The sequence below is a fragment of the Anabrus simplex genome, chromosome 4 (genome assembly GCF_040414725.1).
Source record: "Anabrus simplex isolate iqAnaSimp1 chromosome 4, ASM4041472v1, whole genome shotgun sequence".
Taxonomy (NCBI): Eukaryota; Metazoa; Arthropoda; class Insecta; order Orthoptera; family Tettigoniidae; genus Anabrus; species Anabrus simplex.
Window position 1 is genome coordinate 378,844,963 of NC_090268.1, and position 288,358 is coordinate 379,133,320.

Sequence of the window (288,358 nt, forward strand, 5' to 3'; positions counted from 1 at the left end):
ACCTCCCCTTGTGAGACAAGATGCACATTACGTCGTACAATGTCCACAGTGTTGCCAGTTTAACAACATCGTTAACCCCATTGCTGTTACTTCCCCTTGTGAGACAAGATACAATATCCACAGTGTTGCCAGTTTGGCTATGCCGTTACAGTTGAACCTGCTCGAGGCCTGGCCATTGCTCATTTTTGCAGGCATTTCCACCAGTTCGAAGAACACTACAATCATTTTTGTTAACTGTGAATTTTATATTTTGGTGGCCACGATCGTTACGGTCTGACACCGTGGATAGTCGGTTCGAGTCCCATCGGTCGAAAAAAAGTCTCCATCAGAATGCTGGCCGGCAATCACCAGATTGCGCGCCAAAAGCCTGGGTTCAGTTCCAAACCTCTCAGCAGTGCTCATATGGAGTAAGGGCATATGACGCTACTGATGGCGATTCGTCCGTCGGATAGAGACGTTAAGCTTCGAGCAGACCCCTTACTGCTATTCGAGAGGAGTAGGCTATGAGCCGGCAACGGGTTTCATTCTCTCCCTTCCTCTATCATATATCACGTCATTCATTTCATCTCACTAACTCCTCTGAGGAGGTTGACGTCAGGAAGCGCACCCGGTCGTAAAATCTCGCTACGAAGATTCATCTCACTTCATATCCGACTTCCTAGAGAAAAATGAACAAGGCCTGGATATACATTGTATAAAGTAAAAACTTTTAGGCTTTTTAACTTAAAATAGGAAAACAGAGGCAGTAACGTTGAAATAGGCCCTTTTAGGCTGTATGCAATCACAGTTCCGAGTTAAATTAGCCAAGAAATTAAACACATTTCCTTGAGCTAGATACTCAGGGAAATAATAGGTTTTTACATAGAGATCCTCAGTCTAGTTATGACAATTGATTCATTAACGAGAGAACTCTCCTCAAGTAGTTTATCACTTTCAAGCCGGTCGGGGAAGGTTAAGTCCATTGAGATCAAGCTGGTCTGCTTGCCAAGCAATGGAGCTGTAGTTTGCTTTCAAAGAGAAAGGCAGCCTCATATTCTGTACCCTCACGAGCTGTAAGGACGATAGCTCACATGCAATGCACCCCAGAATTAAATGAAGCAATTCATCATTTCGTGACAGCAGGCTAATTGCATCCACCAGATTAAACAGACTCACAATTACAAGATTAGACTATCTGTTAAAACATGCGGCTAGAATAGAAGATGAGGTGAATTGCTAAACAACATGCTTTGTGTGGTGGAATGGACCCTACTCAACGCACGATAGGTATCAGTGTCTCTCATCAACTCACGTGTCGTTTGATTTCCAGTGGGCAACATTTAGCAAGTACAGAGAGGAATACTATGCTTCTGAGGTTGCTGTTCTACAGAAAGAAAGTAACTGGTATCACAGATAAGGTTTCTTTGCAGATGATGTTTTACTACGGTATATGGGCGAGTTGGCCGTGCGCGTAGAGGCGCGCGGCTGTGAAGCTTGCATCCGGGAGATAGTAGGTTCGAATCCCACTATCGGCAGCCCTGAAAATGGTTTTCCGTGGTTTCCCATTTTCACACCAGGCAAATGCTGGGGCTGTACCTTAATTAAGGCCACGGCCGCTTCCTTCCAACTCCTAGGCCTTTCTTATCCCATCGTCGCCATAAGACCTATCTGTGTCGGTGCGACGTAAAGCCCATAGCAAAAAAAAAACTACGGTATATGGAATCGTAAATAAGTTACAGACTTGTGAGCGACTACAAAAAGGCCTCCACATTGTTGTGAGAGGGACAATAGACAATGGTATGATGGTAAACGAATGGAAAGTCGGGTTGTAAGTTTTAACAAGAGGAGAAGTCCTGCCAGTTTTCATTACTGTGTTGGTGGGGATAAAATTACGTCACAGAGATCACTGCAAGTACTTAGGTGTTAATATAAGGGAAGATCTTCATGGGGTAATCACATTTAAAGAGATTGAAAATAAAGTTTACAGATCTCTTTAGATGGTTGTGAGCGTATTTAGGGGTTGTAGTAAGGATGTAAATAAGAGAGCGTGTAAGTCTCTGGTAAGACCCACTTAGAATATGGTTCCAGTGTATGGAACATTCACCAGCATTACTCGATTCAAGAACTGGAAATTATCTAAAGAAAAGCAGCACAATTGATTTGTTCTGGGTGACTTTCGACGAAAATGTTGCAAACTTTGGGCTGGGAGGACTTGGGAGTAAGGAGATAAGCTGCTCGACCAAGCAGTACGTTCCGAGCTGACAGTTGAGAGAAGGCGTGAAATGATATTAGTAGACTAATACATTTGAATGGTATTTTAAAAGGGTTTTTGTTTTTGTTTTTTTGCTATTTGCTTTACGTCGCACCGACACAGATAGGTCTTATGGCGACGATGGGGCAGGAAAAGCCTAGGAATTGGAAGGAAGCGACCATGTCCTTAATTAAGTTACAGCCCCGGCATTTGCCTGGTGTGAAAATGGGAAACAGTGGGATTCGAACCAACTATTTCCCAGATGCGAGCTCACAGCTGCGAGCCCCTAACCGCACGGCCAACTCAACCGGTGTTTTTTAAGTAGGAAAGATCACAATATGAAGATAAAGTTGGAATTCAAAAGGACAAATTGGGGCAAATACTCGTTTAGGCATTGGAATAATTGATCAAAGGAAATATTCGATAAATTTCCGAAATTCTTTGAAATCATTTAATGGGAATCCGCCACCTGGACGACACCCTCAAATGCAAATCAATGATGACTGATTAATGATTAATTGAAAGGCTGGTTCTTGAATGCCTCGAACGGGAAGTAAGGGATAGTGAGACAGGACGCTTTACAGCTGGAAGAGCGCATTTAAGATACTCCTGACTAGTGATGGGCAACGACGTCGCAGATCTCGAGACTCTCGTGAGAATCTCGAGACCGGTCCTCCTGTAGTGCAAGCTGTGCGACGTACCAGTAAGTACGACTGTAAACTTGATAGTATATCGTTCTCGTGTGAACACGTGTGAGCCAATATATTTTGTCAAAAGCCTGGAAAAGTACTGCATGTTCAACTATAAACTCCTTAATACCATTAACGAAAGTGATAACCGAATGTCAATACCTTAAACTGTTCACGGCTCATTTGAGGTGGACATCTCAGCTGAATAACCCTACATAATTTGTGAATATCTGTAGATAGGATGTACACCTACTTGGATACTAGAGGCGTGCATTAGTCAAACTTCAGAAGGGGAAGATGTGCTTTGCTACATATGCAACCCCCATGACACATGAGTGGAACGTGTAATCTAATATGCCCGACTTTGCTCCAATTCTTTCAGCAGGGGTGATGAGCAACGCTCTCGAGACCGATTCTCGTGTGCTGCGAGCTTTGCGACGCGACGTTCCAGTAACTACGAGTGTAAGCTTGGTATTTATCATCATTAGTTCTCATATGGAAACATGTGTGACGATAAATTTTGTCAAAAGCCTAGGAAAGCACTGCATGTTGAACTATGAGCTCCTTAATACCATTAATGAAAGTGAAGACAGAATGCCAGTATCTTAACACAATGCTGTCCGCTCACGTATCAATACGTGTTTCCAAGCACGGTGCTCTGCAGCCGATCACGTATAAATACGTGTTTGTGCAAGTCTGTCTTCTGATGCCATCTAACGGTTATTGAGGAACTATCTGGAGATTATCGTTGATGTGCCTAAATGGTAGAAAAACTACGCTTCTTTTAGTACTGGTTTTGCCCGTTTTAGTGCGTCAGTTGCATTTGTTTTTGCCTTCGAATATCTTCCGTGCATCCATCAATGCTAGTAAACAAAAATGGCAGCCCCGGTAAACAAAAACAGTGGACTGACTCCTGGTGATATTATACATGAATTATACGCTGATAATTTGTCATATTTTCCCGTGATTGTGAGGAGAGTGAAGATGAATTGTCTAATGATAATTCTAGTGCTAGTGTCATGCATTTATGTGGAAGTGATGCGTTGAATGACACGTTTATTGCACCGTGTGAGCAATGACCTGATGCTTCAGATAGCAAAGATGGTCCAGATGTAAGTACTGTTGATAATATTCTCACTATTTCTGGCAGTTAGTGGCCTAACAGGATATTATACTGTTTTTGGAGTCTTTCTCGTGGACGCCTGGCGTTAAAAATTTCGCCGAGTGAACCAGAAAATATAGGTTGTGATGTCAAGTTGTTCATTTGTAATGATTTGTTGGCGTATATGGTGGAGGAATCAAACAGATATCAATACCAGAATGAACCAAAATCTAAAATCTCACCAAAAACTTTAAAATGGACAGATATAATTGTGAATGAACCTAAAATTATTAAATTATGATACCCTGCAATAACTCCATGTCTCTGCCAAAACCTTCCGGCCACAGGGGCCAGTTATACGTCAGATGGGACGGACAGCAATGTGTTAAACTGCTCAAGAGTTATTTTAGGTGGACTTCTTAGCTGAATAACCCGTATGATTTTCTAATAACTGTTATTGGGATGTAAACCTACCTGGATGCCTCACAATCGTTGTCTGCACGGCAGCTTCTTGTGATTCAGGCCGGGCCGGAGGTGTTCTATGACTATTCTTCTTCATTCATATTATGTGTTTTTAAGTGTCGGATCATCCCAGAAGTATTTCTGCCGATGTATTTTACTTCTTTTGAATAGACAACACAGCGGGCTGTGCTGTGTGGCATCTCTTCAAAATAACCGACATACACGACTTACGTTGCATTTCGGATATCGTCTTCAAGTTGTCGCATAGAACTAGTACAATTTCACACTGTACCGTCATAAGTCGAAGTACCTAATTATGCCGGGAATACTCTATAACATTGTAAGGAATTACATCCTTCGTCGTCAAATTATCGATAAACACAAGCATTGGTCATATGTTATTGAATGTGAGGTCTGATAACGATGTACACCTATCTGTCGAAAGAACTGGAACAAACTGAAGCACTTTAGATAACACATTCCATTCATGCGTAATGGTGGTTGCATATGCAGCAAGGCACATCTTGTCTCGTCTCGAGTTCGAATAATGCACGCCTCTAGTATCCAGGTACGTGTACCTAGAGTAGCCGTCAGGTTCTGTACTTAAACCACTCATTCGTGTACCTACCAGTGCATATAGTGCCAGAATGCGTATCCATTATAATTATGTTATACTGCGTCAAAATAGGACTCGGTAAAATGAACGCCCTAGTCGCTTGTTGACACGTATTTACGAAAGGGAGAAGGCCCGTGGTTGGCTATTCGCATACTCGGCACAAACAACATTCAGCTCCGACTACCTGCAGGCCTACGACACGCTGTTCGCCGCACAATGCGGGAACAACGCTCCCGAGATCTCTCGAAATTCCTCGCGAGAAACAGTGCCTGCGCTAGTCTCGAGAAACCCCGAGAAATCTCGAGACCTAGTCTCAGACTGCCCATCACTACTCCTGACCATCATACCTGTTACTGATAGGTTATGGCAGTGATTCCCATCCGGCGTTCCGTAACACCATGTTAAGATATCGTGAACATGTATTAAACATCTTTGGAAGGTAGTACTGAAATGATTTCCCTCCTCTCTGAACTCCAGACTTAAGTAAACAAGCATGACGATATTTTACCAATGATTTTCCACCATCTGGAATCCCTGTCAGACAATCTGACCAGTACTTCTCTTCGTTATAATCTGATATGTACGACCGAATCAGAAATCCTTCTTATGGAGTACTCAAACAGTTCAGATAATTTATTGCAGCCTGCCAGAGAAAAGGTAATAAGGGGCGTAGAACAAAACGAGGTCGCAGAGGATTGTAGAGATACCCAGTTCATTCACAAAGGCTTGCAGACTGAACAATGAAAGGCATAACAGTCTACAATTAATACAATTAATAGCAGCGAGGTCGCTCCCCCCCCCCCCCCGAAAATTAACATTTAAAGAAATGCATGCAATGCACTGTTCAAAAGACAGGATAACCTATACTTCTTTCTCTCTTTACACATGTTGCAGTGCAGTCTTTAAAGTGTTTTTGTCAGATGCTACGTGAAGTGCGCGGTGTTTTCAGTCAGAACATTAATTTAGTAGTTTTTGTGATAATGGGTGATCGCAAAGAAATGCAGCAGGCATTGAGAAAGGTATGTTAAAAGCTGAGAAAAGAAACTCGCATTAATCCTTTTATGGTGCCGTCATTATTTAATAATTCGTGAAAAAAGTAGCGGCGGTTGGATTTAAAGTGCAAATAATTTCGTGGATTTGGAAGATTTTGCCTTAAAATGTAAAAATAAACATTTTATTGTATTGATAATTATAGTACCGGTACTAAATTATATGAAATTAATTATAATATTGAAATTAAATTAATTATAGTTTGGGTAGAATTGGTATAATTGAATTGTGCATGCCTTCGACTTGAACTAACGCTTCACCACTCATGTATACAGGCCTATGTATGTATGTATGTATGTATGTATGTATGTATGTATGTATGTATGTATGGTGAATGTTAATTAAAACAACTAGAATATCGACCTCCGCCATATCCCAGCTGTTATTATTATTATTTTAAGGGAAAGTACAAATGAGCAACCATCCCCCTCTGAGCTCTCATCAGAAACGCAAAAGATGGCCGACGGCAGGTCCGTCGCCAGAGCGTTGCCCGTACTGGTGTCATTTTTGCCCTACCTAGGTCAAATGCCATTAGTTAGATATTAAAATATGTAGATGCGAGAAAAGACGATGTGCTTGTTTATATCCATAGCTTTGTACCAAATTACAAAACGTCCATTATAAGTCCCAGTCCTTTTCCCGCCTTCACCCCTCCCTTTCCATCCGCTTCAATCGTCGGCGGAGTCATCTTCTTAGTATTTTGGTACTCTCGAATAACATATCAGTCTGACCAACTTTTAAGCCTAGTTTCTTTTAGTGCATCATGACATTATGTACGCATGTTATTCAATTACCGTCTGTACCATCTGCTGACTGGTTTATTTATAGAAACATGGACGCATAACAATCCGATGTATTTTGTTTTAAATGGTATCCATCTTACACAAAAAAATGACAGTTTTTAAAATTTGTTCGCCAGAACCTCGTCATCCTGAAAAAGATAAAGCGATGGACGAAGACGTTTTAATTTTAGTTTGGGACTCTATGTCATTTTGTTTTAGATGGGTATGTCGATGCACCTTCTGAAAGAAATTTCGTTCATTGCTTCCCCCACTCCCATCCAGAACCCTTCGAAGAATGACGGTATCGGAAAAAGAAAAAGAAGGTCCTCAAGTCTAATGCCGTCAGGGTCGGAAGAGCACAAGAGGTGACCAAAGGAGGCCGAAGAAGAAAACTGAAAGTGAGGGACCTGACAAATGTAAGCGGAAACGATGCCAGACTTAGCTCGGGGCCTTGTGGTCTACAGCTCACGCTTCCTCGTGATGATCCGCTGGAAATTACCCCCTTTTAGTCACATCTTACGATAGGCAAGAGATACCGTGGAGGTATTCTACCACCCACATCCACAGGCAGACGTAATATTTCCTCACGAAGGAAGATGTCGACGGATTTTTTTGAAGAACATTATTCAACGATTGGAAAGGAGATATGAAAAACAGGAAAGTGAAAAACTCGTATGTGCCGTAAACTTAACATCGTCGATTGCTAATGCATACCATGGAGGCCATGTGTCTTGGTAGGTGTGCTATTTACCAACTGATGAGCCCAACGTAACACACTGAGGCAAAAAGCTGGCAACCAGGAATGAGTTAGCTGGAAAATGTATAATGTCCAATAACGGACCAACTATATTGCTGCTATAAATTTATGTATAATGTCCAATAACGGACCAACTATATTGCTACTATAAATTTACTCATTCGGGAAAAATATTTCAGGTTCCCATGGGAATCAACATCTGTATGATCTGATGGCCAGGCAGGCATCAATTTTTTTAAATGAGACAAAGTCTTTCATACTACATTGACATTGACGCAGTGGCCTCCATGGTATGCAATAGCCGTGCGGTCTTGGCAGGTGTGTTACGTTGTATTTACCAACTGATGAGCCCATTTTAGCACACTGGGGCGAAACGCTGGCAACCAGGAATGAGTTAGCCGGAAAATTTATAACGTCCAATAACGGACCAACTATATTGGAGTTCTTTTGCGTGCCAGTAAGTCTGCCGACACGAGGCTAAGGTATTTGAGCACTCTCAAATACCACCGGACTGAGCCAGGATCGAACCTGCCAAATTGGAATCAGAGGCCAGCGCCTCAACCGTCTAAGCCATCCATTCAGCCCGGCATTTTTATTATTATATTTTGAATTTATTTAATTACTCAATCCAGAGCTAACTCTTGACTCTGCACAGAATGAAATAAATGTCACATTTTGGTGGATGATCAGAAATAATTACAATAGCAAATGGCATACATTTAAAAGTTTTCAAATAGGAACAATCTTCTATTTACACGCAGCATTGACTTGTAACAGGAAAAAGACCGCTCAACATTGCAGGATGTTACTGGGGCGTATTCAAAATGTCAAATCAATGGAGTTCAGCTGAGTTCATGGGAAGACCTCAATGCACAGGTTGAAACTTAAGGAATTGGTAAAGAAGAAGTGATTGGTCCATTTGGATATTGAGAAAGAAACAGCGAGGAAGGTAAGTTGATTGATTTTTGTGAGAGAAATGGAATGATTGTGGGTAACACTTGGTTTACAAAGAAGAAGAGTACAAAGATCACTAGATATGGCTTGGGTGAAAGGAGGACAAAAACAGTTATTTATTACTTTTTGGTTGAGAAAATAAATCTGAAACAGTTAATGGATGTAACAGCACTAGCAGATGAGGGATTAAAACAGTACATCCCTGTATCAGAAATAGAAAGTGTAGAAGAAAAATGGACCAAATTTAAAAACACTTTTGTAAGCTGTGCAGAGAAGATTTGTGGCAGAACTTCGGCGAGAGTGAAGGAAAAGGAGACACCTTAGTGGAATGGAAAGGTGAAGGAGGTTGTTAAACATAAGAAGAAAGCATGGCAAGAATGGAACAGGGATAGTAAAGAAGGAAGTAAGATTAAGTACCAGGAAATTAAAAGTGTAAAAAAATGGTAAATGAGGAAAAGAAAAAATGTTGGGATTCACACAAGTGTTGGAAAAGGATGTTAACAGTGGGAAAAGGATGTTTTTGTATAGATTGATAAAAAATAAGAGAAAAGAAAAAGATACAGAAAACAATTGAAGGAAGAGAGTGGAAATGTAATGACAGATCCAGATGAGATAAAAAAAGAATAGGTGGAGAGATTATTTTGATAAACTCCTGTATGTGAGAAATGATGCAGAAAAGAATGTAGTAGTAAATGAACATGATCCAGAAATGGAGAGTGGTATTACAACGGCAGAGCTGGATATGGTTGTTAAACAAATGAAAACAGGAAAAGCAGCAGGGATAGATGAAATATGTTTGGAAATGATAAAGGCAACAGGATCTACATTTGTTATATAGGCTGCTAAAGTGTATATGGAGGAAAAAGCTAGTACCTGATGATTGATGTAATGGTGTAATAATACCAGTATTTAAGTCCGACTCGTTGGCTGAATGGTCAGCGTACTGGCCTTCGGTTCAGAGGGTCCCGGGTTCGATTCCCGCCCAGGTCGGGGATTTTAACCTTACTTGGTTAATTCCATTGGCTCGAGGGCTGGGTGTGTGTGGCGTATTCAATATTAGAAATCATCCTAGGTAGGGCCCTCATCTTCACAGACATGCAAGTTGCCTAATAGACCGCGTACTAGAAAGACCAGCATCAGGCCTCTCCGGAGGCCATACGCCATTATTTATATTACCAGTATTGAAGAAAGGTGACAGGAAGGTATGTGGCAATTACACTGTTGTCACAAGTAGTTAAAATATTGGAGAGTATAATAGAAAAGATGAGAGAAAGGGTGGAAAGAAATTTAGAAGAGCAGTATGGATTTCGGCAGGGCAGGTCATCAATAAACCCTATATTTACCATGAGATAGCTGATGAAAAAACAGTGGGAATATGGAAAGGATCTGGTGATGGTATTCCTTGATCTAGAGAAGACAAACAATAGTGTTGATACAGAAAAGGTGTGGGAAACCCTGGGGAAAAAAAAGGAGATGGAAAGCAGTCAAGGGAACTAGTGAAAGCAATGTATAAGAACTGTTTCATTTTTGTCCAGACCCCAGTGGTGAGAACAGATTGGTTTAGAAACCAAACCTGACCAAGACAGGGAAGTGTATTTTTGCCACTTATGTTTATAATGGTTATGAAATCCTAAAGAAAATAAAGGCAAGATATATAGGGGATATGAAAATATTGTTGTTTGCAGATGACATACCGGTAGTGGTCTGGGGAGTCAACAATACAGAAGTGCAAATGCAACGACAGGCTTTAAATTATAATACTGAGAAATACAGTATGAAAATCAGGGTGAAGAAGATCAAAATAGTGGTCATGACAAGGGGAGAAAGAGAAGGAAAAGGAATCGTTAGTATCAGGGGACAAAACTTTGAGGTTGTTGAATACTTCAAATATATGGGAAGTGAAATAATACAAGACGCAAGGTTGGATAAGGAGATCAGTAGAAGTGTACAAGCAGGAAATATGTTCTACCAGAATGTAAGGAACCTAGTGTGGAACAGAGACGTTTCTAGGAAATGTGAAAAGAGAATGTACAAGATGTGCTATACCCCTATATTAACGTATGCATCACAGATTTTGACTTTTGACAACAAGAAGTGAGAGTAAATTTCAGGCCAGTCAGATGAAGTTCCTAAGGAGTATTGTAAGGAAGACAAGGAAATACAGAGTAAGAAATGTTGAGGTCAGAAAAGACATAGAGGTAGAAAACTGAGCGATAGGATGGAAAAGAATAAATTGAGGTGGTATGGACATAATATGAGGATAGAGGAGGGAAGGGTACCAAAACAAGTGTTGGAGGCTAAGTTAGCAGGAAAGAGGGCAAGAGGGAAGCTCAGAGCAAGATGGATAGACTCTGTCAAGGACAGTTTAAGAAAAAGAAGACTGGACTGGAATAGAATTACCAAAGAGGAGTGGTGGGAGGAGAGGCAAAAGTAGAGAAGTGCCATCAAAACCCTGACTGGCAGGAGCTGGACAAGAGGAAATGAAAATGATGATGGTGATGATGAGTGACTTATAACAGGAGAAAAACGCTCAACATTGCAGGATATTATAGGGGCATATCTGAAATAAGTTAAATCATTGGAGTTCAATTGAGGCTCACCTTCAGGGAATTTTGTCGGCTTGTCACTCAGATTGTCGCTAAGCTCAGAGAGAGCAGAGAACCCTTCATTCCGACCCAGCAATCATTGTAATTTTGAATTTACACATTCACGAACTTCACAGCGCACAGCAACAACATTTGAACCAGTTGAAGGGCATCACAGAGCTGAACACCAGTTTCTTCTAATTGTATGATTGTTGTCTATATACTGAAAATTGACTTCATATAAGCGACATTTCCCGTCGGTCTCATACTTGAAAGAAGCGTGCTGGCAGTTTTGATGGAGGAGGCTTCGCCTTCGTTGAGTGCATTAACATCTGCGATAGCACTGTACAGTAATTTGTACAGTTTTAGTTTGCAGCATTACGCCACATTCCCCAACGTGTGAGGCTGGGTTGCAGAGACAATCGTAAAGAAGGAACCATTTTCTTGAATCTCTGCATTCATAGTGGAGCTTTGATGAAGACATTTTTCACTAATGAGATTAACTTACCCACATCAGGATGATTTCCACGAATTTCATCCACAACTCTATTTAATGCATGTTCAATGCATGTTACATGTATCATTTTAAGGTAAAGAAGCTGCAAACCTTTGCCAGCTTTCACCATATATGGAACTGCATTAATGAATAGAAGCAGAACATTTTCCTTCTTCACTCCTTCAGGCCACAACAGATTCATTGCATTATCAAATGTAACAGCAATTGTTGAGTGGTTAGTTCTGTCCAATACTTCACAGGAAACGAGAAAATTATCTCCAGTTCGATCTACCCTTCAAACTTGAAAACGTTTGCCAAGTATTGAGCCCTTATTGAAGTGTTCATTTAATTGATCTTTCATTTATTGAGAGTACAGTAAATATTTCATTTTATTGAGTCTTGGAAATTTGCAGGGACCAAGGCATGGTATCACAATTTCAACAAGATGATTGGAGCCGAGGGTCTATTTGTTCGTAAGCTATATTAAGAAAGAGGGATTGCTACATGTCGCACCCAACCTTCACATGCTTGCTTTAGAACAAGAAAATGATGAAAGAAAATGGTTTGGACCAACGGACCACACTTCGGAAGCCCGGCGCGAGGCTAGAATATCATACGACATGAGTTTGAAGTCAGCGTCGGAGACGCGATGGTTTGTACCAATGAAAAGGTAGCATCATTCCGATATTGACTATACATCGGTTAAAGCGAGAGATGGCCCTGAACGAGAATAGGACAGCATCCATGGAGGCGAATTAATAAAAGTGACCAGCGCTTGAGCTAGCAACCTTTATTCGGCCGGAGTCTTCGAAGTAGTAATGTCGTGAGATGAAGTGTATTTATGGCGTGTGCGGAGTCAGGTATTATGTATCTTGATCGTGTGGAGATTTTCTAACATTTAGCTCAATACTCTCAGACTTCACTTACTCATGATTTAGGAGTGAGCTAAGAATATTTGTAGGCATGGGCGCCTGTAAGAACAATGCCAAGATAATAACTTTACCTTTGCGCACTAACATTTCTGGGTGAAATTGAACTTCGATAAATTTGCATTTTAGTGTCTTCAAATTTCAGACGAAAAGAACAGTTTCGATATGTACATTTATGCACATAGTTGCCTGCCTATTTAAAGTAAATTTTCCGAGGACACGAACGCTACAGTTTCTAGTACAACACTTTGTGTACTGTTTTCCGGATGTTGAGCCGACATAATACAGTTGAAGTGCGGAGTGAGTGGGAGATTGACCTAGTTACAGTGTTAGATAACCGAAGAGTTGTCGCATGGCTGAATGCAAACTGGTTTTAACGGTCACGGGGAATTACCCCGACTGTTGTAAATAGTAACTGACAGGTAGTACTAGCTGCCTCTGTGGAGCCGTGGTAGAGTGTCGGCCTCCGGATCCCAAGATAGCGGGTTCAAACCCGGCAGAGGTAGTCGGATTTTTGAAGGGCGGAAAAAAAGTCCATTCGACACTCCATGTCGTACGATGTCGGCATGTAAAAGATCTCTGGTGATACATTTGGTATTTACCCGACAAAATTAATTAAATCTCAGCCATAGACGCCCAAGAGAGATCCGGTTTACTCTAGGTCCGCTAGATGGCAGACAAAGTAAACCGGAACGTCGAAATTGACGAGCAGACAGCCAGATGGCGTCAAATCGAAATGTCTGCAAACGGTAGCTGAGGCCATACGATTATTATTATTATTATTATTATTACAGGTAGTACTGACCCAATGGTAATACCATGAATGAACAGAATGTTATAGTTAAGGTCCGAACCGGCAGTAGCAGGAAGACTATGGGAACCCGCTTTCTACGCCAGGATGGAGAACCACAGACTGAACGAGTTCCAGTTTGAAGGAATCACCATAAATATGGCTGGCTAGAAGGATTGGAAGCCGGCTGATCGACAGCGGGTGTCCGAATCAACAAAAAGATGAGTATTGGATTTGCAGTGTAATAATGTATTTGTGCATGTGTTTTAATGTAGCCAAGGGGATAGGTTAGTTTTTTTATTATTTGATTTCAGTAGGTTTAGCCGTTGGTTGGAAGAACCACATCCTATTTCAATCATGTAAGGAAGTTTGTATATTTAAATGTAAATAACTGTAAAGTACATGTGGACCGATTTCATGAGGTCACAGCTCGCCTTTTCTTTTATTGAGATTTTATAGCTGAGTGGTTAACGTCATTCTTTTTACAAGTCAGTTTCTTGCTTTTAGCCTTGTTTATTATTGATTTGTTTTCCTTTGATGTTTGAGACGCAGTGAACGTCTCGGGGCTTACACGTAAATGTAAAAAAGGATTTAAAGTCAGGAACGACTAGATGCATTAGATAATGAGATTTCAAAGTGTACGACAACATGCCGTAACGTTTTCTCTGATTTATTGCACAAAGTGTGGATGAGAATGTGTGTTGGTGGAACTTCGATCCACGACCTTTGTTAGCGTCATCTTCATGATTATTTGAATGTAAATGAAAATGAAAACCTACAACCTGTTTTCCAGTCACTGACCGGGTCAGGGATGGAATGAATTAATCAGATATAGGCTATTAGTACGATGGGGTCGCCACTCCCAAAGTGATTTAGGCATGAGTGATAGATGCTATGAAATGATAATGGAGAGTGTTGCTGGAATGAAAGATGACAGGGAAAAACGGAGTACCCGGAGAAAAACCTGTCCCGCCTCCGCTTTGTCCAGCACGAATCTCATATGGAGTGACCGGGATTTAAACCACGGTATCCAGCGGTGAGAGGCCGACGCGCTGCCGTCTGAGCCACGGAGATTCCTTGAATGTAAATATGGGTGTGAATTTGCGATTGGTTCACGATATCTTCGATCGCAGTTTCATATTCCAAGTTCTGAATATTACAATCAGTTTTAACTTGCTATTATTATTATGTGTGATTTTTTCGAGTTGAACGGGTAAGATATTTCAGAAACTTTCAGATTTTCAGACATGATTTATGTGTATGTGGTAATATCTCAGTTTCTAGTTATTGTAATATTACAGAGTTGGCCATTTTATTTCAAAGTTTAACGTTACAAGCGCGAGTGCTCTGGCATGTTGACCAACGCGGTGTTTTGATTTTTTTCTTGAGAGCGAAAGTTAGACGACGTCATTTATATATTTGTATCCGTTTTGGCAACTTAGGACATGTGATAATTTTTTTTTTTTCTGTGATGTTGAGTAAGGGGACACGTTTCACATTCTAAAAGGCCTGCATTTTATGTTTGAGTAACTTGCCTCGGGTAGGCTTGTGTGCAGCGTGGGTTAAGGGTTGGACCCCGGATGTTTTTGGTATTTGCTGCAAATTTTGGGAGACTGAATCTCTGCCTTCGAGTCAGTCCGCCGTGTGGTAGGCGAAGATGTGTGTTTCTACCAAGGAGAGTTTTATTTAAGCAGCCTATTTGTGTTGATTTTGTTGGTGTTTGTCCATGTCATTACGGTTGATGCTATAGACGAGACTTTTATATCGCGACGCTTAGTTTTGACTTGTCTTTTATGGTATGACTCCATTGAGGATTATTTGTGTCATGTAATCTTTTTCAGAGACCAACATTGAGTTGTGTGTTCAAGGTAAAAGCTTGTCTGTCTGTTAGGTCATCAGCCCGGAGACTGGTTGGATCCACAAATAGCACCACCAAAGGTTATGCGGTTATAAGGAAACGCCAAAAACCAATGGCAGCACCAAAGAGGCGTACTAGGCAAGATGAAAAGTGAAGTAGTTTGCCATTGCTTTCCTCACTGGGTCAGAAAGTACTACTGCAGCACGACTGACCCTATGAGCAGCACCTTTCATAACACTCAGATGCACTAGTCATGTTCCGAATGTCATTACTCAGCACTACCCATACCCCAGCAACTTCCATATTGCCACAGCCATGGATGTTGACTGGGACTTCGGTGGAAGCTACACTTTACTCTGGCCTGTGCCAAGAGATGGATGCAAAAGTACTGCATCCATCAAGAAATGACAGCAGGCATTGGTAAAAGCTTACTCTGTTATTTTCTTGAATTTTGTGTCACGTAATTTATTTCAGGAAACCACGTGGATTTATGCGTGACATTGTGAGGTCCACCAGATGATTGGTTTTGCGTCATGTAATCTACTTCAGGAACCTATGTTGAATAGGAAGTGCTTGCTCAAAGTGTAAAATTTCTCTCATTAATATTTTCCATCGAGACTGTGTGAGCAGCATGCTTTTTCTAGGTGATATATGGAAAATATGACAACATATTTTTTTTGCTAGGGGCTTTACGTCGCACCGACACAGGTAGGTCTTATGGCGACGATGGGATAGGAAAGGCCTAGGAGTTGGAAGAAAGCGGCCGTGGCCTTAATTAAGGTACAGCCCCAGCATTTGCCTGGTGTGAAAATGGGAAACCACGGAAAACCATCTTCAGGGCTGCCGATAGTGGGATTCGAATCTACTATCTCCCGGATGCAAGCTCACAGATTTTTGTTCTTTGATGTGTGTATATTGTGCCACTTATGTGAATTTTATTGGTGTGTGGTTCCTCCCCACAGTTTTTTGTGTTCATGAGTACCATACAGGCTACTCATTATCAAGGTGTATGCACTGACTGACAGTGACAATGCAACACCAAGGAGGAGTGGTTCGAAAGGGATGAAAGTTGGGAAAAAAACAGAGACGGCACGGACGAATAATTGATGTTTATTTCAAACCGATGTGCAGGTTACACAATGCGCACGGCATCGACTCAGTAGGATGTAGGACCACCACGAGCGGCGATGCACGCAGAAACACCTCGAGGTACAGAGTCAATAAGAGTGCGGATGGTGTCCTGAGGGATGGTTCTCCATTCTCTGTCAACCATTTGCCACAGTTGGTCGTCCGTACGAGGCTGGGGCAGAGTTTGCAAACGGCGTCCAATGAGATCCCACACGTGTTCGATTGGTGAGAGATCCGGAGAGTACGCTGGCCAAGGAAGCATCTGTACACCTCGTAGAGCCTGTTGGGAGATGCGAGCAGTGTGTGGACGGGCATTATCCTGCTGAAACAGAGCATTGGGCAGCCCCTGAAGGTACGGGAGTGCCACCGGCCGCAGCACATGCTGCACGTAGCGGTGGGCATTTAACGTGCCTTGAATACGCACTAGAGGTGACGTGGAATCATAAGCAATAGCGCCCCAAACCATGATGCCGCGTTGTCTAGCGGTAGGGCGCTCCACAGTTACTGCCGGATTCGACCTTTCTCCACGCCGACGCCACACTCGTCTGCGGTGACTATCACTGACAGAACAGAAGCGTGACTCATCGGAGAACACGACGTTCCGCCATTCCCTCATCCAAGTCGCTCTAGCCCGGCACCATGCCAGGCGTGCACGTCTATGCTGTGGAGTCAATGGTAGTCTTCTGAGCGGACGCCGGGAGTGCAGGCCTCCTTCAACCAATCGACGGGAAATTGTTCTGGTCGATATTGGAACAGCCAGGGTGTCTTGCACATGCTGAAGAATGGCGGTTGACGTGGCGTGCGGGGCTGCCACCGCTTGGCGGCGGATGCGTGCTGACGTCACTCGGGCTGCGCCTGGACCCCTCGCACGTGCCACATGTCCCTGCGCCAACCATCTTCGCCACAAGCGCTGCACCGTGGACACATCCCTATGGGTATCGACTGCGATTTGACGAAGCGACCAACCTGCCCTTCTCAGCCCGATCACCATACCCCTCGTAAAGTCGTCTGTCTGCTGGAAATGCCTCCGTTGACGGCGGCCTGGCATTCGTAGCTATACACGTGTCCTGTGGCACACGACAACACGTTCTACGATGACTGTCGGGTGAGAGATCACGGTACGAAGTGGGCCATTCGCCAACGCCGTGTCCCATTTATCGTTCGCTACGTGCGCAGCACAGCGGCGCATTTCACATCATGAGCATACCTCAGTGACGTCAGTCTACCCTGCAATTGGCATGAAGTTCTGACCACTCCTCCTTGGTGTTGCATTTGCTCTGTCAGTCAGTGTATATTGGTAGGATGTTTCACCACTCAGCGTAGTTTTATTGTGTACTGCTAGATTAGATAAATCACCCCAAAGCGCACTAAAAGCACGTCTTTTCTTTAAGTTAGGGACCCCAAGTATGCAGAAATGGGGAATTACTCATCTAAAATGGGAAGAATTAACAAACCAGCCACAAGTGTGGTGCAAGCATGCAGGCCACCGTGTTACAGATAAACTCTATAAGCATTGAGAAAGACGTGAGTCATATATTTGTTTGTCACATTTGATGATTTTGCTGCATATTTTCATATTTATTTTCATAAACATGTTTTCCTCTAAACTGATGTCATGCCTCGCCTTGTATCATTTTTAGCTATTAGTTGACCTCGTCTCGTCCATATTAGATATATGTTCCCCATCAAATCCAGGGTGTAATTTTAAAGTTGTTTTTTCATAGTTCGAACTGAGCACGTCTGGGAATGGCTGACTAGTCTGGGGCAATTATCTTGATGGTAGGAAATGGGGGCAGTATCTCCCTTCAGCGTCGGTGGTTCCATCCAGAGAAACCCAGATCTTATCAGCAACAGAGGATCATATTCCATTTAAAACATCTTTGTAACAGGTAGTCAAATACTGTAGTTCATGTGATGTATTGTTGCATTTGGAATGTGCTGATTAGTGTATTTCTTCAAAATATTGCTGAAGTGCTGATTATTAACTTTCTCCAGCAGTAATTAGCAAACATCATACATAAATCCTTGTTAAAATATGAAGTTTTGCTTGCCATAGACGGTGATGAAATTCTCTGAAAAAGGAGCTGTTTACAGTTCTGTGATGTAACATTTTGAGCCAAACTGTTTTTATGTTTTGATGTACTGCAGTGTTGTTCAATATTAACCTGCTTTTTAGCTTCTATTTTAATTTTGCTGCTTTTTTTTTTTTTGCTATTTGCTTTACGTCGCACAGATAGGTCTTATGGCGACCATGGGATAGGAAAGGCCTAGGAGTTGGAAGGAAGCGGCCGTGGCCTTAATTATGGTTTTCCGTGGTTTCCCATTTTCACACCAGGCAAATGCTGGGGCTGTAATTAAGGCCACGGCCGCTTCCTTCCAACTCCTAGGCCTTTCCTATCCCATCGTCGCCATAAGACCTATCTGTGTCGGTGCGACGTAAAGCCCCTAGCAAAAAAAAATTATGGTACAGCCCCGGCATTTGCCTGGTGTGAAAATGGGAAACCACGGAAAACTATCTTCAAGGCTGCTGACAGTGGGACTCGAACCCTTTATCTCCCGATTACTGGATACTGGGCGCACTTAAGCGACTGCAGCTATCAAGCTTGGTTTTAATTTTGCACTGGGACCGATGACCTTCGATGTTAGGCCCCTTTAAACAACAAGCATCATCAAGCAATTTTGCACAGCTTACAGAATAGAATAGTGCAATCTGTACTGAAATGGTTATCTCCAAACTCCCACACAAATACTTGCAATTGTTCACTTATCAAACTGTTTGTTTTAGGCATAATGAACTGAGGGTATTCACCATCAAACACAGATACAGTAAAATCTGTCCTGTAACTGAGCCCACTGTACATTTCTACCTCCCCTTCTCCTTTGGCATTTCCTGAAGACAATTCTACCTGCTAAAGTTATTTACAGAAGCAGTTAACGTTGACACAAAACCTGACAATAGCCATCCTAAACTGTCCTTTTGCTTCCTTTGCATCTGTCACTTTCTACGCTCTGTCTACTCGGCAGGTCCAATCATTTTTACCATAACTATTGGTTGGCTTGAGGAATACTTTAAAATTGTGAAGACTGTCAAAAGTTATCTGTTTGTCAAGCATGATAAATATGGTTGGACCCACACCTGTTACAACTAGATTTGTCCAAGATTGTAGTTATGAACGTTTTAAACATAGATTTTAATTGCATTTGTTGATGGTATTTTATCTCAAGCTTTTTATGTATCACTGTTTTTGGATATATCTTTCATCTTTGTGTTATTTTAGCTGATGATGATCTCTAGCCTAGGTCGATACATGTCCTATGTAGCTTTTTAGACAGACTATTTATCAAATGGCAAACTTGTATTGAACAGGTGGACTTTATACAAATTAATTCTTTTAGAATTTTATCTTAGGTATTTAAAGTCAAAACAGAACCGGAATGAAGTTCATTACTTGTAATCATTTTTAAAAATATGACGTCAAACATCTAAGTCCAACGTATCACATTCATTACAGGAATCACTCCTGTTCTTTCTCTCAAGATTTTTTCCCCCACAACAGTTGTAGCAGACCTTGCACATACTTGCACCGTATGATATATACCTGCGTGTAATTGGAATTGTGGAAGTGTAGAGTGTTGAAGTGAGGAAAGGAACATTAAGAACTTCACAAACACCCAGTCCCCAGGCCAGGCATATTAATCATTTGCAATCAAAACCTGACCCGGCCGGGAATCGAACCCGGAGCCGTCAGCTGACAACCGGAAACATTGCCCCCTACACCGCGGGGCCGGACCACACAAAGGTAAATCCGCATGGGTTTCATCAGATAAACCATCACTGAAATCGCCTTCCTCCAAAAAATGTAATATTTTACCTACAAAAAAAGTAATATTCTACCTTCATCTGACTCGGCCATGATGTTGACTTCACCGTCACCACAGCTTTACGCAGCAATTGACACAAACAAGTTTCGACTGACATTTTTAACTTCTTTGATGGTGCAATACATAGCTGAAAGGCTGAGACGGCAGAAATACAACTAACAACATTTCTTAAACATGTTGGGATCGCAAAGGTATGTCAATATGTTTCCATGGAAATCTCAGTAAAGGAATACAGAACCAGGACAGAAATTTCCACCATTGCATTTATAGGCATGTGTGAATGGAAATTTCCGTCATTGCAAGACGATAGGTTAATACAGTAAAGGATGTGATGACAGAGAAAGTGAGGGAAGCAGCATTATGGTGTATGACGTATGTAGATGACGTGGTCAATGTTCAGAGACAAAGGAAGGAGTTCTTAGGAAACTGACACAGTGGGCCTCAGCACTGGAGAAAACAGAATATCTGCCTCTTCATGCCAGAGAAGATGGTAACAGAGAAATCCTGCAATTGAATGGTGACGGCATCAAGAGAGTGAGCGACTTCCACTACCCGGGTCAGTCTTTGAAGAAACCAGAAGTGCAGAATTGAAACTCACTAGCAGAATAAGGCAGGCTTAAAAGAGAAGTATGCAAGACAGTGGTGAGGCCAGCTATTACATATGGCATCAAAACCTTAGCTTTGAATAAAGGCCAAATCAACAGAATGAAAGTGGCAGAAATGACAATGTTGAAATGGATTCATGGAGTAACCAGATTGTACCCTGTCCGTCTGCCACCTGGGCGACAGCCCAAAATGCAGATCATTGATGATTGATTTATTTGTTGGAATGAGCTAAAGTAAAAGTTGCAGAAACAGCAGGAAAAATTCAAGTTGCAATTGCAATAGCTATGAGAAAGGAGGAGGATTATGTGGGGAAGAGTGTGATGATTTGAGACTGAGTGGAAATGAAAAAGAGGAAGATTCAGAAGAAGGTGGAGTGAGCTAATACCTGAAGACTTGAATGAGAACCTACACAAGCAGTAGGCAGTGGACAGAGAGAAATGGAAGCAGCTCATCAAATACAGCGAGGAGGAGGACGACTAATGGGCTTAAATGTAGCCTGTATATCATAGCCATGAGGTACAAAACGGCAGTGCAGCAGCACTTAGCACCACCACCTTTTCATTCACCAGGTCCTCATTTGAGAACATCGCTTTCAACTGACTGGATTCCTAGACATATCAAGGATGCAGCCTGAATGTGTGACATGTCTTTCTTTTGAACATACTTTCTTCATTCATTCATTTATTTCAAATTTGTTGGTCTCAACTGGACCAATTATGATATGTAGTACAGTATAAGGAAATCAGCCATGGCTCCCTTCTCTGGTAAGCAGAGTGGTAACTATCATTTATTGACATTATACAGCTGTCGATAACTTCATGAATGTTAAACCGATTAATGGTTAAATATAAACTTCACGTTACGTCAGTTCATTTTGTGACTTTCAGAAACTTAAAAGAGTGCAAAGAATTGTAAGTATGCTGTCCTCATTTGAAGACACTATGTCAAAAGAAAGCAAACTATATACTGTTAAAAATAACTTGAAGCTGTTGTACCAAGAGGTACATTATCATCATTCTATTCATATAATACCTTACATATTTCTCAGCCCTCAATACATATCATATACTGAATCTAATAAAGAATGGATCTGGCCCCACAATCTAGGGGTAACAAGACTGTCTCTCACCCGGTGACCCAATATTCCATTCCCAGCAACATCAGGGATTTTTTTAAACCTAGATCCACTCAGCCTATGCCAGAACAAATACGGAGCTATCCGATGGTAAGATAGTGGCCCCAATTTAGAAATCCAAAAAATAATGGCTGAAGGGATTCATCGCACTGACAACACATCACCTTGTAATCAACCAGCGCTTGCTTGGTAGGCCAAGAGACCCATAAGAGCTATAGCATCATGGGGTTTTCCTGGATTTCTCCCCACTAATGTGGCCATACCAAGAAAGAAATGATCTTCTATATATTTGCATCAGAATTGGTGAGGCACTCGCAAAACAAGAACAGAGTGAAACTAGCAACAAAAGGGGATGTCCATCAACAAGCAGTCCTCTTATGATGACACCAGCTTGGGTGTGTACAGATATTGAAACTAAGTCTATAAAGAGGCTCGCTTTGATGGAATAGACCACCTCCCATCCACACGGAAAAATAATTATTCTAGACACAGCAAATTTGAGATCTGTCCATGGAAATCACAATGACACCGTCAAAAATGAGAAGTTGTTATTAACTGACCAAAGAAAGAAAATGTTTCACAACTTTTCACACAGTGAAATGATAAGTCATGCTTAATGAGGAACTGAACTCTTTCATATTATCTATTTTAGAACTAATACGGACAATCTTTCATCCTGCTTCTAGCTGAACAATTTGCATTTGATGCAACAGTTGAGAATTTTTGTTCTCGAATGAGGACAAGATTGTATTTACAAAACCATGTAAAATAAATTCAAGAAAGGGCTAAGGAATGTTACAGATGTGGGTAACTCCACTCAACTGACACAGCCTTACTCCCCTTAGCCAACATATTCAAAGCGGCTGAAAAACAAAGAGCGACTAAATTCAAATAATTTCTAAGGAAACAATATTTTGCCACTTGAATAACAGCAAATCAGAGAAACTCACAGTTTTACATTAAATCCTGTTAAGGACAAGGATTGGGAAACATTGAAATCTTTCCAGAAAAATGCTCATAAGAAAAATCACTAACAATTGTAATTTTCACAGAAAAAAATATGACTCTATATACATCACAAATAGATATCTTATACAATAAATTTCTTATTTACAATACCAGTACATACATTACCATTCATCAAACCAACAGTTAACATTCATACAGAAGAAAGCATGAAATTTAAGAAATCATTCCAGCCAGTCTCCCAACTAGACACTATAAAAAATGTTAATGCTTCTATATTTTCAACAAAACTGGGTTCGTATGAACTGAGGAAATTACAAATCAAAACAACCAAGTTCTCAGACCAATTCTTACTTTCTCCTAAAAAAAGTAACAGATTTCAGAACTATCTTTTCCACATATATTTGAAATTACACCATTTATTAAACAGATACCGTACATACTTGCATAACGCCCCCTCCCTCGCACATAATTTTCACCTCGATATTTTTAGAATATATTTTCTGAATCTTATTCTCTCATTTTCTGCATGCTGAGTAATTTCCACTAGCATCTTTGGAATGAAACTGGACACCATTTGCACCTGATAAGTCCGTTTCCTGGATTCCAAGCATCTATAAATATTTCTGTGAACAGAAAGTTCAAGGCCATTAAACATTCCTTTCAGTTACTTGCTACCCTGGCCTGCCTCCAGGCAGGACCAGAGATAAACAAACAAACAGCTGCACTCAGCCTTTCATAGGATCAAGGCGAGTGAGTTGTAAAGTCTTGATTAATAACTTGATTAATAAATTTCATGATGTTCCGTATTGATATCTACAGTATGTCATAGAAAGAAAGAGATCCACCTTATCAATACTAAATTTATTAATGTTTTTTAAAACAGGACCGGTTTCGACTTATCACAAGTCATCCTCAGCTGTCATTTACATACACATTAGAATACATGTTTTAACAGTAGTTGTATCTTACAAATAAACATGTCATGTTTGATAGACATTAGGTAGTATGTCTAGAAGTGAAATTCTGCTTCTTACGTCTAAGTTTAGAGGATCAAGAATATTAAAAAGATATCTATCTTTAACACATTAAAAGAATTACAACACATGATAAAATTTGTTGTTTACACCTGACCTTGAATATAGCATTAACGTTCAAGTTTTACTAGTAATAGTTCTTTAAAAAGACTTTCATATTGCGTTGTCTTTTTAAAGAACTATTACTAGTAAAACTTGAACGTTAATGCTATATTCAAGGTCAGGTGTAAACAACAAATTTTATCATGTGTTGTAATTCTTTTAATGTGTTAAAGATAGATATCTTTTTAATATTCTTGATCCTCTAAACTTAGACGTAAGAAGCAGAATTTCACTTCTAGACATACTACCTAATGTCTATCAAACATGACATGTTTATTTGTAAGATACAACTACTGTTAAAACATGTATTCTAATGTGTATGTAAATGACAGCTGAGGATGACTTGTGATAAGTCGAAACCGGTCCTGTTTTAAAAAACATTAATAAATTTAGTGTTGATAAGGTGGATCTTTTTCTTTCTATGAGTTGTAAAGTGACATGCAAAACGGGGCAAAAGAATAGTAGTTACACCATGCAGATTATACTTACAGTTGTTTATTTTGCAGAAAATAATAAAATCAAGTGCATGGTAAGACTGTTTGGTGGAACCAAAATTAATTTGCTGCTGGCAAGCTCAGAAAGAAGAATTAAAGGAAACTAAATCCATGTTTCAATCGTTTTGTGGCCAAAAATATGCAAAATTTCCCCGAGGTTGAGAAAGAAGTGCCCAACTATGTAGCGGAACTGAGCAATGATGGTATTGCTGTATCGTATGAAATGATACAGATGAAAGCGAAGGACAGAGCAAATAATCACGGCATTATAAGAGCATAATTAAGGCAAGCACAGAATGGGCTGTTCGTTTTATGTGGAGACACGGACTCAGTCTGTGAAGACGAACCACACTAGCTCAGAATCTACCGTGTGATCACATGGACAAAGTATTTGAATTTCATACGTTTGTAATCAAACTTAGACGAGAAAATGGTTTTCTTCTTTCTCAAATTGGATATGCAGACGAAACTCCCATTTATTTTGATATGCCGCAAAGTACGATCATGCATACAAAGAGTGCGTCCAGCATATTAATTAAAACAACAAGCACGGAGAAATTCTGACACATCGTCATGTAGGCAGTTACGGCAGAAAGCTACCACCTTTTGTCTTCGAAAGAAAAACTCCGCCGAAGTGCAATCTTCCACCTGGCATCGTCGTTTGAGTGCAGGAACAAGGATGAATGTCAGCTGATGTAATGAAGGACTGGCTGAAAGGTGTATGGGATTGATGCCCTGGAACTTTACTTCAAAAAAAATCCAAGCTTATTCTGGACAGCTTTTGTGGCCATTTACTGGAGCCCATTAAAAATGAGATGTTCCGACTCAACATTGTTCCTGTCGTAACATCAAGCGGGCTAACATCAATTTTACAGCTGCAAGATATCTCAGTGAATACACCATTCAAAAATAATTCCTGCTGGTTTTATGGGAAATATATGGATTCGGAATCCTTTGAACCAACAAAGCGGGCTGGAATTTGATCACGGAAGACAATTTCATGAACAGCTTCAAGACAAGAATTTCTAACACAATGGATGGCTCTGAGGATGACATCATGTGGGATGATGCAATGGGTACAAACAAGTCAACAGATGAAGATTATCCGTCTACCAGTACGTATTCAGAAGAAAGCTGTGGAGATGGAGGACAGGGACGTTGATCTTATTTATGCAGTTAATGAGGTAATTTTGATTCGTGCACTTTTTATGTTGCTAGGGTTGACCCCAAGATCAAGTTCACCCGTGTTGCTGCTGCTTTTGAACTTGAACACGGCACAATGTTTCAAGAAAAGTCTCAAAACTGTTCAAATTTTGTGTTATTTTAGTTATTTGCTTTTAAATATTACTTTCATAAATAAATAAATTTAGTTTTTGAATTTGTATATCTCAATTTTACATCTGATTTTTTTGCAGTCACTGCATAATATCAATGTAATTCCCCACCCCCACCCCCCCAAGGGTTGCCCTATAAATTTAAAAAGGGAGAGGGGGATTTATGCAAGTAAATACGGTATAATAGTTTGAGGGAGATTTATATTATAATTCCTAGGCATACAATACACTAGATAAATATTTTTTTATATCAGGGTCATAATTTTACACACTGGAAGTCACTGGAAAATGATCTCAGATTCTATGTGATCAATGATAGGCTGATACACTACACGACACAAAGAAGAGCATATATCCACACTATGAGATGTTTCATAACCGCATCAAGTGGAGATTGTGGAGCCACATGGCAGACCCCCTGCCACTAGGTGAGACAAACACTGATGAACAAGTAGATATCAGCATTACAATTTTCAATAATTTACACACACAAAAAAAAAACACCACTCTTTTCAAAAGAATCAATGTTCACTTCAGACAGTTTCCACTGCATATCAAAATTATGCCATTTATGCCTTTTATTAAATATGAAATCAGAAATCAAAGGGCATTAGAATGATTATTTTTATAACAAATTGCAATTTCTTGATAATGCAGGTAATATTTATACCAAATCTCCTACGTCCTTACACTGAAGGAGACTCAAAATACACTTTTATGGATAAAATATTTTACTTAAGAGGAACACTTGTATACAAAGTTGTATAAAAAGGTGAAGTTGTTTCATTGCATTTACATGCAAGATAAAATAATATTTTTCTTCAAGCCCATGATTGCTCATTTCTGAATACAATAAATCAAACAGAATTTTATGGGAAGGATGGATTTTGATTTGAAATGGCATATTAAGTTTGGAAAACAGCAGTAGTTTTCACATAAAAATACAATAGTTATATATATTATAAAAGAGTAAATCAGGACCTCATTCATTAGTGAAAAGATTGCAGAGGATGCAAATTTCCACAAGTATATAGTCTTTTTTCTTTCACGCGACATACAATTTTTTTTTTAATTTGTACTAGTAATATTTATTTAGTATGAAGTATATGTGTTTATCACTGCATGAATTGGAGTCTGTTGTTAGTAATGACAATAATGTTGACTGACAAGAAGAATAAATAAACTGTAATATTTGAATTTCAATTTGTTTGCTGGAGATGGAAATTTTACAATAAGACGATAGAAGATATGTTATCTGATATTTAAAGTATTGTCTCTTCAGTTGTTCCAAACAAGTCAGCTTAGGTAATACTTTTAAGAGAGAACTTAAATGTTTATCCATGATTTTAAAAATTAAATTCATTGCTATGAATAATACTATTGTTTAGGTTACTTGAGACAATGAATTAAATACTACTTTGCATCCTTGTGTGCGTTCCTCTTCTCCTTCCTAGTTTTCTATGTCTGATTAGTATTTGTAAACTTATGTGTTCTATTACAATTACTTATAAAATGCAATGATTTGAAACAAAGTACACAACTTCACTTCTTTCACAGCACAAACTACTCTCAGGCTTTCATAGAATACAAAGAAGAGAAAATAATTGTGAAAGAAAACATTTACAGAAAGTTAAAAATTAAGACATTTCTAATTTTTTTGCTGATAAAACAATCCAAGAAGATAAAACAGAAAAGTGATGATGTATGAGCAACAAAAATCTAAACCCATGGCACATACAGCCTTGGATTGCCAAGACAACAGCTGTCCTATCAGATCGCCTACAGGTTTTGGAATGTAAAGTGATCAGCATTACAAACTTCAATTGTAGTTTGACTTACTTGAACAGGTCTGCAACCTCCAATATCAGACAGCTTTTCAACTGACATCACAAGGCTAACAACCACCTGTTCTAGCCCTCAATCCAGAATCAAAATACTCTCCTCTTTTTTTCTTCAGTATTTGTCCTTCCTGGTGGCAGGGTCCACTATATGTATTTTTTGGTCTCCATTTAGTTCTGTCCTAGACCATGTCAGGGTAAAGATTGATGCTCTTCAGATCTTTGTGAAGAGTATCGGCCCATCATTGTTTTGGTCATTCTTTTAGTCTCCTACCCTTGACTTCTAACAGGTAACCCGTCTTCGCGACGTGTCGGCCCCTGTCCTTAGTACAAGTACTAACCATCGTAGACAATTCTCAAGCATTTTGTCTTGAAGTGGTGCAATGCCAAGTCTCTCAGAACTCTGATGAGTTGAAAATGGGTCCCAGGACTTAACAGCATAAGAGGCAGACATACATAAAGCAACCGGCTAAAGTTGTTATGTATACATAGTTCACTTCTTCATTTTATTGAACATGAGTGTTATTTAATTATACTGTCACTGTCAAAAAAACAAGGGTATAATTTCAAGAACAAGAAATCATTATTTTTCGACTCGAAACATAGACAAATTTCCCTTATTATTACAGACATTTTTTTCTTGAGTCAATCATTTGAAGCAGTGATGATGTCCTTCTCTTTTAAATTTGCACCATCCTCGAACAAATCTTGTTGACTGTATGTTAGAATCAATTGGGCAAACAGGAAATTTTTCATTCTATTCAGTGTAGGATTACTAACATGTGTGGTACTCAGCACTGCACTTTAGCTAAAGCGATCGCTGTGCTTCACTTAGTTTGGGATAACTCTTTGTTCATATTTTAAATTTTCAACTTCTTTGATATTTAAGAAACTACTAGGTAACCAAAGGGGCTGCCTGGCCGAGGCAGTAAAGGCGTGCTTGGTTTACCTGGAAGGACGTGGGTTTGATTCCCCATCAGGAAGTCATAAAATTTAAGAAACGATATTTTCACTTTGGAGGTTCACTCAGCCTACAGCTAAAATGAGTACCAGATTAATTCCTGGGGGCAAAGGCAGCCGGGCAAAGAGCTAACCACTCTACCCCACCAAGTGCTGAAGTTACAGATAGTGGAAGCACTTACCTTCCACCCCTTCAGGGGCCTTCATGGCCTGTACAGAGATAATATGACTAGATAATCAAAGACAGGAAATGTGCCACATGGACAACTGCCCTAAATGCAGATCAATGGTGACCGATTGTGCATACTAATATTGTTTCTGACTGCTAAAACAGAACATGTATAGCACTTGTCACAAGATGGGCAGTAAAACACCCAAATGTGCAACATATGGATTGGCAGTTCTCGTGAGGTTGATTATCCATAAACAAATCAATTTTTCAAGACACGTTCTTTGAAGAATGTAAGAAGCAGCAGTAGTTGAACTGTTATGTGAAACATGCCAGTTTTGTAGGTCCCTTTCGTGCACTTATCTGTGCTTTAACTTCAAAGAGAGCATTCCAGTCATCAGCAATTTTTGTTATGTTTTAAAGTTTTAAAACTTAGAGTGTGCATTTGCCAAGGGTCCACTAGATTCTAATGCCATGGTATATACAAACTAAAATATGAGCTTTATGATGACATTTTATGTCATACAAATACATAGAAGGTTATCTATAAATTGAAAGAAATAAGTCATTCTTTTATGAATCCATGTAATGTTTGTGTTTAAAAATTAGAAAAGCGTAATTTTCCCCCTTATATAAAATATTGAAAATCCTGTGGCACTAATACCAGATATTTTGCTGGATACATGCTGCCAAAATGGGACAATTTAAATATCTTGGCTCCATAGTAAAAAAATTAAAAGGATGTAAACCACAGAAACAGTGTAGGCTGATAAGAGGGTGACACCGAAGCTCTAATGACAGTGGTGAGCCCTGGACTGACTTACTCTTAAAATGTTAGAATTCTATGAACACCACAAGTGTTGTCTAAATGCCTCGAAGATGAAGATGCTTAGAATGTCAGCAAGAATTTTGAATAAGGATTTACATCAAAAGCATGTTACACATGAAAGTGACAGTCGTGGAGAATTTTCAGCACAAACAGATAATATGGTTCGGGAAGGTTGAAGAATAGGATGAAAGTTATGTAGCCAACAGAGCTCTTGATCTTCAACTACCCTCAGTACGAAGAAGAGAAAGGCCTAAAAACAGTTGGGCCCAACAGATGAGGCAATGACTTTTTAGCCACACTAATACTGAAACACAAGCAGCTGCTAACAACAAAAATGGAATTGTGTTCTGTTAACCTGGGAAGATCTGCAGTAGCAGCAGCTCCACAACCAGAATATCATCTATAAAGTAAATTGATTGCAAAGCAATAGTGAAGAAGAAGAGAAAACAATACTTGGAAGTTATGTTATAGGACTCCTCTAACTCTTCATGACGTAGCTTAAATAATACATTTGTTTTCTGTGTCCAGAGGTACCTCGATTATCTGTTCCCGGGAAATATGTCTTCCCAGATTATACGTTCAAATTACATGGTCCTGTGAGCTTCATAATTAAATCACGTTGTAAAAATCGTGCATTTTCTGTTCCTCGAAGAAACAATTTCCCAGATCAACCACCAGGAAATTTCGGTTCCATCAATGCTAAATCCTCGATCAAGCGTTTTTCAAGAAACTGTACCTCACAAAAGGACTTCTACAGTATGTTTATAGATCTTGGTGTTAACGCCCCATCACTGCGATAATTAGAGCAAGTACTGTACTGGAAAAAAACGATCGGCGGTGAACTTGCACGAGGGACCATCTTAGCATCCCATTCGGGTGGTAATGTTTAGAGAATCCTTGGAAATCATAAAGCAGAGAGTGGCCACAACAACTGGAATGAGAAAGTGCATTTCAACGGCTCTACTTGACGACAGAACGAGTTTCGTCAAATGTTCGTACTTGTAAAATGTCCACATTATGTCCAGGGTTAGGTGTTTATATGCTGGCCCCGTGGTGTAGGGGTAGCGTGCCTGCCTCTCGCCCGGAGGCCCCGGGTTCGATTCCTGGCCAGGTCAGGGATTTTTCTCTCGACCTGAGGGCTGGTTCGAGGTCCACTCAGCCTACATGATTAGAATTGAGGAACTATCTGACGGTGAGATGGCAGATCTGCAGGCCTTCAGGCTGAGCACTGGTCGCTGGGCAGGCCAAAGCCCTTTCAAGGGCGTAAGTGCTGTGGGGTTTGGTTTTTTTTAGGTGTTTATATGTTTACTTTTTTCTATTGTATCACCGAACAGGTTTTCAGCACTTCCCTTAGGGCACTGTATAGTCACTGGGCTCTCAGGCAGGAATCACAACTGCTCCTTCTTAACACAAATCTAGTATTTTAATATGTCACAAGTAATTCTCACTTTGGTTCTGTATTGAAGATGACGTATATCACAAATACTATAATAATATTTATAGATCCACCTGTTCTATACAATACAATCCACTATTTCATGTGGTTAAAATTTATACATAATACTTAAAAGTCATAGGTACATGTTTCACCCTTTTTCATGGGCATCATCAACGTATATCAATCTTAAAATTATTGGATATGGGATCTTTCTAATCTTATAAACTATAGAATAAAATGTTAAACAATGATCTCATAAAATGTTATACTATAACATCTAAAATGATGACAATGCACAGAAAGTATGTTAAAAGTACTGTAAATTAACAGTTTTGAAGATTATAATGTGGTTAATCTTGAATATTAGAGCGTTTAAAACCAAAATGGATCCTCTTCTTATACACTACTAGGACTATGACGGCCTTGAGTGTGAAAGCACAATCAACCAAGGGGGATATTTATTCCACTCCCATAACATGAGTTCAAGATAGTAAAATCAATGTCAAATATTTAAAAAAGTGGAACGTATCGAGTGTGTTAAAATATAAGGTCAATTTATTAGAAAGTTGTAGAAAAGAAGATAGGACCTCTTGTAGGAGACGCTGCTAATGATAAAATGTTGAGGTGTCAAAGCTAGCTGATGTCAACGTTTAGTTATGTTAGTACGGTAATCGATTAGATCCAAAAGACAGTCAAGTGGGTGTTAATATCCCTGTCGAAATATTTATTCTAAGAAATGATCAAGTTTTACTCATACGGTGCATGTTAAGTATGTCGGACTGTTCCAGCAACGCTAGCTTGACTGACCTTTCTACTTCTAGTATTATAATCCTTATAATACGACCTTTCTACTTCTAGTATTATATAAGCGGTATAATAATAGAAGTAGAAAGGTCAGTCAAGCTAGCGTTGCTGGAACAGGCCAACATACTTAACACGCACCGTATGAGTAAAACTCGATCATTTCTTAGAATAAATATTTCAACCCGGATAATAACACCCACTTGACTGTCTTTTCGATCCAGTCGATTACCGTCCTAACATAACTAAACAATGACATCAGCTAGCTTTGACACCTCAACATTTTATCATTAGCAACGTCTCCTACAAGATACACTTGATACGTTCACACTTTTTTAAATATTTGACATTGATTTTACTATCTTGAACTCATGTTATGGAAGTGGAATAAATATCCCCCTTGGATGATTGTGCTATCACACTGAAGACCATCATAGTCCTAATGGTGTATAAGAAGAGGATCAATTTTGGTTTTAAATGCTCAAATATTCAAGATTAACCACATTATAATCTTCAAAGCTGTTAATTTACAGTATTTTTAACATACTTTCTGTGCAATGTCATCATTTTAGATGTTATAGTATAACATTTTTATTCTATAGTTTATAAGATTAGAAAGATCTCATATCCAATAATTTTAAGATTTAAGAAGAGATGGCTCGACGACGTAAAGCTGTTGACTGGAACACGCTGGTTCCAAGTGGCTCAAGACAGAAGACGATGGAAACATATGGAAGAGGCCTATATCCAGCAGTGGATTGAAATAGGCTAGAAAAGAAGAAGAAGATAGGATGATAATGCCCATAAAACAAGGGTGAAACATGTACCTATGACTTTTAAGTATTATGTATAAATTTTAACCACATGAAATAGTGGATTGTATTGTATTGTATTGAACAGTTGGATCTATAAATAGTATTATAATATTAGTGATATACAATTATGTTATCGAGACCAGAATGGATGTTGTACCTTATATACATAAAGCTATGGGAGGTCTTGGGATTGTCTATTACTGTTTTGGTCCTAATATAAGGCTGGGAATTTTACGTTTTTGTGTTAAAATTTCATAAAAACCGCAGTTGTTTTATTTGCGCATGTTTCATTTAAAAAGGGTGTATCATTTCCCACTCGTTCTGACTTGTGCAGCGAGCGCGCTTTCCAGCTGAGCTCAAGGTCATGAATAACCATTATTTCTGAAGTTTTGATGATATTTTTTCTCTAGCCAATTTGATTGTGATCAGTGACTGGCAGAATTGATTATAATGCATCCACAAACTTTAGAGAATCAATACTTACATTTGAAACTATATTATCGAGTTCAACATAACTGTAAATGTTGAGGTAGGCCTAATTTATGTGGTACAAGACTTCCAGAAGCTGACTATGAACAGTACACCAGTGAGCGGTGACCAAATTACATTAGAAGATTAAGAAAGGAAAGGAGTTCGCCATCATGTTGGGCGCTTTTGTATCTAATGTACTTTATTTTATTAGATTAGAGAATTAAAAACTACTTGTGGTCGAATGTTGATTGGCTTGGCGTTACTCGATTTTTCAAAGAGTTTGGGTGATCAGAGTTGCTGAACTGAAAGAAGTTTTCACGGAAAACTGACGAAGTTTCTCTGGTAAAACTGAATATGAAGTATCAAGATTTTTAACTCACGTACCGGTAATTAATGTATGAAGCCGGTCGCGCGGTCGAACTTGCCTGCCTCTCACCCGGAGGGCCCGGGTTCGATTCCCGGCCAGGTCAGGCATTTTTACCTGGATATAAGAGCTGGTTCCCGGTCCACTCAGTCTAACTTTAATTGAGGAGCTATTTAATGGTGAGATGACAACCCTGATCTAGAGAGCCAGGAATACCAGCCGAGAGCCTTCGGGCTGAGCAGTGGTCGCTTGGCAGGCAAAGGCCAAATGGGCTGTAGTTTGGTTTTGTTTAGGAGCGTTTGTAAGATAATTATACATATTTAATTTTTGTAATGTTTAGCCAAATTATTAATGGCTTTCATTCATTCCCGAATGTTCAGTTTTCCCGTGTTGTATGGTTTTTTTTCCGTCGACCCTCCAAAAATGGAGAATCAAGGTTCCACTGTACTTATATCCAACAATGTGTGTTTCTATCATTAATCTTTGCATTTACTTCCTGTTTTCCCTTTCCCAAGCTAATTTCACTATCAGTTATCTTTAGCAGAGGTAAATGAAAGCAGTCAGAAAAACTACATAGAAAAGCATAATGAAGTTAGAATCAATAGCGTTTTCTATTACCTTATTAACTTACTTTTACATCATTATTAGCAACTTTCCTCCATTTTGTTGTGGTTCATGATTATTCCAGTTCTATTTCCCAAAAATAGCTAATGTAATAAGCCAACTGTCCAATATTTCCCCTTCCATTAGTTTTCAAACAATATACGGCATCAGAACAAAATTTTAAGATCACCCCTCCAAATCACTTTATTTGCTGTGAGTCTTATACTCCTTTCTATTTCACTTTTCTGTTAGTTAGGCAATAATTTACACTGCAATACAATGATTTTAGAACAAGGAGAAATACTCTACCTGAAACCACCCAAAAGTTAGAATTTACTTTTAAGTTTTAATAAATAACATAAAATTGCACGTTTCTTCTAGGAATAAACTTAATAGTTAAAATGGGATAAAATAAAATTATGATTTTTGTTTTTCTACGAGATTTTACAACAGGTATTTCAATGCAAGTAATGGAAAAAATTTACAAAATATTTCAACTGAATTTTTTTAATGTTTTTGAAAATAGGTCTTAGAATGGGTATTTTGGAATTTTCTTTTTAGTGCATTTCAAAATGGTGTTAACTGGTGAAGAATATGTGCCAACTGACTTACATAGAGTGTATAACATCAGAAGGAACACACGTTGCAATCTGTATGGAAGGCAGAGATTTTGAAATGCACTGAAAAGAAAATTCTAATATTGCCCCTTTTCAGCCCCGACTGCACACACATTAAATTTTTAAAAAAGAAATTTTGACATTTTTTGCAATGTTTTCCATTACTTGCACTGAAACACCTTTCGTACGATCCCTTAGACAAATATAATAGTTTTATTTTATTCCATTTTTTTTTTACTATTAAGTTTATTTCATGAAGAAATGTGCAATTTCTTGATATCTCTTAAAACTTTAAAAATTATAACTTTTGAGCAGTTCCAGCTAGAGTACCATATTTCTCCTTGTACCAAAATCATTGTAATGTAATGTAATGTAATGTAAACTATTGCTTAATTAACAGAAAGTAATATAATACCGGCAGATGATAAACTGATTTGAAGGGGTGGTCTTAACCTTACCTGGGTGAAAACCCATATATGGGTTACTTGTATGTATCCTTGCACACGGAAGCCCATATGCGGATTTGCACAATACTTCAAAATTTTATCAGCTCTCCAAGTTAAAATATTTACATGAATAGTCAACAGATGACATAAGCTGTACTTCCAAACATTGTAAAGCTGGATGCTGGCATTACGACTATGTTAGACACATTTTTTGCGAGTTATCAGCTGAGTTCATCGACTGTGCACAATTGCAAAATATCATGGTTTACATTTACCCTGCATTTTTGGCAAAATAGTTAAAAGAAAACTGATCAGAAGTGATGAGATAGAGGCAATGGTTAATGTAAGTAACAGCAACGTGTCAGAATTGTCATTTAGTGACAGCGAACGCCAATCTCCCCCACGATTTCTTCCCACAGCAGCAAAGAATCACTTGTAATTGTAAGCAGCAGAGAACGCGAGAGCAGTACGAGTGACCATACAAGACAACAGCACATAAGCACTAGAGACACATGAATAATTTTGGTCTGACCCATTCAGCATGAGCCTATATTACCATCGCATTTGGATTAAGAAATTGATCCACTAGAGTACTTTTATCTCTTCTTTGATGATGATGATGATGATGATGATGATTATTATTATTATTATTATTATTATTATTATTATTATTATTATTATTATTATTATTATTATTATTATTATTATTATTATTATTTGTCTCTCTTGTTGTATTTAGTCAGTGAACTGCGATTACAGTAATAAACTTACAATAACAATTTCACAAAGTACATTATATTGGTAAAATTGATCAGTGACCCTTGTGCCATTTTTGTGCTAGCAAATGTTTGTAAAATAATAAAACATTTCTGGAACACATCAGTGCTGAAATTCAGCAAAATATGAAATATATGTTGTTTTTATACATGAATATATAATTTAGGATAGTCTTAGCAGTATTTACATCAAATTATTTTTTTCCAAAATTCACCCTTCGCCCTCAGACATAATACATCGCCCCAATGAAGGGTTGAACTTTTTCTGACACTGTACAGTATTTAGTTAGTGTGTGTTAACAAGAATGTAATCATCAGCTTTAGACATATATTTTAAAAAAACCACAATAATTTTCAATTAATTTTCATTCTCATAATCATTTCCCCAATAATAACTATATGAATTCACAAATATTTGTGGAATTGCAGTAGTCTTGCAAGATGTTATGAATATAGTATTTTTAATACTATGCACAGTATTTCCTTTTGAAGTTAGGTACAGTTTCTCACTATATAATTTACGAAGGATGTCTTCAATAACTTTGTGGTCTCAATCCTTTTAAGTGAATGAGACCTCAAACAAACAAACAAACAAACAAAATCTATAACTAAAACAATCACTTGCTGATCTCTTAATTTTGTACAAATTTAGAAGACATCTACAATTATCATAAATAACGCAATGCTGTGAATAGCAATTAAGCTTCAGTTCATAGATAAAAGTTGAAAAGCCGGCAAGAAAGAGCCATTTTAAGTCCACAAACAGCACTGGCCTATTTTACCCATAAGGCAAAACTCTTGTCAACTGTCTACTATATAAATCATTTTATATACACATTTTAAAAAAGTCGGTATTTAAAATAATAAATCTGAAATGCACACGTGGTAAGACAACATACCAACGCTCTTACAAATACAAACTGGCAGCAAACACTATGTCCCTCTTCATGACCTTGATCGCTTCACTAAATTTATTCTCTAGATCTGTATTTCCAATATTCTTCGCAGCTTGGCATAGCTGACGAAGAATCTCTTCCAGCCTCCTCATGCAACGAATAATGCTACCTGTAAAACAAACAAAAACTTTTAACATTCATATCAGAGTTTAAATTACAATTTAAATGAAAGATCACACAACAGTGGTTTTCATATTCAGCATTCATTATTCACAAAATATTTAGCATGGAATGTAATCATGGTCCCCCTAACTTTCATATTTTCTATCCAACCTCTTCATTGTCATGCTCTCTTGACCTTAGAAGCACTACATTTGCAAGTCCTAGGCAGCCTTTCACTTTACACACTTCATGGCCCTCCATTTTCATCTATTTTAAAATATTAACTGATAATGACAAAGACTGGGAAATCATAACCTCAGCTATTCAGAGAGCAGCAGATGGAGTCATTGGAAGGAAGAAGAAATTCAAGAAAAAAACTGGGCTTAAAATATGGAATAAAGAAATTTCAGAAGCTGTCAAGCAAAAATAAATATTATACCTGAAAGTGATACAGCATCGCACTCCACAAAATGAGAAAGAAATATAAAAACAGCAGGAAGAAGGTCAAGTCACTAACGAGAAAACTCAAGCAAGAAGCATGGGATAAGTTAATAAACTCAATAGAAGACTGTAACGTACTCTCATCATAAATACTACATAATCGTCTACCTGTTCTCCGGCTTCGTCGGCCATCACCATCCGCTGCCTGCTGCTACATTTATTTCAATATTAACGCCCGCATGTGATTTATTCTTCAAATTCTACTTCATCTGCTCGGCCTTCTGGTTGAGTTTGCTCTCTACCCTGCCCTGTTCTACGTCACTGGCTGCGTCACAGATCCTTCTCGATCTTTCTCGCCCCTCTTTCCAATCTGCTATAAATGAGTGCGCTAGCCCTAGCTCGGCAGTCAGGCATCGAGCGAAGAATATTGTGTGTGGAGGGAGCATAGACCTCGATGCCGCTCGTCCGCATGTACTTATCTCTTTCTTTAAACTTAACAAAGGTGAAAAAATGAGTGTATCCTCCTAATTCAATACATCATATATTCCATCATTAGACGGAGTAATCAAATTCAAACATGTTTTGGCTCGTTTGAGCCATCTTCAGTGCAGGGGGGGGAGAGTGAAATAATTTACATAATACAAGCTAAAAAATGCCAAAAACATAATGAAGAAACAAATGAAAAAACAAAACAGAGCCTAGACGGAAACAAAATTTGCACAATATACAATATTTACATCATCATGTGGAGCAAAAAACAAATCACTGCGACAAAATTCAGTGAAACAGGGGTTAATACAAAACATAAAAGAAACTAGAAACTGTGTTAACCTAAGAAGAAAAGAAATGAAAACAAATGATACAGATGGAAATGAACAATAAGTGCACATAGTGAGGTTGCGTACCTATTAGTTTACAAAATATTGGTTTTGTAACAATACAAAACAGGATGAAATCAGTGTCGAAAAATTCAGGCAGAAAATCTATCTTTGTAGAAACCCATCACATCAAATTGGCTATGAGGGGAGCAGGAGCGAAAAAGTTTTATAAGAGAACTTTGCTCTTGGAAAAATAAACTTGAACTTGCGTCCTACTTGACATTATGTGTGGACTAGAACTGGAAAAGACAAACAATAAGTGTTTCTAGGGAACAAAATACACCTCACATCGGTGTACAATAAGTTAAGCAGCCAGACTCTTCCTTCCTATTACCTCGGCCATCTTTTCTCCCTTTTGGTCAAGATTTTTATTGTTAATTCATATGCATTTTTCTCGTTGGTAACGTTTACAAATAACCCTGGTGGTTTCATTTTTACGGTGGCCTACAAGAGGACTGAATGCTGAAAGCTATCTTTTTACTGTGTTAATGCCATGGTTTCTGAAAAACTGTGATAATGTTTAGTGGCTGATCTATTCAAATTCTAGTCACGATCCTTAGGGATCTGTTTTCAAACAAACTTTTACCAATCGTGTCCTAATAATAATAAATAAATAAAGAGAGAGAGAGAGAGAAAAGGTATATATGGTGGAAGTTAACCAAAGACCCTTTACAGCGTGTTTCTTCTTGTAGTAAAGATGTTTCATTCTACATATTGTTAACTTCTAAAGTATGAAAATATATTCTGTTGTTAGTTTTGTTGTTATGAAAAGTGCGCCTATTCTAATTTTTCCCTCATATTTCCCCTCTTTAACTGGACCTACCACAGATAATACTCTGGAATCTCAGCACTGCTTCGTGTTACTCTGCTAATTGAGTATTTGGGTGTATGGTTCGATCTCCAAAGTGTCTTGCGGTCGTGGTGTTAATACTGTTGGGTAGCCACCTACTGAAACAGCAAGGATATTTAATGTACGCATATTCTATTACTATTTCTACCCCTGGTAGGTTCATATTATTCTTCCCAAGACAAAATCGACTTTGTTTTATTCTCTCACTAGATCATAATAAATATTATTTCTAAGTTCAACGGGGCTTTGGGGTCGATATCTGATGATCTCAGTGACAGTGTCAAACATTGTGTGTCCTTTCTTTGCCTTAATATTACTTAGTTGGTCGAATAATATGATAACTAGTTACTACCCACAAGTGTACTTGTGCCTATGCGATTCCATAAATAATATGTATAATCGTGATAAGATGATATCCATGGTAGGCAAGAGATGGCATATAAGTTAATGAAACACCTCGACAGTGATGAAAGAGAAACTGCCAATATGTCCGGCTCAATGGCTAAATGGTTAGCGTGCTGGCCTTTGGTCACAGGGGTCCTGGGTTCGATTCCGGCAGGGTCGGGAATTTTAACCATAATTGGTTAATAACATATGAGTAACAACACAGTAAAGGTTTCCACCTATTCAATACAAAATATATTCACAATATTTTAAAATTACATGGAACTAGTTTCGACCCATCTAGGGGTCATCATCAGCCACATCAAAGCAAAGATCACTCTTGACGAAATCCTAAGAACATGTTAATTTTAACAGTAAGATTATTATGGAATAACAAGTGAATGTGGTAAATGAAAAGAGATGTTAGTATGGGACAGGTGAGTAATAGCTAATAAATACACAAGGAATATACATAAGAGGTTTGGAACAAAGTATAAAAGGGGGCTTAGTGTTGTAAAAATTATATAATCATGGAAAACAGTAAGTCCTTATAATGAAGAATGCAATGTGAAATGACACATATAAAATTATATATGGCTTAGGAAGAGTGGAGGTGGTTTACGAGGGGAAGAGGGCTTAAGGTGGGGTTGAAGGGTGCGGGAGAAAGTGTTAATTGTCTCTTCGATCTATTTATCACTTTCCTCAGAAACAATAATGCAGCCAACCAAAACTCAATCCTAAATTTAATCAAAGGTACTTTTCCGAGACAATTAACACTTTCTCCCGCACCCTTCAACCCCACCTTAACCCCCTCTTCCCCTCCTAAACCACCTCCACTCTTCCTAAGCCATATATAATTTTATATGTGTCATTTCACATTGCATTCTTCATTATAAGGATTTACTATTTCCCATGATTATATAATTTTTACAACACTAAGCCCCCTTTTATACTTTGTTCCAAACCTCTTATGTATATTCCTTGTATATTTATTAGCTATTACTCACCTGTCCCATACTAACATCTCTTTTCATTTACCACATTCACTTGTTATTCCACAATAATCTTACTGTTAAAATTAACATGTTCTTAGCATTTCGTCAAGAGTGATCTTTGCTTTGATGTGGCTGATGATGACCCCTAGATGGGTCGAAACTAGTTCCATGTAATTTTAAAATATTGTGAATATATTTTGTATTGAATAGGTGGAAACCTTTACTGTGTTGTTACTCATATGCTATTCTCAGTTCAATACGGACCAACAACATGAAATTTATAACCCTTAATAATTGGTTAATTCCGCCGGCACTGGGGCTGGGTGTATGTATTGTCTTCATCATCATTTCATCCTTATCACGATGTGCGGGTTGCCTATGGGCGTCAAATCAAAAGACCTGCATCCGGCGAGCCGAACTTGTCCTTGGGCACTCCCGGCACTAAAAGCCATACGCCATTTCATTTCATTTCAACTGCCAATATAAATGTAATCGAAGAAGAATCATGGATACAACACTATAAAGAATTGTGGCATAATGGAGAGTATGGAGAGAGTCAGGATGATCACGATATAGATAAAGGTGTTGAAGGAATTGACCTAATAGATATAGAAGAACTTAATACTGTTCTGAAATCCTTCAAAAATAGAAAATCACCAGGGAAGACAATATAAGTACGGAGTTGTTCAAATATAGTGGGATCATTCTTAAATGTAGATTGTTACATTTAATTAATCTTTGTTGGAAAAGAAGAAATATACCTGAAGAATGGAGGAGAACTAAAATAATATCACTTTTCAAGAAAGGAATTAGAAGTTCTTGCAGTAACTACCGAAGAATAAGTTTATTAAATGTTGGCTATAAAATATATGCTAAAATAATGAACAATAGACTTAAGATTATTGCACACAATATCTTACTGGAAGAACAATGTTGATTTAGAAAATGCAGAAACTGTACAGATAATATATTTAGCCTCAGACAGACACTGGAGAAGAGAAGAGAATTTAACTTGAATACTTATGTCGCTTTTGTCATCTATGAAAATGCTATTGATAGGGTAGATAGAGAACAGTTCTGGAATATGATGGTAAAAAATAGATACCCTAAACACCTTATTGAAGTTATCCAAAGTCTGTACAAAAGGACGAGAATTGTGTTAGATTTAGGATACAAACTAACGGAAGAGAAATATTAATTAACCAAGGTGTACGTCAGGGATGCAGCCTCTTTCCAACACTATTCAAAATATATATATACACTAGATGAAGTTCTCTCCGAGTCCATTTGGCCAGGAGATCAATGACTGTTGATAGTTTGGCCACCGATGTGTTGTTGCTCGCTTAGCATCACCCGAGAAACACATGCAGGGCAATATGGAGGTAAATCCTGCGGACCTGAGCAACGTTCATTCCACAGAGATGTTGCAGATCTCTGGAGACAAAGGCTGAAATCCCGTAAGCCACCAATGAAAACAGCTAAGAATCTAATGGATGCTGGTTTCAATTTAAAAGAGGAATGGAAAGAGCAATGGCTTCGTACAGCTCCAGAGTGGCCAAGCCTTTTTAATCCAAACCACGCCCCAGCTGGTTTCAGTTTGCCAAGAACGTGGGCATCACTAAACAGGTTTCGCACTAATTGTGGAAGATCTGCATTCTCCCTTCACCAGTGGGGCTTCAGGGACTCTCCAGCGTGTGATTGTGGTGCTTTAGTCCAGACCACGAATCATATAATGGACAAATGCCCTCTGCGTGCTTATGGTGGAGACCGAAAAGACTTTGCTGATGTCTCAGTATTCCTAGTGCAGTGGATAAACAATTTAGATATCCATGTGTAGTTGTTCCCTACTTACCATGTATTCTTTGCAGGTTTTTCTTTTGTAAATTCCATACGCTTAATAATAATAGATGAAGTAATCAGAAACTCGAAACAAACTGTACACTCTGGAATAAAATTTAATACAGACACATACATAAATACTGTGTTCGTTGCAGATGATCAATTTATCCTGCAGGATGATGCTGATGATGATCGTGATAATCATTTCCCTTTATCCACCTGAAGCTGCGTAGGAGCAAATGTGGTTCCTCTCCACTTTCTTCGGTCTTTCCACCACTCCTCCTCAAACACTGTGTCCCAGTCCAGGTTTCTTTCTATAATACTGCATTGGATTGTGTCCTTCCATCTCGATCGTGCTCGTCCACGGCCTCTCCTTCCATGCATTTGCATTTCCATCACTTTTTTTTGGCATTCTTTCGTCACTCATTCACTTTATGTGCCCACTCCAATTTCTTCCCGGATTTTCTCACTCCTTATTTTGTCTCTTCTACTCTTCTGTATCGTACTTCATTTCCGCTGCCTGTATTCAACTTTCATCCTTCTTTGTCACAGTCCAAGTTTCTGCTCCATAAGTTGTTATGGGTACATAATACATCTTGTACATAGTTTCCTTTGCTTCCATTGGTACATCTTTGTCCCATAACATGTTTCTTACACTGTGATAGAAACAGCTTCCAGCTTGAATCCTCTTACTAATCTCAGCATCCAGTCGAGCGTTCTCCATTAATTCACTCCCCAGGTATTTGAACGTCTCCACTACTTCCAGGGACTTGTCTGTAAGTCTAATCTGACATTTCCCCTCTTTCTCCCCTCTAGTCATAACAAGAGTTTTACTCTTTTCTACACTTATTTTCAATCCACATTCTTCGATCTTCCCACTCAGCACATCCAACTGTTCTTGAACATTCATGTCCTCTTCTCCCCAAATCACAACACCATTTGCAAACAACATGATGTTCATTTCTCTTCCTCCATATGTTGCTTTTGCTGTTTCATGATGTCATCCATTACTATTGTATACAGGATTGGCGACAGAACACTTCCCTGTCTCAGCCCACTGATGATTTTGAACCAACTTGTCCTACCAACTTGTCTTTACACGCAACTACAACATTCCTTGTACACTGCCATGATCATTTTTATTAATCCCTGTCCAATTCCTTTTTGCACCAGACTGTCCCAAACTTTAGTCCTGGGGACACTGGCATGTGCCTTTTCAATGTCGGTGAATGTCATCACCATATCATTCCTGTATTCCCATTGCTTTTCCATTAGTTGTCTCATAATGAAATTGGGCTCTATTGTTGAACTTCCACTTTTGAAACCAAACTGATTTTCCTGTATCTGATTTTCAACCCTCAACCTAATCCTACTTTCCAGTATCCTTTCTATTATCTTAGCAACATGGGATATTAGAGTAATTCCCCTGTAGTTCAATACTTTCCTATCACCTTTCTTGAAAATTGGGATGATTATTCCTTTTTGCCAATCCTCAGGGACCTCCTTATTTTCCCAGACAATCCTGAGAACTCGATATGTCACTGCAGGTCTACAGCTCCAGCTGTCTTTATCATCTCCACTGAAATTACATCTATTCCAGCAGTTTTTCCAGTCTTCATCTTTCTTACTACCATTTCAATTTCATTCATTGTAATTTCTTTATCCATTTCTTCATCAACTAATTGCCTTTCCTGGTCATCCATTGAATGACTGTCATCAGTTCTTATGTTCAGCAATTTCTGAAAATACTCTCTCCATCTATTTATTTTTTCTGGCTTTGTCAATATTATGCCACCTTCATCCTTCACAAATCTGGTGTTTACCTTATCTCTCTTTTTGTTTCTTAAGATACCATACAGTAATTTCTTGCTGCACAGCATATCACCTCTCAATTTCTGTGTGAATAAGGCCCAGCTTTTCCTCTTTTCTTCCTCCACTACTTTTGGTCAAATTCTTTGCCTCCACATAATTTCCTCTACTTTACTTGGTCTTAGCTGTTTACCATGCTGCCCATGCCATTTTCTTTTCCTTCACTATAATATTTACCCTATCATTCCATCAGTGTCTCTCTTTGTCTTTCACAATTCCTGATGTTCTACCACATACCTTTTTCCGCACATCCAACCAGTGCTTCCTTAAATCTTTTCTATTCATCTTCAACATTCCCATCTCTGTCCTGGGTACCTATGGTATTATTTCCCTTTGAAATTCTTCTCGTATGCTTTTCTCCTTCAACTTCCATACTTTAATTCTTTTCTCTCTTCTTCATGGGGGTTTTTCAATCTTTCCCACCACAACTCTATGATCTACACTAAAGACTTCTTCAGGCATGGCTGTAACATCTGAAAGGTTCTTCCAGTGTTCTTTCTCTATGATTATATAATCAATCATGGTCTTTGTTCGTCTGTCATCCCAACAATACCTCGTAATTTTCTGACTGTTCTTCTTCCTAAACCAGGTGTGTCCAACAATCATTTGGTTCATACATACATTATCATTACAGACTGTTATGCCTTTCAGCGTTCAGTCTGCAAGCCTCTGTGAATTTACTAAACGTCGCCACAATCCTCGATTTGCAACTAGTGTTGTGGCCTCATTTAGTTCTTCCGCGTGCAAAAATCCATCAACAACTCGCCTTCTGGATTTACCTTTCCATATCCAAAGGAACTCCGGCATGCCGGTTGCAAGCCCGGGGCCTCATCTCGCAAGTGATGAGGAAGGAGGAGCAGGAGTAGTATAAACCTCATTAAAAAACCAGGGTCTACCTGGCTCCGGATGGTAGCATCCTGTTATAGGGCCCCTACCTAGAGTTACAGGTGAAGAGGACCAACGGCTTGAAGGGTGGATGAGGATATGAGGTATGGTCAGGAAGAGTTGAATGGCAGTAAAACTGCGATGTGGAAGGTAACGGGAAACCACAACATTATTTTTCCTAGTACAGCAACCATGGATAGTACAAACTGTAACTTAGATACTACTGATCATGGTACTCGGACACTAAGATCCGGCAGGGGAGTAACTGAGGTATCCCAGGTCGTCAGCAAGCGAAAACCTCAGAAGTTTGGAGAAGGGATAAAAACAGGGACATGGAATACAAGAACAATGCTAAGAACAGGAAGACTAGAAGAACTCAAACAAATTATGGATGAAAACAAAATAGACATCCTGGAATTATGTGAAACTAGATAGCCTAGCAAAGGTGATTTCCACAGTGACCCTTTCAGAATTGTGTACAGTGGAAATGAAAATGGTGGACAATATGGAGTAGCTGTAATATTAGGAAAGAAGTGGGCAAACAACATGCTAAACACATATCATGTCGATGATAGAATAATGATGGTGAAAATAGATGCCAATCCAACAGATATGGTAATAATACAGGTATACTTTCCTACTACTGGACATGACGATGATGAAGTTGAGGAAATGTATAATAAAATGGAAGATATAATTAAACTAAACAAAGACAAAAATAACATAATCATCATGGGAGACTTCAATGCTGTGGTTGGCAGCCATATTACTAGAAAAGTTGCTGGCAGATTCGGTTTAGGACGAACAAATGATAGAGGAGAACGTATGATGGACTTCTGTGAAGAACAGGACATGATCATAATGAACACTGTATTTGACATGCCTAATAGAAGACGTTACACATGGAAGGATTTCAGAGATAATAACAGATACCAAATTGACTACATTCTAGTTAAGAGAAGGTACAAAAATCAGGTAACGTCATACCACAGCTATCCTGGCTTAGACATCGACAACAACCATATCCGTGTATTAGCAAAATGTCGAATTAGGCTGAAGAAGTTAAGGAAACCAAGAAGCAAGAAATGGAATCTAGAAAAGTTAAATGATCCATTAACACAAGTAGCATTTGAAGAAAATGTAGTGATTACTTGGACTTAATTACTTGGACTTGGAAGACAGCGAAGAACTGTATATATTTTATGGGTTAATTTGATATGTAATGTATTTATGCATTTGTTTCTCTCCCCTCGGTATGTGAATTCTGGAATTGTTTGATTTTATTATGACTTCAAGATTGTTTCTTTATTATGGGAAGATTAAAGTAAGATGTATTAGGAAAAACCCTGTATCACACGCGCCAGTTCGGCGTGGGATATTTCCGGTTTCGTCAAGTTGCATCAATTTCGTTCCTTCTCAATGCTTCTTAAATGTTCTTGATCAGCACTAATTTCTGGGCTCTAATTGGAGTAAATAAAAGTAAATGTGATTGGTTGGTGAAGGAAAAAGATCGGACGCTCATTGGCTGTTGTAAGGTTTCCTAATTTCCGGAGAGAAGCGTTTCACTAGAGCCTTGGTCTTCCTAGGCGTCTTTTCTGTTTGACCAGTGAAGGGAAAGGTTGCCTTCAAGGTAACGGGTCTTCTTCACCCCTCCATCAGGTAAGCACTTAGTTGTTTTTCACCTTTCAGGTATTTAGTTTCAAATGTAGTGTTTCATTTAATTTATTTTGCCGGAGCTTACCCCTGGTTTTCCTTCAGCTTCAAAATTTTATTAAAATGACTTAGCCGTTTCAGTAAGTCGCGTCACATTTCGTCCCCACTCTGGCAAACTAGCGAAAGTGACAAACTAGGGAATCTGTAGTCCTCAAGTTTTGGTCTATATTGTATTATTTATATAATGTCTTCCCTCTGACAAAGTCTCACATCTGCAGCTCGCTCTGTATGGGTAACACATAAAACCAATCATTAAATATAAAAATTGATTTGACATGAGTAATCACAACTTCTTTCAGCTCTCCTAACCTTTTGACAATTTGTAGATTCGTTAGTTCGCCAGAGTAGGGACGATTTGTAAAGAGACAGTTCCCACTTTGTTGATTTTGTAAATTATTTATTCGACGCCTTTCGATTTAATCATAATATGTAAATTTCACCCTGGGGCTGTCTCGTTAATTCTGCTTCATCTTGGAATATTCACCTTTAGGACAGTAACCCTTTCTCAGAAGTGATTTTGGGGGGGCTGCCTACTGAAGATGCTCTGCACCAAGATTATATTTTAAATGTTGTTTCCTTTCTTACATGTACATCTTCATTATAGTGAAACGTTACCTTCCTTTTCTTCTTTCGAACTGTTTAATGTGTTTTAAAAGTGTCGGCACGAACAGTGGAACGTCATGTGTGATGTTCCGGTATAAGATTAGATAACTAAATGCTACCCTCGGGGTAAATTGTAATTATTGCTGGATTTCTGTTTTCAAATTTTAATGGTGTATTTTTTTATTGATTTATGTTTTAATTTGCATCTAAATTTGTTAAGTAAAGTTTAGGATTACATTTGACTTCACTTCTTCAGCATTGCCAATACCTTCCACTGCCTGGATATGGTTCCCAGCCGCTTCCCTGTTATCCTTTCTTAGCCGTCATATTGGTTATCCTGTTATTATTTTCTGCGCTTAATGTGCTTATAGTCTTAATTTCGTACATATCGTCATGTCTCGTGTTAGTGTGCAGCTATGTGAATGCACAACGGTAGCAAACATTAATATTTCTATTACTTGTAACCTTCCCTATTTAGGAGTTACAGAAAAGACAGACACGATCATGTACAACAACTGCAACGAAACAGATTGGGACGCTGTCAAAGCTTCACTTACAATAGCAGCAGATGAAGTGCTAGGAAAAAAGAAGCTTGAACCCAGGAAGAACTGGATGACTGAAGAAATACTAAATCTCATTCAGGAAAGAAATAAAGAACACCGGAAAAATACTCCAGAAGGAATGATAAACTATAAGAAACTAAAAAACACAGGACGGACGGACGGACGGACGGACGGACGGACGGACGGACGGACGGACGGACGGACGGACGGACGGACGGATGGATGGATGGATGGCATTTGTAAAAGCATAGAACATGATATGAAAATCGGAAATATTGACAGAGCATACAATAAAGTAAAATGAACGCAATTCAAGGCTAAAATCAAATCCAGTGTAATAAAAGATAACAAAGGAAATCTGTTAATAGAAGATGAGGAGGTAATGAAGAGATGGATAGAGTATTTGGAGGATCTATATAATGGAGAAGAAATTGACAATGTAGACGAGTTCATCATAAAACAAGAGCAGGTTTCACAAGATGAACTAGGTCCTCCCATAGTGAGAAGTGAATTCAAAACAGCACTGCAACAGCTGAAAAAGAAAAAGTCTCCTGGACCAGACAAACTGACTGCTGAACTGTGTAAAAACTCTGGAAAAAAGATGAAGGATGAACTCTTCAAAATCACCAAGTATTGCGCTGAAAACGGAGATATGCCAGAGGATTTTGTAGAAAGCAAAGCAGTACTTCTGCACAAAAAAGGAGATTCAACAGAATGCTCCAATTAAAGAATACTAAGCCTTGTTTCACATGCAGCAAAAATATTCACATGCATATTAAAAAACTGAATCAAAACGAAAATTGAGCAGAATCTAGATGATGATCAGTTTGGGTTCAGGAAAGGAGTAGGAACGAGAGAAGCTATTACAGCACTTAAAACCATCTTGGAGAGAAGACTAGAGCTTAACAGAAATACATATATAGCTTTTGTAGACCTGGAAAAAGCTTCTGACAATGTTCAGTGGAAAACACTGTTCAAAATTATGAAGGATATTCATTTGGACTGGAAAGACAGAAAAGCAATACTATACCTCTACACCAATCAAAGAATAAACATTGAAAGTAATGAAAAAGTATGCAAGGTGAGGATCAGGAAAGGAGTAAGACAGGGGTGTTCCTTATCACCACTTCTATTTAATCTGTACATTGAAGAGGCCATGAAAATTTTTAAATCAAAAACACCTGGCATTAAAATAAATGGAACAACTGTACACTGTATTAGATTTGCTGATGATATTGCACTTCTGGCTGACAATGAGAAGAACATGCAGATCATGCTCAGCAAATTAACATCCATCTTAAAAGATTTCCAACTTAACATTAATGTAAAAAAAACTAATGTTAAGGTTGTAAGCAAATCTAAAATGAAGCCAGAGGCACATCTCAGAATTGGATCAGTTATTACCGATGACAACAGATGCACTGTGGAAATAAAAAGAAGAATTTCCCTGTGTAAGAAAGCCTTTGAGGAGAAGCAGCAGCTCTTAACTAATAAATCTTTAGATACTGAACAAAAGAAATAGTTTATCAAAACATTCATTTGGAGTGTGGAGGAGGTGAAACGACTAGAGGCAGTGGAAATGTGGCTATGGAGGAAGATGACAAGAACTAGCTGGATTGAGAAGAAAACTAATGAAGCAGTGCTTAGAGAAATAAACACCCAGAGACATTTAATAACAATGATAGAAAAGAGAAAAGCATCAGTTTGTGGTCACATTCTCCGGCATAATAACTTCATAAAGAACTTGTTCGAAGGCAAGGTGATGGGAAAGAAAGGCAGAGGGAAACCACGGAAGAAGATCATTGAAGAGGTAGTTGAGATGATGGGATGCCAAGGTTATGGAGAGATGAAAAGGATCGCAGAGAGAAGAGATCAATGGTTGCAGCGACAAGGCAAAGCCTTTAGATAATGCTGATGATGATGATGATGATATCCAAAGGGGCCTACAACATCTTCCTTTCCTTGTCTTTCCATTCCAACTTGTGCATTTAGATCTCCCATCAAAAGCACTTCCTTATCTTCTGTCTCTCCACTTCCTCTAAAAAGTCCTCTAGATGTTCATCTATGCAACCCGTTTGTGGGGCATAAAACTGAAATAGATCTTTCATGCCATTTTCAAACTGGAATCTCATCACCATCATCCTATTGCTGACGCATTTTATATATTCCACATATTCTTGGATTTCTTTTCTAAGTGTGATGGCCACTCCATTTTTTGCTTCAGGACTTCCGCTGTAATACAGCCTGTATCCTTCTTTCAGAGAAATCTCTCCTGTACCCCTCTTCTTGGTCTCACACAGTCCAAGTATGGCTATATCTTTTTCTTTCATGAAGTCAACCAGTTCTTCTGTCTTTCCTGTCAGTGTCAGGACATTTACTGTCACAGATGAAGAAGATAAACTCCAGAAATCAGTACATCAGTTAAACACCATTTGTGAAAAGTTATAATCTTCGGCTATCTATAACGAAAACCAAAGTTATGGCATGGCAAGGGAAGTATCCTAACAGAGCGAAGATAGTAAGTGCAATCACCAGTAGAACAAGTCTCAAATTTTGAGTACCTTGGATGTGAAACGTGTTTTAATGATGATGACGGGGTGAAGAAGCTTCATCGATTTCAATATATGTGTGGGACAGTTCGCCAAACACTCAAAGGAAAAGTAAGAGAGATACTCAACTTAAATTCAATAGTAATACTATGGCCGTACCAACTTTGTCACATGGAAGTGAGACATGGGTGGATAAAACAAGTCGAGTCCATTTATTTTGATTTGAAACAGCCGCAATTACGGCCTCAAGTGATAGCACTTTCATTCCAAGAAGAAACAAGTTTTAAGAACATAAATACAAAAGAACCTGAATGTTCACAAATATTAACTACCATATATGATATTTGTTATTTTATTCACTACGATATTTTATGACTCAACATACGTTAATTTCACCCAAGTGTTCATTTTATCTTAATAAGTGTGATTATGTAGTTTTTAAATGTTACAAGCCTTTCTATGTAATATCTTTAAGCTTAGCCTTAAATCATTTTTACTTTCTCAATTTTAACCTTAAGGTTAAGAATAGCATGGCAGATGATGCCTACATTATAGGCAAAACATGTCCCAATTTTAACATACGAGGATTGGGGCAAAAGTCATGGCATCTATCTTTTTTCTTGTAGTTATGCGAACAGATCACAAACGTATATGTGTCGTGTGGAAGTTCTGCAGGCATAGTGTGTATGCAGAACAACAGATGGCTCTGTGATAGCTGGTAGTAGCGCAGATAGGGCTGTGAAATCAGTCAATTGGTGAGTGAGTGTCCTGTGAAATGGAAGTAACACGTGTTGAACAGCGCGCTTACATCAAAATAGCCGTTCTCCGAGGGAGAAATGTGATGGAACGTCACAGTGAATTAGTGGAAGCCCTTGGGAATAATGCCCTACCATACCATACAGCAGCACGGTGGGTAGGAAAGTTTCAGCAAGAGTGTGTGTCAACAACGAGTCTTAACTCGTGTTTGTACAATTTTAATTCATTCTTCATGACTGCCAAGTTCTGAACTTGTGATTGAATATCCGTTCCCTATTTTATTTTCTCTTTTTATTCTTATTTAATCATAATGCTATAATATTTTGTGTAATGTATATGTTTGTATGTATGTACCTATGTTTATTTCTCATATTTTGGCTGAAGATGATGCTAAATAGCGTTGAAACTAGTTCCAAGTAAACATGTTGTAACTTAACCATTATAACATTTATTTGTATTGAAAAGGTGCGTCCTTCAAGTTACCTATCTTACGTTCAGATCGCCAGGTGGAGTGTGCTTGTACAAGTGCTCAATGTAGGAGACACATGGCAAAATGGAACATTCGATCACTTCTACAATGTGGAAAGCTGGAAAACCTAAAGCTTGAAATTGGAAGGATGAATGTAGATGTGTTAGGAATAGCAGAAGTGAGGTGGCCTGATAATGGAGATTTTTGGAGTAGAGATTAAAGAATAATGCACACGGGAACCATTATGGACAAACCAGGAGAGGGAGTTGTAGTAGTGCTGACGAATGAAATGGGTCACCGAGTTAAAGGATATATTCAGCAGAGAGGAAGACTGATTCTAGTGAAATTAGATACTAAACCAAGGGACACCGTGATCATTCAAGTGTACATGCCAACCACTGCTCACGAAGATGAAGTGGAAAGAGTGTACGATGATCTGACAGAATTAATCAGAGGTGTTAAAGGAGATGAAAATCTGATAATCCTCGGAGACTGGAATGCTGTTATTGGAGAGGGTAAAGATGGAATGGTTGTGGGCCAATTTGGGCTTGGCACACAGAACGATCGAGGAATTCTGCACTTACAATCAGCTGGTGGTTCAAATACATTATTTCAATTACATTTTAGTAAAGCAGCAATTTGACACACAGCTGAAGGGCTGTAGAAGCTGCCCTGGCCCAGATACTGGTAGCGACCACAACATGGTTTTGAGCGAAGGTCAACTAAAACTGAAGAAACTAAAAAGGAAGAACAATCAAAAATGGAATACTGAAGCTCTCAGAGATCAAAACCTTGTTATAGATTTTAAGAAGGAAAGGTGGAGTTGGCATTGACAGAAGATCAATTTGGATTTAGGAAGGGTAGAGGGCTTGAGAAGCAATCCTAGCTTTAAGAATGATTACAGAGAAACGAATATGAAAAGATCTTGATACATTCATTGCTTTCGTAGACCTGGAGAAGGCATTTGATATGACTGAGTGGGGTAAACTATTCATAGTGTTAAAGGAACTGAGTTTCAAGTACAAGGACAGAAGGACAATTTGGAAATTGCTTTTTGATGTGGAGATACCACAAGAGGGGTCAACATTAAGCAAGGAGTTTGGCAAGGTTGTTTGCTCTCACCAATTCTTTTTAATGCATACATCCAAAAAGCAATAGATCAAGAAAAAATGATAATTTGTCAATGACTGAAGGTCTCAAGATTCAAGGAGAGAGAATAACCATGCTTCGCTTTGCAGATGATATCGCAGTCTGCTAGAAAACGAAGATGATCTGAATTGTACATTAGCAGAAATGGAATTCACTTTCAAAAAATATAACATGAAGATCAACATATCAAAAACCAAAGTCCTTCTCTGTAGCTGACAGTATGAACCTCCCCGTGTTATACATTTCACAAATCAGATCAAATAGGGCTTTCTTCATATGGTCCCCAGTGGCTTTTATCAGCACTGCTGGTATATCATCAACCCCAGAGGCTTTTCTGTTTTTCAGCCTTTGCATTGCTTGATTAAATTCACCCAGGAGTGTTTCATCTCCCTCATCTTCTTTATCTACTGGCTCTTCATTTTCTAGTATTCCACAAGGTGTATGTTTTCCTCCATATAAATTTTCAATGTATTCTTTCCATTTTGAGGCAATATCAGAATCTTCATACACCAATTCTCCAGTCTTCAGTACATTGCACCTAATCATCTTGTCCCCAAAGAACCTTTTGGCTACCTTAAACGCTGCCTCAGATTTATGATTCTTAACTAGTTCTTTTACTTCCATGTATTATAATTCCAGAAATTTTTCTCTGGCTGCCTTCGCCTCTCAGTTTATTTTGTTTCTCAATTTCCCGTATTGTTGTTTTCCTTCAGACACACAGAGTTCTTAAACTTGCTTCTTGTGTCTATTATCTTCTCAATTATTTCATTAGTTAACCAGACTTTCCTGTTCTGTGCTTTCAGCTCTCCTACAACATCTGTTGCTGCTGTTAGAACACTTCCCTTCAAAGCATTCCACTTATTCTCCATACTTCCTAAGTCTATTGCTGATTTCTGCCCCCTTATTTCACTGAAGATGGCTCAAACGAGTCGAAACATGTTTGAATTTTATTGCTCCATCTAATGACGGAATTATGTTTTGTATTGAATTAAGAGGATACTTTAAATTTTTTCCTCTGTGAAGTGAAAGAAAGATACAGCGATAATTTATATTCCATGACTACACCGTCCACAATTCCATCAATAATCAAGGAAATACAAGGTGCCTATGGAGAATTCTCATAGTCCGCCGCCTACTGTCGGCTGTCACCTACTGTCAGCTGACTCAGGGTTCAATACCCACGTAGCACATCAGATAATGAATCTGCATATAAATGTTGAAATACTTTTTCGTTATATAGTAAGAACACCCGTGTATATGCAAAGTTTCCATGGCTACAAAGATCGTACAATTAAAAAAAATACATTGACACTAAAATCTACGATCCCTCTACTCCATGACATGACTGAAAGTAGTTAAAATTATAGCCAACCGATAGCACAACAAGCTACAAATGATACCCGTGCGTAAAAACGGAGATCTCCGGCTGGCCGCAGTACTACGGAGATCTACGGGGCCAGTCGTCAATATGTTGAATGGAGAACAGTTGACAAATGTACAGGAGATTCGACAAATTTGACCATTTTCAGGCCCTTAGTTGGTCCTTATTGACTACTTTCACATAATGTACAACAGGTGATTGTTTGGTCTGCCCTGTCAATATATTATCAATATCTGATCTTATACAATGTTTCACACATACATGTTTCACGAGCCCCAACTCCCTTTCGTCAGCGATTTCTACATCAATATCAACATTCCCCAGTGTGTGTATATGGGTTAAAGATAATGTTATATGTAAAACAGAATAATGTCAGATCTTGAGATATGGGGAACAAAAAAACAAACAAACAAGTTTCATTTTACATAAAACTGAGTTAAATACTTTCATGGTTTATGGAGATGCTGAGATACAGGAATTTTATTCTGCAGCTTTTTCATGTGCCTGTGGCTATTATGAAGCAAATAAGATTTTAGAACAAAATAAATAAAATAAACTGCCAATCAAAAGTTATCATACCTTCAAATATATCGGTCATCTGACACAGCTGAAGGAAGGTTGCACCCTTACACCACGCATGGAGAACATCCATCAAGAAAGGTTTAAATCCATCTACGTAGGCATCCTCATTGATTTCCAGTTTTGCTTCAGCGCTCACCCTTGCTATCCGTCGAGCCATATCCTAGAAAGATCAAAACTCACATTTTAAAAAATCAGAATTTAAAAATAAAGGGTGATTTTAAGCAACAAGGAGACAATCCCTATGAGGTTAAGGGACACAACTAATGAACGTATCATGAGCAATGATTTTCATGCTGATCCGTATTGAAATGCTATTACAAACAGGAAGCAATGCTAAACAGGTTCCACCTATTCAATACTTTTTTATTCTACAGTGGACCCTCGATTCTCAGTTTTTGGAGGGACCACGAAAGAAAAAAGAAAAAAAAAGAAAAAAATACATACAACAGGGGAAATCGGAAAATCCGGGAATGAATTAAAACCATCAACAATTTGGCTCAACATCACAAAAATGAAATGTGTATAACTAGAAGACAGGTGCTGCTCTGCAGCATTCATTATCAATAGGTCAGGTAACTTGTCTTGATATGCCTGTCGTAGTCATATTGTTTTTTTTTTTTTTTTTGCTACGGGCTTTACGTCGCACCGACACAGATAGGTCTTATGGCGACGATGGGATAGGAAAGGCCTAGGAGTTGGAAGGAAGCGGCCGTGGCCTTAATTAAGGTACAGCCCCAGCATTTGCCTGGTGTGAAAATTGGAAACAACGGAAAACCATCTTCAGGGCTGCCGATAGTGGGATTCGAACCTACTATCTCCCGGATGCAAGCTCACAGCCGCGCGCCTCTACACGCACGGCCAACTCGCCCGGTAGTCATATTGTTTTGTCTGCCCTTTTCAATGGTTTTGAACATTTAATAAGAAGCGTGTTATGGTATGCCGCAGTTCGTAGTCAGAATTTGTCCATTCTGACGTCTAGTAAAAATCAATCAATATATTCGTTTTTGTTTTTTTCATTCTGCAGTACTTGATGATGTAATGCTTGGTACTGCATCGTAGAAGGCAATGGTATTTTTAATCGCAGTTCTTAAGGAAAAGTGAAACGAAACTGTATAAAAGTCGCGCTTTTCATTTTCATCGCGTATATCATGATTGCAATATTTAGATACCATTTTGGATACAGTTTTGTATAGTATGAGCACGTCCGGCTCCATGGCTAAATTTCCTATCATTTATGTCTTATACATTTTTACCATACCAGCTATGATCACAGAAATATTAATGAATTTGCATTTTTGTTACTAAGTCCATATCAGCACTGGGTCACAAGAAAATGGGCAAACAGAATTAAATGAAAATCGGTATGTAAAGTTGCAGAATAAGGAACTACAGTCTACGCTATAAATAATTTTATAAGATGCAATAATATCGCAGAGTCAAAAGAGAACTAAATGTGAAGAACTACAATATAGAAATCTCATAAAATTGATCAACAATAACATTACATTGACCATTGTTTGTTGTGAAGTACTTTGTACCTTCTGTTGCCACTCATCTCCAATAGATATGATTACTGCTGCGTACTGAGTATTTTTTTTAAATATACTTTATACATCGCACCGACACAGATAGGTCTTACGGCGACGATGGGATAGGAAAGGGTTAGGAGTGTGAAGGAAGTGGGCTTGACCTTAAGGCACAGCCTCAACATTTGCCAACTCGCCCAGTCGTACCGAGTATAACGGCCTGCCTGAATACTGGTGGGAAGTAGCTGGTGAGTTAGATAACTTTCTTTAGCATGCCATTCCTCTGGTTCATCATTGCATTCGAGCTATTCAATCCCAACTCTGAGACACTGATTGGAATGAGCAGTGTGCATATTTAGCAGAATAATGTCAGAGGAGTGTTCACGGCTGTCTGTGGCCTGGTCATTCCAGCTCTGGAACTTTGGGCTGTTAGATCGGCACCATAGTAATGTTCATTAAAAGTGAGAAAATGCGTGGTTTTTCATTTGATCGAGTATTCTATATGATAACATTGCTTTTAATTACTACATTCCAACTGACGTTTTTATAATGACCTTGTTGACTTCAGTTGGGAAAACCACAAAGACAGCCTTTCAGAGAATCCCACAGCAAAGCACGGATACATCAGCTAGTATATAATAAAGAAGTATTGAATAGGTGAAACCTTTCAGCATTGCTTCCCTGTTTGTAATGGACATATGTCGGGAAGCACTTGGGTTCCACATTACAGGGCAGTACCTTTCCCCACAATGGCAGCGTTCTCGATTATCAGTAACATTAGGTGTCTGCTTCACTGCTGTTGCCGACTAAACCTGGAGTGGACATATGTAGTGTAGAGTAATGTAGTGTAGCAAAATGGTGCAGCAATGGGCCAGAGGCTACGCGACTGTACCAGGAAAAGTATCCCTGTCAACAGCAATCACGCCATAAAATGTCTGTAAGTTTTTAGTTTTTTGCGAGAGGCAGGCTTGTTCGCAGGAATAGGTAACTGTGAAGGATGGTTACCAGGTACATACCTGGCTTTGAAGGAACATGTGATCAACACTACAGAAGATTGCACTCATATCAGCATGAAGTAGATGGCCTGCCAGCATGGCATAAGCCATTTTCCACAAAAACTGCTACTACCTGTATGACTCACAACATGCACAGTGCTTATTACATACAGACTTTCCTCCACGAGAATGATTATGTAACGTTGTTTTCCTTCTTTGTTTTAAAATTTGCATTACATTGCAACAACACAGATAAGTCTTATGAATACAATGGGATAGAAAAAGGATAGGAGTGGGAAGGAAGTGACCATCGCCTTAATTAAGGCACATCCCTAACATTTGCCTGGTGTGAAAATGGGAAACCACAGAAAACCATCTTCAGGGCTTCCAACGGTGGGATTCAAACCCACTATGTCTCGATTGCAAGTTCACACCTGCGCGACCCTAGCCACATGAGCAACTCACTCATGACGTGTTCAATTGATGTCTTGAGGTCATAACTGGATACTACAAGTTATTATTTCAATACTACAAGATTGTCGCTTGAAAAAGCTGTGAATATATATACAGGGAAACTTTGTTAGTGCGTTCTTCATTAACACGTTTTCCCACTTAGCACATCGTAAATTCGAAGTTCCGATTGTCATCATATTAAATCCATATAAAAATATCTCAGTTATCTCACGAATTTTCGCTATTACTGCTTAGTATGATCACATTTTTCCTAACTCTGAAAATGTTACTGTATTTGCCATCCATTTTAAAGAAACGTGATTTCCAACTTGGGAAAGAGCCGTAGCCACAGTTGCGTGATTATGGGAAAAGGCCTTAAATTCCTGAACTTCATAGGATAAGTTGCACATTCGGGTGTTAGCCTCAGGAATGCTCAGTTTTGCTTGCTGGTTAGCAGCGAGATTGCTGAATAGCAGAGTGAGCTTGTTTGTGCTTGTACTTCGCATTCCATTGAGAAGGAAGAAATTTATTTTTTACTGAGTGGTACAGTGAGGTGTAAAGAACATTTGTTGTGTTATATTAGAAATAAAATTGTGTGAAACTGACTAGCATGGTGCATATATGTCTTGTGCTAGTCTAGTTATAGATATGGAAAATGTCCTGAAATTCCTTAATAATGAAGACAAAATTAAAATCCATCAGAAGGAGGACTGGCATAAGTGCACAGAGGTCGTGAATGTTGAAACTAGCACCCTTGAGTTTCGACTTGTTCACTCAAGTTGGTCGAAGTTTTGTTTGATTCAAAATGGCAGCCAAAGTCATTCCTGACAGCTGCACATTGTCAAATGTAACCTCCAATTCAATGTCCAAGAGTGCGACCAGAAAATGTTTAATAAACCACTGCTACAAAACAAAAGGCTTCTATTAACATTTGTTTAAAAAGAGTGTGATCTGCAATAATACTTTGGTATTTTTGTTGGCTCCTGTGCACATGTTTTCATATTTGTCTGTTTTTTTTTTTTGTTTTGTTCTTTTTACATCTTTCAGTGTACTTATTTTATACTTCTACTAACATTTGTGTTAAAAAGTGTGATCTGCAATAATACTTCAATATTTTTGTTGGAATCTGTGCACGTTTTTGCATTTGTTGTCTGATGGTTTTTTTTAACACCTTTCAGTGTACTTGTTATTACATAATCTCTACCAGGAAATATTTTCATATTTGTTCTCTCATGTTTTTCACACCTTTTAATACTTTCCTCTCATCTTTAGAAATGGTAGATAGGTCTATAGTTTTCCCTGTACAAGCGGATACAAGACGTAAAGTGCTCTAATGTCGGAAAAAATCTTATCTTGTGTTTCCATATCCCTCTTGGATAGTCTTTATCTGTATATTCATTAGTACGTTTTCTTGCTTAAAATATTGTTTTTCTGTCCCCTGCAGAAATGTCTTAACGAGGTTTTGCAGTACACCCCTCAAAGATGATATTTGAACACGGTTATTCTTCAAGATCCTAATTGTAGCAATAAATAAGAAGGAAGCAAATCTGAATACGAAAATCCACCAGACAGGAACCTAAAAACGATTAAGAAACCTTCTAGCACACTTATTGTATGTATGTGTGTATGTTCAGTCCGTCAGCAATGCCACTGGTGGGATCCTCAACAGCTCTGCCATCAGCTGTCATAGATGGCCTAGGCATCACTGAAGAGGCGTACTAGGGAAATGAGGTAGTTTCCCGTTGCTTTGCTCACTGATCCAGAGTTGCTATAACATATCAGTCTGCCAAGCCCACTGAAATGTGTACACCAACCGACCCTATGAGCAACATTTTCACACCATTCATAGCAGGGAATGGCTGCATAAGGAATGGCATTACTAGCATCGCTCATACCTCAGTCACTTTCATAATTGTCAAAGCCAAGAATGAGACTGAGACAGATCATTGAAAGTAATAAATTTGTTCTAGCTCCTACCAGAAAACATATTATTTAAAGTTAAAAACTGTGAACACTAGGTCCTGCCGGCAAAGGTGGAGCACACTTATTATAGAAGCTAAAAATGAAAAGAAAGTCTCTCTCATCATCAAGTTCCCACTCCATTTTCTTGGGTGTGGTTTATGAGCGCTCTCCATTTTAGTCTATTCATATACCACTGCTCCTTCAAAACTTCACCCCAGTTGATTCCTTTACTTGGTCCAGCCATCTCCTCCTAGGTCCTCCAACAGGTCTCTTTCCAGTAATCTCAGTTTGCAACCATTGTTTTGCAATTCTTCTTTCTGCCATACGTTTGATGTGACCAAACCATCTCAAATGTGCATTAGTTATGGTCTCTTTCAGGAAGTGATTTATTCCAGACTGCTCTCTAATCTTCTAATTTCTTACTTTGTCTTCCCCAGTCTTTTAAAGCATGCTTCTTAGAAACTTCATTTCTGAAGCCTGAAGTCTGCTGTAATCTTTTTGGGTAGTTGTGCATGTTTCCAACCCATAAGTCAATACAGAGACAGAGTATGTTCAAAACAGAGTTTGTTTTGATCTTAGTGGCACTTGTTTATTCCAGAGCAGATATCGAACTTGATGATAGAATTGACTGGATTTCTGAATACGGTTATTTAATTCAAGCTGTATTCTCTTGTCACTCGATATTGTGCATCCAAGGTACTGATACTGGTTTACTGTTTCCAACTGTACACCCTTCAGCATTATATTATCTTTACTTCTCTGTTTATTAACAGACATTGCAGCAGTTTTTGTAGCTCTTACTCTCAGTCCATATTATTTCAGATGATCACTCCAGACATTCAGCCTTTCCTGGATTTCCATCTCGCTATTTCCCCAGAAAACTATATCAAGTGCAAAAGTAAATGCTTCAAGATCCATGTTGGTGTTCTTCTTCACTCCTTTTATGATTTAATCCATGATTGATGAATAGTAATGGTGAAAGGGCACTGCCTTGTTGCACTCCTCTAGATGTCTGGAACCAATCTGAATATCCATTTCCTACCTGAACACAGCTGTAGCAGTCATCATACAGCATTTTTATTCTCTGAATGAGTTCCACAGATACATTCTTCCTTTTAAGACACTCCCATATTGTTGTTCTAGGGACACTATCGAATGATTTTTTGATGTCTAGAAACACTAATGTCAAGTTACAATCTTTCTCCTAGTGCTTTTCTAGTATAATTTTCAGTGTGAATATGAAGTCTATAGTCAATCTATCCTTCCTAAATCCATATTGTTCTTCTTGCAGTTGGGGTTTAAGAATCTTCTCAAATATTTTAAAACCAGGGGACAGTACAGTAATTCCTCTACAGTTGCTGCACATTTTTTGACTTCCTTTCTTAAACAGGGAAACTATAACTCCCTTTTTACAGTCATCTGGTATCATTTTATCCTTCCATATTGCCCTTATCACCCTGTATAGCCAGTGAATTCCTTGTGGGCCAGCAGCTTTAATCATGGCTGCACTTAGTTCATCAAAGCCAGTACCTCGTTCATTGCGCATACTTTTATGGACTGATTCTACTTCACTCCAAGTTGATGGCATTTCTTCAGATACATTATTACTGCAGCTTGACTGAATCTGTACATTAGGACTTGAGTCCTTCTTTATACCACTGTATAAATTCTTAAAGTACAATTTCATAATTTCTCTTATTTCTGTCTTCCCTAGTGATGCTCCCATCTAGTTTCTGTAAAGGTGTTATTTGCTCATACTTACTCCTGGTATTTCTAATAACAATGTACAGCAATTTAGAATTTGCTTTACTATCTTCTTCCAATTTATTTGTAAAATCAATCAAGACTTTTGTTTTTCTTCTGCTACTATTTGTTTCATTCGCAGTCTACAATCTCTGTATGTCTGTTGTAATTCACTCATTTTTAATTCTTTTTCATCTCCTTTCTGAATTTCTTTATCTCAAGCCTTTCTTGCTTTATTTTTCTTCTGAACTGCACTCTCTAAACAAAAAAATAATGATAACATTTACCTGATCACTAACAGAGTAAAATACCAGTATAACAAAATTTTGGGGACCTCAGAAATGAATTTGTTATAGTGAAATTTTGTTATACTGAAATAAGTAAATTCTTAAGAACTTGCCCTTTGGTAAACCTGTTGAAGAATTTACATTATTTCAACATGAATTTACACATAAAAAACCTTAATACTGTATTTATTAAATGAGAGGAAAAATAGGATACATATACTGTATATACATGAAGTAATGATATAAAGCACAGGTATTTGCAAGAAGTTTTCAGCACATCTCAAATTTTACCCTGCACCGGTACATTATGTCCTGGACTTCATTTTTTGAAAAAGTCTGTGATTTTCTTCTGAACACTCCTAGACACAAACGAATATTCAAAGTGGTCAGCAACCATTGCACTTGAATCGAACAAAGATTCTGGCTTATCACTTTATGAGAGAAGAAATTCCTGAAGACTAAGTGCCATGTTTGTTGCCTGCACAAGAGTCAAACTCTGTTGAACACTTTGAGGCACATCTTCCTCTTCCACCTCATCATCACACAGATTCCTATCATTTATAATATCGGCCACAATCTCTTCTTCAGTGATTTCCTTTTCCACTAACACATCACAGTCTACGTTGATATAATCAGTAAGATTTATCCTCCTGAGACCCCCGGTATAGTATACTATACCTTAGGTTTGAGGCATGATGTGGCCTCTTGTATTGTCACTTGCTGCATTTCTAGCACATGGTGACATATGTGGGAACTAGTGAGAACTATCAGTGCAGAAAAAATCAGAATATGCTTTAAATCTTTCCTTAACCCCAGAACCTAGTTAAATCTTGCAAAAATCCAAGTCCCGGGTCTCAGGAGGTTAAACTTGTTGGCACATCCAGCTTTTCACACAAATGCTTCCATTTCTCCTCTGTTTCTGCATCCAACTCTTCTCTTTCTGCGATGTTGTCTTCTCCATAACCCACTTCAGCTTTTCTAAAGCAGTTACTGATTTCCTCTTCTTTCAGTGATCTCCATGCAGAACTGAACATCTGCATTGCTTCCAATAAGTTGACATTAATGTCTCTCTCTGAGGCAACGTTACATAGCATACACCAGACCACACAAGCTCGGTAATGCCCTTCACCACGTGAATTATCCCCTGATCCCGTGGCTGCAGAACTGAGGTAGTATTTGGGGGCAAAAAATAAAACTTTCACATGCCCCAAATGGCAAGGTATACAATTGTGAGAGGAGCAATTGTCTAAGATGAGAAGAATTCTCCTCTTTTCAGCCTTCAGCCAACATCCCAGGCACAACAACCACTCTTCGAAGATCACTGACGTCATCCATGCCTTGTTATTGTGCCTATATTCATAGGCCAGATGTTGTACTCCCTTGAAGCACCTTGGCTTCCCTAACTTCCCAATTGTGAGAGGCTTCACTTTATCCGTTCCTGTAGAGTTGGTGCGCAAAAGAGCTGTTATCTGTTCTTTTGAGCTTTTGTCCCCAAAAGACTAATTTCCCTGGAATTGAAGGGTATTATTCTTGAGTAGAGTAATGCAGTCTCGTATGCATTATAAATATCCACAATATTTTTTCGAGACAGCTGACAATGTCTCCATCCGCCATGAAGATGCAACTTCCTTTGGGACACTGTTTGCTTCACTATTTACAACCTTGTGGAAAATACCATAGTTTTATGAATATGACAAACAGCTACATCAGCTGTATGTTGATTTTAAACAGGCATATGACAGTATAGATAGGGGTAAAATTTACAAGATTATGAAAGAATTTGGAATCCCGAGGAAATTGATTAGATTAACAGAAATGACCTTGAAAACAACAGTATGCAAGGTGAGAGTGGAGCAAGATCTGTCTGAGGAGTTTTTAGTGGAGAGAGGACTAAGACAGGGAGATGTACTTTCCACACTGCTTTTTAACCTAGCATTGGAAAAAGTAATCCGTCAGTTGCCCATCAACCCAGGGGGAACCATTTTGAACAGATTAGTACAAGTGATAGCATATGCTGATGATGTAGCAATAATCGCAAGAAATGAAAGAGCTCTTGAAGAGAGCTACTCGGTATTAGAAGAGAAAGCACGGGACTTAGGACTAGAAGTGAATATAAACAAAACAAAATATATGAAGATGGGAGACACAGAGGGAGCAAGAGGAAGGACCACAGTAAGATTAAATGGGAAGGAATATCAAAGAGTCGCATCATTCAAATATCTAGGCTCTATAATAACAGAGGACAATAAAACCTCCGTGGAAATACAGGAGAGGATAACAAGTGGAAACCAATGCTTTTAAGCCTTGCAAAATATGTTTAAATCCAGGAATGTCAGCAGGAATACAAAAATTCAAATATACACAACAGTAGTAAGACCAATAGTTATGTATGGATCAGAATGCTGGGTGATGACCTCCAGAGAAGAACAGTGGCTGTTACGATGGGAAAGGAAGATATTGAGAAAGATATTCGGTGCAGTAAGAGATCAGGATGGGTGGAGAATGAGGACAAATGTAGAGCTGCAAGGACTGTTTGGCCAGCCAGATATTGTTACTAAAATTAAGCAGGGAAGAATTAGGTGGGCCGGTCATGTTCAGAGAATGGCAGAAACCTGCACTGTTAAAAAGGTGTTTATAGGAAAACTTGATGGAAGGAGGAGGAGAGGAAGACCCAGAAAAAGATGGATTGATGATGTTGAGGATGACCTTAGAAAGTTAGGAGTTAAACGTTGGAGAAGAAAAGCTGAGGACCAAGATGAATGGAGGCAGGTGATAAAGGAGGCCAAGGACCTACAAGGACTGTAGCGCCGACCAGTAAGTAAGTAGGTAAGTAAGTAAGTAAGTAAGTAAGTAAGTAAGGAAAATACCATACCGGAACCTATGAAGCCAACCAATACTCCCCAGAAATCCAAGCGAACGGGCAAAGGATCGTGCATGCTTGCATAACAGTGTAACTGTTCGACCCTAAGCTTCACAGTTGAGGAGACGAAAGTTAATACCTTGGGACACATGAATATCAAATAAACTATATATGGCTTGCCCGCAAATTGCCACGCAAATAGAAACAATTAACATTCCATGGTTTCCCATTTCTCTATGTGATGTATGGGCGCCAGCGTTACAGTTTTAAACAAAAGTGTAAAGCAAAATTTATATTTACTAGCATAGAGACTTATACTTAAATTACAGGGGTAGGATTTTAAATGATTAACCATTAAGTATCGTTTGAGAAAGAAAATTAATGCAATATAAAATACAAATGAATTTATTATACAAAAAAAAATGTGATGAATCGGGAAAGTTCCTTAAAGCGTGGAGGGATTTAGAATTTACGTTACTGAAATTACTAATTGCTTGCTTTATCTAACTGAAGCTCACCAATTGCAGTTTCCGTGGTTACTCGTTCTCTTCTTCTTGATGTAGAATTGGCTCCATGGACATCCTTCCTTCTCTGATGTGGTACGGGCTATCTGGACTAGCACTCCGTAATTGCCTAGTCTTTAAATTAGACATTGGCCCTATACTTGTAAAAACTGATCAGCGTTGATCGTATGAGGAGAAAATTCAGAGATATGAATTTTTCCATGTTAGTAGAAATCTCAATCCAACTGAGCTATACTGTTTATACGGTACAGACTTGTACCAAATTCCATGGACTTGAACTAAACATAGTTCTTCGCCCAGAAGATTTACTGAATATAACACAAGCCATAAGCTTGTTTCGTCTCACGCAGATCCGATAACATTACCGCAGCTGAGTACTGTGTCGAAGCGACAACACACTGTACAGAAATAACTATGTCTCGGAGAGACCACACACTGTCTCAAAATCAATAACGTCGTTCAAAGTAGATGTTCACAGTCGAAGTTCTAATAGTCGTTAGGTTCTCAGCAGAAGTAGCGATGTGAGTATCTGAGACTCCGTGTTTGATAATATCACCGGGCTCTCCCCACTCTTGGTAGCAGCTCAATCTCAGATCTCTATATAACAAAGCATCTGATTCGTAGATCGCATTATCATCTCCCTCTTCTTTCTTCTTGACAAGACCAGTAGGCGTGGCGATGATGTAGTCTGCTGGTATGCAAGCCTCGCGCTCGGGTCGCTGTTTACTGCCTTGGCTCATGACTTTAACCCATTGACTCATGAAATTTTTCCCCGCTATAAGAATAACCTTTTCCGTATACACAAATATCAGATGAAATGACAACAACTATGTCTCAACATATTGACCATATTTACAGTACATAACGAATTCCAATCCTACCTAATATAATAATTTAAATAATGAATGATGTTATAATTATATAATATGATTGCAAAAACCTTATTTACAAATACTTGACGTAGAATAAATATGTTATTACGAATAATTGCCGATGGCAGATAAACTTGATATCGAGTGATATCGCGTAAAATGATAGTATATTAACCCATATCTGCCCAAATTATTTTTCTGTGGAATATTGCGATATATTTTGTAAGTACAGTTGTTTGTAACCTAAATGAAAGGCTTATGATGATTTTAGGTTTCATTAACATATTTTCGCGGAGATTCACCGTATCGACATATGTCGACAGTGAGCATGAATGGGTAGGGTAAGAGACATGCTCAAAAAAAGGAACTTTTCTTCGCATTTTAAGCTTATATGAATGTAATAATTAATCAGTTAGTGAATATATTTCACATAAGTGTTGAATAAGCAGAAAATATTTAAAAAACATGTTTCAAAACATAAATGAGGAACACTTTCGTCTCAATTTAGAATGCATACTGTTTCAAAACAAATGGACAATATTCGTATGTTTATAGTACTTGTTATATACACAATACATAATTTTGAGCAAGTACGATCACTCTGAAAATAGCAAAAAAGGAAAACTACGAGTAGAATTTCATAACATTTTAGTCTGCATTTTGAGGTTACACTCTGCTTCTCTTCATCCAATCTGGTTTAGCGTGAGTGAAATGATTCGAAGCAAAGGACGTGGCGGCCAACGTTACATTTTTGCACTGTTTCCTGGCAGCTTTACCACAGTGAGCGCACCACACTTTCTTCCCTCTTGTTTCGAGGTAGTGGGATACCCCATCGGAACGCACTTCTCGCAACATGCGTGAAGATACTTTCACATTCGGTCTTCATGCGTTAGGATGCGTAGCGGCACGAGATAGGATATATGTCCTAACAATGTACCGTGTGAAGCCGAGAAGGTCTAAATTATCCTCTATGCCCTTTGGGGTCAAACGGTAAAGTTGCCATGCATTGTCCATAGAGACGTTCAGAAGGAACGCAATTAGAGGCCAGTACCATTTCTTGTTTTTGATGCTGATGCGGTAACAAGATACATTTTGATCCAATCGATCGACGCTCCCCATGTGCATATTATGCAGAATTATACATGCTGGCTGAATTACTGTTATGTATTTCATTTCAGCATTACCATTGTACCATTTTCACTTATTTTTGTACACACTAGTTCAGCATCAGCCCGGATGTGATTACCAGAGAGTCTGTTTATATCTCCACAAGACTCATCATCATCGCTATCCCCGTCGCTATGGAAAGCATTTTCAGGTTGTGCTATGTATATATTAGCATCTAGGATGTTTTGCGATTCCTCTAGGATGATTACGATCTGCTTGACGGTCACTCTGAGAAGAATAAATGAAAACTGTATATCAGTACTGAGGCAGTCCCATTCACGCCCACTGTCGACATATGTCGACGTGGATATTTTTTGCACTGCTAGACAAAAGCAACTATAAATCAGCCATAAATTAATTCAAAATCTGTTAAAGGCATGTTTCGTTATTACGTTTAACGCAAAAGTCCGATCTTACTTTCAACTGTAACAATATTATAAGAAAATATTACTCTCCGCGACGGAAGCTTCATCCTCTTGAGTGTATACGGAATGATATTTCATGCGCAGCCACGCAATAAGGCGCAAAAACGAGTGATTCTTGTTTTCGTGCTGTGTAGTAAGTATCAAACTATGAACTGTAGACAATGCACCTCAAAAATATTATTCAGGTTTACCGATATAAGATCAACAATATTCAGATATTAACTTCGACAAATGTCGACAGTGGGCACATATGGGTTAAATTAGTCTGGCTGGAGAAGCCTGGACGGTTACAACAGTCGGCCATTGACAGGAACATTTCTGGTCCACATTTCGACAAACCACATATAAAGAGTTCTGTCAAACTCCTCATGGTCTGCTGTTGTCATCTCTTTCGTTGTGGGCCAAAGCCATCAGCATGAACGTTCTGCTCTATCTTACTTTTCTGGTTTAGACAAGCAAATAGTGTTGAAGGGCTGATGCGATACTTCTTCGCTATTTCGCCTTTCTTTCCTCCTTTATCCACTTCCCAAAGTATTTCACATTTTTCTTTTAAAGCACTGCTTTTGCTTCTCTTGATCCATACTGGCAAAAGAGTTAACTGACACACTAATACACACATTGCTTCACGAACGATAAACAACAAACGCGTCATGAGATGTGAATAAACTAAATGCAGTACTGAAGGTAGAGATATGAAACCGTAACATTCTTTGGTTGATTGTAAATGTGGCGTTCCTACCCAGCCAATAACATTACTTCTTACGTATTGGTTACTTTGAAGTCAATATCCAGCTCGACCAATCACATACATGTATGGAAAATTGCTACCTGAACTGTATCCTGTAAACACAAATACTGTAATCCAATCCGCGCAACCCAGTCAGTATTATCATTGATTTTCCACTCCAGCAATAAGGGTGCAGATGTTTACGAGCTTCTTCCAGTTCGTCCTGTCCGTCCACAGCTGATGTTCTACCTTTTGGTGCCAATTTACATCATGTTTAGCAAGGTGTTTGAAAATTTGCTTTTCCCAACTATCACGAGGCCTCCCTCTGGGCCTCTTACCAACAACATTCCTTTCATAGTATGCTCTTGGGGTCCTAATTGGAGCCATCCTCCTCATATGTCCATATCATCGTAATCTGTTTAATTCTAAGGTTTCCAACAGGCTCCTGTCCAATCCAGGTTGTTGCCGAATACTTTCTTTCCTTATTTTGTCTCTCCTTGTCTTTTGGAGACATGACCGAAGGAACTTCATTTCAGTGGCCTGTAGGCGACTTTGTGCAGATTTAGTAAACGTTGCTGCTTCCAGTCCATATGCTAGAATTGGTACAAGGTATGTTTTTTACAGCGTGAGCTTGGAAGCTTGGGGAAATGAGTCATCCCAAAGCAATTGACGAACGTAGTGGTAGAGTTTTGATGCAGCTTGTATTCTATCACCTATTTCTAGGTTTATGGTATCATCAAAAGAAACAAGCTCCCTAAGTATTTGAAGTTAATGATAATGTCTACTTCTTCATTTTGCACTCGCAGGTGGACTGCTTCAGGATTTCGACTCATCACTAAACTAACGGTTTTAGTTTGGCTGATGATCATTCCCATTCTTTCAAATTCTTCTTGTCAAATATCTAGTTTAGCTTGAACTTCTGCTTCTGTCTCACCCCACAGCATAACATCATCAGCAAGTACAAGTGCATTTGTTGTCTGATCCTTCATTTTCACTGCTTTTATAACGTCATCCATTATAGTAATGAAGAGAAGTGGTGATAGACAACTTCCTTTTTGAACTTGCTCTTGATTTCAAAACACTTTGACCTGCCTCCTTGAATTTGCACACAACTCTTTGTCTCTCGATATAGTTGTTTTCTCGGGCTATAATCTATAAATGTCAGGTCAGGTCAGGTACATCCTGCTATCGTATGCCACAGTAGGTGGTACTACCTGCAACTGTCTGGCCGAGGGTTGGGCGGCCATTACCAAACCTGATAACCCGATAAACTAAGAGAGAACCAATGGCTATGGACAGGAGTTCACCCTTAGGGAGCTTGTTGAAGCCTCTGTGTAGGAAATGACACATAAATTCAACAGGAAGCTGCTGCCTTGCAGATGTGGCAGGGGACTGCTAAAGGCTAAAGGAGATAACCCTGACAGAAAATCTTCTCTGTTAGGCCTACCAAGTCAGTTGTACAGTAATTACATCGCTTTAACCCCTACACACTCAGCCCGCCGATCTATCGGCGCGAGAGGCTATTGCGAAAACGCTTGAGGCGCCGATACATTGGCTGTCTTATTTGCGGATATCGGTCATTTGCGTAGCTGTTAAATCGTAACAGTTGATCGTGACGGTACATTAAAGCGTTGAATTTGCGTTTAACTCAACAAATATATCCACCAGCCCTACAAAATATTTTTATTTTCGACAAATGAAACCTGTTGACCGTGAATGTTTATGTTATGGTCATTTGAAGTTGTTATTGCATAGATCTGTTTAGATTGGCTTATGAATACAAAAAGTTGATCTTGCTATGAGTTTTGTTTATAGTTTATTTCGTTTCTTTGGTATACCGTGTGTTCAATGTACTTCGTAAACTACAATTTTACTCCTTTTCATAACTCCGTTGTTGCACGTGCTTGCGTCATCTTTTTATAGTAATGGCTAGGCCATATTCAAGGCCAAATGAGGCCGATATCCTTGAATATTCAGATGATTTAGACAGTAATAATGACCTTCTTTTGCCGAAAGTGATTCCCGTTATGTGGGAAGTGTCACGGTCGCAACTGCTCACCGCGCATCGGACCGCGAGGCCCTGACATCGATGACCGTTACATGTACAATGAATAACTTTCTGCAATGCTTCATGAGTGAATTGCAGCACACACATCATATTGATATCAAATTATTTAGAATTAAATGTTCTTTCATTCACGTCTAAGAGTACAGAAGGAAGACGCAACAATGTCTAATTTTTCTGTCATTGAAAACAATAGTTTTTTTTAATTTATTTTCGAAATTTAATAATTTTTTTGGGCTTAACCAATAACAATACGTCCAAGGTATATTCATTTCTGATATGCTCATAGTTTCCTGTATTACTGTGATTAATTTTATTTTAATGTGTGTTAAATTCTCTCATAACAACGATTCTGATAATGATTCACCTGTTATACTCCAACTGTTACACTTAAGATAATCTTTGTCTCTCAATAGAGGAATCGATTAGAAGTTATATGGTGGCATATGAATTTTCATATAAAACACAGTAACACCAAAATCATTGATCAGTAAATACTTACTGTAAGTGACAGTATATCAGTTAATACCTTGACCTCTAATTTAATAAACAGAATATCTTCTTCTTTTTCTTCTTCTTCAAGTGCCATATCCGGTTGCCCAGACGTCGGCAATTACTCTGGAGAAAGTTTTTCTGTCTTCTGCTAGTCGAAAGAGTCTCTCAGTTGCCTCAATACCGGTCCACTGCTTGATGTTGTGTAACCATGTTATCTCTGGTCTGCCAACTCGCCATTTGCCCTCTATTTTACCTTGGAGAATGAGTTTTATGAGGCCATATTTGTTTCCTCTTAATATGTGGCCTAGATAAGCTGTTTTGAGAAACTTTGATAGTTATTAGTTCTTGCTTTGTCCTAGCTCTCCTTAGGACTTCATCGTTTGTTATCATATCTGTCCAGGGTATTCTAAGCATTCTTCTGTGCAACCACATTTCAAGGGCGGCAAGTCGTTTGATACTTGCGGCTTTTAAGGTCCATGTTTCTGCTCCATATAACAGTACTGACCAGATGTAGCACTTCATTAATCTCTGTCTGAGCTTCAGATTTAGATGATTATTACAGAACAAAGAGCTCATCCTGCGAAATGCAGCTCTAGCGTTCTCAACTCTGCATCTGATTTCCTTATCTGGATCCATACTCTCTGTTATTATGCTGCCGAGGTACTTGAACTGGTGGACTTGTTCTATTTTACGGTTGTTTAATGACAAGGTGACATTTGCATTACTATTTCTGCTAAATACCATTAACTTAGTCATATAATAATAGCTTTTATCACTTTTTATAACCTTTAAAGATATAGAAGCTGGAAAATGTACTACAAGAGGCACCAACTAAGAGCTTTGGTCTTATCCGGAAAAAATAGCTATCAATTACACGGAAAATAACCTCTCTAATGAAAAATGTACCCTTGAATGTTTTAATGCACTCACCTCATTAGTGCGCTCCTCATTAACACGTTTTCCCGCTTAGCATGTTGTAAATTCGAAGTCCCGATTCTTATCATATTAAATCTATATAACAATACCTCACTTATCCCGTCACAAATTTTCGCTATTACTGCTTAGTATGATCACATTTTTCCTAGCCCTGAAAATGTTATTTGTCATCCCTTGCAAAACAAACGTGATTTCCAACTCGGGTAAGATCCGTTGCCACAGTTGCATGATTATGGAAAAAGGTCTTAAATTCCTGAACTTCATAGGATAAGTTGCACGTTCGGGTGTTAGCCTCCAGAATGTTCAATTTTGCTTGCTGGTTAGCAGCAAGATTGCTGAATAACACAGTGAGTCTATTTGTGCTTCTATTTCGCATTCCATTCAGAAGTTAGAAATTTATTTTGTGTTGAGTGGTACAGTGGAGTGTAGTGAATATTTGTCGTGTGATTCAGTAGCCTATATCTGGATTAGGAACATATAAACATACCTAACGCATCATGAATTTTCGATATTACCGCTTACTTCAAGTATGATCACATTTTTCCTAGCCCTGAAAATATTATTTGTTATCCCTTGGGAAAGAAATGTGATTTTCAACTTGGGTAAGAGCCGTCACCACAGTTGCATGATTATGGAAAAGTGAACCTATTTGTGCTTGTATTCCATTCAGAAGTTAGAAATGTATTTTGTGTTGAGTAGTACAATTAATTTTTTTCACGTGATATGGCAGCCTATATCTCAGTTAGGAACATAATTGTGTGATATTGACTAGCGTGGTGCATATTTGTCTTGTAATAGCCTGGGTATGGATACGGAAAGAGTGAAATTCCTTTCTAATGAAGGCAACATTAAAATCTTTCAGAAAGTGGACCGACATCCAAATATTAAATGTTGAACTCACACCTTCAAGTTTCAACTTGATCGATTCTAATTGGTCGAAGTTTCAAAATGGCAGCCAAAGTCATTCTGTCGCAGTTGCACATGGCCGAGTATAACCTCCAATTCATTGTCTAAAAGTGTGACCAGAAAATATGTTTTTTAACCCACTGCTCTGAAATAAAAGGCTTCTACTAACATTTGTTTTAGAAAGAGTGTAATCTGCAATAATACTTGGATATTTTCACATTTGTTGTTTTGTGTTTTTCACACCGTTCAGTGAACTTGTTATTTTATAAGCCCCAGCAGAATAGGTTTTCACATTTGTTCTCTCGTGTTTTTCACACCTTTTAATACTTACCTCTCATCTTGAGAAATGGTAGATATCGTTTTCATTGTACCCGTGGATACATGACATATAATGCCTTCATTACATACAATAAATTTCAATGTAAAGTCCGTATTGTCGTACGTATACTTTAAGGTTAAGTCAATATTCCACCTTTACAATACCAAAAGTTTATTGTCTAATTATTTAAACAACATTATTTAAATATGACAGGACATGTTTCGTCTAACTTGTAGACATCATCAGCCGTAAAATATTCAAGAAAAAGCACAAAAAAGACAAGGACAGAATAACACATTGAAATAAATTGGGTTGCCGAATACATCAAATAAAATAGTGAGGCTGTTCTAGATTGTTCCAAGCACAAACATTCAAAAGTTGTTGATAAACTTAAAATTATACACCTGAGATGACACAGTAATACTTGGTATTAAAATTCTTCTTGAGAGTGCTGTTGACATGCAGTATTCAGGTCCGTCGGTTAAAGCTGATAATTAGATGCACAATGTTATTTCTAGTAGTAAAAAGACGATCAACGAGCATGTGGAGGAAATCCAGAGAGATGATATAGAGATCGTCTAATTGGTGCAAAGTTGACATTTCTTACTAAAAATTAGGTGGAATATCTGATCGTATGACGTATGTAGAAATACAGTGGATGGCCCTAGAATTAGAATAAGGACTATTGTAATTATTGAAATTAGGCAAGTTTTTTTGTATCTTACGATATAAGAATGAAAGAAAGGGAAGAATGCGGCACATCTGATTACTTGCTTTCTCGCCTCTCAAGAGTAATTAGCTTAGCATGGATGATTGTGGCTGACTGAAGACGAGCTATGGAGGTCGTGTGTGATGGGAGCTGGAGTGAGGGGAAATTAGGGGAAGGTTGGAATCAATAGGCGGGGAGCAATCATGTGGAAGCTTGTTTGAATGTTTGTCGAAATAGGAACTGTTGAGCAATGCCTCAAAAATTACGTTCGTAGTGAACCCGCATGATCGGGGTCATAATTTAATCATGATTTGTTATATGAAAGAATATAGGGTACATTATTGAAGTGCAGAATTTTAGTTGACAATATTTCATCTGTGTAGTCTTGAAACACGAGCTAAGGACACGACAGACTGGAGCCTGGGAGATTAGCTTGTCACAATGTGTAGAGAGCTGCCTCACGGCAGGGGGCCCATTAATTTAGCAACCAGAAGATATGTAAGTCCACAAATATGTTTCGTACAAGAAGAGAAAAGCGAGTCAGAAACAACAGAATGGTTGCAACATGAGCGCTGCGAAGGTATATTTTGGGTGAGCGCAAACTTTCTGCTACGTCACGGATTCTCGGAATCAGAGAGTGGAAAATTACAATGTTTCCATGGCAATCGTTAGCTAAGTTGTTGCAGGTGAAAATTTAAATCGTCCGCTCGCTGGTAGACCAATCATGAAATTTAGGTGACGACTCAGGAATACCACCTTGAAAGGTCTGGGTGAAATAATAAAGTTAGCTTCAGATGTAATCATCAATAAATTATTGCAGTTATATGGATCAACTGAAGGAACTTTTTAGATGTCATGCATGGAAGAATAATCAATAATAAATTGCAAATTAAATTAATTGAAGACGGACTTTCTTGGAATCTAAGCACCTCGATTGCTATTGGCTGGAAGGGGACCACGTTGGAAGAGAGGCTTTCAAGCCCGCGAAAAGTCAGGAGCGAAATCCGTCCATATCTCCGAAATCTATTATTGTTAGGAGATCATATTCGATCCAGTGTACGTTCCAAATGAGGGGATTAATTTTATATAAGTTATAATTTCCAGTTCGGAGTGCAAGTGCCGATTTGAGAAACCCACCCCCTCTCTCTGAGACATGACATCAGCGGAGCCACGAGTAAGACATTCACCGATAAATATGAGCGCAATGAACACTCACCAGTTTACTTCTGAATTCATGTTGACACTAAATCATCGTGGAGCTTATTTCTGAATTCAGGTTGACGCTAACTCGTCGTGAAGCTTACTTTGAAATTTTACTTTGACGCTGAATTAACTTGCATTTTGTACGAACAGCCGCATGTAATTACATGATGTGCTCGTGTGTGGGCGAAGGGACTTGTAGTATTTACGTCTTGTTCCAGTCAGTAGAGTAAAGTTAAACATTCCAAATCATGTTACGATTTGAGACTTTGAGATATATAGTTTGTGAAGTCTAAAAAGTAGATAGTATTTCCAAGGAGAGAAAATACTTTCTTTTCCTAAAACAGTAAATGCAGAGTTACGCTACTGTGTGACGAGCAGTACAAGGAAATAACAATAAATTAATGGAGCCTGTATTGTAGGAATCAAACCGTTATCATGATGAACTCTTCAAGAGTGCGACGTGATTCGGACGGGCCGGACAACGCGAAGCGCGTCAGGCGTGTATATTAACACTCCACCGTTGTGTTAAGTCCTTTGTGCGAAAGGGGGACGAAGAGATAACAGTGTAAATAAATTAATTTGGGTCTAGGATGATTAAGTGTTATGATAGTATTTCAGTGAATACCAAAAGTGTTAATATTTGAAGTAATAAATGTGTGATAATTTAATAAGTATGGCGGAATGCCAGGAAATTACATGTGACGGGCATCCAGCCGTTATGGAAGGCTAAAACAGCAGAGAGAGCCGAATGGGTCTCTCGTCTGCTATGCTGCCAAGGATTACAACTACCAGATGAGTACCAATGTGTAAATAATATTTGGGGATGTCATTATGACCAGGGAAGGGTAGTAGTTTGATTTTGACTTGGTTACTTCACGTAACGAAATGGGTCACTTCTCGGTGCCATTCTAAATTTGTATAACGAACGGGGTTAAATAATTCTAACGTAAATGTCGGATGGAAATATGTAGGTATAGAATAGCAGTTAAGTCATGCATGTATTACCACTATTTTATAGTCGAGATTGTACGACAAGTTTTGATTTTGTGTAGTGTTCAATTCGACCCGGAGTTTGCTTTTATGTTATTCATTTGACGACAAGTTGTATAATAATATTTAGGGAAAATTCAGCCATGTGTCAGGCCAGCTGTGTTTGTGTTGTTATGTTAATAGTCTCCATTTGACATTGTCAAAAGTTGGAAGGAATGCCACTAATAATCATCATAATAATAATAATTCTTGAGATATCGTCTTTTGATGTGAACCGTGAGTAATAGTAAATTTTGTGTGATGATATGTTTATCGGGAATCGTTAATGACGGTATGTTTTTCTAATTTGGACTTAATATGAGTAATAATCTAAATTGGTGAATTAATAATTATGAGTAGTGAGATCGGTGCTAATGATCCTTGTATGTTGACAGACGTATTGTTTAAATTACGGTCTAATATTTCATAAATAAATGTCAGATATTTCTTTTGCGAGTATTAGTCGGAACACGTATGATGATGAATTACGTGATCATGATTGTCAGATGTTGGCAATATAATTCCAAGTTGTTGCGATGATATGTGGAGAATGACCTCAAAAATAAATCAGATGGGAAGAGAGATATTATAAAGATCACACAGTCCGGACATTAAAATGTCGTACGATGTCATAGATGAGAAATATAGGTCGGTTGAAAACCCTGTGGTAAATAAATGTTGAGATAGAAAGAGATATAAATTCCGTATGGGAAACACTTAGCATATGATGGAAGCTGTGTTGAAACAATATGATACGAGGAAATGTATGAAATTAATGATGAACACAAAGAAATGAGTGTAAAAGTACGGGCAAGGTAACAGAGTAATACTGAATTATGTAGCGGGCAGGATTCTAACCCGTGACAGCGTGTATGAAATAAATAGACTGCGCAGCTATTCGTTGAAATACTACGGACCTAAAAGATAACGAGAGGTTCAGATTCCACATAAACGATCGTATGTTGTGATAGTTAAAAATGACAAGTGATGATAATCATGATACCGTAATAATAATAATAAATATTTCAGATCAAGAGGTGAGACCGTGTTAAATGAATAAACGAGGATAAATGTGTTGAAGAGGAATATTACTGATGGTGTGAGACTAATAATAATAATAATAATAATAATAATAATAATAATGTTAGAACGGTGATAAATCGTAGTGATCAGTATAACAATAATTGTCAGAATATAATAATCACATGTTGGTTTGGTGATCATTGTAGATTCGCAAATGTAACCAGTATATTGAGATATTTGCAGACGTGACCTACTCATAACCTATAATAACAATTATAATCATACGAGTGATATCATAATAATATTAATAATCACAGGAGTGATAGCATAATAATAACAGTGATAACATTTGTGTTTTGCGTCCCGTAATAATCAGGTTCATAATAAAACGTGGCGGTGTTAGGAATCATTGAAAAATAATAATAATAATAATAATAATAATAATAATAATAATAATAATAATAATAATAATAATAATAATAATGAATTAAAGTAGGAGTAATAATCACAGGTTCTCTAGTAACTAGCTGGCTCATCCGTGAGTCATGTTACCGTAATACTTGGTGTGTTTATTTTCGCCTACGGGGTGCGTGGAGGTCGTCGGCAAGTAATTCCCACTACTCCTCATGTTATCTCATCGAGACACTAACCTACTGCGACCATGTGGCCGAGTTGGGCAGTGTTCAGATCGTGTGTATATAATTTGTAGATGTTGGTTCCAGTGGCATGGCATTAGCTGGATATAAAATAGAACGCATTCGTGATTACATTTCCCGAGATCATTATGACATTTCCCATCTCGAGTGCCAACCTCAGGGAAATGTAAATAGTCGGAGGTACGTCATCTAATTTCAATCGAGAAGCCGACAATAAACATGGTTTATCCTCGGGCTCTTGAGTCCTATGGACATAGGTGCGATCATAATGCGATCGATCAGTGTATTATACCCCACAAATGTAATTCTTTTCCAGGATGAACATCATCAGCATATTGTCACCACTTGCGGTGAAGCAAGTGATTTGTTTGATTTAACGTGTTGTAAAATTAATGGTTGTTATCGTGTGTATCAAAATTCAGTGCGCCGCATGGCGCAATAAACTGCTCCTTCTGGCAATTATTTCAAAGAAAACCATTCTCATAATCTTTTTATTGTAGTTAGATGTTATATCCTTTTTAAAGTTAAATGTCACTTCCTAGTCCTATCATGGAGTCCCTAAATTCATGTCACAATTGAGCTTTCCCCATTTTTATTTTTAGTTGCCCCGTTCATTCCCATGTTCACTGATGCCTCTAAATTTATATATATTTGATGACTTAAATAATGAACAGACACCCCTGAGATAAATGCTAGTCTGGGACTCGGGAGGTGGACGGGTGCAGTAGTTTCAGAAATCTCATTCAAATTAAGAGTGGGGTTGCGTTTTGATCTATGTTGATATAAATGTTTTCTAAAACGTTGAGTAAACTGTCCTTATTATGAAAATAAAGAATTTTTAGGTCCTGTTCTATGGAAGTGAAGAAATGATTGGACTCTGTCATATGAGTGCTCATGGTGGAGTATCTTCTATGTTTAGCGGCGTTGACATGTTCCTTATATCTGATCAAAAAGCCTCTCCCGGTTTGCCCAATATAGCTCGCGGAACATTGACTGCAATTCAATTTGTATACACTTGATTTATTGTATTTGTTCATAGTGTTGTTGATTTTATGATGGTTGTAAAAGAGATTAATGTTATTGTTAACTGTTTTAAAGGCAATGTTGACCTTATGCTTCTTAAAAAAATGTTGGCGATTTTGTAAATCTTATTATTGGTATAGTTGAAAGAGGCATAGTTGTCTGTTTTTCTTTTTGTTTCTTTAAGAAGGGTTGAACTGGGTTTGTTGACAATTTTGTTGACTATCCTGTCAATGAAATGCTTACTAAAACCGTTTATTCTCGCTATTAAGCGAATGGAGTCGAGTTCTTTTTCACGATCTGCATCAGATAAAGGGACATGAAAGGCTCTATGGATCAAACTATAAAAGGTTGCTCTTTTTCGAGATTCCGGATGTATTGAATCTTGCCGAATGGTATTAACAGTTTGGGTGGGCTTCATGAAAATAGTGTAAGAGAATTTATTGGAGCTGTTGTTGATAGTGATATCTAAGAAGTTTAAAGATTTTTTTTTTTTTTTTTGCTAGGGGCTTTACGTCGCGCCGACACAGATAGGTCTTATGGCGACGAAAAAGAATTATTAACTTCAACTTTGGAAGTAAACTTGATCCATGGATCGACCGCATTTAACTGTTCGAGAACGATGTCACCACTGGAGATGTTATGATCTATTATGGCAAATATATCATCGACATAGCGCATCCAGAATACAATACATTTAATTTTATTGTGAATTTTGGAATTTTCCAAATGGTCTAAATACATTTCCCATAGGAAGACTGTCCTGCTTGTAAATTTTTCCATTAAAGGTAAAATAATTATTGGAGGTTACAAATTCTAAAATATTTAAGAATTCTTCTATTTCTTGTATGCTTAATTTTCTGTGTTTTAGAAAATTGTCCTTGATGAACTTTAAGTTTTTTTGACCGGTATATTAGAATACATGTTTTTTATGTCAAAGGAGTACATTTTTTCTTGTGGTTGCAACTCTAGGTTTTTAGTCAAATTACAAAATTATATGGAATACTGCATGTCAACAGCACCCTCAAGAAGAATTTTAATACCAAGTCTTACCGTGTCATCTCATGTGTATAATTTTAAGTTTGTTTATCAACAACTTTTGAATGTTTGTGCTCGGAACAATCTAGAACAGCCTCACTATTTTATTTGACGTATTCGGCAACCCGATTTATTTCAATGTGTTATTCTGTCCTTGTCATTTTTGTGCTTTTTCTTGAATATTTTACGGCTGATGATGTCTACAAGTTAGACGAAACGTCCCGTCATATTTTAAATAATGTTGTTAAATAATTAGACAATAAACTTTTGGTACTGTAAAGGTGGAATATTGACTTAACCTTAAAGTATAATGCCTTCATGTCGGAAAAAAATCGTATCTAGTGTTTCCATATCTCTGTTGGAAAGTTGTTATTGGTATATTCAGTAGTAAGTTTTCTCGCTTAACACATTCATTTTTGTTGTCCCCTGCAGAAAGGTTTTACTGTATATCATATTCGTTTTAAAACCAAATTTCAAGCTAAGCCTAATTGCCTTCGCTGAACAGCACGGGAACAGAGCTGCAGAAAGAAAATTTTCAGTGAGTGAAAAGTTGGTGCGTGACTGGCGGAAATTAAAAAACAAGCTAAAAGCACAAACCCTTCTAGACGCGCATTTAGAGGTCCTAAAACAGAGAAGTTTCCTATAATTGACAAAGAAGTGTATATGTACATCAATGAAATATGTAGCAATGGCTGCAGTGTATCATATGAAATGTCACAAATTAAGGGACGGGAGGTAGCGCGCAGACACAACATAACTCAGTTTAAGGCGAGTCGTGGGTGCTTTAAGGGGTTCATGTGACGACACAACCTGTCAGTGCGAAGGAGAACAACACTAAGATAAAATTTGCCTGCTGATTACACGGACAAGATTGTAAATTTTCACCGATTTGTCATATGTTTGCGCAAGGAAACTTCGTACTTGCTTTCTCAAATCGGTGTTGCCGATCAGACTCCAATCTTTTTTGATATGCCTCGCAACAGCAGTATTGCGCTAAAAGGATCACGGAGTGTATTAATGAAAACCAGCGGTAGTGAGAAGTTGCGATGCAAAGCAATGCTAGCCTTTACAGCTGACGGAAGAAAGTTTCCACCTTACATCATTTTCAAGAGGAAAACGATGCCTAAGAATATACAGTTTCCCCATGGAAATCATGTAGGAGTGCAACCAAAGGGTTGGATGGACGTAGAACTCATGCTGGACTGGGTTAAAACTGTGTGGGATAGAAGACCCGGTGCACTAGTAAAACAACCAGCTCTGCTTGTTTTAGATAGTTTCCGAGGTCACCTCGTGAACGAAGTGAAGCAACTTCTCAGTAAAAATAAGACACAACAGATAGCCATTCCTGGTGGCCTAACATCTGCTTTGCAGCCACTAGACATATGTATTAATAAACCCTTTAAAGACCACATACGTTGATTTTACAACGAATGGATGATGAGAGGCAATCAGCAATTGACGCCCGCTGGAAATATCAGGCGTCCACCCTTGGACTTGTTATGCTCGTGGGTGATGAAGATTTGGGACCTTGTACCACCTGAACTAGTCTCCAAGAGCTTCGAAAGGACTGGGATTTCGAATGCACTAGACGGATCCGAAGATGACGCAGTGTGGCAGAGAGACGAAGAATCTGATACTGGTATTAACAGCGGCGAGGACGGCGCATCAGATACCGAAACCTGCGATAGCGACACAGAAGATTTGGAATAAATTGTGTACCGGTAAGTCCGTATTTCACAACAAAACGATAATATTTTGCAAGTGTAATATTTTAACTTTAATACTCAAATTAATGACAATTAACTTAATACGTTCATTTTTATTTTCAGTTTGGGAAAAAGTTTGCCGAATTGTTGCAAATAATTATGAATTTTGTTTCAGACCATTTTAATTATTTTGATGTATAAACGTGAGTATTATGTGCATCTTAAATTTGTATCAAATACAATTTAGTTATACATAAATTTTTTGAGTGATACAAAAACTGGTATTAAAAATTCTTTGTATAATGGTCGCACCCTACTATTTTTTCGAAAATGTTGGTATAAAAAGTGTGACAATTATGCCGGGAAATACGGTATTAATTTGGAGATGAACCTCAGGCCAGCATCCAGAAATTAAAAAGATCTGTTAAGCTATGCAACCAGATTAAGAAATAACATCTATCCAGTTTCAAATGAAATGGTACATTTAAAGGCACTGGAGATTGCAAAGAAAAGCAATATAGGGATCTCACAATCTCAAAGAAGCAAGAGGGTGACTGTATAGATTCATGAAGAGAAATCTCTCTTCAAAGGAAATCACTATACCAGCGACAGCCAAGGACCCCACCGTAAAAGTAACGCAATTCCATCAGTATTTTAGATTCAAAATGAATATTGCATTATTTTCTCCCCCTGTTTTTAGGTTAAAAATGTTGAGTGTCAACCTATCAATCAATCAATCAATCAATCAATGATCTGCATTTAGGACTGTCACCCCGGCGTAGCTGTTACGGGTCACAGAATACATTACGACAGGTTTCCAACACCGCCAAGGTACAGTCTCAATCTTTTTAGACTACAGTCAAGCCTTCAACAGAGTACACCACCCAAGCCTCATCTAAAAATTAACATGACTCCAATTACATCCAACCTACATTAAGCTAATACACCACTACCTCTCCCACCACACTTTTTTCATCAGCATAAACGGCGTAAATTCCATCCACAAAAACATCCATGCCGGAGTACCACAGGGCAGTATTTTGGGCCCAACCCTTTTTTTATTGTATATCAATGACATACCTGTACTGCAAATACATTCACAGCCATATACGCCGACGACACAGCCATTAAGGCTCAAAGCCGCAACTCAGACCTCGCCACACAACATGTACAACAACACCTACAGAGACTCAAACCCTGGCTCATCAAATGGAAGATACAAGTAAACCTTCACAAAACAAAAGCAATACACTTCACAAGGAGACATGATCAACTACAACAATAACTTACCCTCCTCAACCGATCAATTAATGGGTTACAAGTCACAAATATCTGGGAATTACACTAGATAAAACACTATGACTACAAGAACACATTCAAAACACCATACAAGCCAAACAACACATCTTAATGTTATATCCTCTCATACATTTACGCAGTACCCTATCACAGCGAAACATAAAACTTATTTACAAACACTAATACGTCCCATACTCACGTATGCTTTCCCAGCCATAGGCTTTATCCGGCGGACAACTATTCATAAAATTCAAGTAATACAAAACTGGTTACTCCACCTAGCAGTCAAAGACTACAAAACCCGCATAGAAGAAATACACACCATCACTAAAATACTCTATATTCTTGATCACCTACTAACGCTCACCACAAACTTTTACAATAATACTCAGCTAATCAATAATTCCCTCATTCAAAACCTACGACAGAATGAACCTGACCGCAGGGATGAAGTACACAGACTCCCCAAATACATCTTTCTGATCAAAGACTAAGTATCTCTCCCATTTCACACACACAATAACACCAATCCAACACTCAGACCACGAATCAACAGAAATACATATAAATAAACACGCATCACACTCCCACGCGTCCGCTCGCCTGCCACAGCAAGCCCCTGCTCGCCCTGGCCATGCAACCTGTCAAACATGCCTGGAAAAATCAATACTTGCTCAGCCTGCCAGCCAATCAGAGAGCAGGAACAAGGACAAGAGCCTAGCAAGCCAGGATCCACTGGCAGTCGCAGTCAAATCAACCAGTCCAACACTCAGACCACAAATCAACAGAAATACACACATACGTACCCTATTTCCCGGCATAATCGTCGCACTTTTTATACCAACATTTTCGAAAAAATAGTAGGGTGCGACCATTATACAAAGAATTTTTAATACCAGTTTTTGTATCACTCAAAAAATTTATGTATAACTAAATTGTATTTGATACAAATTTAAGATGCACGTAATACTCACATTTATACATCAAAATAATTAAAATAGTCTAAAACAAAATTCATAATAATTCGCAACAATTCGGCGAACGTTTTCCCAACCTGAAAATAAAAATGAACGTATTAAGTTAATTGTCATTAATTTGAGTATTAAAGTTAAAATATTACACTTGCAAAATATTATCGCTTTGTTGTGAAATACGGACTTACCGGTACACAATTTATTCCAAATCTTCTGTGTCGCTATCGCAGGTTTCGGTATCTGATGCGCCGTCCTCCCCGCTGTTAATAACAGTATCAGATTCTTCGTCTCTCTGCCACACTGCGTCATCTTCGGATCCGTCTAGTGCATTCGAAATCCCAGTCCTTTCGAAGCTCTTGGAGACTAGTTCAGGTGGTACAAGGTCCCAAATCTTCATCACCCACGAGCATAACAAGTCCAAGGGTGGACGCCTGATATTTCCAGCGGGCGTCAATTGCTGATTGCCTCTCATCATCCATTCGTTGTAAAATCAACGTATGTGGTCTTTAAAGGGTTTATTAATACATATGTCTAGTGGCTGCAAAGCAGATGTTAGGCCACCAGGAATGACTATCTGTTGTGTCTTATTTTTACTGAGAAGTTGCTTCACTTCGTTCACGAGGTGACCTCGGAAACTATCTAAAACAAGCAGAGCTGGTTGTTTTACTAGTGCACCGGGTCTTCTATCCCACACAGTTTTAACCCAGTCCAGCATGAGTTCTACGTCCATCCAACCTTTGGTTGCACTCCTACATGAATTCCATGGGGAAACTGTATATTCTTAGGCATCGTTTTCCTCTTGAAAATGATGTAAGGCGGAAACTTTCTTCCATCAGCTGTAATGGCTAGCATTGCTGTGCAGCGCAACTTCTCACTACCGCTGGTTTTCATTAATACACTCCGTGATCCTTTTAGCGCAATACTGCTGTTGCGAGGCATATCAAAAAAGATTGGAGTCTGATCGGCAACACCAATTTGAGAAAGCAAGTACGAAGTTTCCTTGCGCAAACATATGACAAATCGGTGAAAATTTACAATCTTGTCCGTGTAATCAGCAGGCAACTTTTGGCTTAGTGTTTTCTCCTTCGCACTGACAGACTGTGTCGTCACATGAACCCCTTAATCCACCCACGACTCGCCTTAAACTGAGTTATGTTGTGTTTGCGCGCTACCGCCCGTCCCTTAATTTGTAACATTTCATATGATACACTGCAGCCATTGCTACGTATTTCATTGATGTACATAAACACTTCTTCGTCAATTATAGGAAACTTCCCTGTTTTAGGACCTCTAAATGCGCGTCTAGAAGGGTTTGTGCTTTTTAGCTTGTTTTTTAATTTCCGCCAGTCACGCACCAACTTTTCACTCACTGAAAATTTTATTTCTGCAGCTCTGTTCCCGTGCTGTTCAGCGAAGGCAATTAGGCTTAGCTTGAAGCCCGCAGAATAGTTTCTATATTTACCCATAATCGCTTATAAATGCTTCACACGTTAATGTTTTGCAATATAAATGACTTTCCGTAATTGTTCACTATTAAAACAAATTATTTCTACAAACACCATAAACACAAATTAAAAACTTAAATTCTCACGCACACATGTCTACAGTAATCACGTCAGTCACAAACAAATAAATGCATCTGTGATCTGTCCATTCCAGAGCAGCCAATACTGTTAGGCAGCAAGGAAGCATGCAGCAATTTATCAGTTGAGCTCATTGGTTGCAACACACTAGTGCGCTTGCACGAAGCTCGGAAAACCGGAGCACGGACATCTTCATATATCGCTCTAGCTAGCGCGGTGTAGATCTACTGTAGTTGACCGTGTTCCAAGACGTCAGTAACAAACATTCATTTTTTCAATTTCCTTTAAACATACGGTAATTAGGTTAATATATCTTCCCAGTTATTGATGATTTTACAATACATTACTGATAAGTTTATAAAATAAAACTTTAATACCATTGGATAATAATTATCTTGACTGCTTGGGTAAATGTTTTCATCCCATGCCCGGACACTTATGACGTAGTAGTAAGATAACAGTCTAGTGATGACAACTGAGACATCATAAATAATGCGGCTGACCGTGAGCTGAATAATTCCGTGGAAATCTGTGTTATCGTCTTGGATTTCACTTCGTGTGCAATAACACAGTAGCCGGCCCCATGGTGTAGGGTAGCGTGCCTACCTCTTACATGGAGGCCCCGGGTTCAATTCACGGTCAGGTCAGGGAATTTTATCTGTATCTGAGGGCTGGTTCAAGGTCCACCAATCTATGTGATTACAAGTGAGGAGCTATCTGACGGTGAGACGGCGGCCCCGGTCTAGAGCCAAGAATAACGGCCGTGAGGATTCGTTGTGCTGACCACACGACACCTCGTAATCTGCAGGCCTTCGGGCTGAGCAGCAGTCGCTTGCTAGGCCAAGGTCCTTCGCGATTGCTGCGCCGGAGGGCGGGTGGTTGTAATAATGCAGAATTCTATCAGACCTCTTTTCAACTACAAGACATATGTGTGTTGGTACCGGTATTTCCTGGCAATGTTGCCGATAAGCGATAACTTACAGCCTTACGTATTTCAAATGATATTATTACAAGATATTAGAATCATTCCGTATTGACGGTTTTCACTTTACAATGGCGAAAAATTGTAAAGTTTCAAATGATAGCTCATAATATGTAGGTGGTGAATAAATTGTACACTGTCTCGCGACCACGTTGTCAAACTGCCAATAGTCTACCGGTAAGCCATGCGTTGTACATATACCGGTATTATTTATTTATATGTTGTGCAACATCTCGCAAATGTGACTGTGTTGCCAAATTGCCCATAAACCATACACGTATTTAAATTGCGCATTCATGTGCAACTTACATTGCAGTTCCATTTACCTTTTAACCAGATTGGTGAACAAAATTTGGACGTGCGACGATTATGCGATTAAATGTGTAAAGTCCGATTTTTGTATTGAAAATAAAGGTTGTGACGACTATGCGGTATCGGCGATTATGGCAGGAAATACGGTATAAATACACACACACATCACACTAAAAAATCGTTTTTACATCCTCTGCTCCTGCACCAAGAGCAATTAACATCAGCCAAGGCGTAACACTGATGCAATTAACACGTTCGCAGCCGATGACGGCACATATGCATCATGACGCCACTTTCACTCACTGCCGATGACGACACACGCGAGTCACATTCCGCACCAAATATTAAGGCTCGTATTTCCACCAATATGTATGTAAACAAATAGACCTCTTAGCTGTGCATTGTTAAGGTGTTATTAAACATATGCGCCATCCGGGCATCAGATCAATTGTTAGTTACAATATCTGTAGCCATTTCCGCGATGTCAAAAGGGAACAGTGAAATTTCAGAACCTTCTCACCGGAAGAAACCTGGTCTTAGAGGGGTAAACATGTGATTTGCAATTAATGATGATAGTCTGGATGCTCTCCTGAACGCTAGTGACAGTAACAGCATTAATAGTGATGACAGTGATGGTGTGAAAAGTGACTGTAGCCACCTGAGTGAGAATTTTAATCACGGATGTGTGTGTCGAGTGTTTACTCCCAATTCTCACATTACAGAAGATGAGGAAGACGTAAGTAACCTCTCATCTCCAAATATCCCGCCAAATAACACGGGCAATATTTCAGGGGTCATTTCTTGGAGGTCAGATTCGTCCTCAACGAAACAAATAAACTTTATTGGTCGGCCGGGAATGAACGTTCCACTGCCAAGTGACGGAAAACTATTGATTATTTTAGCTTGCTTGCAGATGACAACTTGCCGAATAACATTGTAACTTAATGTAACGCATTTGCAGAAGAGTTATTTTTTGCGAGGAAGTGTCACTGAAAAGTAGCACACTGTATTGACTAGTTACATTGTACCGCTTATGGAGTAATGTAAGTATACATTGTTCACACAGCAATACTAAGATTCTACAGCACAGTATTTTTGTGTGAAATGTTCAAGAACTTATTTCTCTGTTGTAAACAAGTTCTACAATCGAACAAAACATAATTTTCCTCGTTCCGCTTCATTACCAGTCATGACGCACATGTTGCGTCAAATGGCACCAAAGGTGAAGAGCTCATCGGTAGTGCCGCTGACGCAGCGTGTGCGTCATGACCCGTATGCACATAAATAATATTGTAATAATTAAAATAATAATCTAAAATGCATAAGGACACGGAAATGAACTCCTTTAAACAAAGAAAGTATTGCGGTACCACAGTAATGGTTGCCGTTATCAGAGCGGCCGCGAACGTGTTAAGCAGTAGTCACCGACTTACTGGGTGGCTAACGTCCGCATATTCATATAAAGCCCAACTAATGCCCCAGATGCTGTATTTAAAATAACACCCGCCTCTACTTATTACTCACATAAATAAGTGGCGCAATTTCACGGTGCAAGCCGTTGCAACCTCCACACAACAAGGGTTTAGACAGTTACTGTATATAGTACTATCACACCGTAAACACAAATTCGCTGTGTCAGCCACATCAGAATGAACTCAGACCCCCTGGCCACATAAAAAACACACACGCATCACAAATAAAATTTTTTATAATGAATTTTCTCACTCACTTTAATGTTCAAAGCATCATAATTAACACATTTATTTATGCAAAACATCAAACATGACCGACAGAGGAGCGCCAGGAGCGCATCAGTATCGGTACCCCTCATACCACATACAGGTGGCTGATTCCCTACGAGTTGTTTACCTAGTTTCCAAAGAACACAGAAATTTATTGAACATTTCCCTTGATAAATTATTCCAAAACTAATTGCCCTATAAACGAATATTTGCAATACCGTATTTACTCGTGTATTAGACCCCCACTTGGCTTTACGAGACAAAGAAAATGAAAAAAAAATCTTGCATTCAAGACCCCCCCAACATAATTCGTCAGAGAAGAACAACGATTCCGCTTCGAAGCGGCTACAAGCCTTATGCAACTCTGATGACATCACACAGCTGAACAGCTTTGTCCGTACAACCCTCGCAATAAAAACACGCGTCGAAGCCATGCGGTACATTTGTGTTTCGTAGTTAAGGAATGTCTACCTCCACAGCTCTGATGACGTCGCAAAATAGGCGAATAGTTTCGTGTCCGACCCGCGCATTGCAAGCACACATCACTCATGTATACATGCCTGTGTTTTGTAGTTAAGAATGTCAGCCAGCGTAATGGTTAGCACAATTAACTGCCGTTCTCGGGAGCCTGAGTTCGATTCCCGGTACCCTATTGCCAGCGATTAACGAATGGCATGAAGGTTGATATGCGGTAAAAATGGTATATACAACTCCTTTCCACTGGAGGCCTGTCTAAAAAAAGAGTTGCACCACCTACAGATGAGGACACAAGTTTCCTTCAGTTAAGAAATAATCATGGTTGTTGCTAGGCCCATTAATACAGGCAGGTGAGATCATTAACAAAGTAATCGTTTGTTATCTCGTAACTCGGCCCAATATAGGGTTTTTGGAGAGAAGTAGGTTCAAAACGTGATAAAAACAATCCAATCACAATTGTTTTACTCGCCAATGTACCTAACAAATAGTAATAATATAGACATTTTTATGTCCTCACTTTCAACGATTTTCGGAGACACCCAAACAAAACATACTAGGGTATACGTTTATAAAAAATGGGAGACAATGAACGTACGCAATTAAACATTATGATAATAAAATGCATTACCACCACACCTGTAGATATCCATAAATGCAGCAAACATTCCTGTTATTTATTTATTTCCATCGTGGAACTTTTGGAATTATCCGGGCAATAGTATACCTAACCTAAACAATGTGGTCTCTCTTACATCTGTTTACATCTGTTTAGATAAATCCTGATGTGATAAATGTAGAGAACAAGCATTAAATATACTTAAAAATAAGGGTCTGACTTTCAACAGCTGCAGTTATCAAAAGAATGCTTCCAGTCACTATGTATTACATTCGGAAATACAACACGTAACATACGCTAGTTATCAGCTGGTGATTTGGCACGCATTCAACTACAATGCTTTATTCAGGAGTGGCTTCTGCTACATAGACACCGGCTGGGAATGTCAGAGATCTTCTCCAGAAAATATCTGTGAATAGCTTCACACACTATGGACCTTAGTAGCATTTAAGAACCTTGGTTTGGTTTTGGACTACTGTATAGAGTCAGGAATGAAACTATTTTTAAAAGGTTCAAAAAGACAGGACCTTGAATGCTCTTGGCCTCGACTGCAATGCATGGCTGATGAGTAGTAAGATGGCAGTGAAGATGACTGCACATGGAAAGATGAAACGCCGGTAGCAGGTATGTTAGTGGCGCAAGACAACTAAAATGAAAGTAGTGATCAGGTTTACTGTGTGGTAGGCCTACTGCTCAACTGACAGAGACAAATGAGTTATTTTGTATCAATATTGCATAATATGATACCCTTATCCCTTTTCTCTACGGGTCGAGTATGAAGCGAGACGAATCTTCGTAGCGAGTTTTTACGACCGGATGCCCTTCCTGACGTTGAACTCATCAGAGGAATTAATGAGATGAAATGAATGACGTGATATGATATAAGTAACTGAAACAGAGTACATTTACTTTATATGTAGGCCTAAAAAAGTCATTTTCACCATTTATTGACTTTTTACATTTAGAAATACTGCCTTCCAACAAAGACAGCCAGTATAACTCAAATACAATCGTAAGTTTGTTAAAGAACAGTGTAGAATGTTTACACGTACAATTTATAGCTCTTTATAGCCTAGAAGTCATGTATTCACTGCAAAAAATTTGAGGTTATTGCATATTGGACCCCCCTTTACATTTTTCGGCTGTAGAAGTGGGGGGAAAAAGGGGTCTAATACGCGAGTAAATATCTACTTGCCCCAATCTGTCTTCTATGTGAGTAAATATGGTAATAAGCCTCGTTCTCAAATAATTAGATTCAGGGATGATGTTTATCATGTTTTTATATGCAGAAAGATCACATACCTGCATTTGTCTTAGTGGACCTGAAAGTTCTTCAGACATTTTTGGCATTTCAGAGCTCTTCTCATCGCAGACAAAACAACTAATGAGAGCCACACATTGAGGAACAGTCAGGTTGTTGAACATCCCATTGAAGATCATCTCTGTCATGAGCAGTTCATCGCCACTGTGAACAAATTAGATACTACATTAAAAATAAAGAGTTAATAGAGTAATTAATTATACATACCTTGCCGTACATTCAACAGTCTGCAAAACTAAGGGCCTCGGCAATCCTCTATCCACAACTAGCACTATGGCCTTGTCTAGTTCTACACCTCTTATAATGAATCCATAAACAACCAAATGTAACTATCATAGTGTATGTTTCCTACTGCTTCTCTTAGCCTTTTCTGGCAAAGTTCATCTCTAGGTAACCTAACCATTCGCCTCACACAATTCAATCACCATAACCACTCATATACTATACCAAATGAGTTCATTTCTAAGAATAATTTAATACGACTGGGATTTGAGAAACTTGACATGCAAATAAAGTAAATGTTCTCTCACATCACAATGCTACTTTCAATGAATACTCTTTAGTTATCTACCATAGATGGCTTATTTTCGTGTTTTCTTGACCTCCCTCTGTGGATCAGTGCTAGAATGTCAGCTTTCAGTTCCCATGATAATCAGTTTAATCTTGCAGATGTAATGGGATTTTTGAAGGGCAGAAAATGGTCCATTTGGGACTGCATGTTGTATGACATACCTCTAGTGACACAATCGGTTGTGACCCAACAAAATTAATTACTGTATTTACTCGTGTATTAGACCCCCTGGATTTTTCAAACAAAGAAAATGAGAAAAATAAATCTTGATTACAAGACCTCCCAACATAAATCGTCAGAGAAGAATGATTCCGCTTCGAAGCGGCTACAAGCCTTACTGCAGCTCCGATGACATCACACAAAAAATTTGTGAATAGTTTGGTTCATATGACCTGTGCACGGCAAACATGCATCAAAGTCATGCAGTGTATCTATCTTTCGTAGTTAAGAAATATCTACCTCCGTAACACAGGCCTACTGCAGCTAGGATGACGTCGCACAAATAGGTGAATAGTTTCATGTCCAATTCACGCAATTCAAGCAAGCATCAGTCATGCTATAATGTCTGTTTTTTGTAGTTAAGAATTTCTGCCAGCATAATGGTTGCCACAATTAGCTGCCGTTCTTGGGGGCCTGATTTTAATTCCCAGTACCATAGTGCCAGAGATTTAAGAATGGCAGGAAGGTTGATATGCAGTAAAAATGATGCATGCACGTCCCCTCCATTGGGGGCGTGCCTAAAAAGAGCTGCACCACATTGGGATGAGGAAAAGAGTTTATTTTAGTTAAGCAATATTCACGGTTGTTGCTATTAATACAGCAGCAGAGATCACATTAAGTGAACGTTTAATATGTCGTAACTCGGGCCAATCTATATATTAAAATAATTGATGAAAACTAAAGTCAGTCAGCACGGCCATTCTATCCGGTCGATTTCCTTAATTTTTTTTTAAACTGAAAGGTGTTCATGCACAGATTTGTCATCAGGCACTATAAATCGCCTTCCTCAAATTATTTGATTTTTTCAATTTTTTGTCTCTTTGAAGCTATTGTATCTTTGGCTTTAATTGAGGTACGGAGTTCGTTTTGACCTAAGAACACTCAGTGGATCAAGATCTTTCATTTCAGCTCTTAACCATTCAAATTGGTTGATTCTGAGGAAAGTATTGAGTGCACATTCAATTTGACGTCCCATTTCTTCAACTTTTTTTTCTCATTGAAGCAATTAAATCTTTCGTTCTAATTGAGGTACGCAGTTCGTTTTGGTCTAAAAACACTCAGTGGATCAAGTGCTTTCTTTTGAGGTAATAACTACTTAAATTGCTAGATTCTGAGAAAAGTTATGAGTACATTTGTCTCCATGACTAAGATCTTTCAAGGACTTTTCAACAATTCAGTGCATAGTGTTGTTTCAAGGAACGTTTAATTCAATTTCTTTGTGTAATGTATTTTCAAGTGTTGTCTTGACACAATATTACATTCTATTACCGCAGCAGATCATGTGCTTTATTTCATTAAGTCGGAACTGTGCAAATACATCCGTGAGGATAGTAACGAACAACACCATACATTGTACATTGCGGGCGGAGCCAGCGGGAAACTGCTAGTATACATAATTTTTTGAGAGAAGTAAGTTTAAAACATAATAAACATAATAAAGACAATCCATTCATAACGACTGTTTTACACGGCAACGTACCTAAAAATAATAATAGTAATACTGATTTTACATCCCCACTAACAACTTTCACGATTTTTGGAGATGCCAAACAAAACATACTATGCAATTAATAAAGAAATGTAGACAACGAACGTACAAATTTAAACATAATGATAATGAAATGCATTACCGCCACACCTGTAGATATCCATAAATGCGGCAAGATGTCCCGTTTTTTATTTTTATTCTTTCCATTGTGGACCTTCTGGCACTGTCCGGACACTTGATAGCATACCTAACCTAAACAATGCAGTCTCTCTTATCTCTATTACAGCTGTTTAGGTAAATCCTGATGTGATAAATGTAGAGAACAAGCATGAAATATATTTTAAAATAAAGGTCCAGCTTTTAACAGCCGCATTTATCCAAAGAATACTTCCAGTCACTATGTGTTACATTCGGAAGTACAACTCGTAACATAGGCAAGTTATTGGCTGGTGTGTTGGCACGCTTTCTATAGCACGGCTTTATTTGGAAAGGGTGGCTTCTGCTACACATACCCCAACTGGGAATAACAGACACCATCTCCAGAAACCATTCTCACATTTTGGTCCCTATAGTCAGGAACGACAGTATTTTAAAAAGTTTCAAAATGCCGGGATCTTGAATGCTCTCGAAGGCAGTGAAAATTATGTCATTTGGAATGACAACACGCCAGTAGCAGGGAAGTTGGCAGCACAAGATGAGACCATGACAATTCAAATGAAAGCAGTGATCAGATTTACTGTGTGGCAGGCCTACTGCTCAACTGACAGAAACAAAGGATTGGCCATTAAGCTCTTTTGATTAATATTACACAATACGATGAAATGAAATGCCGAGTGGCCTCCAGAGAAGCCTGGTGCAGGTCTTTTGATTTGACGCCTGTAGGCGATTTGCGCGTCGTGATGAGGATGAAATGATGATGAAGACGGCACATACACCTAGTCCCCGTGCAAGGGGAATTAACCAATTATGGTTGAAATTCCCGACCCTGCCGGGCATCAAACCCGGGACCCCTGTGATCAAAGGCCAGCACGCTATCCATCAAGATATGGAGCCGGACACAAAATACGATAATAAGATACCTTCATCCCTTCTCTCTTCGGGATCAAGTAAGAAGTGGGACGAATCTCCGTAGCGCGTTTTTACGACCGGATGCCCTTTCTGACGTCAACATCATAAGAGGAGTTAATGAGATGAAAGGAATGACATGATTAAAGAGTGCAGACTACATTTACTTTATAGGCCTAAAAGTCATGTTCCCCATTTATTGTCTTTTTAAATTTAGAAATACTGCCTTCCAACAAAAATAGCTGGGAAAACTCAGAATATATTCATAAGTATGTTAAAGAATAGTGTAGAATGTTTACATGTATAATTTATAGCTCCTTATAGCCTAGAAGTCATGTGTTCACTGCACAAAATTTGAGGTTATCGCATATTGGACCCCTCCTTACCTTTTTGGCTATAAAAGTGAAAAAGAAAAAAAAGGGGGGGTCTAATACGTGAGTAAATATGGTAAATCTCAGCATTAGATCACCCAACAGAGTTCTAGGTTCTGTGCTATCTTTAAAAAGAAAGGAAACACCGCTGAGTGTGCTAATTAATGCTCAATTCAGCTGCGTAACATGCCATGAAGGTCTTGAAGCATGTTTTAGATGAAAGGATTCGTTGGATCATTAAGCTTACTAGCAACCAAACTGGATTTGCAGTACAACTGATGCAATTCATACTGCATCAAAAAACACAATGAGAAACACAAGCGGCTTCATCTCACATTCTTGAACCTCAAGAAGGACTTTGAGCGGATACCGCGCACTCTCATCCAGCAAGCCAGAACATCGGTCAGCTGAATGCAGCTGCTTCATGAAGAACTGAGGAGCTATATTCAAACTACTGCAGGTTCATTGTAAGACTTCCTCGTCATAGTCTGCTTACATTACAGTTCCACCCTATCACCGCTTCTGTTCAACTTGGTGATGAGACGCCATGACAGCAGTCCTGCCCCAGCCCTTAACATGAACCTTACTCTATGCTGACAGTGTCTTGTTAGCTGCAGAGAACAAGATGGATCTACAATGCCAAACTCAAGAATGGAGGACAGAGTGGCAAAACACAGCCTGCGCCTCAACAAGAAGAAAACTGAGTACATGACGTCAGGCGCACAAACAATGGGAACCATCAAGATAACGGCTATGACCTACTGCATGTGAGAAAGTTTAAATACTTGATTCCAGCACAGCTGACTTGTCGAAGAGGTCAACACAAGAATTAATGCAGCCTGGACAAATTGGCAAACAACAACCAGAGTCCATTTCAACTCCAGGATGAAAGATCATCTAAAATAAAAAATCTACCATACTTCATGCTCTAAGGCTGCAAATGTTGGCCGACTACGACTGAGACAGAACGCTGGCTTGGCATAATGAAGACAAGGATGCTGAGCTGCTGGACAGCGGGCAAAAGATCTGACATCAGATTTGAAATTGAAAAATAAATTTATGTTTTAAGTTCATTACACTATTCTTTCATCATTATGATGTGCAAGTAAGGTGGTCAAAACGTGTTGTCCACTGAGCATGTTCACTGAGTAACATTTTTTAAGTTTCAACTATAATCTTGATATGTAAAACCTCGTTAATTCGAAGTCGTTGGAACGCAAAAATCGGACTTTGAATTACATAATTTCGAATTAACCGCCAACTCTTAATTCAGAAATACCAACCCTTGCCGCATCAAAAAATATTCTAAGACCGGTACTGCATGCATTTAACCTTCAAGGCACATGGTAACTTGTTGCAAGTAACAAGTAACACATACAAATATATGCTCGATATTACAAACTTGCAATTAAGATTTCCACAGCACATAATGTAAAGAATATAAAAAACCTTCAGTCAAGTTGTATTGAAATCACTACTCATTTTAACTCTTTTCTTTTTGTGCAATATTCCTTCATCATCATCTCCATCTTCTTCTTCTTAGTGTTGGACTCTCACCGTAAACACATCCACAAACAGCCTTGAGTTCGGAGTGAAGTTTACACAGAAGAAGATTATACTCAGAAACGTGTTAAAGCCGCCGCCGACGAGTGTTGTCCCACAAGTCCAAGTCTATTCTTCGAGTCTTCAAATGCCATTTTGCAAGGTCATAGACATTGTCTGGCCTAAAGCCAACAGCCCTCATATCCTCTTTTGTCATATTTAACCAGCGCTTTTTTGGTTGTTCAAGTGGGCGTACACTGTTGACGTCAAAGTGGAAGGAAAGGTTGGCAAACGTGCCAGGTGCTGGCCATACCATCACAAGCACCTTTCCTGCATTTTCTTCATAATTTGTACACTGTCCACTGGCTGACAAATTGTGACAATGCTGCGAGGTGGATTAAGGACATGCCCATCAACCAGTGAGCATTCGTATCTCCATGACATGAAACTAGTGTTCACTACTTCTGTTGAACGGCCAGCATTCAGCACCATACAGCCCACCTGGACATACTATGGTTCCATATATCTTTCACTTCAGGCAATACAGCTGTTTAGTTATATTGTTTCATTGTTAATTGGGAAGGCATTCTTTCTGATTATATTAGACATGTTTGTGAAATTAATAACTGGTTCGATAGAAGGCAATTCGGTTTTAGGAAAGGTTATTCCACTGAAGCTCAACTTGTAGGATTCCAGCAAGATATAGCAGATATCTTGGATTCTGGAGGTCAAATGGACTGTATCGCGATTGACATATCTAAAGCATTTGATAGGGTGGATCATGGGAGACTACTGGCAAAAATGAGTGCAATTGGACTAGACAAAAGAGTGACTGAATGGGTTGCTATATTTCTAGAAAATAGATCTCAGAGAGCTAGAGTAGGTGAAGCTTTGTCTGACCCTGTAATAGTTGAGAGGGGAGTTCCTCAGGGCAGTGTTATCGGACCTTTATGTTTTCTTATATATATATAAATGATATGAGTAAAGGAGTGGAATCGAAGGTAAGGCTTTTTGCGGATGATGTTATTCTCTATAGAGTGATAAATAAGTTACAAGATTGTGAGCAACTGCAACGTGACCTCGAAAATGTTGTGAGATGGACAGCAGGCAATGGTATGTTGATAAACGGGGCTAAAAGTCAGGTTGTGAGTTTCACAAATAGGAAAAGTCCTCTCAGTTTTAATTATTGCGTTGATGGGGTGAAAGTTCCTTTTGGGGATCATTGTAAGTATCTAGGTGTTAATATAAGGAAAGATCTTCACTGGGGTAATCACATAAATGGGATTGTAAATAAAGGGTACCGATCTCTACACATGGTTATGAGGGTGTTTAGGGGTTGTAGTAAGGATGTAAAGGAGAGTGCATATAAGTCTCTGGTAAGACCCCAACTAGAGTATGGTTCCAGTGTATGGGACCCTCACCAGAATTACCTGATTCAAGAACTGGAAAAAATCCAAAGAAAAGCAGCTCGATTTGTTCTGGGTGATTTCCGACAAAAGAGTAGCGTTACAAAAATGTTGCAATGTTTGGGTTGGGAAGAATTGAGAGAAAGAAGAAGAGCTGCTCGACTAAGTGGTATGTTCCGAGCTGTCAGCAGAGAGATGGCGTGGAATGACATTAGTAGACGAATAGGTTTGAATGGCTTTTATAAAAGTAGGAAAGATCAAGATATGAAGATAAAGTTGGAATTCAAGAGGACAAACTGGGGCAAATATTCATTTATAGGAAGGGGAGTTAGGGATTGGAATAACTTACCAAGGGAGATGTTCAATAAATTTCCAATTTCTTTGAAATCATTTCGGAAAAGGCTAGGAAAGCAACAGATAGGGAATCTGCCACCTGGGCGACTGCCCTAAATGCAGATCAGTATTGATTGATTGATTGATTGATTGATTCTGCAGTCACTCTGCTGATGAGATCCAAGGTACACAAAGCTATCTGTTTTAGCTAAGCTCTTCCCACTGACTTGCACAGTGCCACAAACTGGATTAGTTTCTAGGTATTTTGTATTCCTGATGGGTTTTTTTTTTTTTTTACACAAGTTACTTTACATCTCACCGACACAGACAGGTCTTATGGCAATGAAGTGACATAAAGGGCTAGAAGTGGGAAGAAAGTGGCTGTGGCCTTAATTAAGGTACAGCCCCAGCATTCGCCTAACGTGAAAATGGAAAACCACGGAAAACCATCTTCAGGACAGTCGACAGCAAAGTTTGAAGCCACTATCTCCCGAATGCAAGCTCACAGTTGTGCGCCCCTGACCGCACGACGAACTCGCTCGGTTCTTGATGTTCAGGTGGAGACCATATAGGGAGAGACGGTTATTCCGTTCTTCAACTCGAGATTGCAATTACACTTGGGTGGTGTCTGCAAGCACAATATTGTTCAAATATAGGAAGATCCACGGAACATTTCTGCCTGTCGTACAAGACCACTAAAAGAGAGAATCCCCACAGGCTGTCAACTAAGAAGCATGGGATAGTGACAATGAGGACCCTACCAGAGCCTGCAGTACTCCCACTTACTTGCTCCCGGGTCTTCATTTTATATGACTTCCCTTGGTTGACTCTTGTTCTCTGACCACTTCAATGGTATTATGTATAGTCCCTGCCTTGTAAGCTTATACACTGAAGGGTACAACCTTACTCTTTCTCTCCTGTTAATACTGAAGGTAGTGATTTATAGTTAATTTCTAACCGTTGGGTTTGATTGAGTGTCGCTAACCATACCTTATCAATATGATGTCTCACAGTTACTGTTCACACTATGTAGTCATGATTTTTTCATGACTTGCGAGATTATACGTACCAATACGTACCGCCACCGCCATATTGTGAAAATCACTAGTGTTACATTTGTGGGAGTAAGTAAAGCATACTTTCTTTTCCTGTAGGATTGTAAATCTGTCGGGGTAAGACTAGGTAAGTAGAATTGTGGCATGCTTGAATAACAATTTAATAACGTAGTTGGTGTTAAATGACGAAAGCAGCATTTTATTAATACGGTCTTATTCCGTCCATTTTGTATGTATAGAATTCAACTAGTATGTATAAGAAGTAAGAAAAATCTGCAAGAACTCCTCTGAGAAATAAAGCAACATTACCTCCTCTATAAAAATCAGTTGAAATGGAAGGAAATTTCGTTATCAACCTAAAATAACTTTGTCTTGACATGACTTTTGTATGGTTTGCAGACTTGCCTTTGTGTATTCTTATTGACTTATGGCATATGTACATGTAATAGATTTGCTTGTGTGTATTATTACAACGTGGTTTCACTTTGGTCTGACAAGTAATAACAAATTCCAAGAAGGAAGCCAAATTATTTACACCATGCAAACACCAAAGAATACGGTTATAGTAATGTGTATATCAAAATAAAGGCAGAAATGTATAACATTGAATTAAGTGAGAGTGAGGGAGTGTGTCTATTTCCTTAATTCCAGACTGAGCTTGAAAACAGACTTAATTATGAATATCGTGATTGATCATTTATTTGGGTAATAGAAATTCCTTTATAGATACTTTTATTGAGGTTAGTTTGTTGATGGTTATTTCAGTATGTTACTAGTGAAGTTGGCAGAAATGTTGAGCCATTAAGAAAAGAGAATAGGCCAGCGATATTTGCTTTTTAGTGAATAGCCTTTCATGCCAAGTACTATAAGCAAGGTCTTGTGAATCTTCAATAATTTTCATGTCATTTCTGGATTTTTCCATCACTGATACTGTCATTCTTCAAATGGTAGAAATTCTTACAGTTCATCCCTCTGCTTGATATTAAAAGATGGATATCCAGTTGTATTTCTCCTTTACACAATAATCACCACTACTGTGTGCTGTATACCTTATTTCAGAAAAAGATACTGCTGCAGTTTGGATCAAGTTACGTACAAACAGAACTCACAACTAGTTATCAGGATAATTAGGAACAAACCTGCTGAGTTCACAGGCAACTCTTCCCTTTATCTCTATAACATCTGTTGCTGTGCAGTAGCCTAATCTTCTCAGAACTCTTTTTCTACACTTCAACTCATCCATCTGGAGTAGAGATTTTGCTTTCCGAAGGTCCTGCTTCAGCGCTTTCAACTTTTCAGCGACCTGTGTAAAATACAGAAGAATGTGGCACATTTATGCAAGTGAAGATGATGATAAAAATAAATAAATATAGCAACCAGACAATCTATACATACAGCTGCTTTCTTTGAATACAGGGTATACAGTTCTTCAAATTCATCAGCATTGTGAAGTGGATGTGAATAAAGCCTTTCTTCAAAGGCCTCAATCCTCTTGACAATATCTTCAAACATAGCATCTTCGATGTGCATGTCTGTAATAGGATTCAAGAGCGGCACACCATTGGGGAATCGTTTCTTCACTTCCTGTAATTCAGAACAGTTCATGAAAGTTGTGAATTACAAACATCTGAATTTAAAGTATATTAAGGAACAAAGAACTGTCAAATCACGTACAGTAGAAGTCCGATATAGCGAGTACAGCATATAACGAGAACTCCGCTATAGCGATGATTGTTTTCTGTCCCTTCAAAATTCCTATATTAAACTGTGTATCGTCCTTCAGTTACAGCGAGAGCCCTATCACTGACGCATTCTTTATTACGAGCGATTAAGTGCGCATGATTTTTTTCCGTTACCAATATTTATGCACCCAGGCGATGATATTGCATCTGATCGATTACCTTCGACATCGTTTCCTCGCTATGTGCACTAGCGAGTTCTCTCGTCGATATTCGAAGGCGATGTCGGAGTCGATTAGTAATACCCATCGACTGCTGTTCCGTAAAGAAAATTCAAAGTGAAAGAGAACATATTTTCGTAATAAATGCGTAAATAACATGTCTGATAACTGTTGTTAACTCGTTAAAAATTAAGGCTGGCTAAACGACCGCTTAATTTTGAGGCTAAATACTGCAATTAAGTAAGAACGGGATACACCTCGAGATATGGCAGAGTGCTTAATTGATTTCATTGGTTAGTTTATATTTTCTCGCGTCTGGTTAAATTACGGAAAGGATATTATAAAAATTTATAGCGAGAAGGTTATCCTTTATCTACTGGCACATGAAGTGTGTTTTCATCATATGCTTAGTACGGTTAAGTCTTGATAGGTGACGCTGTTTGAATAAGAAAACTGAAACGTTTGCAACAAAATGCGATTGATCATCTTCGGTACGGTATAGTTTTCTCACTTTGTGCATTTGCGAGCTCCCTCATCAATATTCAAAGGCGATGTTGGAATTGATTAGTAATACCCGTTGACTGCTGTTCTCTAAAGAAAATTTGAAATGAAAGAGGATAACACGCTTTCGTAATAAATGCGTAAATAACGTGGCCGATAGCAGTTGTTAACTCGTTAAAAATAATGACTGAAGTAAACAATATCTTGATTTGAATGTTATATACGGAAATTAAGTAAGAATGTGATACACCTCAATATATGGCAGAGTATACCACTGATTTCAGAGGATATTTCATGTCTTCTCGCGTCTAGTTAAATTTCGGAAAGGCTATTTACATGAAAAATTTTCACGAGTAGGTTATCATTTCTCTACATGCGTTTCAAATATCTTTTCATTATACATATACGGTTACGTTAGGTGACGCCGTTTGAAGAAGAAAACTGAAGTGTTTGCCACAGAAACCTCAGGAGTGATACCATGTTTCTCCAAATCCAAGACTTTTCTTTCTCAGAATCTCACGCGAAAACGCAAGGGTTGTCTTGCATTCGCGGTCTACCAGTAAGTTAATGGATACCACTGGCAACTACCGCAGTAACCAAGCTGCTTCTTTTCACACGCGCATAAAACCCGTTGACAATAAATGACTGCCTCTTTACTATAGCCTACATCGCTAGCCGCAACAACCGGTTGTACAGTGAATTGCGTAACGTCACTGGATCTCAGGAAATAGTGAAGAGAGTATGGAGTTCTATTAGCTTCTGCAAAATCTTTTCTCAAATCTGCAGAATGGCATCAAAACATGCGAGCCTTTGAATTCTTAGAAAGGCCGTGGCTACTCAGTGGCAGAGTTACAAAGCGTCTATTGTACTTGACGCTTAGTAAAATTAAGTTTTAGAGACAGCAGAAAAATTTTCATGATCGATAGTCGTATTGTAAAGATACGTGGAAAAGGTATTGCTGGCAAATTTTCAATGGGTTCTAGTCTATATTATGATGCCAATTTTAAGTTAATAGTTATTAAACACTCGTAAAATTAGAATAGTTGTGCAGCCGCAAGAAAATATGGCATAGGCCTAACTAAAGCTAATATTTGGCATTAGCGTGAAGAGAAAGAGCTAAATAAAATGTGTAGGCCTACCGTACTGTACGAAAAATGCATTCAGTGGTCCGCAACAAGGACGCTTTAAAGAAGTTGAAGATGAAATTGTGAGGTATGTGCATGAAAAACGCAAGGGCAGAATGGACATACCGTGGCGCAATAAACTCGTTCATCGAGTTTCAACGTCCGTGATTAAGCCTATACATCACTAGCTGCTGAATTTGGCCAACCCGGCAAGCAAGACGTGCGTGTAGCGGTAGCCAGTTATATCTGACGCTGAGTAAAAGTAACAGTTTTATAGACAGCAAGAATAATTTCCTGGTGGATCGTCGTATTGTAGACGCATGGAATAGGAATTGCCGCCAAATTTTCAACGGGTTCTGTCCGGTATTATGATGCCAATTGCCAATTTTAAGTTAATGGTCCTTAAAACCACAGAAATAAAGAATAATATTGCAGCCGCAAAAAAAAAAAAAAAAAAAAAAAAAAAAAAAAAAAAAAAAAAACCACGGCATGACGAAAGTTAATGTTCGGCGTTAAAAAATAGTCTAAAAATAGTCTAAAAATGCGAAGGCCTACTGTACAACAAAGGCATTCATATGATTTTACAGAGTACTTTGTGAGCCTGATTTAATCTTTTTGAAGGAAAAAGTAGGGTTCATGGTTCATGTTGGATTCGGAGAAATACGGTACTATATATTTTTCAGAATTAAATTGTACATACACTTTCACGTAGTATCGGATTTCGAAAAATAACAAACAAGTAAGCCGTAGTGTGGATATCATCTGTGGAAACGCAAGTTTTGAACAAACTGATTGCCGTTTCATACCGATTTTAATGTATAAGGGGGGGTTTTCCGAGTTTTATAAAAAAATTGGATATAACGACAATCAGTTATAGCGAGTAAATTTTCCGCTGTTATGAATTCTCACTATAACGGACTTCTACTGTAATATAAAGAGAGGCATGAATATGAAAAGGAACACATAACACGATGAGCACGTCAGGTCGGCATGGGAAGAGAGATCAATAGAAAGAAAACACAAAATGGCAAAGACAAATTCCACATCTTCATACACTGTTGTCTTCAAATGGATTGACTCTGTATTTATGAGCCCCTCTCAACCTTATTTCTCCTTCCCTGCTTCACCAGGCAGACAGGAATCTAAACTCACTGACAAGCCATTCTGAAAGATCTTCAGTTCTGAATCGGGAAAGGAAATTTTGGAACTATTCAACAGTTTAGATCAGAACATTAAATTCATTATGGAAATGAAGAACAATAACTAGATTAAGTATTTAGACATAACATTTAAATCAGATAACAGTAAAATTTCAAAAAATTTTCAACCGTAAACTTTCCAATACGTCAACAAATATACTTACCACCACAATTCCTTCTCCAACGGCCCTACTTGCCCTCCTTACATCACGCCAATGCCCAACACTCGGCCCACAGCCCCTTCTCCTTTCCCTCCACAAGCTAAGCCAGTAGCCAACACCCGGACTACAATTCCCTCCCCTATGCCCCATATTTGCCAATGCTCAATGCTTGCAAGTAATCAGCTTCATTTTTCGTATCAAATTCTAATCACAGAGAGTTACAATAATTGAAAATCTTCCACCTTTCTGATAGTTTTTATTTGCTTTTTAGCAAATTATTTGTAAACAGTACATGTTTCGTTCTCACTTGGGAACATCTTCAGCTGTTGTTAAGCTTAGGTAAATCGCTAAGTTTCTGAACACGATATTTGCAAGCAGTTGATCCTCTTAAAGACTACTTGAATACAAATTAAATTAAAATGATGTTAAAACAATGTGGGGGTTAATGGGTTAATGAAATGAGACTGGATGATTACATAGTTGGTCAGCTTAAAAACTATATCTATTCATTGGAATAGTAGTTAAAAGTTTCACTTTGTTACATTAAAAATGTCTGTTTGTCTCCCAGTTAAAAGGTTTTAAAAATGATTGGCTTCATGACACTGTTCAAATTGTTGTTGAATGTTTTTTTCTTTCACTCCTTCCAGGTAGGCTGTTATTTATTATTATGTCGGACAAACAGGGCAGAGTTTTACTATAAGATACCTAGAGCAAGTCAATGCTGAAAGACATAAAATAATTTCCGCGATAGGCCAACACGAGTTCAACCGGACATCAGTTCACAACCATAGAGCAGGATTTAACTATATTGCGTAAAATAAGCAAAGGAGCTCTTCTAAATACATTAGAAAATCTATATATTTATTTAGGACAAAAAAGCAATCAGGATAATAACCTGAATGATACAATTGACAATAGAAACCCTATATTCGAAGGGATATTATCAAGTCTTGAAACTTTAGGCAAAAGAAACAATACAGACAGTAAAAGGATAAATAAGACCGAGCCTCCGCCATTTTGTACATCCCCTCTCCCCACCCCTTCTAAAGCCGAAGCCGTGACAGTAAGCGACACGCCTCCTCTCCTCTCCGCAGCCTTGCCTCCCCGAAAGGAGGAGCAAACAACGGAACACACACACCATTACTATACTAGACGTAAAGCAGCATCAAACGTTCCCCCTCCAGGGTCACAGTAGAATTGGAGTCTAACAACAGTAAGGCAAGGAACCATTTTATACATTAAGTTATTATGTAAAGATACACGTTTTCATTACAAAAACAAATTCCTATTTTCCTCACTTCACTTCAGAAATTGAGAGACGAAGCTCCCTTCCCAAAAATTGACCAGCAATCAGCTTCAAAGTTCCGCATTAGACTCAATTTAGGGCACATTAAGCAAGCTCATAATGATGACATCTTATCAATATTATGTAATAAACGTCTAGTCCATTAATGAGACATTTTAATTGTCAATTTTTCTTGTTTACTCTTTAAGTGTGATGACATTTTATTGTGTAAAACATTTTTAACGTGCAACTTTATTGTAAATAGGACTTAATGAATGACTTAACCTTGAGACAGCCGTATAAAAGATGGCTGAAGATGCTCGATACAGCGAGCGAAACATGTACCAATTAACGTTTGTATTGTAATGTCCCTTTAGGACAATAAACATTTTATGTATTGAATTGGTGTTGACAATAAATACAAGAATTGTAAATACTAACATTATCACGCCATAAGAATAATCAGCTGGCATTTAAAAGAAACTAACTTACACGGCTAACACCATTAAACAAAGTTCAATACATCCTGAAGCTCATAAAAAAAGCTGTCTACAATAGCATGTTACAACGAGCTTTAAAAATCCCGCCCTCAAAGAAAAATTTGAAAAAAGAAATCAGAACCATCTGCATCTTGAACAACGAATTCTGCAAAAAATTTATAAAATAAGTTAATCGATAAACATACAAACAAGCCTACAAATACTTTTATGAAAAGAGTCAAAAACTAAAGAAAATTACGCCGCATTCACATTTAGTAATAATAATATACATATAATCACTAATGTCCTAGAAAAACAGAACCTAAAAATTGCTTTCAAAACTAGCAACACTAACGAGAGAATAGTATGTAACTCTCACACAGTAAATAGTAGCAATAATTACATAAATTCTGGGATATATATAAACTGAAATGCCAGGGATGCGGTTCAAGTTACGTCGGACAACCAGGTAGGAACTTCCTCATAAGATACACAGAGCACCACGACGCTTAAAAATATAACTTTCTCTGCCATGAGTAACCATCACAAAGACCATAATCATAATTATACCACAATAGATCTAAAAATTCTATAATGCGAACAAAAAAGGTCCACTACCCAACATCTTAAGAGAATTTTTACATTAGTATGGATCAATATAAGTACCCAGCCCTCAACTTAAATGCGATAAATGAAAAAAAATGTAATATGGAAAACTTTAATTATTATTTGTAATAAAAAACCAGGATCAGAATAATTCATGATTATTACACTCAGTTTCAGTCACCGCCCCCAACATCCTGCATACTCCCACTCTCCCGCAAGCCCTGCACTATTTCCCCATTCCACCACCTCCTAGCAATACGTCTTGTGTCTCGACTGCAGGAGCAAGTCCGTCGAGAGCTGGACTCCGTACTCAGAGAACACAGTCGATACAAGCGGGCCACGTAACGTAAGTTAACTTTCGTTCTTCGTAACTTACCTTAAATGTTTTCCTGTTGGTCACCATTTTTTAACTCTTCATTTCATTTGTATTGTCATACCTGCCAACTTTCGAAAAGAGTATCAGTAAAACTGATGCGCAACAAAAAATTAACAATTTTCAATATTCCCCGGCTTGACGAAGATAATACGGTAATATTTCTGGGCTACAAAATACAAAAATTCATGATTTAAACGGGATACTTCAATGAAATCATATCTACTTACATCATAGGCCAATGATTTGTATATGAAACTAACAATCAAGAAGAAATCCATGTTAAACAGCAGCAGGCATGGTGAATATTGGTTTGGAGCATACATAACAGGACTTCCATGATAAATTAAGCAGATATGTTATTAATTGAAAAAAGGCTTTACACAATAAAGCTTGCTTAACATAACACAGGCAAGAAATAATATAATACACACCGCAAATCACATGCTACTTCGACTTTAAAGTAATAATTGTGGCCTTTTTAGCTCCCTGCAAAAAGTTTTGAGAAAATGTTTCATCATAACAGGGACCAGAACTCCTGGTCTTCAAAAAAGAAATAGACTCCAGAGATTCACTGGACATGGATGATCTGAACTCTGTACTATTTTTCTTCACAAGGCTGAAAACACGTTCACATTCTGCATTGTTATGGGGTATGTTGACAATAAAGACCATTATTCTAAAAATTCAGTTATACTTAAGAAGTCCATCGGCACGAATTGATATTTGTGCCCAACTGGAATCACTTGCAGCATCTTGATTTGCAGCCAAAGTGTCATCTACCTGAAGAGCTGTGAACCGCCTCTGAAGATCATTCACCACCTCATCTGTAGTTTCATTCTCTCCCTTGCATAACATGATAGGAAACTTTTCCAAGAAAAAACGAATGGAAGAAAACTCTACATCTTCAGTTTTATCTAACCTAGCAACTTGAGCATGCTTTAACACTAGAACGGCCGAACATTCCTCATACCTATAAAGGCCGCAGGCGGTCATTTTGACCGCTGCCGCTTACTGACATATACCTAGGATCCAGGATCTGGGAAACATGAGAATGTTCAATAATTTATTTTAAAACAACAGTTAACCATTAGGATGTGTTGTATACAGATCAATCCAATGTTAAATATTAATAATTGTTCATATTCTCTCACTTCTAATAGGTAACAATGAAATATTTCGGCGGACTTGCTATTGAATGCCTTTGTGAAAAATTATGATAAAAATAACGGTCTCTTTGTTTACAAGCCTATTTAGGCACTTGACAAGCAATTTATGCAAGTTATTACCCTACACGAACATTTTCCACACACTACTTTGTTGCACGAAGAACACGTGTCAGAGGTTTTGTTCTGTTTACAATTGGAGTTCACTTGACATTGTCGTCGCTTACGACTGGCACATTGAACCTGAATCTGAGGCTCAGGCTGAAGTGTAGGTAGTTCAATCAACCGGGATCATGTCTTCACAAAATCAGATCTTAGTTCTTGTATTACTTCAAGAATATAATCATGTCGAGAGATTCTCTGTCCCGTAATTTCCTTGTAGACTATCCATGAATTTATTACTGCTAGATCAAGTACGTTGTCAAATACATGTACAGGCCACCTTCGGCATCCAGCTCTAGTGGAGAATTTACGCGCCATTTGATCAACTACATCCACACCATACTTAGTTCCGTTATAAAATTCAGTAGTACTAGGGAGCTTCTTGTTATCTTCACTGACTTGAACGCTTAGGTGTAGAGTGCTTAGCAGAAGCACATTCTTGTTCACTTTTCCTTGATATACTGTGAGAGTGGTGTGATCTTCCTTCTGAAGTACGACAGTCTCGTACAGATTCACACGTAGTGCTTTGATTGACATCGGGATTTCCGTCCTCACTCCATTGATTGTTCCAACAATACTAGTTTTCTTCTCTTTAAGTCTCTCAGCCAACTTTACCGATGTAAAGAAGTTATCAGTGGTCACGTTACGTCCTTTCATGAGGTATGGGTCCATAAGTTCCATGACAACATTTTCAGGCAGTGATTCATTGGCGGGTCGCATTTCGTCTTTCCCAAGATAAGGAAACCCATTGCACACAGACGTAGAATCAACGTCTACCAGTAGCCAGAATTTTATGCCAAATTCATCTGGCTTGTTGGCCATGTACTGCGTGAACCTGCACCGAGCTTTGCTGGGGAAGAGTTGTTCATCAGCTGTGACATTCGCTCCTGGTTTATAGCACGCATAACAATTCTCAATAAATCTATTCCAAATAGCCGAAGCCAAAGCAAATTTATCTGTCTGTAAACGAGTGGATGTAGTTTTACGGAGATCAAAGCGCAAATACCTTAGAAATTCTTGCCATAGTGTTAGTGAAAACAGGGGGACCCCATAAAGAAGACCACATATGATCTACAGCTAGACTTGTAAGTTTATAAGCTCCACGGGCGTATAAAAAAGCAATAAAAGCATCTAATTCTTCCAAAGAAATAGACCAATTATTATCCGTTGTCTGTCTACGAGCTTCGGTCTCTGTGCACATCTTTACATGCTTCAACATGGATGCATCAATGAATAAACGCCAGCCACTAACCTTGCTGTTAGTCTCTACGTTACGCTTAGCGTGAGAAGTAGGCCCTGCTGCCTCTTTCCGTACATTCTGAGCAGCCATCCTTCCAGGGGGGTTCCCACTACTCTCGACAACAGTCCAAATAGTTGTTCCATCATTACCACATAACTGATTCCCTGGTGCAAATGAAGAAGACTTTACCAGTTCATGACCTCTCCCACCTCGTCCCCTTCCTCTTCGAACAGGTTGCCTGCTGCTAAGAGATCTCACTCTGCTGCAAGATTGATCACGGCTGGTTGAAGGAGTAACTGCGTCTGTCGTAGGTGCGAAGTCCATCGTGTGCATATTTTCATCAGCCTAATCACCATCACTATACGACATATTATCACACTGTTGAGGTATAAAATCCTCATCGTCACTCATTGCGTCTATATTTGATAATGTATCTTCGTCACCTGATTCGTCTTCTCCTAGCTTTTCAAGTTCTGCTAATAACTGAACAGGAGTAAGATTTTGCCGCCGAGCCATTATTACGCACTATACGACACAAGGGACAGGCACTAACTCGTCCACTCGCAACCACTGCTAGAGGCATACTATTTAGTTACATCATACGCCCCTATAGCGCCACTTGTAAATATATCACAGGAAGCAAGCAGTGAGCAGAATAGAGCTCTCCGTATCAAGGAAGTGAAGCGGTCAAAATGACCGCTTATGGCCTTCCTAGGTATAAGGGACAATATCGGTGTTCCCTTATTATCTACGGATGTAATTTTTGGCGTGAATGTACATAACCCTAAAAGATTAAAAGTCACAAAAGAACAACCTCGTGCGTAAAAAATTACGAGCGTGGAAATACCTTGAAATTCGCTAACGGTCAAAATGACCGCTCTGGCCGTTCTAGTGTTAACACATCATCCTTGAGTGGAAACTTGTTGATGAGGTAGTCACAGGCAGCACAAAAGTAGTTTCTCATTGATGAAAAGAAAAGGGATTTATCTGTATCCTGGAGATCATTCACTATGTTCGAAGTCTGAATGCCAATAGCTAACTCATCATCACTTCTTTGATTTTGAATCAAGTTGTACTCAACTTCAAGCAATGAGGAGCTTTTGACAATTTTGGGCTTAACAAACTTGGTGAACAACTGCTTTAGCAAATCCATTAGAAGTTCTAATAAAAAAGTGAACTTATGGGGAAGAAGTCTAAAGGGCAAGAATAAATTTGTCAAATACAGCAATTGTCACATGAAAGAAAGTGCAAAAGACCTTGTTCAAGTTTGAGACAGGAACATAAACAATTTTTCCTCACGTGTTGTAGCAGAAGTCTTACTTTTAGGATGGGTTTGTCACATTTGGAAGAATATGCTATTCGTTTAGGGGCATTTGTAGTAGCAGAGTCAAGAATTCTCTTCTTCTGATGCTTTTTGGATCCACTTTGTTCAACTCTAGGTATTCTGAAAGATGTCAAGCTTGTGGAAATGTTTTGGGTACATATACTACTTCCTCCTTGAAGAAAGAAAGAAAGAAAGAAAGAAAGAAAGAAAGAAGCAGATCCTACTGGTCCTGTAGTCTATCTAAATATCTGCCTAAAGATAACTACCTACTACAAACATGTTTCAGAATTTTTTTTGACTCATATTGTGCAAGTTCTGAAATTTCTGAAGGCATTCTTTCTTTTGACACTCTTCTCTAAGAAATAAAATATATCAACAGGGATCTCAGCCACTTTTTTCAGCTGCTAGATTAATCAGGTGGCAAATACAACCTATAATGGCAACACCTGGTTGAACTTACTTTAGAAATGCTGAAACTTTATTTTTGTGTATTGTCATAACAAGAGCATTGTCGGAACAGAAAGCCACACAGTTTTCAATTGATATGTTATGAGAATTCAGCAGTGATAACATCAGGTTACCTATGTTTCGCCCTGTTGAGTCCCCATCTAACGCTGGTATAGATAGCACAGTGCTCACTACTTCTTCCCGTGGAATATTATAGAATGTAACAACAATAGGATACAACTTGGCATTCGTATCATGGCTTCCATCCGTTGCCAAAGAAAATGGTCCATTCTGAAGGCTCTTAACATCTTCAGATGATTCATTTTATGCCATTTTATTTACAATGCACATCGTTTTCGTGCGACCACAGCTAAATTTCTTAGCAACTACTGATGTAGGAAACACCTTCTTAAATAAATCACCAGCATGATCAGCCGCACTTAAGGGCACATTGTGTCCCACCAAAAGGGAAGTAAACAGACACTCAGCTCTAATTACGTCACTGTCAACGTTTCCAGACTTAGCAAAAAATAAAAAGGTGTTGATTTTCTTGTTATCTTCCTTCGATTTAACATAACTTACATGTTCATCACACTTCACATGATTACTGAAATTGTTTCTTCCACCATGTGCAATTTTAATATCACACCCATATACCGTGCAAAAGGCAAATTTTTCTCGCTTTCTTGATTTTAGAATGCACGGAAAATCAACAGAATATGATTCTTTCAATGTCTGGAATCTAGTTGGATTTATTCATGAATCCTACAATAGGAATATAGCGTATGAAAATATCCGAGATCAAATGTCTCGATATCTACTGAAACAGATTAACAATTAAGTCAATCTTATGTTAATTTTAAGGACACTTCCTCTAAAGCATTACTTTGTCAATTTATATATTTTTCATCTAAACAGTGTTATGTGGCTGAAGATGTTGATAATATACGAAACATGTACCACTTTTAACCATTAAATTGCCTTAAGCAATCATTGTATCGACTAGGTGGAAAATAAATAAATACTTAATTGTGAATCTATTGAAGTGCGATACAGATCATGAAGCCTATTTTATGTAATCTACTGAAACATCGAAAGGAACCTGGATCACTGAACGTCACATAAAATTATAACAAACACTCAAGGCAGTCAAACACTTCATTAAAACATGTGAAAGCACACAAAGTCTTAAACCATTCAATGAACATGACGCCAACCTCGTGAACAAAGAATATGCACATGGTAAAAAAAACACACACATGTGCAACAAATATAATTAATTCCAGGAATACAGGAAACTGCGAAGCACGAAGTTATAACACACAAACTTGAAAACTTCATCATTAAAATGTCATAACCTTAAAAAGCCAAAACATTCAAGGAATGCCAACTTCGTTAACAAGGAACAACACTCACGTGGTCAAGGAATATGGGTTGAATCGCAACAAGCGAACGGAGCAGAACAAAGAATTTACGGAGCAGAGTCTGTCGACACCTAAGATTCACATGGAAGAGCTGTTATCCCAGCTTTAAATTCAATTCCAATGACGACACAAGCATCATAGGTAAAAATTACCAATCATATCAAAAAATGAGTTATTGACTATCAATAACATGCCTTCGACCCATGCAAACAATCACTTGTACGAAAGTGGGGTGATTATCGAACGTTAACGTTTCAAACTTTTGTCCGCGAAATCGTAAAATGACACCGTCCATCTGTAAAACTGTAAAATGCTGCAATTTCCATCAATTTTACAGATAAACCGTAAAAGTTGGTAAGTATGTATTATCAATTTTACAGACTAAAAGTCAGATGGTTCAACTTCAATAATGTTTATGTACAGTAAAACCTCGTTAATTCGAAGTCGTTGGGACTCAAAAATCGGACTTCGAATTACGTGATTTCGAATTAACCGCCAATTCGCAATTCAGAACCCTTGCCACGTTACATGATATTCTAAGGCCCGTTACTGCATGCAGTTAACCTTGCTTCACAGTTTATACCTTTCAAATGCCACGAAAAAAAGAACTATTTCCAAAATGTATCCAAGAAGGTGCATTTACAGTATTCAAATAATGCACTCTGATATCTCACCGGTAAACATAACCTCACGCAACGAAAGAAGGACAAAAAACACGATTCAAAGACGAGGAGAAATCTATGCTGGTTCCCATGTGCAAGTGCTTTATTAATTGGATTACTATACTGTATGCATTTTAGATGCCTTGTATTTACACAGAAAGTACCTGATGCCTTTATAATCGAACTTTCCTATGACTCTATGCTTGTACGGTTTCCCGCCATGGCACTTCTCTCGTACTTCAGAAATGTAAACACTTGCCGCATCACAAAGTATTCTAAGACCCATTAATACATGCAATCACCTCGATTCACAGTTTAAACCTTTCAAATGCCATGGAAAAAACTATTTCCAAAATGTATCCAACAAGGTGCATTTACAGTGTTCAAATAATGCACTTCGATAAATCACTGACAAACATAACCTCACGCAACGAAAGAAAAAAATCGCACAATTCAAAGACGAGGATAAATTATGCTGGTTCCCCTGTGCAAATGCATTATTTATTGGATTTCTGTACTGTTTGCATTTTTAGATGCTTTGTACTGGCATGGAAAGTGCCCTACGCCCTTAAAACATTGTAGCTTATCGAACTTTCCTATGACGAGGGGATAAAGTATCTCGCTTCCATGTGCATTGCAACGCACTACTATGACCCCCATCCCTCACCCTTGTACGATTTCCCGGCTGACAATTTCTCCTTTAAAACCATACGACCGTTTGGGCTCGCATGAAAATAAAGCAATGCAGTTTCACCGGCAATGGCAATATTGTTCGGTGTCTACGAATGTATTATATGAGCCACGTTTTTTCGTCAACTGTCGGCATAGCCAGTGTTCGCAGATTCTGTTTTCCCGCACATTGCCTGTTGTGTGATATTACGGCATTCCTTAAAAGGTTGAATACAAAAGAATTCCGATTTCATTCAACTTAGCAATCATGATACGCACTGTAGACCCACCGAAGTGAGTGTAAGTGCAGAAAGCTACCCCTCCACGTTCCGGAACGCGCGTTCTAATATGACGCGGAACGGATAAATTTCGATTTGAAATTATTCTGTAACATACTATTTAAATGTAAAGGCAGTTTCGAATTAATAGTCTGAATTTCGGTAATGGGGCCGACATTGTACTTCGAATTACGAATTATCCGTATTTCGAATTAAACAATTGAAATAACATGCAAAACTATATCTCATATTTCCGGGAACGAGAGCTTCTTCGAATTAGGCGGGATTTTGAATTAACCGATTTCGAATTATCGAGGTTCTACTGTATATCAGCCTATGTCTGAACATAACAACTGGAGTTGATTAGTAATACCGTCAACTGCTGTTTCTAAAGAAAATTAGAAATGAAAGAGGAGAAAATGTTTCTGTAACAAACATGTAAATAACATGGTCGATGGCAGTCGTTACCTCATTAGGAATAAAGGCTAAGTAAACAATTGCCTAATTTTAATACTCTACACTGAAATTAAGTAAGAATGCACTACACCTCAAGATATGACAGAGCGCATCACTGATTTCAGAGGTTAGTTTATATTTTCTCGCATCTGGTTAAATTTCGGAGAGATTATTCCTATGTAAATTTATAGCGAGAATGTTATTTCTCTACCTGCGCTTGGAATATGTTTTCATGATACATATAGTACGGTTAAGTTAGGTGACGCTGTTTGAATAAGAAAACTGAAACATTTGCCACAAAATGCGATCGATCATCTTCGGTGATACACCTTAAGATATGGCAGAGTACATCACTGATTCAGAGGAAAGTTTGTATTTTCTTGCGTCTAGTTAAATTTTGGAAAGGCTGTTCCCGTGAAAATTTGTAGCGAGGGGGATATCATTTCTCTATGTGCGCTTGAAATATGTTTTCAGGATATATATACCATTAGGTTAGGTGATACGGTTTGAAGAAGAAAACAAACATTTGCCACAGAGGCCTCTGGAGTGATATTATAATTTTGCCAGAATGAAATTAAACATACACTTTCACGCAGTATCGGATCTCGAAAAATAACAAACGAGTAAGCCGTAGTGTGGATATCATCCGCGAAAACGCAAGTTTTGAACAAACCGACTGCCGTTTCATACCGATTTTAATGTGCACGGGGTTTTCCCCGAATTTTACGAAAAATCGGATATAATGACAATCTGTTATAGTGAGTAAAATTTTTAACATTATGAATTCAACTGTAGTTATTCTTTCGAATGACATCTTGATGCAAAAGAAAAAACCTATATTGGAAAGAAAGAGAGAAAGAAAGAAAGAAAAAAGAAAGAAAGAAAGAAAACAGTTGACTATCCATACCTGAATTGTTTTTAGTACAGATCTCCGGTTGTCTGCAGGTCTAAGATCCTTGGGATAGTATATCCGCAGAGAGCTGAGTTGAGAAATGAGTGTGTGTTGCACTGTTAAGACTTCCACTTCCCCTGCCTCTCCAGGAGGACAAGGCTTGGGGACACCACCTCCGATATCGCTGCCTCCACCACCTACAGTATGAAGCAGCACATCCACCAAGATAGCTGGTGCAGCTTGGGCTGGGTTTGCCTTTTTACCACCATCACCCTGCTTTTTAAAGTTGATGATTATACCCCACTCAAACTCATCATCTTCAGTCTTTATCTAGTCAAAGAAAAACATTTGCATTAGATATATGTTACAGCAACAAAACAGCCACAAAACAAATCTCAAAATGAGCAAAACTTTAAGGTATGGCCAAAATACAGTAGAACTTGGTGGATACATTGCCCCTGGGACTTCTCAAATCCTAGTCTCTGTCCTATTAAATGAGTCTTGAAACACAGATAAGACAATTTGGTTATGTTTTGGCTGGACTGCGTATTAAATAAAATGTTTGATGAGCACATCATTGACCATGCTCATGTTAAGGCCAGTCTCCAGTGATTAACATTTAAAATGTTACAATTGACATGTATATTGTGATTGTGTCTTCCAATTGACTTTGCATGTTAACTCAGAGTGTTGAGGTTAAAATGTTTAACATGTTGGCGTGTTTTCCGCTCCAAGTGGAAAACATGTCAAGTCAATTCATTGTTCGTGAGATGCCGGCACTGATTCGGAAACGTCCATGCTGTTTCCATGCCAACAGATAGCCTAAATGACACAAACGGCGTGCTTCACGTTGTACCATTACGTAACAGTCAAGGAGATCCTACTTGCAGAGATATAGCGGACAAAATGGCGTGCGCCGGCTTCATGTGACATGAACACACATGAACTGTCACCAAGAAGCAATTTAATCACAGTCTAGAAGGCGGAGGTATGAAAGACCATCAGAAAAGAGTTTCATGTTGGAACAACTATTGTCTCAAGAAATAATTGAATTTAATTAATTCTTAACTACCTAAAAAAAAAAGAGAAGAAGATCGCATTTGAAAAAAGTAATCCACTTGGAAGCACAAAGACGTCAATTAACGTACAGGAAGAGAAGTGTGAAGAAGTAATATAAATACGAGCGAAGAATTCAATCATTTTCGGTTCAAGATTAAGTCGAGACGAGGAGAAACATACACGTTTCTGTTTAAAAATATTGAAGAGAAAGGAACTTACGGACCCATGCAAGATTGAGAAGAAAGGCTGAATTATAGTACTCTAAGTGGCTGAATATAGTTGAGATTAACAGAAATAAAAACTAGAAGCATTAGCCAACGTTCAGGAAAAGATATATTTAATGAGAATAAGCCGCATTTAAAGTCATCTTGTATGAATTGTATTGTTTCTGGAATGCTGACGTTCAGTTAGGTAACGGAAATTAAATTTCCGACTACCTATGCAGGGGCACCACGAGCAGGAATCAGCTTCACTCCACTCTATGTGAATGTGGTGAAGAACAGACAATGAGCCATCTCCTTGTTTGTAACTTGTGTCCAACTACTTGCTCTCTCCAGAATGTGATGGACGCTACCAAGGAAGCTTACTGGTCACACCACATTTAATTAATTTTGTATTTATGGAGAGCTTAAATCACATCGTTACCTGCCATCATCAGAAATGATTATGATTATAGTACCAGATTTGTTATTGTCCTGTTATTATTATAAGTATGTATAATGTATGTTTCTGACATGATTAAATAAATTTAAAGTCATATTAAGCACAATTTCCAGACATAAGAGAAAATACTAGCAATTATTTATATGTAGTAAAAGGCCCAAAATTCAAGAATTAACTATGTATTCTGCCCGAATAATGTCATTTTCTTCTTGCATGAACACCCGTAATATGATGGAAACTGCTTAAGCCGATGGAGGAAGACTGCCCAAGCTACTATGACGGAGACCGAGACTGCGAAGCCCAGTGACCAGCTGTGACGTGTCCGGAGATGGGGTCCAATTACTCAGAGATGGCATAACATACGAGAAGGAGACAGCAGCTGACCCATTCGAGACGAGATAAGTAATAAGTTTCCGATATACATATTTGATGAAATAAATTAGAAGGAATAAAGAATTACCTAGAAACGGATTATATGTGCCAGATTGTGAATGTCAGTGCTAGATCTTAAGCAGTTAACCACATGCGTGTGCCAATATAAGTAGTAGATATACTCATAATGAAATTATAGGTTATTGTCAACAACTGTGAAGTGTATATATCGATGTTAACGAACCAATCTACACGGGAAGATTACTTAGCAATGAACTATGGGAGATTGAGTTGAATATCTATGAATTGCAGAGTATAACCTAGCAATTGAACAAACCAAATCGACAGACATGGCCACAATGATTATATATCTCTATAATTATAAAAGGAAGTGTTTGTCTTTCTGTCTGTGTGTCTGTGCGCGATGCCCAGCAAAATCTACAGCACGCAGAGATCTGAAATTTTGAACAGAGGTAAATGGAAGGGGGTCCGAATGCACCTCGAAGCCGGAATTTTCATTTTCGCTTTCGTTGGTTAGTTATGAACGAAAAACCATCGGAAAACGTGCATTGGGATATGACAATTCAACGTGCTGTCACCAAGATTAAATGCATAGAGTCGCTGTCGCTAGGCAACATACATAAGATAGGTAGAGAACACAATATTCAAGGAGCCATTTTACGTCCAGGACGTAGGAAGATGTTTTTGGTCTTATATGGTGTGAGGGCATATGACGGTGTTGATGATGAATCGTTCGTCGGTTCGGGACGTTAAGTCTTGAGCTATTCGAGAGGAGTGGACTATGTGCGGGCGGCGGGTTTCATCCTCTTCATTCTTGCTATCATATATCATGTCATTCATTTCTTTCAACAAGCAATTTTTACAAGAATTACCCGGTGTTCTACACAGTTACAAGTCTATCGACTACACGGCAGAGCTTCGAAAGACTTGGAATCACCTGGAGTACCCTCGAACATCTTAGAGCGGACGATTGTGGCACCAATTATCCTTCTTAAGAATAAGAATCCTGCCTTCTGCAATGAACATGACTCTGAAACTGATGACTAATATTATTGAAGCCATTCTCATGATTGGGCATGTCACGAGCGAAGTAATATTCATTCCTCGGATTCGAATAATTTCTTCGGATATACAGTTTAAGTTTAGATGTCTGCAGTGTTCAAATTAAAATTTCTCCATGTAATAATAAAGCAAGCATAATCTTCTTCTTCTTCTTCTTACTGTATATAAAAATGGATGTTGTATGCATGTATGTGTGTGTGTAAATGACACATGTCCTCCTAAACCACTGGAGCAATTTCATCCAAACTTGGTACACTTATGACTTACTATCCGCAGACGAGCACTGTGGGGGTAAGCCATCCGTAGTTCCCTTAGGGGTGAGTGGCCAGGGGGGAAGGGGCAAGGTATAAAAATAATCGAAGAAAGTGCCGAATCCACAGTTTTCGGGGTCGCTGAGATGAACAGTGACACTCCCGATTTTTCAAAAGTCAAAGTTCAGCTCCCTTTCGCATGGGGGGCGAGGGGGAGTGATATATAAAATTAAACGAAAATAATGTCGAATACATAGTTTTCGGGGGTCGCCGAGGTGAATTGTATACTCTGGATTTTTAATATCAGGAGACAAACCACGTGGGAGTAAGACAGCCCAGGAACCCACAGGGTCGGGGGGGGGGGGGGGGGCGAGGGGGGTCAGATAAACAAATTAACGAAAATAGTGTCGAATCCATACTTTTTGGGGTTGCTGAGATGAATAGTGACACTCCGGTTTTTTTTAAAGTTCAAGTTCAGCCCCCTTTGGGGTGGGGGCGAGGGGGGAGTGATATATAAAATTAAACGAAAATAGTGTCGAATACATAGTTTTCGGGGTCGCCGAGGTGAATTGTACACTCCAGATTTTTAGTATCAGGAGACAAACCACGTGGGGGTAAGACAGCCCAGGAACCCTTAGGGGCAAGGGGGGGGGCGAGGGGGCTGAGATATAAAAATCATCGAAAATAGCGTCGAATCTATACATTTCGGGGTCGCTGAGATAAACAGTGACACGCCGGAATTTTTTGAAGTCCAAGTTCAGCCCCCTTCGGGGTGGGGGGGCGATGGGAGAGTGATATATAGAAATAATAGAAAATAGTGTCGAATACATAGTTTTCGGGGTCACTGAGATGAATAGTGACACTCCGAATTTTTTGTATCAGGAGACAAACCACATGGGGGTAAAACACCCCAGGAACCCTTAGGGGCGGCGGGGGGCAAGGGGACTGAGATATACAAATCATCGAAAGTAGTGTCTAATCCATCATTTTCGGGGTCGCTGAGATGAATAGTAACGTTCCGATTTTTTAAAACTGTAAGTTTAGCCCCCATTAGGGTGGGGGAGGGGGATTGAGATATTATAATAATCGAATATACTGCCGATTCCATAGTTTTCCGGGTCGCTGAGATGAATAGTAACATTCCGTATTTTTAAAGTCTAACTTCAGCCCCCTTTGGCATAGGGAGTGAGAAAGGGTGAAAAAATAAATTGTCAGAAATGACCGAGATAATGGACGTGTGTATGTTCCAGTATGACTTTCAAGTATAACGTACTACCTGGAAAACGTACTGTGGGAGTAAGACGCCCCTAGAACCACTAGGGAAGCGGGTGAAATATAATCCACACTAATAAATGGAAGTCTGTTTGGCGCGATCGATATATACTGTACTATATATATATAAATTAAGGCATAAAAATGAAAACAGGCGTGAATTAGTGAGACCATTCTAGGCGTCTTAGAAATTTGAAACTTGGTACCAGACAAGCTGATGACTTCAGGATCCCTAGAAAAATCTCAAATTCTCATAATTCTCTGAGGGGTACATGCAGGGAGTTTCAAACCTGCATAAGAACATAGTCTGTGATATTTATCCAGAACCTACAGGTTTTAAGGGCTTAAAAGTTTCCTGAAAGTCCTGATTTTTAACCCACTCTCCCATATCAAGATCGCAGCACAATCTCCCAGACGAGTTAGAAAATTGAAATTTTGCAAAATTATAGCTTTTAGCATGTAACCGGTGGAAAATGTACAAGATGTTTAAAAGTTTTATTTTTTACCCTCGAAAAATATCGAAATATGGAGGCAATTTTAATGACGGTGCAGTCCTTCCTTTTGATGTATTTCGTGGCTAAACGGTAAGTCGTATCACAAAACGGATGGCACAATCTGCGTTCAATTTGGAGTGATCTACAACTTAGGTCCTATGAACTTCTGTCATATCTCTATCCCTTATACATTAATTTTTTCTCTTTGTGGATTTACCTAAACTTTGCACTTTGTACACATATAATTGATGGTTTGATTCACTTATACGAAAGATTGGATCATTAAATTCTACACGAATATTGGCCCACCCAGTAGCCATATGTGAGCCAAATTCTATGTTTGAAGCTGTCGCATACGTATCTGAAAAGTAATTCACTGTGTGAAAATCTTACACAAATTTCACCCTTTTCAATGTTACTAAATAAATAATGAATTATCTTCCTCATCAATAAATAGAAATATATAAAAATAATCATACCACATCAACAAAGTGTATAATGAATTGTGGTAGACAAGTGCACCTGTCGTTATCATCACAACTCCACAACTCGCACTTTACATTGGAAACATCATCTGAGGACCTACCTATGCTTTTTCTCGGATAACGCCAATTTAAATGCAATATAAAAATTATTATTCACTTCATGTACAGTAATTTACTTCGACATCCATATACAATCTGGAATACCGTAGCGAAGCACGGGTACAATTGCTAGTTATATTATATGAAGAGATGGATTATATTGAAAATACGCGTTCATTAAGAATATGTCATCATGGGAAAACCAAATCGTAACAAATATGATATTTAGAGGAAGTGAAATGAGAATACATGTATTCAGTTGGGTTATTAAGAAGAGGTTTATGAGAAATATGTAGTAATGAGAGTAATGAAATGTATTGTTTGTATCATCGTAAGATTAAATGAAGGAAATTGATGTTACGGATTAATGTGTTAGATATTAGTAATTAGTATTAGTAATTAGTAATGCATGATAAATAACATCCAGGCTATGAGGTTAGGTCATGTTTATGTGAATATAGAGTTACAGACCAGCTGATATAATGTTGAATGGTAAAATAACATGAAAGATGATGCATAGGTAACGAGTTTCAGGTACTTATTGGCGTAGATGTTCGGATATTAAGAATTATTGCCCTGCAGAATATGAATGTCTCCCAATTAAACTGTAGATTGACTAATTGAATTACAAGTGATGAATATCATTGTTAATCCGTATTGAAGATACTGAATGTAGAATGCTAAAGGGTTTATTGTGTCACCTATTCAAAACATTATAAATTTTTAAACACTTAGGAATTTATTATTAATTCCATGACATGTTTCGCCCTTCACTGAGGGCATCATCAGTCATAGTACTTCATCAATGCATAAATCAGGTACCTGATTAGTAATTAAATTGTAAACAATAAGATACATTACAATGGGAAAGTTAAGCAAAAAAGAAAAACTTGTTCAGTGATGATACAGTTAAACAATATAAGTTATTAGAAACAGTAGTCGGCACCAATGCGTAAAATACTGGGTATTTTAGCAGAGTCCAGCAGTGGTGGTCCGAAGAATAATTGATGCTACTCATTAGAAAATCATAGGAAATTATAAAGTTTATACAAATATTTACAATGAAACAGTTAGGGGAGAAAGGGTATAAAGTATCTGGCGTCAATGTTCATAACACTAATTACTGCCATTGGTTGAACATTTACAGGTTGAAGGGTAACTATACAGTAAATTTACAATATCCAATTGGACAGATGAGAATTTACAAGCTTATATACATATTTACAAGAGAGCAGCTTGGTGAGAAAGGATATAAACATGTTTGGCATCAAGTGCGTCCCATTGTTTTAGTCGTTGGATGACGATTGCAGCATTAATACATCAGTAATATGCAGAGCAGTCCAACCTTAGTTTATAACCACAGGGGGGAGGGAAAAATATTCCACTGGTTTTTTTTTTTCAAGAATGTTAAATGAGGTTCTATAGGCGTAGTCATTCTGGAAGTTGTCTGGTTGAAGTCCCGGGTTCATGAATGTGGCTTAATAAGTACGGTGAATTTGGTTGGCATGGACGGAGACTCAATGGGTGTCACTGAGTACACTGTGCATTTGAATGGCAACAATGACGGCAGTTATTTGTTGATAATTGTATTTACTGGGAATGTTGCGGGTCAGAATCCTTCGCTTTTTAGTTCTGTAAACTCATGTAGCTTTGAATACTATGTGAAAACATCAGTGTGAGATGCTAGGAGACTTCAAATTGGTATTATTCCTTAAATGAGAACGTGAAGGACCTCGGGACGAAGTTATTGTTTTGTGCTGCTGGCCTGGTGAAACAGAATGGAGTTGCTTATGGTATAATCCGCAGTGGAGGGATTAAAAATACATTACTACAGAGTCAGAGCATCATGGCTGGGACGAGGCATCTTCTTTTTCTGTTGCGAAGAGGAGCCGTAGTGGCACGTCATGATCGTGTCGGTGTGCGCTGGATTGTAGCGTGTTGTTAAAAGTTGTGTTGGATGAAGTGGAAGTTTTCTGTAATCTCCAAAAATGAACACGAATACCCAAATATGAAGGATCCCCCACTTCCTACCCATAATAAAGGATATGACCTTATGAAATATTTACCCTATGAACTATATGTGTGCGTAATGATGGAATTAACTAATTCAGTGAAGCATTAATGACAAATAATGAATGAAAGAATGCAAAAGACCCAATTCCAACTATGTCGAACAAAAGATCTATGTATCTAATATGAAGGTTTATCATATTTTTCATTTTCTTTTCTCTACAACGTGCTTTTCAATTTTATCTGCTTTCATACAATATTAGCATGCTAATAAATTAGTGTTAGGATTATTTCGGAGTTTTATTATTATTATTATTATTTATTTTCCACTAATTGTAGTTACAATTTAGGGATGGTGAATGGAGAAAGGGCATAGCCCCATATACACAAAAGTGCCTCCATCACCACTTAAAATTATAATATACAAATATACAATTACATAATGATATGTAGCTGTAAGGTAAGATAAATAATAATAACAGGAATTATTGAGATGAGATGGTGAATGATGAGGTGTGTTGCTAGAATATGGGGGTTAAATGATATTTATGCTCATGCTCTCACTCTTCAACGGAACCTGCGATAATATTAACATATTTTATTGGACAAAGTTAATATTTTTACCCTGAAGAATGGTTTAACGTGTAGTAGGATTATAGTTACTCTGCGACACATATTCTCTTTGTTATAAACTACAAATACAGTACGCACACGTGTGTGTGTGTCTCTCTCTGCACTATACCAAAATTTATAGTTAGAAATGGAGTGGAGAAAGGAAATTACTCTGGACTTAATTAATGATGGTAATAGAAAGGCCTTGTTTGTGGGGTGTCTCATCAAAGGAATACACAGATAGAGCGAAGAAAGCCGATAGTTTCCAGGAACTCTGAATTATTTATAATTGTTCCCACGAGTGCATCGAAAAAACCTAGCGTCCCTCCGCTCTCAGTAGCCTACAGTCAAGAATTGCAAAAAGTTCAGAAAAGTCAGAAGTCGGGGGCAGAAGCGGGCGTAGTTTATACTTCAAAGTGGTTTGCTTTTGAAGCAATGAGCAGGATGAGGGGATGAAATGTGCCTAATAAAACTGCATTTCTAAATCATAACATGAAGCAACAGTGGCAATAATAAAAGCCAAATCCTCTTCATACGAGTCCTTTGTCCTTGTATGAAAATACTAGACACCACCTAAATGTATAACCACAAATTGATATGATGAACTACCTGTATATAAAGAAAGGAAGTCAAGTTTAACATGTTTATTAAGTATGGACACAATGTTAAACAAAACAGCCTTTAACACTTAACATTTAACATGCTGATGGTGTCACCAGTTAACATTTAACATGTTGTTAAATGTTAATCAGTGGAGACCGGCCTTAACACAGTAACATCTCGATACAAAATGAATACAAAGAGGATACAAAATGAACACACAGCCACAGTGATTTACAGCATATCGGTGCTGTAGTGTAGCATAAACTTAGAACAGAGCAGAAAGTTCAAATTACTAAACAATGAACTAATGACAAATAAATGATACAAAGTTACTGTACCGATCATAAAGAACACAGTTATCCCACTCTTTGTAGCATGTTCGAAACTTGCACTAATGAGAGCTGAATTCATTATACCAGATATGTTAATTTCCTCACCAGCAGAAGGACAGTACATGCTGTCAGTTACTGCAACACACTTGACTATTTGTGAGTAGCAATTTGCAGGAAAATGACTTAGACTTCTCTCAACAGCCATTTTGTTGCTGCACAACAATGATGGACCACACACAACCAACAGTATGAGTTAACTGTTCTGGCGCTTCTGGTGGAAGGTACTGGGACTGCCTCAAACTGGCACCCAATGATTTCCAACTCTTTGGACTGTTGAAGAAGCACCTGGGTGGTAAGCAATTCAATGATACAACCATTCAGCATACCGTCACAAAGTTGCTTCAGGGACTTAAAAACTAGAAAAGCAGCTAGAATTGAGATTTCTGGGGATATACTAAAGACAATGGGTTGGGATACAGTACATATCTGAAATACTTATTTCACTACTGTTGGCATGAAGGAGCTATACCAAATCAATGGAGAATTGATATAGTAGGGTGATAGACATAAAGCTGAAAATTACAGGCCAGTAAGCTTTGGGAAATCATACTTTCTGATTATATTAGACATGTCTGCAAAATTAATAACTGATTCGATAGAAGGCAGTTTGGGTTTAGGAAGGGTTATTTCACTGAAGTTCAACTTGTAGGATTTCAGCAAGATATAGCAGATATATGGGATTCAGGAGGTCACATGGACTGTATTGCAGTTGACCTAATCTAAGGCATCTGATAGGTAGATCACAGCAGACTATTGGCAAATATGAGGGCTAGTGGGCTAGACAAAAGAGTGACTGAATGGGTTGCCATATTTCTAGAAAATAGAACTCAGAAAATTGCAGTAGGTGAAGCTTTATCTGATCCTGTAATCATTAAGAGAGGAATTTCTCAAGGCAGTATTATTGGACCTTTATGTTTTCTTATATATATCAATGATATGAGTAAAGAAGTGGAATTAGAGATAAGGCTTTTTTCGGATGATGTTATTCTGTATAGAGTAATAAATAAGTTACAAGTTGTGAGCAACTGCAAAAAGACGTCGACAATGTTGTGAGATGGACAGCAGGCAACGGTATGATGATAAACGGGGTTAAAAGTCAAGTTGTGAGTTTCACTAATACGAAAAGTCCTCTCAGGTTTAATTACTCTGTTGATGGGGTGAAAGTTCCTTATAGACCGAGCTCAATGCTGCAGTCGCTTAAGTGCGGCCAGTATCCAGTGTTCGGGAGATAGTGGGTTCGAACCCCACTGTTGGCAGCCCTGAAGATGGTTTTCCGTGGTTTCCCATTTTCACACCAGGCAAATGCTGGGGCAGTACCTTAATTAAGGCCACTGCCGCTTCCTTCCCACTCCTAGCCCTTTCCTGTCCCATCGTCGCCATAAGACCTATCTGTGTCAGTGCGACGTAAAGCAAAAAAAAAAAAAAGTTCCTTATAGGGATCACTGTAAGTACTTAGGTGTTAATATAAGGAAAGATCTTTATTGGGGTAATCACATAAATGGGATTGTAAATAAAGGGTACAGATCTCTGCACCTGGGTAAGAGGGTATTTAGGGGTTATCGTAAGGATAAAAAGGAGAGGGCATGTAGTCTCTGGTAAGACCCCAACTAGAGTATGGTGCTCGTGTATGGAACCCTCACCAGGATTATTTGAATCGAGAACCGGAAAAAATCCAAAGAAAAGCACGTTGATTTGTTCTGTGTGATTTTGGACAAAAGAGTAGTGTTTGGGCAGGGAAACTTGAGAGAAAGCAGATGAGCTGCTTGAGTAAGTGGTTTGTTCCAACTGTCAGTGGAGAGATAGCATGGAATGACATAAGTGGACTAATAAGTCCAAGTGGTGTTTTTAAAAGTAGGAAAGATCATAATATGAAAATGAAGTTGGAATTTAAGAAAAATTGGGGCAAGTATTGGTTTATAGATAGGGAAGTTAGAGATTGGAATAGTTTACCAAGGGAGATGTTCAATAAATTTCCGAATTCTTTGCAATCATTTAAGAAAAGGCTAGGAAAATAACAGATAGAGAATCTGCCACCTGGACGACTGCTCTAAATGCAGATCAATGTTGATTGATTGGACGCAGATTTCTTCTATGCCAATATCAATGTTTTGGTGTGCAGCTGGAACACGGGCTTGGAAAAGAATTGTGACCATGTTGAACAGTAGTGCATATAATTGCTCTACTATTGCATATCCTTATATCTGCCTGTAAAATAAAATGGCGATGACAACAACAACAACAATAATAATAATAATTCCAAAACACAGTTTCTTCATACAACTTAGCTTGGAGCACAGCACTCTCAGAAGAAAAGTTATGAGAATTGAGCTGAATTTATACAAGATAAAAATAAATAATATTTTTCATATCAGGGTATTTCATTTTATGTAGGTCATACAAACTACATAACTACTGGCCGGAGATACCACTGTAAGTTCTTCTTTTGCTTATTATTCTCCTTGTAGTGCCAGATGATGGTGATCATCATGGTAATTTCGGTCCCTTTGGTGGCATTTCGGAGTAGTTCTGCTGAAGGCATCTTGTACTAGTCTCTCACGTTCCTTACCCAGGAGATAAGTCGATATCCTCTGCTCCTCTCCCCAGAGACCTTCCCTTGCATGACAAGCTGGATTACACAGAATTTTCCTTCATTCCTTATAATATGCTCAAACCATTACAGCTTCAATTATTAGATGATATTCAGTAGTTCTTTCTCCCTATACGTTCGTCTCAATACATTTTTGTTAGTACCTTCATAGAAATGTAAAAAGAAATAGTACTTCCTAAAACCAAACCATCTACAGTGCTTCTGAGTTTATTGCCTTTTAATACAGGAAGCCATATAAGTTCAGGTTAAACAAGAAATATCAAGGAATATGTGCAAAGACGAACTTACCTTGACCATACGGCCAGGCTGCAAGAACGGAATGATGTACTGAGGTTTGGTGAGGTAAGACCGGAACTGCTTACCCAACTGATCCAACTGCTGTCGTATTCTGTAATAAGATGCAATCTGAGACTCCTTAGGAACAATTATGCTATCATGTTCCTCTTGTGCTGCTTGAACACCTGTAACAAAGAACCCCAAGATGAATAGCAATCCTGAGATTCTCACATTAACACTATACAGAATGGCATATAGAAGATGACACAGAACTATAGTAAAGGAACTGCAAAAAGCAGACATGAATTCACTTGGCATGAAATTTCTACAAGTCTCTCACTCTTACTCTCATTCCTATAATTCCTATGATATTAATTCCTGATAATTCTGTTCAATTATTTAAACTGCTCGTTTTTGTTTTGTTTTGCAAAATTCTAACATAGATATCTAAAAATGGACACAAAACAGTTTGCATGTTAAAGGTACAACTAAAGCCAAGCCAGGAAAGGAAAGGAAAAGCAAGACAGAAAGTCTTCCCTGACAATGATATGAAAGACATATTGAAGAATAGATTAGTACCAAAAATCAGCATGATATCATATTTACTTGCATGAAAATATTTTCCCTACTTCCCGATCTTCTGAAGAGAAAAACATCACATCACATACTGGGCCCTCCTAAATAAAATAAAAGAACTCTGCTATTCCATTGGAAGTGTTCTAGGCCATGAAAAGCACATTCTTTACACCTAATGAAAGGCAATGCTATAGGATAACAAACTGAGTTATATGTATGTCAAGGTGAAGAGCAGATTTTACGTATAACTACGAATTACAGTAGAACCTCGATTATATGTTCCCGGAAACTAAGTTTTCCCGTATTATTAATTCAAATTACGTGGTCCTGTGAGCATCCTAATTAAATCATGTTGTAAAAATTCTGCATTATCCGTTCCTCGAAGAAACGATTTCCCGGATCAGCCGTCCAGAAATTTTAGTTCCATCAACGCTAAGTCCTCGATCACACATTTTTCAAGAAACTGCATCTCATGAAAGGACGGCTACGTCATACTTACGGATCTTGGTGTTGTCTCGTCATTGCAGTAATTTGAGGAAGTACTGTACTGAAAAAGAGATTGGCGGCGAACTTGCATAAGGGACCATCTTAGCATCACATTCGGGTGGTATTGTTTTCTTGTTTTTTTTCTATTGGCTTTATGTCGCACCGACACAGATAGGTTTTATGGCGATGGTAGGACAGGAAAGGGCTAGGACTGGGAAGGGAGCGGCCATGGCCTTAATTAAGGTACAGCCCCAGCATTTGCCTGGTGTGAAAATGGGAAACCACGGAAAACCATCTTCAGGGCTGCCGACAGTAGGGTTCGAACCCACTATCTCCCGAATACTGGATACTGGGCGCACTTAAGCGACTGCAGCTATTGAGCTTGGTGTAGTATTGTTAAGAGAATCCGTGGAAATCATAAAGCAGAGAGAGTCCATAACAATTGGAAGGAGACAGAGCGCATTTCAACAGCTCTACTTGAAGACGGAATGAATTTCGTCAAATGTTCGTACTTGCAAAACGTCTATCTTATGTCCAGAGTTTTATGGGATTTTTTTTTTAGTGTATCCCCAAACAGGTTTTCAGCATTTCCCTCAGGGCACTGTATAGTCACTGGGCTTTCAGACAGAAATCAAAACTGCTCCTTCTTAAGTAACACAAATTTACAGTAGTATTTTAATATTATCGTACACGCTTGTTTTATCGAGACATGAACAGATGTTGTACCTTACATACATAAAGCCATGGGAGGTTATGGGATTGCCTATTACCGTTTTCGTCCTAATATAAGACTGGGAATTTCACGTTTTTTGTGTTAAAATGTTGTAATAACCGCAGTCATTTCATTTGTGCACGTTACATTTAAAGCTTTGTATAACTTAGCACTCGTACAGACTTGTACAGCGAGCACGCTTTTCAGCTGAGCTCAAGGTCGCGAATAATTGTAATTTCGGAAGTGTTAATATTTTTTCTCTTTCCAATTTGAGTGTGATTAGTGACGGGCAGAAATGAATGTAATGCATTCAAGAACTTGAAAATCGATACTTACATTCAAAACAATTCAAAGCCATATTCTCGAGTTCAACATAACCTTGAACAGCCGACGTAGGCCTAATTTACGTGGTACAAGATTTCCATAAACTGACTACGAACAGTATACCGGTGACCAAATTACAATGGAACATAAAAAAGAGGATTTCGCCATTATGTAGAGAATTAAAAACTACTTGTGGTCGATTGTTGTTTGGCTCTGGCTGATCAAAGTTGCTGAAGTGAAAGAACTTTTCAGAGCAAAACTGACGAAGTTTCCCCGGTAAAACTGAATGTAAAGTATCGAGATTTTTATGTCGTGTACTGGTAATTAATGTTTGAAGCCAGCCCCGCAGTCTAACTTGCCTGCCTTTCACTCGAAAGGCCCGGGTTCGATTACCGGGGAGGTCAGGTATTTTTACCTCGATATGAGGGCTGGTTCCAGGTTCACTCATTCTACGATTACCTTTAATTGCAGAGCTATTGAATGGTGAGATGGCGGCCCCAGTCTAGAGAGCCCAGAATAATGCCCAAGAGGATTCATCACACTGACCATGCGTCACCTCGTAATCTGCAGGCCTTCGGACTGAGGGCGGTAGCTTGGTAGGTGGAAGGCCCATTGTGGCTGTAGTTTGGTTCAGTTTAGGGTCTTTGTAAGATTATAAGTATACATATTTCATTTTTGTGAAGTTTAACCAAGTTGATGGTTCATTCACTCCCAGATTTTCCATTTTCGCATGTTGTACGTTTTTTTCCGTGGTCCCTCCAAAAACGGAGAATTGAGGTTCCACTGTTCTTACAAATCAGGTTTAGATATAATGTGACATAATCACTGAAATAATATTCTCTACTTTCAGCAATAAGATTAAAAACAAGTTATTTCACAAGTAAACAATGTAATCTGTAGTGATGAATCTTTTATTATACCTGTACCAGGTTTGCAACATTATTAATCAACATCGTTGATTTTACACCCAGTTTTTTTTAAATTTATCTAAAATAGAATTTTGTTTACCACTGACTGAGCAAAGTCTGGTATAAGCAATTTCTAAATCTCCAACTATTTTACCTAGTTTTATATGGATTAAAACTTCTCGTATAAATTTTACCTTCTTGTCCAGCATATAACTTTTCCTCTTTCTGTTCTGCATGGCTGAATGACAGCAATGTACAATTTTACCGTAAATCATACATTCACGCTCTAACCCATGTCGAAACAAATATGTCCACAATTATGGGCCATGAAACGATCAATGGTAAAATATAGTCATCACTGCAATGGCACAATATTACGTGTGATGGGGTTAAAAAAAATAGAACTGTTATTACAGGGTGTTCTCCAGGAGAATTTCATTTAAGAGCGAACTCGGAATACACGTGAAATTTTTCAATTCCAGCCGAAGCCTGGACGGGAAAACACATCATTTACGTACATGTCTTACATTTCTTACGAGAGTCGATGAACACATAAGGTTGGTTCGGTAGGCGAAGGCGCGGGCAAAACGCTAGTATGATATGCTTTAGAACATATTGCTGTCGGGAAGGGCAAAGAGCATGTCATTATCAATGGAAAAGGAGCCTGTTTTGGATTTGATTCAAAACTTTTTCTGAAGTTATAGGGTTGGGGGCAGGGTGGGGGGAATCACTGATAACCCACTTCAAAGGTTTCATCACACGTAATATTGTGCCATTGCACAACTTAGGTGGTTTGAGGTTACGTAACAACATTACAGGTACTCCTACTTTCAAACGAAGTTTTTGAGATGGAAATCCTGGAGGATTAAGAGTATTTAGGAATTCTACTGGATAATTGACAGCATCGTCCATTTGTAATACCGTGTCGACCGATTTATACTCTATTTCTTCTGCATCAAAATATGTAAGCAATGCTTCATTTATTTCATTAGCCGTCTCATTAAAGTAAATCTGCTGAAATCCAGGATCTTGATGAGCATTTGGCAATTAACTGCCTATGGAATGCTAAATTTGACCCTATACTTGGAAAGTTGGCATAAAGCCGGGTTGGATGACTTGCTTAGCACAAACAGATGTCATTTGAGAACAGCTGCTATATTTTCTAATTCGATCAAAAAATGACCATGATCTGGATGGGCACCCATTAGTAACTGTACAATGGTTCAGGTGGAAATTAAAGTGGTGGCAGCTGAACCTTAAAAGAATCGCAACACATGCCTGGTGTTTCATCTTTCCACTTGAGAGCATGGCAGAATTGGCATTTATGAATCATTGTACCAGTGGTTATCAAGCTGTTATCATCCAAATTAATTTCAGGATCGTAAGACATCCCGGAACGAAACTTAATTTTACAAGGACGCAATCGTGTTTCTTTACGAACCCCAGGGTGATGTTGCTCATATTGCGATTGAAATGTCCTGTAATATTCGCAATTATTTTGCTGGTGTGTAGCTGCCACTGCTCTATGAAACTCAGGATTATTTTTCTGGTATGTCGGTGCCACTGCTCTATGAACCTTGGGGTTATTATTCTGGTACGTGACTGCCGCTGCTCCATGAACCTTGAGATTATTCTTCTGGTACGTGTCTGCTGCTGCTCTATGGACTTCGGGATTTTTCTTTTGGTATTTACTTGCAGCAATGGTATGTGCGGAAGGATTATTCTGTAAAAATGTGGCTGCTGCTTTTTAAAATTTTATTTTTCTCGTAGCATTTGATTATCGAGTACGACGTTTTTCAGAAATTTTTGTAACAACGAATGAAGCACTTGTTTCTTCGCAGACATTCATATACAGTACTTCAAAATGTCCATTAGAGAGATTACCAGTAAATCGCAATCTTTTTACAGTATTAGCTTCATCACTAAATGTCCAGTATAACTTAAATCACGATAAACTTCAAAGCGGAATGGAAACATTTTGCCTGCTGCCGTCAACTCACATGTTCCACTATAAGTTGAAACTTCTGACACGAAAATTCGGCACTCTTCTGAGGAGGAATAGTTATTACCAAGATGATTTTCGGACAAAATGGAAAACAAATTACGAAACAATAGCTACACGAACTTCTTTATGCTGTAACTGAGTAGAATATAAAATGTAAGAAAGAGATATAAATAGACACGCACCGTCACCTTACAATAGAAACAATGTTATGTGGCAACACTTCACCATTAATGTTTAGATAAGTTACTGCCATTATGCTGTGTGCGTAAAGAAGACATTACTGCGCTGCAGTCTGTTATTTAGCTGTCTCCTTGAAATATCACACACCAGTACGTTGAATCTTCTGATATGAAAAGTTGGTACTCTTCTGAGGAGGAATAGCTATTAGCAAGGATTGCCAAGGTTCAACCCTTATTGCTCAAGAGTTCTATCACACCCACTTCATTACTGGTCGACAATATTATGCAAGTTGCCTCTGGTCCCTCCTTCGTTAATATGAGTGACATATCTTCGAACCATAGACAGCTTTGCTAATGACACATGCGTGCGCCGAACTGGTACTGCTTTCGCCTAACTGTTTTACCAGTTGTCCAGATAAAACACTTCATTTAAACTGTAAACGGCTGCATAACTCACTAACAAAATATAAAACTGTAATAAATCTTCTTGATAAAACAATATTCCTGTGTTAAAAAAGGCCGCCAACAGGTAGATTCAAACCCGCATTCTTGCAGTCTGTAGTCCATTGATTTAATCGTTGCGCTATCAGCGCAGCGTAAAACACTGAATCATGAATTCACTCGCAAACATTCGTATATTATGTAGGCCTATACACGGTTAATTGTATTTTCTATTCTTTAAGGATTGGTTTATTACCGTCTTAGAATATACGGAAGTGGTGTGAAATGGCACGTACACTTATATGTTGGAAAGTGCCACGGCCATTTTTAATTAGCGAAAGCCAAAGATTCATGCGCGCAAGGGAAGTATTTAATCTGGAAAATCTTGAAAATAAATATATTTCTGTTGACTTTTCAAGAATTGCAAGACTTTTGCTGTACTATTGAGATGATTTGGAAGACTAAATGAATATATATGTACAATATTGTTCAAAAAACAGAGATATTGAACACAAATGTAAAACTGCATATCACCCCTTTAAAATCTGAATTTTTAAAATTTCTTTTAAAACAGTATTTATGACATATAAAATAAATATCTGAATGAATATAAGTACAATATTTTTCACAGAAACTGAGAAATTCAACACAAAAGTAAAATCACATTTTACCCCTTTTCACCCCCTTAAAATTAGGAATTTTTAAAAATCGTTTCTAAGTGCGCATCTAAGCTACGGTAGGAACATGTCCTCAAATTTTCATGCAATTATCTTCAGTAGGTTTTGCTGTGCGTTGATTATCAGTCAGTCAGGACATCTTGCTTTATATATATAGATTACACAACGGAATTTGTACATTACACCTTAGTACCGTAATAAAACATTATTTGTAGCTTATTTTGCACCCAGCAGCTGCTTTTTTTTTTTTTTTTTTTTGCTAGGGGCTTTACGTCGCGCCGACACAGATAGGTCTTATGGCGACGATGGGATAGGAAAGGCCTAGGAGTTGGAAGGAAGCGGCCGTGGCCTTAATTAAGGTACAGCCCCAGCATTTAGCAGCTGCTTTTCAGTGTAGGGTTACTTGAAGCATCCTTCGCCCTGTGATGATATTTTCTTCTTCTGGACCATAAGCAATTCCGGTGCAGATGTGCTTAATGTATGTCTGGATACTGCTTGATTTTTCCTAACAAACTGAAAACTTCTTCTGAGGGACATTTACTGTGAGGAGCACTTAATACTGTACTGCAAACATAATTATCTTACGGTTATATAGTGAAGAAGACAAGAGTAGAGTTCCTTCATTCACAACGATACAGTGGAACGTCTATTATCCGTTCCCGGAAAAGTAAGTTTTCGCAGATTATATGTTCAAATTACCTGGTCCCGTAAGCATCCTAATTAAATCATGCTGTAAAAATCCAGCATTATCCGTTCCTCGAAGAAATGATTTCTCGGTTCAACTGTCCAGAAATTTCAATCCATTCAACGCTAAATCCTCGATCAAGGGTTTTTCACAAAACTGTATCTCACAAAAGGGCTTCTAAGCTTACTTATACATCTTGACGTTAACGCCCCGTCACTGCGATAATTAGAGCAAGTACTGTACTGGAAAATGATTGGCGGTGAACATGCATAAGGAACCATCTTTGCATTGCATTCAGGTGGTATTGTTTAGAGAATCCTCGGAAATCATAAAGTAGAGAGTGGTCACAACAATTGGAAGGAAATAGAGCGCATTTTGACAGCTCTACTGAGAACATGTTCCTAACTGTCTGACTGAATTTACAAACATATAAATCTGCTTTTAACTTGAAAAATCTGAATATCTGCATTTAAAATGGAAATTATGAAAATAAACATTCATTAAATAAAATACACACTCGTCGAACCCTGTACTCACACTTACTTGTTACCTGCTTGCTTACACATACGTTATTTGAAGGGCGCCAGCTGTCACTCAGTACAGCAATAATAGAATGAGACTCTTGACCATCTCTAGGGTGTGGGGTAATAAGCTTACTTTTGACAACATACCATATAAGTTCTGGGAAAAGGAGATTGGCGTTCGGTTTCCCCATTAATTTTGAGGTTAAGATATTTTACTGTCAATGAAATGAAACTCTGAATTCGTTTGATAGAACAATATATATTCTTTAAATAATATATCAAAAAATAGTGAGTCTTGTTGCGATAAAACAGATGAGAATATGAAATTATGACATTGCAATTGAAAGAAACTAGGCATGAATTTGAATTCTTCTTGACCGGACATTTAACAATTTATACAAAATATTTCCCTCACTGATTCACTTGACTGTACCTTCAACACTTTTAGTGTAATTACGACGTATTCCTTTGCTCTGGTGTTTACTGTAGATGTGTCACGCCTAACGTGGTGATACATCCTTGCGACTGCTTCTTCTCCATTTCATCTGACTTCTTTGTAAGTCAATATGGTATGACCTCTTGGCAGGTCCAGGGTTGCCCTCTCTGACTTCTTGGTAAGCCTTGCGTCCGCGTCTTCCACTAAGTGACGGACCAACCATTTGGTCTCACTCTCTCAATGACCAATAATGGCTCACTGAGTCTTCACCATCTCTCGTTCACTGGCCAACTAAGGCCTCTTGATCTAGTAGACTTGTTCACTGTACTGCATCCGTATAAGTAATGACTGACGCTACAATATGGAGCCACCTTTTATAGACGTTGGTTGACACAACTACGTAATCTCCAGAAATAACAATGACGTACTCCCACCTACGCGACAAATATTACATACAGTGGTGAAATAGCCCCGCGGCGATGACACCGTGCGCGCATATTCTAAATAAATACAATGACGTAGCCATGGCTTGGCGATGACTTGGCAGAATCGCCAGAGGTCTAGCAATATCACAACGTCACTTCCAATCTCTGATATATACAACAATTCTCACTGTACAGGTATTGAGTGTTATACTACACATACGTATATATGTATACATCTAAGTGCAATCTTGCAAGCAACAGGCAATTGCAAAATTGAATAAAACGGATAATTACAATAATAGTACAATATCACAGATAACATAATAATAATACTGACATAATAATAATAATAATAATAATAATAATAATAATAATAAAATACAGATAAAATCATACAATAATAAAATTACAGATATCATCTTGTAACGGGATTTGAACCGTTACAATTCGCCTCCCTCATAAATAAATCGAAGAACAAAGAATCGATTGATTTATGAACAACATAATATAAATATAACACTGACACATATAAACACTTTAAATGAGTATACAACAATAATTTTCTTTTTCAGCATCCATACATTTTATAATACATCACATATATGAGAATTCTTCTCGCACATTGTCATCGCAGATAACTGTCCAGTGTCCCATTCTCATACAATTCACAAGAGCATAGCCCTTAATTTAACACACACAAATAATTTTAAATGATTACACTACATTCTTCTTTTTTTTTTAGCATATCAAAACATTTTGTGAAATATCGCTGATATGAGAACTGTTCTCGCATATTGTTATCGCAGATAACTGTCCAATGTCCTGTTCTCCGTTTTTTTTGTCACACAGTACATGACAATGTTGCACTTATTCTTCCAATACAGAAATACGACACTTGGTTCACACGCATATCGCAGATGTTAGTTTTATTTTGCCAGTTTCTCACAAAATATAATCATCTTACTCTTATTTCAACAAATCTCACGTGAAATACTTCTTTAAGTTCTTAATGTTGTAAGTACCGACAATCTTCCCTTCCTGATCTTTTAAGGAATATGCACACTTCCCGATACGGCTCACAATAGTGAAATACCCCTGATACAAAAGAAAGAATTTAGACATATTTCCCGCCTCTGCAGATGATGGGAATGGAACTCTAAGTAGCACCTTGTCACCCAAACTGAATTCGTCCAATTTTGCCCTTTTCTGCTGGCGAATACGTTTATTGCCTGCTTTGATTAAATTTTCCCTAGCCAGCTGGATATAATAATCCTTAGATTTTCCCTCTCCCAAGTCTAAGCCTAGCATACTTGCAATTTGATCGGTTGGCTTCCTACCAAAATGAATTTCATACGGCGTACATCCCGTAGACTCGTGTAACGTAGTGTTACACCATCGTTCTACATCACCCAGTCGTGAAAACCACGAACTGTGCTTATCATGTACGTATGCTCTGAATATTCTCCCGATCTCTCTCATGACCCGCTCGACCATATTACCTTGTGGGTATCGAATAGACGAATATATGGCCTTAACACCTAGTTCATTCAACTTGGTAGTCCATATCTTTGAACTGAACTGACTGCCGTGATCTGATAATATTCTGAGTGGACATCCAAACTCAGGAATATATCTGTCAATAACCTGCTTTAGGCAACCCCTTCCCGTAGCTTTTCTCAGGGGATACATTTTGACATATTTGCTGAAGGCATCAATCAAAACGAACACATACCGGTATCCATACCGAGATTTTACTAGTTGCCCGAACAGATCTACGCATATAAGTTGGCCGGGCGTGTCTACAATAACGGCTTGCCGTGGGCCCTCTAACGTCCTGTTAGGATGCTTACTACGTTGACATAGATCACAGGTCGCAAGTAATTTCCTAATACTCCTTCCCATATTCTTCCACACAAAATTCCCTTGAATAGCATAAAGAACCTTGTTTGCCCCAAAATGACCGAGTTCTTTGTGATAATACCAAATCATGTCTTCCTGTAATGCCTTTGGTACACAAACTTTAAATTCTCCAGAATGACACTTCCTTGACAGGAAACCACTACTTAGTTTGTATTCATGTTTACCTTTCTTCACAAGAACATCTGCCTCCTTATCTCTTAACCAGGTCAGGATAACATTCATCTCATCGTCCCTCTCCTGTTCCACCATGAGATGACGTAATCGATCTCGTTCTGTCATGTTGTCCGTCACATTACCCACACATACCAGTATTCCTTCTCTGATATCTACATACCTGGACTCCGTATTACCTGATAAATTCCTGCTGAGGAAATCGGCTAAGACATTATCTTTACCTTTAATATGTCGAATAGTGAAGTCATATTCACTGATAGCTAAAATCCACCTTGTCATTCTATTACTTGTTAACTTACATGTCTTAATAAATACTAATGCCTGATGATCTGTCCATATCTCAAACTTATTTCCTAATACATACATCCTAAATTTGCTTAATGAATAAATAATAGCCAAGAACTCAATTTCCGTGATGGTATACCTTTTTTCAGTCAAGCTGAGTCCCCGACTCGCCAAAGAAACAATACCCAAATTTCCTTCGTTATCCCTCTGACACAAACATCCGGAAATGCCCTTTTCTGACGCATCGGTCATGAGTACGAACTCGCGATCAGGCATAGGGTATTTTAACATAACGGCATCATTAAAACCTTTCTTCAGCCTAAGAAATGCCTCATCATGTTCAACTGTCCACTTCCATTTAGCTCCACCTTTCAATAAGCCTCTGAATGGCTCTGACAACGCTGCATATTGGATGACAAAACGTCTAAAATAATTACAAACCCCTAAAAATGATTTTAACTGTTTACTATTACGTGGAGTACTCGTGTTGTTAATCTTCTCTAATCTCGTTTGTTCTGGTTTTACCCCCTGTGCAGATACAGTGTGCCCCAAAAATGTAATCTGTTGTGTGCAAAATGTTGACTTATCCAGTTTTAATGTGAAGCCTCCCTCTCTAACTTTCTGTAAGACTATGTTCAAATGTTCCATGTGTTCTTCAAAAGTGTGAGATGCTATTACTACGTCATCAATGTACATGGTAACAAAATCCCCTGTATCCCGACCTAAAACTCTAGACATAGCACGAATCAACGCTGCCGAAGACGTTTTTGTACCAAACGGGACTCTTGCAAATTGATACAAACAGTTCTTATATGCGAAAGCAGTGAGAGGTCTGTCCTCTCTTCTGAGGGGAATTTGCCAAAATGAAGAAGACAAATCCATAATGGAAAACCATGTTTTTCCTTCAAAACGCTGAATGAGTTCTTCCACTGTTTCAGGCCTCTGTTGGTCTGCCTCAATCCTCTGATTCATAAGCCTGGCGTCAATACACAGCCTGACTGACCCGTCCTTCTTGGCAACGATAATTAAAGGATTAATACTATGGCTACAAGATGGTTCAATTATTCCGTAATCCAGCATAATGTTTATCTGTTCTTCGACAGCACTAGCATATTTGAGTGGAATGGGGTACTTAGGTCCCACAAATGATGAATGGTCATGTACAACAAATTTGTGTTCATATACATGTGTTCTTCCTGGCTTATCACTAAATACATCTCGATGCTCACCTAACATCGAACACAACTGCTCCTCCTGTAATTCACTCAAATTACTTCTCGCCACTGTCTCATACAGACTATCCCTTGGATCCTGTCTGATGCACAAGTGACACACGTCAAAACATCTCCTCTCACTAGGAACACCTTCACTCACCTCCCTAATACCTTTACCAGAACACACGTTATCAACACTTACCTCAGACCCTTCATAGTTCACACATACTTGTTTGCTAGTTTTCCCCCAGGACAAACACACACTACCCGAATCAAAGTCTAATCTAGCTCCATGATTTGTAAGCCAGTCAGCTCCTAAAATAACTGAATACACCAGATTTGGCACAACAAGGCATGGTTGAAAGTTACATTCATTTTCAATCGTAATTGGTACCGCTATCATTTTATTTACTCTATGTGACTTGCTACCCACCGCTGTTATAATGAAGGTTTGCCTCACAGGAATCTCTGTTATATTCTGACTTTCTTTCAGAATTTCCTCGTAAAGCTTGGAGCTAATACATGACCTTTCACTACCAGAGTCTAATAATACCTTCACTTTTCTTCTCCATATAATAATTTCTATCGTCGGAGTCACTACCTCACTACTTATATCCTCAGTATTATAACTACTTACATCGCTTAACAAATCACTCCTTATATCTAAATTAATACTACTATTTCTTACTTTATTACCTATGACTACGTCATCACTTAAAACATTTGACTTATCACTACTTAGGTCACAATCACGTTGTTCTCTTAAATCTACTTTTACTACACAATTATCTACACTACCTACCTGTTTTTGACAACTTTTACCTTCGGACTGTTCACGTGACCTGTTTATGCAGTCCGCTGAGAGTTTAAAGTGCGCTGGCTCAATGATGGATCCTGAATAACACTCGTGTTAGGCCTATTTTCATCTCTATGACTCAAATCCCCACGCCTCCCATTGTCGGATTGTCTCGGGTAATTCTGCTGACCTCTATCACTATTAAAATTCCTATTAGCCCTCGTCTGATCATAATTGTTTACTCTCCTCTGATAATTATCTGACCTGTTTCCCGCTCCCTCTACATTTCTACTTTGTGGTCGATTGCCACCTATGCTACTATTCAGAGCCTCAAAACTATCTAGCAATACCTCCATTTCTTTGATAGTACTGACTTTCTGCATACACGCAGCTTCCCTAATCCTATCAGAATAATGTTTTAACATAATCCTTACGATATCGACTTCTGAACCAATACTATTAAGATTTTTCCAGATAAGCACGTGTGCCAGAAAGTATTCTGTCATAGACACCCCCTCCTGTTGTCTATATCTACCAAACATAATCCGTTCTCTCTCACGACCCTGAACATTCTCATCCCAAAACTTATTAATAAACTTCTCTTTAAATTCTTCCAAATTCGACATATTATTACGGTACACTTGAAACCAGGTTTTGCTTTCACCGATGAAGGAATTAGACAAGATCTCTAACACGCATTCCCATTCGATAACATTATTCCTCAACTTACTTGCAAATCTTTTCTCAACTAATGTTAGAAATTCCATAGGATTAAATTGTTTTCCAGTAAACTTAGGCAAATCTTGGTCCCTATTGTATAAACCACTCGTTACTACTATTTCTCTTGTAATCTGACCTTCTCTCATTTCTTGCCGTAGTACCCTCTGGCAATTCAAAACTTTTTCTTCCGCCACTTTCTCCGCATTCTCTTTCATTATTCTCAATTCTTCCTGTAATTTTTCCTCTTTCTCGGTAACCTTCTGCGACAAAGTTTCTTGTTTATTCTTTAGTTCTCTGACCTGCCCAAGCTCTTTTTCAAACGTTTCTACCTTACTGACACATTCCTTCATATCTTGCCCCACTGCATTATGGATCTTGTCTAGTCTTTTATCTATGATCTCGTGAATTTCTTCCTGATTACTAGAAATCTTATTACTTAACTCTTTGATATTCTCTGTACAAGTTCCTTTGACATGTTCAATTTGAGTATGAAGATCGCTCCGATTCAACTCCATTTCACCTCTAAGGTCAACACACTCTTTATTTACCTTATTTTCTAACTTAGATATTTGACTAGTTACCTCTACTATCTTAGTATCTATTTTATAATTTAGTGATTCACTTAAAGCATCTATTTTCTCATTGGTCACATTAAAATTTTCTTTATTACTGCCAATTAATTCTTTCATCTGTTTCTTATTATTTTCATTACTAATACCAATCATTTCTTCCATTTTCTTACTTATCTCTTTCTTACTATTTTCGTTACTACTAATTATAGTGGCCATCAGTAAGGAAAATTGATCTTGGTTCATCCCCCCTGGGACTTCCTTTTGAGTTTCAGTGTGCTTCTCAATTTCTGCACTTTCCTGAATTATCTCAGAATCTTCCATCATATTCACCTGCTCCCTACTCTGAATTTCACCTTGGATGTCCGCAGAAGCAATGACCTCGTCGTCACATGACTTGTTATTGTCTTCCTTGTCCATCTTTGGTTCACTAGTGATAGTACGCGATCTCAAATTAATTTCCCTCTTCAAATCCCTTGACATATCCCCAAAATACAAATATATATCACAAAATTACACTCTTAACATTTACCGGTAATGATTCCGTTGGCTTAAATTGTGCATACTCCTCCCAAATGAACCTATGATATGCTGTCATTCAGAACAAATTCTGAATTTATTCGAGTCCCACGTTGCGTCGACACATTGAGAACATGTTCCTAACTGTCTGACTGAATTTACAAACATATAAATCTGCTTTTAACTTGAAAAATCTGAATATCTGCATTTAAAATGGAAATTATGAAAATAAACATTCATTAAATAAAATACACACTCGTCGAACCCTGTACTCACACTTACTTGTTACCTGCTTGCTTACACATACGTTATTTGAAGGGCGCCAGCTGTCACTCAGTACAGCAATAATAGAATGAGACTCTTGACCATCTCTAGGGTGTGGGGTAATAAGCTTACTTTTGACAACATACCATATAAGTTCTGGGAAAAGGAGATTGGCGTTCGGTTTCCCCATTAATTTTGAGGTTAAGATATTTTACTGTCAATGAAATGAAACTCTGAATTCGTTTGATAGAACAATATATATTCTTTAAATAATATATCAAAAAATAGTGAGTCTTGTTGCGATAAAACAGATGAGAATATGAAATTATGACATTGCAATTGAAAGAAACTAGGCATGAATTTGAATTCTTCTTGACCGGACATTTAACAATTTATACAAAATATTTCCCTCACTGATTCACTTGACTGTACCTTCAACACTTTTAGTGTAATTACGACGTATTCCTTTGCTCTGGTGTTTACTGTAGATGTGTCACGCCTAACGTGGTGATACATCCTTGCGACTGCTTCTTCTCCATTTCATCTGACTTCTTTGTAAGTCAATATGGTATGACCTCTTGGCAGGTCCAGGGTTGCCCTCTCTGACTTCTTGGTAAGCCTTGCGTCCGCGTCTTCCACTAAGTGACGGACCAACCATTTGGTCTCACTCTCTCAATGACCAATAATGGCTCACTGAGTCTTCACCATCTCTCGTTCACTGGCCAACTAAGGCCTCTTGATCTAGTAGACTTGTTCACTGTACTGCATCCGTATAAGTAATGACTGACGCTACAATATGGAGCCACCTTTTATAGACGTTGGTTGACACAACTACGTAATCTCCAGAAATAACAATGACGTACTCCCACCTACGCGACAAATATTACATACAGTGGTGAAATAGCCCCGCGGCGATGACACCGTGCGCGCATATTCTAAATAAATACAATGACGTAGCCATGGCTTGGCGATGACTTGGCAGAATCGCCAGAGGTCTAGCAATATCACAACGTCACTTCCAATCTCTGATATATACAACAATTCTCACTGTACAGGTATTGAGTGTTATACTACACATACGTATATATGTATACATCTAAGTGCAATCTTGCAAGCAACAGGCAATTGCAAAATTGAATAAAACGGATAATTACAATAATAGTACAATATCACAGATAACATAATAATAATACTGACATAATAATAATAATAATAATAATAATAATAATAATAATAATAATAATAATAATAATAAAATACAGATAAAATCATACAATAATAAAATTACAGATATCATCTTGTAACGGGATTTGAACCGTTACACTACTTGAAGACGGAATGAGTTTCGTCAAATGTTCATACTTGTAAAACGCCCACATTATGTCCAGGGTTACATGTTTATATTTTTACTTTTTTTTATTGTTTCGCCGAACAGGTTTTCGGCACTTCCCTCAGGGCACTGGGCTTTCAGGCAGGAATCAAAACCGCTCCTTCTTAACACAAATCTAGTTTGTTGTATACCGATCATATTATTGAGGTCTGGCTCCATAGCTTAATGGTTAATGCGCTTGCCTTTGGTCACAGGGGTCCCGGGTTCAATTCCCAGCAGGGACAGGAATTTTAACCGTAATTAGTTAATTTCACTGGCACGGGGGCTGGGTGTATGTGTTGTCTTCATCATTATTTCATAACGACGCGCAGGTAACCTACGGGCGTCAATTCAAAAGACCTGCACCTGGCAAGCCGAACTTGTCTTCGGACACTCCCAGCACTACAAGCCATACGCAATTTCATTTCATGTTATCGAGACCAGAACAGATGTTGCACTTTACATACATAAAGCCATGGGAGGTCTTGCGATTGCCTATTACCGTTTTGCTCCTAATATAACACCAGGAATTTTACGTTTCTGTACTAAAATGTTACAAAAAACACAGCCATTTTATTTGCGCAAATTTCATTTTAAAAGTTTGTATCATTTCCCACTCGTACTGACTTGTGCAGCAAGCGCGCTTTCCAGCTGAGCTCAAGGTCACGAATAACCGTAACTGCTGAAGTTTTGATAATATTATTTCTCTTTCCAATTTGATTGTGATTATGACAGGCAGAATTGAACAAAATGCATTCGCGAACATTTGAGAATCGATACTTGCACTCAAAACCATATTCTTGTTTTCAACATAACCTGTAACGCGCACTCAATATCTTTTAAAGAGATTAGGAAACTAATGATGCACCACAATATTTTGATGTAAATCATCAAACATTCTTAACTATATGAACTTACAAGATAAACAATACACATCGTTGAACATTCTAGAATGCTTGGTACAAACATGCCTATGAACGTACATAATGCTTTACCAACATTAATATAACTCCAAAGCGTACCGCAAGAATACTGTGAACATTTTATCGTATTTTAATGTATTATATGTTATTAGTTTTTATCACATCCATATCCTAGAATGTTCTAGAATGCTTAGTACAAACATACCAATGAACGCATGCAACGATTCGCCAATATGAACTAAACTTCAAAGTGTACCTCAAGACTGCTATAAACATTTTAAGTGTAGAAATTGTATTTCACCAAATTATCTATTACTCACGAACAGTACACTGGAATTTTATGTAACATATACATGTCATAGAATATCGACGCTTGTTTTTTACACCAGAAGACACATCACATCATTGTATATTTTATATATTGTATATTTTAATATTATCACTCATATCATATGACATTCTTCATCAGATTTAGTAATGTTTTTAAATTGTATATTAAGTTAGCTTAGCTTTAGATCTCATGACCAGCTTAGGATGACCTCTGTGAAGGTTGAAACCGGTACTGCATAGTAACAAGACATAATAAAGTATTGATTAGGTGGATGGCACCCATCCATTGTGATTGTGAATAACCTGTAAATTCACAATTAAGTATTTATTTATTTTCCACCTAGTCGATACAATGATTGCTTAAGGCAATTTTTAATGGTCAAAAGTGGTACATGTTTCGTGTATTATCAACATCTTCGGCCACATAACACTGTTTAGATGAAAAATATATAAAATTGACAAAGAAATGCTTTAGAGGAAGTGTCCTTAAAATTAACATAAGATTGACAAGATTAAAACAAACAAATAACTCAAGAGAAAATATATAAATTATTTCTACAATAGAAAGCAGTCGTCAAGGAAACACTTGTACAATATTCCATAGAGAAATTGTCCTAATAAATATTCTTTTCTTAATAATTCATGAAAAAAGATCAATTTATAAATTAAAAATTATACAATTTATAAGTAATTATCGAATACTGTGATATCAGGATTTCTTCATTTCGATAATTACTTATAAATTGTGTAATTTTTAATTTATAAATTGATCTTTTTTCATGAATTATTAAGAAAAGAATATTTATTAAGACAATTTCTCTATGGAATATTGTACAAGTGTTTCCTTGACGACTGCTTTCTATTGTAGAAATAATTTATATATTTTCTCTTGAGTTATATGTTTGTTTTAATCTTGTCAATCTTATGTTAATTTTAAGGACACTTCCTCTAAAGCATTTCTTTGTCAATTTTATATATTTTTCATCTAAACAGTGTTATGTGGCTGAAGATGTTGATAATACACGAAACATGTACCACTTTTGACCATTAAAAATTGCCTTAAGCAATCATTGTATCGACTAGGTGGAAAATAAATAAATACTTAATTGTGAATCTATTGAAGTGCGATACGGACCATGAAGCTGATTTTATGTAACCTGTAAATGTCGATGTAGGATCAAATTACAATGGAAGATTAAGAAAAGAAGGGATTTCACCATCATATTGGGCGCTTTTGTAACTAATTTGTTTTATTTTATTAGATTAAAGAATTCAAAACTACTTGTGGTCGATCGTTGTTTGGCTTGGCGTTCTTAAAATTTTTCGAAGAGTTCGGCCAAATGCAGTCTATACCGTAATTGGTTTGAATGATCAAAGTTGCTGTACTGAAAGAAGTTTCCCCGATAAAACTGAACCCGTTATCGGCTAGTATGAGTTCGAGTGTCTTTGACTGGACTTCACTTCGACTTCTTGGCTAAATGGTTAGCATGCTGGCCTTTGGTCACAGAGGTCCCACGTTCGATTCCTGGCAGGGTCGGGAATTTTAACCATAATTGGTTAATTTCGCGGACACGGGGACTGGGTGTATGTGTCATATTCATCATCATTTCATCCTCATCACAACACGCAGATTGCCTACGGGCATCAAAACCAAAGACCTGCATCTGGTGAGCCGAACTTGTCCTCGGACGCTCCTGGCACTAAAAGCCATAAGCCATTTCATTTTTTTACTGATGAAGGGAATGTCTTATTTTCCTGAAACATGTATGAATAAATAATTTTCAATTATAAAAGTGTATTGACAAGGTGGAACAAGCACATACTATTTTAAATACCGTATTTACTAGTGTATTAGACCCCCTCACGTATTAGACCCCCTTGGTTTTTCGAGACTAAGAAAATGAAAAAAATAAATCTCGCATCATAGACCCTCAACGTAATTCATCAGAGAAGAACAACGATTCCGCTTGGTACAAGTCTTATTGCAGCTCTGATGACATCGCACAAATTTGTGAATAGTTACGTCTGTACGACCTACGCAATGAAAACGCGTCAAATCCATGCAGTAAATCGGTGTTTCGTAGTTGAGAAATGTCCGCCTCCGTAGCATAGATCTACTGCAGCTCTAATGACATCGCACTAATAGGTGAATAGGCCTAGCTTCGTGTCCGACCCGCTCATTGCAAGCATGCATCAGTCATGCTATATGTCTGAGTTTTGTAGTTAATAATGTCTGCCAGCGTAATGGTTAGCACAATTAGTTGCTGTTCTTGGAAGTCTGACTTCGATTCCCGGTACCGTACTGCCAGAGATTTATGAATGGCAGGAAGGTTGATATGCGGTAAAAGCGGTACATGCAACTCCCCTCCAATGGCAGTGTGTCTAAAAAGAGCTCTACCACCTCTGGATGAGGAAATGAGTTGACTTTAATTGAGAAATATTTGCGGTTGTTGCTATTTATACAGCAGGCGAGATCATTAAAGTGGTTGTTTAATATCTCGTAACTCGGGCCAGTATAGGTATTTATTTGGAGAGAAGTAGGTTTAAAATGTGATAAAAGCTATCAAATTAAAACTATTGTTTTACTTGCCAACGTACCTAACAAATAATAATAATAATAGTTTTATGTCCCCACGTACTTTAAACGATTTTCGGGTACGCCAAACAAAACATACTAGGGTATGCGTTAAGAAAAGAGACAACGAACGCATGGAATTAAACATTATGATAATAAAACACATTACCGCCACACCTGTAGATATCCATAAATGAGGTATATTTTCCTGTTATTTATTTTTATTCTTTCTGTCGAGGAACTTTTGGCACTATCAGGGCGATAATATACCTAACCTAAACAATGTGGTCAGTCTTATCTCATGGACAACAGTTTACATAAATCCTGATGTGATAAATGTAGAGAACAAGCATGAAATGTAGGCTACTTAAAAGTAGGGTCTGCGTTTCAACAGCCGCAGTTATCAAAAGAATGTTTCCATTTGCTATGTATTACATTCGGAAGTACAACTCGTAACATACGCTAGTTAACATCTGATGGTTTGGCATGCCTTCTACAGCACGGCTTTATTCGGAAGGAGTGGCTTCTGCTACACATACACCAACTGGGAATATCAGAGACCATCTCCAGAAACCATTTGGGAATAGATTCACACTGTTTAGACTCTATAGTCGGGAACGAAATTATTTAAGGTTCAAAAAGACGGGACCTCGTATGTTCTCGATTGCAGTGCGTGGTTCAAAGAGAATGAAGCATGGCTGACGCGACTGACGAAATGGTAGTTAAGATGACATCACTTGAATTGGCAACATGCCCAGACACGCCGGTAGCAGAGCAGGGAAGTTGGCGGCACATGCCGATAATTCAAATGAAAGCAATGATCAGGTTTACTGTGTGGTAGGCCTACTGCTGAACTGACAGAGACAAATGACTGGCCATTAAGTTCTTTTGTATCAATATTTAATTATATGATAACACGATACCCTTATCTTTTTTCTACGGGGTCGAGTATGAAGTGAGACGAATCTTCGTAGCGAGTTTTTACGTCCGTATGTCCTTCCTCACGTCAACCTCACCAAAGGAAATAATGAGATGTAACGAATGACGTGATATGAGCAACTAAAATGGACTTTTATATGTACCGTAGGTCTAAAAGTCGTGTTCACCATTTATTTTTTTTAAATTAGAAATACTGCCTTCATACGAAAATAGCCAGTATAACTTCAATACATTCTAAGTTTGTTAAATAATAGTACAGAATGATTACACGTACAATTCACAGCTCTTTATAGCCTAGAAGTCATGTGTTCGCTGCACACAATTTCGAGGTTATCGCATATTGGACCCCCTATTACTATTTGTAGATGTGTAGAGACGGGAATTTGCCTATTTGCCTATTTTATTCCTGTGCTCAAAAACGTAGGCTTTTGAGATATAAATCCGTTTCAGGTTCCTTTAAGCTAGATATAGTTGGTTTTATTGTGCCTATAAATGCCTATTTCAGGGGTTTGTGCCTATTTGGAGTATAATTGCCTATTCGATGCCTTTTTAATCTATTTTAAAGAAGCCGGTTTTCTTCCAGTGCATTATATTGAAACATGTGCTCGACAGTATTATCTTCTCATTTCTCAAGATCTGTTTACCCCATGAACAAAAATGGGAATTCTTGGAAGTCACCAGAAATAGTTCTTGGGAAATTTCCATCAGGAGAAACAAGGAACAATTTGATGTCGAAGCCTTCAACCCCTCCGACATTCTAAGACATATGCGAGAACCAATCAACGTCGAACCCTTATACCTCCTTCTTGATGTGAACTGTTGTACGCGTACGATTTATCTTCAGAACGTGTTGCGATTTATTGTGAAGAAGAAGGGTGTCTGTGGCAATACCCGAAGAAAAATCATCGGGCGAGTTGGATGTGCGCTTAGGGGCGTGCAGCTGAGCTTGAATCCGGGAGATAGTGGGTTCGAGCCCCACTGTCGGCAGCCCTGAAGACGGTTTTCTGTGGTTTCCCATTTTCACACCAGGTAAATGCTTACCTTAATTAAGGCCACGGTCGCTTCCTTCCCACTCCTAGGCCTTTCCCATCCCATCGTCCCCATAAGACCCATCTGTGTCGGCGTGACGTAAAAAATGCAATTGCAAAGAAAAATCGTCGAAGTCCTACTGGCTGAAGCGGTGGATCACAGGGGATCCCAATTTCACTACGGATGGAAAGGTAGTCTTCTGCCAAGCTTGGTAAGTTCGTTTGTTCCTTTTATCTTTTTTTGTAACTGAACTACGATCGCACTTCATTCCAGCATTTATAGGCCTATTAATTTACGTATTGTGGAAAGTTATTTTGTTGCAATGCTATATTAGTCGTGAACTTTCAATAATTTATGTTACTAAAATGTAGATAATCATCTTATTACTGAACAAGGAGTTAGAACGCCGATGGTCTCTTGTCACAGAGTGGATGAAAATTAAAAATCGGTAATATGAACTCTGATTCAATTCCCCCGAAAATAGAGATTTACAACTGAAATATTTTCTTTCTTCTTTCCTTTCTTAATCTGTTTACCCTCCAGGGTAGGTTTTTTCTCGGACTCAGCGAAGGATCCCACCTCTACCGTGTCAAGGGCAGTGTCCTGGAGCGCGAGACTTTGGGTCGGGGAATACAACCGGGGAGGAGGACTAGTACCTTTCCCAGACAGCCTCACCTTCTTGTGAAGGCATGGGAAGATTGGAAGGGACAGGCAAATAAGTGGGAAGGAAGTGGCCACGTCTTTAAGTTAGATACCATCTCTGTATTTCTCTGAAGAGAAGTGGGAAACCACAGAAAAGCACTTTGAGGATGGCTGAGTTGGGAATTTTATTTTTTGCTAGAGGCTTTACGATGCACCAACACAGATAGGTCTAATGGTGACGATGGGATAGGAAAGGTCTAGGAGTTGGAAGGAAGCAGTTGTGGCCTTAATTAAGGTACAGCCCTAGCATTTGCCTGGTGTGAAAATGGGAAACCACAAAAAACCATCTTCATGGCTACCGACAGTAGGATTCGAACCCACTATCTCCCGGATGCAAGCTCACAGCTGCGCGCCCCTAATCGCACAGCCAACTCGCCCGGTGATGTGGGAATCGAACCCACCTCTACTCAGTTGACCTCTCAAGGCTTAGTGGACCTCGTTCTAGCCCTCGTGCCACTTTTCAAATTTCGTGGCAGAGCCAGGAATCGAACCCAAGCCTATGTTGGTGGCGGCTAATCACGCTAACTACTACACCACAGATGCGGACTACAACTGAATTGTAATTATTAAAAATCGTGAGTTACTTTCACCAGCACTATGTCTAGCCTCTAGTGAACTCTATTACGCTTCCGCTATGCCTTCGCGAAACATAGGGTGAAGATCGAATGTGGTGCAGCTAGGACGATATCACAGAGGCCAGACGTACAAGATGGCATGGCTTGGACGATGTCACAGCGTGTTTTAACAAGGCTACGAAGACTATCTTTACAAGACCAGGCCAGTGGAAATACCGTTGGTCTGGATTGGTGAGGTCCGGTTTGTACCCGTTGTGCTGAGGGGGTGGGGAGACAAGCAAAGAGAGTCTGGGGTGCGTAAGCTCTAGCATCCCTACTAGAGTTTTGCTAAATTGTGACAAAAAGTAAGTTTATGGGCGCATGCCACGACATTTTAAATCGCGGTTTTCTAATTTTCTACGAGGGTGGCAGCCTTGTGGGCACACATGATGCAGGATCTATTGCAGGCAACAGAAAATAGTCTTCATGACAGCTGACCCGGGTGACCAAAGCAGGCGAATAGCAACATATAAAATGTTCACAAAACTGAGATTTATAGTGCCTCCATTTTAATTCTTCTATATAAGTAAGAATACTGCTAGAGGCAGCTTGGTGAGTTTCTGGTCAAGCATGTAGGAAGGATCTCTCCTCTACGCTACTCAGGTATCATTTCGCGTCATTTTCATTATTTTTTTCACCCGGTGAGCTCGACAGGAAACTGCCAGATTATAACTGAACATTTTGAGGACATATTTCCATATAAATTATGAATTCTCTTGTTCCTACTTGAAAATTTTGTACTTCTAGAAACATCACCGCTAATAGTCTTTCTCTTTTTTCAATGAAACAAATGCATGTATATACTGTCCGACTCGTTGGCTGAATGGTCAGCGTACTGCCCTTAGGTTCACAGGTCCAGGGTTCGATTCCCAGTCGGGTTGGGGATTTTAACCTTAATTGGTTAATTCCAATGGCTCCGGGGCTGGGTGTGTGTGGCGTATTCAACATTAGAAATCATCCTAGGAAGGGCCCTCATCTTCACAGACATACACGTCGCCTAATAGGCCGTCTACGAGAAATAGACCCACACCAGGCCCCTCCGGAGGCCATACACCATTATTATGTTTATGCTAAGCATTATTGCCAATTAGCCCAGCTTTAGGAATATAAGAATATTGTAATTTAAGTCAATTTTATTATTTTTCAGATCAAATGTGAAAAAATACCATATATATCAACATAGAAATACTGCGATGCATTTGACACGAGTACAGAAAGCGTTGTCATCGCAACTTTTCTACCAGTCCACTGTGAACAGTGACCAACAACAATTTTCTATAGACCTATGCACTGCAATGATGGGAGCTAATATCCCCTGTTCCGGCCTAGCTATGGCTAAGCTAATATCCCCTGTTCCGGCCTAGCTATGGCTAGACCACCTAGTTGCTCGCTACCACTTCCTAGGACAGATAGCAGCACCCTTCAGCACCCAGCCGGAAGTGGTGTGGATGGAAGGGGATGAGAGACTGTTATGCTTGGGTGCCTTGTGCGAGAGGAGACGGGAACATGTGACTTACTATTACCGAGGGCATCAGCCCATTAGTACTCAGTATTATGTATTAATAATGTGTTACACGTGTCGTAAGTGTAATAAATGTTGTTATTTAATCAAGTGAGTGATTTACGTTCAAAACATGGTCCAATTACCGGGCCGGATTATCTACACCACGAGGACCTCGTGAAAGCAGCGTGGCATGTAGTATGGACGACTACTTTCTACAGTAACATGGAAATACTTGGAAGTTCACTTTAATGACATCATCTGGCAGTCCCAGGTTCGATGTTCCAGCACCAGAGGTAAACTAAACTGAAGGCAGGTCAGTACTATTCATTTAAGGCTCTCCTTTTCTCCTTGTTATTGTCTTACCCTCTCCATCACGGAATCCTCAACAAGGCAAAAGCTTCTTAAGCAGAGGTCGCGATTTAAAGCGTTGAGAATTTCATCGCTCAACAACATTCGAATTCGCATGAAATTAAACTGCGATACGAAGACATGAGTGCATTAATGTCGAAGTTTGATGACGTGCAGTCAGAATTAGAATTAGGAGACGCTGAAAACGAGCAAGCTCATGATCAGGCGTGTGCCGAATTCGAAACTAAATACTACAAGGTAAAGGGCGAAATGAGTAAAATAATAGCGAACCTTGAAGAGTCATCACGCGACATGGTAGATTCAGGAAAAACTCAGGTCAGCAGTGTCGCGAGTTTAAAGTTACCGGCTATTAACATTCCACATTTCGATGGAAAATACGAAAACTGGCTCTCATTCGCAGACAGTTTTCAAGTTACGATTCATAACAACAATAATCTGCCAAGTGTCCAGAAATTTCACTACTTAGCATCTGTTCTCAAGGGCCCAGCCAGCCAATTAATTCAAAATTTACCCATCACAGAGGCAAATTATGAGTTAGCGTGGAAAATGTTGAAGGACAGATTTGAGAATAAGAAACTAATAGCAGCTACTCATGTTAAGGCACTCTTAACTTTAAAATCAGTCTCCAGTGAAACAGCCACAGAACTGTTAAGGTACTCTAACACTTTTAATAGTCATTGGAATGCACTCAAGGCCCTAGAACTTAACATTCCACTGCATGAAGTTATTTTGACTCAACTGTATGCTCAAGGACTTGATGCTTGTACTAGACGAGACTGGGAATTATCACAGGCAGACACTCGGGTTCCATCACTTGATGACTTGCTGTCATTTGTTGAGCACAAACGGCAAGCTCTGGAGAACTTCCTTAGCTCACAGCACACTGCACCATCGCACAGACAACAAGCTGACAGAAATAAGCCTGAACCTCAAGGGGATACTCAACCACGTTACACTTACACCACTACCAGTCTCAGAAAGTGTCCCTGCTGTCATGGTAATCACCCAATATTTAAATGTAAAGAGTTTGCAGCTCTCAGTGTGGAAGATAGACAAAGAAGGGTTAAAGAAATGGATTTATGTTTTAACTGTTTGCGTACAGAGCATTCTGTCAAACAGTGCAAATCACGTGGTTGTAAATTATGTAGTAGGAAGCATTACACCTCATTACATAATCCATCAGGTAGAGAGGGAGGTACAGCCCATCAAACTGCATCCAACTCCTCTCACACATACTGCAATACAAAAGACCCTGTAGGGGTTCTGCTGTCCACTTCCGTGGTCAAGGTACTAGATTCTAGGGGGCAAATGCAGGTCTGCCAGGCACTTCTTGACAGTGGCAGCCAGGTTAATCTTTGCACTGAAAGTCTAGCACAGCGATTAGGCCTTAAGAAAATGAAGAATCCCATACCAATCAGCGGCATAAATGATTCCATTTCTCAATCAAGGTACAGTGTTCAGTTAGAATTGCAATCCACTGTAAGTAACTTCACTGTGAGTATGACTTGCTCTGTCTTTCCATGTATCACAGGTAACATGCCCAGTAGTTACATTCAGCATGAGCATTGGAACTTGCCCACTGATTTGAAGCTCGCTGACCCCAAGTTCTTCCAGCCAGGTGACATTGAATTGTTAATAGGCGCTGAACATTTCTATTCATTACTGAAACCTTGGCGCAGAACTCGATCACCAGATTATCCTATCCTTCAAGACACTGAACTAGGATGGATTATTGCTGGACACTACCATCGTAGGGAAGAGAAAAATCCTACTCTAACTACATGTTTCTTGAAGTCAGAGGACAGGTTAAACACCCAACTACAACGGTTCTGGGAAACAGAAGAGCTTACGTCACGAGTCATGACAAGAGAAGAGAGAGCCACAGAAAAACATTTTACAGAGAATACTACTAGGGATGCTACAGGTAGATTCATAGTTCGCTTACCCCTCAAGCAGAAACCTGAGGTTCTGGGAAACTCCTTCAACCATGCCATGTCAAGACTAACTCAATTAGAACGGCGTTTCAGCAGGCAGCCCTCACTTAAGCACGAGTACTCTAACTTTCTTCACAAGTATGAGGCGATGGGGCATATGGTTAAGGTGGATACATCTACTCAGTCAGGGAATGAAGGTGGAAGCTATTATCTACCCCATCATCCAGTTTTTAAGCTTAGTAGCTCGACTACCAAAACTAGGGTTGTATTTGATGCATCTTCTAAAACTTCTAACAATATTTCATTGAATGATATATTAATGGTTGGAATGACAATACAACAGGATCTTTACTCTATCATTCTAAGATTCAGAATGCATACCTTTGCCTTCACCGCAGATATTGCTAAAATGTATCGGCAAGTCATGGTTCATGCAGATGATAGGAAACTTCAGCGGATTATCTGGAGGGAATCACCTAGCGACCCACCCTCTCACTATGAACTGACAACTGTAACATATGGTACAGCATCAGCACCCTTCCTAGCTACCAGATGCCTGCAGCAACTTGCTAAAGATGAAGAATCGAGGTTCCCCAGAGCAGCACAAGTTGTTCGCAGAGATTTTTAAGTTGACAATTTTATTAAGCGGCTGTGACAATATCCAGGATGCTCTTCAGTTGCAGTCTGAAATTATTAATTTACTAGAGAGTGGAGGATTTCACCTCAGGAAATGGTGTTCAAACCACCCAGCATTACTAGAAGCAGTTTCAGAAGAGGACAGGGAAACCCAGCTGCCTTTAAGTCTTGATGAAGGCACTAGTGTGAAATCTTTAGGCCTATTATGGCATCCAGTCACTGATCATTTTCTCATTTATGGCAATCTGTATTCAGACATTCCCTATCATGCTGACTCTCATGTAACTAAACGAAAGGTCTTATCTGTTATTGCATCAATATTTGATCCACTTGGGTTGGTCAGCCCTTTGGTAATTTCTTACAAGGTTTTTATGCAGAAACTTTGGCTAGTCAATCTGAACTGGGATGACAGACTACCATCTGAACTAGTCAGAGAATGGAAAGAACTTCACTTTAAGCCACAGGCAGTAAGAGAATTTTATATTGAGCGGTTAGTCACATGTAAGGGACCCCCTGTTGATATACAAATTCATGGTTTTTCTGATGCTTCAGAACAAGCTTATGGAGATTGTCTTTATGTACGTTCTGTTGACAAAGGGGGACAGACTTGTGTCAGATTCTTATGTTCTAAATCCAGAGTAGCACCGGTGAAGAAACTGACACTACCAAGACTTGAACTGTGTGGAGCGCTACTACTTGCCCGACTACTCCACAAGACCCTTCCAGCTTTGTCTCTGCCAGTCAGCAAGCTGTACCTATGGACGGACTCCACCATTGTCTTAGCCTGGATTGCATCTCCTGCTACTCGCTGGAAAACATTTGTGGCCAACCGAGTCTCTTCAATTCAAGAATACACTCACAAGGCTGAATGGAGACATGTTCCTACCAGTTGTAATCTAGCAGATTTAATATCCAGAGGTGTTGCTCCAGAACAACTACGAGGTATGAACTTGTGGTGGCACAGACCATCCTGGTTAACTGAGCCCACTGAAATCATGGCCAGACACAAGCTCAGCCCATGCAGAAGAGGAACTACCTGAGTCACGAAGCACACTTCCTGTAGTTATGTTGATAGGTACAAACTGGGATGAACTTATGCTGAAGTACTCGTCACTGTCCCGACTGACTCGAGTTACTGCATATTGTTGGCGATTTATTCACAATAGTGCCAATCCTCAAGACAAGAGGTTAGGGATATTAAGTACACAAGAGCTGCAGATGGCCTTGCACTCCTGTATCAAAATTGCACAACAAGAGATAGCCAGTCTCAACTCTAAGTGTTGCATTTCAAGGAAAAGTAAAATTGCAGATTTACATCCTTTCTTAGATGATAAGGGAATGCCAAGGGTAGGAGGAAGACTAGTAAATTCAAAACTACCTTATGACACTAAGCACCAGCTTATCCTTCCTCCCCAGCATGCTCTCACAAACCTTGTTGTGATGGCAGAACACATTAGGCTTTTACATGCAGGTGCTCAATTAGTAATTGCATCATTAAGAGAAAGATTCTGGATTCCCACGGCTAGGGCAGTTGTTCGAAGAGTCATCCACAAGTGCCTGACCTGTTTTAGATTCAAGGCGTCAACAGCTGAACAGCTGATGGGACAGCTCCCTGTTACCAGAGTGCAACAGAGTCACCCATTTCTTAATGTAGGAACTGATTATGCTGGTCCTTTCTTCGTCAAGAGGGGAAATGTGAGAAGCAAACAGACAACGAAGAGCTACATTGCATTGTTCATCTGTCTGGCTACCAAGGCTCTTCACCTGGAGGTGGTGAGTGACCTCTCTACTGATGCCTTTATGGTAGCCCTGAGGAGATTCATAGCTCGACGTGGGAAATGCTCCATCATCTATAGTGATAATGGGACTAACTTCATTGGTGCCAATAGGAGAATGCAGGATCTCCAAAAACTATTCCTTTCAACCAGCTTTTGTGAAGAGATAAGGAATTCATTAGCAATGGAAGGCATCACGTGGCACTTTATACCTCCCAGCTCTCCACACTTTGGCGGACTGTGGGAAGCAGCTGTCAAGTCCATGAAGTACCACTTGAGAAGAGTTGCGGGTAATGCGCTACTGACATTTGAGGAGCTATGTACCCTTACTGCACAGATAGAAGCCTGTCTTAATTCTCGCCCCCTATCTGCCTTATCTAATGACCCTAGTGACCTTAATTATTTATCACCTGCTCACTTCCTAATTGGTGCCTCCCTTACAACCATTCCTGAGCCTGACATTACTGACCTGCCCATCAACAGATTGTCTCGATGGCAGCGTATCCAGTCAATGCAGCAGCAGTTGTGGAAGAGGTGGTCTGCCGATTACCTGAACTCACTGCAGCAGAGGAAAAAATGGACCTGTCCCAAGGAGACCCTAGCTACTGGAACAGTTGTTCTTCTGAAGGAGGACAATCTTCCTCCTCTCTGTTGGAAGTTGGCTGTGGTGGAGACTGTTCACCCTGGGAAGGATGGACTTGCACGAGTGGCTACCTTCAGAACAACCAGTGGTTTTTTTAAACGACCTGTTAACAAGTTAATTCCATTACCTATTGAGAACTAAACAGGATCGTTGTGGCTAAAACATAATGTGTTTGATGTGAATATTTTTTCTTGTTCATTTCAGAGTGTAATTATGGTGTTGTGTGTGTGATTTGAACTGAGAACTTATAGTGTGCTTAATTCATACTGCATGATAATGGATGAGGACACAGTCAACCTACTTAGTACCTTCTGTTAACAGTGTGTAAATATTTTGTTGCTTGTGTTTCTGTTTTGCCTATGTTTATATGTATATTTTGTTGAATGATCAACTCATTTTGGTTACTGTACATGAACTCTGTATGTCAGTGCCTGTGTGATATTTGAACTGAACTCTCATGAGGGCACATCAGGCAATTTAATTCGGTTGAATCATGGTGATTCAACGGTGGGGAGCATGTTCCAGCCTAGCTATGGCTAAACCACCTAGTTGCTCGCTACCACTTCCTAGGACAGATAGCAGCACCCTTCAGCACCCAGCCGGAAGTGGTGTGAATGGAAGGGGATGAGAGACTGTTATGCTTGGGTGCCTTGTGCGAGAGGAGATGGGAACATGTGACTGACTATTACCGAGGGCATCAGCCCATTAGTACTCAGTATTATGTATTAATAATGTGTTATAAGTGTCGTAAGTGTAATAAATGTTGTTATTTAATCAAGCGAGTGATTTACGTTCAAAACATCCCCCTTGCATAAACTGGAGCATCTTCCGACTTCAACAAGCTGCCGGGAGCAATCACCGAGTAGGAGACTAGTGGCTTTCCCCAGTGGAGTCATTTAGGGTTGTGGAAGAAGTAAGGAGAAATGTTGACCGAACCTCTGAGAAGGTAGCCGCTGCCAGTAAAAAGTTCCATAAGAGTCTTGCAGCAGAATCCATGATGGAAAACGACGGTAAAAGTAGCCTGGGTGCTACGAGGTGAGGTAAATAAAGCAGTTGAACTAAAACCAAATGAAGTGGCTTCATTGAAGTTTTGTCCAATCACTTCCTGTGGTGTTAAGAGATTTCTCTCAGTACAAAACATTCTGCCCGACAGGAGAACAAGATTGTTACCCGAAAACATTGAAACATTGCTTGTTGTAAATCCATTTTATAGTAATTGAGCGTGTTATTGAATTATAAGTATTTTTATGCCTATTTTGTTGCCTATTTTACACGTTAGTGCCTATTTACATGCCTATTTTGGCTAATTTAAGAGCCTGTATGCCTGCCTATTTTAACTGTTTTTAGTGCCTATAATTCTCGTCTCTATAGATGTGCTTTCTACTGAAACCTCGATTTAAGGTAAACTCCCATTTAAGGTTTTAAAAAATCAGACTTAATTCCTTAAACTCCTGTTCAGGAGCATAGGGCCGAGACAAGGTTTTGCCATCTGGTTCTGTGATATACCATGTGTATCAGCTTTCCCCATGTATACCCAAGCTGCTCACTCTCTAGCTCTACTGATCTCCTCCATGTCATCTTAGGTCTTAGTCTCCTCTGCCCCTGGGAATTTCACTCGAGAGCTGGTTTTGCTATGCTGTCATCAGATCTATGCAGTGTATGGCCTATCCATTGCCACTTTCTTTTCTTAATCTGCTGTTCAATCAGTAACTGGTGTGTTCTCTTTCACAGTTCATCTGACACCACTTCTGGCCAATATATCCCTGAGATGTTTCTATGACATTTGTTCACAAATGTCTGAATCTTCCGCATCAAAGATTTAGTCACTTTCCAAGTTCCACAGGCATAAAGCAGCACAGACCTAACATTGCTATTGAAGATCCGCAATTCTGTTCTCATACAGAGTTCTTTAGACCCCCATATGGGACAGTGTGTTACGAACGCACCCTTAGCTTTGTTCAAACGGCTCGTCACATCATCTTCATCTGCCCCTCCATTCACTGTTTCAATGCTTCCTAGGTAGCAAAAGCTATTCACTCTCTCTACAACATGCCATCCAACTGCAACGGAGTGTTATTTCGGTTTCTCAATCGCATTTCCTTCGGCTTCTTAATGTTGATCCGAAGTCCAACTCCCTGTGCCTTGGTTTCCAGGTCTTTAAGCTTAATTTCCATATCTTTACAACTATCAGCATGTAAGCAAAGGTCATCGGCAAAGTCCAAATCTTCTAGTCGTTGAGTAAGATTCCGCTGGATTCCCAATTGTCGATTCATTGCGCTTCTCATTACAGCATCAAGAGTCATAAGGAACGGTATGGGTGAAAGTAGACATCCTTGTTTCACACCAGTCTTAACTTCAATTCCTTCCATCCTACGTCCTTTATGTTCCACCTGGCATGTATACTTATCATACATGCACTTAATCAGACTGATGATCTTCTTGGAAATGCCGAAGATCTTCATTGCTCTCCAGATCTTAGCCCTAAAAATGCTGTCGAAGACCTTTAAAAAAATCAGGTCACTGTAACAACGTTAAATAGGGGTTCTACTGTATAATTAATTCCTCTGACTTGGGGACAGGGTGTTAGCATTCATCGAAATGCACTTCTCTCTTCATCTACATACAACACATCACACAATTAACAATGACAGAAAATGCAATAGTGTACATATCCCCCCCATATGGGGCTGGCGTCACAATGGGCATCCATTTGTAAAACTGGGCCAAATCCACATTAAGTGCTGACCTCAACAAAATGGGCAAGTGCCGGGAAGATTAAGATAATACATTACAAGAATGCAACAGTTTTATGAATTATGAACTTATGCTTTTGGGTAATCAATGGTACGGCTATAAGTCATCACTTTCTTTGTCACAAAATTATAAAATCCATCTCCTACAAGTTCATATTGAGAACCATTAAGGTTGAAACTTTGTTTAAGGTTTAAACTACTTACTCATCAATCATAAACTGAATGAAGAAGAGTAAATAATGTAAGGTACAGATATCAACACTTGGTCTGTCCTTGGACCACAGCAAGTTACAATTAACATACACAATGTTGCCAAATAGATTACATGCTGATCAGAAAACATCGCTCGACACTGCAGGCAATGAACTATTTAAAATAGTTTTATTTGAATCTGCCTTGTCAATACACTAACTTATTAATGAAAGAAAATTATTTATTTAACCATACAGGTTTCGGGAAGTCAACCATTCCCTTCATCAGTGGTCAGTTCAAAGAATAAAACAATATAACACACACAATCTTATGTTTTTACAATTCAAAGAAGTATTGTGTCCAATAAACCACATCAATGAATAAAAAAAACTTATGAAATATTATAAAAATGATCAATACATAAAATGTTGTTGGACTGAATGAGAATACTTATATATATTTAAGATCTTCAAGTTTTTCTTCTTTTTGTTCCTTAAATGATCATATGCTGGTCTATACAGAGGGTTATCGTATGCATTTCTCTCATTTAAACTTGATTCAAAATTATTTTTTTGTGTAAAATAAATTTCTAAACTTTCCAAAGAAGTCATTAATTTTCCCTTTATGGCCGAATGTAATAATTTCATGTCATAAGAAATGTCTGTAAATTTATGATTCTTTTCAACCATATGTCCTCCCATTGCCGAATATCTTTTATGTTTGACTGCATTAACGTGTTCTTTGTACCTTATAGCCAAACTTCTTCCAGACTGTCCTATGTATCGTCATTTACATGTTTGGCATGTTCATTTGTAAATTCCTGATTTATTAAATATACATTTATTCTCTATCTTACCTGAATTGAAAATGATCTTATTAGTATTATTATCCATTTTTTATATGACTGACGTTCTTTTTCCTGAAAATTTTAGCCAGTTGATAAGAGTGCTTATTTCAAAAAGTTAGAACTGCAGATTTCTTTTTTCTCCTTTGGCTCTTTAATTAGAGTTATTTTTGGTTCATTTTCCACTTTATTTATCATTCTATTAATAAATCTTTTGGAATATCTGTTGTTACGAGCAATTTGATGGATTATATTTATGACTCTATTATAACTCTTCTTAGACATAGGTATGCTCATAGCTCTATTAATTAAACTGTAAAATGTTGCCTTTTTATGTTGACCTGGATGATTGGAGCTGTTTCTGATCTGTCTGAGTAGCTTTTCTGAAAATTTTCTCTCTCCCTTAATTCTGAATAATCAGGAACTAGAGGATGGGTGTACTCCATTCATTCATTCATGTGTAATATTTGTAACATATGTATTTGTAAATAGTAGATTTCAATTCTGTACTTACTGGAAGTATCTAGAAAACTGTTGAACAGGGTGTGTGCCTTTTGTGGGTTATGTGTTCTAGAAGGAATTTTCTAACTATTCTGGAAGTGGAAGATTCGTGAACGTGTGTATTCAAGAATGTTAGTTAAAGTTCGCGACGGGAGTAGGAATTGTGATTGGTGAACCTAGGAGGGGATGGGTGGACTCATGCTTTCTGATTGGCTAATCCTAGGCCAGGGTTTTCTATATATAGTGAGCGAGGCAGCGTTCGTGAGAATTCGGTCTTGTCTTGGCCTGATCTGCCTTTAGTTTGTGTTGGTCTGCGTCGTGTGCGACGCCTCGCTTCCGGGATGGCGCACCTTCGGATAAGCACTCTTACTTTCCGTTCCGGTTAAAATTTCCGTAATGTTCAGTTGCTATTTCGTATAGGAGTCTGCCCTAGCCTAACCTAGATTCGCCAAATTAATTATTTACGATGCCTTAGCTTTTCTGCTGGGGTTCCCTGTTTGTTTCGAGGCATTCCCATTTCTTACTTCACTAAATATGTAAATTGTAATTTAATACATTTACCTTGGGGTTTGCCACTGGTAGTTCAGTGTCTCTTGATATACGCTAGAGTTTAGGAGAGTACATTCACCTCACTGTAAATTGTAATTGTTTTTACGTTGCTTTTAACCTACTAACTTGCATTGTACCACTGGATTTGTAACTAGTTGTATCGTTGGTTTGAAGTTTGAAACTCGTAGTAAAGCCCATTATCAAAGAACCTCTAAGATATGTGTATCACGGAGCTTATAGTTCGTAAGTTGTAAGTTGGTGGATTTTGTTCGGAAAGTATTTGTAAAATTTCACTTCTAAATAATATTTTTCCAAATTTAAGGATCACGGCGAATTATTTCGGAATCTGCAACCTAAGCCATATCCATGCCCTCAGTAGGTCGTACTTCCTTCCATTTTCCTGGTTCATTGTCCACTAGTTGGCCCTACTGATATGTCGTATTATGTTGTTGTTGGCAGAGATCCACGTAGGTCAGCTGATGTTTCTCTGAGTGTATAGTGCTTTCTGATAGTGTGTAGTTGCTCTTACTTCCCTCCTTTATAGGTTTAGTACTTGTTTTGTGTAACCACCGTAGTCAAGGTTATAATATTTAATTCGCAAAGCAACGTGTTTCTGTTAAGGTTATATCATTAAACTTGCAAAGTTCGTGTACATTTCGTTAAATAAATAATTCATATCATCGCAAATGGATAAGCAGAAGCGACAGCAGTTTTCATTGAGTGAAAAGCGTAAAATACTAGTGGAAGCAGAGAAAGGCGGAAAGAAAGAAGAAGTATGGCATTAGCCCGTCAACACTTTCTACTTTTTTTAAACAGAAAAGTAAGATAGAGTAAAACACTGATACTGAAGCCCTAGGTCCACAGGGTAAGAAGATCAGGACAGCCAACTACAAGGAGGTGGACCAAGCTGTCTATACGTGGTTTGTGGAAATGTGGAGTAAAAACATTCCAATAAATGGCCCACTGTTATGTGAGCGTGCACGATCTTTCGCACGTTCGTTTGGGTCACCTGAGTTTATGGTAGTGCTCGTTGGCTTAATAGGTGCCGGGAGAGATATGGCATATCCCACAAAATTATAAATGGTGAAGCTAACGATGCCCCGAAGGAAGTTGCGTCTTCATGGCGGCTGGAGACTCTAACGGATGCCTTGAAGGAATATTTGCCGGCAGACATTTATAATGCAGACGAAACTGCATTATTTTATAAACTAATGCCAAACAAAACCCTTGATTTCAAGGTTTTGGGGGCAAACATTCAAAAGAACGTATCATGGCTCTTTTGTGCACCAATTCCACAGGGACAGACAAATTGAAGCCTCTCATAATTGGGAAGTTTTGGAAGCCAAGGTGATTTAAGGGGGTGCACCACCTGCCCTGTGAATACAGGAACAACTCTAAGGCATGGATGACATCTGTGCTATTCATAGAGTGGTTGTTGGACTTGGAACGTCGGATGAAGGATGAAAAGAGGAGAATTCGTCTATTATTGGACAATTGCTCTTCTCATAACTGTGTGCCTCGCCATTTCGTGCATGTAAAAGTTTTATTTTTGCCTCCAAATATCACTTCCAATTCTGCAGCCGCTGGATCAGGGTATAATTCATGCAGTAAAGTGGCATTATCAACCTCATGTGGTCCACAACTAAATATTTTCCACCTTGTCAATACATTAATTGCTTAAGGCAACTTATTGGTTAAAAGTGGTACAGTAGAACCTCGATAATTCGAAATCGGTTAATTCAAAATCCCGCCTAATTCGAAGAAGGTCTCGTTCCCGGAAACATGAGATACAGTTTTGCACGTTATTTAAATTGTTAATTCGAAATACAGATAATTCGTAATTCGAAGTACAATGTCGGCCCCATTACCGAAATTTAGACTTTTAATTCGAAACTGTCTTTACATTTTAAAACAGTTGTATTTTACAGAGTAATTTCAACTCGAAATTTATCCGCATCATAATAGAACGCGTGTTCCGGAACGTGGAGTGGTACCGTAGCTTTCCACGTTTACACACACTTCGGTAGATCTACAGTGTGCTTCATGATTACTAAGTTGAATGAAATCGGAATTCTTTTGTATTAAAACTTTTAAGGAACGCCGTAATATCACGCAACGGGCAGTGTGCGGGAAGACAAAATCCGCGAGCACTGGCAATGCCGACAGTTGACGAAAAAAAACAAAAAAAAAAGTGGCTCATATAATAAATTCGGAGGCACCGAACAATATTGTCATTGCCGATGAAACTGCATTACTTTATTTTAATGCGAGCCCAAACGATCATATGGTTGTAAAGGAGAAAGTGCCGGAAAATCGTACAAGTGTGAGGAATGGGGGTCATTGTAGTGCGTTGCAATCGCAATGCACATGGAAGCGAGAAACTTTATCCCCTCGTCATAGGAAAGATCGATAAGCCACAATGTTATGGGCGTCGGGCACTTTCCATGCCAGTACAAAGCATCTAAAAATGCAAACAGTACAGAAATCCAAAAAATAATGCATTTGCTTAGGGGAACCAGCATAATTTATCCTCGTCTTTGAATTGTGTGATTTTTTTTCTTTCGTTGCGTGAGGTTATGTTTGTAAGTGATTTACCCAAGTGCATTATTTGAACACTGTAAATGCACCTTGTTGGATACATGCTGGAAATAGTTTTTCCCCATGGCATTTGAAAGGTTTAAACCGTGAATCGAGGTGATTGCATGTAGTAATGAGTCTTAGAATACTTTGTGATGCGGCAAGTGTTTACATTTCTGAAGTACAAGAGAAGTGCCATGGCAGGAAATCGTACAAGGATAGTCATAGGAAAGTTTGATTTTAAGGACATCGGGCACTTTCTGTGTAAATACAAGGCATCTAAAATGCTTACAGTATAGCAATTCAATGAATAAAGTACTTGCACATGGGAGCCAGCATAGATTTCTCGTCTTTGAATCGTGCTCCTTTTTTTTTTTTCCTTCTTTCTTTCTTTCGTTGCGTGAGGTTATGTTTGCCAGTGAGATATCCAAGTGCATTATTTGAATACTGTAAATGCACCTTCTTGGATACATTTTGGAAATAGTTCTTTTTTCATGGCATTTGAAAGGTATAAACTGTGAATCAAGGTTAACTGCATTCAGTAACGGGCCTTAGAATATTTTGTAACGCAGCGAGGGTTTGTACTTCTGAATTGCGAATTGGCGGTTAATTCGAAATCACGTAATCCGAAGTCCGATTTTTTAGTCCCAACGACTTCGAATTAACGAGGTTTTACTGTACATGTTTCGTATATTATTAACATCTTCAGCCACATAACACCGTTTAGATGAAAAATTCATATATGACAAAGTATCAATACTTGAGAGGAAGTGTCCTTAAAATTAATGCTGTAACTCATAATGTTATTTTGAAGTTATATAGATCCTGCAATGGATATAACAGGGCAGATGACCTTGTAGTTCCACCCCTAAAAACAACAATAACTAACGGATAATAGGTGAGTTCTTAAGAACTGACTTATTTCAGTATAACAAAATTTCAGTATAACAAATTAATTTCAGAGGTCCCCAAAATTTTCTTATCCTGGTATTTTACTGTATATTGACGAATTAATTTTAAGGACACTTCCTCTCCTACTTTGTCATATACGAATTTTTCATCTAAACGGTGTTATGTGGCTGAAGATGTTGATAATATATGAAACATGTACCACTTTTAACCAATAAGTTGCCTTAAGCAATTACTGTATTGGCAAGGTGGAAAATAAAAAATACTTGGTTGTGAATCTGTTAAAGTGCGAGACGGACCATGAAGCTGATTTTATGTAATCTCATGTGGTCCGTCGAATGCTGTGCAACGTTGCCACGAATAAAGACATTAACATCCAACACATTGGGAGCAATGCAGATGTTTAATGCTGCATGGAAATCCCTGAATGCAGACATCATCACAAACTGCTTTAGAAAAGCTGGAGTGGTTTTCACAGAAGACGTCACAGAAAGTGAAGTGTTGGATGATGTGGAAACTGAGGAGAATTGGAAGCGTTTGCGTACAACTTTGGATGTGCCATCTGCGGTAAGTCTTACCGACTACATCAATGTAGATAGTGATGTAATAGTCCACAAAGAAATCACCAATGGGGGAATTGTGGAGGACATTATGAATGATAGAGATCCACATGATGAGGAAAAAAAGGAAGACAACCCCCAAAATGATTGTGATAGACAGAGCTTGACTCTTCAGCAGGCAACGAACATGGCATGTAGCCTTCAAGATTTTCTTGTGTCATGAAGTGATGTGCCAGAATCTGTTTTAAATTCATGTGCAGTGGTTGGTGTATATCTGGAACAAGCTTTCGTGTATGAATCTGATCAGAAGAAAATCACATACTCTTTCAAAAAATTAGGTTCTGGAACAATGTGTAGACTTGCTGGTACAATGTAAAAATAGATTTTCCGAAAACATCTGTCAATACTGTAACTCATAATGGTATTTTGAAGTTATATAGATCCTGGAACAGATATAACAGGGCAGATGAACTCGAAGGTCTGCCCCTAAAAAAAAAAAAACAATAACTAACTGATATAATACTAGGTGAGTTCTTAAGAATTTACTTATTTCAGTATAACCAAATTTCAGTATAACAAATTAATTTAGAGGTCCCAGAATTTTGTTATACTGGAATTTTACTGTATATTGAGGATCTAAGAATCAATCTAGTTCTGCCATTCACAAGACAAAACGCAAAGATAATTGAAGAGAGAAGAATGAAACGAGCCCAAACCGGGCTTGAATTCTATGCCACTGACGCCATGTTGGAGAGGAAATGGACAGAAGCCAACTATGAACAGCGACACGTAGTTACAAGGATGGCAGTCCACTGCTTCCACCATAAGCTATGTGCGACTAAGCGATTCCATGAGGTGAATGAGGAGTGTGTGTGCTCTCTATGTGAGGAAGTGTATGATCGCTATCACATACTTAAGTGCAAAAAACGAACAAGATCAATCAGCGAGTACAGTAAAGACATATAACTGTTAAACTCTTTGCACATTTGTGTGCATTTCACTTATGATTATGCTGATGATCTGCAGATTCCTACTACACTCAAGAACTGATAAAATTCAGAGTGGTTAACACAGATTTAAGGCTTTTAAGTTACTATACACCGAGCAATATCCCTTAAACTGAATATCCTCACAATACAGACAACAACCATCAGCACTTCTAAAAATTTAAATATCTGAAAACATGTTCCTCTGGCAGCACTACCAATATATACCATGTTGTAAATCAATCGTGAATCAATCAATCAATCAATCAATCAATCAATACTGATCTGCATTTAGGGGCAGTCGCCCAGGTGGCAGATTCCCTATCTGTTGCTTTCCCAGCCTTTTCTTAAATGATTGCAAAAGAAATTGGAAATTTATTGAACATCTCCCTTGGTAAGTTATTCCAATCCCTAACTCCCCTTCCTATAAACTAATATTTTCCCCAGTTTGTCCTCTCGCATTCCAGTTTTATCTTCATATTGTGATCTTTCCTACTTTTAAAGACACCACACAAACTTATCTGTCAACTGATGTCATTCCACGCCATCTCTCCACGGTCCAATAACGGAACAACTATATTGGTATTACGTACCACAGTCGAGCAGCTCGTCTCCTTTTTCCCAAGTCTTCCCAGCCCAAACTTTGCAACATTTTTGTAATGCTACTCTTTTGTCAGAAATCACCCAGAACAAATTGAGCTGCTTTTCTTTGGACTTTATCCAGTTCTTGAATCAAGTAATCCTGGTGAGGGTCCCACACACTGGAACCATACTCTAGTTGGGGTCTTGGTGAGACTATAAGTGAAACATTAAATTGGTCGCAGCATGTGATAAATGAGTGCAAAAAGACTTACCAGAACCTGCACTTGCTGAAGTGGTTCAAAAATATATTTCCTCTGTCTCTGAAAATTACGCTCATTCTGTCACTATTTTTTTTTTCACGTGTAGATTACTGCCATACAGTTTTTATTACATTTGTACAGGATCAATGTTTACTTACGCTATTTAGAGTACATATCCTGGTGTCTGTAAGCAATGGCGCCTAATCTCTTTTACTCATGAACGATATTTAATGTTCATGCCTGGATTTGTAGTAATTAATTCTTAGTTAAACAGAGAATGAAAATAGGGTGGTTGCAGGTTGTAACCACCTGATTCAGAAGAAAAACCTTGTTAATAAGGGCATTAAATTTTTTTAAAATTTGCTTTACATCATGCTGACACAGATAGGTCTTATGGTGACGATGGAATAGGAAAGGGCTATGAGTGGGAAGGTTGTAGCTATGGCCCTATTTAAGGTACAACCACAGCATTTCCCTTGTGTGAAAATGACAAACCACACCAAGCCATCTTCTGGGATGCAGATAGTGGAGTTCGAACCCACTATCTCCCGAATGCAAGCTGATAGCTACATGATCCAAACCATGTGGCCACTTGCTAGATAAGGATCTTACAAAACAGGTGAAAAAAGCTTGTGATAACTGAACTTCACACCGAGCTCCCAAGGATCAGAACTTTTAAACAACAAACAAGCTGTTAAAACAAAACAATGAAATAAATTTTCAAGCTAGTTTATAAAATATTAAGGAAATTATAATTAAAGGTATTGCCTGAAATATTTTAACTAGTTACACAGGAAGGGATGCTTGTAAAAACCTTACAAAAAAAAATATATATATATATAGGGTACATAACTACTGACTGTCAGGTTTAGCATGCACAGCTAATACATATTACACCCCCCCCCCCCCCCTTCCCAACTGAAAATCCTACAGCTACATTTCACTTACGGTCATAAAGAACTGGAATAGTTGACTGATTCTGGAACTGGAAGAAACTTCTTTCCAACATGTATTCTGGGTTGATCTCTTCAACTCTGAGTAAGTTCAGCACCATGTTGTATGTAAGATGAAATGCTGAGTTGATAGGATCTGGTAGCCCTTGCACAATATCACGACAGCCTGCAGGACTCACTTTCTCATCTATTATTGAGATCACTATACCTTTCTCGTCCAACCCACGTCGACCTGCTCGACCAGACATCTGGATGTACTCCCCAGAGGTTAACTGTTAAGCAGAAAAACACATCAATTTAAAACTAGTTGAGAAATAATTTGATATGGTATTCTGTGCAAGGAAGAATAACAAAATAAAAGGAAAATGCAGTAATGTGAACTCTGTACCAAAATCATCTTGTTAAGGACTCATGGGTGAGTACATATCATTACAATTATATAAAGCTTGTTGCTACTACCTATCATTACCACAGGCTATGTATAATGATTCTCTTTGTCCTTGCTATAATACCATATTTATCCAAATCCAAGACAATCCTAAATGCAAGATAACCACCACTTTTCCCTTTTAAAAAATGAAATCAGGCTCAAAAAAACAAACACACACAAATATCATGTAAATTCTACCCTATTCCCTTTCATTAGAGGCATCTGAATCACTGTCACTAATTTGAACATCCTTCCACAGACTGTCATTTGCATGAAATAATCATCTTATTTATTACAGACTTCTGTGTGTTTAATGATCATTATCTTAAAATTGGCACCATAATATCAATGAGAACTTGTTGAGAACTTGCCAGTAATACCGGTTTCACGTCTCTAAAATACGACGATCCATCACCAAAATATTCCTGCTCTCATTATTACATGTTACTTCTACTAAGCGTTTGGTAAGACAATTAGCTGGACATGCGTCTCGCTTCTGGCATCAGCGGCTAGCGATGCATAACGAAGACACACACATCAACAGACACTACCTAAAACATTTGTGCAGGTAGTAGAACCACAAGCATCAACACTAAACATGTCCACTAGTCAAACTCCACCAAAGAATGAATTCTCTTCACCGAACACATCTATAATACAAGACTTGCGGACTAAAGCACCTGTATCATAACAAAGTACCCCTTACAAGACTTCCATCCAACAGACAGGCAACCATAACTAATATGCTATTAGACTTTACCTATCCTATCAGGTATGATGATAGATGGTTGTCTACTAGCATATTTTTGCCCCCTTCTCTACTAGTCACACCCACATACACCTCTCACAAAACAAACTCAGACTTAACCGAGCACACCACGTTCCCATACAAATAACACTGCATAGTACACATTTTACCACTATACACAGGTTCACTACTAAAACACACACAGGAAGGGGGAGGTGAGGGAAGCAGTGTGGTTGCCATGATAGCTGCCAGTGGTGTTTATTACTGTTAGATTGCAATTGCAAGACAACCATTGTTGTTTTTTCATTCAAAATTCTGAGAAAACACGTCTTCTTGGATCCAGAGAAATACGGTATTTTAACGTTAATTTGAGTAACAGAAAGTAAGGACATTAGATTTACATTCCACTAATTACTTTTACGGCTTTCCAGAGTGGCCAAAGTACCAGAATATTTGTCACACAGGAGTTATTTTAAGTGCCAATAAATAAACTACGTCTATGATTGGAAAACTTGTTCTAGGACTGTAAGCAAGGTACTATCCCAGCACATTTTTTTTTTGGTGACTGTGGAAAACGAAAAGAACAACAAAAATGGGCTAAGAGAGGAGGAACCACTATAATCACTGGACGTAACAATAGGCATAGATCAAACTAAAAGTCTTAAAGTACAGTTATGTATAGTTCAGCAAAGGTAACTCTCTGTGATAGGTTAGTACACAGCTGCTCATAAAAGAGAGGTTCTATATTTTCAAATAAAATTTCAGATTACTGGAGCTCATGTACTCATCTGCGTATCTTTTTATAGTAGTTGCAAAAAATTAATCTTTTCCCAAATCTGCATATAATTTTTGGACATGCAAAAGTTATCAAACTGAATGTCTTTTCCTTTTTTTCTGCATAAACGGAAAGTGAGGCACATGTAATCAATATTCATTCTTTATAAGGACTGAAAAGAAATTATCTCTAAAGTGGAAAATGGATGATATAACTTTCTAAAAAAATGCAGAAGTAGCCCAATTTATTGATCCATAGTTGTGTTAAGATAATTTTAACTACAGGTTTAATTTATAATTCCTTTCTTTTGAAAATATTTTCACAATACAGAATTCTAAAGAATGGAATCCATATTGTACACAAATGTGAACGGCAGCTATGAAATCAGTTTATTGTTTCAAATGCATGAAGCCATATCCTCTCAGACAAATCAAACATGATTCTATCACCTTGGCTAAGCAGCCCCTCTCTGCACTTAATTCAACATAGGCTAATACCGTATTTACACAAATAATCCCCGCACCCTAACTTTAGGAAGGCTGATTTTGAAAAAAAACAAGAATGCCAACATTGACACAAATAAAACCCGCACCCCAATTTTGTGCCTCAATTTTTTTAAAAATTTGCTGGTATTATTCGCGTAAATACGGTATTACCCTCTGCTGATGATAATAAGAATTATAGAAGTACTACTGATGTTTTTACAATCTTATTTACATCACACCGACACAGATAGGTCTTATGGTGATGATGGGTTAGGAAAGGCCTAGGAGCAGGAACGAAACAGCCATGGCCTTAATTAAAGTACAGCCCCAGCAACTACTGATGTAATACACCTGAACAGTTCATTTTCCGCACTGTTTTCTTGCCTATCCTCACCTCACTTCTGAAATACTGTATTATGCTATTATGCATTCTCTATTGGTTGATAAAATTAATATAAGCATACATAGTAAGTATCTAACACCAAGTCATCAATTTCCAGGTTTTGAGAGTATGATTACTTTGAAAGTTTATCAAAGTCACATCCAGTACAGTCAGCCATCCCACGATGCTTCTCAATACTGTATACATGAAGGCTCAAACATGAGTGCCAATATTAACTGCACAGACAAATCTGTGGAAAGATAGAAATTTACACAAGAGATAAACATAAGGACAGGTCAGTGCAGTCAATTCTTATTCTTCCAAACCTATTTTTCTCAGACCCCATTGGCTTTCTGGCTTTGTCAAACTGGTAGGAATCCACATTCATCGAGGCGACAATTCACAAGTTCTTCAATCTCAAAGTAAAAAATGTACAATGAGGAAAAAGTTGGGTAAGCTCCAGAGAACAGAAGAGAAAAAGGATTTACAGTAAACTTCTTTTTATACATTTTGCACTTATACATCTTTTATGATTATTTGTAGTTTTCTGAGGCCTCGACTAAAATCCTATTCTCGCCATGTTAATTTATTTCGGACAGACATTTTACATTTAAACTTTTTTTAAATGTCATCTTAAGGCGCTGTCTTCATACGGAGATTGGCGATCCACGTAGAAAGCTCTGATTTTGACAATGCAACATGAAAAGCTTCTTTTGATGTACATTTGTGCTATCTTCAAATGTCCTTTAACCATGAATTTCTCCATCTGCCAAAGGAACGTTTCCCTTGTATCTTTCCTTGTGTTTTCCGTTGTTCTGTAATGAGTAACAGTTAACAGTTCTTTCTGCTTTTTCATCCAAAGAAAGACCTCAACATTTGAAATTTTCAATATCCAAGGTATGAACAAGAGACAGCGATAAGCTTATGAGATCATATTTCACATCCCTGGAGATACAGAACTTCATTTATATATTTAAATATTAATTTTGATTTACACTGTGTATGTTGCAAAAGCATACGTTAGAACATACAATACTTTTCCTGGTAAGTAACTATCCATTGATGCCACACAGGTGGTCATAGCTTGCCCGAGCAGCAAACTTGAAGATCACTGCTCAATAAGCGCATAGGTAAGTGTCAATAATAATACCACTGGTATTGTTCACATCATTAACTACAGTGCATCATAACATGAGCGGCAGGAAAAGAAAGTGCATAACGATTGCCAAGAGGCTGAATATATTAAAAATTCTGAAGGAAAGCGGCAATAAGACTGAAGACGGTGAGACACTGATCAAGAAAAGAGATGTAAGAAAAAAAAGGAGAGAGTACTGCGTGAAATTAATGTAGCTGAAAACCAAGATGGAATAAGTACAGAAACTCCAACACATAGCACAGAAGATGAACCAAAAATACTAAAAGATGTTCTAACAGCCCTTCAGAAGATGAAACTCTTCAAGGCTGCAGGAGAAGATAATACTGTAGCAGAAATCACTAGTCTTGATAACACGGCAGTAGAAATATTTCACACAATCTGTCAAGAAATCTGGAAAACTAAGAAATGGCCATCTTATTGGACAAACTCAATCTATATTCCAATTCACAAAAAAAAAAAAAAAAGAGACCTTGGGAAAACTGCCAAAACTACGGAACACTCTCCCTGATATCCCATGCTAATGAAGTAATGCTCTATACAGTATCATCCTATAGAGAATCAAAGCATATCTTCTGCTACAAATACCACCAGAGCCGGCTGGATTCATGCCAGGAAGAGGAACTCAAACAGATCCTGAATATCCAACAAATCATTGAAAAATGCACAGAATTCAATCTTCAGACATTCATCTACTACATCGATTAGTTTATAAGAAAGCATTTTACTGTGTGCAGTGGCATAAAATGTGGATGATACTGACTGAAATGGAAACACCACTCCAACTGGTCAACTTAAGATCTCTGTACGAGAACAGCACTGGGAAACTTAAAATTGCCAATAAATTGAGCAATTCTTTCAAGAAAGAAAAAGATATCCATCAAGACTGTGTACTGAGCCCTATCTCATTCAACATCTATGGAGAATGGATAATGAGGAATTCAATGGAAAACTGGCAACGTGGGATAAAATGATTAACAACCTGAGGTACGCTGATGACACCACATTAATAGCTACTTCTAAAGTTTAAGTACTCACTTTCCTACACAGAGTTACAAAGGTGAGCAATGAAATGGGCCTACATATTAATTGAGAAAAGACCAAGGTGATGATCATCGACAATTCAAACTACTTTGAAAATACAAAACATGTGAACAACTTGTAGGTAGTGGACCAATTTCTTTATCTAGAGTCACTTATTTCAAACACATGTGGCTGCACTGCTGAAATAAACAGAAGAGTATATATTGCAAAAACTGCTATGGTGCAGCTTACAAGAATATCGAAGAGCCATAATATTAACATCATCACCAAAATGCACCTGGTCAACTCATTGGTTTTCTCAGTCTTGCTATACACATCTGAATGTTGGATGCTGAAAAGTGATCACTAAATTAATGCCTTCAAAATGCTCTGTTGGAGGCACATGCAGAGATTTCTATGGACTGCCAAGAAAACTAATTAGTCAATACTAGATGAGGTGCAACATGGTGAAACAAAGAATTGTGAGATATTTTGGGCACACTATTAGGAAGGATTAATTTAAAAAACTTATCCTGTGAGGAATGGTTGAAAGCTCGAGAGACTCTGGAAGACCTATAACAAGATATATCAACCAAATTGAGCACATTGCAAACAACAGTGCATTAGAATGGCAGAAAATAGAACTGTATGACATTACACGTAGGACTAAAACATAATCCAAATTTCACGATACTCAAATTTGGTAATCGACAAAGAAAAGGGGGATGTTGCTCTGTCCACCATAAATTCTACTGTGGTGAAAGCAATCGAAATCGATCGAAGTGAGCGTATCTTCAGAGTGTCTAAGAACAAACATATACAGATTCAAAGCAGAAAACATGAACACCTTGACAACGGTTTATGGTTCCAATAGTACAGAGCAGAAAATATCGCTATTAGTTAGCCTGTGCTTAGTGGAAAAGCAACTGAAGTAGCCACCAAGCTCAGTATAGCAAGATTTTCAAGCCTTGTTGGGCTGGCTACATAAATTTAAGATTAGGTATGGAATTAGCAGCAAGCACTTGTGTAGTGAAAGTAAAAGTGTTGACGTTAATACTGTATGCAAGTGGAATGGAAGTTATCAGAAGGAACTACCATCCCAGTATGCATCCAAAGACATATCTAATGTCGACAAGATAGGTTTATTTTTTATTATTTAATAACTGACCAAACAATGGTATTCTAAGTTAAGAATTTATTGTCATTGCAGGAAGCACAGTAAGGAACATGCGACAGTGTTATGTGCAAACAGTGACAAAAAAAAGAAAACTGTGGTGCTTCCGATGAAATACACGAGTAATAAGAACTTGTGGATCATGACAAAAGTATTTGAAGAGTGGAAGAGAGGCAAAAATGGATGCAAAAGGTAAGAAGATCCTCCTGTTTGTGGACAGATGTACAGTACAGCACACCTTCCCAATACATCATTCCTGAGATATGCGACCAGAAGTTTTCTCTGCAAATTGCACAAGTGAACTGCAACCACTCAACCTTGGAATCATACACAATTAAAAGTTGCACGATCGCAAGATGTTGGTGCAATGCGCTATTCACTGCATAGATATAGGAAAGAAGGATGCAATGATGTCCACATTTTAAAGGTAAGATTTCTCACTTAGTTCTTTTTTTCCCCCTCTCTCTGGTAATCAATGATGTGGTAGTTACACATATACCAGTTGCTTTCACAATACAGTATATTTTTGTCTCTTTTTTTCTTTTTCTTCCTTTTGACATTAGTACTGTAGTACCAAAATTGTACAAATATACAACACTTGAATCTTCTCAATAAGGGATGCATTGTGGCAATGAGTGTCATAATTAACCATATGCAACCGTTTTTGGAAAGCAGGATTCGACGACTGTGAAGTCTCGGGCAAAGAAGATGATGATGTTTTCAGTGTCGACAAAGAATTGGACAGATCAGGAAAACAGGCATTAGTTGATGAATACACAGACATTGACAAGAATGTCATTAGTACGGAACCCACGACCATCTGCAAAATTGCTGAAGGCAGTCAACAGGATTTGGGCAAGGTAGATGATGACAATGGTCAGCCATTGAACATTCCAATGTGTTTAGTACCCTACAAACTATCAAATATTTTGTGATGCATCATAATGTGCCTAATGTAATCAGAAGAGTTATCATGATCTGAGTGCATAGTCTATGCCATAGCAGCAGACAATAACCAACAGTTTAGACCGATTCTTTCTGTGTAATTTTACACAGAATTTTGTAAGATGTATACTGCGAGATCATATTACCCCAGATAAAATGTATAATTCCCAATGCATACACCCTTGTGGATATGTTTTTCCCGCATACTATAGGCACATTTTCAGTTACATATTTTTCACACGCCCCTGAGAAACACACAAACAAATCTTTACGGGTATAAGACCAGAATGGGGAACAACCAGAAGAGACAAAAAAAGGAACCTTCATCTTACATTTATGCTGTTTTCTCTTTATCCTCAACTCCTCACAACAAGAAAGATGCCCTCCCAAAAAATGATCCAACAGTGAGAATGACTGTTCACATCCCTGATGAAGCTCAGAAACATAAATTAGTTCATTGGGACCAGAAAATAATTAGAAAATTGGGACTGATAAAGAGGGGTCTCCATCTGTGAAAATGTAGAATTTACCATTTTGTGTTTTCATATTTCTCTTCTCTCTTGAGTCTTCCACAGCACAATGTGTTTACCTTCGTTGTGTGTTTCTAATTTCCCTTACACAAATAATTTTCAGGAGGGAATCTACCTATTCCTGTCATAAATATAGTGGAACCTTGATTCTCCATTTATGGAGGGACCACGAAAAAAAAAACACAAAAAAAACACAAAAAAAACACATACATGGAAAAACAGAAAATCCGGGAACAAATAGAAATCTTCAACAATTTGGCTAAAGATCACAAAAATGAAATCTGTATGATTATAATCTTACAAACACTCCTAAACCAAACAAAACCCCCAATGGGCCTTCGCCTACTAAGTGACCGCTGCTCAGCTCAAAGGCCTGCAGAATATGAGGTGATGCCTGGTCGTTGTGACGAATACTCTCGGCCATAATTCCTGGCTTTCTAGACCGGGGTCACCATCTCACCATTAGATACCACCTGAATTAAAGGTAACCATGTAGGCTCAGTGGACCTGGAACCAGCCCTCGTATCCAGGTAAAAATGCCTGACCTGGCCAGGAATCGAACACGGGCCCTCCGGATGAGAGACAGGCAAGTTAAAACACTAATTACCGGTATGCGAGTTAAAAATATACTGAACATTCAGTTTAAAGAAAACTTTAGAAATTACAGTTATTCGTGACCTTGAGCTCAGCTGGAAAGCGTGCCTGCTGCACAAGTCACAAACTTTGCGCAAATAAAACGACTGCGGTTTTTATGACATCATAACACAAAAACGTACAATCCCTGGTCCTATGTTAGGACCAAAACAGTAATAGACAATCCCAAGACCTCCCATACTTTTATGTACGTAAGGTGCAACATCTGTTCTGATCTCGATAACATAATCGTATATGATATTAAAATACTAGATTTGTGTTAAGAAGGAGCAGTTTCAATTCCTGCCTAAACGCCCAGTGACTATACAGTGCCCTGAGGGAAGTGCCAAAAACCTGTTCGGCGATACAATAGAAAAGAGTTTAAAAAAAAAAAATAGACATTAACTCTGGACATAATGTAGACATTTTAAAAGTACGAACATTTGACGAAACTCGTTCCGTCTTCAGGTAGAGCTGTCGAAATGCACTCTGTCTCTTTTCAATTGTTGTGGCCACTTTCTGCTTTATGATTTTCACGGATTTTCTAAACAATACCACCCAAATGCGATGCTACGATTGTCCCTTATGCACGTTCACTGCAGATTTCCAGTACAGTACTTGCTCTAATTGTCGCAATGATAGGACATTAACTGCCAAGATCCATAAGTATACCATAGCCATCCTTTCGTGAGATAGTTTCTTGAGAAAAAAAGTTTGACCGGAAATTTAGTGTTGATGGGACTAAAATTTCTGGACGGTCGATCCTGGATTTGTATCTTCGAGGAATGGATAATGCTGGATTTCTACGATGTGATTTAATTAGGATGCTCACTTGACCACGTAATATGAAGAATAATCCGGGAAAACGTAGTTTCCGGAAATGCATAATCGAGATACCACTGTACTGTTACAAGGTTTTAAAAGAAAAACATAACTATAGTTAAAGGTATTTTATTCTCCTTGTAATATACAGTCGAACCTCCCTTCTGCGAACACTGTCGGTTCCGAGGAAAAATGTCCGTTACGAGAGGTGTCCGCTAAAACAAGTTTGTAATAATAATTGAACATTTTAACGGCAAAGAACATCCACCTTAAATATAAGCATACATATCTTTATTTTTATTATTCTAAGTCATTTCTGTGTTAGTACTGCATAGATAGTTATTATAAGTGATTTTACATCATTTACAAACATTACAGCTTCGTGAAGTAATCGTGAAGCTTCGTCTGTGTAAATTTAGCACATGTTTAACAGACAACTGAAATGCTACGGTATTTCTGTCTCACTAATCAGTGCCTATACTGTCTTTTCCTTCTCAAATTGACTACCTGAGCTCGACCTTATCAGCAACAATCCGAGTTATGAATAGAATGATACAAGAAGAGAAGAAAATCCCCAGGTAACTTTTGAGTCACCAGTCTCTGGCAGCATTTCTGGGCAATTAGAATTCTCGGAACAGGCCTATACACCACTAGGTAGAACTGCATTCCGATGTACCTTCTCTCCCCTTGCACTCGAAATAGTACAGTACAAACATTCAATAGGAATTTCTTTATGTCTGAAGAATGGTTTTAAAAGAAAGGATGACATGTGGTCCGGCATAATAAATTGTCCTGCAACGTGTGAAGTGTCCACTTAAGTGGACGGGACAAATGGCGATGTCCGCTGTCCGAAGTTCAAGGTGTCCGCTTAAATGAAGCCAATTTAACACTTGTCTTATGTAAAATAAAATCGGTTCTGAGGAAAATTGTCCGTATAGGGAGGTATCCACTGAATAAGGGTGTCTGTTAGGGCAGGTTCGACTGTACTTATATTACACCTATTGTGAATGCATAGCAATCATTTCTCAAAATGGTCACTGTTTGACTTTACACAGGTGGCAAGTGTCTTCGGCCAGTCATCTATGGCAGCATGCACCGTCTCCAAAGGGAAATCCGCCACTGCTTTCACCAGGGAGCGCTTCAGGCTATTGATACTAGAGTCATTTCTTGCAGACTATCTCCTCATGTACACACCCCAATCTGTAATCCAAGGAATTGAAATCTGGCCTGGAGGAAGGCCAATCAACTGGATATGAAATCGAAACATTGGCTTGAAGCCACTCGTGAGTGGTCATGACATTTTGTGTTGGCACTGAATCTTGCTGGAAACTCCATTCTTGATTTTTAAGGAGTGTCCTGATTGAGGGCTTTACTACCGACTCTAATACTATCTCTTTGAAGACCTTTGCTGAAATTTACACCCCTTGTTTGCAATGGAGCTCAGTGGTGCCAGAATAGCTCACACCCCCATCATACCATTACTGAAGCAGGATGATGGCCTCTCTGGATCCTTGGAACTCTTGCATGAGGGCTTCACGAGATGATGAAGCATACACCTTGTCATTTTGGACATTAAAAGATTGAACAGTGAACATTTGTTCATCTGTAAAAAGAAATCTCCTCTGTCCATCTTGAGCGTACCAATGCATGAGGCATTTTGTTTTTACCTTCCTCTGCACCTTCAGCTGGGCTGTGAGAAAGTGTCCTGTCCTTCGCCGGTAAGCTTTTAACCCAAGATCATTACATAACATGCGGGATATGGATTTTTACGAGACACTTCGCTCACGAGCCATGACTGATTGTCTCCGCAATGCATTTCTGTGAATACAAGCCACCAATGCTTTCACAAGTGCTGGAGTCCTGATGGTGCACGGTGTTCCTGGTCTGGCCCAGTTATCAAGAGTCCCGGTCTATAGAAATCGCTTGATAGTGCAGTACACAAACATTTTTTTGATTTTCAATATTTTTAATGACTTTAAAATATCAGATGCAGATTTCCCTACCTTGCGAAAGACTACTACAGCCACACAGTTCTCATACTCTCCCCACTCCATCACAAACATTTTAGAAATTCAACCTCTCCCTTCTATGCCTGGATTCTCAATGCCAAGGGTGACTTATGACAGGAAAAGGAACCTATTGATATAAAAACTGGTTGTACAATACAGCTCAAAACGTTTTTAACAGTATTTATGACAAGACTAGGTATATGCACATATAAAAATGTATTGAACTTTTTCTTAAGTTCAAGCAAAAGAGGTCAAAAGCAAGGAACAGTCTTCAAACAACATGTGTAAGACAACCCTCAGTATTCTTTAAATACCGCGTGCATTTTCCTAGTATGAGGACAAGTTATTTCTCACCCAACTGACTGCTGCCTTCATAAGAATCTTATTTCCAAAAGCATCTATACCTAAAGTAAATGTATTATAAAAATAAATCATATAAAAGTCTAATTACAAATCTGAAATCCTTGCCATCAAACTTGCGCATTCCGCTGAACAACACGGTCCGAGCTGGCATGTTCAAGCCCATAGCAAATGTTTCTGTTGCAAATAAGGCTTTGATCAATCCTTCAGCAAACAGGATTTCAATTGTTTCCTTCAAGATGGGAAGCAAGCCTAAAAAATTAAAACAAAATACCATCACAACTATGTAATCATAAACAATATGTGAATTACAGGAATTTGAAATTTAAATGAAAGAATATTATCACCTCCATGATGGATGCCAATACCCCTTCGTAGCAGAGGCAGTACATTTTCAACCTGAGGCAACTGTCGATCTTGTTCAGAAAGCACATCCATAGCATTATTGAATACTTCATCTACTAATTTCTTTTCTTCAACTGTAACACACAACATAATATATTCAGACACATTCTCCCAAGTACAGGAAAGCACTATGGTTCCTAGTTCAAATACTGAAATTGTTCAAAGCATTTTTTTGCTCATTGAGGAAAGCAATGTCAAACCACTTTACTCTTCTCCTTGCCAAGAATACTTCATCAAAGCAATACTTTGGATTTGTGATACTTTCACATGGCCTAAATTTATGCTTCTAGACAATACTACCAGCCTGCCCCTGACCTGATGGCCAAAAGATCAAAACAAAAAGTTGATAACTAATAGAAGATGCACATACAACAACAATTACATAGAGTAACACAGTAGAACCCCAATGATTCAAAATCAGTTCATTCAAAATCTCTCCTAATTCGAAGCAGCTCTCGTTCCCGGAAACATGAGGTACAGTTTTGCAAGTTATTTGAATTGTTTCATTCCAAATAAGGATAATTTGTCATTCAAAGAACAATGCCGGTCCCATTACCGAGATTCAGACTTTTAATTCATAAATGCCTTTACATTTTGAAAAAAATAGTGTCTTACAGAGTAATTTTAATTCAAAATTTCTCTGTATAATGAAAAACACGTCTTCCGGAACATGTAGGGGTAGCTTTCCACACTTTCACTCGCTTCGGTGTGTCTACGGTGTGCTTCATGTTTGCTATGTTCAAGTGAAATTGTGCTTCTTTTGTATTCAGTGCTTCAAGGAACGTCATAATATCACGTAGCAGGCAGTGTGTGGAGAAGCAGAATCCGCAAACCCTAGCGATGCCGACAGTTGGTGAAAAAGCGTGGCTTATATAATCAATTCGTATGCACCGAACAATACTATCAATGCCGATGAAACTGCATTGCTCTTTTTTCAATGCCGAACACAAACGGACTTACGGTGGGAAACCATACAAGGGTAGAGCTCATTGTACTGTGCTGCAATGCACGCAGAAGCGAGAGACTTCCTTCCCCCGTCATAGGAAAGTTTGAAAAGTCACGATGTTTTAAGGGCGTCGGGCATTTTCTGTGCAAGTACAACGCATCTAAGCAAACAGTAGCCTACAGTAATCCAAAAGATAAAGCATTTGCATAAGGGAGCCAGTATAATTTATCCTCGACTTCAAATCATGTTGGTTTTTTTTCCCTTTCATTGCATGAGGTTATGTTTGCCATTGTTTTATCCAAGTGCATTATTTGAATGCTGTAAATGCACCTTATTGGATACATTTCGTAAATAGTGCTTAATATGGCATTTGAAAGGTTTAAACTGAGAATCAAGGTGATTGCGTGCATTGATGGGTCTTAGAATACTTTGTGACACCGCAAGTGTTGGCATTTTTCAATTGCAAGAGAAATGCCACGGCAGGAAATCGTACGAAGATAGTCACACTATTGTGTTGAAATGCACACAGAAGCAAGAGACATTTTCCTCTTGTCATAGGAAAGTTTGATAAGCCATGATGTTTTAAGGGCATCGAGTACTTCCCGTGCAAGTACAAGGCATCTAAAATGCATACCGTACTGTACCGGGAACAGCAGTACGGAACTAAGTCCCCACAGTTAAAATTCAAAACTTCGCGCCACGCACCGGCCCAGCCAGGAACAGCGAGCAACCTGTGTGTGTGACGTAGAGCGGGTTGACGTCACAGCCTGCCTCCCCGTGATTCAGCATGGAATGTTCCAAACGTTTCTTCGGCTAATAACCTTCCTCACAGTAATGGCTGGATAAAATCAACCACATCATCATGTAGCCCCATATTGTATCTTGTATCTCCATTCCTACAAGGTTTGGTAAAAATCCGGCAAGAGACTACGAAGTTGTTGAGCGAAATGTAAAGACATATTTTGGCTTGGATCGTGTATAAATTGAAAGCTGCTTCCCTCAGCAGAACAGTGTGTGTCACAGTGTGTGTGGAGTTCGTGCGGCGAGCAGCGGGCGGTCGGCTCGTGGGGACCGCGATGCTATGCGAGTGATAGTCTCATTTCGCTGAGTTCAAGACTTAAATTTCGCTGAGTTCAAGACTTAAACTCCACAGTACTGAGTTCGGACTTTAAAGAATTTCAATGCTATGCGAGTGATAATCTCATTTCGCCGAGCTCACGACTTAAACTCCACATGTAAAATAGGGTGTTGAATCTATGCTAGACAGCTCGCGACTACAATCTATTACAAAGATTATTCTAGGAGGAGACACAACACTTCTATACTGATGCTTCAAGCGCCTTTTGACCTTATTACGCAACCACTTGGAGTCAACAACTGTACTGTATTCTAAGTACCTGATTCTCAGTCAACAACGCTTGAAGATTTATTTTTCGACATTTTTAATTAATCCACGCTTCATTAATGTCAAACAATCTGTACAATCCAAATGTATGTCAGATCATTATGACTGTCTCGTTCTACAAATAACTAACATGTACTTTTTTAGATGAACACTAGTAATCATTCCATGTACATATAATACTATGACAAGTTCATTATTGAATTTTATTTGCATTTAAGTATTGCTTTTTCCACAAATTAGATTTTATGACTGTTTTATCTTCTATTATTATACTTTAATGAGAAACCCAGTTCAGGGCCCTGACTTAGCTTTAGATTAAGTATGGCTGAAGATGCTCACAAAGCCTAAGCAAAACATGTACCGGTATGTAGTATTTGTATCTTAGACTTAGAGATTTTAAAGTATTGGAATGGTGGTTTTTAAATAAATTTGTTTGAAACTTTTACATTCTGTACTCCAATACGGCTATCATAATGAGACTCATAACGTGTAATTAAACTCCACATTTCTGCGAATTGCAAGTGATAGTCTTATTTTGCCGAATCTCCGACTTAAAACTTCATAACACTGTGTGTGGACTTGAAAATTCCTGTGATTCACGAGTGATAGAATCTAGCCTCATTTAAAACAGATTTAAACTTTAATGGTGATTTATTCGGACAGATGTTTTAAACTTACATTTCTTACGAGTGTTTTTAACCAATGATTGATGAAACAATCCGAACAGTGATAAATTGTGAACGATATTCGCCTTGCCAACTAATTGAAATATTCCGCAGATATTCAGAACTTTTCAGGCTGTGGCAGATTAATTAATGAATTTAATTTCAATCTATGACTGTGCCATCACACTTATAGAAATCGTGGAATTTTCCGATATCTCGTGCATTCAGAGTAGACATTGGACAGTGATTAGTTCCAATCCGTGTACTACGCATTTAATTGAACTGTAAGTAAATGATGGACTGTGAACGCTTATTTGAACTGTGCATTCGCTATAGACAATGAGCTGTGTGTTAATGACTGACTATGGATATCTATTTAGGCCGTGCATTCATGGTAGGCATCGAACTGTTGAAACACGTAATTGAACAGTGCATTCATGGTAGACATTGAACTGTGCTAAGAAGTGAAGTACGTATTCAAACTTTGCATTCATGGTAGACATTAGACTGTGTTTAAGGCGTACATTTACCACAAAATTAAACTGTTTATTCATGACTAAGCCATGAACTGTGCATTTAAACTATGGGTTTTCAATAGACAGTATTTTTTGTATATGATCAAACCACGGACTGTGGAGGAGTGAAACCTATTTCATTTAATTTCAAATTAATGAACCAAATCGGTTTACAAGTGAAACATTTTCTTTTTTGAGTGACTGAGTTAAAATTGCACGTAACCCTAAACAAATATTTTGTGTGTGATAATTTCAAACTGTTTCAAGTATCACATTTTCTTTAATCAATTTTATTGACATTTGATTACCTTACACTATGAGTGACTCTTTCGTTCAACATTCAAATCTGTTATTCAAGAAGCTCTTTCTGTGTCCCAGGTGCTAATCTGTACAGTCGTAAGTCATTCTCCGTGCAACCAAATCTCAATATTCACACTACTATGTTATCCCGATCTTCTGGACGTCGTATGGATATTCCAGAACTTCTAGAATTTCCATCGTGGGAGAAATCGTGGTTCCATGGTGCCGAGAGGAGACTGATGGCAGTGCGAGGAGAGCAGCCAGATTTCGAGTACATCACCAGCCTGGATGAGGAAAGGATCATTTCCTGCATATTTGCTGTATGAAGGTGATATAATTTTGAACTTTGTTAATAAATTCAGAATAAAAAAGAACTTAAGAATTTTAAAAAAAAACCTCTTCCTCTGTAAGCACTTCAATCAGAACGGTACACGCCCTGCGTCTAACTCATGCTCGTCAAAGTACCATATTTACTGTTACAGTACAGTCTTTGAACCTTTTCTTCTTTTTTTATTCCATTGTGTGAGATAAGTTTGCCAGTGAGTTATCCAAGTACACTATTTGAATACTGTTGAGACAGTATTAAATAATGTGAGCCTCCCCCTTATAAACATTTTGAACTGGCCTGTGAGCCCTAGAATATCTGTGTCAATGGACTGCTCGACATACCGTTTTAAACTAATGTAGGCCGCGCGCAGTATCTCCTAGCTCTGTTTGGTTGCGCATGCGCAGACCTGCTACCAGGCAAAACTTGCCTGCTGCTTGCTTGCCGACGCGAGGGCAGTTCGCTTGAGTCAGCCATGATGGCGAGCTCGTGTGGTTTTGTGTCCGGCGTCATGGAGTCGTGGAGTGCCTGGAAACCACCGTAATCTCCACGATAACGGGGATTTGCCCCAGATGAACTAATTGGAGACCTCCTGCCATTCCTTCTGATCTTGTTTTGGATTTATTTTTCGTCTGGATACTTCACAACGAGGTCTGGATGCTGGCGGTGTGACTGTTTTTCTTCATCAACAATGTCAGGTTAAAATTCTTCTCATTTCTTCATCACCAAAGGTATGTACCAGGGTTTGGCACACTTTAAACGTCGTCCTGAAGAGGATTTTGATATTTTCGAAGATTTCTGGAAAAATAATAATAATAATAATAATAAATATTTGGACTTCGCCGTTAAATTAATTCCTATTTGCGTGTGTGGTATCGAAAATCTGAAAAACAGTTTCGGCAGCTAATCACAGTAATGTGGAAGGTTCACCATGAACTAAATTGGAATTATTAATTTAAAATTTAACTGATCTCCTTTTGGCACTTATATTGTAACCCTCTTTGTAAACCAAGGTACAGTCTCCAAGGTACCGAGCTTTACCTTTTCGGCTTTCTGTTTGCTTTCCTGCGTTTTGTTTTCTAATTTGTTTGGTATGTTTTCTTCTCCCCTCCCCCTTCTGGGGTTTTTGGGTGGATTAAAATTTTTCTCTAGCCTGTTTTCCTCCGTGTTTTTGGAGGCGTTGCTTTTGTTTTGGTGGTTACCTTGGCAACGGTTCGTGTGGGTATTGTTGTCGGGTTAAGAGTTGTCTGGGTGTTGAGCCGGTGTGGATCTTGAATTATATATATTTCGGGGTTGAGTGTATCGTTTACTGTTTAAATTTATTTATTTATTTTCTCCTCCTTTTATGTTGTGTTACCATTTCCTTGCCCCGCGTGAGGAGGTATTTTAACGTAAAATTCTGTTTGTCTTGGAAACTGTCCTTGGTGGAAACTGAACGATTTCAAATTTGGTAATTATGAGAAGCGACCGCGTTGAAGATCCATTTTATGGAATAATTGTTAACTTAATACTTTTTTAAATTTATTTAACTATCCGTGATCGATCACATTTAATTTAAAGGTAACATTTATGTAAGAAAGTCTATTGGTTTTCCGTTGTTTTCTGATCACATTTAATTAGGTACGGAGGTCACCCTTTCTTTCTTGTTGTTTTCATCAAGTTCTCTATTTATTATCTGTTAAAGAGTATTTATTTTTCATTAATCGTTATTTAGTAATGAATTAATTTTCTTTTAAACCCCACCTGGGTATATTCTAATTTATTTTACTTATTGTTAATTTCCTTTTCCATTTTTCAACCTTACGTTGATTTTATTTACATTTTGGCATTACGTTTTAAAAATAAACTTAGGCTTTATCATCTTAATGACTTGGTTTGTTACCTACCTTTTGCCCTTCCGTTAAATTTCTTCAACCTTATTGAAGTGTTGGTTTTCATTCGCCACGTTCGGTGGAGCACTGCCACCGTTTTTCTTGTGCGTTTATTTCCACGGCCTTTAAGTCGTCTTCCTACGCTGTTTCCGGTAAGTTTTTCCATGGTTTCTTGTTTTTTTAATATTGTGACTGTACTTGTTGTTGTTCTTGTGCCCATCACCCTTCCTCGTGTTCGCTATCACTCCCATTTTGGGGCGGGCACGCTAACAACCTTCTCACCAGGGTCTCTATCTCTCTCTCTCTCTCTCTCTCTTCCTCTCTCTTCTTCTCTCACCCTGGTGGGTAAGGTTATTCACCTCATCACCCCTAGGTGGTATCAGGGACCTAGAGGGTGGTGAGCGGTGAGAGTGGTATCAGAGCGGTGGTTGTTTGTTGTTCCACTGTTGTTGCTCTGCTGCCTAATCTCTGTTGTTTCTGCCTTGTGCAGCCTAATTTTCCTCCCTTTCTATCCTTGCTTGGTGCAGTGCTGTAGTGAATGTTGGTGAATGAAAATCAAAGACTTAAGAAACTAAAAGTGTTGTTGTCAATAACTATTGTAAAAGGAAATGCAAGGATCTCGTGTAATTCCCTATGTTGTTTGTTTCATGTACCTGTGTTTTGGAGTTCCCTGTTGCTTTCAACTGTGTTTATGCTGAGCTGTATGGACTTACCTACTTGCTGATTATGATTTTGAAAACCTATGAGTGCCTGTGCTATGAATTCTGCTTCTGCCTTGCTGTTTCGAGGTGACCTGTCAATTTTTCTTCCTTTTTCATGGCGGATTTGGTGAGTGATTGCATGTAATTAATTATTCTGGGTTGGTGGAAGTTGTAATAATTGAACAACTTGTAATGGAGTATGACTTGGTTGACTCAGGGCTACTGGTGTACTACCGCTTGGTACATGTCCTGTAATATGTGTACTGGCTGTCAACCTTGTATTTTTGCTGCCTACCTGCTTACTGTGGTTGCGATTTCGGTGGGAATTAATCTGGTTTAATCGTGGAGAGCTTTTCTGATCATTATGTTATGTGAAGGTTGCTCGGTTGCTTTTGCAGAGTGACATTGTGTGTCCTGGGATCACAACAAGAACTTAAGAATTTTAAAAAAAAACCTCTTCCTCTGTAAGCACTTCAATCAGAACGGTACACGCCCTGCGTCTAACTCATGCTCGTCAAAGTACCATATTTACTGTTACAGTACAGTCTTTGAACCTTTTCTTCTTTTTTTATTCCATTGTGTGAGATAAGTTTGCCAGTGAGTTATCCAAGTACACTATTTGAATACTGTAAATGCACCTTGTCGGATACATTTTGGAAACAAGTTTTTTTCCATGGCATTTTAAAGGTTTAAACTCTGAATCAAGGTCAACTGCATGCAGTAATTGGTCTTGGAATATTTTCTGTTGGCATTTCTGAATTATTCAAAATCACGTAATTCGAAGTCCGATATTTGCGTTCCGACGACTTCGAATTAACGAGGTATCACTGTATTACAATCCCTTCATGTTTCCATATTGTGAAACAGGTAAAATTCTTAGCACAAAATATGTAAAAATATTTCACTACATAAGAAATAAATGACTCAAATAAATCTATATATATGGACATACTTGTATTGAAGTCCAGCTTAGCCATTTGCATGGCATAAATTTCACAATCCTTTTTACTGAAACTGAAGATAATTACTGGTGCAAACTGGCGTTCCATTATCATTTTAACAATTTTGTATATATTTGTTTCACCACCGCCTTTGGGGCCTCCACGGCGACCTCTCTGGTCACCTTTAGCTGCTTCTCCCGCATTCTGCAGTACAGCCATAGCTTTATTGAAATTATCTTCCTTGAACTGGCCCTGTAAAATGAAGAAAAATGGTAGACTGACAACATTCTTTTTTTTTTTTTACAAGTTGCTTTATAAGTAAACTCTTTCAAGATTAAAATTATTGTGTCCACCTTTTCTATACAAATGTATATTTTTAGTGGTTAAATTCTACATGAATGAAACACACCATTCATGTGTACATCACCAGCCTGGATCACCATTCATGTGTTGAAAAGGTGGACACAATAATTTTAATCTTGAAAGAGTTTACTTATTGTATCTTCAATACAGAACAAAATGAGATTAGTTACTTGTAAGTTGCTTTATGTCGCACAGACACAGATAGGTCTTATGACGACTCCGGGATAGGAAAGGGCTAGAAGTGGGAAAGAAGCGACTGTGGCCTTAAGTAAGGTACAGCCTCAGCATTTCCCTAACATGAAAATGGGAACCATGGAAAACAATCTTCTGGGCACTGACAGTGAGGTTCAAACCCACTATCTTCCGAATGTAAGCTCTCAGCCGCACGGTCCTAACCACATGGCCAACTTGCTCGGTATAGACTGATAAGAGTTCATTGTTAGACCCCATTTTCACAGCAGCATTTACAGATTTTTACAGAAAAAGGAAAGAAAAAATACGAAGTTATGATCAGAGACTCTAACTTCACAACCAACTAGGCAACCTTACAAAAGAAAAATATATTACAATCATTGTAATTATTCTTACTGAAAGTTTTTTCATCACTGTTTTACATACAATCACATGGTGTATATATCTTAAGATATATTAACAAATATCTACCGTCTGATGACCTGAAAAGCCATGTAAACTAATCATTCTTCAAATACAATTTACTTATAAACTTAGAATTACAATTAATATATAAATAACCAAGCTCGATAGCTGCAGTCGCGTAAGTGCGGCCAGTATCCAGTATTCGGGAGACAGTAGGTTCGAACCCCACTGTCACCAGCCCTGAAAATGGTTTTCTGTGGTTTCCCATTTTCACACCAGGCAAATGCTGGGGATGTACCATAATTAAGGCCACGGCCGTTTCCTTCCCACTCCTAGCCCGTCCCTGTCCCATCGTCGCCATAAGACCTATCTGTGTTGGTGCGACGTAAATCAACTAGCAAATACATAAATAGTAAATAAAGTTGCAATCTTTTCCTTATGCCCTAACATTCATTGTAGTACATTAACACAACAGATTATAACTGAAACTCTTGGTCATAAAACAAGAACTAAGAACATCCACTTATGAAGAAACTTAGACCACTGAACAAATCAAAAAGAATTCGATCAGTTTTTTAATATAATTATTTCATTACCATTAATACCCCCCATGGCTTTACAGCCCTTGAAGGGCCTTGGCCTATCAAGCGACCGCTGCTCAGCCTGAAGGCCTGCCGATTATGAGGTGTCGTGTGGTCAGCACGATGAATCCTCTCGGCCATTATTCTTGGCTTTCTAGACTGGGGCCGCTATCTCACCATCAGATAGCTCCTCAATTCTAATCACATTGGCTGAGTGGACCTCGAACCAGTCCTCAGGTCCAGGTAAAAATCCCTGACCCTGCCGGGAATCGAACCCGGGGCCTCCGGGTAAGAAGCAAGCACGCTACCCCTACACCACGGGGCCGGCCATTATCATTAAGAAATGTTAATAATCTAGCCCGCCTGCGACCATGATCGTCGAGGCGTCAAGTCTCCATGGTCTGACGGTGTGGTTAGCCAGTTCCAAGTCCAGTTGGTGAAAAGAAATTTCACGATCAGATTGTTGGCCAGCAGGGTAGAAGAGGTAGTGGTATAATTTCCAATAACTAGAGAGCATGCCAAAAGCCTGGATTCAATTCCAAATTTCTCTGTACTGTTCCCATGAAGTGAGGGCATATGATGCTGTTGATGGTGATTTGTTCATCACCCTGGGACATTAACGCCTTGAGTAAACCCCTAGGTATTATTTGACAGAGGTATGCTATGTGCCTAAACTGGGTTTCGCCCTTACTATACCTCATTACCATCCCATACCCACACGCGCAGGTCACCCTGGGTGTATAGAAAACCTGCACCAGGCGAGTTGAACACTTCCTTGCAAATATAAATAAATAAATAAATAAATGAATAATTAAATTAATTAAATAAATAAATAAATAAATAAATAAGTTTATAATCTACAAACAGCAGCGACACAAATTTCATAAAATGAATACATCCCTCCACTTTCTCTCCCTTTTCAACAATAAAATCACGCGCTTCTCTAGTTCAGTGACTAATTTAGGAATTATTATGACAAAAACCATAAATTGGACACAACAGGTAAAAAGCACATGTAATAAAGTTCATAAATGGTGAAATGATTCTCTAACAGTGGCATGCGATGCTGTTAACTAACAGGGACTAGGCCTGAATAAACAGGGGAATTCTAACAATAATCTACAACATGTATGGGCGTACAGAAAAACATTATGTTTTTATTTGCTTTGGACAAAAGAAGGTATGCTCCACTATGGACGTGCTTTCCGGTATTGTTGATATCAAGCGACAAAGCTTTTAATTTCTAGAAAGTGCTCCCTCTGCTAATTCTGTTTCTTAAAAACATTTTTACAGTTCCTATTTTTCCTGAAAAATCTGACGGTCTGCCCGTAGTTCACTTCTCAGTTTGTTAAAATTAAAAAATGCTGTTGTAATTCAATGTGCCGAAAAGAGGTTCTAAGAAAATATAGTTTTAGAGCTCTGAATTGATTTGTTCAAGAAATTGCAGTTTTTTGAGATCTTGAAACTGCAGTTCCATTTGACCTACTATTGTCAAAAGAACTTCATTGTACAATCACAAATATTTAATTCTGATGTTTTCTAAACTATCTTCCTTATGTCACTCTTAGGACGTTGAACAGCCTCAGTGTCGTTAAGCTTGCTGTAAACTTGGTCCAAACCATTGCTTGTTTCTCTAAAATGGGCAATCACCACTTCAACGTCTAAAGCCTTAGTCTGAAGAATGCCAAACAAAGTGCCCACCAGTGCAAAAATATGATAATGTCTCCAAAAGAAAGAAAGAAAGAAAGAAAGAAAGAAAAAAGAAAGAAGAAAAAGAAAGAAAGAAATCGAAATTCTTCAGTAATGATCCATACTCTTTAGCAGCCACAAAAGCTTCTATGTCCCAGTTATCAGGATCAACAACAACCTTATCCACAAAACTAATGAGCACTGTTTTGGCTTTGTGTACTGCATTAATTATCTTCAAGTTAAAATTTCCCCCTTCAGTTTCAACAGTCAAAAGTCCTTTCCTGGCTTCTGATTTATTGAGTGTATTTTATAGAATGTGAGAAAGCCCTTAAATGTCTTAAAAAATAATTTTCCATTCTTTGATTAAGCTCATGAACTGAGAAAGAACTAGGTTAATTATATGAGCATGGTTTAATTTTGTGTGGCTATTTCTAGCCGGGTGCAGCCCTTGTAAGGCAGACCCTCCGATGCGGGTGGGCGGCATCTGCCAACTGTAGGTAACTGCGTATTATTGTGGTGGAGAATAGTGTTACATGTGGTGTGTGAGTTGCAGGGTTGTTGGGGACAGTACAAACACCCAGCCCCCGAGCCATTGATCTTAACCAACGAAGGTTAAAATCCCCGATTCGGCCGGGAATCGAACCCGGGACTCTCTGAACCGAGGGCTAGTACGCTGACCGTTCAGCCAACGAGTCGGACATGAGCATGGTAATGAATTAAGATTGCACTGAGGCATCTCTTTTTCATGATCAACTGTAAACCATACAAATGACCAGAAAAGGTTGTGGCACCATCATATCCTTGAGCTACATGTTTACAGTGGAAGTTCTCAAACATTTTAAAGATATGTTTACTCAAACCAACTGCAGAATGATCGCTATTAATATCTGTAAACCCAACAAATCTTTCCTGAACTTCCCTGTTTTTCACAAACTGAAAAAACAGTAGAAAGCTGTGATAGACGTGCAATATCAGTAGCTTTGCCTAGCAGTATTGTAACAACGGCGCAGCTTCTACTTCCCATCCGATTGCATTAAGAATTAAATCTGCAATGTTCTCAGCTATGTGATTTTGAATGTTGTTTGATACACACTTGAATATGGAGGAACTCTTTAGATGAGAGTCCAGCTTACTATTGTGTTATGAAAGAGTCTGCAAGAATTGGACCTAGTTACTGCTCTTCAGTGAATCCTTGCTTTCTAAACAGGAGTCCCTGTCTAGCCAGCAAATAACGTACATCAATCAACCTTCACAAGGGACCAGCTCTGCTAAACAACTCCCCTTCATTACAAAACTTGGCACTGTTGCAAAATAAAACTCATTTCTTCTTATACTTTTATATGATACGAAAAATGCAAGAACAGGAATTAAGCCTCTTGGAGTGAAACCATGGAAAACCATCTTCAGGGCTGCCGACAGTGGGGTTCAAACCCATTATTTCCTAAAGGCAAGCTCGCAGCTGCATGACCCTAACCACACAGCCAACTCGTTCAGTGAAATAAATACAGTTCCACATGATAAAGTACTACTGCGGGAATACATTTGCAAGTTCACCTTGAAATTCGAAAAAAGTGGAATTGTGTCGCTTTGGATATAAGCCCTTCAATTGTTAAAAGTTTATGGGAGAACGAAATGAAAGAGATGAATGAGGAAATGGTACCTGCAGTCAAAGGTACGAATAATAAAGTACTTAACCTTGGTAAGTAACATCTGAAAATAGCGGAAACGATAAAAGCACACATGATGAAATATAATTGCTTCAGAATGAACCAAGTCTCATCTCTCCTGACTTGGTGGTGGTGGTTATTGTTTTAAGAGGAAGTACAACTAGGCAACCATCCTCTAACACTAGTCAGAGAGAGAAAATGTAAGGGATCCAACACTTCGAAAAATGAAGGTATTGGCCAAAGGAAGGCAAGGGCCATGAAGAGCGTGAAAATGAAAGACTCCCTAGGTCTCAAGTGCTCTAATACCGTTGGGGTCGTAAAAGAACAAGAGTTGACCGAGGGAGGTCGTATAGAACAGATGAAAGTGAGGAGCCTAGCATAAGTGGAAGCAATGCCAAGACTCAGCTAAGGGCCCTGTGGTCGCCAACACACACTCCAAGTTAAGAGCCTTTGGGGCCCGTTTTAGATGAAACAACAGACAGGAGATACCGTGGGTGTTATCCACAGGGGGATCTCCTGCCTCGGTCAACCTAAGTTGGAAGAGAGAGACTCCAAAATTGATCATTTACCTGGACAGTAAATAAACATTGGCCACATCCGAGTTGAAAATAAATATACGGAAAATTATCTGTTTCTTAAGTATCATGTCTGCATGGGAAATAAAAAAGAAGTTTCATAATCACGCATGTACACAGCAAAAAATTATGACTTATAGTAATGGTTCATGTTTGTGGGTTACTGTAGTCACGTCCTAGTTCGTGAACCATGGGCAACGGCTGAGGGGCCTAGTAAGTGGTCCTGAGAGTCGGGATACCAGTTGCCACGGAATGGAAGTGGGCATCTCGGACATATTCTGAGTCATGGCCCTCCTTGTGCTCAGGCAGCTAGGACTATACAATTCACCGGTGGTCCATAACCCCTTAGAGGAGAGATCCTCACTTGGACTCTGTGCAAGTAGAGTAGCATCCTACTTCATGAATTTACCGAGCTCAGAACAGTTTAAGCAAGCCTCGGACCTATGGGAGTAATGGAGTCCTACTTCCATTTGACAGGCAAGGGACTCCTTGGAAACAATTTGGCGAACGAAATGGAATTCGATGGGGAGCTATCAATATTAATGGGGCTTATGGAAGAAAGAAGGTAGAACTGGCTGAGTCAGCATAGAAGATGCATCTGGATGTGCTAGGAGTAAGTGATATTCGGGTAAGGGGAGATAATGAGGAAGAGATAGGAGATTATAAAGTGTACTTGACGGGTATTAGAAAGGGAAGGGCAGAGTCTGGGGTAGGGCTCTTTATCAGGAATACCATTGCACGCAACATAGTTTCTGTTAGGCATGTAAATGAGCGAATAATGTGGGTAGATTTGTCAGTTGGAGGAATTAGGACAAGAATTGTGGCCGTGTATTCACCATGCGAGGGTGCAGATGAGGATGAAGTTGGCAAGTTTTATGAAACATTGAGTGACATCGTGGTCAGGGTCAACAGCAAGGATAGAATAGTGCTAATGGGCGATTTCAATGCGCGAGTTGGCAATAGAACTGAAGGATACGAAAGGGTGATTGGTAAATGTGGGGAAGATATGGAAGCTAATGGGAATGGGAAGTGTTTGCTGGACTTCTGTGCTAGTATGGGTTTAGCTGTTACGAATACATTCTTCAAGCATAAGGCTATTCACTGCTACATATGGGAGGCTAGGGGTACCTGATCCATAATAGACTATATCTTAACAGACTTTGAATTCAGAAAATCGGTTAGGAATGTACGAGTTTTTCGCGGATTTTTCGATGATACAGACCACTATCTGATCTGTAGTGAAGTAAGTATCTCTAAGCCTAGGGTAGAGAAAGTGAAATCTGTCGCAAATAAAGATAGGAAATCTCCAGGACGAGGAAATTAGACAGAAGTACATGGATATGATTGGTGAGAAGTTTCGAAACAGTAGACAGTAAGTAGGTTCAGGATATAGAAAGTGAATGGGTGGCATACAGGGATGTTGTAGTAGAAACAGCAAGGGAATGCCTAGGAACAACTGTGTGTAAAGATGGGAAAAGGCGAACATCTTGGTGGAATGATGAAGTGAGAGCAGCTTGCAAACGTAGAAAGAAGGCTTATCAGAAATGGCTCCAAACAAGGGCCGAGGCAGACAGGGATTTGTACGTAGATGAAAGAAACAGAGCGGAACAAATAGTTGTTGAATCCAAAAAGAAGTCATGGGAAGATTTTGGTAATAACCTGGAAAAGCTAGGTCAAGCAGCAGGGAAACCTTTCTGGACAGTAATAAAGAATCTTAGGAAGAGAGGGAAAAAGGAAATGAACAGTGTTTTGAGTAATTCAAGTGAACTCATAACAGATCCCAGGGAATCACTGGAGAGGTGGAGGGAATATTTTGAACATCTTCTCAATGTAAAAGGAAATCATCCTGGTGGTGTTGCAAACAGCCAACTTCATGGGGAGGAGGAAAATGTTGGTGAAATTATGCTTGAGGAAGTGGAAAGGATGGTAAATAAACTCCACTGTCATAAGGCAGCAGGAATACATGAAATTAAACCTGAAATGTTGAAGTATAGTGGGAAGGCAAGGATGAAATTGCTTCATAGAGTAGTAAAGTTAGCGTGGAGTGTTAGTAAGGTACCTTCAGATTGGACAAAAGCAGTAATTGCATCTATCTATAAGCAAGGGAACAGGAAGGACTGCAACAACTATCGTGGCATCTCAATGATTAGTATACCCGGCAAAGTATTCACTGGCATCTTGGAAGGGAGGGTGCAATCAGTCGTTGAGAGGAAGCTGGATGAAAACCCGTGTGGTTTCAGACCACAGAGAGGCTGTCAGGATCAGATTTTCAGTATGTGCCAGGTAACTGAAAAATGCTACGAGAGGAATAGGCAGTTGTGTTTATGTTTCGTAGATCTCGAGAAAGCATATGACAGGGTAACGAGGGAAAAGATGTTCACTATACCGGGGGACTATGGAATTAAAGGTAGATTATTAAAATCAATCAAAGGCATTTATGTTGACAATTGGGCTTCAGTGAGAATTGATAGTAGAATGAGTTCTTGGTTCAGGGTACTTACAGGGGTTAGACAAGGCTGTAATCTTTCACCTTTGCTGTTCGTAGTTTACATGGATCATCTGCTGAAAGGTATAAAATGGCAGGGAGGGATTCAGTTAGTGGAAATGTAGTAAGCAGTTTGGCCTATGCTGACGACTTGGTTTTAATGGCAGACTGTGCCGAAAGCCTGCAGTCTAAAATCTTGGAACTTGAAAATAGGTGCAAGGAGTAATGGTATGAAAATTAGCCTCTCGAAGACTAAATTGATGTCAGTAGGTAAGAAATTCAACAGAACTGAATGTCAGATTGGTGATACAAAGCTAGAACAGGTAGATAATTTCAAGTATTTAGGATGTGTGTTCTCCCAGGATGGTAATATAGTAAGTGAGATTGAATCAAGGTGTAGTAAAGCTAATGCAGTGAGCTCGCAGTTGCAATCAGCAGTATTTTGTAAGAAGGAAGTCAACTCCCAGACGAAACTATCTTTACATCGGTCTGTTTTCAGACCAACTTTGCTTTACGGGAACGAAAGCTGGGTGGACTCAGGATATCTTATTCATCAGTTAGAAGTAACAGACACGAAAGTAGCAAGAATGATTGCGGGTACAAACCGGTGGGAACAATGGCAGGAGGGTACTTGGAATGAGGAGATAAAGGCTAATTTAGGAATGAACTCGATGGATGAAGCTGTACGCATAAACCGGCTTCGATGGTGTGGTCATGTGAGGCAAATGGAGGAGGATAGGTTACCTAGGAGAATAATGGATTCTGCTATGGAGGGTAAGAGAAGCAGAGGGAGACCAAGACAACAATGGTTAGACTCGGTTTCTAACGATTTAAAGATATGAGGTATAGAACTAAATGAAGCCACAACACTAGTTGCAAATCAAGGATTGTGGCGACGTTTAGTAAATTCTCAGATGCTTGCAGACTGAACGCTGAAAGGCATAGCAGTCTATAATGATAATGTATGTATGTATGTATGTATGTATGTATGTATGTATGGAAAAGTATAGTTTTTAAGACAATAATATATAAGGTCAATAATATCTCTAATTTTTTATCATGTTCTGTTTAAATGTCTGGTCAGTTTTATACATTTTATGGCAACATTTTATATATTGTATACTTTCAACCTGGTAGTATTTCTGTTCACTGATATGTACTCTTGTTGTGTATTTTTGCAAATTATGCTTGTTTGTTTTGACTGTAAACTCTTTTGAGAGTGGATATTGCAGGCTTAGGATATGATTTTTTCAAAGGTAATTGAAAAGAACTTTAAGAAAATAAGTAAGTGGTGGTGGTGGTGATTATTGTTTTGAGAGGAAGTACAACTGAGCAACCATCGTCGAAAATACGTAACATGGATACACTGAACATGACACACAGGAGTGAAGATGATTCTTGGGGAAAGCAGTGATAGCAGCAGCAGCAAATTCTTCTTGCTGCACCAGTAGCGACACTGTAAATGGTAAGAATTTTTTTTCTTTTCCCTTTTTGCCAGTAAGTCATTATTAGGGCCTACTTATGTGATTGGTACTTTGGTTAATTCATATTTAGTTTGCTTCAGATCGTATTATCAGCTTATAACAGGAAGAATATTTTCCAGAGTCTGAACTTCAAACATGCATGTCCAACTTGCTTGCTTTTCTTTTACTATGTACAAGTCTTGGGGTCTATACAGTGATGATTGCAGGTTGATTCAACTGTTCAGAAGAAAACTTATCCCATAATTTTACATCAAATGACAATAACTGCAAATGAGTTGAACCAATTTGGGGTGTGTAGTAAATTTGATGTACTGATCTTTTAAATGTTAATAAATTGTTTATAAATATGAATTCCTTGAATACATCATTTACGCACCAACATTTTTTGCCTGTAATTTTTGTTTAAAATGTGTGTTAATTATACGAGAAAATAAGATATCTAGGCCAGGGTTGCGGGTCCCCAGCAGAGGCAAAACAACTTCTCTCTCTCTCTCTCTCTCTCTCCTCCATGTCATATGAGGTAAGATTTATAAGATTCCACAAACTATCAAGATAAAGTGTATGTATGGTGCTCCACTTCTACCCACTTATCTTGCTAGCTCTTCCCTTCATTTAGCAGGCTTTCTCCTAAACCTAGGTCTCCTGCATCGAGACTGAAAACCTTTCAAGAAAGAATGACCCCCTCAGTGAGTATGAATGCCTGTCCCCTTTGACGAAACTAGAAGTAGAAACAGCTCATAAAAGGCTCAGAAAAAATGGGTCTCGAGGCTGATTTATGAAGAAAGAACACATCGATGTGATGGTAGAGGTGTAAGCAGATGTGGAGTGAAACATCATTCTTTTGCATTTTCAAGTCTGACCTTGTCTCTTCTCTCATTTGCTTCCCCTTTCCATACTAATGAGGCACCATATTTATAATTTGTATGTTCTTATCCTCATTTCTATAGTTCATTCCATGCTAAGAAAACAGTATTGCTCTCATGACAACAAGGTTGCCATATCAAACGGCTCTGCTGAACATTACAAGATATTAGAATCATTCCTTATTGACGGTTTACACTTTACAAAGGTAAAATGAAGTGTATCATCCTAATTCAATACATCATATAATTCCATCATTAGATGGAATAATCAAATTCAAACATGTTTCGACTCGTTTGAGCTATCTTCAGTGAAAAAAACATGGGGGTGAAGTAATTTGCATAATACAAACTAAAAATGTGCCAAAAAACATAATGAAGGAACAAATGAAACAACAAAAGAGAGACATGACTGAAATAAAAACAGCACATTTATGTTTAGTATTAACCCCTGTTTTCACTGAATTTTATTGCAGCGAGTTGATTACTGCTCCATATGATGTAAATATTTTATATTGTGCTGTTTTTATTTCCAGCATGTCTCTCTTTTGTTGTTGTTTCATTTGTTCCTTCGCATATTTTTAGCTTGTATTATGTAAATTATTTCAACCCCCTCACCCCCACCCACCCTTTTTCACTTAAGAGGGCTCAAACAAGTCGAAACATGTTTGAATTTGATTACTCCATCTAATGATGGAATTATCTGTTGAACACCATCACAGGAAAATGGTGGCACATGAAAATAAAAATCCACAGCCTGTTTCAAGTCATTCAACCGGGTCAGAAATGGAATGAAGCCTCTATCTAGCAGCGAGAATAGGAATTGTGACGGCTGAAAATGGCGGCACATAAATTTGTGAAATTCGGTATTTAAGTTCAAGACAAAAAGCAGAAGAAATTAAGCTGCAATTATTTTTATGAACTAAATGGGATTGGGGGGGGGGGGGGGGGGTACAGGGGCTATATTTGGTTTGCACAGAATCAGAGGTAAACTATGGCACATAAAAAACCTCAGCATTGAAGTGTAAGACAGACTGAGGGAGAAAATAGACAAATAATTTTTATGGGCTCGAGGAGTGAGGGATGCATTTAATTGCATTTCATAAATTTCTCCAGGCAATAAAGGTTAGAAAACAGATGCAACAAATAAATACTGTAGATGACTCCACAAAAGATCACAGTACACAGTAGAACCTCGATAATTCGAAATCGGTTAATTCAAAATCCCGCCTAATTCGAAGAAGGTCTCGTTCCCGGAAACATGAGATACAGTTTTGCATGTTATTTGAATTGTTTAATTCGAAATACAGATAATTCGTAATTCGAAGTACAATGTCGGCCCCATTACCGAAATTTAGACTTTTAATTCGAAACTACCTTTACATTTTTAAACAGTAGTATGTTACAGAGTAATTTCAACTCGAAATTTATCCGCGTCATAATAGAACGCGTGTTCCGGAACGTGGAGTGGTACGGTACCGTAGCTTACCGCATTTACACTCACTTCGGTGGATCTACAGTGCGCTTCATGATTACTAAGTTGAATAAAATCGGAATTCTTTTGTATTCAAACTTTTAAGGAACGCCGTAATATCACGCAACGGGCAGTGTGCAGGAAAACAGAATGCGCGAACACTGGCGATGCCGACAGTTGACGAAAAACGTGGCTCATATAATAAATTCGTAGGCAACGAACAATATTGTCATTGCCGATGAAACTGCATTACCTTATTTTAATGCGAGCCCAAACGATCATATGGTTTTAAAGGAGAAAGTGCCAGCTGGAGAATCGTACAAGTGTGAGGAATGGGGGTCATTGTAGTGTGTTGCAATCGCAATGCACATGGAAGCGAGAAACTTTATCCCCTCATGATAGGAAAGATCAATAAGCCACAATGTTATGGGCGTCAGGCACTTTCCATGCCAGTACAAAGCATCTAAAAATACAAACAGTACAGAAATCCAAAAAAATAATGCATTTGCACAGGGGAACCAGCATAATTTATCCTCGTCTTTGAATTGTGTGATATTTTTCTTTCGTTGCGTGAGGTTATGTTTGTAAGTTATTTACCCAAGTGCATTATTTGAACATTGTAAATGCACCTTGTTGGATACATGCTGGAAATAGTTTTTCCCCATGGCATTTGAAAGGTTTAAACCGTGAATCGAGGTGATTGCATGTATTAATGAGTCTTAGAATACTTTGTAACGCGGCAAGTGTTTACATTTCTGAAGTACAAGATAAGTGCCATGGCGGGAAATCGTACAGGGATAGTCATAGGAAAGTTTGATTTTAAGCACATCGGGCACTTTCTGTGTAAATACAAGGCATCTAAAATGCTCTCAGTGTAGTAATTTAATGAATAAAGTACTTGCACATGTGAGCCAGTATAGATTTCTCGTCTTTGAATCGTGCTTTTTTTTTTCTTTCTTTCTTTCGTTGCGTGAGGTTATGTTTGCCAATGAGATATCCAGGTGCATTATTTGAATACTGTAAATGCACCTTCTTGCATACATTTTGGAAATAGTTCTTTTTTCATGGCATTTGAAAGGTATAAACTGTGAATCAAGGTTAACTTCATGCAGTAACGGGCCTTAGAATATTTTGTAACGCAGCGAGGGTTGGTAGTTCTGAATTGCGAATTGGCGGTTAATTCGAAATCACGTAATTCGAAGTCCGATTTTTTAGTCCCAACGACTTCGAATTAACGAGGTTTTACTGTATTAATGTTAAAGAAATCACACACGTAGGCTTGACAAATAACTCTCACTCAACACAAGACAATTATGCACTGATTTAAAGCCTACAAACACACACATAACAAATAAATACTGTACACGGCTTCACTACAGAAGTGCGCTGCCGGCAGTCCACAGAGTGAGCGACTACACAAGGCTTGTACCAGAGCAACAGAGAAGAAGGAAAATGAAGGAAGGCAACGAAGCGATGGCTGTTCCCACCATTGTGTTTCTTTCCTACAATTATATTTATGAAAAATAAAATGTTATGAAATTATTCTAACTCAGGGCAAAAAAGCCTCATCCGCTTTATCTGTCTTTCATAATACATTACAAAGTACAGTATAATATCCCTTAATCACGAGGAATTATAGGTGTCTCAGAGGGGGTGTGTTCACTCTCTATAGGTCCATACGAGCAATGCTGTTTTCGTAACGTGGAATGAGCTGTAGTTTCTTTTATTTTTATTATTTTTAATTTTCATAAGAAGATGATTAAACGGTTTAAAGCATTACGCCAAAAGAGGCTTAAGTGTTTGCTACAAATAGAGGACTATGGAGACCTTAGATGTACAGAGACTTACGGAGTGAAGACTGAAAGTTACAATAATTTATGAAGAAAAATATATGCAATTCACAGACATAATACTAAACACTCATAGCCATCTCTATATTAGCTATTTTGACAGCCAACTGCTTAACTGAAAGAGAGAAAAAAAAAAAAAAAAAAATAGACAAACACGTACCGTTTCATCAACAACCAAGTGTATCCCATCACCACCAGCTGGGAAAATGTAATGCTGAAGTGGTACAGGTCGATAGTCAGTATAAACTACATGGCATGGTTGATGGTGTAAATGGCAAACCCATTCAGCAAACTGTCTTGCATTAGGGATGGTTGCTGACAAGAACACATAATGAACATTGTCTGGCAGCAGAATAAGAGTTTCCTCCCATACAACACCACGTTCTTTGTCACGCATGTAGTGGATCTCGTCAAATACTACCCAGCCAACCTCTCGCATCACTTCAGATCCTCGGTACAGCATATTACGCAAAATCTAAAATAAAAAAAGGCACGATTATCCACCAAAGTTACAATTTTCAACAAAACTAGAATAGAAGATACATCACGAAGCGTTACCTCAGTCGTCATGATAAGACAACTAGCAGAAGGATTAATCGTCACATCTCCAGTAACAAGACCTACATCACGGAACTCTTCATAGAATTCCCTATATTTCTGGTTACTAAGAGCTTTTATTGGTGTTGTATAAATAACTCTCTGCTTATCTCGTAATGACATGGCAATACTGTACCTATAAAACAGACAAAATACAGAATGATGATAAATAATGGAGGAACAGATACTAAATAACGGAGAAACAGATGTTGCAAACAAAAGGAATAATGAGGTTCAATTTCAAACTGTGTAACATACTTGTACAGAAACACAATTACATACACACTCAAAAACCTAAAATTCTTAATAGTCCCATCCTACCTTAAACAGTAAGAAAAGCACGAAAAATGTGACATCATAGTTGACAGTAATTAGTTACTCTCAAGCAAGAATATCCCTCATGTGTTGAGGAGAACAGAACAACATAACGCATCAAAATGAATGAACCAATTTTTCAATAACGAGCTTTGAAATGGTTGCCTTCTCCTTTTAAAAAGTCTTGAAATTGAAAGTTAAGCGATGGAGGAAGAGCATAGCAAATACGTAGCCGCACATTATCCAAAGACAATTTTAATAAGACTGAATAATCGAGCTAGTAACTGCATGGTTTGGGTCATGTAGCTGTCAGTTTGCATTCGGGAAATAGTGGGTTTGAACTCCACTGTCAGCAGGACTATTATTACTTGCGCATACCAATGAGGGCTGATAAATTCATCTTCTTTATAAATAATCATATTTTATCCCATTTCTTACTTTCCTTTTGTCAAAAACAAGAACAGCATTTTTTATTTACTGCTTATGGATGAATCAGCAATGGACAAAATTCTAAAATAACCTTGGAGGATTCCATATTTCATGTCCTTGGAGGATGTCCCTTTTCAGTGTAGACAAACCTGACAAAGAGCAATGATGTGTCTCAAAGAAAGTGTTAAAGATATTTCACAGTCAGTCCATTTAAGTTTTATCTTCTCCTACTCACAGAGAAGAATATTTATTTAATTTTTGGTAAAAAATGTGCCAAGTATTTCATGCTTTTAAACACTCTGATTTCAACAATTCTTTTACATTTTAGTTTATGAATTTCCCTTTTTAGTGTGTTGATTTTTCTCCTATCGCTGGTCAGTTCTTTTCTCTAGCTTTAAAAATGTTTTGTCATAAATATTTATTCTCCCTCCTGAAATTAGTTTCATTTTTTCTGTTATAGCTTGACCATAATCACACTCTTCTTGAATTACAGACATGTTTTCTAAAAGAAGACTGACAGTTTTGTTTGCTCTCTCTTCACTGTGTATACGTAACTTAAGTGAAAGCATAGCTTCTATTTCAGTTTACTTGATGATGATGATACTTCTTGTTTAAAGGGGCCTAACATCTAGGTCATCGCCCACTCAGTTTTCTTCGGAACTAATTTCAACAGTTCTGTTGTTAGGTCCCTCTCCTAGCCTTTCACAGTAAAATATTCTGAACAAATCAATAAAGTTCTAGGATTCCACTCTCTTCAGGAATACTGCACCCATTTTTGTATAGTTAAAATATATTTTGAAAAAGTGTGGCTTTCTAAATGTCCACTTTAATAATGTTCTTTGCTTTACATCCCACTAACTACTTTTACGGTTTTCAGAGACGCCAAAATGCTGAAATTTAGTCCTGCAGAAGTTCTTTAACGTGCCAGTAAATCTACCAACACGAGGCTGACATATTAGAGCACCTTCAAACACAACCGGACTGAGCCAGGATCGAACCTGCCAAACTGGGGTCAGAAAGCCAGCACCCCAACCGTCTGAGGCACTCAGCCCGGCAGTGTCCACTTTTGGGATTTCACTTTGTTTCAACGAGACTGTTGGTGCACAAAGCCACAATACATCTCATTCCTGTCATTGCAGATAACTGCAAATAAATGAATAAGCATAAGGTTTAACATAATAATGTTATTGGCTTTATGTTCCCACTAACTACTTTTACAGTTTTCAGAGATGCCGAGGCGCCGGAATTTAGTTCTGCAAGAGTTCTTTTACGTGCCAATAAACCTACCGATACAAGGCTGATGTATTTGAGCACCTTTAAATACCACTGGACTGAGCCAGGATCAAACCTGCCAAGTTGGGGTCAGAAGGCTAGCGCCTCAACCGTCTGAGCCACTCAGCCGGGCAGCATAAGGTTTTACTTGATATTTCATAACATGCATTTTTATATACTAACAGTACCACCACTTAACAGTTAACAAAGACTTACTTATTTCTACAGATATATGATACTCATGAAACACACAAAAACTGGTACACTACACTGAAACTTGGGGGCAGTTACAATTACAGACCAATTATACAACACAACTGTCAATATTATCACACAAGTTGTAGGCAGGATCAAGATAACCCATTCCATACTAGCCTTGAGTTCAGACACTTAATGGCAACAGTGGCTTAGTGAAAAAAGAATAAAACAATATTTACAGTGCCTTATATAAATTTGAAGTAACATTTTCTACAATCCTAGACACCAGCTATTCCAGCAAAAGTGTGTGCTCAAAACTGAGTGCTGAGAAGAGTAAGCTGCAGATTACCCAAACAGAAGAGAACTTTAACTTTAATGACAGTAGAGAGAGACATTACATGTTCAGTTGATTTCAACAATGTGATTGATAAATTCAAGAGCATGGTTGGTTTTGAACACTTTCTGTTGTGACTGCAGTAACAAGGTAAGGTATGTTACTTTCCTAACCCTGGTTGATTGAGCTTGAGCACACCATAATGAAAAATCTTGGCTATGCCTCTGGTAACACTAGCATAAATTTCTTACTAATGGAAAAGGCCATGTGGGCCTGCTGAACCAGAATAGTTGTTTTAATTCACACACACATACTGACTCACTCTCTCCCCCCTCCCTGTCTACAGCTATGCAGAATCGGGAAACATAAGAGTAAAACAAAGAACTTGCATGGTCAAACAGACACATACAGTGACAGAAGCCGGAAACTTCCATCCACCGCCATTTTACATTGCTACAGATTCATTGTAAATATTCATGTTATCGTGTTAAGTGAAGCTTTGGTTTCTATTGTTTTATGCACATTTCAAATCATTTTTTCAGAAAATTACAATGTGGCAGAATGGTAAATACCTGTGTATTGTAACTTATCGGAAAGTAGTACAGAAATTCTAAAAGAACAGCCTTTCTGTTGTTTGCTACATAAGGCCAGTACAAATTCTGATGCAAACAACAAAATAGTTCATACGATCTGTCGCCAAGATCACTTGCCCTAACATTAAATTATATTTTCTCCAAAGGCATATACTTATATTGAATAAAAATTAAATAACACCTAGTTTGAGGACACCCTCAGGGAGCCAACAGCTTCGGGCAGATGAGCTTCTTGAGGAAGGGCTGTGATCCCTCATTGAAGGAAATGCCATTGGAATCCACTGAAAACCTGATGTCGGGCAGCAGCACCATCAGTATCGACTTGATGCACAGAGCAATTCATGCTCGAGATGGGTCAAGAGCAGGGAGCCTCAAGAGTCATCAGAATGACTGGTTTTTTGGTTGTGGTACTGCGATGTGGAAGAGAGAGGGACCTCACTACACTATTATTCCCATGAACACTATTATAATACCTGCTTTAAATTGATCTAATTCGTCATTTGACCCGGCTGACAACCAGCGCTTTTGCGGTTCCAGACTGCAAAGTGTGAAATGTGCTACTGGACATGTGCATGTAGGCAACCAGGCTGCATATGCGAAATTTGCGACTGGAAGAACAAAGCAGAGTGCGGCTACTTGGAATGTGAGAGGACTTTTAGCTTCAGGAAAACGTTTCCTGGTAATACAAGAGCTGAAAAGGTATAATATAGGACTGGCTGGACTAAGTAAAACTCACTGGAAAAACAATGGCCATTTTAGAAGTGGTAATCATTGGGTCTACTTTTCTGGAAATGATGAAAAAAGCAGTAACGGGGTTGCAATTGTGATCAGCAACAAACTGAATGGCCTAGTGAAAGGATATAAACCTGTTAATGATCGCATTATAACACTAAGTCTCAAATGCCAGCCACTTTCAATCAACAATATCCAGGTTTATGCCCCAACAGCAGATGCGTCTAATGAAATAATCGACCACTTTTATCAAGATATTGATGCTACTGTTTCAGCTTTTCCAAGCAGAGAACTAACTATTGTTATGGGAGACTTCAATGCCAAAATTGGTTCAACACAACATGATAAGCATGTCAGAACATCGGTAGGAAGATATGGAATTGGAGAAAGAAATGAATGGGGAAACAGGCTTCTTGAATCTGCAATACAAAACAGGTTCACTATAACTAATACAGTCTTCAAGCATCACATCCGGCACATGTACACATGGGCTTCGCCTGATGGTCAATATAAAAATAAGATTGACTACATCCTGATCAGTTCAAGATGGAGGTCTTCTGTAATGGACACCAAAACCTGTTCAGGTGCAGTATGTGGCAGTTATCACCACCTTCTTAGAACAGAAATAAGCATAAAACTTCAAACACCAGTTAAAAGATCACACAGGATACTACAAGTAGTTAATATGTCGTCATTCAAGGAATCTAGAAGTAAGTATAAATAACCACCTAATCGATACTTTATTAATGCCTCAGGCAAAATTGAATAAAATTAAAACTTACAGGACATGTTTCGACCACTTAGTGGTCCTCTTCAGCTGTATAAATAAAGAACTGAAAAGAAAAACATTGACAATAAGCACAAATAAAAGTTCTTTGGAGACTCTTTTGATAAAAATGGAGGTCGTCAGAATAGGTCATCTTGTCTCTCGTTCTTGTTTGGAAAAGATGTTTATTCTGCGCTGTCTAGAGGGTCTGTCTTTGAGCGCGACCTGGTGAAGTAACGATGTGATACAGTTTGACAGTTCATGGAAAGCTCTGGAGAGAAGGGAAGTAGAGTTTCATCGTCATCTAAAATAACATGTGAGGGAGGAGGGAGATTGGGCTGTGCTTCTGCGATGTCGTGTTTGATTATATCTCTTGTTCGTCTAGTCTGTTTCATGTCTACCCATTCTAAGTATTTGCTAATATTCTCATATAAGATGTTTTTATGCTCGTTGTTTTCGTTGAGATTCTCTTCACCGTTTTCCAATTTATCAAGAACGATGTGGATGTTTTCCAGGTTGTTCATAAGATTACCTTTATTAATCATACAGATAATTTGAAGGTCCTGTTTTATATTGGTGAATTTGTGGTTGGACTCTTTCATATGGGATCCCATGGCAGAGAATCTTTTGTATCTTTCAGCATTGACGTGTTCTTGATATCTAATTGAGAAGTTCCTTCCAGATTGTCCCACGTAAGTTTTTTTACATTGAGCACAAGTCAGCTTATAAATACCCGATTCCTGGAATTCGTCATCTTTAAGTTTATTAGCTTTATTATGACTAAAGAACCTATGTTTCGTGTTGTTGTTTGTTATTCAAGAAACACAATACCAAGGTAGCCTTCTCTACAAACAACAACACGAAACATAGGTTCTTTAGTCATAATAAAGCTAATAAACTTAAAGATGACGAATTCCAGGAATCGGGTATTTATAAGCTGACTTGTGCTCAATGTAAAAAAACTTATGTGGGACAATCTGGAAGGAACTTCTCAATTAGATATCAAGAACACGTCAATGCTGAAAGATACAAAAGATTCTCTGCCATGGGATCCCATATGAAAGAGTCCAACCACAAATTCACCAATATAAAACAGGACCTTCAAATTATCTGTATGATTAATAAAGGTAATCTTATGAACAACCTGGAAAACATCCACATCGTTCTTGATAAATTGGAAAACGGTGAAGAGAATCTCAACGAAAACAACGAGCATAAAAACATCTTATATGAGAATATTAGCAAATACTTAGAATGGGTAGACATGAAACAGACTAGACGAACAAGAGATATAATCAAACACGACATCGCAGAAGCACAGCCCAATCTCCCTCCTCCCTCACATGTTATTTTAGATGACGATGAAACTCTACTTCCCTTCTCTCCAGAGCTTTCCATGAACTGTCAAACTGTATCACATCGTTACTTCACCAGGTCGCGCTCAAAGACAGACCCTCTAGACAGCGCAGAATAAACATCTTTTCCAAACAAGAACGTACATGAATTTTCCGACAAAAGTAAGAATGCTTCTAGAGACAGATTGGTGGGTCCCTGACAAGCGTAAAGAAAGGATCTCTACTATCTGCTATTTTTGGTATTGTTTCATGTCATATTCGCATGCTTTTCTCATTATTAAACATGCAACCCTGTTAGGAAAGTGCTACCCAGAACCCTTATTATCACTAGCATACAAATCAAACTTAGTATTTTCTGAAATATCAATCACAACACCATAATACAAGTTAGAAATCTGTAATGGTTGGTACTAAATTGTGTTAAACTACCACATACTCAAATGCAAGGGCCACACAGTGAAGCTGGAGAATGAGGACTGGAAAAAGTGATGACACCAATATCTTTGCATTCCAAAAACCTCAATACTAATTACTGATTAGCATCGATTAATCAAAATCTAGTAAATCATACAACAGAGTAGGCTTAAAGTGTAAAACTCTATTGTTTCTCGAGTTCTAAATGGGTCAATTTTTAGTAATTTTTATAACATTCAAAAGCTGAGCAGATTAAAAATAAAAATCCGGAAGTGGTGAGTTTCTTCGAAACGCTACCAGAAAAGTGGGAAAAACCTCTAGTTCTGTAACCATTAAAGGGACTGTGTTGGAGCTTTCTTTATTCTCCAACCCAGAAAATATAGTCAAAAAATAAATTACTTTATATTTATCACACAGCCTACTAAGCATCCTGAAACAACAGTGGCTGATTTCAAGAAAGTTACTAAATGAGCTCCCTCTGTTATCACTTGGTAGTAGAAATGAGCACCATGAAGGCCACACCAAGTGATGTAACATCAGATATTTGTAACATACAATCACGTGACAGCGACATATTATTATTAAAGTAAACAGTGCACAAATGTGCATTAGGTTTTACAGTATTCCATTCACACAAAGCTTACATACGCATTGCACAGGCAATTCATGAAAACCATTTCACTTCTCCGTGTTGACGTATAACTAATATAATACAGTTTGAGGGATGTTCCACCATTCAACACAATCTAAAATGTTTGAAATTTAAACGAAAGGTTTTTCCCACTTTTCTGGTAGCGTTTCCAAGAAACTCACCACTTCAAGACTTTTATATTTAACCAACTCAGCTTTTGAATGATATAAAAATTACTAAAATTGACCCGTTTAGAACTCCAGAAATAATAGCGTTTTACACTTTAGGCCTATGCTGTTGTATGATTTACTAGATTTTGATTAATATATAAGTAATAATAATAACAACGTAAACGTTTCCACCTTTTCAATACTACAATATATTCACAAAATTACAAATTACACGGTACTAGTTTCGACCCATCTAGGGGTCATCATCAGCCGTATTGGAGCAAAGATCATTTGTGGTGAAATCCTAAGAAAATGTTATTCTAAAGAATAACAAGTGAAATGAGATGTTATGGTAATAGTTAATAATACAAGGAATATACATACTAAGAGGTTTTTAACAAAGAATAAAGTATAAATGGGGTGTTGTAAAAATTATAATCATGGAAATCAGTAAGTTCTTGTATTGAAATGAAATATGGCTTAGGAAGAGGGCTTAAGGTGGGGCTGAAGGGTGCGGGAGAAAGTGTAACTGTCTTGGGAAAGTACCTTTGATTAAATTTAGGATTGAGTTTAGGTTGGCTGCATTATTGTTTCTGAGGAAAGTGATAAATAGATCGAAGAGTATGTTGGGTTTCTCTGAGATTTCATTGAGATTGTGACTGGCATTAAAGTATTGGTAATTTCACCAATATTGAACAAGACATGGACATCCTCGTATTAGCAAACAAGGGCCCTTTACTCAACATAATGGAAAATTACTACATACACCTAGACCAATACTTTAATGCCAGTCACAATCTCAATGAAATCTCAGAGAAACCCAACATATTCTTCGATCTATTTATCACTTTCCTCAGAAACAATAATGCAGCCAACCTAAACTCAATCCTAAATTTAATCAAAGGTACTTTTCCAAGACAGTTACACTTTCTCCCGCACCCTTCAGCCCCACCTTAAGCCCTCTTCCTAAGCCATATTTCATTTCAATACAAGAACTTACTGATTTCCATGATTATAATTTTTACAACACCCCATTTATACTTTATTCTTTGTTAAAAACCTCTTAGTATGTATATTCCTTGTATTATTAACTATTACCATAACATCTCATTTCACTTGTTATTCTTTAAAATAACATTTTCTTAGGATTTCGCCACAAATGATCTTTGCTCCAATACGGCTGATGATGACCCCTAGATGGGTCGAAACTAGTACCGTGTAATTTGTAATTTTGTGAATATATTGTAGTATTGAAAAGGTGGAAACGTTTACATTGTTGTTATTATTACTTATATATTATTCTCAGTTCAATACGGACCAAAAACATGAAATTCATAACCATCAAAGATTTTGATTAATCGATGTTAATCAGTAATTAGTATTGAGGTTTTTGGAATGTAAAGATATTGGTGTCATCACTTTTTCCAGTCCTCATTCTCCAGCTTCACTGTGCAGCCCTTGCATTTTTTTAGTATGTGGTAGTTTAACACGTTTGATATTTAAAGATGTTTGAAATTTCAAACATTTTACATTGTGTTGAATGGTGGAATATCCCTCAAAATATATTACATTACTGATAGATATTCCCAAATGAGTTCCAGCCCATAAGTTATTAGGCCTTACTGGAAGGACTTTCGCGTAAAATAACACAAAGATAGCCTTGTGGGCTATATACTTCAAACAGCTGCCAAGGATCTCTCTCTTACATGGTTTTTAAAAGAGGCAGCTGTGGAAGGTGGAGTGTGATACCCAGATATCTAAATGAAGTTCAAAACCCACAGGTCCTCCCCTCCACATTGTAGTCTGTCTTTGGTTGAAATTCTTCCCCCTTTCTGAAATACCATCTGTAATGTTTTGTTTTTGTTGATTTCCAAGCTGTTATTTACAGCATAGGCCTCAAGTTAATTCAATACATTTTGTAACTCTTCTTTACTGTTTGATCCTATATCCTCGGCATATAGGGACATTACGACAGGTCGCGTGGGTGATCTTTGTGATATCTGCCAAGGCAATGTTGAATAAAATATGGCTTAAGGGGTCACCTTGTAGGACTCTGAGTTATTGATTCTGATGCTGTCTTGCCATCTTGAACTGTGACCCAACTGAAAGCAAGGATGTTGTTAATTGCTACAGTCAGTGAATTATCTGCTCCTATCATGTCCGCCAATTTCCTAGGGACCATTTCTCCGCTTAGGAGGTCAAACGCCTTTCTTAAGTCCATGAAGATTGCATAGAATTTTCCCTCCCTCCTTTTCTATTGGGTCCGTCTTGATTGTACTATCTTCCCTAAGAGGAAGAGCAATTCTGAGGTTTTGCATGTTCAGATTCTTTGAGAAATATTGTTCCCAGGAGGTTATAGGAAGTTCTGAAGTAAAACATGTCCTTTGTTTCTTGAGCGCAATGAATGGGTCCTTTAGTGCTTTTTGATCTTGGGTTTGAGCCAGGTCTTCAATATAGTTTTCTTTTGTTGAAGTAGCTTCTTGCATGCTTTCCTCTTTATTGCATAATTTTTCTGGATGCGGTTGTTTTTGAATACTGTACCTTATGTAGCAGATCCAAGGACTCTTTTCTGATTTTGTAACACTCATTATCGAACCAAATCTTGGCAGCGCTTGGTGGTTTCCGAATTTGTGATTCCCTGATGGTGTTCAATGCTGTATTTAGCACTGTATCCAATAGGCTTTCCTCAAACATTTGTGATATGTTTCCCAGCTCATCCTTCCCTCTCTCAAAAGTTTCCAAGGAAACTTTCCTTATAGTGATCCATTCCGTTTTGTTTGTAGTCAGCTGTTTTGATTCAAAAGAAAGTCTCGATATAACATGTACGTGTTTCCTCAGAGCAGCAACTAAGTTTGAGTACAAGACCTCTTGGCTGTAATTTGTGAAGCAGTCGCCTTTCAAGAAAATTAGATCAATGGTGCTTTTCCATTAGGAGGTATATAAGTTGCACTGAAGAAAATGGAAACTGCAACACCCAGAAGGAGTGGTGCTACATTGCTCCAACTGAACATGCAGGACGAGTGTTCGGTTGTGCTTCGATGATTACATTTTCAGGTCCCTCTGACCGCAAGTTTGGACAACAATCAATACAGGATGTGCCCACCACAAGCTGCAATACATTGATGAATTCGTCGAGGCATGGAGTCAATAAGGCCCTTGGATTGCTTTCTGAAGTATTGTGGCCCATGCTTGCTGCACTGCACGGGTCTGTTGTTCCAGAGTTGTGGGTGGCTGAGGGCGGTTGGCCAGTTGTCGATCCATCATGTCCCACACATGCTCAATAGGACTGAGGTCCGGGGATCTGGCGGGCCATTCTAAGGTTGCGATGTCGTGGAGAGCTGCCCTGGAGATGCGTGCAGTGTGAACCTGGGCATTGTCCTGCTGAAACATCCCATTAGCAATGTTCGCCATCATAGGGACAACCACTGGATTGAGTATCCTATCAACATACTGTCAAGCAGTCATAGTGTCCTCAACAAGCACTAATTGTGATTTACCGGGCGAGTTGGCCGTGCGCGTAGAGGCACGCGGCTGTGAGCTTGCATCCGGGAGATAGCAGGTTCGAATCCCACTATCGGCAGCGCTGAAAATGGTTTTCCGTGGTTTCCCATTTTCATACTAGGTAAATGCTGTGGCTGTACCTTAATTAAGGCCACGGCCGCTTCCTTCCAACTCCTAATCCTTTCCTATCCCATCATCGCCATAAGACCTATCTGTGTCGGTGCGACGTAAAGCCCCTAGCAAAAAAAAAATGTGATTTCACATTAAAGCCAACAGCTCCCCAGACCATAATGCTTGGTGTTGGCCCTGTGTGCCTCTCGACAATAAGATCTGGGCGGCCCTTCTCCCTGGTACGTCGGCGCACACGATTCTGGCGATCACTGCGGGCAAGACAGAAGCGCGATTCATCACTAAAGATGACCCTATGCCATTCGTCGACCCACGTCGATCTTTCTCGACACCAGGCCAGCCTTACACGTCGCTGTTGTGGGGTCAATGGAACAACTTCTGCAGGGACACGGGCTCGTAAGCCAGCTGCACGCAGGCAATTACCAACGGTTTGTTGTGTAACGTGGGGTGCCACAGCTGCTCGAATTTGCGCTGCTGTTGCATGGGGTTCCATCCGGGCCATCTGAATGATGCGGCGATCCTCTCTCACAGTTGTCTGTCGCACTGGGCCTGTGCTAGGTCTACGAGTGTGAGTAACTTCATTTGACCACTGCTGCCATACACGTTGTACCGTAGATGCCTGTCGGCCAACACGTGCAGCGACAGTCATCACACAGCCCAATTATGCGAGCCCTCTCAAACGGCGACAGTTGTTGATAGCGTGCTCTTCTCTGTCGTCGAGGCATGTTTGACGAGGAACACTTCACTGCACAGACTGCAAGTCGACTATGCTACACCAGAGTCCATATACTGGAGTTGATTCCTCCGCGACCAATCACGTGGGGAGACCTGTAGCAACAATCCAATGGGTCTGTAACTTTGATCGTTTACATACTTACATGGCATCGTTCCATATCTTGAAAAGCAACACAAACGACCAAGGCCTTCATGGCGTTGCAATTTCCATTTTCTTAAGTGTATATTCTCAGCTATGTCAAGCAAAGTGAAGCCTTCGTCGAGTAAGAACTCGATCATGAGACTAGCCTTATGATCAGGTTTATTGATTCTACAATTGAAATCTCCACCTGGAATTACATTTCTGTCACCACTCACTGTTATAACCGCTTTTACTAGATGCTCAACTGCGATGTCTATTTTTATTAGCTGGGTTGATATAGAGTCCTATGATAGTTAATTTCTCTGTTCGAATGATTATCACATTCTCTCCTATAATTACTTCCTTTGTTATCCCTATGCTCTTTGAAAAAGATACTTACTCCACCTTCCGGTCTTCCTTTTTCTTTTGGGGTGGCTGAGGCATGTTTGCTGTGTAGGTGAGGTAAGCTTATATGATCAATTAAGTATGTTTCTGTGGCTATAATTATATCGAACTGTCGCCAGAAAATATCTGATATTTGCAGGATAAGTGACCTCAACCCTTCCACATTCCAAAGTATAATATCCAGATTCCTTGCCATAAACTTATTTTTTGACGTTCTGAAGTCCGGGTTATAAAGATACATCCGATCTGTACCTTCAAAAAATATATGGATGCATTATTGTTTCTTTGGGCCAGAAGTTTGGGTCTTTTAGAGTGCTGATGTAACTAAAGTCTACTCCTATTTTGAAGGCTTTGTTGGTTCCTTTGGTCCAGAGCATCTCACACTCAGTATCTCCTTCAATGCCGTTTGTTTGGAGGAATTTTATTATTGTCTCTGGTTCCTTTTTGCTATGCAGTCCACCCATACAAAACCCATGCTTTCCTAGGAGCTGCTTGTAGTTGAATTTTGGTGGTCTTTTTGGTAACAATCAGTACGTTCCTGTGTTGACGATTATATTTATTTTCCTGAACTTTTGATCTCCTTTCTCTTTGATAAGTAGTCTAGGATCCTGCATCATCATGAGTATCATATATCCTGCTGTCTTCATTGTCTGATGCTGAATTTGGAGCTAAGTTGTTTCTCTTTTCTCTCTCTCTCTTTTTTTTTTTTTTTTTCGATATAATTTGTACTGCTTTCTTCTAGAATTTCTCGCTGCTGGTCTACTGAGGATTGTTGGGGACTCACAATGACGGGTGGAGTTGGGGCTGGTCGCTTTCCAGTAATTACATCTTGCCTTGTAATTTGAGGTGTGGGTCCCTCTATAATTACATTTTCTAGGCACTCCGCTTACTAGATCTTTTTCTAACATGACTCTGATTTCTTGTCTTATTCTTTCCTTGAGTTCATTTTCCATGAAATCTAAGATTTTCTGTATTTTTTCTGCCTTAGATTATAGACATTTTTCATTTGATGTCATCTTCTTCAATAGCTGAGATTTGCAATCACTACAAAGCCATGTAACATACATACATACATACATACATACATATCCCACGTCGTTCCATCTTAAGCGATGGGTTGGCAAACGAGGCTTCTCCACCAGTTGCGGTCTCTGAACTTCTCTCCTTCTTCAATGTTTTCCAAAGTATGTCCTCTCTGTTGAATGTCAATCTTCACCATGTCCTTGTACCAGAGTCTTGGTCGCCCTCTTGGTCTTTTGTCTTCAAGTTTTAGATCGTAATTTTTTTTTTTTGTAATCTGTTATCACCCATGCGTCGCATATGTCCATACCATCTCAGTCGCTGCACTGTTATTTTGTCCTGCAGTCTTACAACTTGAGCCTGCTTGCGGATTTCCTCATTACGGACTCTGTCCCTCCGTGTTTTGCCGATCATGCTACGGACAAATTTCATTTCTGCTGCCTGGATTCTACTAACATCTTTGTTTCTCATGGTCCATGTTTCGCAACCATAGGTCAGGATTGGTACGAAATAAGTTTCATATATGACTCTCTTACATTTTGTTGGTATTTTCTTGTTCCATATTATGTCTTTAACTATTTTGTAAAAGTTGCTACCTGCCTGAATTCTGTGGGAAATTTCCTTATCTATAGAACCAGTATCAGAGATAACACTTCCAAGATATTTGAATTGATGGTTCATCTGTAGCTGTTTCCCCTCCATTTCAATGTGTCCCATTGGTTGCCTGTATTTCTTCATGACCATAACCTCACTTTACTCTTGGCTGAAGATGAGTCCATAATCTTTAGCAGATTCTGCCCAGGAGTTTGTCCTTGAAGATCTTCTTTAGAGTCTCCCCACAAGCATATATCATCCGCGAACAATATAACTTTCATTTTCTTACCTCCAATGGTTTGGTGAACTTTTCTCTAAATCTCGTTCATCACAGTGATGAAAAGAAGAGGAGACAGAACACCACCCTGTCTTAACCCAGATTTTATATCAAAGGTTTCAGTCATTCCTACAGGTGTTTTGACTTTACTTCGGGTATCTTCATACAAATTCTTGATCTGGTGTATCATGTCATCCTGTATTCCAATTTTCTTCAGTGCTTCCCACACCTTTTCTCTATTCACTGCATCAAATGCTTTCTTGATATCCAGAAAGGCTAACCACAAATCTCGGTTGTGTTCATAGTATTTTTCCATTAACTGACGGACTGTAAAGATTAAATCAGTTGTTGATCTCCCCTTCCTGAATCCATACTGTTCTTCGAAGAGGTTCTCTTCAATAAGGGATCTGATTTTACGCTCTATAATTCTTTCATAAAGTTTACCAACTTGAGATGTTAAAAGTGATGCCTCTACAGTTGGAACATTTCTTTCTGTCTCCTTTCTTGAAGATTGGATTTATGATGCCTGTTTTCCAATCGACTGGTATGTCCCCTTCTTTCCAGATCTTACGAAAGAGTCTATAGATCCAATGTTTTCCAGAAATACCCATTGCCTTGATCATTTCTCCATTAATTTCATCAGCCCCTGCTCATTTTCCAGTTTTGATGTATTTCCAGGCATATTCTACATCATTCCATGTTAATTCTAACCTGTTGTCAGAGGCAGACTTGCAGGAGATAGTACCAGTACTGTCTTTTTGTGTAGGCTGCATGCAATTCACATTTAGTAATTCATCAAAGTAAGTCCTCCAAGTCTCCTTGATCTTCTCATCTTCAGTGATCAGATTTTCATTATCATCTCTTAGGTATTTGGAGTGTTCTTTATCTCTTTTTCTATTTTTCATCATTCCATATAACATTTTCTTATTACCATTAACATCCTCTTTCAATTCATCACTCCACTTGTTCAACCACTTCTCTCGTTCTTCTGTAACAACTTTGTTTGCTTGTTTTTTAGCAACCCTGTATAGTTCCTTATTATGATCAGTCCATGTAAATTTACAATTTTTCCACTTAATTATTCCAAATTCTCCTACAGTTAATCCCAGCACTCCGAGTGTTGCCATCTTCTACAACCTTCACATTCAACGGCATTCTCATTGCTTCCAACCTGTTTGTGGCAAATCTCGCATTTATCATCTCTTTGGACCATTTGATTTCCATATCCACTGATGACCTCTTTGCTACCCATCATAACATGTGAGTGTAGGTACTGTATAAGCTAATTACTCTTTGATGCCTTTTTTAATGTAAAGATTTTGCAGGAAGCCTCCCTATTTCAAAGATCTAGATAGCTACTAGATGTTCAGTACGGTATCAGTTTCCTCTAGAGGACATGTAACTGGGGCAATGATTAATTTTTTTTGCTAGTTGATTTACGTCGCACCAACACAGATAGGTCTTACGGCGACGATGGGACACGAAAGGCCTAGGAATGGGAAGGAAGTGGCTGTGGCCTTAATTAAGGTAGGCCTACAGCCCAAGCATTTGCCTGGTGTGAAAATGGGAAACCATGGAAAACCATCTTCAGGGCTGCTGACAGTTACTTTTACTAGCAGAAGTTTTCTATAATGAAAACTGGTTGGCAAACATGTACACAGTCATCTCAATCAATCTGATTCAGCATGTAATAAGCACTCATAATAGCAATACTGTACATGTACGATCTAATAATGCAAAACTTAGATGTATTTCCCCTTCTTTCTGATTCATAGTATGCAGACATGGTCTTAAATTTCACGTTAATCGTTGTCGTAAGTAAAATTATACAAATACACCGCAATTACCAAACAGATAACTTTTCACTGATCCAGAACAAAAGTGTAAATAAAAATAATCATATAAATGAAAACATGCAGCACACTTTGGAACCTATAATTCTGGCATTGAAGTTCTTCACTGATGGTGCGATATCCATTCGTCCTTGCTGCAACCGTTGCAGATTTTTTTGCTAGACTGTAAACAAAACAAAAACTCCCACTTAAAACATCCATATGCTATTTTTCTCTTCAGGGATGCTGGACATGTACAGCAAAATTGCCGTCTCCTGAGTTTTTCTTCTGTATCTCGGCGCAGAGTCTAGCGTGCAAAATGTTGCTTATTCCTGCTCGTATCTCTCTGGGAACTTACTCATTTATCATTCTTCTTTGATATGTAATTTCACCTGATAAAATGCCAAACCCTTCAAGAATTCCATTTTTTCCCGGACTTCCATGGCACAACTTGAACACGAAAGTGTTAAAAACTGCGACCTCCAATAGCCAAAAGGATATAGCCATATCACTACATGTTTCGTTAGTAGTACCCTAATGTACTCCTCAAACTGGGGATTTGTAGTTCTTAATAACTGCAACAGATTAGTCACTTGAGATGTTTTACTTACACTGACCACGCAATATGCATTGACAAAAATAAAAAATACTCTCGTAACTGCTGACGTGAAGTCCGCTTGAGAATTTTAATTGAACGTAGCGAGCTAACCCTGATCCAGGGCGTGAAGTGTCTTGACACAGATAAGAATATAAACTACAGCTCCCTGCAAGATTTTTAATTAAAGAAGTCCAGATATGTTTTATGTTTATTGGGAGTCTATGAGATCTCATGTCACTGGTAAAAGGATATAATAACATTTTTAAAAAGCAATGAAAAATCAGTATTTATTATTCAGCAGGCTTATATTAAATGCATACTGGTACCTAAGATATTCATTATTTAGTACAAATGTAAGTATTAATGGTAAATACTCCATAATTTCAGATTGGGTGCTCACTAACTGTTGGTGGGACCCATGATTCAAAGCCTGATGAAAGCGAATCTTAACATTATAGCTGCACTGAAAGATCAATTTCAGCCTGATGAAAATCTGTTTGATTTGAGTTCTATTTTATTAGACGATTCATTTCCCGTATTGGAAGATATATATCTACCGTAGAGGCGTCATGCTCCGAGGAGATTGTAACTGAAACAGCTGGGACAGATAACATCATACAAGTGGAATTAGTGACTAAAGCCAGTGATAACGTGGAAGAAATGCACTGACCAAAATATTGTCGACTCCAGCAAACCCAAGCACGTTAAAACTACAATGAACAACTGTAAATATATTATAACCAGTTCATAATCACTTACTAATGTTTACGAAACTAATATACAACCTTGTACGAAACAGTATGGAGTAAGTAAAATTCCTTCAAGAATAATATTACTGTGTCCACCTATTCAATACAATTATATTTTGTAGTGATTAAATTCTACATGAATTATAAACACTAAATAAGAACATGTTTTGCCCCAAATGTCTAAGCATTTAGCTTCGTTGGTAATCTTTGAGTACAGTAGTTCTTGTAAATTTCATTTCTGTTGTGCTTAGTAGTGACATACGGTACGGTACCGGTATCGTAATTAGGATACGTCTGAAAGTAGTTTAAAAATTACTGTAGTGTACTGTACAGTAGTATACGAGTAATATCCTATTACAATTTAGTGTGCTTATTTTATTATTGTAAAATATTTGTGTAGTACTGGTGTAGTAGAGGTATCTGTAGAAACTCTTACTAAAATATTGTTGAAATTAGGATAGGCTTAATTGCAGTTTGGAACTGTGTAGTTCTTGTGTATTACTTTCAATATTCAGTAATTAACAGCAGTTTTTATCCTGTTAGGGGTTGTAGGATAAAAAAAATAGAGCACGACTAAGTAGTATTGTAGTGTAGTCGTATATTAATTACCTTATTGTTGTGTACTATCCCAGACAATATATCCCTCCGTTCATTTATTTTTTTGCAAATAAGTTACTTCATTTTTTTAATTTATAATTTTTCCCCCGTAAAGAATGGCTAAGGAGCGTGAGTGTACTTATTGTGGGTGTGGTGAGACATTGAGGGGTATGAGGGAGGAGTTAGAAAGTTTGAGGGAGATAATTAGGATTCTCACAGAAGACAGGAAGGAAGATAGGACTCCCTCAAACAATGTACAGGTTACAGTAGGTGTACAAGAGGGAGGGGAAGGAAAGGGAGGAGTTGTAGAAGACAGGTGGTCTAATGTTCTAAGGGGAAGGAGATTGCAGGCCAAGGGCTCTATTCAGGATCAGAATTCAGGACAGGTGTCTGTGCGAAATCGGTACGAGTCACTCCAGGTAGAACAACAGAGGGAAGATGAGGGACAGGGAACTGTTGCTGAGATGCATGGAAGTAGGAGGAAGGGAAAAGGTAGGAAAGGGAAATGTAGAGTAGAGGATAGGAAAAGACAGGTGGAACAGGGTCATGGGAAGGAGAAAAGGGAGGAGGAAGTAGCTTGTTTGTTTTACGTCGCACCGACACAGATAGGTCTTTTGGCAGGAAGTAGCTTCTGCAGCTATCAGGAAAGATAGGGCTGACCAGGAGGGGAGGGGATCAAATGAGGTGGGTAGGGTTGAGGCTCTGGTCATGGGGGATTCCATCGTTAGACACGTGGGGAAAGTGTGTGGAGGAAAGGGAACCAGGGTAGAATGTTATCCAGGAATTAGGTTGAGGCAGATGTTGAGGAAAGTAGAAGAGAGGGAGGAGGGGAAGGAGAAGGTGGTAGTGTTTCACGTTGGTACCAACAACGTAAGGCAAGCTGATATAAGTACCAACATAGTTGGAGATGTGTGGGATCTGGTAAATGCAGCACGGGTGAAGTTTAAGAAAGCGAAGATTGTTATTAGTGGAATACTGTGTAGGAGGGATACTGACTGGAGGGTGATTGGGGATTTAAATGAGACTATGGAGTGGGTATGTCGGAAACTGGGAGTGAAATTTCTAGATCCTAATGGGTGGGTAGGAGATAGGGATCTGCGCTCGGATGGCCTTCATTTAAACCGCAGTGGTACGTATAAGTTAGGAAATTTGTTTGGAAGGGTAATAGGGAGGTACATTCAGGGAAACGGGATGGCCTAGGGAGCGGTGATAAGGGAACAGGGAACTGGAAATCAAGTAGGGATGACATAGAATTGTTAGTGCTGACCTGTAGAAGTATTGTAAAGAAAGGAATAGAATTAAGTAATTTAATAGATATATATTTACCAGATATTGTAATAGGAGTTGAATCATGGCTGAGAAATGATATAATGGATGCAGAAATTTTCTCACAGCACTGGAGTGTGTATCGTAGAGATAGGATAGGAAAGGTGGGAGGGGGAGTTTTCATTCTGGTGAAAGAAGAATTTGTAAGCTACGAAAAAGTTAAAGATGAGACACATGAAATTCTAGGTGTAAGGCTCATTTCTAAAGATAATAGGCAACTTGATATATTTGGAGTGTACAGATCGGGAAAGGATAGCACTGATGCGGATTCGGAATTATTTGATAGGATAGTCAGCTATGTGGGAAACGACATGGAAAGAAATGTGATTGTAGCGGGAGATCTGAATTTGCCAGATGTCAATTGGGAAGGAAATGCGAACGACAGGAAGCATGACCAACAAATGGCAAATAAGTTAATATGGGAAGGACAGCTGATTCAGAAAGTGATGGAACCAACCAGAGGGAAAAATATCCTGGATGTGGTGCTGATAAAACCAGATGAGCTCTATAGGGAAACTGAAGTAATAGATGGTATTAGTGATCATGAAGCTGTTTTTGTGGTAGTTAAAAATAAATGCGATAGAAAGGAAGGTCTTAAAAGTAGGACTGTTAGGCAGTACCATATGGCTGATAAAGCAGGTATGAGGTAGTTTCTAAAAAGTAACTATGATCGGTGGAAAACGGTAAATAAAAATGTAAACAGACTCTGGGATGGGTTTAAAGAAATTGTTGAGGAATGCGAAAACAGGTTTGTACCTTGAAGGGTAGTAAGGAATGGTAAAGACCCACCTTATTATAATAGAGAAATAAAGAGACTAAGAAGGAGGTGCAGACTGGAAAGAAATAGAGTTAGAAATGGCTGTGGAAGTAAGGAGATATTGAAGGAACTTACTAGAAAATTGAATCTAGCAAAGAAGACAGCTAAGGATAACATCATGGCAAGCATAATTGGCAGTCATACAAATTTTAGTGAAAAATGGAAGGGTATGTATAGGTATTTTAAGGCAGAAACAGGTTCCAAGAAGGACATTCCAGGAATAATTAATGAAAAAGGGGAATGTGTATGTGAGGATCTTCAAAAGGCAGAAGTATTCAGTCAGCAGTATGTAAAGATTGTTGGTTACAAGGATAATGTCGAGATAGAGGAAGAGACTAAGGCCAAAGAAGTAATAAAATTTACATATGATAACAATGACATTTACAATAAGATACAAAAGTTGAAAACTAGAAAAGCGGCTGGAATTGATCAGATTTCTGGGGATATACTAAAGACAATGGGTTGGAATGTAGTACCATATCTGAAGTACTTATTTGATTATTGTTTGGTCGAAGGAGCTATACCAGATGAATGGAGAGTTGCTATAGTAGCCCCTGTGTATAAAGGAAAGGGTGATAGACATAAAGCTGAAAATTACAGGCCAGTAAGTTTGACATGCATTGTATGTAAGCTTGGGGAAGGCATTCTTTCTGATTATATTAGACATGTTTGTGAAATTAATAACTGGTTCAATAGAAGGCAATTCGGTTTTAGGAAAGGTTATTCCACTGAAGCTCAACTTGTAGGATTCCAGCAAGATATAGCAGATATCTTGGATTCTGGAGGTCAAATGGACTGTATCGCGATTGACATGTCTAAAGCATTTGATAGGGTGGATCATGGGAGACTACTGGCAAAAATGAGTGCAATTGGACTAGACAAAAGAGTGACTGAATGGGTTGCTATATTTCTAGAAAATAAATCTCAGAGTGTTAGAGTAGGTGAAGCTTTGTCTGACCCTGTAATAGTTGAGAGGGGAGTTCCTCAGGGCAGTGTTATCGGACCTTTATGTTTTCTTATATATATAAATGATATGAGTAAAGGAGTGGAATCGGAGGTAAGGCTTTTTGCGGATGATGTTATTCTCTATAGAGTGATAAATAAGTTACAAGATTGTGAGCAACTGCAACGTGACCTCGAAAATGTTGTGAGATGGACAGCAGGCAATGGTATGTTGATAAACGGGGCTAAAAGTCAGGTTGTGAGTTTCACAAATAGGAAAAGTCCTCTCAGTTTTAATTACTGCGTTGATGGGGTGAAAGTTCCTTTTGGGGATCATTGTAAGTATCTAGGTGTTAATATAAGGAAAGATCTTCACTGGGGTAATCACATAAATGGGATTGTAAATAAAGGGTACCGATCTCTGCACATGGTTATGAGGGTGTTTAGGGGTTGTAGTAAGGATGTAAAGGAGAGTGCATATAAGTCTCTGGTAAGACCCCAACTAGAGTATGGTTCCAGTGTATGGGACCCTCACCAGGATTACCTGATTCAAGAACTGGAAAAAATCCAAAGAAAAGCAGCTCGATTTGTTCTGGGTGATTTCCAACAAAAGAGTAGCGTTACAAAAATGTTGCAATGTTTGGGTTGGGAAGAATTGAGAGAAAGAAGAAGATCTGCTCGACTAAGTGGTATGTTAGGCATAGATATCAAGGATAATTTAATAAAAAACCGCCTATTCAATACTTTCCACTTTAATGTGGTTATTATCTACATGATTTTATGTAGACTTATTTGGTCAGGTACATGTTTCACCCATTATTTTGGGAATCTTCAGCCTGTAAACAACCTTTAGGTCAAGGTTTGGGACCTTTTTAACCAATATAAACATACCAGTATATACACTATATACAACATATACATTATATACAATATATACAAACATAAGTTAATACAGCAAAGTTTTTTGGTCCTAATCTATCTAATATGAAAAATGTCCAAAACTAAAATGGATCTTCTTTTCGGTGAAGAGGATTGCATATCGGGGTTTATGTGACCCCTATATCATATTAAGTTCTTGACGTACCGTGTCTGGTGACAGGATGTGTCGTCAACAATAAGTGGAGATTTGAACTGATTGTTGCTTGTAGGTTGGTCAAGATTGAAAATATAAATTTAAATTAAATGTGTTTTAACTTGGCAGTTCTATTCTGGTTAACTTAAAATGTTCAAAAATAAAAATAAAATGAAACGGATCTTCTTTTTTAATCATAAGTCTTGAGAAAGGGTGATATTAAAACTGGAGCTTGTTTGACCCACGATTTTCATTTTCATGTTCTTGACGTAACTAATATTTAAATGTGTTGTCATGCACAAGTGGAGATTTAAAAGCCGATTGTTGTAGGTAGACTGGTCAAAAACGTTGTGAATGAAACTGTTAGCGTCTTGACTTTGGGTCTCATGCAACGTCAAGGAATTGACAAGAGTACAATATTTAGCTGTTTCATAGCTTTAGGCTGCTGCTTAATTGGGAAGAAACATCCTAGACACTTGATACAGTCTTGTGTGAAAATTGTTCCCGTTGATGTGTTGCTTGGTCTTTGGGAGGGATCTTAAGAATATCTGTAATGAAGTAGAAAAATAATTTTGAATTAAAAATTTAGAGCACGCGTTGTGATAAAATGTATTAAATTAACACCTCTTAACTGTAAAATGACTTACTTGTTCAGTTAATACTAGATGGACCTGTCTGTTCCGGCAGCGCCTGTCTTATCACCATTTCTACTCCTGGTGTTGTACTGGTGCGGTAATGGAGGGGCGGGGCATGGAGGGAGAGTGGGGGTAGGCTGGTCTATGGGCGTGTGTGCTGTTGCTGGAGGGGAGTTTCTAGAAGCAATATGGGCGGGTTTAACTTTTGGCATGATGGATGAAGCATTTGAGTGTGGAGATTTAAATAATTGAGGGATTTTGTTTTGATCTGAATTCACGATATTAATTAATCTAGGTGTTAATTCGTACAAAGGATTTTTAATTTCATTGACGTCGTTGAGATTTTTATTTTTATTGTAGGTTTGGTCTAAAAAGATGTGTAGGTTTTCCAGTTCATTCATTAATTTCCCTTTACCTATGCTTCTAATGATGGTAAGATCTTTCTCTATGGATGTAAAGTGATGGCCCGTTTCTCTCATATGTTGGCTCATCGCTGAGTACTTATTGTGTTTTTGAGCGTTATAATGTTCCAGATATCTCGTGTTAAAGCTGCGGCCAGTCTGTCCGATATAAGAAAAATCACATTGTGTACATGTTAGTTTATATATGCCGGACCTTGAATAATGGTTGCTATTGTGATTGACCTTGTTGTGGTTAAAAAATATGTTTCGATTGGTGTTAACTGTCCTGAAGGCTATATTGATATTGTGCTTCTTTAAAGTATTTGCGATCTGATGGACGGCTGGGCGAAACTAGTTTTTTTTAGGTTTTCCTGGGATGAGGTTAGTGGACAATTTAATTCTGATTTTATTAATCAAACGGTTGACCATATCTATTTTAAACCCGTTGAGTTGAGCAAGATTCCTTATGTACTTCAGTTCAATTTTTAAATTGTTGGGAGAAAGAGGAATTTTTAAAGCTCTATAAATTAAATTATAGAAAGAGGCTTGTTTTGGGGACTTGGGGTGTAGGGATGAATTCATAATAGTGAAGGGAGAGTGTGTAGGTTTCCTGTATATTCGAAAATCGAAGGTATTATGTCCGCGTGTAATAGTTAAGTCCAAAAAGTTTAATGAGTTCCTAACCTCATCCTCTTTAGTAAACTTAACATTGGGGTCAATTTTGTTTAGGGACTCCAAGATCTCGTCACTATTAGTGACATTTTTGTCGAAAATTATGAAGGTATAGTCTACAAATCTCAGCCATAAACATACGCCTTTTATTTGTGTTATAATTTTTGTGTGTTCTATTGTGTCCATATAAATGTCTGCTAAGATGCCAGAAAGAGGGTCGCCCATCGCTAAGCCTTTTTGTTGATAAAACTTTCCATTGAAAAAGTTGTTGCTTAAGACAAAATTTAATATCTTCATGAATTCTTCAATTTCCACCTTACTAAGGCCGCTGTGTTTATTGATATTATCACTGATAATTCTTACAGTTTCTTTGGTAGGGATGTTTGGGTACATATTTACGACGTCATAGGAGCACATTGAGTGATTGGGTCGCAGCTTAAACTTGTTTAAAATTTCGCAAAAAGTGAATGAATTTTTTAAAGGGTGTTTATTATTGAATACGTAATGTATTTTTAGAAAGCCGTGAATGAATTTTGATACTTTAAAAAACTAGTTTCGCCACATTTACATATAACAACCCAGCCGTCCATCAGATCGCAAATACTTTAAAGAAGCACAATATCAATATAGCCTTCAGGACAGTTAACACCAATCGAAACATATTTTTTAACCACAACAAGGTCAATCACAATAGCAACCATTATTCAAGGTCCGGCATATATAAACTAACATGTACACAATGTGATTTTTCTTATATCGGACAGACTGGCCGCAGCTTTAACACGAGATATCTGGAACATTATAACGCTCAAAAACACAATAAGTACTCAGCGATGAGCCAACATATGAGAGAAACGGGCCATCACTTTACATCCATAGAGAAAGATCTTACCATCATTAGAAGCATAGGTAAAGGGAAATTAATGAATGAACTGGAAAACTTACACATCTTTTTAGACCAAACCTACAATAAAAATAAAAATCTCAACGACGTCAATGAAATTAAAAATCCTTTGTACGAATTAACACCTAGATTAATTAATATCGTGAATTCAGATCAAAACAAAATCCCTCAATTATTTAAATCTCCACACTCAAATGCTTCATCCATCATGCCAAAAGTTAAACCCGCCCATATTGCTTCTAGAAACTCCCCTCCAGCAACAGCACACACGCCCATAGACCAGCCTACCCCCACTCTCCCTCCATGCCCCGCCCCTCCATTACCGCACCAGTACAACACCAGGAGTAGAAATGGTGATAAGACAGGCGCTGCCGGAACAGACAGGTCCATCTAGTATTAACTGAACAAGTAAGTCATTTTACAGTTAAGAGGTGTTAATTTAATACATTTTATCACAACGCGTGCTCTAAATTTTTAATTCAAAATTATTTTTCTACTTCATTACAGATATTCTTAAGATCCCTCCCAAAGACCAAGCAACACATCAACGGGAACAATTTTCACACAAGACTGTATCAAGTGTCTAGGATGTTTCTTCCCAATTAAGCAGCAGCCTAAAGCTATGAAACAGCTAAATATTGTACTCTTGTCAATTCCTTGACGTTGCATGAGACCCAAAGTCAAGACGCTAACAGTTTCATTCACAACGTTTTTGACCAGTCTACCTACAACAATCGGCTTTTAAATCTCCACTTGTGCATGACAACACATTTAAATATTAGTTACGTCAAGAACATGAAAATGAAAATCGTGGGTCAAACAAGCTCCAGTTTTAATATCACCCTTTCTCAAGACTTATGATTAAAAAAGAAGATCCGTTTCATTTTATTTTTATTTTTGAACATTTTAAGTTAACCAGAATAGAACTGCCAAGTTAAAACACATTTAATTTAAATTTATATTTTCAATCTTGACCAACCTACAAGCAACAATCAGTTCAAATCTCCACTTATTGTTGACGACACATCCTGTCACCAGACACGGTACGTCAAGAACTTAATATGATATAGGGGTCACATAAACCCCGATATGCAATCCTCTTCACCGAAAAGAAGATCCATTTTAGTTTTGGACATTTTTCATATTAGATAGATTAGGACCAAAAAACTTTACTGTATTAACTTATGTTTGTATATATTGTATATAATGTATATGTTGTATATAGTGTATATACTGGTATGTTTATATTGGTTAAAAAGGTCCCAAACCTTGACCTAAAGGTTGTTTACAGGCTGAAGATGCCCAAAATAATGGGTGAAACATGTACCTGACCAAATAAGTCTACATAAAATCATGTAGATAATAACCACATTAAAGTGGAAAGTATTGAATAGGTGGTCTTTTATTAAATTATCCTTGATATCTATGCCTAACGTCATCTTCAATACGGAACAATAATGAGAGTTGTTACTTGTAATAAGTGGTATGTTCCGAGCTGTCAGCGGAGAGATGGCGTGGGATGACATTAGTAGACGAATAGGTTTGAATGGCGTTTATAAAAGTAGGAAAGATCACGATATGAAGATAAAGTTGGAATTCAAGAGGACAAACTGGGGCAAATATTCATTTATAGGAAGGGGAGTTAGGGATTGGAATAACTTACCAAGGGAGATGTTCAATAAATTTCCAATTTCTTGGAAATCATTTCGGAAAAGGCTAGGAAAGCAACAGATAGGGAATCTGCCACCTGGGCGACTGCCCTAAATGCAGATCAGTATTGATTGATTGATTGATTGGCGTCTTCAGCCTAATACTAATCTTAAGGTCTTAAATCTATTAAACATTGGAACTTAATATTAATTATAATGGTCTTGTGCTAAAAATATTTTTACAAAAGTCGATATTTACATAGTTTACATCCATTATGGAGGAAATGCTGTGATTTCAGCTAGTCCATTAGCTGAGAGGTGCAGCCCCACCAATCGTCTTACTTCCTTCAGGCTAGCAACCCGTCGGAAGGACATTTGATTGCTTTCAAGTCTTGCAAAAAGTAAAATGCAAGACCGTAACCGGTCACATGGCCCAATACTTGGAAGGAAGATGATGACAATATGTACATTAAATGCCAAATTTGTGAACAAGGAAGCAATTAAACTATTTTATTTTACAATGACTAGATAACGTCCAAAGAGCAACATGGATTTCTCCTACTGGATGGATGAAAGTTTATGGAAATGAGTTCAAATTGACTAGATCACATCGTGAATTGGGGTTTCACCAACTATATGGATGAAGATTAGGTTGAAAGTTTTACAGTTGGTTTGTTCAAAGGAGGCTATGGACACCTATGTCGTGAGTATATGGTTACAAAACCGGAACCTTGGTATAAAGCTGATCATGTTGGGTTTGAATATTCCCTTAGAAAGGAGCATGGTAATATTTTATAGGTTAAATCATGTATGTTGGAAACATATTGTTGATATCATTCATTACTGCTCATCTGATAATTTTTTTTGGAATATTGTGCCATTCTTGTCGATTAACGTTTTCGTTGGTGCATTGTTAAACCTTGGGAGTAATTATGAGTTGTCTGTAAATGAATAAGAGAAAAAAAGGAATTTAGAATGATGAATGTAGAGCCCAATATAATAAACGTAAAGTGAAAGTTTACCCTATAAAAGTGCATGAACTTACTTGTCCTGTCAGATATTAGCTGGAACCATCTGTTCCTGTTGTAGTCAAACGACCAACCTTGCTACTTTTCGTGAAGTATTGATGCGGTAACGGAGGGGTGGAGTGTAGAGGGGAAGGGGGAATGAGTTTCAACTCAATCCAACTTGAGTAATGCTTCTCTGGCAACAGCGCAGACGCACAAGTTGAAACTCATACCCCCTTCCCCTCTACACTCCACCCCTCCGTTACCGCATCAATACTTCACAAGAAGTAGCAAGGTTGGTCTTTCGAATACAACCAGAACAGATGGTTCCAGCTAACATATGACACTGACAGTACAAGTAAGTTTGTCCACTTTTATAGGGTAAACTTTCACTTTACGTTTATTATATTGGGCTCTGCATTCACCATTCTAAATTCAATTTTTTTCTCTTATTCATTTACAGACAACTCATAATTACTCCCAAGGTTTAACAATGCACCACCAAGAACATTAATCGACAAGAATGGCACAATATATCAAAAAAATTTATCAGATGAGCAGTAATGAATGGTATCAACAATATGTTTCCAACATACATGATTTAACCTATAAAATATTACCATGTTCCTTTCTAAGGGAATATTCAAACCCAACATGATCGGCTTTATACCAAGGTTCCGGTTTTATAACCATATACTCATGACATAGGTGTCCATAGCCTCCTTTGAACAAACAAACTGTAAAACTTTCAACCTAATCTTCATCCATACAGTTGGTGAAACCCAAATTCACAATGTGATCTAGTCAATTTGAACTCATTTGCATAAACTTTCATCCATGCAGTAGGAGAAATCCATGTTGCTCTTTGGACATTATCTAGTCATTGTAAAATAAAATAGTTTAATTGCTTCCTTGTTCACAAATTCTGGCATTTAATGTACATATTGTAAACTATGTAAATATCAACTTTTGTAAAATTATTTTTAGCATAAGACCATTATAATTAGTATTAAGTTCCAAAGTTTAATAGATTTAAGACCTTAAGATTAGTATTAGGCTGAAGATGCCCCGAATTTGGGGCGAAACATGTTCCTAACTAGTGTTTATAGTTCAGGTACAATTTAATCACTATAAAATATAATTGTACTGAATAGGTGGACACAGTAATATTATTCTTGAAAGAATTTTACTTATTGTATCTTCAATACGGAACAAAATGAGATTGGTTACTTGTAACAGTATGGAGTGGCGCCTCATATCATTATTTGTTGGATTAAAACTTCAGAACAGCTCACGCATATCGCGAATATCTATGTGCGGTATGACTGTCCTATGTTTATTTCTCGCAGATGACTCGCAGACGACATGATCGAGCGAAGCACAATGCTACCACCCACTCTACTTAGGAACTAGACCACCAGTAAGCATAGGCCTCAAGGGGAGGGGACTGACTGTGCGTGATGTTTAATTATTCTTTTAGTTGCTATGGTAATCAATAAGTCTCTTTCTGGCAGCTGCTGATCTCCATTAAGGTACGTTCAATGTCGGTAAAAATGTTCCTTTTTTTCTGTCTCCTTCTTTATGTGGTGTATGAAATAATTTTTCAGCATTTCTTTCCCCTGGACCGGTATGTACTGTTACCTCTGAACCCTTTAAACATGTCATTATCTTGGTTAGTTAGGTCCGGCTAGTGACAAAATCATTGGTCTGGATTCATTAGGTCCGGCTAGTGACAAAACCATTGGTCTGTAAAGAAGCAAACATTAGAAGCCGCGTCTTGACAAAGCCATTGGTCTGTGAACAAGCAAACATTAGAAGCTGCTTATTACTATTAAATCATAAGTGGCGTAATCTAAGCTTTACAGCGTTCAGATCTGTAATTACACATGGCTAGTGACAAAGCGACTGGTCTGGGTAGGTTAGGTCCGGCTAGTGACAAAATCATTGGTCCGGATTTGTTAGGTCCGGCTAGTGACAAAACCAATGGTCTGTGAAGAAGCAAACATTAGCAGCGGCTTCCCAAAGCGGCTTTAGGCTTCTATTTCTTATTAATATTAAATCGTAAGTGGCTCAATCTATGCTTTACAGTGTTCCGATCCGTAATTACTGAATGGCTAGTGACAAAGCTATTGGTCTGGATAGGTTAGGTCCGGCTAGTGACAAAACCATTGGTCTCGATACGTTAAGCTGCGTTTACACTAAGCGCAATTTCCTCGCGAAATTATTTCGCGAGGGAATTGCGTCTAGTGTAGACGCTCCCTCATCCCTGAGTAATTGCGCAGTGAGGGCCCTCGCTGCGAGCCGGAGGTCAGTCGGTTTTTGCCAGCGCATCAAAGGGTTTCGCTCATCGAATTTCTCTCGGGGTAAACGTGGTCCCCGTAGTTGCGCGAGGGATGAATCAAGAACAGTGCTTGCAGCTCATCGAGCTCTACAGATTTTATGTGGAATCCGAAAAACAAAAACTATTTCAGTCGCAATAAAAGAGAAGATGCGTGGAAGGAAATTATTTCTCAACTAAACTTTCCTATCTCTACAGTGAAAGCGCAGATGAAAGCGCTACTGGGATGATATTGAAGTGAAGGATCGAAAGAAAATAAGAGCAGAGTCACTGGATCAGTTAAGCTATTCTATTGGTTTATAATGCAAAATTGCGTCATTTCGTTACTTTTTTGAACCTACCGGTACCTATTTTGAAGCATTCTTGGCTCATTGTGAAGAACTTTCACTAGTGGGCAGACAACACCACATTCAGAAGGTGCAAGCCCTGAACATTTGGATTCGTCATATTCAGATGGGCTATTGCGCTTGTGACTAATTTTACTTGGTTTGTGATTTATTTTTTCTTCCATCTCTTATTTTACATTTTCAGCTATTTTTTGTATTGATCCACAACAATTGATAAATATATCAAATGCTACTTTTTTAAACGGGTGCGGTTTGGATACGAAATATATTTCTAAATTGAATTAATATTGTGTGATTTTTAATTATTAGCATTCTTATTTGTTCATTTGACTTTTTAAAAATACATATATAATACCGAGTCGATTTACTGTTTTAAATGCGATTAATTATTATCCTTACCTTCACGTAATCCTGAAGTGTTTCAATCAACGCATCACAAACTTCTGGGACGATTTTTTATATTGTGCACTTTGATATTTTAAATAAATACTGCAAACTTGTGTACGAATCACCAGTTGCTAAGAAACGCAGTGTGACAGCCAACCTTTCTCTCACTGTTACTGCTTCTCTGAATGTTCTGTCTTGTTTTTCAACTTTTGGACTGATCAGTGAAACAAGTTGTTCAAAATCTTGGGTACTCATGCGGACGAAGTTCTTAATTGTATCATCAATGGGTTCATGTACCATTTCTCTCATACAGTAAGGCTGTTTCCATATTGGCTTCTTCCAAGGAATAATTGTTTGTTCCACCATCGTCGAGGGCGCCGATTTTTCTTCTTCCCTTTCTTGATAAAAAATGACATTGTTATGATGGAAAATGCGGCTGCAGCGCCTGGAGGGACAAAACAAGTTTCCATGTTGGTTGCAAAACAAGAACAGAAGCGTTCAGGCTTGTCGAAGGCGGCTCGCCCCACTCGCGCTATTTTTCGCTCTGAATTGCGCTCTGTTCTGGGTAGTGCGAAATTTCACTCGAAGCGAGTAAGTTTCACCCGAGCGACTTTCGCGAGGAAGTTTCGCTAGTGTAAACGCAGCTTTAGGTCTGGCTAGTGACTAAATCATTGGACTGTGAACAAGGAAACATTAGCAGCTTCTAAACCTCTATTTCTTATTAATCTTCAGTCATAAGTCGCGCAGCTTTACGCCTCTATCTCCTATTCATATTAAAGCATTAGTAGCGCAATCTATGCTTTTCAGTGTTCAGAATCGTAATTACTGCATCGCTAAGTCTCAACTATTTTAACATATATTATTCTTATGTCTTTGGTGTAATCATATATAATCGTAGCTGGCGGTGGCACGAATGGACTCTGCCATCGCCTGAAGATTTGCCCTTTGAAACGTCACTCCCATAATTCAAGACAGCCAGATATTGTTATTCATATTTATTTCATATGCTCATTCTTTTACACTGCCTCATTCTCTTAGGTCTTTTCATCGCGTAACATGGTCATAACTTCTGGCTGACTTGAATTATGGGAACGACATTTCATTGGTCTAACCTTCAACCAATGGCAGAGTCCATCTGCCCACCGTCAACCATGATTACTATGTTATAAACTTGCGTGAATACTACTGAAGTTTTACCGCCAGTAACTGTTGTTTCGGAAACTAATTTTGAACATATCACCATGTTAAGTCACTAATAACTACGCATCTACCGATAACTGTCATTCGAGAAAAAGAATACATCTAAGTTGGGTGGTGGATCCCAGGCAGCTTCTGGCAATGCTTTATTTAATTTTTATATGCTGTTACCGCTACCTAAACATGGGTACCAGAAGTCGAATCTCTTATTTCTTTCCAAAAGAAAAAAATTATTAAGTGCACTAAGAATGAATAAAACAAGATGGTAACACTTACTCAGCAACAACAGTCTTTCCAGCGGAAGTATGAGCTGATACAAGCACAGATTGATTGTTGTCTATGCACAAAATAGCCTCTTTCTGAAATGGATCCAAGACGAATTTGTACTCCTTGGCAGGCTTGGTGGACAACTGCTTCAGCGGGACATATTCTGCATCAGGTGGCACTGCTACTTCATGAGTACATGCCTCTAATGTCTCCACTGTATGTACTTTGATTCTAGTCTCCAATTCATCAAGACTGAAATGAAAATTCATTGAATATTAAACAAAATATCCTAAATATTATTAAAGAACCATTGAAACAGAGAAATCTGTTGAAGTTCAGAACTATCAGGGTTACTAGAAAACTTGCACTCATCTGTGAGCAAACGGTACATACTTGATATCATCCAAAAAGGTTTCTAATCTCTTCTTTTTCCCTGAAACCGTATCACCATTTTCATGCTCACGTTTTCCTTTGGGCGTAACAGGGGATTTCTTATCCAATCTAAAAGAAGAAAGGAAGAAACAAAAAAAAAACAATTATTTACGTTACCATAACCTCAACAAATCAAAGCGATATTCAGATGAACATCTCAAATAAAAATAACACATTGCTACCTAGTTTTTAACAGCATTAAATTACTCTGTAATTTCTTTCAATTACTTTCTACATACATACTCCAAATGAACAACTACAAAAATGCGGCACATAACATGTGAGGACTTACTCTGCGGATTCTGTTGCTTCAATAACTGCAGGTTCCTGCTTCGGTTGAATAAAAGGTGCTGGTTCAAGTTGCTGTTCAGCACTTTCTTCAAATACACTAAATAAATCATCACTAAAGTTTGCCATTTTGTATAAAAATACTTTCCAAAATTGTAGCTAACATAACCGCTCACCAGCTGGTTCTGAAAAACTTGAACAATTTAACAAAACATCATGGAGATTCAAGCAACTTTATCTGCAATACATTATGCAGTGAATAACTCTAAACATCGAATCCTCTAAATAGCGAAGTTATTAACAATACTTATTAATCAGTTGAATATAATTCATAATATATCTATCCTCCTCTGCGAACCATGTGACCTTGCCGGGGTGGGGAGGCTTGCGTGTCCCAATGATGCAGATAGCCGAGCCGCAGGTGCAACCATATCGGATGGGTATCTGTTGAGAGACCAGACTAACGAATGGTTCATCGAAAGGGGGGTAGCAGCCTTTCGGTTGTTGCAAGGGCGGCAGTCTAGATGATTGACTGATACGACCTTGTAATAATACTCAACATGGCTTAGCTGTGTTGATACTGCTACACGGCTGAAAGCAACGGGAAACTACAGCCGTAACCACCTCCCGAGGACATGCAGCTCTCTCTGTATGAAAGATGTACTGATGATGGCTTCCTCCCGGGTAAAATATTCCGGAGGTAAACTAGTCCCCCATTCGGATCTCCGGGTGGGGACTACACGAGAGGGGGCGATCATTAGGAAGATGGATACTGACATTCTGCGAGTCGGAGCGTGGAATGTTAGGAGTTTGAATCGTTGTGGTAGGTTAGAGAATCTGAAAAGGGAGATGGATAGGCTTAAGTTAGATGTAGTTGGTATAAGTGAAGTACGTTGGCAGGAAGAACAGGATTTTTGGTCAGGCGACTACCGAATTATCAACACGAAATCAAACAGGGGTAATGCAGGAGTTGGTTTAATAATGAATAAGAAAATAGGGCAGCGGATAAGCTACTACGACCAGCATAGTGAAAGAATTATTGTCGCCAAGATAGACACCAAACCAATGCCCACCACAATAGTGCAGGTCTATATGCCTACTAGTTCAGCGGATGATGAAGAAATTGAAAGAATATATGAGGAGATAGAAGATTTAATACAATATGTCAAAGGTGACGAGAATCTAATTGTGATGGGAGACTGGAACGCAGTGGTAGGCCAAGGAAGAGAAGGTAGCACAGTAGGAGAATTTGGATTGGGACAAAGGAACGAAAGAGGAAGTCGCCTGGTTGAATTCTGCACTGACCATAATTTAGTCCTCGCCAATACTTGGTTCAAACACCACAAACGACGGCTGTATACGTGGACGAGACCTGGAGACACTGGAAGGTATCAAATAGACTTCATTATGATTAGGCAGAGATTCAGAAACCAGGTGTTGGATTGCAAAACTTTCCCAGGAGCAGACGTGGACTCTGACCACAACTTGTTGGTCATGAAATGCCATCTGAAGTTGAAGAAATTGAAGAAAGGAAAGAATGCAAAAAGATGGGATCTAGACAAGTTGAAAGAAAAGAGTGTGATGGATCGTTTCAAGGAACATGTTGCACAAGGACTAAATGAAAAGGCCGAAAGAAACACAGTAGAGGAAGAGTGGAGAGTCATGAAAAATGAAGTCAGTAGGGCTGCTGAAGAAATGTTAGGAAGGAAGAAAAGATCAACTAAGAATCAGTGGATAACTCAGGAGATACTAGACCTGATTGATGAACGACGAAAATACAAGAATGCTAGAAATGAAGAGGGCAGAAAAGAATACAGGCGATTAAAGAATCAAGTGGATAGAAAGTGCAAGGTAGCTAAGGAAGAATGGCTGAAGGAGAAGTGCAAGGATGTCGAAGGCTGTATGGTCCTGGGTAAGGTAGATGCTGCATACAGGAAAATCAAGGAAACCTTTGGAGAAAGGAAATCTAGGTGCATGAATATTAAGAGCTCAGATGGAAAGCCACTTCTAGGGAAAGAAGACAAAGCAGAAAGATGGCAGGAGCATATCCAACAGTTGTATCAAGGTAACGATGTAGATAATTTCGTTCTGGAACATGAAGAGGCTGTTGATGCTGATGAAATGGGAGACCCAATTTTGAGGTCAGAGTTTGACAGAGCTGTGAGTGACCTAAATAGGAACAAGGCACCTGGAATTGATGATATTCCCTCTGAATTACTGACTGCCTTAGGAGAAACCAGCATGGTAAGGTTATTTCATTTAGTGTGCAAGATGTATGAGACAGGAGAAGTCCCATCCGATTTTCGGCAGAATGTTGTTATACCTATTCCCAAGAAAGCTGGTGCTGACAGGTGTGAAAACTACCGCACTATTAGTTTAGTATCTCATGCCTGCAAAATTTTAACACGTATTATTTGCAGAAGAATGGAAAAACAAGTTGAAGCTGAGTTGGGGGAAGATCAATTTGGCTTCAGAAGAAATGTAGGAACACGTGAAGCAATCCTGACTTTACGTCTGATCTTAGAGGATCGAATCAAGAAGGACAAGCCCACGTACACGGCATTCGTAGATCTAGAAAAGGCATTCGATAATGTTGATTGGACCAGGCTATTTATGATTCTGAAGATGATAGGGATCAGATACCGAGAACGAAGAATTATCTACAATCTGTATAAAAATCAGTCTGCAGTGATAAGAATCGAGGGCTTTGAAAAAGAAGCAGCAATCCAGAAAGGAGTGAGGCAAGGCTGCAGTTTGTCCCCTCTCCTTTTCAATGTTTACATAGAACAGGCAGTAAAGGAAATCAAAGAGAAATTTGGAAAGGGAATCACAGTCCAAGGAGAGGAAATCAAAACCTTGAGATTTGCCGATGATATTGTTATTTTATCTGAGACTGCAGAAGATCTCGAGAAGTTGCTGAATGGTATGGATGAAGTCTTAGGTAAGGAGTACAAGATGAAAATAAATAAGTCCAAAACAAAAGTAATGGAGTGCAGTCGAACGAAGGCAGGTGATATAGGAAATATTAGATTAGGAAACGAAGTCTTAAAGGAAGTAGATGAATATTGTTACTTGGGTAGTAAAATAACCAACGATGGCAGAAGTAAGGAGGACATAAAATGCAGACTAGCACAAGCAAGGAAGAGCTTTCTTAAGAAAAGAAATTTGCTCACTTCAAACATTGATATCGGAATTAGAAAGATGTTTTTGAAGACTTTTGTGTGGAGCGTGGCATTGTATGGAAGTGAAACATGGACGATAACTAGCTCAGAAAGAAAGAGAATAGAAGCTTTTGAAATGTGGTGTTATAGAAGAATGCTGAAGGTGAGATGGATAGATCGAATCACGAATGAAGAGATACTGAATCGAATTGGTGAGAGGAGATCGATTTGGCTAAATTTGACGAGAAGAAGAGATAGAATGATAGGACACATCTTAAGACACCCAGGACTTGTTCAGTTGGTTTTTGAAGGAAGTGTAGGTGGCAAGAACGGTAGGGGTAGACCAAGGTATGAATATGACAAACAGATTAGAGCAGATGTAGGATGCAATAGTTACGTAGAAATGAAAAGATTAGCACAGGATAGGGTGGCATGGAGAGCTGCATCAAACCAGTCTATGGACTGATGACTCAAACACAATATATCTATATTCAACAAGCTAGTCGTTGTCTATATTCCTTTTCCGCATATCGTATGAACCACAGCCGTCTCGATCCTCTTATACTGCTTGCTCTATGCCACTAGTTTAACCAACGGTTTAACACGAAACCACCGCCGTCTCAATCTCTATATACTGCCTGCTCTGTGCCGTGAGAATTGCGTTTACAGCGACATTGCAGATGGCAGCACTTACCGCACCCACAGCACATGTTGGTTAAATGAGAGTTGGTCCGTAACACCAATATAAAATGAAAAATAATCCTTAACATGTTACTAATTGAGAGGATAATGCACATACAGAAACTAATATTTCACATTTGAGCTTCGCTTAAGATATAGAAACGTAAAATATATAAAATCTTACCATTTACAGTAGATATATTAGGATCATCCTATGCTGCATGGTACATACAAATTTCAGAATTTTCTCGACACGAGTAACGGAGCACCTTCTCAGTCCTTTTATTTCTGTTATTTACCAGCAGTGGACGCAAAAAAATGTCTATCACTATTTCGTTGACCCTTTGTTCATGACCAGTTTTCAGGATACGTTTTATAGCACATAATGCAGTGCGTGCGTTCGTCATGTCATTAAGTCCACCACCCAATCTCACTGAACTAAATAGAGCTTCTATTGCGTCTGCAGAAAATCATCAAGTGAGAACATTAAATAACTGATTTTTTTAATAGGTAAGACACACATTCCACTATAGATTTCACCGTTCGCGAGACAGCATCTGCCGTCTCATTAGTCAGACACTTCAGTTTTTCACGTTTTGATTCCAACCGAATTATTTTAACGTACTCGATGAAATCATCATTCAACCATTGTAAGTATTTTATCTGCTTGCGAATAGAAATGCACACAGTCTGGATTGTTTTGCCGAAAGGCATTACAGTAATCATTTCTGAAACAAAAGGGATAGATCGTAGACTCTACGCCTTTAATGGAAGTAGGCAGCAGCGCTAGAGAACTTATTTGAAAGTCGAATTACAAGAAAACACAACAGTTTATTCGCGAGAGCAGGAGATTTTACAATATCTGTGCCAAATACACCTTCAACATTGACTACGCAAAGGAACTTGTCACTGGTTCGGTCGTAGAGTAGCCGTACCTAATTAGCCATTTAATCTGCGATCACTGTTACACTCCTATCTGTTGGTCTGAGAGTTTTACATTCAGCTCTAAGTGTCTCCTTCACTAATTGGGAAATCCCGACAAACACCTTCGACATTTTTGATTTAGGCTACCTGTCCAGAGTACTTTGTGACGGAGCTGACACTAGACCAGCAGTCCTGCCATATTCGTAACCGTTTGGGATACTATTCCCCACGCCACATAGTACCGCGTGATTTGTTCTGACTGCCCGGATTTTGTCTTGCGAAAATTATGGATTTGATTTTTAAAAACGGTCGTTTTTCCTTTGTTGGGCTGCTTCCTTTATTTTATTCAGACGATCAATTTCTGGGTTGTCTTCGAATTGTCTCTGTAGTCTTTTAACTTTATTATGATTAGTCATCAGCTGTTATCGCAGTCTCAGAATTCTTGATCGGAGCCTCTAATGTCTGATTTTCTGATCACTGCTGTCATTCTTACTCGTTGGAATCGTTGTTCAAATTAATTTCGTACTCGTCATCCAGTGTATTTCCTGCAGCTGAAGAGCTTGTTTCATCACAGATTTCTTCCGAAGAAATACCTTGTCGCTGTCTGGTCTTTTGTGGAGCTATTTTTCTGGTTTGAAGGTAATGGGGATAATTCGAAGACCGACTATGCACTCTCTCAGGCTTCAATAATTTTTTCTTTTAGTTTTATCTTTTATCTCCATCTTTAAAAATTCAGGCTACAATTTTCTCGAAGTCTTTACTTGCGGGGATAACAGGAATCCTCACACCTGAATTTATTTTTATTGCTAGGGGCTTTACGTCGCACCGACACAGATAGGTCTTATGGCGACGATGGGATAGGATAGGGCTAGGAGTTGGAAGGAAGCGGCCGTGGCCTTAATTAAGGTACAGCCCCAGCATTTTCCTGGTGTGATAATGGGAAACCACGGAAAACCATCTTCAGGGCTGCCGATAGTGGGGTTCGAACCTACTATCTCCCGGATGCAAGCTCACAGCCGCGCGCCTCTACGCGCACGGCCAACTCGCCCGGTCCTGAAAAATTTGGATTTCCTGTTTTGATATACAGTGAGGAACACAACAATTAATAATTTTACAACCAGAGACACACAAATAAATGCTCGATGCAAACGCACTGGAACATAATAACGTGGGTACGGAGATAAGTTGGGTGCGTTAGCTGGCGCCCCTAGCGGAGGTTCGTGACACTAAGAGCTCACGCTGAGAAGCATGTTAACCGCATAGCATAGAGCAGGCAGTATATAAGGATTGAGACGGCGGTGGGTTTAACACAGGAAGGCGCAACTACCGACATTTCTCCAAGCCATCGTAAGAGTGCAGCAGTAGACGCACAATCTTCGCTGTTAGTGTGGGTGTAGCACTGTGCTTAGCCTACAAGAAATACAAAGCCTGCCCAATAGCCACTTATAGCTGTCCGCCCTGTGGATGCTATATTTGCCGCTAGAGGCGCTGCAATTCAACCTCACATGTACACCTCGGTTGGCGGTATTTCTACACGTTGTATGCTTAATGATGACGTCGTATTGTTAAAATACGTCAATTGTATTACAGTGGTGTACTGTTGCCTACCGTTTTATAAACAAGGCTCTAGAAATAAAATTTCTGGAACTAGTTTTCATGAATTCCTTTGCCAAGAGCCAACTAGGGAATTATGGATTAAAGCAATAAGCAGACAAGGTATGGCACAGTGAATACGCAGACCATGTGACGGCAAAAATTAGGTTACTTAATTATTATTATTATTATTATTATTATTATTATTATTATTATTATTATTATTATTATTATTATTATTATTATTATTATTATTATTATTATTATTATTATTATTATTATTATTATTATTATTATTATTATTGCTCCTGTTCTGATAATAATAATAATATCTTCGATATAAATCTCATGGCGCGAGAGACGGAGTCACGTCTAGGAAGCCCGTCTCCCTCTTCAGGGCAGGAATAAAAATATTTAGTAGTTGCATGATCCGTCAACATTAGCATATTATTTGGGAAGGTATAAGCAATGCCAGACTCCTTCGGTGTCATGGCCATCGCATTTGGCACAAATATTGGAGTAGGTACCACAGAACTACAAGGGTCTCTAATACCTTCATTATTTCCGTGGTATACTCTACATGAAACTCACATTGAGAATTGCCAATGTCGAAACTGTGATTTGAACCTTGGAATATTCGAAGAGTGCAGCTGCCTATTGTTATCAAGGAGCGTAAGTTAATGTGCTCGTCTATGCAGAAAGAAGAGAGGAGTAGTTGTGGAACGTAAAGTGACATAACATATAAGTAGTTCCCTTTCAACTTTCAGTTTTTCGTGAAAAATAACCAGAAAAGGAATGAATGGTCTCCTATAAGCTTCTAAATGGTTTTCTTCTTATTTTCGGAACAAAATAAATAAAATATATCTTTTCCAACTTTTGCAACCGTTAGTTAGTGAACAAACCGTACACGCGGATGAACAGGGAGCAACGAATTCTGAGTTAGCAAGAAATGTTCAAACACAGCTGGAAAGGATCCAAAAGGAAGCCGAAGGGGCACCAAGCTTTTCTATGTCGAGTGCTGCAATGGCATATATTGGAGGGTATTTGGTAAGAGTTGTCGAAGACCACATGCCATGTCAAGAGTGTGTTGATAAAATTAGCAGTATCCAGAGTCCATCTCCATTGACGTCATTAATAAAAATCAAAGACAGAGGTGGTCTCAGGTTTCCGAAACCAAGTTTTGTTTCACTGCTGATGGAACTGGGGCAAGTAACGGACGAAATGATATCGGTAACGCTAGGCAGTCCAAAAAGAGCACAAACATTAACCGAAATACTGTTGCCACTTGTTGCTAAAAATCCTATTCTACAGTGTGGAAAAAGTGATCATCTTGACGAACTAAGCAGAATAATACCGCAGAAGTTTCTGCGCTCCTCTGTCACTAACTACGCTGATGGCATGACAGATGAGTATCGCCGAGAATACTTCTTGAAAAGAAAAACAATTTATGAGAAAAATATCAAGGAAAATGGTTAAAGTCGTTCCTCTCTACTGAAAATCTAAGGTGCGATAGTGAAAATATCTAGTGCAGACCTTATATCCTTTTAAATACCAGACATAAATGTCGACAGTTATGTGTGTTATTTGAAATGAAAATCCACAGCTGAATTGAACTCCTAGGGGTAAAAGTTGAACTTTTATTATTTTCTACTTCATTCTGTGTAGTAACGTATATAATATACAAGAAATATAGTGTAGAGGTAAATTTGTGCTGGTTTTAACACCCGTTTGCAATGCTAGCGAGTGCTGATGTGAGGTGGTATACTAGCGCTGCAGTGGTCAAGGCACGCACTGCCAGGCGGACACTGTTTCTAAAGGGAGCACTGCGAGTGAGCAGGCTTTGTATTCCTTGTAGGCTAAGCACTGTGTTATTGGTGCATGAATGTGTGTGTACAATAAGTTATTTCGTACAATAAGTAAACCTGTCTGGTCACTTTCGTTCGTACAAGAGATATTTTGTATAGAAGTGTGAAATGAATTAATCATGTTATGCTTATAGATATTTCAAAAGTGATTTTAAGGTGTTGGTACTTGTTTCTTTCCGTTTGTGTAAGTTCTGCTTTTCGTAGAACTGAAACTTCAGATTCTTTCCCCGAAATATTCAACTGTTGTGTACCATTTTGTCCATCTCGGCAAGGTGGTTCATAGCCAGAAAAGATACGACTCCATGAAATACCGTCTAGAAGGGAATTAAGAGAAAAGCGGCTGTCGGCTTTATCTAGGCAAGGACCTAATAAAGGAATTAATTGGTTATCCTCAGATTACTCTCGCATCTGTGCCTTTACACCTTATTTCAGAAGGTGATGGAGCCTCCGCGGCAAGCAGCAGCGCGCCGGCATCTCACAGCTGGATTCAGTGGTTCAAATCCCGGTCAATCCATGTGAGATTTGTGCTGGACAAAGCGGAGGCGGGGCAGGTTTTTCTCCGGATACTCTGGTTTTCCCTGCCATATTTCATTCCAGCGCCACTCTCGAATATCATTTCATTTCATCTGTCATTCATAAATCATTACCCCGGACGCGTGCGACAGGCTTCGGCAGCCGGAAAAATTCCTATCCTCGCTGCTAGATGGGGGCTTCATTCATCCCATTCCTGACCCGGTCGAATGACTGGAAACAGGCTGCAGATTTTTTTTCAGAAGGTGATTAAAGCCGTGGAGGATAGTGGGTTCTTTGTGATAAGAATTGTGACGGATAATCACAAAACAAACGTCTTCATGTTTAGACATTTTGGACAACTTCAGATATCCAGTCGATAATATTCTCATCAAACTAGAAACAGGAAATCAAATCCTAATTTGCGGGTACTAGGTTCATGTTGTTGAAGAGAGGATGGAGTGTGACATTTGTGTCAGCAACATCTCACTGCCTAGTGCTTCGACACCGCTAAATGGAACTGATTATGCATCAGGACAGAGGAGGAGTTCGATACCCAAAACCTTCTTTTGTTGCTCTGGTGAAGCATCTGCAGGAGTTCGCTGAAGCTGCTGTGCCCTATTGTCGACGTCCTTCAAACGTACGAGCTTAATACGAGGACTTGCGACGTCTTCCCTTTCAGAATACTGGGCGAGTTGGCCGTGCGGTTAAGAGCACGCAGCTGTAAGCCTTCGTCCGGGAGATAGTTGGTTCGAATCCCACTGTTGGCAGCCCTGAAGATGGTTTTCCGTGGTTTCCCATTTTCATACCAGGCAAATTCTGGGGCTGTACCTTAATTAAGGCCACGGCCACTTCCTTCCCATTCCTAGGCCTTTCCTATCCCATCGCCCCCATAAGACTTATCTGTGCCGGTGCGACGTAAAACAACCAGCAAAAAAAACTTTCATAATGTGCTTTTTTAGAGTGAGAGGTCAAAGAATATCAGCAAATTGTTAGTGATATTATCCTAACCAAGTTCGTAGGACCTCTATTTGTTTATCTTGCGTAGGCAAGAACACAAAATGTACGGTGCCATTCCAAGCCTTCGTCCAGGAAAATCTTTAAATTGTGCATGAAGAGGCCAACTGCGACTTCATACATGTAATTTTGTCGATATTTAATATTACTTATGTAATTTACGAGCTTCAGTGAACATATGGCCATACTGCATAGTGTTTTGTAGGCTGTCGTCATTAGAATAAGTTTAGAACATTGTGCGTCTATGTCTGCCATCTAGCGGAGAAATTATGTCGCAGCGTAGCTGCAAAAAGGCTCGCATAGAGCAGGGGCCTATTCCACAAAAGTATGGTCTTGTGCATTACAAGTAAATTCTCTAGTAACTTGTACAAATACCAGAGTTTCTGTTCCACAAAAGAATTTTCTACAGTTGTACTTTACTACTCCATACTTACAAATTACCAGTGAATTTTTATAGGTATGTTCCACAAAAGTACTAGTACTTGTAACTTACTAGTGAATTGGGAAGTATTCTCTACCAGTGAAAGGACAATAATAAATAAACCTACTAGTGCTATTTAAATATACTGCAAGTTCGTAAGACCTCTATTTGTTTATCTTGCGTAGGCAAGAACACAAAATGTACGGTACCATTCCAAGCCTTCGTCCAGGAAAATCTTTAAATTGTGCATGAAGAGGCCAACTGCGACTTCATACATGTAATTTTGTCGATATTTAATATTACTTATGTAATTTACGAGCTACAGTGAACATATGGCCATACTGCATAGTGTTTTGTAGGCTGTCGTCATTAGAATAAGTTTAGAACATTGTGCGTACCGTACATTTTGTGTTCTTGCCTACGCAAGATAAACAAATAGAGGTCTTACGAACTTGCAGTATATTTAAATAGCACTAGTAGGTTTATTTATTATTGTCCTTTCACTGGTAGAGAATACTTCCCAATTCACTAGTAAATATGTGATAAATATGTGGTCTAGCAGTAGTGATAGTGATGGAGATGAAAATGAAAACTACCGTCTGCATAGAGAAAGAATAAACTTCCAGTTTAAGACTGTATTTGAATACAATGAGCGTTTTAGGTTAAGTACAATACAAGTGGAAGAACTTTTGATGGATATTGGGCATAGGTTAGAACATCATACAAACAGAAATAAATCTCTCTCTGCTAAACAACAGTTACTAACAACACTACATTGGCTAGGAAATGGTGGTCAGTACCATGGTATTGCAGATATGCATGGGATGGCAAAATCTTCAGTCTGTAGGTCAATACATTCTGTGGTAGCTGCAATAAATTATATAAAATTTCCTCAAATTGTTCGGTGGCCTGAAAATACTGAGCAAATAGTGCAAGACTTCTACAACATAGCTCAAATGTCTCAAGTTGTGGGCTGTGTAGATGGAACTTCGGTGAACATTGATGCACCCCATGTTCATAAAGAGCAGTATGTTGATCGGTATGGAAAGCATTCTATTAACTGTATGCTTGTATGTGGGCCAGATATGAAGTTCTATTATGCCAGCGCAAATTGGCCAGGTAGCGTCCATGATGCTCGTGTCCTTCGAAACAGCAATCTCTTTCGAATGATGGAGCAAGGTTGGAGACCCTTTCCGCAATCAGTAGGTATTGCTTGGCGATTCTGCTTATCCTTTGAAGGATTGGCTTATTACACCTAAACTGGTCGATTTAGATGAACTCAGAGTGCAGAGGTTTAACAGAGCCCATAAGAGTACAAGAAGATTAATTAAAAATGCTATTGGTATTCTCAAAGAGAAATTTCCCTGTCTTAACCATTTGCGAGTACATCCCGTTTTTGCAGCTAACATTTTCAAATGCTGCGTAACACTATGTAACATTTCTCATGGAGAGTTACAAATCAATGCAACAGACCTGCAGGAAAACAACATTGTGGATGACTTACCTGAGCCAGAAGATGAAGGTGAAGAACTTGCCGAACCAGCTGTAGCTTACAGAAGAGATCAGCTAATTAACACTTTTCAGTGAAAGTGATAATTCATCTGTATATCCAATTTATTAAAAACTATTAAGTACTAAATACTATATTGAAACAATACACTTCAAGTTATATTATGATATTGTTAAAAAAATGCAAAAAATTAATCTAAGACATTAAAGACCTAACTTTTAACCTATTACTTAGTATGCTATTTTAATCAATCACTACTTCACAACCTTCTTCTAAAACTACAACACTGTCCACAGATAATTCAGGATAATATTTTTTACTGTGTCAGATGGCTGAACGCAAAATTGCTTTTCCATTGCTAGCACTTCAAGGGCTAATTTTCTGTTTTTTAGGGTGAAGAAATCTATCTGCAAATCAATCTTCCTCCTTTTCTTTTCTGCCATGCTTTCTTCATGACTCTTACTAACTGTTTTCCTTGGTTGCCTCTGTTCACTGCAGGAAAATGTTGGGGTGGAGATATCTACAACAGCTGTTGAGGGTGATTCATCGTAAGATTCTGGGACACTGAGGCTGTCAACGGACGGTGAATTTTTTCCAAGAATGTCCAAAACTTTATTGTCAATATCAGTCAATTTGGCATGTTTTCCACCACCTGTGCCAGTCTGCCTTTGATTATCAATCTTTGCCTACAAAAAAGAACTGTTATGTAGTAAATGTTAATATAATTACCCTAATTAAAATTGTGATTAAACTAAATTAAAATAAACCTAATTGAAGAATTTAAATAAAAACGTACTTACTAGTGTCACCTTCTTGAAATTAGGCCAGAATATATCTCTTACGTACATCCAACTTTTCTCCTCAAAAGCTCCATGAGCTTTTCCCAAGTCAAATATTTCCATCCAGCCATTTACTTTGTCTTGTTTTTTCAGACTCTCGCTGAATGCGCCGAAAAGAATATCTTTTCTTCTTTCTATTTCCTTCAAAAGGAATAACTTTGTTTCTCTTGACACCAATTTTACAATTCTTGCAGAGTTTGCAATTTCGTAATAATTAAGTTTGGCGCCGAATATCGTTACTAGCGGCATCTGCTGCCTAATATGACAGACTATCGCGGAACACAAGCGAGCATGGGAGGATCGCGGAAGAACAGAACAGAATTTCCTATCATCAAAGAAACAAACTGAAAAATAACACTGTAGCATTACGAAATTCACAAAAATATTAGAGTTCTTTGAATGTTTGCCGCATAACTTACCTTAAAATACGATATTACGATAAATGAGACACACATAACCTAATTTAATGAACGGAATACGAAGATGAACAGCTGATTCATGTTATGACGTAGTATGTTTATTGATATGTCGTCACTTGTAAAACTTGTAACAATTCACTGGTAATATACAAGAGACTTTCAATCTTTTGTGGAACAGAAATGTACAACTCCCATACATTACAAGAACCCACACTAGTAACTTGTAATGTACAAGACCATACTTTTGTGGAACAGGCCCCAGGCAGTATAGGACAGGGCCTCTCAGGGTGCATGCGCGTGGTGCATGCAATGTGCACGGTGCAAAAGACGACTTCGCTTGGTTGACCAGAGTGCAGACCCCCCACTCCTCTCTCCCTACACCTGTCTCCCCCTTCGGCCTGTCTCCGCGTTCCTCACCTTCACTGCTGTTTCTCCCCCACTGCGGAATGTTTACGTGTGGTGAGCGGAGACGCACAGTTGTATGGGACAAGGTTACCAGTGTTATTAAAAAAATTAAAAAAGTGAATTAGAAATACACATACATGTTTGAGAGGAATGTAAACATAATTTAAAAATAATGCAGAACCCGTAACCAAAATGAAAATGCTACAGTACTGGAACAAAACTCATTTGTGGATATAGAATGCTCTTCTTCAAGCTGTTTCAACTTCCTTAATTCTTTCTCTCTGACGTCTCCTATAATTTCACAATAATTTTCCGAATGTAGTCTGTTGTAGTGTCTTTCAATAGATGATTTTCTTACGCACGTAATTATCGTCCCACAGATTAAGCATTTGGCGTTATCGTCACGACAAACAAACAAACAAAAAAAAAACCACGAAAGTTCCCAGTTCGATTGAAATGGACTTTCGGAAGTCTTTGCTTTCTTCGAAACAGGTTGCTCCATTATTATGTTGTTGTCGTGCGCTTGTCTATTTCACTGATAAACACGTCGTCTTCCACCAAACGCTTCGTCGCTCTCAGCACACTACACCATCCGAGTCAAGCCGAGTTGAGGCGAAGCGTACCGATGCACAGTGCACAGAGCCTATGCACCTCGCTCTGCACGCGTGAGAGTTTGGGCGTTTGAGAGGCCCTGGTATAGGAGGATCGAGACGGCGGTGGTATGAACGAACATTTCTACGAGATGTCAGATCATCGAGATTTTCTTTGATGAAAGTAAATGGCGTATGTTTTTTTTTTTTTTGTGCCGGGAGTATCCGAGGTAGTGCTGGGGACGGAGCGGTGCGGAGAGGAGCAGTTGTTGTGACGTCATCACCCGGTAGTACCGAGTGAATGTCCTGACGCGGGACGTTTAAACACGTTATAGGTATGGCACTGCGAATGTATTGCATCTCCCTATTAATACCCTTCTTTCACAACGTAACAAGTGTAAATAACTGCATGTGTATTCACTATAATTGTTATATACGTAATAGTTAACAGAAAAGTAATGTATTAACAATTATTTCGTAAGTTCATGTGATACGGTACACTGTTAATGAGAAGAATAACCTGAATATAAGGAATCTTATCAGAATATAATGAAAAACACTGACATAATTTCATCTACAGGATGACAAAAATAATTACGTAAATGAACGTTGACTGGAATGTCCTTCTTTGCAAATGTGATTACAAAACATATCTGACAACATACTACTACACGTCCCAATGCCAAACAGCTATCAGTAGAATGCTTCTATAAATACAATTATTATGTTATATTATATTATATTATATTATATTATATTATATTATATTATATTATATTATATTTGATGTGCCAAAAATTTGCATTTTGCGTGTTTCCTATTATCAGTGATGTCAAAAAACTGCCAGGCATCCGACGGTTTTCGTGGCATTTGTGGAACAACGTTCTGTAAACATTTCTTTAAATGTTCTAAAAATATAACTACTATCTACGAATATGTTTAAATATCACACTAACACCACAAATATAATCTAACAGACTTTACATTATCTACAAAACATAACAAGCGTAGGAAATATATACGTACATTCGAAACACACAGATTGAATGCAGGTACTTTCGTACGTGTGTTGTGCGCTACACTGTGCTCAGGTCCTCCGCGAGTACTCGCAGTTGTAAGCGGAGGGGATCGGTGGTGCGCTCTACCGCTACAACCGGATTACTCATCGGTATTACTCGCTCCGTCCCCACCTCTAGTCCGAGGACATTCTTTTCTTTGATATTATTAATTTAACAGAGCACACAATTTGTGTATATAAAGCGATTACATGTCATTTAAGCATAAGTCTATTATAGGCCTATTTCTCTTAGAGCATTCCACAACATGGTAACGAGGACAAGTGAAATCACACAGCGCACACACGCAACTTTCGTCAGGTTCAAATCAAATCAAATCAAAATCTCTTTATTTGCAAATGAGGTGTCTACCTCGGTGGCAAATGGTACACTAAAATACATTATTGTCAAGCACTAAATTTTAAATTAACAAGAGACGAAGAAAATTTTCCTAGAATACAATATTATACAATTTACGCTAACAATTTTTTCTATTAAACACACACATCATCCTTAATAAATTTATATTGTTTACAAAATTCTACTTATAATATCTTACAAACATAGTCAACTCATATACAGTACGTGAAATAACTTCTAATAATAACATACAACTGGTATAAGATTAAAATTAACATTAAATTTATTTACATATTTATATTTTACCCATTTTGGAACCTAAGTAGCATAACGACCTGCTGCGTCTTAACCAGAGCCCCTTTTGCCACCACTTTTCAGAGTTCCTGAAGGGCCTTCACAGCTACCGTAGCGGTCCCAGGGCCCTCGAAGTCCCCACTGTACTTCACCCGTACAGGCAATCCCCTACTTGGGCTGTCCAAACTCCATAGACCAGGGGATGGAATTAATTTAATCACACACATTTTTTATTTACAATAACCTGCACTGGTCGAATGCCCTCTAACATTTCATTTATTTTCTCTGTTGTTGTTTATTCTCTTCTTGAATATCTGTACAGATTTTGGAAAAGGATCAAACACTACCCCTGGTAAACTGTTCCACTCCTTCACGCCCTTCCCAATGAAAGAAAATTTACCCCAATCGCTTCTGCTAAAATTCCTTCTAATTTTGTACTTGTGGTCAGTTCTACCAATATAATTATTTTCCAACTGAAGCCTCTCACGGATATCTCTCCATGCTTCTTCTCCTGTATATGCTCTATATAATCCTATAAGTCTAGTTTTCTCCCTTCTCTTACTTAAAGTTTCCCAACCAAGTTCCTTTAACATTTCTGATACACTACTCTTTCTCCTGAAATCCCCTGTTACAAACCTTGCTGCTTTCCTCTGCACACCATCTAGTTCTTTTATTAGGTATTCTTGGTGAGGATCCCAAACACTGTTTGCATATTCCAATAATGGACGAACCATATTTAAGTAACTTTTTTCTTTTAATTCTTTGTTGCATCCTTTAAGTAGCCTCATTATGACATGTAACGATCTGTATGCTTTTCCAACAATGTCATCAACATGACCCTTCCAGTGCAAATTACTTTCAAATCTCACACCTAAGTATTTGCACTTGCCATCTTTTGGGATAACTACAAATTCAGTTTTAAAGCTCCTGTTTGTAAATCTTGTAACAGTTGATTCGCCTCCATTAATCTTCATATTATTTTCTTCAACCCATTCTTGGATACTCTCAAGGTCCCTTTGTAATTCTGAACAATCCTCAATGTTATTTATTTCCCTATAAACAATTATGTCATCTGCATACAATCTTATTTTCGATGTTATATTGTTCCCTAAATCATTTGCGTATATTAAGAAAAGTAACGGACCGATTATACTACCCTGTGCAATTCCCTTCCAAACTTTCTCTTCCTGTGATATATTATTTCCTACTTTGACTTTCTGAACCCTTGAATTTAGAAATGTTCTTATCCAACGTATAACTCTTACGTCCAATCCTATTCCCTCCAATTTCTTTAATAATATTCCATATCCCACTCTTTACAATGGCGAAAAATGAGGGTATCCTCCTATTCGCCATTGTAAAGTGAAAACCGTCAATACGGAATGATTCTAATATCTTGTAATAATATTCCACTCTATCAAAGGCTTTGGAAAGATCTATGGCTATGCAATCTAACTGGCCTCCTGAATCTAACTGATCTGATATGTCCTGCTGAAATCCCACAAGTTGTGCCTCGCACGAAAATTTCTTTCTAAATCCATACTGGCTCCTCATGAACCAATTTTTATCATCACATATCCCTCTGATGTACTTTGATATTAAACTCTCCAGTATTTTACAAACTATACTGGTCAGGCTGATTGTTCTGTAGTTCTCTGGTTTCCTTTTATCACCCTTTCCTTTATAAATTGGTATTGTTATAGATTCCTTCCATTCCTTTGGTATTACACTATTATTTATGACATAGTCAAAGAGAAATTTTAAATAAGGCACTATATACCACCCCATTGTCTTTAATACCTCCCCAGTAATTTGATCACTTCCTGCTGCTTTTCCTTGCTGAAGCAGTTGGATTTCTCTGAAAATATCTTCATTTGTGAATGAGAAGCATCTTTTATTCCTGTGTGTCTCTCCCTCTCTATCTTCTGTTACGGTTTCCAAGTCCTGACAATCTTTTACTGAATCTCTGAATTCCCTACTGAAGAGGTTTGCTTTCTCAGTATCTGTTAAATAGTGTTCACCCCCTTCTCCCACCATTGTAGGAATTTGGATTCCTTTTCCTTTTTGATTCCTAATATATGAATACAGCTTTTTCCATTTCCCTTTGTGGTCATTACCCTCTTGAAGAATGCCATTCATATAATTCTCTTTTGCTTCCTTTTTCACTCTATTCAGTTCCCTCATTAGCTATTTTCTAGTTTCTCTATTTTCCCTACCTTCTTTGATTTTCCTGTTTACTATTCTACATTTTCTTTTTAATTTTCTTATTTCCCTTGTGTAATAAACAGGGTCTGAGGTCATTGTCCCTGTTTGAAAATACTAGACACCACCTTAATGTATTACCACAAACTTATAAAAAAATGAACTACCTGTATATAGAAAAAGGCAGTCAAGTCTAACATGTTTATTAAGTGTGGACACAATGTTAAATGAAACAGTATTCAACATTTAACATGTTGATGGTGTCACCAGTTGACATTTAACACTTTTAACATTTAACATGCTGTTTTTAAATGTTAATCAGTGGAGACCGGCCTTTAGCTGACTTCTTTTCTAGATTCAATTTCCTAGTAAGTTCCTTCAATTTCTCCTTACCTCCACAGCCATTTCTAACTCTGTTTCTTTCCAGTCTGCACCTCCTTCTTAGTCTCTTTACTTCTCTATTATAATATAGTGGATCATTACCATTCCTTACCACCTTTAAAGGTACAAATCTATTGTCACATTCCTCAGCAATTGCTTTAAACCCATCCCAAAGTCTGTTTACATTTTTATTTACCGTTTTCCACCCATCATACTTACTTTTTGAAAACTCCCTCATGCCTGTTTTATCATCCATATGGTACTGCCTAATAGTCCTAATTTTAATATCTTCTTTCTTTCACATTTATTTTTAATTACCACAAAAACAGCTTTGTGATCACTAATACCATCTATTACTTCGGTTTCTCTATAGAGCTCATCTGGTTTTACCGGCACCACATCCAGAATATTCTTCCCCCTAGTTGGTTCCATCACTGATTCAGATGCCCTTCCCAAATTAACTTATTTGCCATTTGTTGGTCATGCTTCCTGTCGTTCGCATTACCTTCCCAATGGTCATAGATCACCCACTACAATCACGTTCCTTTCCTTATCGTTTACCACATAGCTGCTTATCTTATCAAATAATTCTGAATCAGCATTTGCACTACCCTTTCCTGGTCTGTACACTCCAAAGACATCAAGTTTCCTATTATCTTTAGAGATGAGCCTTACACCTAGAATTTATTGTTTGTCATCTTTAACTTTTTGGTAGCTTACAAATTCTTCTTTCACCAGAATGAATACTCCCCCTCCTACCATTCCTATCCTATCTCTACGATACACTCTCCAGTTCCGTGAGAAAATTTGTGCATCCATCATATCATTTCTCAGCCATGATTCAACTCCTATTACAATATCTGGTAATTAAATTAAATTAAATTACTTAATTCTATTCCTTTCTTTACAATACTTCCACAGTTGAGCAATAACGTTTTTATGTCATCCCTACTTGATTTCCAGTTCCCTGTTCCCTTTATCACCACTCCCTAGGCCATCCCATTTCCTTGAATGTGCCTCCCTATAACATATCTAAATAAATTTCCTAACTTATATGTACCACTGTGGTTTAAGTGAAGGCTATCTGAGTGCAGATCCCTATCTCCTAGCTACCCATTACGATCTAGAAATCTCACTCCCAGTTTCCCACATACCCACTCCATAGTCTCATTTAAATCCCTAATCACATTCCAGTCAGTATCCCTCCTACACAGTATTCCACTGATAACAATCTCTGTTTCCATAAACTTTATCCGTGCTGCATTTACCAGGTCCCACACATCCCCAACTATGTTGGTACTTATACCTGCTTGTCTTATGTTGTTAGTACCAACATGAAACACTACCACCTTCTTCTTTCCCTCTTCCTTCTCTTCTACTATCCTCAACATCTGCATTAACATAATTCCTGGATAACACTCTCCTTTATTGAACATCTCCCTTCCTATAAATGATTATTCCCCCAATTTGTCCTCTTGAATTCCAACTTTATCTTCATATTGTGATCTTTCCTACTTTTAAAGACACCACTCAAACGTATTCATCTACTGATGTCATTCCACGTCATCTCTCCACTGACAACTCAGAGCATACCACTTATTATATTATAAATTTATTAAAAATTTACTCATTCGGGAACAAATTTCAGGTTCCCTATGGGAATCAACATCTATATAATCTGATGGCCAAGCAGGCATCAACTTTTGGTAATGAGACAAAGCCTCTCATAGTGCATTGGCACTACCGGTGGCTCCAAGTAGCCTATGCAGTGGCCTCCACAGCAGACAGATCACAAATCAAGAGGATCGATCTCTCTATAGTGGACTGCTCAATACTCTTCTTTTTGATTGGCCGGGTGACTCCACATCTTTACCTAGCATCCTGCCGAACAAACTATGCATGTTTTTTTTGCTAGGGGTTTACGTCGCACCGACACAGATAGGTCTTATGGCGACGATGGAATGGGGAAGCCTAGGAGTTGGAAGGAAGCGGCCGTGGCCTTAACTAAGGTACAGCCCCAGCATTTGCCTGGTGTGAAAATGGGAAACCATGGGAAACCATCTTCAGGGCTGCCGATAGTGGGATTCGAACCTACTGTCTCCCGGATGCAAGCTCACAGCCACGCGCCTCTACGCGCACGGCCAACTCGCCTGGTACTATGCATGTTGACTGACACCAAGCTGGAAGTCGGCTTCCCCATCATGTATAGATGCATCATTGTCAACGTTAATCCTACCTACTTTGACCTCGAAGTCCTCAGTGAACTCCACGCAGAGGGCGTCCCAGCTCGCAGTGTGTCCAGGATAATGAATGGCTCTGATCCAACACCGCTGGTCAGTCTACAGCTCCTCACCGAAGATGAAGTCCTTAACCTTGTCAGCAACAGTGCGTATTTATACAGACACCAACACACAGTGGAATCAAGTCCGTGGTATACCCCATCACCATCACCTGATGACAAGTCTGCCACACCCGCTGCAGCCACACTATCTCCTTCTTTCTGCACTACCAGCACCACTACCACCATGAAATCTGTCCCTAAATTTTCCCGCATTCCTATCACTACTGTCGTAACTTTACATCCTTCCCCAATTATGACTTCATCTCTTCCTCTACTTCCAACCCCAGGACAACCTAGTCCTCGGTGCATATCCCCCCGCAACCTGATGCAGCATCTGCCACACTCACAGCAACCGCCTCACCACCGTCATCTTCTCGAGCCAAAGCCGAAGCATCTGTCACGCATGCCACACCCTCTGAAGCAGCCGCATCATCGCGGCCAACACCGTCTTCTCATGCCCAGTACAGCTGTGTCATCCGTGGCGTTGACCCTTCAATCACCGAACAAGAAGTACTTTGGGAACTCCATAAAGATGGCGTCCCAGCACGCCAAGCCTTAGAATCCAGAACAGCAGCGGTCCAATGTATCTCATCCGCCTGCATCTCCCCAGCAGAGAGGATGTGCAGCGCCTCATCCAACATGGTGCCTCTATATACCACCACCTCTACAAAGAAGAACCCTCTCGTTCCCCACCCAAACCTTCTACTAGACATCCCCCCAACAACACGCGTCCTCTCCCCCGGCCGGCCCCACCCCCTCCTCTATTTCCACCTTGTCAACCCATCAGTCCTCCCCTTCTCCGAACTAGTTTCTTCTTCCAACCACCTCTGCCACTCAATCTCATCTGACTCCTCACCACCTCACTGTATAATATCTCCGCAACCTTACACCACCTAAGCCTTCATCTCCACCCTAGTAATCTCCTCTGAATTTTCAGTCCCTACACACATCCCTGGTATTCAAATCATCCCCGTGCACACCTCCTTATTTATTACTTCAAATTTCTCTCCTCCTGACATATTACTCCTTCCCAAACAAGCCGAAACTCCTGGCCTGAGTGAAGACGTAGCTTCAAGGTGGCCCGCCCCTCCTCTTCAGGGAGGAGAATGAAAACTTAGGGCTGGGAAGACTTGGGAGAAAGGAGATGAGCTAATCAGCTAAGTGGTATCTAATACCAATATAAGTGGTCCGTTATTGGACATTATAAATTTTCCAGCTAACTCATTCCTGGTTGCCAGCGTTTTGCTCCCATGTGGTGAGTTGGGCTCATCAGTTGGTACATAGCAAACCCACCAAGACGCATGAAGGGGAGGGGAATGAAAACTTAGGGGGGGAAGGCTCTACAGTATACACTAGCCATGCATCTTGGTGGGTTTGCTATGTACCAACTGATGAGCCCAACTCACCACATGGGAGCAAAACGCTGGCAACCAGGAATGAGTTAGCTGGAAAATTTATAATGTCCAATAACGGACCACTTATATTGGTATTACATACCACTTAGCTGATTAGCTCATCTCCTTTCTCCCAAGTCTTCCCAGCCCAAACTTTGCAACATTTTTGTAACACTACTCTTTTGTCGGAAATCATCCAGAACAAATTGAGCTGCTTTTCTTTGAATTTTTTCCAGTTCTTGAATCAAGTAATCCTGGTGAGGGTCCCATATACTGGAACTATCCTCAGGTTGGGGTCTTAGCAGAGACTTATATGCCCTCTCCTTTCCATCCTTACTACAACTCCTAAATACCGTCATAACCATGTGCAGAGATCTTTGCCCTTCATTTACAATCATATTGATGTGATTACCCCAATGAAGATCTTTCCTTATATTAAGACCTAGGTACATAGTGATCCCCAAAGGGAACTTTCACACCATCAACACAGTAATAAAAATTGAGAGGACTTTTCCTATATGCAGAATTCACAACCTGACTTTTAACCCTGTTTATCATCATACCATTGTCTACTGTCCATCTCACAAATTTATAGAGGTCATTTTGCAGTTGCTCAAAATCTTGTAACTTATTTATTACTCTGTACAGAACAACATCATCTGCAAAAAGCCTTATCTCTGATTCCACTTCTTTACACATTTCATTGATATATTGCACCCGCTCACCCTCTGAGTCCCAGGCTAGCATTAATCTCAGGGCTGATCAGTTCTTAATAGATGTCAAAATAAATCATTATAAAATTATAGGCATACAAAAAACACAAGGATGAACGGGGCATGCAAATTAAGGTAGGGGAAGGCTCATTCATAGACTTAAATTAAAGGACTCCACAATAGGACTGGGAAGTGTCAACTTAAATTCCATGGGCATACTAGACTAACTACAATAAAAAGATATGAAAACTGTTTCCTATTGAATTTGTAATAAGGACCAATTTATTAACTTAATTCGCAAACTGCAAGTGATGACAATTATTACACTTTAGAAATTCCATCCTGGAAAAGAATACATAAATTTGGATTCACCTCACTACTCTGGTAGTGTGAATAACATTTGGTGAATTTGTCCCGCTGATCACTGGGAAACGAATTCACGTCCGTATGAGTAGACATTTCACCGCTGGATATCTTATTTCGGAGACCTGGGCATGAGAGTAAACTTGATTTACCATCATCTCCACAGTCCATGGGATATGAGTCACCTCCGGGTATTTACATTCTATTAGGCCGGATCCCACCGTGGAAATGTTAACGTATCTAAAACGGGAACTAATTGGACGGACGAACCCTAGCCTACATAACCAGATTTACGAACATGCCAGACATAGCCCGTCAACTCAAAGCTTAACTCAATATTTACCTTTGTCAATACGACAATAACGTACGGGAAGGTTACATGTTATGCTCGCCTGATTATGACGTGCTGTCCGTGGGTTATTTCGCACATATTGCCAATAATCTCCCATGTGGAGTACCAATGATGATTCCGACCAATCCGACACACGATGACTGTCTCTATTATATTTTCCTATGATTATTATCGAATTATCATTATCATTACTTATCTGATTATTTTCATTTATTTTGATTATCATCAATTATTTTATTATTATCATTTATTTTGATTATGTCCTTCATTTGATTATTATCATTTATCATCCGGGATGATTATATGCAAACCTTTGCTGATGTTTCAAACGAAGGGTCATGTTTCCTCGTAATTAATCTGCACAAATTAATGATCAGTTTTATAATTTATTATTATTATTATTATTATTAGTGGAGATCATCATTTTCATAACACTGAATCATCATCTATTTAATATTTTAATTTCAATAATTAATTTCATTATCAAATACAGTAGAGACAATACGCGACACTGTGAGATATTGAGGGACAGTGATTAGAGCTCTGTTTAGCGGAGTGACCTGAGAGTTACTGATTCTGTCATAAGTGCATGTGTATTTGTTTGTGAAGTTTTGGGGATTATTTATGCCTTTACATTAAGTTGACATAAGTAAATAGTAGCATGTCTCCTGTCAATATGAGTGGAAAGATATGTGCTGTGTTTGGCTGCAATAACTATGAAGTGCAGAAGGATTCGCGGTCTTTCTTCCATTTCCCTGGTGACAAGAAAATGTAAGTAAATACTGTGTTTGCTTAAAAATATATTTTTATAGAAGGCCTACTTTCTAAACTTCTGACCTGTGCGACCAATATTTTAACTGGCTTAAAATATAATAAGCTTATTTTATTGTATTAGTGCAGCAGTTAACCGTCAATACCGATGTGTTGTTGTAGGTGTGATCTGTGGGTTTTGATTTAATTCAGAAAAATGTATATGCATATGTGTGTGGCTGGTTGTGTTCCAAGTTACCCCATTTGGAATGCCGTAATGCGTTGTCAAACACTGAAGAAAATATGGTTAATTTAAGAAATGTGATGATGATGCAATTTTGCTTTACCCTAATGTAATAGCAAGTATTGCTTATAGGGAAATTTTGAATGTTTTTGCGGCTAAATGTATAGATTTTCTTTTTCTGTTAGTAGGCTTCAAGTTAAAAGGAAATTTGTCGAACTCTTAAATGTAAATTCATCGAATCATGTGTGTAGGGAAATGTGCCGATATTTTTACTGAAAAGTGTCCTAATGTGATGTACAATGCTTTTAAACGAGAAAAAAGACAAATCTAGCCATGAAAGTTCAGGCAGGTATGCTAAAGCTAAGAAAGTAATGCATAAATTCACAGCAGTGCATTTCACATCTTGATTATATGTCTGATTTCAGTCTTTAAATAACAACCTGTTAAATAATTCTTCATTCTTGTATCCAGAATTGCTTTAGCGACTTTGAAGTTAATATCTTAGCAACACTTTCTTCCTAGACATAATTTTATTTATTTATCCATTTCCTTATATACATTTCCATTGATATTTGAATTTAGTGTGAATTTTCAGGTCATGCCACTAGGAGCGCCACTTGCGAATTGTCTCCCATTTTAACAAGGCTAAATCAGGAAGTGTCACGTATTGTCTCTACTGTATTTGTTCTTAATATGAGAAATAATATTGGAAGTCTTCTTCTTATGCTCCCTCAAATTATTATTATTATTATTATTATTATTATTATTATTATTATTATTATTATTATTATTATTATTTTCATCAGTGGAGATCATTATTGTAACACTTAATCATCATTGATTTAATATTTTAATTTCATTTTCACCATTATTATTATTCTCAGAAATAATATAATAAATTCTTCTTCAAATTTTTAATATGATAAATTAATTTCACTTGTTACACTGCAGTTAACTATTATTACCGTATGTTTAATGCATAACCTTTTACAATTTTGGTCTAGTTTGGCACTAAGCAATCAATTAAGACATGATTTATTTGGATTATTATTATTATTATTATTATTATTATTATTATTATTATTATTATTATTATTACTTGCTGGGGCATTTTTTAAGTCTTGTTGCATTTGACACTGAACTTGGCCTTCTTTAGAGCCCAAATCTCCCTCATTCTTTGTGGGTGGGCCTGCTTACGCTCCTCTGTCCAAGGGGCACCGTGTTTTCTCTTCGGTTGCTCGTCTCAATTTAGCCCGTTCGTCAATGTTTTCTTGCGGAGGATTATTATTATTATTTATTAATTTGAAAATTTTATATTTTAATTTCCAGTCTTTAGAATTTAGTCACCTATGTTAAATCCCAATATCAACCTCCACGATCCGATTTCACATCGGTCAGGACACAATAATGGTATTCGAAACCGCAACCTTCATTTCCTACTGTCGTCAGTTTATGGGAACACCATGTCCTCCCAAGACAAATGCCACGTCATCTCACGGCTGAGAATCTCCAACAGTCATTGCGAGTGCTAAATTATTCCATCCTTTTCATTTGAAGTCCATTTATTCCACTGGAACTCTTCAAAACATTTAATTCACTAATTAACCCTCAGTGCGTGGACTCTTTCCACCACTCATAACACCGGAATCGGCATATTATATCGAAGTAGGCCTCAGAATTCATCTATTTCTTCATCGACATCAGTACAACTCAATTTCATCTCATGCCAGATTTTTGACCCGCACAAATTCAAAGTTCAAAAATGGGCTTAAACCACACTGGCCCTTCAACATAGCGTGACCATCATATACGAGTTCCTCTATCACTTTTAAACAAATATTTACGATTATTATAGAGTCCAAAAGCGTTAAATTAACAATTAATGTTAAAATCAAATTTACTGCCTGAATTAAAGTCTTTTACGCCACATGTTATCTCTATAATTAAATTACTTTAACTTGCAATCATTCTATCAAACTAGGCTCATGCCTTCTTCACACAACATTATTATTAAATACTCATTTAGAATTGCAAACTCACAAAGCGTTATTATTATTATTATTATTATTATTAGTATTATTATTATTATTATTATTATTATTTTCTCATGACCTTCCGTATGCACATAATTACACACCCTGGCACTTTCATATATCTGGATGTCTAGTAACAAATATGCATAACTACGGTACAAATAATCACTGCAGTGATTGAGAAATCTTTTTTTTTTTTTGCTAGGGGCTTTACGTCGCACCGACACAGATAGGTCTTATGGCGACGATGGGATAGGAAAGGCCTAGGAGTTGGAAGGAAGCGGCCGTGGCCTTAATTAAGGTACAGCCCCAGCATTTGCCTGGTGTGAAAATGGGAAACCACGGAAAACCATTTTCAGGGCTGCCGATAGTGGGATTCGAACCTACTATCTCCCGGATGCAAGCTCACAGCCGAACGCCTCTACGCGCACGGCCAACTCGCCCGGTGATTGAGAAATCTAAATAAACTGGGTTAGCATAAAGAAAAACCTAACACTTTAAATTAACTTAAATCAATGCATTTACAAACAGCATGCAGTAATTGAAAGATATAACCCATATTTACATATTATATACAACAAACAAATAATCAATTAATTAGTCAAACCCATAATTACGTTAATGTAAATTAGTTCATACGTCTATCTTAAATAAAATCATGGATTAGTGAAGTAATCCATTCGTTACGTTAAGTAACCGTGATTAATTTACACATATCCCCATCTTACTGCGATAAAATCCCCAAATGTATCAAATTTGTATACTCATTCCTCTGTAGAATTCCATTGTCTCGTGGCGATTGAGAGGCCCCATAGCCCCATATTCGCCTACTCGTTCATCTTGCTGAGCTTTATAACATAAATAAAAAATCCACTCCTGGGCTATTACCCATTATTAACACCTTAATTATTATGAAGTTACAATAATATATACAACAAATCACTTATAGGTGCCTAAGACCCATTACATTTTCACAATTCTTTTCTTAGCTTACGCCTGCATCATAAGCCTTGACACTTACGATGAGGTGTCGTTTTATTCGACCTGGTGCGTTTCGCGATTGTCAACCGCCACTTCCCGAAATATTCCTAGGCTTTTTATTATTTATAAGTTTCATTTTCCGTATTGATTGGATTCAATGTACAGACAAGAAAATGTACCACCGATCAATACTTATTTATTGTGAATGGATTATTACACTAGTACCGGTTTCGGCCTTTCATGGCCATCATCGGCTAGTACATAACATTTATAGTCATTAGAAAAAATTACAAAGATGTTATGTTAGATCATCCTATTGAGTGTACATGGATATGAGCACATTAAAACATATAGGCTACAGTATAAAACACTTGAAAAATTTGAACACATTAAAACATAGTAAATATTTTGAAAACATCTATTAAAACTTGAGTTCATGTTGTGTAGCATTCATTCTTCAATCTTCTTGTGGTTCTTGTGCTGATTTAGTTGTATTAGGTGATCATCGAGAATGTTCTATGGCTGATATACTTTATATTGATGTGTTGTAAGAACTCTTGTCATTATTTTTTTTCAATAGGTTTTAGTTTATTGTAACCATCACCACCACCTTTAATCACAGATATTTTAACATAATAATACTGCAATAAATCTTACTTCCATTCTTCATTCGACATCCGGATGATCTAACGTAACATCTTTGTAATTTTGTCTAATGACTATAAATGTTATGTACTAGCTGATGATGGTCATGAAAGGCCAAAACCGGTACTAGTGTAATAATCCATTCACAATAAATAAGTATTGATCGGTGGAACACTTTTCTTGTCTATACATTGAATCCAATCAATACGGAAAATGAAACTTATAAATAATAATACGGAAGCCAACCAGGCAAAATGTATGTATGTATGTATGTTTAGTCCTCAGCCCGAAGGCTGGTTGGATCCTCAACAGCTCCGCCATCAGCTGTCATAGATGGCCTAGGCATCACTGAGGAGGCGTACTAGGGAAATGAGGAGTGAGGTAGTTTCCCGTTGCTTTCCTCACCGAGCCAGAAGTTGCTATTACATATCAGTCTGCCAAGCCCACTGAAATGCATGCACCAACCGACCCTGTGAGCAATATTTTCACACCATTCATAGCAGGGACTGGCTGCATAAGGAATGGCACTACTAGCATCGCTCATACCTCAGTCACTTTTATATTGTCAAAGCCAAGAATAAAGCTGAGACAGATCAATGAAAGTAACAAGATTGCTCTAGCCCATACTAGAAGACATACTGCACTGTAAACACTAGGTCCCGCCAGCAAAGGCATAGGCAAAACGTAACGCATTCAAATACCAAAACTTGAAAATCAAGCTAATGAACGCAACCAAAAGAATTGCCTTTTGAAGGAATGCCTTTCAAACAACTTAACACCGAAATTTCTCCAGAAATACAATAACAAACATAGACGAACTGCTCAGACACGCAAAACACTAAACAAGACTAATGAAATTTGGTTAAAAGAAGAAATAAAATTCCTATATCGCGAAAAACATCTCAATAATGAACTTTATTCAACACATCTCAAAGTATCCCATAAACTCCCACATAGCTATTGGAATTACTTTCAACAAATTTCTAAAGATAAAGTAGAAGATTTAGCCATAAAGAAACAAAATGCATTAAACAAAAAACTGGAAACACTGAAACAGCAAAGCAAACCAAAACTACTAACCATAATCGAAAATAAAGATCCTTCTCATCTTAACAAGAATTCCCAACATAAATTCCATCCACCCTTAAAAAATTTCACACTAACCGCATTTGACAATGTAGAGATGGCTCTGTTGAGCAAGGGACCCAAACACAACTGGGGTAATGCATCATCCTATCAGAATATTATAATTGCCGTTACCGAAACAGAACTCGCTTTACAGAAAATCCCATACGATATACGAGACGAAGTTAGACACGAAATCAGTAGAAAGATCCCGCAATACATCAATAACATTCACAATAATAACCTAAACATGAATACCACCAATAAATCGAACCTAAACAAACTCAAAAACAAAATGAAACAGAACAATCTACTAATAACAAAAGCCGACAAAGGCAACTCTACGGTCATTATGGATAAGAATGAATACATAACAAAGACTAAAGAATGTTTCCAAGACAACACTTTTTCAATTAAACGCCAAGATCCAACCAATAACATACAAAGGAATTTAAAAAATCTACTCAAGAACACACACTTTCTTTTCACCGAAACAGAATATGCTAAACTTATAACTATGAACCCCCAATTACCATCTGCAAAAGCCTACCCTAAAATAACAAAGAAAATGTACCCATGAGACCGATTATAAACTATAGAGCCAGTCCAACCTATAAATTATAACAATTCATTCAAAAATTTCTGAAAAAGCATTATTCCTTTTTAGCAAACAAAACAATACAAAACTCAATAGATTTTTGCAACAGAACCAAAGAACTAAAGATCGAACAACATCATACCCTTGCTTCATTTGATATAACAAACATGTACCCTAACATTCCTATCAAACAAACAATCAAAATAATAGAATCTAACCTAAAAAACATAGCAACTTGAGCACCTTAGAAATAGAAGAAATCATGAATCTACTCAAATTTGCCATAAACAATCACTACTTCAGATTTTATGATACCATATATCAGCAACAAGGCCTACCTATGGGATCTCCTGCTTCCGGAATATTAGCAGAAATATATATAGACCACCTAGAACACACATCAGTCAATAAAATAGATAATATATATTTTTGGTGCTGATTTGTCGACGATATCTTCGTAATTATAGATAATAGATCCACTGATGCAGATACTATACTAGACAAACTTAACACTTTCGACCCCCAAATTAAATTCACTAAAGAAACCGAAAATAACCGTACGGTACCTTAAATTACTTGGACTTGACAATAACCAGACACGACAACCACTTATCTTACAAGATCTACAGGAAACCCACACACACTTTAAATACCATAAAAGTGACTCCATTAATCCTAACACACACAAAAGAGCAGCCTATTATAGCATGATATATAGAGCTTTTAATATCCCAATGACAATAGAAGATCAAAATAATGAATTAAAATTAATCCACGATATAGACAAACATAACGGATACAGCAAAGAAATGGTCAACAAATTCATTCACAAAATAAAATCCCAACCTAAAACTAAATTAATTAAAACAGCCAAACCCAAAAAAGATTATGTCCTATTTACCTTCAACAACACCAATATATATACTATAACTAATATTTTTAAGAAGCACAACCTGAAAATAACATTCAAAACCACACACAACAGCACCAACACTATACACAACACCAAAACAGTCAATAATAATAATAAATACAACCAATCAGGTGTCTACCATACCAAATGTAACAACTGTGACACAAGTTATATTGGACATACAGGCAGAAACTTCACCATCTGCTACAATGAACACATAAATGCAGTAAAACACAACCATTTTTCATCAATAGGCCAACATGTAGAAGAATCTAAGCATAGTTTCACAGACATCAATAATGACATGACGATATTAAACAAAAACTCTAAGGGCCCCCTGCTCAACATAACTGAAGATTTCTATATTTCTCTGGACCAATACGCTAACCCCAATCATTACATTAACGACATTACAGAGAAAACCAGCATTATCTTTGATAAAGCCATTCCTGCAATAAAGTATGACTATCTCAAAATAGTAAACACACGTCCTAACAAACCGACGAATCACAAGCCTAACCCCGCCCCTACCTCCACAACAGCCACTCCTCCTTCCCCTCCACCTACATCCCTCCCCACAGCTAACATGAGCCCCAGACGTACTCGTAGCAGAACACAGCAAGTCTCCAAACATATCGGTACACAACCTCCACAACAACAATATTAAAACATATAGGCCACAGCATAAAACACTTGAAAATTTTTAACACATTAAAATATAGTACATAAATAAAAACGTCTATTAAAATTTGAGTTCATGTTGTGTAGCATTCATTCTTCAATCTTCTTGTGGATCTTGTGCTGATTTAGTTGTATTAGGTGATCATTGAGAATGTTCTATGGCTGACATACTTTATATTGATGTGTTGTAAGAACTCTTGTCTTTTTTTTTTTTTTGAAATTTGAGTACTGTGCAATTCAACATTACAACTTACATTAACTTATCTTTACAGATAACAACAACATAACGTGCATAGACGAGAGAGGTGTCACCACCAACTGCTCCAAAACCAAATCCTGCCTCGCAGTATATATAAAACTTACTGGAGTACATCAATAGTTGAATCGCACAGCACTCAAATTAAAAAAAAAAAAAAAAAAAAAAAAAATGACAAGATTTCTTACAACACATCAATATAAAGTATATCAGCCATAGAACATTCTCAATGATCACCTAATACAACTAAATCAGCACAAGAACCACAAGAAGATTGAAGAATGAATGCTACACAACATGAACTCAAATTTTAATAGACATTTTTAAAATATGTACTATGTTTTAATGTGTTAAAAATTTTCAAGTGTTTTATACTGTGGCCTATATGTTTTAATGTGTTTAATGTACTCATATCCATGTACACTCAATAGGTTTTAGTTTATTGTAACCATCACCACCACCTTTAATCACAGATATTTTAACATAACAATACTGCAATATATTTTACTTCCATTCTTCATTAGACATCCGAATGATCTAATGTAACATCTTTGTAATTTTTGTCTAATGACTATAAATGTTAAGTACTAGCTGATGATGGCCATGAAAGGCTGAAACTGGTACTAGTGTAATAATCCATCTATATATATATAAGCAAGTCGGTCTGGAGCGATGTAGGCTATATATAAATATTTAAAAATGAATAAAGACGTGAATTAATGAGCCACGTCCAGAAATCTCAGCAATTTGAAACTTGGTATGGGAGAAGCTGATGACCCCAGGATCCCTAGAAAAATCGAAAATTCTCAAAATTCCCTGAAGGGGGCACGCTGGGGGGCCTCAAATTTTGGACTCAGCATAAGAACGCAGTCGTATAATTTATCCAAAGCGACAACCTATAGGTTTCGTGGGCTTAAAAATTTTCAAGAATTTCCTAATTTTTATCCCCCGTCCCCCCTAATCAAGATGGCGGCCCATCCTCCCAGATGAGGTAGAAAATTGAACTTTGGTGAAATTATAGCTTTTAGTCCCTAACCGACGCAAACATTCCAAGATGTAAAAAATTTTCACTTTTTACCCCCAAAGTTATCGAAATATGGAGGCAATTTTAATGACTGTGCAGACATTCCTTTTGAGGTATTTGTTGGCTAAACGGTAAGTCGTATCACAAAACAGATGGAACAGTCTCTGTTCAATTCAGAGTGATCTACAACTTTGGTCCTATGACTTTTTGTCGTATCTCTCTCCCTTATACGTTAGATTTGGCCCTATTTCTGAATTGTTCGTAAATTTGGTGATTTTTACAAGTATATTTCATTGTTTGACACTCTTATAAGAATGGTAGGATCATCAAGTTGTGTGCGCATATTGGCACGATCAGTAGCCACATGTGGACCAAATTTCATGATTCTAGCTTATACATAAGTCTGCAAAAAGTAAGGTAAAACGTTAAAAATGTACTCAAATTTCCCCCTATTCAAAGTTTTGAACTCAATTTACCCCCTAAATATGGGAGATACGAGGAAATTGTTTAGAAACAATCATATAGAGCGATAAATAAGGTGTCTGATGGTGTAAACCGTTTGCTAATATCATGCACCGTTTAGAAGTTATGAATCTCGAAGTGGAGGTCTGTACTTTTCAACGTGCTCAAGCTTATCCCACATATTACTATATATAAAAGGGATGTATGTATGTGTGTAAATGACACATCTTCTCCTAAACCACTCGAGCAATTTCAACCAAACTTGGTACACTTATGACTTACTATCCGGAGACGAGCACTGTGGGGGTAAGCCACCCGTAGCTCCCTTAGGTCAGGGGGGACAAGTTATGAAAATAATTGAAAAATGTGTCGAATCCACAGTTTTCGTGGTCACTGAGATAAATAGTGACATTCCCGATTTTTAAAAGTCAAAGTTCGCTCCCTTTTGGGTAGGGGGCGAGGGGGAGTGATAAATAAAATTAAAAGAAAATAGTGTCGAATACATAGTTTTCGGGGTCGCTGAGATGAATAGTGACACTCCGGATTTTTTAAAGTCCAAGTTTAGCCCCCTTTGGGGTGGGGCGCGGGGGAGTGCTATATAAAATTAAACGAAAATAGTGTCGAATACATAGTTTTCGGGGTTGCCAAGGTGAATTGTACACTCCGTTTTTTTTGTATCAGGAGACGAACCACGTTGGGGTAAGACAGCCCAGGAACCCTTAGGGGCAGGGGGGTGAGAGGGGTGAGATATTAAAATCATTGAAAGTAGTGTCGAATTCATACTTTTCGGGCTTGCTGAAATAAATAGTGACACTCCGGAATTTTTTAATGTCCAAGTTCAGCTCCCTTCAAGGTGGGGGCGATGAGGGGTAATTATAAAAATAATAGAAAGTAGTGTCGAATCCATAGTTTTCGGGGTCACTGCGATGAATACTGACACAACAGATTTTTAGTATCAGAAGACAAACCACGTGGGGGTAATACACCCCAGGAACCCTTGGGGTCAGGAGGGCGAGGGGGGTGATATATAAAAATCATCGAAAGTAGTGTCGAATCCATACTTTTCGGGCTCGCTGAAATGAATAGTGACACTCCGGAATTTTTTAACGTCCAAGTTCAGCCCCCTCGGGGTGGGGACGATAGGGGGTAATATATAAAAATAATAGAAAATAGTGTTGAATCCACAGTTTTCTGAGTCGCTGCTATGAATAGTGACACAACAGATTTTTAGTATCAGGAGACAAACCACGTGGGAGTAATACACCCTGGGGACCCTTAGGGTCAGGCGGGGCGAGGGGCTGAGATATAAAAATCATCGAAAGTAGTGTCGAATCCATACTTTGCGGAGTCGCTGAGATGAATAGTGACACTCCGGAAATTTTTGAAGTCTCACTTCAGCCCCCTTCTTGGTGGGGGGTGATGGGAGAGTGATACATAAAAATAATCTAAAATAATATTGAATCCATAGTTGTCGGCGTCGCTGAGATGAATATTGAGAAACCAGATATTTTATAAGTCCAAGTTCATCCCCCTTTGGGGTGGGGGGTGTGATATATAAAATTAATCGAAAATAGTGTCGAAGACATAGTATTCGGGGTCGCCGGGGTGAATTGTACACTTCGAATTTTTAGTATCAGGAGACAAACCACGCGGGGGTAGGACACAGCAGGAAGCCTTAGGGGCGGGGGAAGAAGGGGCTGAGATATAAAATTAATCGAGAGTAGGTCGAATCCATACTTTTCGGGGTCGCTGAGATGAATAATGACACTCCGGAATTTTTTCAAGTTCAGCCCCCTTTGTGGTGAGGGGCGATGGGAGAGTGATATATAAAAATAATAAAAAATAGAGTCAAATCCATAGTTGTCGTGGTTGCTTAGATGAATAGTGAGATTCCGGATATTTTATAAGTGGTGGGGGCGAGGGGTATTGAACATAAAAATAATCGAAAATAGTGACGATTCCATAGTTATCGGGGTCGCTGAGATGAATACTAACACACCGAATTTTTAAAAAAATCAATGTTTACCCCCTTTAGGGTGGGAGAGGGGGAGTGAGATATAAAAATAATCGAATATACTGCCGAATCCATAGTTTTCCGGGTCGCTGAGATGAATAGTAATATTCCGGATTTTTAAAGTCCAACTTAAGCCCCCTTTGGCATAGGGGGTGAGAAGGTGAGCAAATAAATTGTCAAAAATAACCGAGATAGTGGACGTGTGTATGTTTCAGTATAACTTTCAAGTATGACTTACTACTTGGAAAACATACTTTGGGAGTAATACGCCCCTAGAACCACTAAGGAAGCGGGTGAAATATTACCTGTATTAATGAATGGAAGTCAGTTTGGAGCGATCTATATATACTGTACTATATACATAAATTAAGGCATTAAAATGAAAACAGACGTGAATTAATGAGACTATTCTAGGCATCCTAGAAACTTAAAACTTGGTACCAGACAAGCTGATGACTTCAGGATCCCTAGAAAAATCTAAAATTCTCAAAATTCTCTGAGGGGGACACGCTGGGAGTTTCAATCTGCATAAGAACACAGTTGGTGATATTTATCCAGAACGATAATCTATAGGTTTCATCGGCTTAAAAGTTTCCTGAAAGTCCTAATTTTTAACCACCTCCTCCATATGAAGATGGTGGCAAAATCTCCCAGACAAGTTAGAAAATTGAAATTTGGCAAAATTATAGCTTTGTTGTATGTTAAATTTGGCTGTATTTCTGGATTTACCTAAATTTTTCACTTTGTATATGTATAATTGATGGTTTGATTCACTTATAAGAAAGATGGGATCATCAAATTCTACACGAATATTGGCCCACCCGGTAGCCATATGTGAGCCAAATTCTATGTTTGAAGCTGTCGCATAAGTATTTGAAAAGTAATTCACTGTGGGAAAATCTTACGCAAATTTCACTCTATTCAACATTTCTGCAACAATCTTACCTTCAAATAGATGAGATACGAGGAAATATCACAGGGCCAGCCATTTAGATTGCTAAATGAGGCCAGAGGTATCTTACCGTACAATCCGCTTTTCGATATCATGCACCGTTTAGCAGCAGATATTCTGTAAATGTGAGTGAACATGCATACACTTCCGTATGTCGATCTACATTCATTCATTGAAGTCGATTTGTAGCGATCTAGAAGGGGGTGTGTCTGACATTGTAATTAATACTTTACAAATCAATAGTGACTGACAGCTGGAGGACGTCTGCTGTTGTAATCAGTACTCCCCACATCGACTTTAAGTGGCAGTAGGAATGGGAACGTCCTCCAACGCCTGTGTACAATTGTAATATATAATTCCTTTCTCGATTTGACTAACAGAGAGCAAGGCAGCGTGCATTTTTCAAAACTCTTTTAGCTGATTCTCTTTATATTTAGAAATAGGTGCCCTCTTGCAAGGGTGCCACCAATTATTAAAAAAATTTACATATCAAAATGTGACTGACGTTACGCATAGTGAATTGCGGTAGACAAGTGAACCTGTCATTATCATCACAACTCCTCAACTCGCACTTTACATTGGAAATAACGTCTGCGGACCTTCCTAAGCTGTTTTTCGGATAACATCAAGAGACATGCAATTTAAAAAACCTTACCCACTTCATGTACAGTAATTTACTTCAATATCCATATACAATGTAGAATACCGTAGTGAAGCACGGGTACATTTGCTAGTTCACAATAAATAAGTATTGATCGGTGGAACGCTTTTCTTGTCTATACATATTCCTAGGCTGCCTAGTGTTCGCCACACTCCTACAGTTTCCTGCTTCGGATAATTGTTTTACCGTCTATCTTGAAACTTATTAATTCAGGCTCCGCACACTGCCTTCATAAAGTACTATCGGCTTTCTGTTGATAATTTATTTTCAATCAATGAAACTTTTACAAGTGTATAAAATTCATCATACAGTTATACTGATATTAACACTCGGTACTACGAATAATCTCACTGTCCGTCTTCACTTCCATAATGACTCATGTACTTTCAGCGTGGAACCGTCTCCATGTACTCGTGGCTCTAACTGACTTAGAATGCATCTCGAGGTACTGACTTGAAGTGTCAAAATATCAAACTGTGTCCATGAGGTCTAGTTCATCATATTTATGGATGATGTGCCTTCCTGCGTGGGTCATTCACGGTCATTCCACAGAGCGAGGGGTGGGTTTTCATAAATCGGCACTTGCAAGTTGATTTGGACATCTTAACTTATCCCACTTAATAAAATGGCGATAAACATTCACGTGTCATATTCTTATCCCATATCACTTGTAGATCACAAAAATATTACTGGATTTCTGTACTACTCTTTTTTTGCGCGCTAAGTCAGCGTCCATGCACGCATGGTGTTTCTGACCAATAGCGATCCAGCGGTGGTCTATTCCTGGAATTCTATATTTTAATTCATTAAACTTACAATTAATTAACATGGGGATGATATCTAAAAATTACCGGGCGAGTTGGCCGTGCGCGTAGAGGCGCGCGGCTGTGAGCTTGCATCCGGGAGATAGTAGGTTCGAATCCCACTATCGGCAGCCTTGAAGATGGTTTTCCGTGGTTTCCCATTTTCACACCAGGCAAATGCTGGGGCTGTACCTTAATTAAGGCCACGGCCGCTTCCTTCCAACTCCTAGGCCTTTCCTATCCCATCGTCGCCATAAGACCTATCTGTGTCGGTGCGACGTAAAGCCCCTAGCAAAAAAAAAAAAGATATCTAAAAATTGCCATCTGTTCAATTCGGTGGTTGGAATATTTTAATTATCATTAACTGAGAAGATAACTGGAATTCAAATTGTACTCTGTCATGTTGGTGCATCTGTGGGCCTTTTAGAAATTTTGTCATTGGCTAAAACTGGAGCGGGTAGTTTAAATATCTCTCCTTGACAACTTGACAACAATATGCCTGGAGGCACGGGAAAATTTATTGCAACATTTCTCAGAATTGGTGAAGTATGGCTAGCAGCCTTGTTCAGGAATAAACGCTCCATCACTTCCCTGTAGCAATCAGCCCCTTTGTTTTGAGTTTCTTCCTTTCTAATTTCATAACTAATGGATCGGCTATCTGTGCACTTCTTGCTCGAGCAATCCTCTTAACTTTCGACATGGAAATACACCTCCCATTATACAGGCCTAAATCTTCTGGTTCCAGCTTGTCGCATGTAGGTCTGAAAATGTTGAAATCTTTCCATCCACCCAAGACATACAGTGTGTATTTCAATGTTCTCATATCCCTGAATTTATTTTATAATACCAAATCATGATACCTATGATCCATCTCACTTGGGTACAATATATAAGAAAACATACAGGTCCAATAATACTGCCTTGAGGATTTCCCCTCTTAATTATTACAGGGACGGATAAAGCTTCACCTACTCTAATTCTCTGAGTTCTATTTTATAGAAACATAACCACCCATTCAGTCACTCTTTTGTCAAGTCCAATTACACTCACTTCTGCCAGTAGTCTCTCATGATCTACCCTATCAAATGCCTTAGATAGGTCAATCGCGATACAGTCAAATTGACCTCCCAAATCCAGGATATCTGCTATATCTTGCTGGAATCCTACAAGTTGAGCTTCAGTGGAATAACCTTTCCTAAACCCAAACTGCATTCTATCAAATCAGTTATTAATTTTGCAAACATGTCTAATATAATCAGAAAGAATGCCTTCCCAAAGCTTATGGTACATGCAACACATGTCAAACTGACTTGCCTGTAATTTTTCAGCTTTATGTCTATCACCCTTTCATTTATAATAAAGAGGAAAAGCACACAATGTGCAGGAATACAATAGTTAACAATATTAGGATAGTCACTGTCTGTCATTTGCAAAGCATTTTTAATGAACACTTCCTTTCTCTGCATATCATTGCATGATATCAATCACAACTTCTGTTGTACAAAGCACAAACACAGGTGACGCTGGGATCATGATATTTGCTGGTCATGCACACCCTGAAGTGGAAGCCATGAATGGCATAGCGTGTCACTGAATGTTTCAGCCCATAATTCCCTTGTTGCCAATTACTGTAGATCATAGCGTCTGTGGCGTAGAACTCTGACCCTATTTTTTTTTCTTTTTTTTTTTCTGGTGCACTTCTGTGAGGCCTTTATATGCAAAAGTTTCTGGCAAAAGTAGCTGCAGTCGTAGTTCCTCAATGAAGAAAGACTCCCTGGTGAGCTCGTATGCGAGCCGAGATGGTGCAAATTTGGAAAGGCATAATAATTTCTTCAGAAAAGTAGCTTTCACTTTTTCAATTTGTTCCAGATTTCTCTGTGTGCAGTGTATCCATATTCATTCTAGTCGATTTGTTATGATAGGAGTGATTTTAATTTTGAATAATTTCATTGCTGTTCCAATTGATAGTCTATTGATGAGTTTTTGTCATTCATCACCTTGGTAGGCATGTTTGTTTTCTCTTCTATGTGTTTTCTGAATATGATGTCACATGTTTATAAAGTGAAGCCAAGATATTTGAAGTGTGACACTGGTGTTAGTCTCTTTTCTTGGTAAAAGAAGTTGGCTTGTGGTCCCCCTTTTCTGAAGCTCATGGACACTGTCTTCTTTTCATTAATTTGTAGCAAATTTTCCTTTGTCCATTGCACTAGTTGATTGAAGGCAATCTGCAATTCTACCTGGTCTGTTGATGTTATTACCATATCATCTGCATAGATATATAGACGTATCTTATCTGATATTATTGCTTGAACTACATCAGCCGTTGCTGCAATGAAGAGCAGAGGGCTCAGTGGATCTCCTTAGAGTACCCTTCTTGTTTGTTGAATTGGACGGGAGATATTGATACCGTCACTGATGATTATGCTGTTGTCATGCAGTATTTGAATAATTCACAATAGATAGTTCTCTCCACCAACCAATTGCTGTAGTTTCTCCATTATTAATTTCTGACTGATTGAATCAAAAGCCTTTGTGTAATCTATAAATATTGCATGTAGTTTTCATCCTGGATTTGAGAAGGTAGTCTGTATGTCATTGAGTAGACAGATAATGGCTTGGATTGTGCTTCTACTTTTCCTGAAACTGAATTGTTCCTCAGGTAATTTCAAGTCTATTATGTTTTCAAGCCTCTTGCATAGTAACTTAGTCAGTAACTTGAACATCGTGCGTTTTAGGCCGATTCTTCTGTATGAATTAGGATCCCCTGGATCTCCTTTCCTTGTATATAACATTTTGACCGTAGATTTCCTCCAACTGTCCGGAATATAGTTTTGCTGTAAGCATCCATTAAGAAAATTGATTATTTCATCTTTCATTTCAGGCCATATTTCTTAATATGCTCACCGTATATAGAACTGAGTCCACTTGATTTGTTATTCCTGAGACTTGTTATAACCTCCACCACTTCTTCCTCCGTAAAAGGTTCGACATTCATGGCATCACTTGCCATTTCCAGATCAGGGCAAGTTTCTCTTGCTTGAACTACTTTGCATAGATCTTCCATACATCTGTTGAAATACTTCTAGGAAATGTTGGTTGCCATGCATTTAGCAGTGTATATGGGTTCTGTTCTGCTTCATGTATCAGTTCACTTTCTTCTCTTCATTGATGCTTTCTCTTTGCTTCCTTCACTAGGCGTTTATAGATTCTTCTTAGTTCCACATACTTCATGTAGTTTATCTCCGATGGTTCACTTCTTGCTATGTTTAAAGCGTTCAGAGCCATACGTCGAGCCACATAACATGCTTCATTGAACCAAGGCTTTGCCTTTCTCACTATAGGAAGGGCCAGCGATGCCGCACTTCTTATTACGTGCTCTATACTAGCTGCTCCACTGTCAAGGTGTCCTCGCCGAATGTGCTCAGATATTTGTTGTTTCAACTCAGGGTCCACTTTTCCCTTTGATAGCTGTCGCCTTAACCTCCCGGTGATCGGTGCTTCTTGTTGGGCTTCCTTGCACAGTTTGATTCTTGTTTCGACCGGTAATTGCTTTCTGTCTACTGTGTTTCGTATCTTTTGAGTCATTGACTTGATGTTTTTCATATTTGTAAAAACTAAATCAATTGTGCTTGATCCATTATGACATATGTATGTTTTATTTCATTCTGATTTATTAAAGAGAAGCCTTCTTCATCCATATATTCTTAGAAGCCTGCAGTTTTTGAAGATTGTGTGTCCATTTGACAGTTCATATCACCAGCAACAACAACGATACTATTTTCATTGATTTTGCAGAGTGCAGAACTATTATCTCCCTGACAGTGTATTCACATTGGAAATAGACAGTGATTATCCAACACATTGAGTATGGACTAGTAATAAATTTCTTGTTTTGTGAGGTGTCCTAAATGGAGCTATACTCTTATCCAAGTAGCACGTTTTGCCTCCACTTGGTCTTCCTAATTGTCCCTGTTCTGCAAAAACATTTAGTGGATATCGGTCTCTCAGGTTGTATTCTGTCTTTAGAAATGTCTCTGTCATAATTATAATATGGTAGGTTATTGCAAGAACATTTCATCTTAAATTGTTGTCGCCAAGCTTGATAGTCCTCCCACATTCCATAAGAGTACATTCAATTCTTGAAGTGATTCTGCATTAGATAGCACTGAACATTCAGTTGTGTTCAGCTCGAAAACGAAATTGTCTAACAATGACTCGTTCAGACCAGAAGTCAGATCGTTCGATATCTGCTTGATTCTTGAATGGTATGCTGACTTTGAAGGCCTTACTCAGAGGGGTCTCTTCCCGCATCACGCTCACTTGTTTCTCTCCTGGTTGCCTTCTGCGTGACGTCATGTGATATGACCATTCATGCAAATAATGTCCTGACAAGGTTATTGCAATCCTTATAAAATACTGGAGGAGGTCAAACAATTTATTTTGATGAGGAACTCGAGGATAATATCGAAATATTTATTAAATTTTAATGAGTTATATTTTTTACCGCGGACTGTAGCATAAAATCGCTTCTAGAGGGCAGCCGGTTGGAAATAGGTATGTGCCATCGTGGACTTTTTTGTGGAGGATTCTATGCTCTACATTTCGTACGCTTACACTTGGGGTCTATCGTTGATGGTTCACGCAGCGTAAGCCAAGAGAGCAAGTGACCGACCGACCGACATTTTTGTCTCTTTCTACGTATTTACTGTATATCGGATCACGGATACATAATAATTTTATAGTGGTTCACAACGTGAACAGTGTTCGTGTTGTCAGTATCTGAAGTAGAACCACTGTACTGATTAAAATGCAGTCAACATATTATGGAAACGTATGTGGTGCTATAAATTCTCGGCACGTAAAAGAATTCCCGTGGGACAAAATTACGGCACCTCGAGTCTCAGAAAACCGTAAACGTTGTTAGTGAGACGTAACACAAATCACATTATTATTATTATTTTGCATATTATAAAGACAATAACGACAACAACCATCATAGCCAGTTAGTTTGCTACTGTGATGGCATAACAATATTTCCTTGTCAGCAATGCTTGGTTATTGAAACACTTTGTAATAAACTCTTGAATATCTCCATTATTACAGCTTGTACGGTAAAAAGGTTTCAGATATAAATGACTGAATGAAAATCATATTTTCTATAATTATTGTTATGTGCTAATAGCCGGGCTGAGTAGCAACTCAAATGGTAGATCGCTGGCCTTCTTAGCCCAACTTGGCAGGTTCGATCCTGTCTCAGTCCGGTGGTGAAGGTGCTCAAAAACATAGTTAGTGGGACGTAAAATCCAATAACATTAACATTATTATGTGCTAATAACTTATATTTCTGAATATATTTTGAAGCTCATGAAATAATACAGTATCCGTGATCCGATATACAGTAAATACGAAGAAAGAGACAAAAATGTCATGCGAGAAGAGACCTGTTACTGGATCTCTGTTATTTCACATCCCAGTCATGAGTGGTTAAAAAATATAGCCCAGTTCGAAATCTCATTTGGTGTGTTTCACGGTAAGACTGTATCCAGATGCAAAAACGTGAAAACTCTTATTTCTATTATTAAGTCAAAATTTCCAGTATTCCATGACAAAATAATTTGTCTCTACGTAAGGACCAGGACATTTATTAGGATATGGCATTTTAATGCAAAGAGTAAGGAGCTAGCACTGAGAAAATATGCCAATAAGAAGGCTAAGCTTTGGGCTGGTTCATCAAGTAATTAAGTCTCCTGACATGTACGTTTTAATAATTTAATATAATTCCATAAAGATGTCGATATGATGCATATTTTCCTATGCCATTTGATCTAAATATTTACTTCCATATTTGCTTCAGCAAGGAAAAGCAGCAGGAAGTGATCAAATTACTGGGGAGGTATTAAAGACTATGGGGTGGTATATAGTGCCTTATTTAAAATTTCTCTTTGACTATGTCATAAATAATAGTGTAATACCAAAGGAATGGAAGGAATCTATAATAATACCAATTTATAAAGGAAAGGGTGATAAAAGGAAACCAGAGAACTACAGAACAATCAGCCTGACCAGTATAGTTTGTAAAATTCTGGAGAGTTTAATATCGAAGTACATCAGAGGGATATGTGATGATAAAAATTGGTTCATGAGGAGCCAGTATGGATTTAGAAAGAAATTTTCTTGTGAGGCACAACTGGTGGGATTTCAGCAGGACATATCAGATCAGTTGGATTCAGGAGGTCAGTTAGATTGCATAGCCATAGATCTTTCCAAAGCCTTTGATAGAGTGGAACATGGAATATTATTAAAGAAATTGGAGGGAATAGGATTGGACGTAAGGGTTACACGTTGGATAAAAGCATTTCTAAATTCAAGGGTTCAGAAAGTCAAAGTAGGAAATAATGTATCTCAGGAAGAGAAAGTTTGGAAGGGAATTGCACAGGGTAGTATAATCGGTCCGTTACTTTTCTTAATATACGCAAATGATTTAGGGAACAATATAACATCAAAAATAAGATTGTATGCAGATGACATAATTGTTTATAGGGAAATAAACAACATTGAGAATTGTTCAGAATTACAAAGGGACCTTGAAAATATCCAACAATGGGTTGAAGAAAATAATATGAGGGTTAATGGAGGCAAATCAACTGTTACAACTTTTACAAACAGGAGCTTTAAAACTGAATTTGAATATACTTTGGATGAGGTAGTTATCCCAAAAGATGGCAAGTGCAAATACTTAGGTGTGAGATTTGAAAGTAATTTGCACTGGAAGGGTCATATTGATGACATTGTTGGGAAAGCATACAGATCATTACATGTCATAATGAGGCTACTTAAAGGATGCAACAAAGAATTAAAATAAAAAAGTTACTTGAGTATGGTTCGTCCATTATTGGAATATGCAAACAGTGTTTGGGATCCTCACCAAGAATACCTAATAAAAGAAATAGATAGTGTGCAGAGGAAAGCAGCAAGATTTGTAACAGGGGATTTCAGGAGAAAGAGTAGTGTATCAGAAATGTTAAAGGAACTTGGGTGGGAAACTTTAAGGAAGAGAAGGGAGAAAACTAGACTTATAGGATTATATAGAGCCTATACAGGAGAAGAAGCATGGGGAGATATCCGTGAGAGGCTTCAGTTGGAAAATAATTATATCGGCAGGACTGACCACAAATATAAAATTAGAAGGAATTTTAGCAGAAGCGATTGGGGTAAATTTTCATTCATTGGGAAGGGTGTGAAGGAGTGGAACAGTTTACCAGGGGTAGTGTTTGATCCTTTTCCAAAATCTGTACAGATATTCAAGAAGAGAATAAACAGCAACAGAGAAAATATATGAAGTGTTAGAGGGCATTCGACCAGTGCAGGTTATTGTAAATAAAAAAAATGTGTGTGAATAAATTCCATCCCCTGGTCTACGGAGTTTGGACAGCCAAAGTAGGGGACTGCCTGTAGGGGTGAAGTACAGTGGGGACTTCGAGGGCCCTGGGACCGCTACGGTAGCTGTGAAGGCCCTTCAGGAACTCTGAAAAGTGGTGGCAAAAGGGGCTCTGGTTAAGACGTAGCAGGTCGTTATGCTACTTAGGATCCAGAACGGGTAAAAAAAAAAAATAGTAAATAAATAAATGCAATGTAAATATTAATGTTATACCAGTTGTATAGTATCATTTGAAGTAATTCCACATACTGTATATCAGTTGACTATATTTGTAAGTAGTACAGGAGATATTATAAGTAGAATTTTGTAAACAATATAAATTTATTAAGGATGAGCTGTGTGTTTAATAGAAAACATTGTTAGCGTAAATTGTATAATATTGTATTATAGGAAAAATTTTCTTCTCTTGTTAATTTAATATTTAGTGCTTGACAATAATGTATTTTAGTGTACCATTTGCCACCGAGGTAGACACCTCATTTGCAAATAAAGAGATTTTGATTTGATTTGAAAAATAAATTAATTATTTTGAGTTGCATGGCAATATTTTATTTCTTATCGTATTACCGGTATAGGTCATGTATTTGATAGTTAATGTTCTACTCAGCATGTGACGAAATTTAACACATTTTCACGTTTTTAAATCTATTGGAAGTGCCGTTACTTATCGAATCGGACTAAACCAGACTATTATTTGATGAAAAATTGAGAAGATGTTTCACAGGCACGAGAACTCACAGGCTTGCTGTACTGCGACTGTGTACCTTACTCGCTATCGTTCATACCGCGTGACGTCAGAGCGCTCCAGCCACAACCGCCGGAGTAGCCTACCTTATATTCTAGCTACCTTGGGTCTTACTTATCCCTGTTGTTTGGAGCTTCTCACACTCTATTTTTTTCTACATTCCGTTCTTTTTGATGTATTCTTTGATGAGTTCCTTGCTGGTGTTGTCTCATAATCTTCCTATATACATCCATGCCATTCTTTCTGCTGCTTTCCTTTATACACAGGAGCTACTGTAGCAACTCTCCATTCATTTTGTATAGGTCCTTTATGCAAACAATAATCAAATAAGTACTTCAGATATGGTGCTATATCCCAACCCATTGTCTTTAGTATATCCCCCGAAACCTTATCAATTCCAGCTTTATAAATAATATGAGTACTGGTAAAGAACTGGAATCACAGATAAGGCTATTTGCAGATGATGTTATACTGTATAGAGAAGTTAATAAGTTACAGGATTGTAAGCAACTACGAAAAGACCTATACATTGTTATGAGATGGACAGCAGACTATGGTATGATGATAAATGGGATGAAGTATCAGGTTATAAGTTTCACCAAGAGGAAATGTCCCCTCAATTTTAATTACTGTGTTGATGGGCTGATAGTAGCTCATGGGTATCCCCTCTTGGGACACCATGGCCTTGACGTCAGTGTGGGGACTTTTGTGTTTATTGATCCCGAGGGCTTTACTAGCACAGGGTTACCCATGCTGGATTGGCCTCTCTGTAGGGCCAGACTAACAAGATGTCCCCCGAGTGCCTGAGAGGTGTCTGTGCTCTTTATTCCTCATTTCTATTTCCACCTTTCTATTCTAAACTTCTTAAATTTCATTTCTCTTCCTGCCTAACCAGACTCTCTGCCTCAGGTAGAATAAGTTAGTATGGAGATTTCACCCTCTCCCAACCACAAGTTTTGGGTCATGGCAAGGTGCTGCATGGCTACTGGGAGAGTATTTCTTAGTGATCCCCTCCAGATACTGGGCGGCCTCTGGAGTATATAACCTTGCCTTTGGTACATCAGTGTTCTGCCGAAGGTCAACCTCATATTTCCTGGGTTCTTGTGGGAGTGAAAACGGAACCTTCTTCTTTTAACTAATCTTTAAAAGGTGGCTCCCTTAAAAATCCAGTGTTCATTAAAGTAAAGGAAAGAAAGTGGTATACTCCAGTACCTGTCGATTATATAAGTGAAGAACATCTTCCTCAATTACTGGTTGCATCCAGGGTCAATGGTAAAAGTTTTCTTTATGAATGTCCTTTTATGATAAGTAATTCAGTTGAAGTATAAGTACCTAAGTATTAATATAAGGAATGATCTTCAATGTGACAATCACATTAATGAGGTTGTAGAGAAAGGTTACAGGTCTCTTCACATGTTATGAGGGTATTTAGGAGTTGTAGTAAGGATGCAAAGGAGTGGGCATATAAGTCTCTGGTAAGACTGCAATTAGATTATCCAGTGTATTGGACTCACACTGGGACTACTTGATACTAGAATTGAAAAAGAGTAAGGAAAGCAGCATGATTTTTTCTTGGTGATTTCTGACATAAATGTACTGTTATGAAAATGTTGCAAACATTGTGCTGGGAACACTTGGGAGTAAGGAGATGAGATGGTCAACTAAGGGGTATGTTGATTTAGATATTGATTCCTATAGGGAACATGAAATATTCATCCTGAATAAATAAATTCATAAATAACAGACCAATTATATTGGAATTATGAATTTACTCATTCATGACAAATATTTCAGGTTCTCTATGGGAATCAGTATGTATCAGCTGTACTCAGAATGGTTATCCATCATTTTCCATTCTCCTGCACTAAGGCAAATGCTGGGATAGTTGGTAGTGTAGGCATGGCTGCCAACCCCTCATCTTCTCCTAGCATCTCCTTCACCGTAACAAATCTCCCGTCCTGAGAGACGGCGTCACCGTCTAAGAGGCCCGCCTCGCCCTTCAGGGGAGAAATGAAAATATTTTAGTAGTACTAGCCTCCACGGTATGCACTCGCCAAGCGACTTGGTAGGTGTGATAATTACCAACTGATGAGCCCAAATTGGCATATTGGAGTGAAACGCTGGCAACCAAGAATGAGTTAGCTGGATAATTTATAATTTCCAACAACGGACAAATTATATTGGTATTAAGTGGTATGTCCAAGCAGTCAATGGAGAGATGGTGTGGAATGACATTAGCAGACAAATAAGCTTGAGTGGAGTATTTCAAAGTACGAAAGGTAAAGTTGGAATTCAAGAGAATACATTTGGGCAAAATATTCATTTATGGTATGAGGAGTAAAGGATTGGAATAATTTATCAAGGAAACTGTTCAATAAATTTCCAAGTTATTTGAAAACATTGAAGAAAAGTTGAGGTAAAGAAATGATAGGGAATCTGCCAGCTGGGTAACAGTCCAAAATCCCAAAATCCCAAAATGCAGAAAATTGATTTGACATAGAAACCTAGCAGACCCATGGGATACATCACACTGTATTTAGGGTACGTACTGGTACTGTACGTTAGAAACATTACAATTTGTGCGGGGGCTGATGACCTAGATGTTAGGCCTCTTTAAACAACAAGCACTGGGCTGAGTGGCTCAGACGGTTGAGGCGCTGGCCTTCTGACCTCAACTTGGCAGGTTCGATCCTGACTCAGTCCAGTGGTATTTGAAGGTGCTCAGATATGTCAGCCTCATGTTGGTAGATTTACTGGCATGTAAAAGAACTCCTGCGGGACTGAATTCTGGCACCTTGGCATCTCCGAAAACCGTAAAAGTAGTTAGTGGGATGTAAAGCAAATAACATTACTATTATTAAATAACAAGCATCAACAAGCAAGTTGTATGGCTTGGATCATAACAAGGAAGATGCTTGTATGTCAACATGGACTTTTGCCAACAAACGGTTTGATGCAGCAAGACCAGTGCCTATTCTTGTCCACTAAAATCTCAAGTTGAAGTATTACTAATATTTAAGAAAGTAATTGTCTGATGTTTGAATTAATTTAATCCCTGAATTTATAACCACAAACTTTTTTGCTATGGTCAGAAAGTACTAGAGTTCCATTTAAAAAAATGTTTGTATCAATACCGGTATATAGTATATGACTATGAATTGAATGGGCCCTTGATTTATGAGCTCACAATATTCCCTTGTGATCTTCTAAAGGTATATTTAGAAGCTCATGAAGTGATTTTATGATTTATAAGTGTGTTTTTTCATATTGGATGATGTTATCTTGAGATTCTTGTAGTGTGGATGAAGTTTGAATTGTGCCCTACATGACAGCCATCTTGTTTATTAGTATTGTTATTATTGATTATACTCTTTCTATTTAGTGGCTGTCAGAGAGGAAAAAAATCATATTGAGCAACAACACCTGGATGGTGTTTTGCACCAACTACTACATTGCAGCTCTATATATACAATGGCCTAAATATAGGAAAGTGTCAGCTGAGAGAAAGCATTACCGCGAAAGGGGGCACCACTGCCTTAAGTAGATTTGCGTGCTGTCGTTTAGAAATAAATTAGACCTCTTGACCTTTGGCATCTATTGACTTGCGATGGAATAAGTAAGAATAAGTAAATACAGAGCCACATATTTCAGAAATCATAATATTTGAAATTTGTCAGCAGTTTCTTGTTAAAACTGGTAATGGCCTGTTTTAATTTTCCATTAGCAACAGACCTTTAACTTCTGACCTACTTAATCCATCAGGATGCATGGTTGGTATTGTAATATATGAGCCGATCGCAGCATACCAGCATGGTATAAAAGCCCAAACGTAGCTCTAATTTCCTATTTACTGATTTTTGAGGTGTCTCTCTCTCTCTGTACCTCTACCTTAGCTGAACTACAGTATACTACCAGACTAATGTCTAAATTACAGTTGTCTTTTACATCCTATGCTCCACCATTTGATACATTGAGCTTAATGACTCTAAGGCCGGCACTTTTTTGCTCCTTTGAAGTCAGACATTAACTCGTAATCCGAGATATTCATTGTTAAGCAAGTTGTGGATGGATGGGTGACCACTACATTTCACGGAAGCTGAATAACTCTCACAAACATTGATACATGGGATTGGTGAGAGTAATCCAACACTATTTACATCATACTACATTATACCACATTACACCATAGACATGCAAGAACACTCAACAGCCAAGCTAGTCTGTCCATTTCAAACTCACTCACTCACTCACTCACTCACTCACTCACTCACTCAGTCTGTAGGCTTCTAAGGGACATGAAGTTCCCATGCCGATCTCACAATCCTCTTCCATCCTTTTCGATCTTGAGCCCACTCTTCCCAGTCATCAATTTGGAGGGTCCAGCATACCTTGTTGATCTCCTTTTTCCAGGTGCTTCAGGGTCTTCCTGGAGGTCTTTTCTCATTAAGATATCCCTTGTATAGATCTACTGGTGCTCTGTTATCCTGCAACCTCAGTACATGTCCAGCCCAGTGCAGTCTGTTGGATTGTATCACACCGATTATAGTATGTTGTTGAGAGAGGGTGTAAATCGCATAATTAGATCTTTTCTGCCATCTGTGAGAGATAGGATCAAAGCATGGGCCAAATAATTTTCTATAAACTTTATTCTCAAAGACATGCAACTGCTGCTGCTCTTTCTTGGTTATACTCCACATCTCAGAAGCATACAGAAGTACTGGTCAAATGATTGTATTATAGATAATCATTTTTGCATTCCTTGTTACCTTTAAAAGCTTGGAGCCTAATATAGGGCTCATAGAGTAAAATGCCTTATTTGCATTCTTAATTCTAGCTTGGTATTTCTGCTGCCTTCAGTTTTGATCATCGATTAATACACCAAGGAATTTAAACTCCTCTACTCTTTTAAATACATATTTCCTAATCTTCAAAGGCAATCTGTCAACCTCCTCGTGATTTGGTCTCTGTACAACCATGTACCTTAATGCGTCTTTTTATCTTTCACCTGTAAGCTAATTTTTGCTGCCATTTCCTCTAGTTCCACAAATAACTGCCTAATTTCTAATTCATTGTGGCCAGTAAGAACAATATCATCTGCATATGCAAGGAATTTATGTTCTCTCTCTCTAGTATGATACTAGCAAGGCAAGAGCTAATATCCTGATAATCTTCTCCAGTGCAATGTTGAATAGAAGAGGAGATTGTGCATTCCCTTGTCTCACTCCAGTTTTATTCTGGAAAGAACTTGATTTTCTACCCTTGAGCAAAACACAGCCAACATTACCATCCATAAACAGTTCACACATGTTAATTAATTTTATGGGAAAACCAAACTCCATCATGATGTTCGACAGCCCTTCTCTATGGATTGAATCATATGCCTTGAAGAAATCTATAAAGAGATAATGAACTGACTCCTTGTGTTCCCACACCTTATCATTAATATCTTAATTGCAAATATGTTGCCTGTAGTGGATCTGTTACTACGAAAACCATTCTGATAGACCCCAATAATATTTTCTGCAAATGGTTTTAAATGCTGTAAAAGAATAAAAGACAAAATTTTATAGGCCATGTTTTCAAGAGATATAGCATTAATTTTGAAGTTCTTCCTTATCCCCTCCTTTATGAATTGGGACAATGCGTGATTCCTGCCATTATTCTGGAATAACTACATCACACCATATCCTTAGAATGATCTTATATATGTATTTATGTAACCTTTCTACACCATATTTAATAAGCTCAGCAGGAATGTTGTCACTACCTGAAGCTGTATTGTTTTTTAAACATATAATACTTTGTAATACCTTACATATTGATATGATGGCTCTGGTATTTGTTCTTCTGATGGGGAACTAGATGGTTTACCAATACAGGTTTCTGGATCTGCACAATTCAGCAAGGAATCAAAGTATTCCTTACAGTAATTTAATAATTTGTCCTGATCAGCAATTAAATTTCCAGACTTATCTCTCATAGTACAGTACTCGATCTTGGTTGAAATCCTTTATTAATTGTGTTGACGGTTCCATACATCTTGCGGATCCTGTTTCTTTAGTCATCTTGGATTGATTCTATTGATTGTCTCAGGTAGACTTTTTTCTTTCTATGAATTAATTTGCTACATTCTTTCTGATTTCCTCTGTATAGTACCTCAACATCTATATTCTTATTAGACTGCAGCCACTTATTATGCCATATTGCCACTTCATTAACTGCATCTTGACATGCCTCATCAACCATTTATTTTTCTTACCAACCTTTTGGTATCACTTTCATTGCTATACTGTTGTCATGATTTGTTTCACGTTATTCCACATTCGTTCACAGACTTCATCATTTGTTTCATCAATGTCTTGTATAGGATTTTCTCCCAGAATATCAAATCTGTTTGTAATTTCCACATTATACTTTGATCTTTCATCCTCCTGCTTCAGTTTCTCAATGTCATCTTTTCATCTTTCCTCAGTCTGTGACTTACAAGAGGTTTTCAATTTAATTTTAACAGAAGCAATTATCATATTGTGATCAGATACCATCTCAGCTCCTTGTAAAGCTCTAATATCAGTTATGGAGCTCCTATGCCTCTTATCAATTAGTACATGATCTATCTGATTGGCAGTCTTACCGTCATATGAATACCATGTTTCCTTTTGTATTTGTTTATGTGGGAAGTTGGTACTCTGCATATTAATGTTTGTGGATTTAACAAAATTGATTAGTCTAATGGCATTATCATTGCTTTCATGATACAGACTTTCCCTTCCTATTGTTGGCACAAAAATTTTTTCCTTTCCAACTTTTGCATTGAAATCACCCAAAATCATTTTGACATCATGTTTGGGTAATTTATTCCACAGTTCTAACAAATCCTC

At 38.4% G+C, this 288,358-nt stretch overlaps 1 protein-coding gene across 1 annotated transcript; it reads right to left on the minus strand.

Moving 5' to 3' along the window:
- Positions 1-23,078: 23,078 nt before the first annotated feature.
- Positions 23,079-235,941, minus strand: Mtr4 (exosome RNA helicase Mtr4). Its single transcript, XM_067145842.2, has 17 exons — positions 235,770-235,941; positions 235,439-235,546; positions 235,055-235,297; positions 203,279-203,453; positions 202,881-203,195; positions 189,107-189,347; positions 181,369-181,500; positions 181,113-181,273; positions 169,548-169,824; positions 127,718-127,890; positions 115,442-115,756; positions 100,474-100,662; positions 100,218-100,381; positions 91,009-91,171; positions 55,073-55,235; positions 37,011-37,176; positions 23,079-23,643 (listed from the first exon to the last, which is right to left on the minus strand). The coding sequence occupies exons 1-16, from the start codon at positions 235,892-235,894 to the stop codon at positions 37,019-37,021; spliced, it is 3,102 nt and encodes a 1,033-aa protein (XP_067001943.1). The 5' UTR covers positions 235,895-235,941; the 3' UTR covers positions 23,079-23,643; positions 37,011-37,018.
- Positions 235,942-288,358: the final 52,417 nt, after the last annotated feature.

Coding starts and splice junctions, on each gene's coding strand:
- Mtr4 (XM_067145842.2), bottom strand. CDS start 235,894: ATGGCAAACTTTAGTGATGATTTATTTAGTGTATTTGAAGAAAGTGCT. Junction 181,274..181,368: donor TATTGGCATCCATCATGGAG/GTGATAATATTC, acceptor TTAATTTTTTAG/GCTTGCTTCCCATCTTGAAG. Junction 127,891..169,547: donor TATTCCAGTTCTTTATGACC/GTAAGTGAAATG, acceptor TCTTTGTTACAG/GTGTTCAAGCAGCACAAGAG.